The sequence below is a fragment of the Bubalus kerabau genome, chromosome 9 (genome assembly GCF_029407905.1).
Source record: "Bubalus kerabau isolate K-KA32 ecotype Philippines breed swamp buffalo chromosome 9, PCC_UOA_SB_1v2, whole genome shotgun sequence".
NCBI lineage: Eukaryota > Metazoa > Chordata > Mammalia > Artiodactyla > Bovidae > Bubalus > Bubalus kerabau.
Genome location: NC_073632.1, coordinates 84,034,176 through 84,295,257, shown reverse-complemented (window position 1 = coordinate 84,295,257; position 261,082 = coordinate 84,034,176). Strand labels below are relative to the sequence as shown.

Here is a 261,082-nt window from a genome sequence, read left to right as displayed (position 1 = left end):
CATGGACCTGATTTTTGAGGTCTGATTTCCTTTTATAAACTATTCAGTTACTGTAACATAGTTTTTTGTTTTTGTTTTTGTTTTTTGCAGTGAGCTGCCCTAAACTACCTTGCACAGAGGCCTTTATTCACAGAACCAAAACTAGTGACCTAGAGTCATTTGTTTAGCAATGAAAAAAAGAAACCCTGTATCAAATTCTTCATCGTATGCTAGGTAAAGATGAAAGAAAAATGTGGATTGGAGATAATTAAGGTACATCAAACTTGGTGAAAAAGACATACAATGAACTATCCTATAAAACATTAGTGTCAGAGTAGATAGAAAAGGAAGAACACTGGGAAAACCCTGCTGGGACCCCCTCCCCCACCACATGAGTTCTCCTTTACCAACAGAACACCTGAAATGGGTTCAGACCAACCAAAACACTTCCGCGCCTCTTCCCCAATTGTCAGAAAGGCCACGCACGTGGCACAGTTTTGGCCAATGAGACATAGGAAATAGTCTGTGAGTTTCCAGGAAAGCTGCTTTTCTTGTGTAGGTACCATCCCCTTCCTTCTTTTATCCCTCCAATGGATGGGAGGCTGGAGGAGAAACTACTATTGCAACATTTGAGGCAGCAACAAGGATGAAAGAAGCCACTTGGTGTGGAAAGCAGAGGGAAAAGGAGCCTGGACCATTGATTACATCCAGAGTCACCGTACCAGCCTTGGGCTGTCTACCTCCAAGACCCACTGGGTAAGTCATTTGTCACCTGCTTTGCAGTTGACTGATACAGTTCTCAGAGGAAGATAAGAGTGGTTGGCTATGGTGAACATGAGCTAAGACTCAGTGAATCAGTATGGGGTTATCTTGCCTGTCAAGTATGTCAATCTTAATTATATATTTGAGGGTTGAAGAAATAACCAGTGAGGGTTTGCAGACCCAGGGAACCCACTATAAGCCAAACTTTGACTAGAACTCCATTTATTTTCCAAAGTCCATATGCTCCCATTTTAAAATGGAAGGGGAACTATGATGATATTTGGAGTTTCTAGGTATCAAATGTCAATTTGAACCCTGACGTATCTGGGTATTTTTTTCTTTCTCCAGTGTACAAGTCATCTGAGTAAATGATCATAGGACCTATTGGAAAAACACTAGCAGAATCTTTAGTGTACACACTTGCTGAAGTATTGCAGTGATCTTTCCCCTAAGGATCCAGTTATTCAGCCAGTGAGTTTTGTGTCTGGAAACTGGGCAAGGGATTACAGTTTTGTGGGGTTTGGGAGGAGTTGAGGGGGAAGATGATCTCAGCCCCCTGCTGATACATCCTTGCTCTCTTTTGATTATATATAATTACTCTGATTGGTTATTCTATTTTGTCCTTTGTTGTTCAGTCGTTAAATTGTGTCTGACTCTGCAACCCCATGGACTGCAGCATGCCAGGCTTCCCTGTCCATCACCATTTCTCAGAGCTTGCTCAAACTCATGTCCATTGAGTCAGTGATGGCATCCAACCATCTTGTCCTCTGTCACCCCTTTCTCCTGCCTTCAATCTTTCCCAGCAGCAGGGTCTTTTCCAATGAGTCAGCTCTTCACATCAGGTGGCCAAAGTATTTTGTCCTTAAGGATGTTATGTTCCATTAACTATCTCCTAAGACTTAATAAGACAGGCCCCCTTGGCTGCCATTTTGACCCTGGTGTTTAATATAATTGATACATCCTGACTTTTGCGGTGAGCACTTCCACCTGGCCTCTGCAAGGTCACATCATCATCCACATTGCTCTCAGCAAGCAAAGCCCTATCCCAGCCTCTCCAGCCCAGACTGCAGAGAGAGCCTCCACAGAGTCCTTGGTGATGTGCATGCTCACTGGCCTTGGAAAATGGTGGCGCCTCCGAACCTTCCCATGGAACACAGTTTCTGTGGACCGAATTGTCTCCCCCTCAAATTCAGATGTTGAAGCCCTGGCCCCCAAGGTGACCACTGGCCTTAGTAAATGGTGGGCCTTCTGAACCCTCCCATGGAACACAGTTTCTGTGGACTGAATTGTCTTCCCCCCCAAATTCAGATGTTGAAGCCCTGGCCCCCAAAGTGATGGTATTAATATTTGGAGATGGGCCTTTGGGAGATGATTAGGTTTAGGTGAGGCCATGAGAGTGGAATCCCCAGGTAGGACTAGCATCCTTACAAGAAGAGAAAGGGACCAGGGAGCCCCCTTCCCTCTCCACTGTGTGAGAAGGTGGGAGGAAGATGGCTATTACAAGCCTGGAAGTGGGCCTCACCAGGCACTTATTCAGCCAGAACCTTGATCTTGGAATCCTCAGCCTTCAGAATCATGAGAAATACTTTTCTCTTTGTTTAAGCCACTGAGTCTATGATGATCTGTTAGAACAGCCCAAATAGACTAAGACAAAAATCTGACAGGCCTCCTTGCCACATGTGCTATACACATTCCAGCACGCCCCTTCCCTGAGACTTCCTTCCTCTGTTACCTCTCCCAGCAGTTCAGGCATTCCAACATTTCTATTACTTTTTTCTGGCTACTAGGCATGGCCCTAAAGCAGTGAGTTTGCTCTGTCCCCTGGAGTTTTATTCATGGCCTTCAATGCTGTATTCTGAGCAATATTCCCAAGTCAAACTTTCCCTTTTTCAGTCTTGTGTCCTGGCATCTTTGACCAAGACTAAAGCCTGGTCCCAAGGGTATTCTCCCGGGCCCTGACAGGACATGCTGGCTAGCCATGTGGCAACCTCGGCACATTGTCCATCTCTTCATCAGGCCCAGCTTGGCTTCTGCCAGGTTATTCCGTGACTTAACCTTGGGTAAATGCCTGGTAGCTGGGAGATGGGTAGGGACAGCTCCTAGGGCTGCCTGCTGCCTTATGGGGGGGAAGACCTGTATCTTGTCTTTCCTTGTGTTAGGGTGAGAGGAGCTGGAGAGACAGTAGTTCTAGCTCTTAATGGAGGGAGGGTGGGCCTCTTCTACAGGCTCAGAATGTTCAGATACTTCAGGGAGTCAAAGCTGTGGGCCGCACGCACCAGATGTCCCCATTTCACATTCCAGGTTTGATTCTGACCTTGACATAGCACATCCGGCTTGGTTGAACATCTGTTGGCAGTTATTACTTTTACCATCCAGTCCTGCACTTGCCTTCAGTATGAGATGAGGACTGTTTAACAAGCTACCAAAGAGGTTCTGGCCCTTACACATAGCTTTAAATGTTAATTAACCTTAACTTTCATGATCCACTTGGGGCATTGGATCATTGTGGGACAACAATCCAACTCAGTCATGACCATTCAAGTCCACTGCCCTTACACTCATTATCCACCCCAACCCCAGTTTTTAAAACACCTGAATCATTCACCAGTCACTGCATTCCTTCCCACCAGTATGCCATTGCATCTAAACTTAATAACTAGACAGCCTCGTGCCAGGAGCTGTGTATGTATGGCCTGTCCACAGGGATGGGACCAGACCGGCAGTTTGTGACCCAGTCCCCAAAGTGCTATCTTACTGACCATGATCTTGGGACCATTCTGATACCAGGTGTGCCAGTTCAATGCTGAGACAGGGTTGGGAATACAAAAGATGTATGGTGACGTCGTACCAATGAGAGGGAAAGGGAAGAAGAGATCTGGAGACTGCAACACAGATCTAACAGTCTCTGATCCCTGGGTCCAGATCCCCTTGAGAAGGGAACTGCCACCACTTCAGTATTCTTGCCTGGAGAACTCCATGGACAGATGAGCCTGGTGGGCTACAGTCCTTGGGGTCGCAAGGAGTTGGACACAACTGAGCAACTAACAGTTTCACTTCACTATTCACCAGCCCCCTAGGGAACTCCGGAGCAAAGACTTGATACAAAGGGTCCTGAGTCAGACAGAAATGCCTAGGTCCTTGTACCACAACTTGTTCAGTCATTGGCTGAAAGATGCCATAAAAAAGTGTGCTATCAGCTTTCACTGCCTGGCTCCTTTGTAGGGAAGATACCTCCCTGAGAGTAGTGTGTCTTTATTTTGGAGAGCAGTGTGTCTTTATCTGCAGTGGATCCTGAAGAAAGTAACAGCTGGCAACATCAGCTAATCACACCCATCACAGCTGGGCAACGGTCCTTCTGGGAAGGTAGATCCAAGTGGTCCACCTCCCTGTGCTTGCCTGCCAGGACTCCAAATCTCAGACAAGACAGGCCCGTGCTTTGGCCACAGTTGCAAATAAGTGCCAGAAGTGATGGATGACAACTTTGCATCAGTAATCTCGCCTCTGAACCGGGCTCCTAAAACATGCTCATCAGCAGTGGCCTCACTCTGGTAACCACACTTCGACAACTAAAGCTCAGTCAGTTCCTAAGTGATTCTGCAAGTCTGCTAATCCTAGAACTTTGCACTTATGGAAACCCTGTACAAATCAGCGGTTCCCTTTGTCTGGAGAGGCTGGGTCCTGCCAGCACAGTGCTCCCTGCTCAGCAAGCAGTATGTGCAGCTTTGTTCTGGATACCCAAGGTGGCCTCTTTGACGTGTTACCTCTGCTCAAAAGGCTGTCCCTGCCCCCAGGCTGTCATCTGAATGGCACCTTCTCACCATTCAGGTCTCATATGTCTCTTCCTTGGGGAGGCCTGATCTGACCTCCCATATGATGGCCACTGCACCCCGCCCAGCCACACTCTATCCCACGGCCCCACTGGTATCTGCACTCTCTCACTCTCTGGAACGTACATTCCACGAGGACAGGGCCCTGCCTGTCCTGCTCACTGCTGTATTCTCAACTGGAACCTGGACTGAGTAGAAGAGTGGAACACGTGGTTGAATTTGATGGGATCACCCCACTGATGGGGGGGGGGCATTTCTGCCTGCCACTATAGCCAAACCCCTGGACAGTGTGCAGAGCCTGCGACACAGGAGGGACTCTGTAATGACTTACTGAAAGATGAAAAGAAATGACATATCCGTGAAATATTTATAAGGAAAAGAAAGATTTCTAGAGGGAAGGAAATGGCAACCCACTCCAGTGTTCTTGCCTGGAGAATCCCAGGGACGGGGGATCCTGGTGGGCTGCCATCTATGGGGTCACACAGAGTCGGACATGACTATAGCAACTTAGCAGCAGCAGCAAGGGATGACTAGAAAAGAATGAATGAATGAACTCAGTTTAAATGAATTTGCAGACTTGAAAGTGTATCTTAGGAAAAATTGACATACAAATGTGAATGGGTCTGTGGGAAACACAGTGATGGGAGGTGTTGCCCATCTTAATTCCCTGTCGTGCTGCTGCTTGGTCACTAAGTCATTTCTGACTCTTTGTGACCCCAGGGACTGTAGCCCACCAGCCTCCTCTTTCCATGGGATTTTCCAGGCAAGAATACTCAAGTGGGTTGTCATTTCTCCAGGGGATCTTCCCAACCTAGGGATCGAACCTGCATCTCTTACTTCTCCTGCATTGGCAGGGGGGTTCTTTAACACTAGCACCCTAATTCCCTGTCACGGTTCCTGAAATATGTCCTCCCAACCTAGAGCTCCAAGGAAGCCTCTGGACAACTCTTGCCAGAGAAACTAGATAATCAAGGCAAGGGAGAGATGGAAATTATTGTCCCAAGTAAGGGTCTAGGGGAACTAGGATTTTATCTTTTTGGGGGGTGGGGAAGATCAGGCAGAATCAGAGCCTATTGGTGAGCAGAGTGTTTGGAGCATGAGGAAAGGGAGGGCCTGAAGATGGAGGAAGGTCTCATTGATGGAGCATGAATTAGACCAACAAGAAGAGTGGAAGGTTTAGCCTCAGAAAGGAATATAGACATGAATTTCCTATCCGTGAGAGAAGAGAAAGCTCAGCTCCTATCCATAAGAGAAGAGAAAGCTCAACTGAGACACTGAGGGATATTTTGTAGTCAGTGCCAGCCACATAATTAAAATAACTGATTCACTGCTATGAGAAATCCTGTCTGGTCTGGATTAATTTAGGGTTGAAAAATGTTTTCATTTATGATTTACGGAGAAGGAGGAGGGAAAAATGGCATACCTTGGACTTAGAATACAAAATTGCTTTTTTATGGAACATGTTTCAGATTACAACTACATCTTGGCAATCGGAAATATGCTTTTCTCATCTAAAATGGAATTTACTACGTAAGAGATGCCTATTTTTTATAGGGTTATAGAGCAAATATGTTGGAGAAGGCGATGGCACCCCACTCCAGTACTCTTGCCTGGCAAATCCCATAGACAGAGAAGCCTGGTAGGCTGCAGTCCATGGGGTCGAGAAGAGTCGGACACGACTGAGCGACTTCACTTGCACTTTTCACTTTCCTACACTGGAGAAGGAAATGGCAACCCACTCCAGTGTTCTTGCCTGGAGAATCCCAGGGATGGGGGAGCCTGGTGGGCTGCCGTCTATGGAGTCGCACAGAGTCGGACACAACTGAAGTGACTTAGCATAGCAAATATGTAAATATTTACCTCATACCAGTAGAGGTATGTGGACATTTCATCAGTAGGAAGGCTAGAAGGGTTAGACCCACAGTTAATTCTGGTAAATGAGCTAAGAAAGAAATATAACTTCTCAGCAAACACAAAAATGCAAAGAATCAAAACCAATTAAGCAACAAAATACCTTTGGAAAATAATTGCCTAAGATTAAAAAAAAAAGTATATCCATATAGTAATTTTGAAACTGGAAACCTAGCTTATTTTCTATCAAAAATTATAATCTAAAAGGCCTCTCTGAGGTCATGATCGTGTTGACTATACATGTCATCACATGCAGGAAGAACCCCTCCACACAGTCTGAGCTTGCTGATGGCCTGAGAAAACTGCACTCTTAAACATGGACTGCCAGTAGGCGCAGTGGTTAACAGCCTGGACCCAGGAGTCCCACTGCCTGGGCTGGAATCGGCCTCTGCCCTTATGACGCCGTCTGGGGCAAGTTACCTAACACCTCTGTGCCTTTATGTCCTCATCTGTGAAATGGAGATGACACAAGGTGACACACAGGGTTGTTCTGAGGGTTGACTGGGAATTCAAGTGAAATGCTTAGAAGACTGTACCTAGAAGGCGATCCGTAAATAGCTATGGAAACTATTCACTGTAGGTATGTTGGTCTAGTGTATCCAGGTTGCTGCTGCTGCTGCTAAGTCGCTCAGTCGTGTCCGAATCTTCTCGACCCCATGGACTGCAGCCTACCAGGCTCCTCCGTCCATAGCATTTTCCAGGCAAGAACACTGGAGTGGGTTAGGAAGGTTAATTCTAAGAGGTACTGTATAGTGTTGGGGCTGAAGGGACCTTGAGCATCATCTAGCCCCAGTCTTTCATCCACTGGATACCCAAATCTTTCATACAAGTGATCACATGATCCCTGCTTGAACACACACAAAGACGGGAACAGGAAGTAATGTCATTCAATGGATGTTCTCCAGTACTTTGGCCACCTCATGCGAAGAGTTAAAATGAGGGAAAGACTCTGATGCTGGGAGGGATTGGGGGCAGGAGGAGAAGGGGACGACAGAGGATGAGATGGCTGGATGGCATCACTGACTCGATGGACGTGAGTCTGAGTGAACTCTGGGAGTTGGTGATGGACAGGGAGGCCTGGCATGCTGCGATTCATGGGGTCGCAAAGAGTCGGACACGACTGAGCAACTGAACTGAACTGAGCTCCAACCTGCTTTTCTCCTTCACACAACCATCATCCCCTAGGAGCCCACAGTGAAGCTTCCCATGACAGGCTACCAGGTGTTTGAATGTGATGTCTTCTCCAGAACAAGCACATTCCAATACAATAGGTCCAATTTTCAAACTTCCTCATTTTGCAACAACCCACTCTTTGAATACTGAATCACTTTTATATGATCTCCAGAAATACCACATAAAATACTTTAAAACTCAAGTGAATTTTAAAATTCTATGTTTGTATATATTTGTTTGGATAAAGCATGTCTTTCTTGAGTATCAAAATTAAGTCAGAAGTCCCTAACTTCACAAATATATTTTTATCACAAAATATTAGCAAGACTTCTGAGTCCTGTGAGTTTTTCTTGTGTGGTGGGGGCAGTGGGCGGATAGAAGAGCAGGCTCGACAAAGAAAGGAACAGTGGCAGCTGCAGAAGATGATTTGATTTTTGTTTCCAACTGAACTTCACTTCTCCAGGCTTGACAGCCTTGTAGTTCCACACAGGATGAACGTTACCATTTTTATTGATAATATCTGGAGTGGGTAATGATGCAAATCCAAGTAGAAATAAGGCAACATGATTGTGATACAGCAATGAAGAGAGAACATTCATAGAAATAAAGCCAGATTTACATGTTTATATAATCCTGTCCCCTAATTATCTGTGCATCTAAGGCATCAAGCATTAAAAAGGCACAGTAGAAATAAGCTCAGTTCATAGTAGTACTCTCGGGTAGAGATACTAGATACATTTTGCTTATAGGTAATGATGAGGTCTATGTTAAACAAAAGTTTTGCCCCAGACAGTAGACCTTTCTCTCCTTTTCTCATTCCCTTTCTTTGGAGGGTTCATTTTTCTGGATCAACCATACTTCATTATTTCTATCAAGCAATTTGAAAGGGCTATTGTAGCCTGCGGTGTAGTAAACCTTTTCGTCGAAAACTTTTCCGTCTTCCCTCAAAATGCTTGCTAATGTCAAGAGTTGTTCTTGATTCTTTTGGGCACTAGAGAATCCATCGAAAGACCTACAAAGGAGAAAGTAAATGACCATAAATGATTTTAATACCGATGCGAGTGTTAGTTTAGGAAAAAAAGCAGAGGCTGATATAAGGAAATCTGGATGAAGTGCAGTTTCAGAGTTCCTCCCTCTAGGCACCTGAACTGACCTGTTCCTTTTCTCTGGTTCCCAGGCTCAGTGTGACCTCACACACGCTGAGGGGGACCCAGGAGGAGGCACAGGGTCTCATCTGTTGGGCAAATTTGGACTTTACACCATCTTGTGCTCTAATGCTGTGCTTCTGAAACTCTAATGTGCATGCAAGTCAGCTGGGAAAATGCTGGTTCAGGGTGTCTGGGGTGGGGCTTGAGTGCCTGCATTTCTCATAAACTCCTGATAATGCTGATGCTCCAGGTCAGACCACAGGGAAACCCCTTCAGTAGGCTCCCTTTCAGACTTGCTGCTGCTGCTAAGTCCCTTCAATCGTGTCCGACTCTGTGCGACCCCACAGACGGCAGCCCACCAGGCTCCCCCGTCCCTGGGATTCTCCAAGCAAGAACACTGGAGTGGGTTGCCATTTCCTTCTCCAATGTAGGAAAGTGAAAAGTGAAAGTGAAGTCGCTCAGTCGTGTCTGACTCTTAGCGACCCCATGGACTGCAGCCCACCAGGCTCCTCCATCCATGGGATTTTCCAGGCAAGAGTACTGGAGTGGCGTGCCACTGCCTTCTCTCTCTATTTTCTGTCAAACACTACCTCTTTTTCTCCTTGGAAAAGGGTAGGTGCTGTATGACAGATGAACATAATATAGTTTTGATCCTATGAACTTTCAGTCTAATGGAAGAGATGGACATTTTGGTGACTCTCTCCATACAGTCTGAGTAGAGTTTTATCAGAGACAGAATCAAAGTGCTTGGGAACACTGAGGATATGATCATATCAAGGGTAAAGGTGTATCTCTGAGTTGGGTCTAGAATGGAGGATGGCTTTCCTTGGCAGAGAAAGGGGAAGGATAAGAGAACAAAAGTCCAAAAAACACAAAGCATTTTCACAGGCATAAACTGAAGTCAGAAAGGTGAGTCAGACATGGAAGTAAGAACTTTGTGTATCATCCTAAAGCCTTTTTAGATTATTCCAAAGGATATTGAGCAGCAAAGTAACTTGATCAGATCTGGGTAAAAATATAGGCAGAGAGATGGAAACTAGATTGCAGAGAAGGGACCAGTGAGGAGGCTGCTAAGAGGATGGGGATGAAAAGACAGTCAAAAGATTCTAATAAAAAGTGGGAAAGTAAAAGTTTAAGTGTAGATTTTAAAGTATACAAATGAAAACAGCCTGAGATGAAATCATGGCGGCACTCTGACTTAGCTGAGTCACTGACATGTAAACACGATGAGTCTGAAGTTTGAGAATAGGAAAACAAACAAAAACATTTCTAATAGGATTTCTAATTCTTCTTTAGCACGAAGTTTATTATCAATACGCCAATGGAAAAGCATTCCTACCATTCATCAGATAAGATGGAAGTCTCAAGAGTACAAACCAGGCCTGTCTTATTCAACAATGTCTACCAGGCACCTAGTCATTCCTGGCATGCAATACCTTTTAAATCCTAATTGAATAAGTATAGGAATCTATGCACATGTATATAAAATAAAATGAAGACAATTAACAAAACTGTCCTTAATCTTCATCATGTTGACTGATAATAATTACTCTGAACCATGTGTTAGGAAACATTCTGACTGCCAAATTTATTATTTATTTCCTTAAGGAATAGTCAACTCTTAGTATAATATGTTCTGCCTAAAGGGAATTTGTTTCAGATCTCACTTCTTTCTTGAAATCAAATCTTGAACCTCCTACTTAGAGATCATCTTTTGTCCTCTGAATACATGTTGTTCTACAGTGATTTATCCATGGCTTTATTCAGGACACAGACAAATATTGAGCCTCCCCCAAACACCTGCCTCACCAGGAGCGGTCGGATTCGGGCAGAGAAACATGTTGCTGTATTCTTGATGATGTTACAATCTATAAATAGATCATTAGATTTTACAATCATAGGACAGAGTGGCTGGCTGGCTGCAGACACTGAGGAAGGCCTCATGGACAAGGTGCCCATTGATCTAGGTCCTAAAGGATGAAAGCAGGCTCTCCAAGCAGAGAAGAGGGAGGGAGCTAGAGTTGGTAGTAAGATCCTGCTCGTGTTCTGAGTATTTTATGTAAATTAACTCATCTGATCCTCTATGGCAACCCTGTGAGGTAGGTAGGTACTCTGACTATACACGTTTCATAGATGAGGAGGTTTTGGCAAGGAAAATCTCAGCAACTTGTCCAAAATCAAAGGTAAAGAGATGTGGAGGAACTTGGCCTGCTCAGTGAAGGGCAGGAGGAGAGGGGAGCACAGATGTCAGGGAGACAGGTTGGGCCACATTATGAAGGCGATGCGTACACTGTGAACTGTCTGAATGTCACGCTGAAGCAAGAGGAAACCAACAGATTTTTAAACGCTGTAACAGGTTAGGGTTTTGTTGCTGTTGTAAGATAGATTGGAGATCCAGAGTGGAGGGCAGGAGAGAGGAGGAGACTGGTGGGCAGAGAATAGTTGGGAGGCTCTTGAAGGGAAACCTGAGATTGAAAAACGTCAGAGTATCTGGTGAGCGTCAGGCACGCGCTGGGCACGGGGGTAGCACAGAGGTCTCAGCTGAGGTCCCTGTGAGGTGAGGCCCTGAGGAAGTGACTGAGGGGTGAAGGGAACGGAATCACGACCGTTTCTGAGGCAAATGGGCTGGATTTGGGGACTGATTATCAGGGTGGAGCATGCTGATGGCCACAATGGTCCTTGTTGGGGAGGCTGTCAGACCATCGAGACGCTTTACTGACACAGGCACTGTAAGGTCAGAGAAGGCTTGGGGGAAAGCTGGGTTTCAGAGCTGTTGAGCTTGATCTTCCACCCTCACACGGAGATGCCCAGCTAGTAGGAAAATCAGGGCTGGAGACACTGAATTTGAGTCACAGGCCACAGATAGTTGAAGCAGTGTGAACAGACCACCCAGAGCACATCTACTATAACATGAGGGTTAGTAAGGGCCATCAGCAGTGGCCCCTGGGTGGGGAGTGGATGAGGTGCTGCTGGAGGGAGAGAACCAGGAGGAGAGGAAAGACAAGAGGGTGAGTTACAGGATGGACAAGGATCATGGGGCCAGACAGGTCAGCACAAGGATGCTGCAGGAGGCACATGGGAAAGCACTGCCCTCGAGTGACAAGTTCAAGTGTGCTGCGGAGGGCGACGGGAGCCCAAGGAGCAGGTGAGGCTGTACCAGGCTATGCTGGGCTGACGGGTACATGGGACTTGAGGAAACAGAGACAGAGCGACAGAGTCTTTTAACAAGGGAGGGTAAAAGTAAAAGTGTTAGTCGCCCAGCCCTTTTCTACTTTTTGACCCCATGGACGGTAGCCCACAGGCTCCTCTGTCCATGGAATTCTCCAGGCAAGAATACTAGAGTGGGTAGCCATGCCCTCCTCCAGGAGATCTTCCCAACCCAGGGATGGAACCCGGGCAGATTCTTCACTGTCTAAGTCACCAGGGGATATAAGAGGGTGAGAAAGGGAATAACAAAGGGACTCTAATACAAGACTATTATGTACTTTGTGGGGCTCTTCAAAATACCAACAGAGAGAATTTAATACAAGGAATGAGTGGAAAGGTATTGAAGGTCTGAGAAATGCAGTAACTGTAGGAAGCAGCTACCATCCTTTAGGCTGGAGGAACAAGGAAGAGTTTGAGGTTATCAGAACCTAGATTTGGGAGGAGGGGTACCACGCACTGTTTTAAAGCGTTTTTCTCCAGATGTAACTCGATGGCAGGTAAAGGCAGTCTAATGCATTTGAGGGGTGGGGTGGGAGTGTAATTTGTGTTGCTTCTTATATGTGGGAGGGATGCATGAGACGTCTCTTCAAATGAATTCATTTTTTCATGTCACAGACCCTTAGTAACATATGAAACAAGTCACTAGAAAAACACCACAAAATGCATTAGGCCTGTTTTCATGGAGGGGTGAAAAGCACAGGAGCTAAACTACACAGGCGCTAAACTATGAGTGCCCACAAGTAAAACCAGCAGTCAGCAGTGCTATGAATGACATCTGCCACTTACCGTACAAACACCGTCATCTCGGCTCTGTCTTCAATGAAGACATCAGACTCTGCAGGCCTGGGCGGATCAGATTGCTGTTCAGAGGGGATATACAGGGAAATGGTAACGGTAGACTCGCTAAAAGGACCTGAGCCGGGCTCCACGTAGCTCGCCACTGGAGCTGTCATCTTTATTTTCATCTCTGTGCCACGAAAATATATATTTAGATGCAAAGGAAAAGCTCAAGATTTAGTGTATTTATAACTACATTTTCAAATGTAATTATTTTTTGACCTGAGTTTCTTGACATAAATATTTACCTTTAAGGTAATTTTCATCTTAATAAAAATAAGGGCAAAATTACAATTAGCGACTTAAACACTTTCTGCACTATTAACATTATAGTTATTTATGTACTATCAATATTTTTCATTAGTCCATAGTTTTAGAGATAGAAGGGAAAATTAGAAATCACATGGTCTAGGTCATTCTTTACTTATACAATTCAGACTGAGGTCTCATTGGCTAAGACCTGCTAAAATCTAAACAGCATCAGTGCCAAACCAGAAGACAGATCTTGAGACTCTGGACCTTGTGTTTGTTGACCCTTCCTGCCTCCTAATATCTCTTGTTTTACCAGTCACCAAATTATCTCAAAACATTAGCCTTAAAAAGGCCTTAAGGCTAGGTACACAGAGGCCCAGTTCATTCAAATGAGTCACAGAAAGGAGAACAGAGGAGGCCCAGGAGTACCCTCCTCAAGACAGGAAGGATCCCGAGCATAGGCCTCCCTCCTCTTCGGACACTGTCTTTGATCATCTGGTTATTTTGCTATTCTAAAAACATATTTCTTTAATAAGTGAAAACCCAATAAGCCAGGCCACAATACGGTCATTAAAGGTAAACCGCCTTCACCTTTCTCGTTTTTGCCTTGAAGGTAGCTCTTCAGCCTTGTAAAGCCAGTCTGCATGGCTGAATCCCAGTCCATAGACTCAACCGCAGTGCTGACCCATTTGGCAGGCCCGTAGTGTCGGATCTCATAACTTCCGGGCTAAGATGGAACAGGGAAAACTTGGAGGAGACAATTCTAAGGCAGAACGTGAGATGCAGCAGTACAGATACCTTGATCTCTGATCCTCTAGGACGGCCTGTCCTGGCGAGGGGCGCTGCCCTTGGGTCCAGCCCGAGGTTCTGACTTCTCAACGCCGACAGGGCCCCTCCCTCGCTGCTCCCATATTTAGATTAGAGACGCTGGCGGCCTCTCAGTTCAGGTTAAAAGCAAGCAACTGTTCCGCCCCTTTGCCCAGAGGGTCCCATCTAGAGTTTGGGGACATCAATATTTTTTTTTTTAGCCACAAAGAAACAAAATTGAGATGTGGCATCTAGAGTTACGACGGCTCTCGACCCCCTTTTCCTGTTTGTGCAGGAATGGGGTTAGGACTCAGACCAATTTTTTAAATGTATTTTTTAGTTAAACCTATGAGACCCTCCGGCCTCATTGCAGATCAGCTCGGGGACACCCCGCGCTCGCCACCCCCACGGCCCGCACCCTCCCAGCCTGCGGGCGGCGCCTACCTGGGGGCCAGCATCCTCTGGGACCTCCCAGCCCGGCGTCTCCACCACGGGGGCCTCCGAGCCCTCGGCTGCCCGGGGATCGGGCTCCAGTACCTCGGCCATGGGCGGCGCCGACGCTCCGGGGAAAGAGCCCGGCTAGCTGCGCCAAGAAGGGGGCCGCGCCGGGCCGCTCGGGACCGCCCCGCCTGCGTGTCCCCGAGTCCCCGCCCAGCAGACGTCTGGTCACCTCCGCGCAGTGCGGGAGCCCCGAGTCCGCGGAACACTGCGGGGCCCCGACCGGGAGGGGACGCAGCGACCTCGATCCCGACCCGGGGCAGCTCCGGCCGGCCGCTTCTCCTGCGGGTCCCGTGGGCTTGGCCGGGCTTTCCTTGGGAGTCTTCTCCGCCCTCGCCCTTGTATTTTAGTTAACAGGCACACAGAGGCGTCCACCATGGGAGCCGGGGGCGGAGAAGGGCAGAGTAGGTGGCCCGTGGGGTTTCTGGTGTAACCGGCCCGGGAACCTCTGCCGCGGCCGCACCCGCGCGGGGAGCCGGTTCTGCTGACGGGTCTACGCCTGCGGAGGGAGGTGAGCACGGCTCGCCCTCGTGAGTGCCTCAGTGGAAGGCGGGGGGCGGGGTGAGGCGATGCTTCTCCCGACTCTGACCTTGGCCGCCCCTGTCCGCACCCTCGTGGGCCTAATGCTCCGTGCCCGTGTTGGATCCCGGGACAGAGGCAAGCGGGCCGCCCCACTCACACCTAGACGGGAGCTTAGGGTCCAAATGGCAGTCAGGGGCCCAGGGGAAGGAAGTGGGTGAGGCCACAGTCACGCCCTGAGAAAATCTTGAACTGTCCTGGTTTCTTGTCCTCTCCCCACCAAATGGCCTCCAAACCCTTAAGTCACCCCATCAGACCTAACAGGCTGGGAAAGTGTGGTGGGAAAGAGAAAGAGGAGACAGTAGCCAGGCCTTAGTGATTTTAGAAGTTTTTGGTTAGATTTAGTCTTTTTTTTCCCTAAGAGAATTATTGAGAAAAAATTCCCTTACCATATAGTTCACCCACCTAAGACATACCAGTCAATGATATTTAGTGTGTATTCACAGCTGTGCAGTGGTCACCACAGTGAATTTTAGAACATTGTTTTCATCTTCCACCCCCAAAAGAAACCCCACTGAAACCTCATTAGTCATCATTCTTAAATCTCCACCACCCAGTCCTAGGCAACCACTCATCTGCTCTTTGTTTCTGTTCTGGACCTTTCCTATAAATGGGACCATGCAGCTGCTACTGCTGCTAAGTCGCTTCAGTCGTGTCCGACTCTGTGCGACCCCGTAGATGGCAGCCCACCAGGCTCCTCTGTCCCTGGGATTCTCCAGGCAAGAATACTGGAGTGGGTTGCCATTTCCTTCTCCAATGCATGAAAGTGAAAAGTGAAAGTGAAGTCGCTCAGTCGTGACCGACCCTCAGCGACCCCATGGACTGCAGCCTTCCAGGCTCCTCCATCCATGGGATTTTCCAGGCAAGAGTACTGGAGTGGGGTGCCATTGCCTTCTCCAAAATGGCAGTGTCTTAATACATCTGGCTGCTATAACAAAATATCACAGACTGGGTAACTTCTAAAGAGCAGAAATGTGTTTCTCACAGTTCTGGAGGCCAGAAGTCCAAGTTCAGCAAGGTCAGATGACAGTTCTCTTCCTCGTGGCAGACTGCTTATTGTACCCTCACATGGCAGAAGGACTTTTTTCTGGTCTCTTTTATAAGGGCACTAATCCCACTCATGTGGGGGTCTTTCTTCATGACCTCATTACTGTCCAAAGCCCCCACCTCTTAACCCATCATATTGGGCATCACGGTTTCAACATACAAATGTTTACTGCTACTGCTAAGTCACTTCAGTCGTGTCCGACTCTGTGCGACCCCATAGACAGCAGCCCACCAGGCTCCCCTGTCCCTGGGATTCTCCAGGCAAGAACACCGGAGTGGGTTGCCATTTCCTTCTCCATTGCATGAAAGTGAAAAGTGAAAGTGAAGTTGCTCAGTCGTGCCCGACTCTTAGCGACCCCCTGGACTGCAGCCTGCCAGGATCATCCGTCCATGGGATCTTCCAGGCAAGAGTACTGGAGTGGGGTGCCACTGCCTTCTCCATACAAATGTTTAGGAGGACACAAACATAGCATGTAGAATGTGGACCTTTCTGACTAGCTGCTTTCACTTGACAAAATATTTTCAAGGTTCATCCACATTGTAGCATGTATCAGTACTTCAGTCCTTTTAATGGCTGAAAAATATTCTGTTTGATAAGTGTTTTGTTTATTCTTTCATCAGTTGATGATCATTTGAATTGCTTCAAACTTTTGGCTTGAGTAGTAATACTGTTGTGCACATGTGTATACATGTTTCTGTTGGGCATGTTTTCATTTCTCTTGGGTAAAAGCTAGGAATGGAATTGCTGGGTCAAATGGTAACCCTATATTTACTTTTTTGAGGAACTGGCAGATGATGTTTTAAAGTGACTGTACCACAGAATTCCCTGGTGGTCCATTGGTTAGAACACACTTCCACACTGGTGTGGGGTGTGAGCTTTCTGTTTCTACATATCCTTACCCAACACTTGTTATTATCTGACTTTTTTATTATAGCCATTCTAGTGGGTCTGCCTTAAAAATTTTTTGTTTTGATATACAGTTCACATAACATAGAAGTCACCATTTTATTTATTTATCTTTTTAATTTATTTATTTTAATTGGAGGCTAATTACTTTACAATATTGTAGTGGTTTTTGCCGTACATTGACATGAATCAGCCATAGGTGTGAAAGTCACCATTTTAACAAATACAGTTCATTGTTTTTCAGTATATTCATTGTATTATACAAGCATCAGCACTAATTCTAGAGCATTCCATCACTCCAGAAAAAAGCCCTATAGAATTTAGCAGTTACTCCTAATCTCCCCTGGTGGCTCAGATCGTTAAAGAATCCACCTGTCAACACAGGAGACATAAGAGACTTGGGTTTGATTCCTGAATTGGGAAGATCCCCTAGAGGAGGGCATGATAACCTGCTCCAGTATTTTTGCCTGGAGATTCCCATGGACAGAGGAGCTTGGCGAGCTACAGTCCATGGGGTTGCTAAGAGTAGGACATGACTGAAGCAGCTGAGCACACAGCACACCCAGCCTCCTGGTCCCTGGCAATCAGTAATCTATCTTCTGTCTCAATAGTGTATAGAACACATTGTTAGTCGCTCAGTCATGTCTGACTCTTTACTTTCTGTCTGTATGGATTTGCCAATTCTGGACATTTCATATAAATGGAATTATATATAATATGTGATCTTTGGTGACTGGCTTCTTTCACTTAGTGTTATGCTTCCAAGAGTCATCTATGTTGTAGCATCCATCAGTGCTCCATTCCTTTCTGTTGCTGGATAATATCATGTTCTGTGGGCCTAGTGTTTTTAAAGCAATTGATGTCTTTTTGTTTCCTTCCCCTTTCCTGCTCAAACAGGTATGCAGTGGTCTGAGGATATATGACACTTTCTAGGGTTTATAGCAAATCTATTATTATTGCTGAGATATGTTTGAATTATTTAGTGAAGGCTAAATAATGAATTTTGACTTATTTTTATTATTTTTTATTTATTTATTTTATTTTCTTTACAATATTGTATTGGTTTTGCCATATATCAACATGAATTTTAACTCATGTAACAGATGTGATCCATTCCATAGGTAAATTTGCCAAGTTGAGAATACAATTTTACTTTACAGCAATATTTTTTTTAAGAGGAAAAGAAAGTAATTTATAGTGATGCTTAAGAAATCTGTTGTTCTTTTTCACCTGTAGCATACCTTACAGTTATCAATGCTTTTTGAGGGGAAGAGTATTTTATTTGTATAAAAACTGAGGCTACATTTGGAGACATTCATTTTATAGGGTGTGAAATATACAATTAATTAAGATAACAGGTGACTAAGTTGAATTATATATATTTACAAGTTGATAATTAGTCATGTAAAAGAACAGAAGGAAGGAAAGAAAGGGATTTATTTTAAACTAATTTCAGTTAGAATGAACAATGAAATTCAGAAGACTCAAGTTTTATACTAACATGTCAAATTATCTAGCTAGTTTTCTTGTTGATTAGTTAAAGTAAAATTTTTCTTTTTATTAGCTCATGTTTAACCGGTGTTTACATGACATTGTGAAGATGTTTTATTTAAGATTTATGGCATTTGTGATAGTACACTGTGGCACTTTTATATCACCAGGGTCTCCAAGTTCATCCCAGCCGGGGAGCAAGCACAGGAGAATCCTGCAGCAGGAATTTGAGCCATCTCTCATTATTCATGGCAGCTATGTATGTTCTATACAGTCACCATGGACTTTGAACTAGTGAATACTGAACTGTTGGTACTAGAGGAAATACAGACTTAGTTTCCTGTGAACCTCTGGTTATATTGTCATCAATATGTAGCCTTATTTTATGTGTGTAATTGCATAACGATAAGTCATTTAGTATATACTTTTAAAAATCCATTCTGACAAACTCTGCTTTTATTAATCTGTTTTGCCACACTGTGCAGCACGTGTGATCTTAGTTTCCCAACCAGGCATTGAGCCCGTGCCCCTGCATTGGGAGTATGGAGTCTTAACCACAGGACTGCCAGGGAAGTCCCTAATATGTGCTGTTAATTTATTAACACTGAACTCACAAAAAACAGCACTGTAACTTATGCATTCTTGAAGTTTATGTGTCTTCTCCAAAAGGCACATCCCGTCCTTCTTTTCTCTTAGGAGCACTTATAGCACTTCAGCACTACGCCTGAGAGGGCATTTAAAAGAGCACAATCACCAACAAAAGCACAAAAATGTGAAAAATGTGCCACTAAATAACCTGTGAGAAGGACCATGTATGAGACCTGTAAGTAGAAAACAGAGCTTAGCCTTGTTCGACTATCTGGGAATGTGTCTTTGGTGGCTTGGTTATTTTCACCACTCTACGCATATACACGTCCACCCATGAGCCAGAAAGTGATGTATTGATGTGAGGGTAACAAAGATATATCAGCAAGTAGGTGAATTTGCAAGTATGGAATCTAGGAATCATGAGGATTGACTGTAAATGCTTCCTGCACTTCCATCCATATTTCATGGACCAAAGCACGTCATCAGGCCTTAACTGACTTTGGGAGGGTGTGAAAGGGCAATCCCACCGTGTTGTCAAAGGAGAATTCAAATAACTGAGAGAAGTACTAATGCCAATTGCTGATGTTGTTTGGTCATGGATTATTCCATCCTTGAAGCAGATTTTATTTCCCAGAGACAGTTGCCACATTGTCTCTCATCCAACATGCTGTTCCTATAACGTGACTTTGTTGCACCTGCCATGAGAGAATGAGGCCTCTGGTCCTATTCCTTGAAACTGGGCAGACTGTGTGACTTCTGAGGCCTGGTTATTAAACACTTCCACCGAGTTCTAGGGCTACCCGCGCTTAGAAATCCAACAACCCTGCTGAAGGGGAGCCCAGGCAGTTCCATGGAAAGCAATGTGTAGGTTCCTAGCTGAGGTCCTGACTGACAGCTGGCGACAACCACCACACGTGAGTGACCAGGGGTTCCGACAGCGCCAGCTCCTTATCCTCCAGACAGCCTCCCTTCTTCCATGCTGAGGCCCCAGAGGTCACAGAGCAGACACAGGCAGTACCTACAGAATTTGTGAGCATTAAAAAAATGGCTACTTTTTAAAATGCCGTTCTGTTTGAGGTGGTTTATTTCAGGAATAATTGCTAAAAGAGTAATTTATATGTTGTCTACGAATGGTGCTGTAGTGGGTGTTGGTGGGGTTTAGAAATGTATAGAATTTTGCCCTTGGTTGCTGTTGTTGTTCAGTCATTAAGTCGAGTCCAGCTATTTGCGACCCCATGGACTGCAGCACTCCAGGCTTCCCTGTCCTTCACTATCTCCTGGAGTTTGCTCAGATTCATGTCCATTGAGTCAGTGATGCTGTCCAACCATATCATCTTCTGTTGCCCTCTTCTCCTGCCCTCGATCTTTCCCAGCATCAGGGTCTTTTTCAGTGAGTAGGTTCTTCACATCAGGTGGCCAAGGTATTGGAGCTTCAGCTTCAGCATCAGTCTTTCCAATGAATACTCAGGGTTGATTTCTTTTAGGATTGACTGGTTTGATCTCCTTGCTGTCCAAGTGACTCTTAATAGTCTCATCCAGCACCACAATTCGAAAACATCAATTCTTCAGTGCTCAGCCTTTTTTATTTTACATTCAAGTCATTGTTTACTCAGAGGCCATTCTTGTACTCACAATGTAATTAAATATTTGGTCTTTTTACTGTTACTACAATCTGAAATATAACTATAAAATGGATAGCAACTTGGTATTCTAATGGAAAATGTATTCTTTTCTTTTGCTTGGTTTCTCCTTTAGTTTGGGTAAGAATTTTAATAGTCATCCATTATTTAGACACAAAGCAACCCACGAAGCCCCATTTACACTTGGTGCCTGACACATAATTGCTTGATAAATGTTGAATGAATGCCAATCTGAATTTATCAGACACTGATCGTGATTGAGTGTCTTTAGAAGCACCTGTGAACCACCTTTCTCATGGACCACAGAAAATGAAGAGACATTTATTGAATGTGGGGTTAAGGATAAGAAAGCTAAGGTCTAAAGCTGGGAATGTCTTTAAAAGTAGAACATCAATTCTAATCAATATGAGGCTGATATAACTTCTGAGACTGCAGTGAGTGTTTTTAAAAACATAGAGGGATAGCCACACTGATGTTAACAGGTTCATGACGTGAAGTAAAAGTGGAAACCAAATATACCACAACTAGGTAACTCACCGGAGAAGGCAATGGCACCCCACTCCAGTACTCTTGCCTGGAAAATCCCATGGACGGAGGAGCCTGGAAGGCTGCAGTCCATGGGGTCACTACGAGTCAGGCATGACTGAGCGACTTCACTTTCACTTTTCACTTTCATGCACTGGAGAAGGAAATGGCAACCCATTCCAGTGTCCTTGCCTGGAGAATCCCAGGGATGGGGGAGCCTGGTGGGCTGCCATCTATGAGGTTGCACAGAGTTGGACACAACTGAAGCGATTTAGCAGCAGCAGCAGGTAGCTCACATCTCAAAAAACTCTGGGAAAAAATAGTATAAATTCATATTAAAACATATCATATACATTTTTGTTTTAGTTTGGTTTTTATTATTTATGTTCAGAAACATGGGGCTTTTTCCAGGTTCATATTTATTGTACAGATGGAATACATTTGGTGAGTTGACATTACCTTCTCTAGGCTTGGAGATGCAGATGAAACAGGACGTGTTTCCATGAAAATGGACATGGTAGAGACAGCTCGGATTCCCATTAATGTTGCTTTCACAGCTGGAATTCTTTTGGACCTGCACTTGAAGTACAGGATAATCAAAGCAAAGTCTCTGTATGTGGTCAGTACATGGTTCATTCTACTTGTGAGAATGTAAGAGTTGAAATATATTTTTAATACCAGTGAATTGGAGTTTGGCATCAGTTTCTGGGGCTACAGTGGTTTCAATCCTGCCATTATCACAAATTCTATACCTTGGTGGCTCAGATGGTAAAGAATGTGCCTGCAATGCAGGAGACCAAGGTTCGATCCCTGGGTTGGGAAGATCGTCTGGAAAAGGGAATGGCTACCCACTCCGGTATTCTTGCCTGGAGAATTCTATGGGCAGAGGAGCCTGATGGGCTATAGTCCATGGAATTGCAAAGTGTCAGACACGACTGAATGACTAACACTTTCACTTTCCACCAGGTCAGAAGATGCCTGCTGCAAGGTTTAAGAGACTGGCTTTCCATTGCAACTCTCCTACTTTCTGGCTGTGTGATGTTGGCCTTGAATCTGTTTCCTCATTTGTACAAATGGATGGGATTCACCTCGTATGCTATTGAGGATTCCAAGAAGTAATGCCTGGTCATCTCTTGGCCCAATGTTTTGCATGTCATATCCTGATAAATAGTAGTTATTAGTATAGTCTTTTGTGAATAAAAACTCTGGACCAGTTCATTAAGAACTGAAATTGGTTCTTTGAACTTACCTGATCCTCTGCTCATTCAGCAAGCATGTTCTTATACATTCTGCCTAAGGAGAAGACTTATTGAGATCACTTGATTGTTTACTGTTTTAATGACACTAACAGAACAAGAGGAGAGAGGGAGGGAAAATGTGGCTAGAACCACTGGGTGTGTGTAGGGAAGAGAGAGAGAACACAGGTATTTCCTCTGAAAAAATTTCAGATTTCTCTGGTTTCCTTGCCTAAAATTGGCTTCCTTTGATCTGGGACAGCCTTCCTCCCAGGGCTACATTATAACTGTGATGGGCCCAAAGCACTTTTGCTTTGGAGGGTCCCTTCCTCTGTAGAAAAATACAAACATTTGTATTTTATGTCTCTGTTGTTATAAAGATGAATATAATTTTTGATGCCCCCCCAAATTAACTTTTTAAATTTTGGTTTTAAAAGAAATTAAAATATTTTCATGGGCCCCTAAAAATGATGTGAGCTCTGGGCATTTAGCCTGGTAAGGCTGATGGCTGAGTAGGTTCTGACATTTTAGTTTCCCTACAAGAGAGTGAGAATGTCTGATGTCGTATATGGGAAGATAAATACAGAATATACTTACTCTGCCCTTATGGTGGATGTGTGTTTTAACATTGGATCTTTTTATTAACAACTCTCTGAGGCAGGGCTTATTAGTGTGATAAAGAAGTAAATAATGAATAATTTAGAACCAAGAAGATTCAATGCTTAAAGTGAGAATTTGTAACTTTTGCCTCGCCTTGCTCAGAATCCAGATAGAGAGGATGAATGCTAATGCTGGCCTTTCAAAACATCCAACTATGTGTATTGTCTGAATAAGGGGGAAGGAATTGGAGAAGGAGAAGCTTTATTTTAACTCTGTATGGCAAAGTCCTGCATTGCACTGAGAACATGGTGGGACTTAGGATGCCTTATTCTAATATCAGAGTACAGTGATCTCAGTTCCTTCACCAGGGACTGACTTGGTCTTTGGGACCACATGGTTTCTGAGATGAAGTTGTTGGTCTCATCTTTCTTCTTCTGTATGTAAAACTTTCCCTCTCACCTCATCTGACTTCTTTCAAGATTTTTCCTTTATTTTTGGTTTTCTGTGGTTTGAATTTGAAATGCCCAGCTGTAGGGGTATTTTTGTTTGTTTTCCTGTTTGATGCTCTCTGAGTTTCCTGAATCTGTGATTTGACATTAATTTAGGGAAACTTGTTGTCATTGTTGTTTCTAATATTTCTTTTCGCTTTCTGGTATTCCCATTATACCTATGTAACACCTTTTCAGTTCGGTTCAGTCAGTCATGTCCGACTCCTTGTGACCCCATGAACTGCAGCACACCAGGCTTCCCTGTCCATCACCCACTCCTGGAGTTTACTCAAACTCATGTCCATCGAGTTGGTGATGCCATCCAACCATCTCATCCTCTGTCGTCCCCTTTTCCTCCCGCCTCCAATCTTTCCCAGCATCAGGGTCTTTTATGGAGTAGGAAATGGCAACCCACTCCAGTATTCTTGCCTGGAAAACTCCATAAACAGAGGAGCCTGGCTGGCTACAGTCCATGGGGTCGCAAAGAGTTGGACATGACTGAGTGCACACGAACCAACACCTTCTACAGTTGTCTCACGACTCTTGTGTATTGTTTTGCCTTTTTTTTTTTCCAGTTTTTTGTTTCTCTTTGCTTTTCCCTTTTGAAATTTTCTATTAATAGCTCCTTAAACTTAGATTCCTTCCTCAACTGTGTCCAGTCTACTGATAAGCTCATCAAAAGCATTCTTCATTTCTGTGACAGTGTTTTTGGTTTCTAGCATTTCTTTTTGGTTCCTTCATGGAATTTCTGTCTCTCTGCAGACATTGCCCTTCTGTTCTTGTTGTCTATGTTTTCCATTAGAGCTCTTTGCACATTAATGATATTTATTTTACATTCCTGGTCTGATAATTCCAACAACATTCCTGCCATCTCTGGATCTGTTTCTGATGCTTGCTCTGTTAATTCAAATTGTGTTTTGTGCCTTTTAGTATACAATTCTTTCTTGAAGGGTAAACTCAATGTCCTAGGCAAAGAGAACTGCAGTAAATAGGCCTTTAATTACATGGTGGTCCGTGGTTAGATGTGGGGGAAGGGAAAATGTTTTATAGTTTTATGATTAGGTCCCAGTCTTTTAGTGAGCCTGTGCCACTGGGCTGTGAACTTCATAAGTGCTTCTCTGTTGCTTTTTCCTTTTCTCCCCTTTATTAGAACAAGCTAGTTGGGTGTTTGCCCACTCTGCAGTGTAAGACTAGAATCAGCTGGGCCTGCAGATTCCCTGCCCCCTCCCAGGTTAGTTAGGTTCTGATAAAACCCGAGCAGGTTAGGCCCTGGAGAAGTAGTTCTCTTGAGGGCAGACTTTGTTACAAAGAACAGAACGTGCTGGCGGATTTCGGGATGGTTCCTCTTCCTCTCCTTCTGCTGGAAGCACAATAAGGTTTTTTCCCTCAGAACTCCACCGTGAGGATCTGGTAGGGCTCCTAGAGGCAAAATTCACAGAGTGTGGGCCCCTCTGGAGTGTTCAGTTCTCAGCTTTTGCCTACTCTGAGCCTCTGGCAGTCCTTCAATTGCAGTTAGGTTTTCCCCAGCTCTGGCCCAGTTTCCTGAAGAGGTTTCTATGTGTGGGCTTCTGCTCAAGGTAAGTTGTGATTTTCTGTATCCATCTCGAGTCTGGGGCCAGTGGTTTGCCCTGTGACCACAGTTCACTGAATTTAAGAGGAGCTGTTGATTTTTCAGTTTCTTGGGCCTTTTGTTGTTGTTATGATGGAGAAATGACTTGCAAGCTCCTTTCATGCCAGACCAGAAACTGGACTCCTTTTCTTTTGTAGAAAATGATGCCTTAGTGATATTTTCTGAGCCAGTGTAGAATTTAGTGAAAATGTCTCCATTCTGGTCACTGCTACTATTATACTACCTCTTTGGAAAAAAAAAAAACAAACACCCGTGGCGGATTCATGTTGATATATGGCAAAACCAATACAATATTGTAAAGTTAAAAAATTTTAAAAAAAAGGAAGAAAAAAAACTTATTTGGCCATGCAGGGTCTTAGTGCGGCCTTGAGGGTTTTTAGCTGTGGTATGTGGGATCTAGTTCCCTGACCAGGGAGAGAACCCAGGCCTCCTGCATTGGAAGCGTGGAATCTTAACCACTGGGCTGCCAGGGAAGTCGCCTTCCTCCCTTTCTTAATCTTTTCTGGCTACAGTTATTGCTTCTCCAAATGCTTTTTAGCTGTTAAAATCTAGTTCTTTCATCCCTGGATTTGTATCAATTCCACGCTCTGGCTTGGAACTTGCTAACAGCTAGTACTACCCGTGTATGCCAGTTGTGTCAACATTTAAAAAAGGATGCACTATTTACATGATTGTGTCTAATAATCTGCTTGCAAATCGTGCTTTGTGAGTTGAATTGGTAGCAGATGCGCATTACGCTGATGGCTTCAGGGAAGTGTTTACAGAGAATGTTGGGTTATAAATGATGGCTCAAAGCTAGATTTACACACTTATTTTTGTCTAAACATGGTACCTTACACCTGGGTAGAAGCTCACCTGTATTTTGTATCCACTCACATTACCTAGAAAATGACTTGCCTTTGTATTAGAATCTCTGGCTCTATTTCTGTTTAATTGGTCTATATGGGTCCTGATACCAGTATTTCCAAAAGTTCCTCAAGTAATTCCACCATGCACTAGGGTTGAAGTCTGCTGGTGTGTAGCAGGTGTCAGCAAACCTTTACACAACTGGGCAGTAAGTATTTGGGGCTTTGAAGATCAAGCAGTCTCCGCTATAACTACTTGAAGAGTAGGAAGAGCCATAGACAAGTGGGAATGGCTGGGTTCCAATCATTTTATTTCTAGCCACTAAAATTCTAATTCATATAGCTTTCATGTGTCATGAAATGTCCTTTTTTTTTTTTTTGAACTATTGAAAAATGTAAAAATCAGTCTGTCTCACAGGATGTACCATAACAGGTTGCAAGTGAAATTTGGCCTGGGGGCTGTAGTTTATTTTCTTACAGCTTGATTTGGTTCCACAAAAGAAAATGTTTTCTTAACTACATCACTGATAAAGTATTTAATGAGTCCTAGCACTGACTACTTATTTTATGTAAGTCTACCAAAACACATTTATTGTTTGCTTATTTTGGGCTGTGCTGGGTCTTGGCTTTTCTCTACTTGCGGCGAGCGGGGGCTACTCTCCAGTCGTGAGGCGTGGGATTCTCGTTGTGGTGGCGTCTCTTGGGGTGGCTCCATTGCGGCGGAGCACTGCCTCTGAGTTACTCGGGCTTCAGTAGTTGCAGCACATGGGCTCAGAAGTTCTGGCACTCAGTCTCAGTTGTTCTGCAGCATGTGAGATCTTCCCAGACCAGGGATTGAATCTGTGTCTCCTGCATTGGCAGGCTGATTCTTTACCACTGAGCCACCAGGGAAACCCTATCAGAATATTTTAAAACATGACAATGCATTTCCATATTGGCCTTTGAAACTGTGGTATTTGGGATGCTTTTGTCTACAAATACCAAGTGTGGCTTAAATGGTTAGTGGTGGGAAAGGTATTCTCTGATGAAAATATAGACATTTGCAGGGTTATTAGGCAGCATGACAATCATCAACCCAGGTATTGTCCATCTTTCTACTCTACTATCCTCAATACTAGTCCTGGCCAATGTCTTGCTTCTGGTTGCAAAGAACAGCCCTGCTGCTACTGCTAAGTCACTTCAGTCGTGTCCGACTCTGTGTGACCCCATAGACGGCAGCCCACCAGGCTCCCCCGTCCCTGGGATTCTCCAGGCAAGAACTCTAGAGTGGGTTGCCATTTCCTTCTCCAATGCAGGAAAGTGAAAAGTGAAAGTGAAGTTGCTCAGTCGTATCTGACTCGTAGCCACCCCATGGACTACAGCCTACCAGGCTCCTCCGTCCATGGGATTTTCCAGGCAGGAGTACTGGAGTGGGGTGCCATTGCCTTCTCCAAGGAACAGCCCTAGGTACCGCATACAGACATGTAACATCCAGCAGAGAGGAAGAGTGTTTCCTTCCATGCATTTATTTTTAATGTGAGGCAGTCTTTTTTTAGAGCAAGCCTCTCCTCCTGTGTACATCTCCCCCATCAGCCCCAAAGACCAAGTCAGTCCCTGGCCAAGGAATTGAGATCACCATGATTAACTCTCATTGTGTATCCACTGGTGTGGGCAGGGGGAAGGGAAATCTGTCTGCCTCTCACAGGCGGTCCCAGGATTTCAGAACCAAATCAGGGTCTGTTAGCAAAGGAAGAGGAAGAAATGGCAGTTGGGATATCAACAGAGTCTCACAGAGAACTAGATTCTTAGGATTAAAAAAAGAAGGCTGTCTGCTGAGCTTCTCATTGCCATTTGTTTATTTACTTCCCTTAAAGACCATTAGAGAATTGTTCAGTACAATTTTCCTGAAATAAATTTTATTGATTTTTCACTCAGATTATATTTTGCTTAAATCTTGAAAGAAGTTGCTAGTATTTCTATCAGATCACATTTGAAAAGTAATGCAGTGTGCTTTATTTTTCTACAACTCTACCATGCTGTGTATCTAGTATAAAAATGTTCATGTCAAAAATTTTGAAGAGTCATCATTTTTTGTTCATTTTGAACCATCAGAAGGTTGTTTAGTTTATACTATGAAAACAAAAAAGTTTTACCCCTGAAATTACAGCACTGAATACAAATTTAAGGACCTTGTGTGCCACCTTGCCACCCCCATGGGTATCCGGATACAGCCCCCAAGTGTAAATGACTCACCTCTACCTCCCCATTTGAAAATCACAGAGCGAGATTTGTATCCATTCCAAACTCAGCTATGTCCATCTTATTTTGAGCCCTGACCCTCAGTCTGGAGTGGGCACTGAAATTCCACATTTGCAGTTTTCTTGGGAGACCAGCTGGCACTGTGAAAGGTGCTCTGACCCAGGGCAGAGAGGCTGGTCCCAGCTTAGCCTCTTAGGAGGTATTTAACCTCTCTGAGCTCTAGTTTTGACATCTGCAAAGCAAGAGCTTGAACAATGTGATTTATAAGACCCTGTTAGAGCTTATCTATGTTTCTCTTTAAGATTTTGACCTTTCCTTGTACACATTGCTACATTTAAAATGGATAACCAACAAAGACCTACTGTATAGCAAAAATAAAAAATAAAACAATCCTTCAATCCTATATAAGGGAATAAAAAAGATTTGACTTTTCCTTGCCAATGTTAAACTGATTTCTACTCTTAATACTGCTTGATGAACATATGTTGTTACCGGGTCCCCCCAAGATAATGTGTGGGAACAGCCATCTTTTGTCCTGCCACGGCACAGTTAGACAGCCCATGATGTTCTAGTGTGAGACATTCCCACAAAACCAAGCCAAATCTAGGAAGCAAGTCAAAAGTTAACAAGAGCGATGCTACTCACGAGAGAATTTTGTAGCACTTTATTTTTTTTTAGCTAAAACGCTTGCAAATGTCATTTCTTTCCTCATTAATATTGAAATATACTTCACCATTATTTACAACAGCCTTGAAAATACACTGGGTCCACTGACCCCTGCAGCTCTAGAGCTGTTTTTTTCTCTCCTTCTAGAACTCTCCAAGCCTCTTCACACAGAAGTGAAACAATGAGGCCCTGGACAACTTGTGTAGAAAGAAAAGTTTTATTTGGTGGTCGAAGTAGTTATGTTTGGCTTATCAACATTTTTCTGTTTTCTTTCTCTATAGAGTTCTTATGTTTCCTAGTAATTCTTTTTTCCCCTCAACTCATATTAGAACTTTTTGTTTTTCTCAGGGGTATATGTTATAGAAGAGCCCAGTCATCGTTACAACAACCTGGGGAAAGTTTCCCCTAAGGAACTTGAAAATAAGTTAACAAGATTGACATTTGTCGAGCTCCACCCCCACCCCACCCCCAACCCATTCATTCCGGTGTCCACCAGTGACTAACAGCTTCTTAGGTTCAGAGGCCCTTGTCCCCCTGCCCAAGTGGGCTATTTGAAGGGTGGAGGGCCATGTTCTGTATGGTTTTCAGGAGCAGTTTATATTTGCTTATCCAGTCCAGGTGAACCCACTCCACACTGAATGCCCGCATCCAGAGCCTGTTCCCCAGGAGCATCTTTGGTGGCCTCCTCATAGGAGGGCGGTGAACACGCCTTGGAGAGAAGGGCAGCCTCCGGGGGCAGTGGGGAGTAAGGGGAGATCTGCTCGCTGCTCCAGGGTAAGCCGGGCAGGAAGTCGGTCACCTCCCCTGTAGGCGGGTGCTCTGGGAGGTCCAGGACGGAAACCTGGCCCTGGGGCCGAGGGGTCTGACAGTGGCGATACAGGAAGAGCAGTAGAAAGGCCAGGAAGAGAAGGACGGTGGCTGGAAGAAGGATGAACAGGAAGGGCTCCACATCCTCCCGGGTGGAACTTCTCTTCTGAGTGCCCTGGCGTTGGGGAACGGAATAGAGTTAGAAGATGGGGAAAGAAGACCCCTGGAGTTCTAAGGCTGGCCTCTGTCTTCATTTGTATTCTACCATCATTTGGGCTTCCCTCATAGCTCAGCTGGTAAAGAATCTGCCTGCGGTGCAGGAGACCCCAGTTTGATTCCTGGGTCAGGAAGATCCCCTGGAGAAGGGAAAGGCTACCCACTCCAGTGTTCTGGCCTGGAGAATTCCATGGACTGTATGGTCCATGGGGTCAAAGTGTTGGACACAACTGAGCGACTTTCACTTTCACCATCATTTACTCACTCTAAAAATCACTCTAATCATTCATTTATGCCAATGAATTAAAGTGTACTTATAAAGTATGAATTCAGAATGTTAAAAGTACATGAGGATACCCTACAATATATCCACTGAAGTAAAAATATTAGAATAAGGTTTAGTTGGTAGGTCCATCACACATTCATTGAATGAGAACTCTTACTATTTATGTACTTTATTTAGAATTAGACCAATAATGTTTTATGCTGCACAAGGGTCATTTGGAACTTCTTTGATTCTGGAGTAAAATCTGACATTGTTACATGCTCCTATGACATATAAATAACATTTGAAATCTGATTGGATAGCCAATGCTTATGATGATTGAGATTGTGAAATTCCTTCAGTTTGTTTTTACAATATTTGTAGGATAAATATAGAAATTTGGAACTCAAGAAAAAGAATTGCAGGTAAATTTTTGAATAACCTGAAAGGTATTAATTTGATAGTATCAGCTTATAAGAATAATGATGATTCTTGATGGAGTAAATAATATAATAGGCACAGAATGATACTCCAACAGCAAGGTATGAAAAAAGAAGTGCTGTTCCAAATTGCATAGACATCTCTTTACATAAAGCTGCTAAGAAATAAGTATTAAAATGCTTCTGCATTCACAACGCATGTGATGTTAGTATCTACTACTACAGAGGGAAAGAAAACAGTGTAAAACCTTATAATTGTGTTTTAAAAAACAACATACTAAGATCTACTGATTTAAAATAAAGCTTACACTAGTAGAATTATGAGAGCTGGGTTTTTTGCCTTGATTTTGGTGAAAAGAACAAATGTTTTGCTGGTCTCGACGTTTTAAGAGACTGATTTATCTAGTGTTTGTTGTTGTTGTTATCTTTAATTCCTAAAGAATTTACAACTATGTATGCTATTTTGACTTGAAATTAGATGGTCTATTTAATATTTACCCTGTTAGATATTTTGTTTTGGTAAGATATGAGTTATGATGTTTTAGCTTAAAATCCTTACAATTTTTTAAGGTTTTCTTGAGCAGCAGAGCATCATCTTTGGGCTTTGACAGCTGTGGTCTTGAATTCCGATATGACCTTCTGATACCTGTGTGACCATGGACTATTCACTTACCCACTCTGATTCTAGTTTTTCTTCAGTATGAAATGAGAGTAAAATCATCTTTTTTGGAAGGTTGGCTTGAGAATATAATGAATCAACGAACTATGAATTTGCTCGGTTTTCTCACACATAATCTAGTTTATCAGACCTCTTAAAATCTGTTATGATAAACAAGGACTTTGATTATATAAGTTTAAGAAGAGATGAACTCAAAAATAGATTTACTACAATTATTAAAAAAATCAAGTTGGACTCAAAAAGCAGTTTAAGCTATGTTTATTTTCTCCCACTAGATAAATGATTTAAAATGTTAAAGCTATTATCTCTTAATACTTAATCACTCTTCAACCTTGATAACCATGGACCATTTTGTATAATTGATTTTTCTTCTTTCTCCTTCAATAAATGTGGGTAGTAAGTTTCTAAACCGTTGTGGGCATCAAATTTTAAATACTGTTATACCCTCTAAGTTCCATATGCATTGAATATGAAGATACTTAATATTCTATTTAAAAGTTTTTATGTAATCCTCTTACTTTATACCACTAATGGTATTAGTTGCAAAAAATTGAGAAAGATGCTACTGTCCCCTTCTGGAATCAGTACTTCCATTGGGTGAGTTATCTTGTCCAGATAGCGATACTTATACAGTAGATTAGGACAGTTTCTTGAGATAAAGAACTCCACCCCCCCTAATTAAGAGACCATGGAGCTATAGAACAAATTTATGATGGTAACTTTGTTTTTTAAATGATTCATAGTATATTGGTTCAAAAAAAATTTTTTTTAATGCAGAAAGAATGTCTTTAGTCAAATATTCTAAATGGTTCATTACTCTCAAAGTGGCTTTTTAATATTTCTCAAGGACTTTGCGGTACAGGGACTACTTCAAAGAAACAGGCAATAGAAAGTGTAACTGCTGAAGGATATATCATATATGTGTATAATTTATTTCTGTAAAAATTGGTTTTAGAGAACTTAAATACCAATCTCAACCCTCAACTTTCTAGAAAACAAGAAAATAGGTTTCTTTCCCTCTTTCTTGTGGGACAGTGGTATCACTCACTTTCCTGTTGACCATAAAATTAATTCTGAGTTTTTATGTTTCTATAAATATTTTTCCTTAATGAACCCTCAGATTGGGACTCCTTTGGGGATTTCTCAGATAAAGCAAAGCAGCTGCTGCATGTCTTGGAGGCAAAACCTCTTTAACTCTTTGCTGCCCCTCCTGAAGTAAGATCCCTGGCTTCTTAGAAACAGTTGGTGGGCCAATGGGAATCTCTTTCTTTTTTTGTTGTTTTTTAAAAATGTAGACATTGCTTACTGAGCAAAAATGCAACCTTGTCATACCCAGACAAGAATTTGCTGACTTCTGTCTTCAGGTGTTCTTTTATATATTTGTTATCTCAGGTGTTCTCAGAATATTCTGTGACAAGTTTTACTTGAATTTATCATTGTTAAAAGAATCCAGCTTTCAAGTTACCTCCTTACACCAGGTCAAGTCAGTGAATTCATATTTTTGTCACACCTGTAATGCAAAATGTTGCCACTAAGTTTTCTTAACGATATAGGTGATGTTGGTTTTAAAGCTAACAAGGATATTTTGGGGGAAGAAAAGGCATAAGTTGTAGGTACAGACCTGCAGGTGAGTTTCCAGAAGAGGGAGGCTGGGTTCGCTGGTTAACCACTCGTACGTTCCCCGGCCGGCGTGGCCAAACTTCCCCCAGCTGCTGCCCAGCAGTGCCCGCATGCTTTCACCCGACTGGTGCCCTGGTTCCCCTTCCACCTCGCTGCCCAGATCTCAACAGTGCTGCTGCTTCTTGGCCCACATCCAGCTTGGGTGTGTTTGGCTGATGGCTCTTGGTAAATTTGTTCTCTGATGAGGATCAACAAGGGAAAAGAAACCAACCAGAGAGACCTCTGAGGACTATATTTAAATTCCGTGCCTCTGGGTTCCTCCTGTGGCCTTCATCATATAAGCATGGCATCAGATATCAGACACGGAATAGATTTCAGACAGATGTTCTTTGCATTCGTGTTATTACAGTGCCGCAAATGGTCTCAGTGAGTAAAGAGCTTTTATATTTGATGTAAATAAGACCCTCTCCCTTCGCTTACCACACCCCTCTCCAGAGATATAGCTGAGCAAGAAAAACTACCCAACCTGAATTTCCTTTAATTATTTTTGGATTCTGTGGTACAGAGAGAAGCGGGTATTTGGTAGAGAAGCAAGACTCATTAATTACATTTTGGTGAATTATTTAGATGAAAGATGCTAAATGATAAAATTGTACAGAAGCCAGAGACAATAGCTCAGATTGTTTGGATGGAATGTTTGCTGTTTTCAGTTTTTTTAAAAAAGTCAAATTACCAGTACCTACATAGTCTTCCTTATGAATTACCTTATGAACTTTATAAAATTATATCAAGCAGTAAGAAACTTTCAATTTGCGTATTCACTGAGGTAACTTGGGGATGTTTAATTCTACATATGTATTGAGAACTTAACATTTAAGACATGGCTGTTGGATTCTTCCTTTTAGTAAACTTTAGCTTCAAATATTTACTCAGTATGTTGCAACTCAATATTGCAACTACCAATATTCCTATCCAGGCTTCATTCAAGTGATTGTTATGATGCTGAAGTCATATTTTTATTTTTATTTTTTTAAAAATTTTATTTTATTTTTAAACTTTACATAACTGTATTAGTTTTGCCAAATATCAAAATGAATCCACCACAGGTATACATGTGTTCCCCATCCTGAACCCTCCTCCCTCCTCCCTCCCCATTCCATCCCTCTGGGTCATCCCAGTGCACCAGCCCCAAGCATCCAGTATCGTGCATCGAACCTGGACTGGCGACTCGTTCCATATATGATATTATATGTATTTCAATGCCATTCTCCCAAATCATCCCACCCTCTCCCTCTCCCACAGAGTCCAAAAGACTGTTCTATACATCAGTGTCTCTTTTGCTGTCTCCTATACAGGGTTATTGTTACCATCTTTCTAAATTCCATATATATGTGTTAGTATACTGTATTGGTGTTTTTCTTTCTGACTTACTTCACTCTGTATAATAGGCTCCAGTTTCATCCACCTCATTAGAACTGATTCAAATGTATTCTTTTTAATGGCTGAATAATACTCCATTGTGTATATGTACCACAGCTTTCTTATCCATTCATCTGCTGATGGGCATCTAGGTTGCTTCCATGTCCTGGCTATTATAAACAGTGCTGCGATGAACATTGGGGTACTCGTGTCTCTTTCCCTTCTGGTTTCCTCAGTGTGTATGCCCAGCAGTGGGATTGCTGGATCATAAGGCAGGTCTATTTCCAGTAAAAATATGGAATGCTTCACAAATTTGCGTGTCATCCTTGCACAGGGGCCATGCTAATCTTCTCTGTATCGTTCCAATTTTAGTATATGTGCTGCTGAAGCAAGCTGCAGTCATATTTTTAAGTGGGATTTTTTTTTTTTTCTTAATTAAGATTCTTAACATTTGGCCCATGGTGGTCTATGGATAGGTTTGGGGGAGGGTGGTGAACTTTCTGAACTTTTAGATACATTCAATTTTTGTGGAAAGATTCATAGTTTTCATTACATTTTCAAAGACAGCTGTCCTCCCCAATGCACTTTGGCACTCTGTCAAACTTATTTGTGAGAAGGGTTTTCACTGAGATCCCAGTACGTCAGTCAGTATCCTACTGTGGAACACCTTTGTCATTTCATGCTTTCCTTTCTTACTGTGGAATTAGTTGATTTTGTGCTTTTGGTTGACACGTTACCTTGTTCCATGAACGTGTTCCTATTTTAAGTCAATCCTGTATCCCCACATTGAAACATGAGGAGCACCTAGGGACCACTGCACTATTTCACTTTTTTTGCATGTCAATGGCCTTGCCAAGACTATGCTCTTGACCTTTTCTCCACCTTATCTACTTATTTAAATACCTTCCTTTCTTGAGAAGCAGATTGGAAATCTGGACCAAATGCATTAAATGTAAATCTGTAATGCTGACCCTCCTCCAGCATTGAATGAACCAGACAAAACTTCCTGCTTTTATGGATACATTTTGGGGGGACCAAGAGGAACAAATATAATTACATAAATAACATGTACTACATCAAAAGGTGATAAATTCTATGGAGAAAAAGCAGAGGGAGCAGAGTAAATGCTGAAAGTGGGGAGGCATTTTAAAAGTAGGAGGTCAGTTAGAATCTCACAGCATAAGTGATGTTTGTATAAAAAGCTGAAGGGTTCAAGGGACTGAGTCATGAAGATTTCAGAAGGAAGAGCATTGCATACAAAGGGAATAGCCATGCAAAGGCCCTGAGACAGGCACATGCATGGTGAGTTCTCAGAATGGCTGGTAGGTCAGAGTGGCTGGAGCAGTGGGCGAGGAAGAAAGTAGAAGATAGAATACAAGGGTGGGGAGGATACGTGGAAGGTACAGCACGGAGTGCAGGATTTATAGATCATTTTAGGAATTTCAGGTTTTATTCTGAGTAAGATGGAGAAGCCGTGCAGTTTTGAGCAGAGGAGTGACAAGATCTGACTTCTATTTTAAAAGAATCACTCAGGCCTCTGTGTGGGAAATTGATACAACAATTAAGGGCAAAAGCAGGGACTCTTGAGAAATAGCAGACCAGATTAGTGTTGTAGAAGTGAAGGTGGTGAGATTCTAGATATATTTTAGAGTCAGCAAGATTTGTTTGTTCTACCACTAAAGGTGGTGGAAGATTGAAAAATGATCCAGAAGAATTCTGGTTTAGACTTGAGTGATAGGAAGGATGACCACTGGAGGGGAAAGACTGGATAGGGCAGGTTGTTTTGTCTTTTAAATAAGACGAGTAAAGATCAGGGGTTGAGTTTTGGACATGGTAAGTTTGCAATATATGTGAGTTTGAGTATTTGGAGTTTAGGAGTGAGAACTGGACCACAGATAATAGTTAGAACCCATTGTCAGGGTTGTTGTTACTCAGTTGCTAAGTCATGTCCAACTCTTTGCAATCCCATGGGTTGCATCCTTGTCCTCCACTATCTCCTGGAGTTTGCTCGAACTCATGTCCATTGAGTTGGTGAAGCTATCTAACCACCTCCTCTGCTGTGCCCCTTCTCCTTTTGCCTTCAATCTTTCCCAGCATCAGGGTCTAGCATAAAATTTTGTGAGATTTGAATAAAATCTGTACTTTAGTTAATAATAGTATATCACATGTAATTTCCTGTTTTTTTATACCATCATATTTCTTTATATTCTCAGAGTTGGATTAAAAGTTTAGTATTACTGCTAAAAGTCTAAAAAATTTATTATCTTAGTGATTGTAAAAAATTTGAATGAGGTTTGAAACGTCTAATGAAATAATGTTATCTCTGGTGTGACTTCCAATTTATTAATATATGCTTAGCCTACAGGGCCAATAGCCTGAATTTGCTGTAACTGCTTACAGAAATGCTGTAGTGTTTAACTCTAGAAAGTTATACCTGTGTGGATTTTAGCAATTAAAGTCTTTTTTATTTTTTAGGCCTCCAGAGTACATGATCTTTTTCATTTTCTCTACACTAAAAGACGGACACTTCCTATTTCAGTGGGCTTTTCACCAAGACTTTTCTGCTTAGGACTTGTATAGCGTGATGTGAATTATAAACACTGACTATAATAATTCTGAAAGTTTGATTAGCTACCTCTGAAACTTCTCTAAGTATTTTAGAACTGAGGAGAGAAGAGTTTTTCCATGTTGTACTTAATTCTTTTCCTTTTCTCCCTCTTTATTAACATTGGCTTGTTTTCACCCATTTCATTTGATCTGTTTTTTCTTAATTTCCTTAAACTCAACATTGTCAATTTCCTATTTTTATTTTCAATAACTACCTAGATTTTTTGGTTTCCTTCTGGTTTGTGGAACTTATGGGAGTTTGACTTAGTGTTACACATTTCATATTCTGGGCCAGTGATGGAGAAAAAGCCCTTGAAAACTCAAGGTGAGGGCAGATTGAAATAAATGAGATATGCCTGTGAAATGGTAGCTTTTTCTTTTTTTTTTACATTTAATTTCTAAGCTAGTAAATACATTTGAATTTTAGCAAACTTGTCAGTGCACTTTCTCAAGATACAATTATAGGAATTAAATAAACTTATATTTGATTAGGATGACTGAAAAACTAATCAGCAGATGGCAGGCAGCACTGTGATGAATCGCTGCCTGCATCAGAGTCCATGGAGGCCCAGGGGTTCAGCGAAGGGTCAGCAGATTTGGCCTTGGTTTCTGTTCAGCTTTGGCCCTGATAATCTGGAAAGAAAGACATAAACAGTTTGACTAAGTCCTTAGCAATATGGATTGAAAAAAAAAAAAACTACCTGAGAATGATGTTTTAAAACCAACCAGGTATGACAATAAAAAAGAAATTATTGATACAAATTTACTTTGGAAGAATATGAACACTTACGGAAAGGGAGGTTTGAGCCAAAGGTTTTTAAAAAACTTTATGGGGGAATAATATCAAACAGAACAAAGATCTTGTATGTTCAGTTTGAATTTTGACAGTTTTATTCACTCCTATAATCACCACGTGAAACAAGATAGAAAACATTTCCATCATCTTAGAAATTTCCCTCCTCCTGTCAATTAAAGTTTTCTATCTACAAAGTATTTTTTTTAACATTTCAATTCTCTGGAAAAATCAGGAAGCAGGATATATGAAATTTATAAGCTTACTGTGTTCTCTGGTTATGAATTTGAGTATTTTCAATCATTTGGCCTTTGGTTTTCTGAACCAGGAATCAAGGAAAACTTCGGCATATTTAAAATAGAATAATGATCACAAATGTGTAGAAATCAAATTGATGAATTTAAAACAGGAACTAGTGGGTGGATTTTAGATTAACATTTCTCATATAATTTGTCTATGCATGGTTTATTTTTTAAAAACTTTTTATTGGAATATAGCTGATGAACAATGTTATGATAGTTTCAGTTCAGTCGCTCAGTCATGTCTGACTCTTTGTGACCCCGCAGCACGCCAGGCCTCCCTGTCCATCACCAACTCCTGGAGCTTGCTCAAATTCATATCCATCAAGTCGGTGATGCAATCCAACCATCTTATCCTCTGTCGTCCCTTCTCCTCCTGCCTTCAATCTTTCCCAGCATCAGGGTCTTTTCCAATGAGTCAGTTCTTCACATCAGGTAGCCAAAGGATTGGAGCTTCAGCATCAGTCCTTTCAATGAACATTCAGGACTGATTTCCTTTAGGATGGACTGGTTGGGTCTCCTTGTAGTCCAAGGGACTCTCAAGAGTCCTCCAACACCACAGTTCAAAAGCATCAATTCTTAAGTGCTTGGCTTTCTTTATAGTCCAACTCTCACATCCATACATGACTATTGGAAAAGCTTTGACTTTTCTAGCTTTGACTAGATGGACTTTTGGTGGCAAAGTAATGTCTCTGCTTTTTAATATGCTGTCTAGGTTGGTCATAGCTTTTCTTCTAAGGAGCAAGTGTCTTTTAATTTCATGGCTGCAGTTACTGTCTGCAGTGATTTTGGAGCCCAAGAAAATAAAGGCTGTCATTGTTTCCACTGTTTCCCCATCAATTTGTCCTGAAATGATGGGACCAGATGCCATGATCTTAGTTTTCTGAATGTTCAGTTTTAAGCCAGCTTTTTCACTCTCCTCTTTCACTTTCATCAAGAGGCTCTTTAATTCTTCTTCACTTTCTGCCATAAGGGTGGTGTCATCTGCATATCTGAGGTGATTGGTATGTCTCCCAGCAGTCTTGATTCAAGCTTGTGCTTCATCCAGCCCAGCATTTCACATGCTGATAATAGTTTCAGGTGAATGGCGTGGGACTCAGCCACACAGGTACATGTATCCATTCTCCCCCAAACCCCCTCCCATCCAGGCTGCCACATAACGCTGAACAGAATTCCCTGTGCTATACAGGAGGTCCTTGTTGGTTATCCATTTTAATTACAGCAGTGTGTGCATGCTGATCCCAAACTCCCTATCCCTTCCCCCACCCTTCACCCTGGTATCTGTAAATTCATTCTCCAAGTCTGTGAGTCTGTTTCTGTTTTGTAAATAAGTTCATTTGTATTATTTCTTTTTCAATCCCGCACATAAAATATGTCATATTTCTTCTTCTCTGTCCAACTTACTTTACTTAGTGTGACAATCTCTGCTGCTGCTGCTGCTGAAGTCGCTTCAGTCGTGTCTGACTCTGTGCGACCCCACAGATGGCAGCCCACCAGGCTCCCCCGTCCCTGGGATTCTCCAGGCAAGAACACTGGAATGCGTTGCCATTTCCTTCTCCAATGCATGAAAATAAAAGGTGAAAGTGAAGCCGTTCAGTCGTGTCCGACTCTTTGCAACCCCATGGACTGCAGCCTACCAGGCTCCCCCCATGGGATTTTCCAGGCAAGAGTACTGGAGTGGGTTGCCATTGCCTTCTCCTGTGACAGTCTCTAGCTTCATCCATGTTGCTTATGCATAGCTCTTTATTCATATATACGACAGGGAGCGTGGGTTAGACGGGATGGAAGAACCTCATGACTTATTCGATACTTAAACTGTCATTATCATCATCTTTTTTTCTTATAGTAACTCTTATAAGAATTGTTACTAATTTTGTAGATTAGGAAGTTAAGGCTTGAATTAAACAATCTTGGAGAAAGGTTGTCCAAGGTTTTCCAAGAGGATACAGTTCCAGGAGCCAGGTCTGAATGTACCAAATGGCTCACTATTTGTGAAGCAAAGGAAGTTTAAATGACAGAAGACTGTCCCTCTTTTAACAGATGTAGCAGTCTTATATTTGGTGCACAGTCCTAGAGATGGCAGATGTGTTATGACCATAAATACAAAGCCTCATAGGAAAAATTAGAACTCGTATTATTTTTTTAGCATCACTTCTCTTTTGACACCTCCCTTGATTTGCCTCCTTTGCTGGACACAGTCAACCACCACCTCCTCTGAACTGCTTCTGTACCACGTGTTGGGTTGGCCACAACTTTTGTTTGGGTTTTACTGTAATATTTTGTGGAAAAATCCAAAAGAACATTTTGGCTAACCCAATATATAGTTTTGTTAGCTCACATGCTATATTTTGTGTTGAAACTGTGTGAAGGTCTTTCTTCACTAATAGAAGACAAAGAATTATCTTTTAAGTTACATTCTCCTAAAGCTCAGTCGAGTACTGACATCTTATAGGCACTTGAATGCTTTGGGTAAAATAAGGTGCTGTTTCTTCATCTTATGGGGCTTCCCAGGTGGCTCAATGATAAAGGATCTGCCTGCCAAGGAGGGAGACGTGGCTCCAGTCTCTGGGTCCGCAAGATCCCCTGGAGGAGGGCATGGCAACCCACTCCAATATTCTTGCCTGGAGAACCCCATGGACGGAGGAGCCTGGTGGGCTACAGTCCATAGGTCACAAAGAGGGTTAGGGTTAGGTGTGCATGCACGTGTACACGCCCACACCCACACCCCCACACCACCACCCACCCACCCACCCTCCCACCCACACACACACCCCCCCACACCCACACCCACACTGTCAGTCTTTTAATTCCACAGTGATAGAGGCAAGTCTACCTTGCTGTTCTTTTCTTTAGTTTTATTTTCACGTTACCCTGCCTGCCAGATTCTTGAGTATCCTGTTGCATAGTGCTACAGGATAGAGCATTTCTTTTTTTAAAATTCCTTTCTAAACTTTTAGATTGAAGCATAGTTGATTTACAATGTTGTATTAATTTCTGCTGTACAACAAAGTGACTCAGTTTACACATATATGCATTCTTACTAAAATATTTTTTCCAGTGTGGTTTGTCACAGGCTATTGAATGTAGTTCTGTGCTCTACAGTAGGACCTGTTGTTTATCCACTTTATATGTCATAGTTGGCATCTGCTAACCGCACACTCCCAGTTCATCCCTCTTCCACCCCTTGTCCCCTTGGCAACCACAAGTCTGTTCTCCATATCTAAGTCTGTTTTTGTTTCATACATAGGCTCATTTGTGCCATGTTTTAGATTCCATGTGTAAGTGATATGGTATTTCTGTTTATTTTTCTGGACTTACTTCACTTAGTATGGTAAGCTCCAGATCCATTCATGTTGCTACAAATGGCATTATTTTGATTTTTTATAGTTGAGTAGTAGTCCATTGTACATATGCACTGCATCTTCTTCATCCATTCATCTGTCGATGGACACTTAGCTTGTTTCCATGTCTTAGCTATTGTGAACAGTGCTGCTATGAACATAGGGGTGCATTTGTCTTTTTGAATTACAGTTTTTTTCTGGATATATGCACAGGAGTGGAATTGCTGGATCACACACTAGTAAAGTAATGCTCAAAATTCTCCAAGCCAGGCTTCAGCAATACGTGAACCGTGAACTTCCAGTTGTTCAAGCTGGTTTTAGAAAAGGCAGAGGAACCAGACATCAAATTGCCAACATCCACTGGATCATCGAAAAAACAAGAGAGTTCCAGAAAAACATGAATTTCTGCTTTATTGACTATGCCAAAGCCTTTGACCGTGTGGATCACAATAAACTGTGGGAAATTCTGAAAGAGATGGGAATACCAGACCACCTGACCTGCCTCTTGAGAAATTTGTATGCAGGTCAGAAAGCAACAGTTAGAACTGGACATGGAACAACAGACTGATTCCAAATAGGAAAAGAAGTACGTCAAGGCTGTATATTGTCACCCTGCTTATTTAACTTATATGCAGAGTACATCATGAGAAATGCTGGGCTGGAAGAAGCACAAGCTGGAATCAAGATTGCTGGGAGAAATATCAATAACCTCAGATATGCAGATGACACCACCCTTATGGCAGAAAGTGAAGAGGAACTAAAAAGCCTCTTGATAAAGGTGAAAGAGGAGAGTGAAAAAGTTGGCTTGAAACTCAACATTCAGAAAATGAAGATCATGGCATCTGGTCCCATCACTTCATGGGAGATAGATGGGAAAACAGTGGAAACAGTGTCAGACTTTATTTTTGGGGGCTCCAAAATCACTGCAGATGGTGATTGCAGCCATGAAATTAAAAGATGCTTACTCCTTGGAAGAAAAGTTATGACCAACCTAGATAGCATATTCAAAAGCAGAGACATTACTTTGCCAACAAAGGTCTGTCTAGTCAAGGCTATGGTTTTTCCAGTGGTCATGTATGGATGTGAGAATTGGACTGTGAAGAAGGCTGAGCACGGAAGAATTGATGCTTTTGAACTGTGGTGTTGGAGAAGACTCTTGAGAGTCCCTTGGACTGCAGGGAGATCCAACCAGTCCATTCTGAAGGAGATCAGCCCTGGGATTTCTTTGGAAAGAATGATGCTAAAGCTGAAACTCCAATACTTTGGCCACCTCATGCCAAGAGTTGACTCATTGGAAAAGACTCTGATGCTGGGAGGGATTGGGGGCAGGAGGAGAAGGGGACGCCAGAGGATGAGATGGCTGGATGGCATCACTGACTCGATGGACGTGAGTCTGAGTGAACTCCGGGAGTTGGTGATGGACAGGGACGCCTGGCGTGCTGCGATTCATGGGGTCGCAAAGAGTCAGACATGACTGAGCGACTGAACTGAACTGACTGAACTGATAGTAATTCTATTTTAGTTTTCTGAGGAACCTCCATTCTGTTTTTTATAGCAGCTGCACCAACTTATATTCTCACCAACAGTGTAAGAGGCTTCCCTTTTGTCCACATCCTCTCCAGCATTTGCTATTTGTAGACTTATTAAATGATGGCCATTCTAACTGGTGTGAGATGATACTTCACTGTAGTTTGAGTTTGCGCTTCTCTAATAATAGTGAGATGTATTTAAGCCTAAGAATACTGGAGTGGGTAGCCTATTGCTTTTCAAGTGGATCTTCCTGACCCAGGAATCGAAGCGGAGTTTCCTGCATTGCAGGTGGATTCTTTACCAACTGAGCTATCAGGGAAGCACATAATAATTAGTGATGCTCAGTCCATGGGGTTGCTAAGAGTCGGGCACGACTGAGCAACTTCACTTTCACTTTTCACTTTCATGCATTGGAGAAGGAAATGGCAACCCACTCTAGTGTTCTTGCCTGGAGAATCCCAGGGACGGGGGAGCTTGGTGGGCTGCCCTCTATGGGGTCGAACAGAGTTGGACAAGACTGAAGCGACTTAGCAGCAGCAGCATCTTTTCATGTGCTTATTGGCCATCTGTGTGTCTTCTTTGGAGAGACATCTCTTTAGGTCTTCACCCATTTTTCGATTGGGTTGTTTGTTTTTCTGTTGTTGAGGATAGAGCATTTCTTAATCTTATTTGATCATGGGGCTTTTATCAGGGGTAGAAGGGCTTATTCAGATCTAGTTTTCCAATGAACATTCCTTGAGAAATGCTATTCAGCAACTGCATTTTATAGGGGAGGAGACTGAAGCTATGTGACTTGTCCAGTATTTCACAAAGAATTAGCATTAGAACTAGGGAAAAATCCTTTACAGCATAAATCCAGTGTTAAAAATCCAGTGTTAAAAACCTTTCTAACCCTGGAAAGTTCCATAAGGAGAATGTATGTGACATGTTTCACCATTGGACATATTTCCAAAAATGACTTCGGGCAGATATTTATGAAAAATATTTAAGATTTTACTTATATATTTTTTGGAGAGATAATTTTTTTTGGAGGGGGTTGATGTCATAATAGGTATTGTGCTTGATTGGAGTATATGCTGTGTAGTTTCCCAATAATTAGGCTAGGTGATTTAGAAAGGTATTTGTATACTCTAGGGTATTGCTGTTGAAATACAGAGGGGCAAGGCATTAATAACTAAGTTCATGACCCATTTATCCAGATGAAAGCCTTTGAATTGAATTGTGCATTATTTAACAGTGCTATTTTTTGATATACAATTGGGATACTGGTAATTTAATTTGGGGACATCGGATTTGAAATGCCAACTTTAATCTGTATTCTCATTTTAAGCCTCATGCCTTAAAAATAGCAATTGTAACTAAAAAGTTTGCTGAATCTTCTATTTCTATTTCTTACTTTTATATATTTTGCTTATACTCTGCACATATATTTAGTACCCCGGCTAGTAGTACTTCCTGCATGTAGGTAATTTATTTTTTTTTTTACGATTTATAAAAAGCAGTTAGTATTGAATTGAAATTTGAAGCTCTTTCTCCCTCACTCACTGAATTATAGGATACTGGAGTTTTAAGGGTTCTTAGTTCACTGCCTCAGATTCTGAAGCAACCACCAAGCACATGGTATAGATCTTTTACTACTTGGCAATATTTTTGTCATTTATTGAGCAAGCAGTTCTATTGGGTATTTATCTGTTAAATTCTAGGCTTTATGATGTGTACATATAAAACAGTCTCTGTCCAAAGAAACTTGTGACTGTGTGTGAGACAAGAAAATGATGAGTTAGAGGTCATTGTGAAGCATTTGGGCATCTCTGTATCCAGAGATGCAACTGGAACCCGGGAAGAGGGCATCTAGACCTAATGGAAATGTGAGGAACAGCCGTCTGGATTATATATGCAATTAGCTCTTTTATTGTTCCTTCCAAACATTCACTACTCTCTTTAAACCCTATGCCAATTCCTCCCCTTTTCTCCTGGGCTCATTTTTTCTCTCTGAAATAACTGCTACGCAAGACTCTATCCATCTCACTTCTGTCAGTTTTCCTCCTCTTTTCTCATCCGTCGTGGTGGGGATTTGCTGTGGAAGAGCTGTTCTTTTTGTCCAAAGCAGGTTCTGTCTGCCCAGGTCCACCCCCAATCTCTCATCCAACTCAGCATCTTCCCTCCTGGGATCCTGTTCTCTTTCTCCATCTGTCTGTCTATCTTGTCCCCTTCTCTTATACCACAGGATACCACATCCACCCCACCCCTCATCCCTAGCACATAGTGACTAACCTCTCTTTCAAGTGGTTTCCTCTCAGTCCATGAGCATTAGATTATCTTCCATCTTGAAATAAACAAAACAAAAACTTTGTTTTCCTTGATCATTGTCCTTTCTTGATCTCATTATCACCACAATTTAAAATGGTCATTGTTCGGTCTTCCTTTCTCCAAATGCTCTTCTCTCTACAGTGTGGCTTCTGCCCTCACCTTTGCCCTGAGGTTGGTCTAATGAAAGTTATCACAACCTTCAAATCAACTATGGACTATTTCCAGCCTTCATCTCACTGGATGTTCTTGCTGAAAACTCTGTTCTTGAAGTGCTCACTTAGTCGACTTTGTAACATTCTATTCTCCACTAGTCGAGCTGGTAGGTCACAGTCTCCTCTGTGAGCCACTCTTCCACAGGCTTGTTTTTGCCCAATTGATTGACCCCAAGGGTAAGCCTTCTCCAAAAAATAAACTTTAAGTATAAAGGTCCAAGTAGACTGGGTGGAAAATAATAGAAAAGACTATATCATGTTATCATTAACTAAATGATTAATATCAATATATTGATCAGATAAATTGATATCAACACAAGGAATATTAACAGGAATCAATTTAAGATGATATAACAATCTGAAATGTATGTACCTAATAACAGAGGTTTGCTATATGAAGCAAAACAGAAGAAATGAAAAGAAATAGACAAATGGACAATTATAGTTGGAGATTTTGACATTCCTTTTCAGTACAATTGACTTAGTTAATATTTAGAGAACATTCCACCCAACAACAGTAGAATATGCATTCTTTAGGTATATATAGAACATATGACCATGTTATGATCAATAAGTCAAACCGTATTTTTGACCATAAAGGTCTCAATAAACTGAAAAGAGTTGAAATCATGTTCTATGGGATTTAAATTGGAAATCAATGGGAAAATAACCAAATATTTAGAAATTAAGCAGCTCACTTTTCAGTAAAACAAGACTAAATTAAAAAATCACAAGGCAAATTAAATATTTTGAACTGAATACCACCTTAAGAAACTTCAAAAGAAGTAGTAAATTAAACACAAAGTAAGCAATAGGGAGAAAAATAATAAATAGTAGAAATTTTTAAAATGGACAAAATTAGGGAAAATCAAATTAAAAAGTGATTATTTGAAAGTAATAAAACCAATTAACTTTGAACCAGACTGATCAAGAAACAAACAAAAGGCAAAAATTATTAATTTCAGGAGTGATTGGAGTGTTACAATAGGTATTAAGCAAATAAGGAAATATTGTGACCATTTTCAGGCCAGTAAATTTGACAACTTAAATGAAATTAATAAATTCCTACCAGAGCTCACTCAGGAAGAAATATATACTGTGTGATCTAGCCATTACATTCCTAGGTATCTATGCAAGAGAAAGAAGATTTATATACAAATGTTTATAGCAGCAACATTATTCATGATAATCAAGAGGTAGAAACAACCCAAATGTCCATCAAGGTCCATCAACTGATGAACAATAAACAAAATGTGATATAACCATACAATGTATTGTTATTCAGTTATAAAAAATAAAGTACTGATACATGCTGTAATATAGATGAATCTTGAAAACATAATGATACATGAAAGAAACCTGTTATAAAAGATCACATGTAGCATGCATTCCATTATTTGAAATGCTCAGAACAGGCAATTCTAGAGAGACAGAAAATAGACTGCTTAGGGCAAGTGGAGGGCAGTGACAGCTAAAGGTTATAGAGTGTCTTTTTGAAGTGATGTAATGCTTTGAAAGTTACCGTAGTGATAGTTATACTGCTCTCTGAATCTAAAAAGTCCATTGAATTGTGACTTTAGATGGGTGGATGTTAGGGTATGTGAAGGTCAATAAAGCTATTATATAAAAGAAGAAAAAGATAACCTGAATAACCAATATCTCTTAAACTAAATTCATAGTTTAAAACTTAACCCAAAAGAAATCCCCGGTTCCAGATATATTCATTAGTGAATTCTACTAAGCATCTAAGGAAACCAAAACACCAATGCCAAATCTAACAAAAACCCTTACAGAAAATAGAAGTGCAAGAAACACTTCATAATTCCTGATACCAAAATCAAAGGCATTAAAAAAACTGCATACTAATGTTGCTTATGAATATAGATGTAACAATCCTTTAAAAATTAGCAAATTATACAATAGTATATTACCGAGGATAAGATGGTTGGATGGCATCACCGATTCAATGGACATGAGTTTGGGTAAACTCTGGGAGTTGATGATGGACAGGAAGGCTTGGCGAGCTGCAGTCTGTGGGGTCACAGAGTTGGACACGATTGAGTGACTGAATTAAACTGAACTGATATGATAATAATACATTATGACTTACATGGACTGAATTTTCCCCCACCCCAAATTCACAGGTTGAAGCCATGACCCCCCAATGTAACTAAAGTTGGAGATAAGGCTTTTAAAGAGATAACTAAGGTTAAATGAGGTCATAAAGATGAGGCCCTTATCCTATAGGAATGATATCCTATTAGTAGACGGAGAGATTACCAGAGATCTCTCTCTCTGCATATGCACAGAGGAAAGACCATGTGAGGACTCAGCAAGAAGGGCCATCTGCAAACCAGGAAGAGACGTCTCACTAGAAACCAACCCCTCCACCACCTCGATCTTGAATTACAGATTCTAAAATATGAGAAAATGAAATTCTGTTGTTCAACCATCCAGTTTGCGGTGTTCTGTTATGGCAGTCCTAGAAGACTAATACAATAACCAAATAGTTTCTCCCAGGAATGTAAGATTGGATTAACATTAGAAAACTGACTAAAGAAAAATCATCTAACCTCAACAGATGCGGAAAAGCCATTTGACAATCTTCAAAAACAACTCATGAGAAAAAAAAAGTTTCAGCAAATTGGAAGTAGAAGAGAACTTTCTCAACCTGATAAAGAACAGTTAACATTATACTTAGAAGGAAAGCAGTCAGTCTTTGGGAGAAGGCAATGGCATCCCACTCCAGTACTCTTGCCTGGAAAATCCCGTGGGTGGAGGAGCCTGGTGGGCTGCAGTCCATGGGGTCGCGAAGAGTCGGACACGACTGAGCGACTTCACTTTCACTTTTCACTTTCCTGCATTGGAGAAGGCAATGGCAACCCACTCCAGTGTTCTTGCCTGGAGAATCCCAGGGACGGGGGAGCCTGGTGGGCTGCCGTCTATGGGGTCGCACAGAGTCGGACACGACTGAAGCAACGTAGCAGCAGCTGTCAGTCTTTTACCATTAAGGAAAGAAATGAGGCAAAGATGTTCACTCTCATCACTTCCATTTAATGTCTTACTGGAAGCTAAATCCAGTACAGTAAGGCCAGTAAAGGAATAAAAGTTGTATAGACTGGCAGAGAGGAATAAAATTATTTTAATTCTCAGATGACAAGATTGTCCACACAGAAGATAATACTATTCTTACGAGTAGAAAGAGTGACTTTAGCAAGGTCACAGTATATAAAGTCTATATAAAAAAATCAGTTGTATTACTAGCAAAAGCTGTTGAAGATTGGAAAAACAATACAGATGATAATATCATAAAAATAAAATACTTGTGGATACATTTACCAAAATATGTGCAAGAATTATACACAAACTGCAAAATGTTGTAGAAAATTAAAGATAAATTTGGAGTGATGCTATATTTGTGCAAAAGAACAGTAAGTATTCATAAGATGTCATTTATCCCCCAATTAATCTACAAATTCAATGTAATCTCAGTTCATATTCCAGATTTTTTGAGGAAATTGATAGGATTTTCTAAAATTTGTATGGAAATTGAAGTCTTCCAATAGTCAAAGCAATTTTAAGGGGAAAAATTTTGGATGATTTACTCACAGGTCTTGCTTACTCTATAGTCTCTTTAAGACTTACTCTAAACGTAGAGTAACCGTGTTGATGGGGTACAGTGTAAGTGTATAGATTATTTGAAAAAAACTTGAAACAAGCCCACAATATATGGTTTAGTGATTTTTTTTTAAATGGCACCAAGATGAATTCATAGAAAAATGATAATCTTTTCAACATATAGTGCTGGAATATTTTGATAGCCATATGCAATAAAAGTCAGTGCTTACTTTATACTATAAAGAAGAACTTGGTAACTGAAAATGGATCACTGACTTAAACTAAATAAGAGTGACAACAGAAAAACCTACTAGATGAAAACACAGGACAAATTTTTAAATTTCTTTTTAATTGGAGGATAATTGCTTTACAATGTTGTGTGGGTTTCTGCCATACAGCAACATGAAATCAATGATAAGTATACATATGGCCCCTCCCTCTTCAGCCTCTCTCCCACGTACCACCTCTTGGACAAATTGCTTTATAGACTTAAGTTAGGCAAAGATTTCTTTGAGATATAAAAATCATGACCTACCAAAAATTAAAATTAAAACTTTTATCAAAATTAAAACTTTTGCTTTTCAAAATTAACTGTTAAGAAAATGAAAAGACAAAACAGTGATTTACAAAACTTATGTCTGATAACGGACTGTATCCATAATACAAAGAACACTTACAATAAGATAAATAATTTTTAAGTGAGTAAAACAGATATGACTTCACCAAAATAGAGGTAAAAGTGGAAAATAGGCACATGAAAAGATCTTCCACATCATAGTCAATAGGGAAATGCAAATTAAAACTACAATAAGCTGTCACTACATATCTTCCTAGAATGGATAACATTAACAAGATTTTAATCTTCCTAACAATATAAATGTTGACACACACTCAGAGCAACTAGAGCTCTCATACTAGCTGCTAGGCATGCAGAATAGTATAACCACTTTGGGGGAAAAAAAGCGTCACAGGTTTTTAAAAAAGTAAAACCTACATATACCCTAAGAGCCAGCAAAACTAGGCACTAAAACTAGGCATTTGTCCAAGCAATATGAAAACATATGTTCACACAAAGACATTTATCTGAATGCTGCGATAGAAAATGGAACAAACACAGAAGAGAAAGATGACTACAATGTGTGAAACAAAGTGGATCAACAGTTTAAAAGGACAGGATTGATAAGAAGCAGAACAGTGGTGTGGAAGCAGGTGGTGGGGAGTCTAGAGTTGTCCTGAACTTCTTCCAGCCTGACTTTTAGAAACATGGCATTATCAAAGAAAAACTGTAAGGGAGTTTGTCTAGAAAAGAACTGGCATGGAAAGGGAGTTTACTGATAAGACAGCAATTATAGATCAGTACTATAACTGGATCAAAGCAATATAAGTACAACTCTAGAAGATAACTCAGAGAAGGCAATGGCACCCCACTCCAGTACTCTTGCCTGGAAAACCCCATGGACAGAAGAGCCTGGTAGGCTGCGGTCCATGGTATCGCTCAGAGTCGGATACAACTGAGCGACTTCATTTTCAGTTTTCACTTTCATGCATTGGAGAAGGAAATGGCAATCCACTCCAGTGTTCTTGCCTGGAGAATCCCAGGGACGGGGGAGCCTGGTGGGCTGCCGTCTATGGGGTCACACAGAGTCGGACACGACTGAAGCGATTTAGCAGCAGCAGCAGCAGAAGATAACTGGTTTAATTCATTCAAACAGCTATAACAAAATACCAGAGGCTGGATGGCCAACCCTAATTTTTTATGGCATGGAGGAAATGTCTAGTGAGGGCCATATCTTTGGGATAGAAATTAATTGGAAGAAAAATATTTTTCTCTGCAGTTGTAAGTACCAAACAATTAATTTCTCTAAATTATACCATATTCTTATTGCTCACAGCTCCAAATAACAGATTTGAAAGACAAGACCAGGATAACCTACACTGGAATTTGGGCCAGTACATGATGAGATCTGCCCATAGTAAATGACCCTTGTAGATCTCTGCTTGTGTATGTGTGCTATAAAAATTTATTTATTGACAATACAGTAGGTCCTTTTTAAAAATATTGTTAATTTTATATTGGGGTATGGTTGATTTACAATGTTGTGTTAGTTTCAGATGTATAGCAAAATGATTCACTTATACATAATACCTATTCTTTTTCATATTCTTCTCCCAAATAGGTTATTACAGAATATTGAGTAGATTTCCCTGTGCTCTACAATAGTTTGATGTTGATTTTCTATATATAGTAGTGTGTATATATTAATCCCAAACTCTTGATTTACCACCACCAACGTGCCCCCCCCCCCAACCCGTCCCCCACACACCACCTTTCCACTTTGGTAACCAGAAGTTGCTTTCAAAGTCTATGAGTCTGTTTGTATTTTGTAAATAAGTTCATGTTCATTTTCAACATTTTTTAAAGATTCTGAATATAAGCAATATCATTTGATATTTATCTTTGTCTGATTTATTTCACTTAGTGTGATAATCTCTAGGTCCATGCATGTTGCTGCAAACAGCATTATTTCTTTTTTATGCCTCAGTAATATTCCATTGTAGATTCCATTCCACATCTTCTTTATCCATTCATCTATGTCAGTAAACACTTAGGTTTTTTTCAAATATTGTTTATAGTACATAGTGTCACTGCAGACACTGGGGTGTATGTATCATTTCAAATTAGAGTTTTCTCTGGATATATGCCCATGAGTGGGACTGCAGGATCATATGGTAACTGTACTTTTAGTTTTTTAAGGAAACTCCATACTGTTCTCCATAGCAGCTGTACCAATTTACATTCCCACCAACAGTGTAGGAGGGTTCCCTTTTCTCCACACCCTCTCTAGCACTTATTATTTGTAGACTTCTTGATGTTAGTCATTCAGACCACTGTGAGGTGATACCTTGTAGTTTTGATTTGCATTTCTCAAATAATTAGCAATGTTGAACACCTTTGCATGGGCCTTTAGGCTATCTGTATATCTTTTTTGGAGAAATGTCTTTTTAGATCTTCCCATTTTTTTGATTTTTTTAAAAATTGAGCTGTATGTTGCTGATGCTGCTGCTAAGTCACTTCAGTCGTGTACAACTCTGTGCGACCCCACAGATGGCAGCCCACCAAGCTCCCCTGTCCTTAGGATTCTCCAGGCAAGAACACTGGAGTGGGTTGCCATTTCCTTCTCCAATGCATGAAAATGAAAAGTGAAAGTGAAGTCGCTCAGTCGTGTCCGACTCTTCACAACCCCATGGACTGCAGCCTACCAGGCTCCTCCGTCCATGGGATTTTCCCAGGCAAGAGTACTGGAAAAGGTTGCCATTGCCTTCTCCCGAGCTGTATGAGTTGCTTTTATATTTAGAAGATTAATTCCTTGTTAGTTGCATTGTTTGCGAACATTTTTCCCCATTCTGTGGGTTGTTTTTTCATTTTGTTTAAGGTTTTCTTTGCTGTGCAAAAGCTTTTAGGTGTAACTCAGCCCCATTTTTTAATTTATATTTTATTTTCATTACTCTAGGAGATGGATCCAAAAAGATATTTCTGCAGTTTGTGTCAGAGTGTTCTGCCTGTGTTTTCCTCTAGGAGTTTATGGGATCCAGTCTTACATTTTGGAGAAGGAAATGGCAACCCACTCCAGTATACTTGCCTGAAAAATCCCATGCTCAGAGCAGCCTGGCAGTTGTAGTCCATAGGATCACACAGAGTTGGACATGACTGAAGTGACTAAGCAGTCTTATATTTAGGTTTTTAATCCATTTTGAGTTTATTTTTGTGTATGGTGTTAGAAAATATTATAATTTTATTCTTTTATATGTAGTTTTCCAGTTTGCCCAGCACCACTTATTGAAGAGACTTTTTTCTTCTTACCATCTTTTTTGTGGACTAATTGACCACAGATGTATGGGTTTATTTCTGGGCTTTCTATCCTCTTCCACTGATCTGTTTTTGCACCAGTACCAAAATGTTTTGGTGACTGTAGCTTTGTAGTATAGTCTGAAGTCAGGGAGCCTGATTCCCCCAACTCCAGTTTTCTTTCTCAAGATTGCTTTGGCTATTCAGTATCTTTTGTGTTTCCATACAAATTTTAAATGTTTTTGTTCTAGTTCTGTGAAAAATGTCTTTGGTAATTTGATAGAAATTGTATTGGATCTGTAGATTGCCTTGAGTAGCATAGTCATTTTGACACTATTGATTCTTCCAATCCAAGAACACAATATATGTTTCCATTTGTTTGTGTCATCTTCAATTTGTTTCATCAGCATCTTATACTTTTAGGAGTACAGGCTTTTTGCCTCCTTAAGTAGGTTTATTCCTGGGTATTTTATTCTTTTCAATGCAATAATAAATGGAGTTGTTTCTTTAATTTTTCTTTCTGACCTTTTGTTAGTGTATAGAAATGCAACAATGCATTAATACATAAAATATAAATTTGTTCCTGCAACTTTATCTGCTTCATTTGATGAGTTAGTAGTGTCTTTAAAATTTTATATGTGTAGTATCATGTCATCTGAAAACAGTGATACTTCTATTCCAATTTGGATTCATTTTATTTCTTTTTCTTCTCTAATTGCTATGGCTAGGACTTCCAAAACTATGTTGAATAAAAATGATGAGAATAAACATCCTTGTCTAATTCCTGATCTTAGAGGTAATGCTTTTAGCTTTTCATTGCTGAGAATGTTAGCTATGGCCTTTATTATGTTGAGGTAGCTTCCCTCTATGCCCAGAATTCCCAACCTCCAGGCCACAGACCAGTACCTCCTGTCAGATCAGTGGCTGCATTAGATTAGAAATAAAGTCCACAGTAAATGTAATGCACTTAAATCATTCTGAAACCATCCTCCCTCCCTGGTCCATGGAAAACTTGTTTCCCACAAAACGAGTCCCTGGTGCTAAAAAGGTTGGGGACCACTGCTCTATACCCATTTTCTAGAGAGTTTTTTAAAATCATAAATAGATGTTGGATTTTATCAAAAGTTTTTCTGCATCTGTTGAGATGATCATATGGCTTTTCAATATGATCGAATTCAATTCAATTGCTTGATGTGATGTATCACATTGATTGATTTGTGGATACTGAAAAATCTTTGGATCCCTGGAATAAATTCCACTTGATCATGGTGTATGATCTTTTTAACATATTGTTGGATTTAGTTTGCTAATATTTTGTTGAGGATTTTTGTGTCTATATTCATCAGTGATAGTGGGCCATACTTTTCTTTTTTTTGTGGTCTTTTTGGTTATGGTATCTGGGTGATGGTGGCCTCATAGGATAAGTTTGAGAGTGTTCCACCCTCTGCATTTTTTGGAACAGTTTCAGAAGGATAGGTGTTAACTCTTCTCTAAATATTTGACAGAATTTGCTTCAGAAGGCATGGTTCTGGACTTTGATTGTTGGGAGTTTTTAAATCACATTTTCAACTTCAGTACTTGTGATTGGTCTATTCATATTTTCTGTTTCTTCCTGGTCCTGGTTCAGTTTTGGGAGATTGTATCTTTCTAAGTTTTGTTCATTTCTTCTAGGTTGTCTATTTCATTGGCATATAATTGCTCATAGTAATCTATAATAGTCCTTTGTATTTTTGTGGTGTTAGTTGTAACTTTTTTACTTCAAATTTTATTGATTTGGGCCCTCTCCCTTTTTTTTCTTGATGACTCTTTCTAAGGGTTTATCAATTTTGTTTATTTTTTTTCAAAGAACCAGCTTTTAGTGTTATTAATCTGTTCTATTGCTTTTTAAGTTTCTGTTTCACTTTTTTTTTTACTGATTTTTATTGTTTATTTCCTCCTACTAACTTAATGTTTTGTGTTTTCTTCTTTCTCTTGTTACTTTAGGTATAAGGTGAGGTTATTTGAGAGTTTTCTTTGCTGAGGTAAGGTTGTATTGCTATCAACTTCCCTTTTAGAACTGTTTTCTGTGTCCCATAGGCTTTGGATCACTGTGTTCTGGTTTTCATTTGTCTCTAGGAATATCTTGATTTCCTCTTTGATTTCTTCAGTGATCTATTGCTTGTTTAGTACTTTATTGTTTAGCCTCCATGTGTTTATGTTTTTTGCAGTTTTTCCCTTGTGGTTGATTTCTAATCTTATAGCATTGTGATTAGAAAAAATGCTTGATGCAATTTCAATTTTCTTAAATTTACTGAGGCTTGCTCCAGCATGTGATCTATCCTGGAGAATGTTCCATATTGAGAAGAATATGTATTCTGCTGTTTTTGGATGGAATGATCTAGTTTTTCTGGTCCAATATTTCATTTTAGGCCTGTGTTTCCTTACTGGTTTTCTGTCTGGATCATCTGTCCACTGATGTAAGTAGGGTGTTAAAAGTCTCCCACTATATTGCATTACTGTTGATTTCTTCTTTTATGGCTGTTAGTATTTACCCTATATATTGAGGTGCTCCTATGTTGGGTGTCTATACATTTACATTGTTATATCTTCTTATTGAATTGATCCTTTGATTATTATATAGTGTCCTTTGTCTCTTGTAACAGTCTTTATTTTAAAGTCTATTTTGTCTTATATGTCTTATTGCTGCTGCAGCTTTTGATTTTCATCTGCATGGAATACCTTTTTCTATTCCTTCACTTTCAGTCTGTATGTGTCTCTAGATTTGAAGTGGGTCTCTTGTAGACAGCATCTATATGGGTTTTGTTTTTGTATCCATTCAGCCAGTTTATCTTATAGTTGGAGCATTTGTTTACACTTAAGGTAATTATAACATGTATGTTCTTATTGTCATTTTTTAAATTGTTTTACATTTCTTTTTGTAGATCTTTTATCTTCCTTTCCTCTTTTGTTCTCTTGTCATTTGGTGACTTATTTTTAGTGTTGTGTCTGGATTCCTTTTTCTTTTTTTCTATTATAGATTTTTGGTTTGCAGTTACTATGTGGTTTTGATATAGTGGTCTCTATGTATACACAATTATTTTAAGTTGCTGGTCTCTCGTTTTTAAACGCATTTCAAATGTCCTTCATTTGTACTCTCCTCCTCTCATGATTACTCATTTATACATCAGATTCGTGTGTCGATGATTTCCAACCTTTCCTGTATGTCTACCTTTATTAGTGAGCTTTCCTGTTTTGTAATTTTCTTGTTTCTAGTTGTGGCCTTTTCTTTCCCACCTAGAGAAGTTCCTTTAGCGTTTGTTGTAAAGCTGGTTTGATGCTGCTGAATTTTCTTGGCTTTTGCTTGTCTGTAAAGCTGTTGATATCTCTGCTGAATCTGAATGAGAGCCTTGTTGGGTAGAGTAATTTTGGTTGTAAGTTCTTCCCTTTAATCACCTTAAATATATTATGCCACTCCCTTCTGACCCTGCAGTTGGAGGGGTTTTTAACAAACTGCTCCATTACTGACTGTTCCGTGAGACAAGCTCAAGTATTTCAGTTACTTACCAGTTTCTGTTAAGCCTATGGGACACACTTTCATGGTGGGCTTTTAGCTCTGTGGGGCATGGTTTCAGTTATTACAGAGTTAGCTAGATCACATATTTCTTGGGAAAATATTGGGTTGGCCAAAAAGTTCATTCGGGTTTTTCCATTACATCTTATGGAAAAACCCAAATAAACTTTTTGGCCAACCCAATATTTTATTTGCATGTGATTTATATATCACTTGCTCACAAGAAGGCTTTAAGGTTGCTCATAAATAAAAACAATACAAAACTAGAGGGCAGGGTGATGAGTGCTACCAGAGGATAAGAGTGAAACAATTCTTTCCACATGGCTGGAAGAGTTGAACTTTGAATCAGACCTGGGCTTCGATTACATTTTCTTAGCTTGGCAGCCTTAGGAAAGTTACCTCAGTACACTTTTCTTGCCATAGCATGACATGAATTGAAAGTACTTTGTTGAGTCATTGTAAAGAGTAAATAAATTGAGCTAAGATATTCAGTAAGTAACATGGGGCCAGTGGGTTGCTATTCCTTTGCTCCTCAACACCATTCTCCATATAAGCCTGAATTTAGCTCTGAGTTTCCTGAAAGTTAAAGTAAAAACTAGAGCAAGCAATTGCCTACTTTTTGAAAAGTCAATAGTTAGTATAAGATCAAATAATTATTATCAAAGATTCTGGTTTTCAATTCTGGAAAAACAGACCTCGTGGTTCCTTATATAAGAAAACAAATGAGTAATGGGCACCTGCTGTTAATATAGATTTATGAAAGACAAGCTTGGCGATTTCTCGTATCGACCCTCTTTAAAAGCTGTGGGTATAACATTAAATCTTAATTCAGTGAAGGCATTTCTAGAGGAAGCTGAGCTAATTTGGTCTAAATACATTGCTTCTCAGCAGCATAGCCTAATGCAGGAATAAAATTAGAAATTCTAAAAGTTGTGGATATTTAAAATGACCTTTATGTTTGTCTGGAATATTACCTCTCTCAAGTTATCCTTTTGCAAGTGCTACATTGTTGAGGTGAATACAACCATCAGTTGAATTTTGTGCTGCTTATTTTTATAGCAGATGGATTTATTTGGTATTTTTCATGGTCATAGGGGCTTCCTTGGTAGTTCAGATAGTAAAGAATCTGCCTGCAATGCAAGAGACCCAGGTTCAATCCCTGGGGGAAGAGCCCCTGGAGTAGGAAATGGCAACCCACTCCAGTATTCTTACCTAGAGAATTCCATGGACAGAGGAGCCTGGTGGGCTACAGTCTATGGGTCACAAAGGGTTAGACATGACGGAGCCACTAACGCTTTCACTTTTCATGATCATGACACCAGGCTGTCTCTCATCCTGAGGACTACTGTAACACAATTATTTTGAGATTACAGATTTTTTAAAAAGGTCTGAAATTTAAGTTTGTGGGTGATTTCAACTGATTGAGATTGGAGATGCTACACTGGACAGGGTTTTATCCAGGTTGTTAATTTCATTTTCACCCCAGGGCATCATGTTGTGATGGAGAGAGCATGGTTTTGTGATCAGACTGATTTGGGTTTGATTATGGCTCTGCCAATGCTAGTCATGTGACCTTCAGCAGCTATGCTCCCTTCCACTTTCTGGAGCCTTAACTTTCCACCTGTAAAATGTGATCTGAGACACTTACCTTGCAGTGTTTCGGTGAGAATAAGAGGAGATACTGTAAGCACATTGTCTAGTACAGTCTGAGTATTGAGATAGTGAGGATATGGTTTTGGGAGCTTGATTAGATTGGCTCAGACGATAAATGTCTGCCTGCAGTGCGGGAGACCCAGGTTTGATCCCTGGGTGGGAAAGATCCCCTGGAGAAGGAAATGGCAACCCACTCCAGTACTCTTGCCTGGAAAATTCCACGGACCAAGGAGCCTCGTAGGCTACAGTCCATGGGGTCGCAAAGAGTAGGACACGACTGAGCGACTTCACTTTCACTTTCACCATCTCATGCTCCATTCAAGCAGGAAATATTCTTTCTATCAGAAGTTTAAACATGGAATAGCTGGCTCCCATTCCTCTGGAAAGTTCTGTCCTCTTAGTCTCACCTTTCTTAAGCAGCTTACTTCAGTGGTGTATAAATTCATTTTTAAAATGAAAATAAGGAAAATATATAATGAAGAAATGATTAGTCAACACTGGTTGCTTCAGTATTGATGTCATAGGTAAAAGTTCTCCTAGATTTATTTCATAGTCTGTTGACTAATAGCATGAGATTATGATGATAAATGAGTTTGATCATTTATCTATCAGGTTTTCCTAGTAAAGTTATTGCCAGATAACTTTAGGTACTGAATATCTTACAATGACGATTAATCTAGTAATTAGTGGTCAAATTGTTTCCAAACCTGTAATGTTTGGTATATTCACTTATAGGGAGCTGAATCTGAATAAGAATTTAAAATTCAATCTTTTGATTAACACTTTACCCATGTCATCTTTACACATTGTTAGCTCTATTTTTCAGAGAAGGCAATGGCACCCCACTCCAGTACTCTTGCCTGGAAAATCCCATGGACGGAGGAGCCTGGTAGGCTGCAGTCCGTGGGGTCGCTAAGTCGGACAAGACTGAGCGACTTCACTTTCACTTTTCACTTTCATACATTAGAGAAGGAAATGGCAACCCACTCCAGTGTTCTTGCCTGGAGAATCCCAGGGACGGTGGAGCCTGATGGGCTGCCGTCTATGGGGTCACACAGAGTCGGACACGACTGAAGCGACTTAGCAGCAGCAGCAGCTCTATTTTTATTTTTGAAATATTCCTAATTCAAAGAAGTTTTTAAAATTTACATCGGACTAGTATTTTTTTAGTTTAAAGGGTCAATCCTGACATTAAAACATTGAATTTTTCTATTGTTAAATTCTTTTTTCTTAACAGTGCTTTAGAACCCAGACCAAGTGAAATTTTTAAGAAAATGTATGAAATTCATGGCTATGTACAGAATTACATTTTTAGTAAACTTTAGAGCAGGGAGCACCTTTGGAGTAGGAACAAAATCTGTGTACTGTTCCTCATTTGAATATCTCCAAAGCAAGAGCCCTGTGAGACTTTACAGGAGCTGCCTTGCCATCAGGATTTTGGTTAGGAAACTCAGTTGCTCATATTTTAATGGATGTTGGCCATCACTTCAGGAGCTGTGTCACATGGAGATGAGAGAGTGAAACTCCAAGGTAATTTGCTTACAAACACCCTGTGTTGGTCTGGCACTGGGAGTTAGGATTTCTGATTCCCTGGTGATCATAATAGAATATAAGGTGACCTGAGAGGAAATGCACATGTCCCGAACATAGCTTGATGAGTTTACCCTAGATTTATAGCCATCCTTCCTTATAATCGTCCTAGAACAGAATTTCTTTTACTGACTACTGTGCCACAGATTCCTTTGCAGTTTGAGAAGGTCTGTAAATCTCTTTGCAGGGTAATTTTTAATGTTTTAATCTTTAAATGCATAGTGTAGAATATATTTTATTACAAATGAAACCAATGTAGCTATCAAAATACTCAACTTTTGAAACGGTACTGTGTATGAATTCTTTCTCATTAACATGTTAAATGACAAGATTTAGCAGTGGTTCTGATAGTAACTGAAGTGCTTCCCAAATATGAAAATCTTGAGGGATCTGCAGTAGGAAAAGATCTGTGATTTTGTGGGTAACAAGTCGCTTGGCCTGCCATCATCACAGGTTTGCTGCCTACATTTCAAAATAATGACATGTTAAATTTCAGAAGTCAGTAAAAATAAGGCTATATTTTTCTCTTTCTTGCTTGTGAATCACTTAGTTATATGCATACCCAAGTTACAGATCTCTGCTCTAAAGTAGAGCTACCTGGGGGCCTAAATTCTTGAACAACTGCAACCCCTTTCTGGGCCTCTGTGTAGATAGCTACACAATTTATTTGAGGGACCAAGCTTACAGTCTTTTAATTTTGGACATATTATACATCAGATAAACAACTAGATTCTTAGAATCTAGATATACAACTAGATTCTTAGAATAAGACCAAACAGAATAATTTTTTAAGAGGATCCCATAGGCTATCAATCTTCTCGAAAGCTTGTCAAAATGCAGATCCCTGAGCCCTGTGCCCTTCTTACTCTGAGACTTTCTGAGGGAAACCTGGACACCTGCAAGTTCAACAGTCAATCAATGATTTTTATTTACACTACAATTGGAGACTGTCCATGGCAGCTGAGCTAGTTCAGGGTGTAAGTAGGAGGGGTTGTAGGTGAGGGAGGCATGCTTTTGATGGAGACTGAGCCACTCAGTAAGCTTTTGTCCAGTTATGTTATTTATGAAGATTAACATAGAGGAATAATTTACACTTCTAAAATTGAATTTGTCTGTAATCTACATGGTTTTGTTTGAGCCCTCCGAACATCTCTGGTGGGTATACGGTTTGATTCTAAATGTGATTTTGCCCCTCCTACCATCTTGATGGGGGTTTTCCTTTGCCTTTGGACATGGGGTATCTTTTTTTGGTTGGATCCAACATTCTCCTGTCGATGGTTGTTCAGCAGCGAGTTGTAATTTTGGAGTTCTCATAGGAGAAGATGAGTGTACGTCCTTCTACTCTGCCATCTTGAGGAAACACACACTAGCAAAGTAATGCTCAAAATTCTCCAAGCCAGAGTACACGTACCATGTACTTTCAGATGTTCAAGCTGGATTTAGAAGAGGCAGAGGAACCAGAGACCAAATTGCCAAGATCTGCTGGATCATCAAAAAGGCAAGAGAGTTCTAGAAAAACATCTATTTCTGCTTTATTGACTACGCCAAAGCCTTTGACTGTGTGGATCACAATAAACTGTGGAAAATTCTTAAAGAGATGGGAATACCAGACAACCTTACCTGCCTCCTGAGAAATCTGTATGCAGGTCAAGAAGCAACAGTTAGAACTGGACATGGAACAACAGACTGGTTCCAAATCCAGAAAGGAGTACATCAAGGCTATATTGTCACCCTGCTCATTTAACTTACGTGCAGAGTACCTCATGAGAAATGCCAGGCTGGATGAAGCACAAGCTGGAATCAAGATTGCTGGGAGAAATAGCAATAACCTCATGTATGCAGATGATACCACACTTATGGTAGAAAGCGAAGAACTAAAGAGCCTCTTGATGAAAGTGAAAAAGTTGGCTTAAAACTCAACATTCAGAAAGCTAAGATCATGGCATCCAGTCCCATCACTTCATGGCAAATAGATGGGGAAACAATGGAAACAGTGAGAGACTTTATTTTTGGGGGCTCCAAAATCACTGCAGATGGTGTCTGCAGCCATGAAATTAAAAGATACTTGGCTCCTTGGAAGAAAAGCTATGACCAACCTAGATAGCATATTAAAAAGCAGAGACATTACTTTGCCAGCAAAGGTCTGTCTAGTCAAAGCTATGATTTTTCCAATAGTCATGTATGGATGTGAGAGTTGGACTATAAAGAAAGCTGAGTGCTGAAGAATTGATGCTTTTGAACTGTGGTGTTAGAGAAGACTCTTGAGAGTCCCTTGGACTGCAGGGAGATCCAAGCAGTCCATCCTAAAGGAAGTCAATTCTGAACATTCATTGGAAGGACTAATGCTGAAGTTGAAGCTCCAATCCTTCGGCCGCCTGATGCGAAGAACTGACTCACTGGAAAAGACCCTGATGCTGGGAAAGATTGAAGGCAAGAGGAGAAGGGGACGACTCAGGATGAGATGGTTGGATAGTATCACTGACTCAATGGAGATGAATCTGAGCAAGCTCTGGGAGTTGGTGAAGGACAAGGAAGCCTGGCATGCTGCAGTCCATGGGGTCGCAAAGAGTCAGACACGACTGAGCAACTGAACTGAACTGAACTGATAGTCCTGGTGGGCTTCCCTGGCGGCTCAGTGATTAAGAATCTGCCTGCAATGCAGGAAAGCCAGGTTAGATCCCTGCATCAGGAAGATGCCCTGGAGAAGGGAATGGCCACTCACTCCAGTATTCTTGCTTCGAGAATTCCATGGACAGAGGAACCCAGTGGACTTTGTAGAGTTGGACATGACTGAGTAATTATGAGTTATAATTCATATGAAGTGGGGGATGTCTTCCTGGTTAGCTAAAATATAAAGTGGGACTAAAGCAGCCACTGGCAAAAGGGAGGTGAGATGCCCAAGTATACCCAGAAGCAACTAGAAGGGAGGCTATGGATTCTGGTGGAGGACACATTTGGTTTACATGCAGCATCTGAGGCCCCCAGATGGGAGGAACTGCTGGATTTGACAACCTTACCTGCCTCCTGAGAAATCTGTATGCAGGTCAAGAAGCAACAGTTAGAACTGGACATGGAACAGCAAATTGGGAAAGGAGTACATCAAGGCTATATTGTCACCCTGCTCATTTAACTTATGTGCAGAGTACCTCATGAGAAATGCCGGGCTGGATGAAGCACAAGCTGGAATCAAGATTGCTGGGAGAAATAGCAATAACCTCATGTACGCAGATACCACACTTATGGTAGAAAGTGAAGAACTAAAGAGCCTCTTGATGAAAGTGAAAGAAGAGAGTGAAAAAGTTTATGATCACTCTGCTCTGTCATAAACAGCTCGTACATCCCAGAGGAGAGAATTTGGGACCTTAGAGGAAGAGGACCCGATGAGACAGCCCTTGCTCCCCAAGTGGGCAGCAACCATTCTGATGCTGCCAAGGGCTAACGACATTGGACTTGGGAGAGCTTTTCAAGCACCAACTCTATGGGCATTTCCTTGGAAATAAATTTGCATTAGTAGGAGTGGCTGTCTCTGCCTACCCCCACCCACTGCTGATTCCAATTGCCTTGTAAACCCACCCAGATCATGATTTTAGGTAATTCACTACAGAAGCTGATGTAAATCTCAGCCCACAAGTTCATGTATCAAATTTCAATTTTATTTTCTTTTTATTTTTCTTCTAACTCAAAAAAGTGTACTGAGCCTCATTCTGCCAGGGTGGCTGATCAGTCTGCTACTTCTATGCCATCTTTCTGCTGCTCTGGGCCACACATGGGGTTTGGGACTTTTTCTCCATGCATCAGCCAAGGAACACCATGAAGGACTGCCTTTTCTTATAGCTTTGCCAATGCAGAGGTTCTCTCTGACCTGCAGCCTTTCTGCTATTAAACGCCTTTCTTCCTCTTTCTTCCAGACCAGGGAATTCAGCTCTAGTCAAAGAGGAGGGAATTCTTTTACCTCATGTTTTTCCCTTAGAGAATTGGTCTACCCTCTTCCTTTCCATGACACCCTTCCCTCACAACCCAAATGAAATATCCTCTCTCCCTCCCTCCCTCTCTATCTCGGGAATATAAGAGCCAGAGAATCTCACAGGCAGTTTGGTCATTCCGTCCCGTCATTTCCTAGCCCTCCCCTGAAACAGTGACCCCTGAACCAACTATCTACTTGAGTAGATACTGAACAGATACCAGCTATGCTCAGTTTTCCAAGAAATCTATTTCTAAATAATTTTGATGAGAGGTTTATAATGATATATTTCTTCTACTTCAAAAATAAACCTATGTAGGGTTTGAGAAGAATGCTATTTTTAGAATTCATTGTTATATTAGAAAATTCATTAGTATTTACTGATTTGATAGCCATCTCAGGAGCTGATTAAAACAAACCTTAGACTATTAAACTGTTAACTCTAATATATCCAATAGTATCTATTCCTTTATAATTGGTAAATTAACTTCAATACCTACTTTTTCAAGTTGAGTTATACTGGAGGCTTCTGTATTACAATATTTAACATCTAATTTATTTTCTTTAGGATTATTCTTGGCTGGAGAGAATGGGAAAAGGATGTTGCTTTCCTTCTTTATATCATTTGCACTAGTTACAAGAATAGCTCAATATAGCAAATAATATATTGATAAAACCATATTAAAATCAATTAAAGTTCAATATTTGAATTCTCTACTCTAAACTGTTATAAATCTGATCCCTTCATGTTGAAATAGTACTTTTTTTGTGATTTAGAAAATGCTATAAATTTCTCTGGAATTTAATTATGCCAGTACCATCTCTGAGTTTGGATGAGATCATTAAATTGGATAGTTTGTTTCTCTGACAACCAAACATTTTTGTGCAACCAGATTAAGTTAGCAGGGCAGACTCAGGGCACAAATGACTGGATGTTGTAACTAGGAATCTTGAAATATGGTAAAAACAAAGTAGAGATAAAAGGCATGCTTATAGCGCTCTTCCAAAGGCTTGAGATAATAGGAATGTTGGTCGGTGTTTAAAAGGCACAATATTGCATTATACTTCAATTTTATTTTCACTTCTGTACTGAATCTATCTTTAGGCTGGATGGAAAAGTGAATTTTCTAATGGGTGAAATGAAATATTTATCAAAGTTAAATCGTAACAAAAGTTTTGGTCATAAGCCACATAGTTGAAGCATATCCAGTCTTTAAAGAAATACGTATAGATTTATGTACATATTGTATTTATTGCTGGATATTAATAATGGAAAAATTGGTTTTGACCTAGAATTTATTTCTAAAATGTTCGGTTAAAGGGATCTGCATATGAGCTGCTGACCTCATATAAGACTGGCCCAAGACGTTAAGCTTTCTGTGTTGTAGTACACTGATGGATGTGAATGTCAAGAATATGTACACACTAGATCTTAAGTATAAAATCATCTTGCAAAATAGTAGGGCTAGTTATAAAATGGGTTATTCTCTAACACATAATAAAGTTAAAATGAAGTTGCTCGGTTATGTCTGACTCTTTGCGACCCCATGGACTGTAGCCTACCGGGCTCCTCTATCCATGGGATTTTCCAAGCAAGAATACTGGAGTGGGTTGCCATTCCCTTCTCCAGGAGATCTTCCTGACCCAGGGATTGAACCCGGGTCTCCCGCACTGTAGGCAGATGCTTTACCATCTGAACCACCAGGGAAGTCTCAAGTTAGCATTTATTAGGCATTAGCATTGGAGAAGGCAATGGCAGCCCACTCTAGTACTCTCGCCTGGAAAATCCCATGGACAGAGGAGCCTGGTAGGCTGCAGTCCGTGGGGTCGCTAAGAGTCAGACACGACTGGGTGACTTTACTTTCACTTTTCACTTCCATGCATTGGAGAAGGAAATGGCAACCCACGCCAGTGTTCTTGCCTGGAGAATCCCAGGGATGGGGGAGCCTGGTGGGCTGCTGTCTATGGGGTCACACAGAGTTGGACACGACTGAAGTGACTTAGCAGCAGCAGCATTTATAAGGCACTGCAACACTGGAGTTTTTGTGTTATCTTGAAACAGCCTATTGAGATTTATATTCCTTTTATGGAGTAGGAACCTTGAGCTCTGTACACAAGTGTTGTCTGGTCTTCCTACTCCCAGGAAGGGGCAATGCTTAGCATGTGACCTCAGCTTTTCTGGCTGAGTCCCAAGAGCTTCTCTACACGGCCGTAGCTCTCTATACATGGCTGGTCCCTTGGTGGTGGTGTCCTTCTGTAAAGTATGTTGCTGTCTATTTTAGTTTTATTTTGTTCATACAATGGAAGGGACTGAGTACAATTGTGAGTTTACCAGAGTGTGTGACAGAAGGATAGAATCATGATTTAAGGTTATACACCCAGATTCCATCTATTTTGTACGGCTTTGATCCCTCTAGTGGCCAAATTGCTGTTTTCCACAATTTGGGTATGATGATTCCTAGACTTATGCTCTCAATAGGCTTTTGAAAGAGTCATTTTAAAAACTGCAATCCAATAAGATAATGAAGTTAAAAGTGGCTATTAAAAGTTAAAAAGGCCTTTTTCTTTTTAATATTACATTTTAATAATGATATCCTATTAATTTAGGGATTTGGTTGTTTATGAACAAACAAGGTAACAGTCATTTAGTTTTTTTAAATAAACTACATCAACATCGACTCATATGAATTTGACATCCATTCTCAGGAAAATAAACATCAAAATAACATTGCAAAATAAGCCCTCATTGTTATAAAGGAACCAATGATGTATATGAAGTAAATATATACATTATTATATATAATATAGATATATTATAGACAGTATTATATAGAATATAGCTACATAGACAGTATTATATATTATATAGCTACATACTCTATTCTATATAATATAGTATTGTATATAATATATAATACTATGTTATATACATTTTTTTCTTCAGCTGTATTTTCTAGGTGTTCACCAAATTATCAACAGTGACCATCTCCAAATTATAGTTGGAGGGGAGAGTTTCTTCAGAGTAGTGAAACACCAAAGAAAGGAACCTAGTTCATTTAGCAGAATTCTGTAAACAGGATATTTACATAGATTATTTCGATATATTTATTCAGTGAAAAATATGGTTTCACATACCAGATTTTTTAATGCATCTGAATCTTTATTCTACAACACAAGCAACATAAATACAATATCTTAAAATATTTTCTCTTTAGAATTTTCATTTTCACCTCAGATAAAATGTACACAAAATACACTTGCAAGCTTGCTCACAGGAACCTGTTTAACAACAGACAGATTATATCAAATCAAATAGTTATATCAACATATAAAGGACAGTAGTTTTCATTTTTTAAAAAATAAATGTGACCCACCGACTGAATAAGAAGGCAAAACAAAAGCTGTACTTCCTTGACAAGTCCTTTGGGGTAAACAAAATGCTTCAAGACTCCTGGTGCAGGGGATTGCAAAGATGAGTTTTGCATTCTATGGATAAAATGGTATACTGACTCAAATCATTATGGCTATACCAAGCTTCAGTAATTTATAATTTTCAAAGAAAACAAGTCTAGTCTTTGGCATAATACAAGAAAGGATAAAAGGACCCTTACCACCCATTGGCTTTACACTTAAGAGTGGGACATGGTAGTAGGGGAACCGATTATAACATAATTTATCTAAGTCTATTCCTCTTAGAACAGCAGGAAAATCATCTCTCAGCACGATTAGGGCAAGAAACTTATTGTTGGCTCTCCCCTCCCACTAAAAACAAATCAAGAAACAAAACCAGACAAAGCCAGCCTTTCCCTCTGGGCACTTGCTCCTGCCCCGATCATGCTGTAATTTGGGATTCTACCACATGGTTTCAGTTGAAGTGAAACCCCAAATACCAAAAGCATTAGCCTTTGTCCAATTTTACCTATTTTGTGGGAAACCAATTTTTATTAGAGCAAACTACTTCCAACAAAAATCAGATGAAAGACGTCAGAGGGAGGGACAGAGTCACCTGCACTTAACCATGAGACAGCCACGGTGGCCACTGGCGGCTGGTGGAGGCGGGGCCATGCACTTCCGATGTGAAGAGACAATGTACTTCACATGTTAGTTCAAAAGACTGGCCTTTAGATTCCTCCCTCCCCTTTTTGGCACCAGTTGGTAAGACAAAAATTATTTCTAGAGATTAACTTTTAAAATTTAATTCAATATCAGTTATTATTAAAAGAACTAAATGCACACATAATTTCCAAAAATTATCATGGGAAATGCAACTGCAATAGGAAAACTTCAATTATTTCCATCTGCCGAGGCAAAAACTTCAATCCTCGACATCATTGACACTGATATGCTTTCTCATCTAATTCTAGTAAATATAGTCCTTATTTTCCACTTATATAACAGTTTACATAATGTCAGGATACTTAGAGAAGTCTTTAAAGAAACTTACTGAACCAATAAAAATTATGTGTAATTAATATGTTTATAAAAGGGAGATTATTTTAAGGTACTTAATTTTTTTCTCATATTTTCTTAATAGAAAAAGAATTTGCAAAGTGAATTAAGTGAATAAAGAGGAGATAAACTAAGGCCCCATTTATATGTAACATGATTAAGATTTCACTGTACTCCCAAAACATACTGATGCACTTTGATGTTTTTCTCATCATTTGGAAGATGAGATAATAGATATGGTCTCGATTGGGTAGATATGTGCACAAACATAACATATTTACCATAAAGTCCTTAAAACAGGCACATATGCTGCTCAGAAGGGAGTTGGTTCAGTATGCAAGTTCCCATGAAGCCATTTGGTAGACTCTTTACAGATACATTGGAAATTAAAATATTAATTTACACCAGACAGTTAAGTGAAAAATGAAGGCACATCAAGTAGTAGGATACCATCTTGATGTGCTGATATTCAGGTGACAGATGAGGGATATAAAACTACTGGCAAGGGAGCAACTACTCAAACATTTCTAGAGCCAGGAGCCAAGGTTATGATGGAATCAGCATGGAAACGTCTCATCAAAACTGTGTGGACAGAAGAAATTAAAACACTACATACTTTAAAATCACCTTCAGTACAAGTCAAAAAGTCAACATGATACAAAAGGTTGTCCATAGAGTTAATGTTTCTAAATACAAAGACGAGAAACTCACACTGATCTCACTGTTCCATAGAACGTATACATTCATTGTCTTCTAGCTTGTAAAAATCAATTGTTGGCATGATAAACCTGGAAACTGGGAAGATCGAACAGGAATGCTGTAGAGAATCCAAGTTGTCTGCCCAAGGGGAAGTTCAGTTTTTCTCTAGTGCTTGATAAGTTAGGCTGATCTTAAAGGGAGTAGCTAGAAACTTTGTCCAGGCATTGGTTCTGAAAGTGTGGTCCCCAGATCAGCAGCACTGGCTTCAACTGGAAACTGTTAGAAAATCAATGCAAAATGCAAATCCGTAGGCCTACTGAATTGGATACTCTGCGCATGGGCCCAGGAATGTGTGTCTTAACCCTCCAGGTGATTCTGACGTGTGCTGAAGTTTGACAACTACTGTTGTAAAGTCATAAGATACTAGACAACCACTGCTTGAACCTTTAGGATAGGAATTAACAGTACAAGTAACTCCTGGTGGTTGAAATGGCTGGAGCGACCAGAGGTGGATGGAATTCAGCAGAAGCTGACTGCAGTTTTATCAGTAAGATGGCCAGCTAGTCTCTCCTTTCTGGACCCCGGCCCCACCCAACCCCCACTTTGCATTATTATACAAAGATAGAGGGGAAAGATTTTGTATGGTGCGAGTGGTGTGTTCTTCTTCAGTTAATTAGTGCCCCTCTTTACAAGGAAATTAGGCATTGTTCTCAAGTAAGCTTTCTCTTACATTATCCCAGGGGATGATTTTTTTTTTTGGTCTATCTTCCCTGAAGTGATCATTGTATTTTGGAAATCTAAATGGTGTTTTAATCAAAAATCTTCATTAAGTTATTAGTTACTTCCACATCAAACACATATATTACAATATAGCCAAAGGAAAGGGATCTCACAGAAAGACAGAGACAAAGTTTTCTAGATTGCTCTACTCGTGAACAAGGAGAACACTTTTTTTTTGGATGAGGCATAATTATAAATGAGTTCTTTATCCAGTTTCATACATCTTACCATATAATAAGCTCATATATCCAATTAAAAAGTGCTTAAAAATAGTCGTTTGCTTTTTAAGGCCACACTAAATCTCCCTAAATGGTACCCAAGCAGATGTAAATTCTGTCATCCACTTAATGCAGTATGTTGGATTTTCCTTTTGCCTGTTTCCTTATCTACAGAGCAAGTAGACTATTTAGGTGTTACAGTATATGTTACTATGGATAGTGGCCTGATACCCACAGTACCAGAATCTTTAAGCTATCCTGTCTGACTAGTTCTTTCCTCTTCAGAGAATGCGCATTTTGAAAAATGGTCATTTTTTGTACATATTCCCAAAGTTTGATGATGACCTACCATTTAGTCCCACTTACTTCCTAGGGAAGTAGAGAGGCACTGTTGGCTACAGGGCACTTTATTCTGAGTGATTAAATGGTAATTGAAAAAGGTCAACAGATCCTTTCATTCCAGACACAGACTGTCATGTTTTTCTGTATAACATCTGGCCACGGACAATATTATTTTCCATCATTTCCACCTTATTTGGTGAGTTTTTAAAATTTCCACTGAGGATCTGCTTTGAATGTTTAGATTTGGTTTCCTTATATTATATATGACCTTATTATGCCTAAGCACTATCTTATTCTTTTTAAAATTCTATATGAAAAATCTCTATAACACTGTAGATAGGGACATCAATGAACTATCTTCAGCTTATTTTAACTGTTTAATTTCCTGAAACACTGAAGTGTTTGCACACTTAGACATGGTGTTGCAGAGAGGCCTTGGCCTTTGAATTCAGAAATGTCTCTTTAGCAACCAACTTTACCCTTTGAGTTATCTTGGACAAGTTTTCTGAACCTCTCTGGGTCTGCGTCCTCATCTGAAAAAAGGAGGACTACAATACTTGTTTCACAGTGTTCTTGTGGGAGTTAAATATGCTAATCTAGGTTAAGGCCCACAGTCTCAGAAGCACTCAGTGATATCTCCCCACCCCTGCTGTTTGTAACCTCTTGCTACTGTTATCAGCTCCAAACAAAGGTCTTCATTTGCTTAGTTTCATGGGACTGAAGACATGAACGCATTTTTCTTTCTGAGAAAACTTTCCTACATGAGCAATACTGTGATGTATTTGGAGAAGTCAAAAGTGTCTATTAACATAATTGCATTACCTTCTTATAGTTAGGGCTATGTGACTTTCTCAGCTGACTTTGTATAAGCCCTCTCCTTAGAACAATAAGAACAACAGCAAAGCCTAGTGATCATTGTATCAAGAAGTTTCAATTTAAAGGTACTATGGAATTATGTTAACATTTTGTCATGTTGGATTTAGTCTGAGCTGATGTATGTTAGTATCTGCGCTGGTCAGTCAAATAGCCTCAAAGTGGTAAACAGGTGTCCTAGTTTTGTATTGATGGAGAAGGCAGAAAAATAATCATAAGGGGAGAGATGACAAGAGGGTGTAAAGAGGCAGCCTAAGCATCTGTAAAAGCTGATCAGAAGATGCACGAGGTAGGAGAGATGCCGTGAGCAATTTACTGGCCCTCCCTCAAATCTCCCGTGGCAAGGAGTAATCTGTTGTAGACTGTGGTGTAACTGGCTGGGCTGTTCAGTCAGGAATTCTTCTGCACTTGAGTTTTACAGGTGCTTCTTCAAGTTGGAAAAGATGAACACTTTATGAAAATACTAGAAAAAGAATAAATCTCAACCATAGGGTAACACATTTTTGGCAGTAAATACAGGCAATTAAAAGCAAGGTGCAAAATCTTATTCTGCTTAGATCTGAAAATATATGGTACTAGCTGTTGAAACTACAAAGACTTGTCTTGACCTTGGTCTTTCAGAGATCATGGGAGGGGATGAAAGAGATGGGAAAAGGCAGAAACACCAGGAAGAGTGATGGACTGACGGGGCACTCTGGGAAGAGACCACTCAACTAAGGGGTTTTAATTATCTCTTTTTCCCTGTGAAGATTTGACTGACTTCACTGTGACCTGAAGTACTATTCTTTGGAGATTATTTGCATCAAGCAATGTCCTTTTTGAAAACTGCTGATAACTCTGAAAAGTATTACTGTGGCTTAGCTAACTTTCCAGCTGAAATCTGACATGGATGTGGTGCACAGTGCATGTGGGGAATGGAGATGGGCTGAAGACCACTGTAGGCCTAGGGGTGGTCTAGAGAAAAGATGATGCGAGGGGACTGAAACCCTCTGACAAAATTGTAGGTAGAGAACAGATGTACATTCTCTTATCTTTTATTCTTGGGACCTGTAATTAAGCTGGTACTAGAGCAGAGTTTGAATACAGTGTGGGGTAAACTTGTTTTCATAACTGCGCCATGGATCCCATCATAGAGAATAAATTCTGATTTCTAAGCAGTTAACAACTTCTAGAACATGACATTCATAAATGGAGACTGGCTTCCTTAGAACTTTTGTACTTTATAAAAAGTGCTAGGTATAAATGTTTTGTAATTAATTTGCTAATACTCTGCTTTGCTGTAGCTCCTCTCTCACTTCCGTAGCTTGTGGAATACTCACAGGTTCACGGGAAAATGAACCTTAGCTAAGCTACAAAAAGAAAGAAAACAACCATGTGTATGGCTTTCATTTAAAAAAAAAAAGTACCCAACTTTGAATTCCACTTAAAAAATATACAAAGTCAAAAGTACAGAACACAACTCACTGCTATCCCAACAACTCATTGCCTGTTAAGATCAATTGATCATCTGTCTCTAAACCTGCATTATAAAACTGAAGGCAAGGAGTGTTTTGTGGAACTGGAAACATGTCTTCTGAATTCTGTGGTGACCTCTAGATGGCATAGCGAATGATAAGGTTTTCTACGTTAGAATGCCTAAATAAATCAGGGAGCCCTGTCTTCCTCTTAACCTTGTATAGAGTTCTACATTCCCATGGAAGACAAAATTTAAAAATACTAACACTGAATAAAGCTGTCGGTTTTAAATCCTTACTTCCATACTGAAGAGTTGATGCTTTAGGGATAAGATGTTCAATTTTCAATAATTATTAGGAGCTGGGAAAATTATGACATATATCTTGGCAACTAACTCTTTAGAATGTGTATGAGTAGGCTTGATTGAGGAATTGCAATCACTTTTATAATTTAATATTAAATACACTGTAAATAATAAGACAAAGATTCCAAACTGTTTAGTGTTAATGAGGAAAAAAAAAATCTGCTTAAAACAATGGCCTGAATAAAAAGGCCTCAAACAGATGGCCAATCTATTTGCCAGAGAGGAGAAATATTTTAAATTGAAAAATGTTATTTCCTAAATTTCATTCTATGACCTTTTCTCCTATAGTTTTATGTTATTTTGAGACTACAGCATATATGAATGACACTAGTCATATGATTGTTGTCTAATATTTTCAGATTTTAAATGGTTTCATCATCTTTTTTCCCACCCCTTCCAACTGTCTCCCTACCCCTATACTTCCTGCCCCCTTCCCTGAGAAGTAAGCTCACTGGACGGCAAATTCTTGAGTTCCTTTTTTCCAAACATGTTGATATAAACTGAGTTGTTTTGTTTTCTTAAAAACCAAATGTTATACCTTATATTCGGATTATTGTGGAGCATAGAAATGTCTGTGCAACAAGGAGCTAAGGCACCATTTTTGCTTTCCCTTTTCATTTCTTGCCTTGGGAGCAAAAGCAAAGACTAATGGGACTGTCAGGGTGGCCAGTCAAGACATTTGGCACTGTATCAGCCAATACCACTGGGTACTGTGCATCAAAGGTTTCCACGCCACAGGCTTAAAACCCTGCCAGGAAAGAACTTTCCTCCTTTAGAAGCAGGGACATGAAGGCACAACAGTACCTTACATGAAGTTGGCAAATACCAACCAGAAAATCTTGACAACTTAGGAACAATTTTGAAATATTCTGGAATATTTTACAGAGGAAGTGGATCTTCCCTTTCTTGATTAGGACACCCAAGAATACATTTTTCTAACTGTTTCTTCCCTGCCGAACTCATAATCATAATATATATCTTTTTCCAATTAATCCTGTCTGATATGAGATGTCTGCGTGTACATCAGCTTGACTTACCACCAGATATTTCTTTAGCTATTGCATTTTTTAAAATAAGGAATCAGTGGATCAATGTAGTGTTTTCATAGGAGTGGTCCTTAAAAGTGACCCATTTGGGGATAACAGGACAGGCAAATGCATTGGGAAATAAGATTTAGAAATGAGTCAAGGCATGTAGACTCTTCAGAAATGCTCTGCAAAATTAGAATATCACTTGTGTCATCCACATATAACCATAATATCCAGAATAGCCCCAGTGCTGATTAGTTAGGGACGGACTGGGTGTTCTCTGAGACACTGGGGCTAGTGGTGAGGAAAATGCTATCAGTTGGATTGGCAGACATACTCTAAACCCTCCTAGCATTTTTCCTCGGGCCTGGAAGGTGGGTCTTCTACATAATGATGTCATAGACACGGCCCACTCTGCCGAGCCATTCTCTCACAGCCTGGCGAACTCTGATGTCAGTCACGTGACAGGTGAGCTGGCTGATACACGGGAACACTGCTGGCTGGAGGGCTGTGAAGGTCTGGTCTGGGAGGATCTGAATCTGATTGAGGACTGTTAGCACCATGTTGGTCCATGCCTAAGAGAAATGAATTAAGAGAATGAGCAGTTTTCTCCAGTGGTTTCATTTGTACACTTGAGTCTGGCTAATCTGCAAATGAGTTTTCTCAGGCTTCCGGCTTCAGTAAGTTAGTCTTTACTTTAATTTAATGTGCTTATAATTAAATGTCAGCTTAAGTTCATATACATAAAGGGTAGCAGAGACTCCTCTAACATTAGGAATATCTTATTTTCAATTTTTACAAAGTACAAAATTCTTATTCTTCAGATGTTTAAAAAATCTCTTGGCTTCTCGTAATTAGAGTTTAATAGGCCATAAAACACTTAATCAATAGCCTCTATAACACCTAGAAAACTTGGAAGAAGTCTTCCCTGGTAGCTCAGACGGTAAAGAGATGGCAATGCAGGAGACCCAGGTTTGACCCCTGCGTCAGGAAGATTCCCTGGAGAAGGGAATGGCAACCTACTCCAGTATTCTGGCCAGGAGAATTCCATGGACAGAGGAGACTGGTGGGCTACAGTCCATGGGGTCGCAAAGAGTCAGACATGACTAAGTGACTAACACTTTCACTTTTTGCCTTAATTTAGGATAACTTCTAAAATTATGGGGCTTCCCCAATGGTTCAGCAGATAAAGAATCCTCCTACAATGCAGGAGACACAGGAGATGCGGGTTCAATTCCTGGGTTGGGAAGGTCCCTTGGAAAAAGAAATGGCACCCCACTCTAGCATTCTTGCCTATGGACAGAGAAGCCTGGAGGACTACAGTCCAAAAGGTCACAGAGTCAAACATGACTAAGTGTGCAGGCATAGCATAGCAATTAAAGTTATAAGCAAATCTCCAACACGTGAAAAAGCAACTATCATTTATTTGTCAAAAAGGTCATCTGTTAAAGAATAACCTTACGTCTCAATCTGGATACTTTCTCAGATTTTGTCTAAGATAATTTTTGTGGATTCTGAATTAAGAAGTTTAAGTTCTATGTCCAAGATACATCAGTGAACAAAAAAGTAGCTTGCAAGATACATACTAATTTCAAATTTATGTTCATTATAAGAAAACACTCCTGTATAGGCTTACAGAGTCCTGCCCAATTGCTCCTAACTTACTGTGCCTGCAACAGAAATCTACAATTTAAGATAAACATCCAGATTATTTCTAAAGGGCCCTGGATGAATCTAGATTCCTCTATTTCTTTTCCCATCTCCTCTTTTCTTAAATTGAACAAAATGGTGCCATTATTCTTTACTTCTCAAGCTCATTTTTGGGATGTACCATAGAATTACAATTATTAAATATATAAAGGAATAGGAACACTCTGAAGAATGAGAATTTTGTGCTTAGAATGGGCTAGAACAACAATTCATTGGAATAACCACATAATGTGTACTTTGCCTTTTCCATTTACATAAGTTTTCCCAACTAGAGGATTGCTTCAGTGCTAACTTCAAAGGAGAAACTCAGGACTGGATACCAGTTAAAGTCCATTCATTTTCTAAGCTTTGGAGTCATCTTATATACACAGCGGGGGTAGGGGGTGGTGGGGGAGGAGGGGTCCTAATTCTGGATATTCTGGACAGTATCTGTTATAATCCATAAAAAGAATTTCTGAAATTATCTGAGAGTAAGATTTCAGTTTCGCAAGGATATACCGATGGATCCTATATCTTGGAGGCTCGGGACGTGTCTGAGTGCTCCCGGAGGGGGGACAGGTGGATCCCTTGTACCTAGCCACCCTCTGCATAGCCGGGCGCAGCCCTTTGCATCCTCCGGTGAGCAGGGACCCACCTGGATCTGGGCTTCTGCGTCCCTCGCGGAGACACTCCGGGAGCTGCCTGTGGAGCCGGAGCGGGGCCTCTTCTCCTGGCGCAGCAGCTCAGGGCCGGCGCTGAAAGAGTGCCGCATCTGCCCCTGGTCCATCAGGTGCTGGGGTCGCTGGAGCAGCGGGGAGCCTTGGCCCCTGGCGCCCAGCGCCTCTCCCTTCTTCTCCACCTTGATCTCTTTGGGGAAGACGGGCAGGTTGTGCTGCTGTTTCCTCTTCTTGTACTCGGTCATCAGCTTTGAGATGGTCTTGTCGGCTGCCATGGTATAGATTTTGTTGCCCGCGTTCTCCCACCACTCCTTCTTGCGGCTGGGATCCTTCTTCTCCACCTTGGGGCTCGGGGGCAGCAGCAGCAGCTCCCCGCTGGTCCCCCTCAGGCTCAGAGGCTCGCCAGCGTGATCCCGGGTCTGACTGCGGTCATCCTCGGAAGGCGTGTCTTTCCCTGAGAAGCCCCCGGTGGACGGGGTGGAGGACTCCGACTGGAAGGAGGGAAGGATGAAGAAAGGGTCGCTCTTGAAGATTGGGGCCTCCTCCATACTGTTTTCCAGGTCCAGGTGCATCTGGATGTAGTTGTTACACAGCTCCATGCACAGCTTGTGAAGCCTCTTGACCAGCCACACCCAATCTGCGTTGCTGATGGGCTGGACGCTGAGCGAGGGCATCCGAGCCCTCCACTGCCTCTTTTCTTTGCCTCTTGGAGGGCTCACCTGGGCGGTCTCCTCAAAAATGTCTTCATCTTCTGATGAACACTGCTGGGACGAATCTGTGCTCCTCTCGTCGTCCTCAAAAAGGACCTTTTTCACTTGCTCAGCAGTGATGGTTTCTTGGTTGCTAAGAACAGCACAGACCAGCGCGTGGAAATAAATGTTGAAACTCATGGCAGACTGGCGGTAGAGGTTGGCAGCGCCCCCTATGCCAGACACTTTCTTCAGCAGGCACTTCAGCCCTGGGCTGGTGTCAAACTCTCTGGCCGTCCTGTAGGAGTCCAGCAGGAGGTCAAAGATGACGGCCAGGTTCTGCATGGAGATGTATCTGAGGAAGCCAGCCAGCTTGGTTTCTGGCCCTTGGATCTTCTCCTCCCCAGGAGAGGGGCCTTTGACAAACTCTTCTAATAAGATATCATATAAGTTCTGGAGTAATACTTGATGGGATAGTAAACTCACCACAATTTCCCTGAAAGAAACACTTCAAATGAAAGAAAAAAAAAAAAAAAAAAAAGCACTGGTTAACAGCCTGCTGCCTTATATGAGTTACCTTAAAGCAAAACCAGAATGACTAGACAAAAGGACAAACTACTTGTATTTTAATGTCTTTCTTTAAAAAGGACAAATTTTTTGGATGACATTACAGGATGACAAATCATAAATAATGGAATTCCTAACCAAAAAAATTCTAGGAGCTACAGAATTAATGTTATGATACTGAGTTAACAGCTGTCAACAAGCCTTGGGAAATAGAGTGATTTTATAAAAACTTTTTAACATAGGCACAATTACAGTATATAACCTGTTTTCTTTTGTAGTTATGAGTAGTAAACAAATCAAGAAAACAACAGTTTCTGTTGACTTATATTAATTTTAGGCTTCCCAGGTGGCACCAGTGGTAAAGAATCTGCCTGCCAATTCAGGAGCTGCAAGAGACGTGGGTTTGATCCCTGAGTCCAGAAGAACCCCTGAAGGAGAAAATGGTAACCCACTCCAGTATTCTTGGCTGGAGAATTCCAGACAGGTGGGCTACAGTCCATGGGGTCGCAGAGTTGGACATGACTGAGCAACTAAGCACAACAAAATACTAATTTTAATTGGCCTTTAGCCTACCCTTTGGCATTTTTCCTTAAACCCAAGGCTTTTATTATTTTTAAAGTATTGGCTGAGGAATTTTTAATAGAAAAATTATAATTAACATTATGCTTGGACCTTTGAGTTCATTTCTTTTCCTCAGTTTCACTTTTCCTTGCCTATCTATGAATGAAGTCTTTATATCACTAAGATAGGCTTAAGAGCTTACAACCTCTATTATGCTACTTATCTAAGGAATTCCAAGACATAGCTAATTGCAAGATTCCACAGTATTCTTTTCTCCAAAAGCATAATTTTATTTTGTTCAGGGATAGCCTCTGAAAGTACAAAGTCAGGATGTGATAGTGTGTTGCACAGTTCCTGTGTTGGGTGAATATATATTTACAGTTTTTAGATCTTCATCCATCTGCTGATCATTGTGTAGTATCCTTATTTGTCTCTTGTAATGGTCCTTAAAGTATTTTGTTTGATATGAATATTGCTACTCCAGCTTTCTTTTGACTTCCATCTGTGTGGAATACCTTATTCTATTCCCTCACTTTCAGTCTGTATGTGTCCCTAGATCTGAAATGGGTCTCTTGTAGACAGCATGTGTACAAGCCTTGTTTTTGTATCCATTCAAACAGACTATGTCTTTTGGTTGGAACATTTAAGGTATACGTATGTTCTTCCCAGTGGCTGAACTGGGAAGAATATGAGGCTTCCCAGTGGCTCAGCGGTAAAGAATCCTCCTGTGATGCAGGAGACGCGAGTTTGATCCCTGGGTTGGAGAGATCCTCTGGAGGAGGGCATGGCGACCCACTCCAGTATTCTTGCCTGGAGAATCCTATGGACAGAGGAGCCTGGCAGGCTACAGTCCATCGGGTCACACAGAGTCGGACACGACTGAAGCGACTTAGCACTCACAATGTGTATGTTCTTAGTGCCATTTCATTAATTGTTTTGGATTTGTTTTTGTAGATCTTTTTTCTTCCTTTCCTCTTTTGTCCTCTAGTGATTTGATCATTCAATTTAGTATTGTGTTTGGATTCCTTTTACTTTTTTGTGTGTGTATCCACTGTAGATTTTTGGTTTGCAGTTATCATGAGGTTTTGATACTGTAACAGTCTATACATAAATAGGATTGTTTTAAATTCCTTTTTTTTAAATGTTAATTTATTTACTTCTATGCTGGGTCTTTCTTGCTTTGTGCAGGCTTTCTCTAGTTTCAGTGATCTACAGCTACTCTCGAGTCTCGGTGCGTGGGCTTCTCACTGAGGTGGCTTCTCTTGTTGCAGAGCACAGGATCTAGGTGGGCAGGCTTAGCTGTGGAACATGAGTCCAGTATCTCCATGGCATGTGGAATCTTCCCACACCAGGGATTGAACCTGTGTCCCCTGCACTGGCAGGTGGATTCATCAGGGAAGTCCCTGCTGGTGTTTTAATTCTGAATGCATTTCCAGTTATCTTGCATTTGTGCTCTCCTGTTCTCATGACTGCTAACTTCGATATCGTATTTGTGTGTGGATGACTTCCTACCTTTATTTGCATGTTTGCCTTTACCATTGAGCTTTTCCTTTCATAATTTTCTTATTTCTAGTTGTGGCCTTTTCTGCCTACAGAAGTTCCTTCAGCATTTGCTGCTAAGCTGGAGTCTTCCTCGAGGGCTCACACCAATAAGTACTCCCCCAGAATGACTGCCACAAGTGTTCACATCAAGCCACACCTGCCCCTCGACTGCCTTCACAGGAGATGTTCCAATACTTGCAGGTAAGTGTGGCCCTCTCTCTTATGAGGTCATTGCTTTTTTCCTCTGGTTGCTATCCACTTGAGGCCCTGTGTGCACCCTCTGAGAGTGGAGTTTCTATTTTCCTCAGTCTCGTGGAATTCCTGCAATCAAATCCCACCTGTTTTCAAGGCCACATTCTCTGGGGCCTCATTAGCTCATCTTCCTGTTGCCAGACCCCCAAGCTGGGGAGCCTGATGTGGGGCTCAGAATTTTACTCCTGTGGGAGAACTGTGGTATAACTGTTTTCCATTCCAGTTTGTGGGTCGCCCACCTGGTGTGTATGGGATTTGATTTTATCACGATTGTGCCCCTCCTCCTGTCTTCTTGTGGCTTATTTGTCTTTGGACACAGGGTATTTTCTTGGCAGGTTGTGGTTTTTTTGTCCAAGGTTATCCAGCAGTTAGTTGTGATTTGGGTTTCTGGAAGAAGAGGTGAGCTCACGTCCTTCTACTCTGCCATCTTAAAACCCAAAGTTTTAGAATCTTATTGAAGTTGGTTTGTAGGCACCAAACCAGTTTTCCAGGACCAGAAATGTTCATGCTTTAGATACATATGTATAAAAGCTTTATTTCTTCCAGTGTGTGATAGAAGAGATCCAAACATTGAAAAGGTTTAACTTTAGAAGTATTATAGGGCTAACATTTTCAAAGAAAGAAATTGATAATTTAATTTGCAGCAAACCTAGAAGAAGAGGAATGCTAGAAGAGAAAGCATTCACTCAGAACAGGCTAATTCCTTCCTTGCATCCTTTTCTGTCAGCAATGATGTGGGACTCGGTGGGCCTTGGATGTGCACTTGGGGGAAGTGGGAGAGAGTGAATACTCTCTAGACATCGGACCAGATCTCCTGGTTGAAAAGCAGACACCAGTCATGAAAATTTCCTAATCAGGACAAAGACCTGATAAAGCGACATTACAAGTGAATGCTCAAATACTTGGTGATTCAGCCTCTTTTTGTTTGGTTGGATTCCTGTACTAAGAAAATATTTTAATTCATCAGTGTGGCTCTGGGTTTATGGTTTCTCATTCTTTTAATTGCTCTTAGAATTTCATGAAAATAGCTTAGATCATGTTGCAAACTCATTCTCGTAACTGGATAAAGACAAAATTATAACTCATTAATACTATAAATCTGTTCATAATTTTGCTTTATTCTTTTTAAAGTTTTATTGGAGTACAATTGATTTACAATGTTGTGTTGGTTTCAGGTGTATAGCCAAGTGCATCAGTTATACATATCTAAAAAAGTGGATTTAAGTATTCTTTTTCCACATAGGTCATTAGAGTATTGAGTAGACTTGTGCTATACCGGAGTGCATATATGTTAATACCAATCTCCCCATTTATACCTACCCCCCCGTAACCATAAGTTTGTTTTCTACATCTGTGACTCTTCCTGTTTTGTAAATAAGTTCATTTGTGCCATTTTTTTAGACCATGAATTTAAAAATTACTTTTATAACTAGCAGGAAAAATATTTTAACTAGCAAAGAACAAAAAAAACCCCTCCCATACATTTTTGAAAGGCTGACTTTGCCCTTTGCATAGTGGTATCTCAGAGACAGCACTGTACTTTCAGCAAAAATGGAATAAGTAAGTTCAAAGAACTCACATAACCCCTTCTAACAAATCACTTAAGCAACTTTTTTTGTGGTAAAATGTATATCAGCAAAAATGGAATAAGTAAGTTCAAAGAACTCACATAACCCCTTCTAACAAATCACTTAAGCAACTTTTTTTGTGGTAAAATGTATATAACCTAAGGTTACTATTTTAACTATTTTTAAAAGTTCAATTCATGGGCATTAAGTACACACACAATGTTGTGTACTCATCACCACTATCTATTTCTACATCATTTTTCATCATCCCAAACTCTGAACCAATTAAAAAATAATTCCCCAATCCCTCTCAATGTCCCTGACACAGAAATAACTTTTGGGAAGTTATCAGGAGACCTGAATATGTACTCTTCTGAAGCAGCAGCTGTGAAAGCCACCAGTTTGGTCTAGTGCTTCAGGTCTGCAACTATAGGACCCTAAGAAGGGAAATCCTGTCACTTATCTGGCCTCCCCACTGCCCCATAAATCTTCAAGGGACAAGGCAGTGCCTTATTCATCTTCTTGTTCCAAGGCAAGTATATGGTGAGAGAGATGCTCAAACAAAACAGGAAAAACCAGGTTAGTGCTGAGTGTAGGCACCCAGAGGAAATAGTCTCCAGGAGCAATGGCTCTCACACCTCAGCCCCTTTCCACTGGCAGCCTGGACTCATGAAGTAAGACGCATACCCAGGGAGTGTGTGTGTGACTTCTGAAGGTATAAGCAGCCTAGCTCAGGAAATACTGCCTATTATCTGAGAAATGCAAAGCCCTTTACCAGCAAATACCTAAAGAGAGAGTTGATCAAAGCCCTGTCAAAGCATCCTGTCAACCAAGGTATTTCCTTTGATGCTTTGAGATATAAATTTCTAACTGAACATGTTAAAAAGGACAGAGAATCCCCCTTAGGTTTAAGCCACATAATGCAGCAATAAAAAAGCAATGGGGAAGAAGCAGTAATACTGAAGAGATCAAACTTTCAGAAAAGTATTGAAACAGTGAAATAACTCTTTATAGATCTGCAACTCTTCATCATCATCTATGCTGACAGGAGACAAGACAGATCTGGAGCAAAAAAAAATTAACAGGTAATTTTTATCCAGTACACCCTTTATGACGGGAACCTTGAAGTGGAGAAACTTACACGTTCCCTTCCTGCTTCTGATGCGAGGTGTACAGGCAAGCAAGCCTCCAGACAGGGTAATTCGGAGTGAACTGCTTAACAAGTGGCTGACTTAAAACATGCTAATATCAGTAGCAGAGATAAACAGATTCACAGTTAAAAGTACATCATAAAGCTCAAATTAAGATTATGGGGCTTATTTTAATGTCATGGGGTTGTCAATGTCAAAATGACTTAAAAATGAAACCCAAATTTCTCTTAAATGTTACAATCTGGTTTTAGTCATCTAATTTTTTCTCCTCCCATGGGTGATTTCGATGTGGACCTCTTAGGAGGCACCTAACCATCAGATACACAAAATTTTCTTACATCTAACTCATTGTTTACTACCTTCTATGCTAAGAATTGCCCCTGTGAGTGAGTTCAGTCCAACAATGCAAAATATTCAAAGGATTTTAGAGAATGTTTTTAGGCATAGTGGTCTCTACTAAAGAATTTAATACACTTTTCCTGTTTTGCTGAAACTTCATTGAGGGGGTAATTGTCTATTAAATCTTAACCTGTTAAAGCCTTTAAACCAGTAACACAGCAATATTAGGTGATCCTGTTTTCTTCCATGTTTTATTTATAATGTGAATTCAGCTTATTCCTTTCTCTTTTACTTCAAAAATTATTTCAGCAGGAATAATTGGCTGAAGGGACTAGAAATATAAATAAAGAACTAAAATTTAAAGTAGATCAAAGCCTAAAGATGTGGAAAGGAGTGTACAGCCATTGGTACGTAGAACAGTGACCGGCAGTGGAGGGAAGCAGGCATAGGATCGGGAGGAGCACATGGGATATTGGTAAAGTTCTATGTCTGAAGTTCAGAGGCAGGTTCATTAGTTATCTCATTTTTATTCATGGTCTATAACTTATGAACCTTCCACATAGTCTTTTGTATGTACCATACATGCTTGACTAAAAAATCATACCTAGAAATTTTACCCAAATTAGGTGTATTAATCAAACTGCTATATTAACTGCTGTAACATTTGAAAAAAAATCACACTCTTTCCCTTAAATGGGAAAGGACACAGGTACTGCACTTGGCCAGACCTGAATTTGATTTTGGGTCCCCTGCTCCGCAGTCTCCCTGAATGTTTCCTCATGCACAGGTGGATTAGTGTGTCAGAAGTTTAAGAATGGAAACTTTCAGTCCTTGGCTTCATTCTGAACTCTAGGAACAATCATTTTTAGGCAAGATGACGGTATTTAAAAAGCATTTTAAAGAAAATATTCAAAAGCAAGGTTGGAAAATGTCTGATCTTTCTATAGAAAGTTGGGTACAGTATGTAACTGCAGGAAACCCACTGCCGCTTTGTAAATCGTGGAGCCCAAAATGTATGGAAATATTTGATGTTTTCAGCTAAAGAAAGAAAAATATGGTCCAAATTAAATTTTCCAAAGATAAAAAAAAAAAAATAAAAATAAAAAGGCAAGTTTCTTGTGGCACACACAGATCTTTCTCTATCCTAACAACTGTACTGTTCATGAGAAATATCTCACTGAAATAGTATGGATCAGGCCTCAAATTAAAAAAGGATTATTAAAAAAGCCACAAAAAGCAGGAAAAGAAAGGATTATAATATGTACGATACTATAGATAAACTGAGTTGTATCCTCCCCAAATTCATAGAAGTCCTAACATCACAGAATATGTACTCGGAAAAAGGATCTTTAAAGAAGCAATTAGGTTAAACTGAGGGCATTAGTATGGACCCTAATCCAAATGACTGGTGTCCTTATAGGAAGAGGAAATCTAGACATAGACACAGAGGAGAGACCACGGGAAGGCATAGGGAGCAGGCATTCATCTAGAGGTCAAGAAGGGAGGCCTCCAAAGAGACCAGAACTGTGAGAAATTAAATTTCTATCGTTTAAGCCACCCGGTACTTTGTTATGGCAGTTCAAGACATGTGAAATGTGGGAAATTAACAGTTCTGTATGAAAACCTTTGCTAAGTGATTCCCCAGTTGTTTTCAGCATTCTCAGCTGAAGACTGAATTAAAATGAACAAGAGCTGGGAATAAATGAACTTTCCTGTTGGTATGTGCTCTCCCTGTTGAAGTTTAGCTGCTTACCTTTTCTTGGTGTGTCCATTTGGCTTCTCATCAGGAGGCAGTTCAATAATGAGCTGACAGGACTGAGCATGATCGAAGTTGTTTGGAGTCTTTGGTGAGCACTGGGTATCCAACATAAATACCTGCACAGGTAGAGAAAAGTACAGTTTACCAGGGATCAGCTGGATGGATGTTCCTCGGCCAGAGGTGTCCTCTTTCTCCTCATTTTCTCACCTCTAAAATGAGGTCAGTGATGGTTTCTTACTTGGTATGTTTGTTGAATTAAATGAATTAATAAGTGTACTAACACATGCAGAGCACTAGAAGAGTAAATATTCCATAAATGTTAGCTGCTGGCACTAACGGTAGTAACACTACTGCTTCTACCACATGACAAGTCATTACATTCCCAACAGCAAGGACTGACATTTAATATTAATTAAGAGTAAAAAGGGGCTATGTTTGCAAGAGATCTCTGGTTTAGAGGTCTGTTTGGTACATCTATCCTATGCAGGAATGGGAAATTAATTGGGACCTCTCCTTTCAGGACAGTGATGTGGCCATATTACTCTATTAGACACTGGGAGAAGTGACTTAGAAAATAATAACCACTGCTTGGATTCTGATCTAAATGATTTCATTTGATGTTATTTAATTCACTTTCATGACTTACCTTGGAAAATGAGTGTTTTTAAAGAACTTTCTCTTTTCAAATTTTGTTGGTGGTGGTTTAGTCACTAAGTTGTGTCTGACTCGTGCTACCCTATGGACTGTAGCCAGCCAGGCTCCTCTGTCCATGGGATTTCCCAGGCAAGAATACTAGAGTGGGTTGCCATTTCCTTCTCCAGGGGATTTTCTGGACCCAGGAATCGAACCCAGGTCTCCTGCATTGCAGGCAGATTCTTTACCAATTGAGCTATGAGGGAAGCCCCAAATTTCAGTACATTATCATAACTGAATATTGGGTACTCCTGCCTGGAAAATCCCATGGATGGAGGAGTCTGGAGGGCTGCAGTCCATGGGGTTGCTGAGGGTCGGACACGACTGAGCAACTTCACTTTCACGCATTGGAGAAGGAAGTGGCAACCCACTCCAGTGTTCTTGCCTGGAGAATCCCAGGGACGGGAGAGCCTGGTGGGCTGCCGTCTATGGGGTCACACAGAGTCGGACACGACTGAAATGACTTAGCAGCAGCAGCAGAAGAGTGAATATGGGAGGAAGGTTTATGACAGAAGAAGAAAGACATATTAGGAAATGAAAGATTCATTAGCTGTTCTTCTCCATTAATAATCTATTTCAGAACAGGATTCCATTTTCTCGCTATGTGGTAGGATGTGGTTGAAAAGACCATTGGAGGCACATGGAAAAATTCTGCATCTAGCCAGCCAGGATAGTTTCCTACTTGGAGAAACCACCCCTCTCGAGGCCCACACTCTTGCCTTCCCTTATGGTTCCTGGTCAGACTCACTGCTGAGGGGAGGGATGTGCTCAGCAGATGAAAGTGAAGCTGAAGGTGGGAGGTTCTTGTCCCACGTGCTGAGCTGAGCTGAGGAGAAGACAGACTTGACAAGAGACTTCTCCACTGACAATGTGAACGTGACTGAGTTCTTTACATTGATTGATAGTCAGGGGATCCTGGGTTATCAGTGTGCTGAGGGGAGATTCTCTTAAGAAGTTAAATAGATTTTGTAGAGAAAGGGAACTTTTGAAGATAAACCCCAACTCACTTCATTTTCCTAGTTCTTAATATTTTAAACACTTGTGTATGTAAAGTATCTTCTGCATAGGAAAACACAATTCAAATATGTCTGTTGCTAATTCATGATAGAATTTAGCCAATCAATAGTGGTTTTTTTGTTCTTCCTCTATTATGAATAGACCTGTTATGAATATACATGAATGAAGGTACACTATTGATGAAAGCCCCATGCAGGGTTTCTTAGAGGCAGATTGACAGGTCACTTAAGTTTCTGAGTGCGTATCTGTAGCCCATGATAAAGCTAAGGCCTTCTGTGATTCATTGACCCAACAAACATTTAATAAGTGCCTTCTATCTGCCCTGTCCCAGGACTGCCAAGAAAAATATACAGAATATGTTCTCTGCTCCTGGCTTGGCTTACAACCAATATTTATGAATTCTGCCATGTGTTAGGAAGAAAAAGTCACTGGTACATGGTGATTCCTGCATGGACAAATACATTTTAATTTTACTGAGTTGTTAACATTCAACTCAAATTTATTAAGCTCTATGCTCCTTATGGGAGATACAGGAAAAAACAAACAAGTTTGCTGTCCTAACTTAAGCACTCATAGTCGAGGATTAACAACAATATTGCAGTAAATATTTATAAGCAGGGCAAGCAAATTATATATGGAGTGCAGAGTCCAGGTGGAAAAGGACCCCATGTGATCAGGACGCTGGAGGATGTAACAAGCTAGAGATGGTGAGAGGACCTTAATGCTGGTGATTGGGTTCAAGTTGTTTCTAGTAAAGATCAGCACTGGTCAGAGCCGGGAGGTTTATGTCCCCAAGGGAAAGAAAGGCAGTTTGGTGATGCACAGCCTTTGAGAAGGACCTCCAACGGCATCTCAAGCTTCCTGAGCCCCTGAGATCAAAAGCCCCCGCCCTTACCTGCTGAGCCATGGCTCGGATGCGCCAGTACTCGGCCTCGGCACTTGGGGAGGAGGACGGGGCGGCCACCCTAACCTGGCAGCCTTCGCCGCTGAAGCTCTCAGTGCCACTGTGGAAGCAGCCCAGCAGGTCCTAGGGAGCAACACAGTGGTCGTTTGCTGGGTGCGCACAGCTCCAGGCCTGGTCATGGATCTGACACTGTCACAGAGTCTGGGACAAAATACTGACATGGCTACTTCATTCTCACCGAGTGAGACCGCCTCCTAGGAGGCAGGCGCCCTGCTCTCTCCTCTGAGTGGCTCACCTTCACCGGCTTGAGCGTGGCTGAGAAGGCATCCTGCAGAGCACAGCAGGCCAGCCTCCACATCTCCTCTGTGAACACTGGGCCCGCTGTCACGAGGACGTACCTGTCGGGAGGAACAAGTCTTGCATTCAGACGTTTTAATGTCACAAAAGGTAGGCCCTTCCCAGCGAGTGCCTAGATTTAGTCTGCAGTTTCCCCAAGACTTGCTATTTTTTATCTTTGTTTTGGGCTCTCTGCCCATCCGGTATGCCATTGTCCCACTATTTCCTAACCCACTGGATATAAAAATGGACCCCCACTACAAACAGGCCAATGTTTAGGTTCTTATGCAAGACTATATATATATATTCTATACAAATTTTCCCATTCTAGCCCCGTTTTCCACTGCTCCTCTACACATAGCGAAACAAAACCCCCTTGTCACTTGTAATTCTTATCTCTATGTAATTGTTCATGCTATTCCTCTGCTTACAAAGTCACCACCTATCAGAAGCTTGCCCACCTTGGGAGCGCTGACCAAGTATCATTACCAAAGCTCCTGCCAACCGCCCTGCTCCCCAGGCTTCTTGTCCTTCCGTTCCCTTTCTAGTTCCCCCTCACCATTATCACTCTCCCCATGATTCTGCCTGTTTTGTGCTTTAGAACACGTTATATGCTCCCGAAGGGTAGGTACCTTGGTCATGTCACTTTCTGGACAGTAGAGCACCCTGTTTAATGACTTCCACAATATATATTTGCCAATTGAATGAAATGAAGAATTAGTAGCAGAGTCATTTTTATTTATAAAAAGTAGATTGCTACCACAAAAGAATTTAATTTTCCCAGACTTCATAATAAAAACTGTAGAGAGTCAGGAAACCTTTTTCTCACCTAATACAGGAGCAGCCTACTCGGGAGATGGTTTCCGTGGGCTTGGCTACACATGCTACCAGTAGCTCAAAGAGGTCCTTCAGCATGGTGTTGATCATGCTCTCATACCTGATGTCTACAGGGAATCAAAGTGAGACTGCATTCAATGGTACTGCAAAGGAATGGGCTGAATGGCGAAAGAGGGAAGGCTGAGTGTGAAAACATACAGAAATATAAAGAAAATAGAACAATGAGAAAAATGGCCATTACCACACAAATTTTCTTGGATTTTTATCTCATCTTGGCTTGTTCCATCCATTTCTGGATATATCAAGATGAAATACATGAGGCTGACTTTTCAAAGTATATAATTCATCTACTTAAGCAGAATAGAACATATACTATTATACAGATTGAATACTAACTAGTAAAATATGTTAATTCTTAAAACAAATATTCCTTACTGCTGCTAGTTGAATTATTAATATATTTAATTAAATGCTCTTAGTAAACAAAACATCTTGTATTAACTACCACTTCTTGAACCTTTTCAGTTTGGCTTCAGTCTGCATACTGTCCCCAGACTAAAGAAGATAAGACCTTCCAAAATCACATTCTGTTTTCCACAAAGTCTTTGCGATGCAACACAACCAATTCTCGGTAGAATCTGCAAGGATCCTGAGCTGGGTAAAGCCCTGACCTGGACAGAAACACTACCCCTAGGGATGTGGTTAGTGGCTACATGTGTTTCTCTTCTTTTTCAGTCGGTGTGTTTTGTGCTTAGTAGAGACCCCTCCTTTGGGGTCAAGTCCTCATGAGTTTCTCTAATCTTACCTCTTCCTTTATACTTCTGTACAACACCTTTCCCCTATAACCTCTAGGGCGAGCAGCAAGATTTCTGTTTCCACGGCAAGAATCATGAACAAGAATCCATATTTCACAAATATTACTCCATTGGTACAACAGCTGACAGATTTCTCCTGCCTCTAGCTCCCTCTCCATCTGCTGACATCGACATATTATCCACCCCACACTTCCAAATCTTTTCCAAAGTGCCACACACATTAAGACCTCTCTCTTCACCCCTTACCTGTTAAGTAACTTCCTGACCATAATTTGAGCCTTTCCTAAAACCACTCCCCAGATGCAACAGGATAATGGGATATATCCTTCCCTTACCCCCAGGCTATACAGATATTTCAATTTCTTACATATCAATACTTGAACTTGCCTTCCCTCTCCTAATGCATAGATATCCTAGACCTTATTAGGTGTTTTATCTTTTGCGTGCGTGCTAGGTTGTATCCAACTCTTTGTGACCCCACGGACTATAAACTGCTCAGCTGCTCTGACTGAGGACGACAGGCAAGAATACTGGAGTGGATTGCCATGCCTTCCTCCAGGGGATCTTCCTGATCCAGGGTTTGAACCTGTGTTTCATGTTTCCTGCATAAGGCTGACAATGACCATGTAATTCTATCTTAATAATTTCCAGGACTAAAATCACACACTGGTCTTTACTAGGCACTTTTAGACAACGATGCTGTCTACTAAACGACAACTCAGAATGAGCTGCTCTGGTACCACAGATACCTGAGTGGATAAAGCTCTGAATGTGCTCCACCACCAGCTCACAGGACAGACCAATGGCATGCTTGAAGTTAGCCGAGGCAATGTCCCAGTAAGAATGGTCTTTATGGCTACGGCGAAGCCAAAGAGACATCACAGGAAGGAGAAGGTGAACAACTGCATAGATGCCAAACCCTGGTCCTGAAAAAGCAAAGCCAGTGTCAGAATTGTGACCTTAGCACCTCTCCTGCAAAAAAGGGAAGCTCTCTGCCATCTCATGGCCCTGCCTATCTCTTTTGAAGGAGCTCTCCATTGTCTGAGAAGGATCAGGGAATTTACCACTGACTGGGGAATATATGGTCTTTGGTGACATTTTTCTTGTTTCTGCATGATTTAATTACACAAGAAATACACAAATATACTCACTACGAATTCAAGTAATGCTGATGAAGCTAAAGCATCACTTGATCAATTCCTTAGTCCCCAGACATAAACACACAATACACACATGCATAGGGTTTGTACCCTTTAAACTGTAAGTACATACATTTATATGAACAGAGGAATATAGTTTTATTACTCTTTATAAATGGGATATTGTAAACCTTGGTCTGTATTATTATTTTGCCCTTAACAGTATGTGTTAGAGAGATCACTCTTTGTCAGCAAATTTAGATATTCCTCATTTTTATTACTACATTCTGTTCCAAATTACTCAAACTGTATATACATTAGTTTACTTATCCATTCCCTTACTAATGGACATTTAAGAGGTTTCTATATTTTGCTTTATGAACAATGCAGTAAGAATCTTTGTGGAAATGTTGATAGATTTTTAAAATTCTGATTACAAAAGCAAGGTATGCTTTTTATCATAAATACAGAAAACATGAGAATACACAGGAAGAAAATATTTTGATGTGTTTCCTTCTAGTACTTTTTGAATGTACATATGTTTGGGTATCTGTATTTATAAATGCTTCACATAAAGTCGAGATTGTGCTACACACTATATATATATTTTAATATAGTGCCTTATAAATATTCATGTCATTAAATACTATTCACAAATATTCATTTTAATGCTTATAGAATATTACATGCTTTTACCATAATTTACTTAACCCATTTATGTTGTTCATAATTATTTTGGTATTCAAGATGCTTGAGCAATTTTCATAATGTATAGATTTTTATCTTCATTACTATTAATTTCCTTTACTAGATTTCTAGAAGTAGAATTATTGGGCTACTTCACCCACACTTAGAAGAAAATGGCACTGACCAATAAAATAGATTTCAAATAATGGCATATAATTCATTCTATAAAATATCTGCTTATTCTTAGATAGGAAATCTTTAACTTTTTAATGCATAGGAGTAGTCATAATGGTTTTCCTAAAAATAATTCTGATATAAACTTTGTTATGGACCTTAAAATAGTATCAATTATCAAGTTATCATCAATTTATGTTGAATACAAGGCTCCTCTTATCACTATGGAATTAAACTGGTGGTTTCATTTGTGGTTCTATCAGTGAAAACTCAAATTTCTATAAAAGATTTCTTTGATCTTGGGAAAATTTGGCTGATTCAATGTGCATGCTAGCCCTAACTAACTCATTACAAGAAATAAATTCCCAAGGGCCACTTTCCCCCTGTATTATCAGGGTAATCACTAGATGTCTTTCCCTAAATCTAATCATCAATTCCCCTTAAACAATTAAGATATTGCTCTCTATATTATATATACATTTGAGTGGCTGGTTCACATCAGTGGTAGATCTGGTGAGCCTACTGATGCCCTGGGGCTAAGAGCATATGTGACCCAGCCAAAGAGGAAGGCTGGAACCATGGAACAGAGAAAGCCAGCTGGCTTAAAGGGACACTGATACCAGAGCTTTGGCCTGAATATTGTGGGGTTCAACACATTTAACTAACTTGCCACCACCCATTATTTAGAAATGACCTGGTGGGAAACCCATAAATAGTACAAGGACATGTCTTAAAAGTCACTGAGTCGCAGCCATTAAAAATATATGTATTGAGCATTTGTTATGCTGTCTAGCGTTACAGCAGTGAAACAGACACAGAAATACCTTGCTGGAAAGAGCTATATGTATAAAAATGCCCTGAAAAGACAGACATAAAAATACTTACCAGGTGTTTTGGTAACATCTCTCAACAGCTCAAAGAGCAAATCCAAAGTGGGGGGTTGGTGCTGACGTGGACAGTTGGACACAGCTGCTGTGAGCTGCTCCAAGAGGATGATCCAGACTTCGATCAGACCTGGAAGCCAAAAGCAGACCTCTGTTAAATTCAGTCGAGCAATACATAATCATCACAAGATGACAGTGAACACTATATGTAAAAGGCTTCTGTAAACTGCCTAGCTATACGGATGTAAGCCGTTACCTCGTAGGCAGCCTTCAGTGCCTATAAATATGGACAAATTGATTTCCTATTCTGACAAAGTCAAAGGAAAAGAAATACTGTTCACAGGAGCTGATGATACAAATGATGCATCCTTTTAGTTCCATCACCTTAATCCTTTAAAAATTTATTATAGATATATGTATAAACAAAAAGTTGCCATTTTAATATGTGCAATTCAGTGGTATTACTGCAACCATAATTACCATTAATTTTCAAAGCTTTTTCATTACTTCAGTAACTAGTAACAATAACTCTGCATTTTCCCCTTCACTCCAGCCCCTGGCAACGTGTGTCTGGCTTATTTTACTAAGGATAATGTATTCAAGGTACACCCATGTTGTAGCATGCATTATAATCTCATTACTTTTTAATGGATGAATTGTATCCCATTGTATGTACACATCACATTTTGTTTGTTGAGCTACAAAAGTATCTAGAGTAGAATATACAAAACAGCTCATTCTACATTTTGTTTTAATACTTCTAATTGTTCAGCAAAAGAAAACTATGAGAAGATGCAGTTTTTAAATATTCCCACTAAAAAAAATTACTTCCCTAATTTTAAATATCCCTGGTAATAGGAGGCAAAACCAAAGTCATGGACAATAAGTATAAAAAACTAGGTGATAAAAAATTCTCATGAACCTCAAAATGTAAGCGGGGTGGACAAACTAATTAATAGTTTATGCAGAGGACAGAAAAACATGTTAAACATCACTATGAGGGGTGCAACCAATAAAATCCAAGAGGAAAACTCTACAGGACAAAAACCTCACTCCTTCAACAAATAAACTTGAAGAGGAAGATCTATAGATTGACAAGGATTTAAGAGATGGAGCAGACAAGCATGTAATGTAGCGCTCACGTGAATTATGAAAATTAACTGATATTCTTAAGAAAACTGGCAAATTGGTTGGGTGATGGGTATATGAAGGTTCCTTATACCATCCTGTCTAGTTTTACAAGTGTTTGAAATTTCCATAGGAAAATGGAAAAGCAGTTATTTGCCTTCAGAAACAGGAATACTATCTAAACATATCAATGATAAGGAGTAATTTTTAACACCAACTTAAAGCTTTTATTCTTTTCTCTGATATTTTACATATATAACTTTAAAGCCCTTAATGAATTTATACTGTTGGAAACCTTAGATTGGTGCTTGGCTGAACTTGATCTGTTTTCTTGGGTGGGCAGCCTAGAATAAAAAAAAGATTAGCAATTTGCAAAAATGGGAAGGGAATGCTCACTGTTACTTGTACAAATGGTTTACAACTGTTTAAAAGACTGGATTATAGGCAAGCAACATAAGCTTTTAATTTTCTGGGTTGGAGTTTTAAGATGCTAAGTAAAAATTCTTACCTAATCATTTAAGTGAAACCTCTATCAGGCAGCACCTAGCCACTTTCCAACATCTACTTGTTTTCTATATTAGATATTTATTCGTTCCTATAATTTTCCTAACAACTAGTCTGAAATTGTAAGGTTTCACTGTTAATGATCCCTATGCAAAATTGGAAAATTTCTAGACATCCCCATAAATGAATTTGCATCTGAAAAATAAAACAGAAGAATTAAAAACAGAGAGTAAATTAAAAAAATCTTTTTTTCCCAAAAGTCCTTTTACAAGGGTTTGAAACACCTATGCCCAAATATTAGATCCCTAGAAGGATATCATTTCCATTTTTAGGTCTAGAAACAGGACAGAGTAATCTGGATTAGAAGACAGTAAAAGTGAATAAGAGTGAACCAATCTGAAAATTATCCAGTTACTAGTTTGAACTGGAATTCACAGGAAATTACACAGGAACTAATTTGAAACATTCTTTAAACTTATTCTTTTAATGAGTCTTCAGCTTTACCCAGTCACAAACTGATTCTTTCTTCTGTAATGACTTAAATTCCCCAGTCTCTAACCAAACAGTCCTATAGGAAGTAATTATATAATGACTGTGTTTCCTAGAAGGAATTAAAGACAATTATCAGTCATTTTAAGTACTAATGCACCAAATGCAACCACAACCCAATTTGCTAAATTCAAGAGAATTTGGAGTTAGAAACTTTATTTAGTGGAATCTGCAAATCTACACTGGTTTCAGATGGAGGTAGCCATCTAAAAGGGGGGCTTCCGTGATGGCTCAGACAGTAAAGAATCTGCCTGCAATGAAGGAGACCTGGGTTCGATCCCTGGCTCAGGAAGATCCCCTGGAGAAGGGAATGGCATCCCACTGCAGTATTCTTTCTTGGAGAATCCCATGGACAGAGGAGCCTGGTGGGCTACAGTCCATGGGATCACAAAGAGTCAGACATGACTGAGCAACTAACATACACACACACACACACCCATCTAAAAAGGATGGGTTTGCCGCTGCGTCACTTCAGTTGTGTCTGACTCTGTGCAACCCCATAGACGGCAGCCCACCAGGCTCCCCCGTCCCTGGGACTCTCCAGGCAAGAACACTGGAGTGGGTTGCCATTTCCTTCTCCAATGCATGAAAGTGAAAAGTGAAAGTGAAGTCGCTCAGTCGTGTCCGATCCTCGGCGACCCCATGGACTGCAGCCCACCCGGCTCCTCCGTCCATGGGATTCTCCAGGCAAGAGTGCTGGAGTGGGGTGCCTGGAGACCTCGATTGTAAAATGTTTTTGAAGAGTCCATGGAAACTTTAGGTAGGCTTGTTCTGTTAGAATTATAAATAATAACAATGTAAGTGGATGGTCATTTATGACCTATGAGCTACTGAATTCTTGACTTCAACTTTTGGGAATACAAACATAGCAAAGAACCCAGTTTAGCTCAATTAACTTACCAGTGTCATCATCAAAGTCAGACAAGACTGACTCAATTCCATCCTCACTGCTCGCTGACTGCTCCTGAAGTCTTCGGGGCAAGCTAGCAAGTCGCCCACTAAGGAATATTGGCTTCAAGGGCATTTTGTAGATTTTGGCCAACAACTAAATAAAAAAAACCACCAAACTGCAATTATATACTGGAAAAAGCTGCACTCTATTAAATCAAAAGAAAACTATACACAGGTAAGAAAAGGTGGAGAGAAAACCCGAAAAGTTCCCAGTCTAGGAAAGTTTTAAACTTGGCTGTGATTTGAAAGCATAAGGCAGCTCACAAGAGGCATTGATCCTGTGAAGCAGATAAAATAAGAGTCAATGGTAACACAAAGCTAGAAGAAGATTCTGTGGATACCTTTTCAGTATCTCAGTGGCATAGGAGTTTTATAGACTCCTATAAACCTGTGAAGGGAACCATGAAACATGTTAAAAATTTTTACCTGTGGGTGAGTTGTTCTATGGGGAGCACTGAGAAGAGAGTCTGTAGGCAAATAAGCTATCAGACTCTTATCTCCCTTTCCCCGACTCAACATCAAGGAAATATGGGGCATCCGAGGATGGAGGAATCTGAGGGGAGGGTGGGCAAGATGAAGGCATGAGAAGCAGAGCTCATGGCTGCCCTGGGCTCTTCATTCCTGTCACTGCTACCATCCTGACTCCCCGGCTGTCACTGGGACAAACTCACAAGAAACTCTGTACTTCACAAATTAGAATTGTGTCTGTACTATTTTAGAAATTAGGGAAACAGCTGTGAGCGAGACAGACAGAAATCTAGCCGTTTGTGTCTTACAGACATACTCCTTTCACAGAAAAATTAGACAGGGGGCTCCTAGAAAGGGTGACCAGACAGGTGGGGGATGTAGGCAGAACGTAGGTAGATACTTAAGCCCTGGTCTCTCTCAGGAGTGATGTCTCAGATCAGATTGGACGATTAGGAGCATCATCCATACAGAGATCCGAGGAGAGAAAATTCCAGGCAGAGGGAACAGCAATGGCCCCGAGCACTAACAAGTCAGGAATGTCTAAGGGCTAGAAAGGGAGCGTGGCTGAGCACAGTGAGAGAGAAGGAAGGAGCTGAATAGGAGAGAAGGAAGAAGGGGGACCAGGTCAGGTCACATGGGCCTCATGGAAGCACATGGAGGAGGAAGTCAGGGTGGCGCATCCTTTCTGAAGCACTGGGGCTTAATGCTGTCAACCCTATCACCAAGGGAGGCGTTACAGACAGACAAGAGGCGGCCAGGGGACACACCTGAGTAGACAGGAGAAGAGCTATGGCCAGAGGGTGTCACCGAAGCCTTGAGGAGGAAGGGCTTTGGGGGAGGAGCATCAGATTGTTCCACTGGCATGTGACACGGATAAGAACTGGACTCGGCACAAGGAAGGTCACTGTTCACACTGGCGAGTGATGTTTCACTGGGTTTCTTCACTAGATCCTGACTGCATACCCCTCTCTTACTTTCTTTATGTCTCTCTTCACTGTGTGCAGGCTACTGCCCAGGTTTTGGTCTCCTCAGGAAGATTTCCCATGGCCTCTTAGCCTGACAGAGAGAGATGATGGTAGTTCTTTCATGAGGTATAAATGAGAAGTTTCAGAGACCTCAAAACCCAGCTGTGTGTTCTAGTATATTCTCATGACTTTCTCTGCTTTGTAGAAGGGGTGGGGACCAAAATTTATACTCCAAATCTAAGCCCCACTCTCCTCAGAGACAGCAGAAAGTATTGTTCCTGGACTTCACAAAGATACCTGTGCATATTTCGTGAGCAACTTCAGAGGCAGGTTTGGGGGTCTGGGTACCTGAGAACAGCGCCGGAGGTAGTCCAGGGCGGGGAGGCACAGGTCTGGGGATGCAGCTCCGGGTCCTGGGACACAGTCTCCAATCTCCTTACAGTCTACCTCCCCTGGGGGCAGCAGGGCGAGACAGAAACAAATATTGTTCATCCCCTTCTAACAGAAGACCTACTTAGTCACACAGCATTCATTCACCAAATGCCTACTAAAACAGAAAACAAAAAGTACTCTACATTGTACAACCCCGAGAAAGCCCTTTCAGTCAAATTTCCCCCTACATGTGTACACGTTAAATACAGTTAGGGGTCATACAGTACACATCATACCTTGTTGAAATTATTCTCTTCTGTAATTCCTCTTTTCACTAGTCAGTTCAGTCCAGTCGCTCAGTCATGTCCGACTCTTTGAGACCCCATGGACTGCAGCACCCCAGGCCTCCCTGTCCATCACCAACTCCCAGAGTTTACTCAGACTCATCTCCATTGAGTCGGTGATGCCATCCAACCATCTCATCCTCTGTCACCCCTTCTCCTCCCACCTTCCATCTTTCCCAGCATCTGGGTCTTTTCAAATTCCATATCCTGCCACAGTACTTTCAGTGGCTGGAGGGTGTGTGTTTTGTACCTGGGCACACTGTAACTGTAATTCACTTTCCTGGGCTTGCTGCTGACGCTCTGACTTGTGAAGCTTTGATGATACAGGATGATCTTGGAGACCAGCCATGTGCTGGGCTGGGACGAAGCACTAGGCCCCTCTCCGTTTAGAGAAGGACCTTGTTTGTTGCCAGTGCTCAGCACTAAACAGTGATCATAAACGAAGATTCCGGGGGGATTCGAAACATCTGCAGTTTAGGGGTGGTGACTACACAATTGAACTGAAATGATCTATTTTTTGTGTATATATCTAGAAATGTGACAGATCCCTAGAGGGCATCTCGATAGTCTATAGGTAAATAAGTAATTCAGAATTACCATTTTTCTTCTTGCATGATGAATCTATTCCTATACTTTTTAATAAAATCACTCCACAGTACCATAACTATTTCTAATTGTCTACAGTGGTAGTAACTAGCAGCCTCCCTGCAGGTAAACAGACATAATTAGTAGGCATTAGCTGAAGTTTAAAAGATAAAGAGTCATGTTTCTCAAAAAAGAAGAGAAAACCACTTCTTATGTTTTAGATCAGTTCAGTTCAGTCGCTCAGTCGTGTCTGACTCTTTGCGACCCCATGGATCGCAGCACGCCAGGCCTCCCTGTCCATCACCAACTCCTGGAGTTCACTCAGACTCACGTCCATTGAGTTGGTGATGCCATCCAGCCATCTCATCCTCTGTCGTCCCCTTCTCCTCCTGCCCCCAATCCCTCCCAGAATCAGAGTCTTTTCCAGTGAGTCAACTCATCGCATGAGGTGGACAAAGTACTGGAGTTTCAGCTTTAGCATCATTCCTTCCAAAGAAATCCCAGGGCTGATCTCCTTCAGAATGGACTGGTTGGATCAGGGATTGGCAAACTTCTTTTCCATATAAATATTATAGGCTTTGCAGATCACACTGTCTTTGTTGCAACTTCTCAACTCTGTCAACGTAGCACAAAACAGCCATAGACAAATGACCATGGCTGTGTTTCAATAAAATTTTATTTATAAAAACTCTGAGTGGATGGGATTGGCCCGTGGGCCATAGTTTGCCAACTCCTAGTTAGATTAACATACCTTACAGTATAAAAACGCAGAGCAGTTCAAATTCATGTTGAAATAACCACGTGGGAATTAAAAATAAATTAATTTCTTGACATGTACACACTGATACCCTTTGAATGGATAACCAACAAGGACCTACTGTATAGCATATGGAACTCTGTTCAATGTTATGTGGCAGCCTGGATGGGAGGGGAGTGTGGGGGAGAATGGATACATGTATGTATATGGCTGAGTCCCTTTGCTGTTCACATGAAACTATCAGAACATTGTTTATTAATTGGCTAGGGTTCCCAAGTGGCTCAGTGGGTAAAGAATCTGCCTGCAGTGCAGGAGATGCGGGCTCGATCCCAGGGGCAGGAAGATCCCCTGGAAGAGGGCATGGCAACCTGCTCCAATATTCTTGCCTGGAGAATCCCACGGACAGAGTTGGACATGACTGAAGCGACTGAGCATGCATACCCCAATGTAAAATAAAAAGTAACCACCCCCCCAAAAAAAACCCCAAACAAATAAATCTATTTCCTATCTTGTTAACCACAAGGAATGTTCTAAAATTTTTTTAATCCAGGCTTCTGTGTTACATATCAAAGTCTGTGCCCCCTGGAGACGGGCAGGACACAGCCAGTGTGGCTATATTGGGGCCTCAGAAGGCTGAATGGCTTCATCAACTCAATGGATATGAATTTGAGGAGATGGTGACCGACAGGGAAGCCTGGAGTGCTGCATTCCATGGGGCCGCAAAGAGTCGGACACAACTGAGTGACTGAACAACAACAGATGTCACACTGACCCTAAGCCACACGCAAATAACTCTGCCTCATAATTCACAGAAAAATTAGAACCTTTTGGTTTTAAATATCCTCAGCTGCACACTGCCAATTCTTCAGCTGTATTTTCAGACCCCAACCCCCTCCTCAAGATAAGATCTCAAAATTCTGACATCTCCACTTGAATATTTCATAGAAACTTAACATGTACAAATGTCCAAAGACAGTATTCATGACTTTTCCCTCTCCTCCACTCCTTTTGGATATACTGATTCTGAATAACATCAGTTCTGACAGAGAATTTGAGGATGGGGGAGTCAGCCTCAGTTCCTCCTCTTTTCAGGCCCCACATCATAGCAGTACAAGCCCTATTGATCCCACCTCTACAATGTCCTGAATTCCATGTACTCTGCTCGCTCCCAAACTACTGCACACTGGTCTCTGCCTGCAGCCTCTTATCCTTGCCCACAGGAACACGTGCTGCCAGAGTTTCATTTCGAAACCTTCCCTGCGCATTCTCAGTCCCCTGATGTGGCATGCAGGGCCCATTCCAACTCATCGCCCAGGATCCCTCCTCTGTGTGTACCCAACTTTCAGAAAAGTAAACCTACAGCTCACTCCACCAAGTTCAAAGGTCACTTCTCCTGTGAAGCCTGCATGGGGTCTACTACCCAGCACCCTGTCTCAGCAGCTTGCTTATCTCAGCTTAAATGACTTTTTTTTTTTTAACTAGCATCTATGAAAGTATTCTTACAACTGAACTGTGATTACTGATTTATGTGTCTGTTTCCCAGAAGAGGCAGCAAACCTCTCATAGGCAGGAAGCATGTTTTATTCACTGTGCCAATGTACCAGGCACTTGATTGTTCACGGAACAACAGAATACCAATAATCTGTTTTGTAGTGTTGCACGCATGCGTGTGTTTGTGCATGTGTGTGCTCAGTTGTGTCTGACTCTTTGCAACCCCAAGGACTGCAGCCTGCCAGCCTACTCTGTTCATGGGATTTCCCAGGCAAGCATACTGAAGTGGGTTGCCATTTCCTCCTCCAGGGGATCTTTCTGACCCAGGGATGGAACCCATCTCCTGCATTACCATTGATAATGATTCTTAAATGAAATGTAAGACTGTGGAGCACTAGAAAATATTTTAGTCTGCCCCCAGTTCCTGGCACAGAGCTCCTAAAACCCTAATTTCCCAAATGATAAGGATACTAGGAACATCTTTTGTTCTGATACTTGATCTTTGACTCCAGCTCCTGAAGATGAACTCCCGAACCCCTTGGAATTTCCTGGGTGACAGGATTTTTGTTCTTGTGAGGCAAAGCTTGGTGAGCTCCCGGATGGTGGCTGGTTACCAGAAAGACCATGGGGCAAGAGAAGGGTTGGAAATTGAGCTAATGATTGATCATGCCCACATGATGATGCCTCCATAAAAAAATCCCCAAAGTATGGGGTTCAGAGAGCCTCTGCATTGGTCAACACATCGATATGCTGGGAGGAGGGTGTACCCCAACTCCATGGGGGAAGAAGCTCCTGAGCTTGGGACTCTTCTGGGCCTCACCTTGTATTATCTCTTCATCTGACTGTTCATCTGTATCATTTATCATATGCATTATTATATAATAAACTGGTGAGTGTATTTCCCTCTCTTCTGTGAGCTGCTCTAACAAATCCTCAAATCCAAGGGGTGGGGGAATCATAGGAACTACTGATTTGTAGCCAAGTTGGACAGAGTTGTGAGTAACTTGGGGATCCACTACTTGCAACTGTCATTTTAAATGGGGGGGGGCAGTTACATAGGACTGAGCCCTTAACCTGTGCTAACTCTAATAAGTATCAGAATTGAATTGACCAGTAGGGTACCTGGCTGGTGTCACAGAGAACTGCTTGGTGTGGGAACAAACCCCAGACACATCTGATATCAGGACTCTAGTGAGTGAGATAGTACTTGATAGAGTAAAGGAGAAGCATAGGAGGAAGTGTTTTTTTTCTAAATAAGCACTGGATTTTTTTTTTTTTTTACTATTTAATGCAGGGATTACCTCATGCTTTAAGGTATTCTTATGATTAAGATACTAAACTATTTGGTTTCTATTTAATGTAGGATAGAGCTTGAAAGGAGCATGTGATGGTTGGATGGCATTACCAATTCAATGGACATGAACTTGGGCAAACTCCGGGAGATGGTGAGGGACAGGGAGGGCTGGCGTGCTGCAGTCCATGGGGTTGCAAAGAGTCGGACACGACTGAGTGACTGAACAACAATGAAAGAGTTTAAAAAGAGTAAATCTTACTTTGTTCAAAGAAATCTTCCTCTGAAGCCCAGCATGTATAGTGGATAAGTGAGGGGCATTCATGTTCCCTCAGTTCAGCCGTCTACTTCCCAGAGTACAGAGAAAAACAGAATGTGTATATAAGAACATAATGTAACAAGGATGGTCTATGGATCAGACCTGTGGCCTCCAGCCTCTTTCTTGAAACTTGCATTTTATTCCTGCTCCAAAATAAGGGGAACATGGATGAAATCACCTAGCTTCTCCATGTCCTATTTTCTTTTGCAAAGAAATGGTCAGTGGTTTTGCATGAATACAAAATAATTTTTTTGGTGTTGTTCAGTCACTAAGTCATGTCCAACTCTTTGCAACCCCATGGACTGTAGCACACCAGGCTTCCCTGTCCTTCACTATCTTCTGAGCTTGCTCAAACTCATGTCCATTGAATTGGTGATACCACTCAATCATTCACAGTCAGTTCTTTGCATCAGGTGGCCAAAGTACTGGAGCTTCAGCTTCAGCATTAGTCCTTCCAATGGATATTCAGGGTTGATATCCTTTATATTTTTATAAGGATTGACCTTATATTTTCTTTATTTAAAAGGTTCTCAAGGCCCCATATCTAAGAGCTCTCCAGGGTGAAAGTCTCAAAACTTGAAGTTTTTTCTAAACTTTGCATTTAACTAACTGCCACTACCTTTCACTTTCACTGTGGATAAAACTGAGCCATACCAACAGTAGGTCATGCTATATCAGTTCAGTCGCTCAGTGGTATACGACTCTTTGCGACCCCATGGACTGCAGCATGCCAGGCTTCCCTGTCCATCACCAACTCCCAGAACTTGCTTGAACTCATGTCCATGGAGTCAGTGATGCCATCCAACCATCTCATCCTCTGTCGTCCCCTTCTCCTCCTGCCTTCAGTCTTTCCCAGCACTGGAGTTCTTTCCAATGAGCACTCTACTGTGTTAAAGTATTTCTAAATTAAGCCTAAAAATCAGGTAGGTATTTCCTGAAACACATGAAATCTCAAGGAAGGGTGACTCCTACACTTTTAAACTACATTTTGTAATCAGTAGAGTCTGGGGAAGGCATCTTAACTTATGCTTAAGAGCTGGGAACTCAAACTCTAATTAGGCTTATTAATTATGTGACACTGAGAAGAGCAGTTTTCTGCATAAAAGCAATTACTAAATATAATATTGAACGTTTTAAGATTCAAAAAGAAGTTGGAGTAAAATAATATATGAAGACACACTTCATTATAAAATTATTCCATGAACACCGTGAAAAATATCGACCCTGGACAGAATCCAAGCTGTGTTTACAGAAAGCTTTGTGCTCTATGCTCCTGAGCACACAGCATAGCACCGTCTGCTTCTCTCCCAGGACGCCTGCAGCCAACTCACACAGAGCCATACGGATAAGGGTCTCCAGCTGTCAGGAGGCAGGAAGGGGGGGCTCCACTTACCCAGTCCTTTGACAAACTTCATAAGGCACATGATGTAACTAGTGGCTGCGTTAGCAAAGACCTGGATGTTGTCGGTATTGAGAAAAGCTTCAAAGACATCAAACACTGGAGCCTGGCCTTTTCCTGAAGGAGGAAGGTCACAGAGTTTTAAGAAAGTTAGGTGTCTACCCTTCAGGTTGCCCATACTCCCAGCACCTTCCAAAGAGCATTAAAAATATATATATATATATATCTACTGGAGCAAAGCCCAGGTCTTTTGACTGGATAACCGGCTTGGCTCCCGTGTTGTCCTTCTCAGCTTTGCCTGCAGGGGGAGCTGTAGGACGGCTAAGAGGAGAGCTTAGCAGACAGATGAGGGCAAAGCTGGCTGAATGCAGGGCTGAGCAATGTGGAGGTCTACACAGGGCCATTAAACATGTGGTCCTTTGGAATTCTCCTGCACACAATCATTATAGATATGGGAAGGTTTCGATAACCCCCTGATGGCACATACTAACTTACTCATACCTGTGCTGAAAAGAGCTAACATAGAAGGCTCAGAGGCTGCTATCCTCAGAAAGGCCTGCCTCAAGGGTTGGCCCTTGGCTGGTCTGGGAACCTGGCTCACCGAATAGTCCTTTAATTGGATGGTTTACTCTGCGCCTGGATGGTTGGCGCAAAGAACACAGTTTGATCTGAACACCTCCCCCCAACCCCCCCGCAAGGAAGTATGGATTTTGGAATGTGTTGGGCAGAGGGTACCTAAGTGACCAGCCCTTAGCTGGGTCTCTAATGGGCTTCCCTGGGTAGAAAGGCTCACACACTGCCCCTGGTCATATGTACTGCTGCATTTTCCCACTGGAGGTGAAGTGCTCCGTGGGACCCTCAAGGGAGGGGGAGAGCTCAGGGAGGCCCGCATACGGATTCTGTGTTTTCCCTTAGCATCTGCCTTGTCCTTACCATATCACTGTAATAAACCTTGGCCATGAGCCATTAATAAGTCTGAGCTATGTAATAAATCTTGGCATAACTACATGCTGAGTCCCATGAGTCCTTCTGCTGGGTCTCTAAATGCAAGGTTAGTCTTGGAGGCCCCTGACCCAACATCCCTGGTCACTGGGCCTACCGTATGGCTGCCCATCTATTTCCAGCCACACCCCATCTCCCTAATTTGAATTCCTGTTATTTGGATATTTTCTGCTGCTTCCTAGATAGTGGATAACATTTTTCCCTTTTGGTTTTATGAATGAACTCAACACAGATATGTGTAAGTAAAATGACCTACGTCTCTCAGCCTTCTGTCTCCTCTGTCACTGAGAGCAGGGCCTGGTAACACTCAAGGTTCTCGACCTGCTGGCAGAACTCAGAGCTTGTGTTCCTGCTACACCATTTCCTGCTGATAAAACAGCAGAATGCCAGTCTTCCCTGTTCTCCAACTTCTTTCGATAGCATGAAGCTTGACATAAAGAGCTATTGCCCCATAGCCAAAATCAGCACTCCCATTCAACACAGAACTGGAAGCTACAGCCGGAGCCATCGGCCAAGTGTGGAAATAGAATGCATCCAAATCGGAAAGGAACATGGCCTCTTTTTGATGATGATATGATCTTATACAGACAAAGTCTTTAAGATTCCACCAAAAAACATAGAACTACAGCCATTAGAATGTAGAACTAATAAACAAGTTTCAGGATGCAAAATCAACACATGGCCTTACCCATGGAATAGTCGCCCACCAGGTACTCCTTCACCTCGGACTTGTTCCCACTGTGCACTGTTTCCAGGGCGCTGAACAGGGGCCTCCAGCCTGACTGGATCTGGGCGGAGCACACTTCAACCAGCTCCCCGATGGACGTGACAACCTGCAGAGGCAAAGGGGGTGGCAGTTGGCGCCTTTTCCTTCTAAGAAGCAGGCAAGTTTCTGGGAAGATAGATGTGCTTCCCGGTTCCCTATTTCTGGGTTAATTTTAGTGCAAGAGAAAAATCAAAACCTAGACAAACTCACTCAAAAGTCTTCTAAATAAGCAACCATACTGCATTAATTTGCATTTTACTAAGTGTCACTAAGCAACTTTTCACATGCTATTTGTAAATATTTTGCTGTTTTTGAAGTTAGGCTTTTGTCTTCTCATTACTGTCTTTTTATCATTGAGTTCTTCATGCATTCTAAATGTAAGCCCTTTCCAAGACACATGGTTTGCAAATTCTTTTTCACAGCTTTGGGCTTGTCTTTTTATTTTTAAATAGTCTCTTTAAACAAAAAATCATTTATTTTTTGGCTGTGCTGGTCTTTATTGTTGTGCATGGACTTTCTCTAGTTGTGGTGTGTGGGCTTCTCATTGCAGTGGCTTCCCTTTTTGCAGAACGTGGGCTTCAGTAGCGTGGCATGTGGGCTCAGCAGTCGTGGTTTTTGGGCTCTAGAGGACAGGCTCAATAGTTGCGGCATATGGGCCTAGCTGTTTCACGTAGCATGTGGGATCCTCCAGGGCCAGAGATCGAACCCATGTCCCCCAAATTGACAGACAGACTCCTCACCACTGAGCTACCAGGGAAGCCCCTAAATGGTGTCTTTTGAAGAACAAAAGTTTTACATTTTGATGAAGTCCAAATCATCAATTTTTCTTTTTACAGATCCTGTTGGTGTCATTTCTAAGGAATCTCTGCCTAACCCAAGGTGGTCTCCTGTGCTTTCTGTGGAAGCTTTTTATAGGCTTTGCACTTATTTAAGTCTATGACCCATTTTGAGTTATTTTTTCTGTATGGTAAATGAAAGGGTGTAAATTCATTTTTACTTCATATGTTCAAGCACCATTTGCTAAAGGAATATCCTGTCCCTCTATTGAACTGCAATGACATCTTTGTAAAAAATCTACCATAAATGTGAGTATTTATTTCTATACTTTCTATTCAGTTCCCCTGATCAATAAGTCTATCATGACACCAATATTCCATGGTGTAGATTCCTTAAGTTTTGAAACTGGGTAGTGTAAATTCCCCAGATTCACTGTTCTTTTTCAAATGTGTTTTCTGTATTCTAGATCCTTTGAACTTGCATATAAACTTCCCAATTTCTTCAAAAAAGTCTGCTGAGATTTTGATAGGAATTGTACTGAATCTATATATCAACTTGGGGAAATCTGCTATTTAAAAATACTGTCTTTCAAAAATAAATAAATAAATAAAAATACTGTCTTTCAATCCATGAATGTAGCATCTCTCATAATTTGTTTGAATATTCTTTTTTTTTCCTCAGCAATATTTTGTAGCTTTCAGCATACAGGTATTTAACATCTTTTGCTAAATTCCTAAATATTTTATTTGTGATGCTCTTGTAAAGGGAATTGTTCTCAATTTCAATTTTTGATAACTTACATCTTGGATATGGGAATGCAAGTGACTTTAATGTGTTGTTTTTATATCCAGTAACCTAAACTCACTATTAATTCTAGTAATTTAAAAAGTAAATTCCTTAGGATTTTCTATATATAAGACTATGTTGTCTATGAACTAAGACAATTTTGTTTTTCAAAAACTGGATGGCATTAATTTTTCAGTACAGTGAGTAAAATTTACAATGTTGAACAGAATTGGTAAAGGTGGAAATCTTTGCTTTGTTTCCAGTTATTGGGAAAAAGCATTCAGTCGACCATTGTGTGAAGTTTGATATTCGATTCTCAAATACTCCTTTCATCCAAGTAGTGAACTCCTTTCTATTCCTCATTTCTTGAAAGTTTTTCATGTAAAATGAGTGATGGATTTTGTAAAATGCTTTCTCTGTGTCTATTAAGATGACCATAGGGTTTTTAAATCTTTTATTCTACTAAAAAGATACTTGACTGATTTTTGAGCCGTTACACCAATCTTGCACTGATTCTTTCTTCTACCATCTCACATCTTGCTGGTAAGCCTATGTAGTGGATTTTTCATGTGCTGTCAACTCTAGAATTTGTATTCGCTTTGTTTCCATTTCTCTATGTAGATTCTCTATTTTTCAGACATTGTCATCTTTGAACATAATGCTTTGAACATACTTATAGTAGGTGCTCCAAAGTCTCTGCCCCCTAATTCAACATTCCAAGCCACAGCCAGGACACACTGAACAGAGCCCTCTTCCCATCACATGTGCTGAACTTCTTTGGCTAAATATTCTATAATTTCTACCATGAAGGCATCACTAGTAAGGGTCACCACCTCTTCTAGATCCTGTGTCTGTCTGTCTTCCCACCTCCAAATCAGAATTTTGGATCTATATAATCCTGGTTTTAGCTTAATACAACATCTGGTCTCACTCTAAGGCAGTTTCTATTGTCCGCCCTTCCCCCCTACCCCCGAGTATACATCATTGTTTCTTATTTCTTTGAATATCTCATACATTTTTGCTGAACACTGGACATTTTAGATATTATAGCAATGCTGGAGTCTGATTTATTCTTGAGGTGGTTTTTTTTTTATACTAAATTGCTCAGACTTATACTGTAGACCCTATCTCTGCTCTTCCTGTGGTGGGAGGCACCGGTATCTCTACTAAATTTCTTTATTTTTATTTTTCAGCCTGACTTCCTAGTGCTGTCTTCATGTCTGCATAGGTTAGTCATAAGCTGATGAAGTAGGCAGAGACTTCGCTCAAATATTTTGAGCCTTTAAGGAGACTGCCCTCTGCCAATCAGCTGGGGAGAATATTCAAAGTTCAGCCAGTTCATAACTCTCTCTGGTGTTTTGCTTTCTGACAGGATTTAGACAGTCTATCCTATATATGTCCATATTTCAGTCAGCTAGAGATGCATAAGGAATTTACCTTGTCCTTCTATGAAATCTCTGGTTTCCGGAATCTCGTGTTACGTTTGTTACTGGTTCACCATTGCAACCTTAGGCCAGCAACACTGTAGTATTCTATTGCTCATTTCCTACCAAATCTGTATTTTCTAGTGGACAAACCAGTAGTCTTCTTCAAACCAAGTCTGTCTCTTAAGCAGAAAGGCTGATTTTGCCAGTCAGCCTACATTGGTCAAATTCGTATTCTTATCAATAGCTTGTAAGTGATGACTTCCACCTTCACTAAGAAGGTCACAGGCTCCCACTGTCCTTAACCAAAGTTCTGGCAAGAACTATTTTTCAGCATAAACGCTACTCAATTTGTCATCTGCCTGTGGTCAATTTCAAGAGCCCTGCAATGGATGCCTTTGACAATTTTTTATTTTTGTAGACTAAATTTTTATGGAGAGGATTTGCTAACTTCTTTATGCCACCATAGCCAAAATCTCTCCTGTTCTAAATGATTGTTTAGAATTTTAATAAACACAGTTATTTTAAAGTCAGTCTCTGATAACAACAATATCTGGATCCCTGGTGGGGAGCTGGGGAGGGTGTATGTGTCTATTTTTATTGTTTGCTTTTCTTTCTGTATTCATGACATGTTATTTCCTAATGAGTCAATTATTTTTGACTGAAGGCAGACATTTAGCTTTACCTGATGGTCAGTTTGCTCATGGCCAATCCAGTCTCAGAGCTCCGCTTCTCTGGCTTCCCACTGTTACTTAGTTTTGGGCATCTTAATATTCCTTACTTTCTTGCCTGTGTGTCAGTATATTTAAAATAAAAAGCTTAGCCCTTATTTAACATTTTTAGTAGATTTCAGAGACAGAGGATCTGTATTCTTAGATCATCATCATAAGAAAGATACAAAGTCTCTAGTTTCTTCACCATTTGTCTTTCCGTAGAGGGCACGACAGTGGTTAAGAGTACAGTGTGGGTATGAGAGCACAGACTCGTATAGCCAGGGTGCCTCGTTCAAATCCAAGCTCCACCAATCACTAATCATATATCCTTAGCTAAACTGTTCAACCTCTTCTGGTCCCTGATTTCACACAGGCTTACAGTGCTTGAAAGATGAAATCTGCAGCGCTCACACAGCAGCCCTGCCGGTGTGCTCAGTGAGGGCTGGCAGGCTATGGCAAGGATGGCGGGGCCGCAACGGCGACCTGCTGACCTGGTCTTGGACGTCCTCGTCACACAACTCCAGCTGCATGATACGCTCGAACGGTCGGAAGAGAGCTTCGTTAAAGTGGAAATGAGGTGGCTCATTCCAGTCCGTGAGAACCTCCGTCAGTATGTCATGGATGAAGGAAACCGCCTTCTGAGACACGTGTCTTTCCTTATGGCAGGCAGCCTGCAAAATTCACAAGAGAGTCGAACACCCTCAGGACTTCGGGCAACTAAGAACCTGGTTCCTGAAGGTTTTCCTAACCCACCTTCCTGGAGGGAAGTGGAAGCAGCAACTCTGCTAAAGTAAAAGATTTCAAGGGTAAGTATCAGTGAACAGCACATTAAACTGCATTTTAAATAATTTAACCAACTGATCAGACACATCTTCAGTTTCACTTTGAAGTTTCTAGAAAATTAAGATTTTCTAATAACCAGGCTTCCCTGGTGGCTCAGACCATAAAGAGTCTGCCTGCAATGCAGGAGACTGGGGTTCAATCCCTGGGAAGATCCCCGGGAGGAGAACACAGCAACCCACTCCAGTATTCTTGCCTGGAGAATCCCATGGAGAGAGGAGTGTGGCAGGCTACAGTCCATAGGGTTGCAAAGAGGCACGACTGAGCGACTAACACACACGCAGTACAATAATTTCTTCTTCTTTTTCTTTTTCCCAGTAATGTGACATTTTTTGGGGGTAGTATAGAACACGCTGACTAAATACACTGGAACCTTGTCTGGAAACTGCCCATGGTATCCTTGCTAGCTGTGCTTCAAACATATGAAGATGAGATGAGACATTTTGTCCCTCGGGATGTGGGGTGACTGCGCCAATAATGAATTAATTGACTCACATCATTGTATCTGTGTCCTTTAGTAGTCCTCTCCCACACTGACCCTGGGCTTGGATGTGTGACTTGCTTTGTTTATACAATATTTGATATTATATAATAACAAGCATTATATAAGTAAAGGACTGAATAAATAATTCTGATTTGGAATTGCCCTCTTGCTTTCCTTTGGAATCCTAAGAATTCCACAAGAACAAGCCAGGGCTAGTTGGCTAGAGGAGAGACCAGATGAGCTACGGCATAGCTCTACCAGATTAAGTGCTAAAGGGCTATGCACTTTACCACTGTCAAACAGGGCAACAATTTCCCCATCAACTTAGAAGTAGCCAGTCATCATGTACTGAGATATTTAGATGGATATTTCAGTTCAGTTCAGTTGCTCAGTCGTGTCCGACTCTTTGCAACCCCATGAATCGCAGCACGCCAGGACTCCCTGTGCATCACCAACTCCCGGAGTTCACTCAAACCCACGCCTATCGAGTCGGTGATGCCATCCAGCCATCTCATCCTCTGTCGTCCCCTTTTCCTCCTGCCCCCAATCCCTCCCAGCATCAGAGTCTTTTCCAATGAGTCAACTGTTTGTATGAGGTGGCCAAAGTACTGGAGTTTTAGCTTTAGCATCTTAGATTACCATATAATTTATCATATAAACTGCTTTCCTTTGGAAAGTCAAAGAGGTCCTAGGAGTGTTAATTCAGTTGAGAAAACCAGGATGTATGGTTCCCCTATGTAGAGGGAATATATTTAGCTATTAGAAAAGGGAGCCCGGCAGGAACAAAAGACATTGTTATGTTCACGTACAAAAAAGAAGTGCCACTCAGGCTGGTAGCAAACCATGAAGAATAAGAAACTGGCTGTATGAGGTGCCCAGCTAAGTCACATAAGTATAAAGAAGGGTCAGAGTGAGACCAGGGCAGTGCCACCATTGGGTTGATAGGAGCCATAGGGTGTAATCAGAGAGCAATGATGCTTGTGACCAGGCAATGTGGCCACGGTGCCTTTGTCCCCACCCTGCCTGGAGTCCCTGGGCCTCCCACTTTCAGGGCGCTCACCTCCACCAGGTGTGGGGCCACGAGGCTCCAGCAGCGCATCACGTGGAGCAGGGGCCTCGATTTGCTCCGCACGATCCTTAGCATGGCGTCCCCGAGGCGGAACAGGTGGAGGGCACTTTTGCGGTCTTGGGTGGACTTCACTTCTCCTACAAGAAGGCAAGACCATAAAAGCCATCAATCCCAAACTCAGAAATGATTTGACCTGTCTAAGCATGGCTAGAGGATGAAAATCAAAGAGTCACACTTGATAAGTAGGATTATTTGGTACGAATTTGCCAAGATAGGAAAGGAGCCCGGATTCAAGAATGAATAGGAGTTCGGTCAACAAGGTCAGAGGCCACCCATCTGTTCACTACAGCGTCCCTAGTGCCTGTTGTGACAAGTGTGAACAATGCTTGTGATAAGGAAGAATGGTTAAGTATCAATAGTGGTTAAGTATCAATAGAAAGGTTAGGGCATTGGCTGCCCAGGCCCAAATCCTGGGTCCATCATTTAACAGTTGGGTTACCATAGACAGGAAGTTTACCTAATTCATGGTTTCTCATTGTAAAAGTGGGATAACGGTGCCTTCTCCTTAAAGTTACTTTAAGGATGAAATATGACCAATATTCAAAAGTACTCAGCACAGGCCTGGCACAGACTACCTGCCCTCCACTCTTAGCAACAGGGGCTGCAGTTATCGTCCCATCGTTCACAGCCACTGTCCACTTTGTCAGCCCTTAACAGCACCTCTGAAGCCCCTGCCAAGCAGGTCAGGCCCCTTTGCTATCCAGTAACACGTGATCTAACCTGCTTTGTCTTGCTTCCGTACAATCCTTGCTTGCTCTGATTTCTTGCTACTACTTTGCCACCTTAGTCTTCTTCACTCTTCTTGCTAATGTCCTCTTGCTCCTCCCACAATGCCCACAAAATGCTGATCACAATCAGCCTCTACCAACCAGAATGTGCCTTTCTAATTAGCCTGGCCATATCAAAGAAATTTCAAAATGACAGTAACAAAAATCACTGACATTTACTGAATGTTTACCCTGCATGAGACATTGTGTTGGTTCTTTGTGTCTTTAATCACTTTTATTGAAGTATAGTTAATTTATAATGCATTAATTTCTACTGTCAGTTCAGTTAAGTTCAGTTGCTCAGTCGTGTCCAACTCTTTGCGACCCCATGAATCGCAGCACACCAGGACTCCCTGTGCATCACCAACTCCCGGAGTTCACTCAAACCCAAGTCCATCGAGTCGGTGATGCCATCCAGCCATCTCATCCTCTGTCGTCCCCTTCTCCTCCTGCCCCCAATCCTCCCAGCATCAGAGTCTTTTCCAATGAGTCAACTCTTCACATGAGGTGGCCAAAGTACTGGAGTTTCAGCTTGGCATCATTCCTTCCAAAGAACACCCAAGACCTATCTCCTTCAGAATGGACTGGTTGGATCTCCTTGCAGTCCAAGGGACTCTCAAGAGTCTTCTCCAACACCTCAGTTCAAAAGCGTCAATTCTTCGGCGCTCAGCCTTCTTCACAGTCCAACTCTCACATCCATACATGACCACAGGAAAAACCATAGCCTTGACTAGACGGACCTTTGTTGGCAAAGTAATGTCTCTGCTTTTGAATATGCTATCTAGGTTGGTCATAACTTTCCTTCCAAGGAGTAAGCGTCTTTTAATTTCATGGCTGCAATCACCATCCATATACACCATAACCACCATATATATATATATATATATATACATATGTATACTTTTAAAATATTATTTTCCAATACAGTTTATCACAGGATATTGAATATAGTTCCCTATGCTATAGGACTTTGTTGCTTATATAATAGTTTGCATCTGCTAACCCCAAACTCCCCGTCCATCTCTCCTGCACCTCTCTTCCCCCTTGGCAACCACAAGTCTGTTCTCTGTCTGTGATCACTTTAATTTTAAAAGCAAACCTTAAGAAGTAAATGCAACTATTGCTACATACAGATTAGAAAACTGAGGATCAGAAAGGTGAACTGACTTGCCTAAATGGTGAAGGCAGCATTTTAACTTGGATCTGATTGATTTGAAAGTCAACGCTTCCTCCTCCCAGGTCTGCTGCTGCTTCTTGCCCCTCACAGCTCTCTTTTTTTTTGTAAGCTCAGAGTCTGCTGATTTCTCCATGCAAAATACTTTGAAGGTTGCCCCTGGGCTCAGAGATTCTCTGGCAGTTGGCTGGGTCTGGAAAGTTGGCTTTATATAGCTAAGGTTTTAAAGTCTATTAAAAACTCACAGGAAAGCACTGTGGTTCTCAAATTAGAATCTGCAGTAAGAGTCAAAATTCCTAATGGTGGAAAGGACCTCAGAGGCTGTGCCCTTCAACCTGCCACCACAGTGTGATCCTGGCACACGGCTCTGTGCCTCTGCCTGAATTTCTGGGAACAAGGTACTCAGTGTTAACAGCACAACAACCTGGCTGTCGATGGACAGTGCGTTTGTGAGCAAAACCCACCACTCACTTGGGACCTACTCATGGGCGATTCAATACAACTCTACCCACTCTCCCACATGTTGGCCTTCAAGAGGGTGTTCACCTGGTAACATCCATAAAGACTGTGATTCTGTTGTTATTTAGTCTCTAAGTCGTGTCCTGACTCTCTGCGACCCAATGGACTGTAGCCCGCCAGGTTCCTCTGTCATGGGATTTCCCAGGCAAGAATACTGGGGTGGTCGCCATTTCCTACTCCAAGGGATCTTCCCGACTCAGAGATCGAAACCGCATCTCCTGCTTGGCACGTGGAGTCTTTACCACTGAGCCACCTGGGAAGCCCAGTGATTCTGACCCACCATTAAAGCGACATGCCCCTGGGGCAGTTTTTCTAAGAGCGGCCTGAGGCTTTTGTTGAGTGTTCCATTTTTCTCTCCCAGGCCTTTCTGGAATTAGAAGCTGCTTCTGCAAGTTGGCTGGACTAAGGCAGGTGTGTGCTTTGTGATACGGAGAAAAGTTCCTACCTGCATGTGAAGCTATCTACACCGAGTTACCACACCATTTCTACATCACAAGCAAAACTTAGCAGAACAATAGTGACAATACCTGAAACTATGGTGGCAGCAACATTTCCATTCACAACGGATAATAACCAACCCCCTACCAGCACCACCCACGCAGATCATGTCTCAACTCTACATGACAACTCTGCTCTTGAACTTAGCCAGGGTGACCGTGTATGAAAGGAATGGGGGTTCAAGTCTTCAGGCAGGCTGTTGGCATCAGAGATCTGGGTTGTTTGCTGCTAGCTTCATGGCACAGTTTCCCCAGGGAAAGAATTACCTGGCATCGCCAGCGAGTAATCAACTGTTTCCGTAACAGAATGGAAAAGCTGGGACTGCGATGCTTTCTTCAGCTGGTAAAGAAAACCTCCCAGAGCCATGAGGTTCAGTTTATCTGTAGCATCTTCAAAGAGCCTGGATGAAAGAAAAAGACTTGTTACTTAGAAACAATTCAGCAAAGTCTTTATGCAGAATGATTATGGTAATTTTCTTAAATGTGATTAATGAAAATGTTGTGTAAACACTATAAAGAAATGTATGGTATTGTATCTATTATTACTGAGTACAAGTCTGCTCTAAGTACAAGATTTTAATCTGAGGGGCACAGACCATCCTAAAAAAAAAAAAATCTTTGTAGCCCCATGGCATAGCTGAGATGAGCACTCATTAAATGTTTGGCAAGAAGTTGAAAGATGGCAAAGCATCACTCACAGAGGCTGAGCAACTGGGAATGGAATCCTCACAATTAACTTCGATTTCATAAACTATAGTAAAGAAAATCCCAGTAAATTAATCAAGGCTTTTGTTGGGCTTCAACTGATGAGTATAATGTTGGACTTGGCCCAGAGGAGGATTCAGAAGCAGGGTCAAGTTGATCTGCACGCCCCCTGGGGCAGGAAATGACCTTCTTACTCCTCTGACTCATATACCCAGAGCCTTGGACATGGTAACGCTCAAGCATCTACTGCAATAATGAATATTCCCTAACATGATGGACCTTGCAGTTTCTTGTTTTCCTCTCTGTTGGGCACAGACGTTTCTAGAAGGAGTTAGGGAGAAGGAAGGGAATGCAGGCAGCAGGGCTCACAGGAGGATCCAGAGGCTCACTGGACCTCGGAATGATGGACCAAACACCAGTTTATGTGGCACTTGAGGAATGAAGTGAGTCAGCCTCCCTCTGCTCTGGGGTCAACCCGATGCCCGACCTCCAAATCCATGATGACACCAGACGGGCAAGCAGCCCTGTGGGGTGCCATGTGCTATGAAAGGGAGTGTCTCCAACAGAAGTTGAATAACAAGGCCCTGAAGAGGTGACATGAGGCATATGGTTTTAAGATGGGAATCGGTGGATTAATCATTTGTAAATTATTGAAACAAATACATCTTTCTTGTGGTTTGAAATTTCAATACCATTTGGTTTCTAGATCTCATTAGTCATTTCTTCTTCTTCTTTCCTAGTGGGAAGAATATTACATCCCACCTGACACCTGTATACCACTTTCCAGATTCCAAAACACTTTCAAAGCCACCTTAATGGTTCAACAGGAAAAAGGGATTATTGTCCTGAGTTAGTGGATGAAGAAACTGAGTCTCAGTGCAACTATTTACACAGACATGACTATCCAGTTGGATGATAATCAAAGCCAGGAACGAATTCGGGTTTCTGAGCCCAGCCAGCAACTCTCTTCCTACATCTCTCTGCACTCCCGTGTGAGCCTCACTGCACCTGTACTGGGTGGTCTGGGGCACAACTACCAAGCATGGGGAGTGGAGTGGGGTGGTCCCCAGGTGAAGGTGACCAAAGCACTCTCCACATCAAGAAGGGCCACTAAACAGCTGGAATGACTGCTGATTTCTCCCTCTTCACCTTAATGTGGTTGCTGGGCGTCAATTTAGAATAGATCATACTCTTGGGTGTAGGATTTTAAAATATTACCATCAAAAATAGTGAACATTTACTATTTGCCACGCTCTGTTCTAACTGCTTCAAACTTATTAATTGAACCTTATGGTTACCCTATGAGTTACTTTATGACTATATTTTGCTATGAGAAATCAGGGCCCAGGGAGAGGAAGCTGCCTGTGGACACAGAGTAAGTGCAGAACCTTTGCCCTGGGTAGCCTGCCCTCCGCTCAAAAGCCTCCAGCCATCATCACTAGACAAGAGTTCATACTGAATGTGTGGTACGGGAGACAGAGGTGGGCTTGAAAAAAATTACAAGAGGCTTCCATGACCAGCTAACAAAGCAAGTTGTCCTGGGAATGATTTTGTGAGCAGAAGAGGATGCAGTGTGGTCAGCAGGGGAAGGGTGCTCTGGGGGGCAGGGGGAGAGAAGGGGAAGGGGAGGAGGAGGGGCGCAGGGAAGGGGGAGCGGAGGGGCCTTCCATTCCTCGCACCGCCCCGGGTGTGCTGGGAGTGGCACGCACCTGTCAGCCTGCGTGGACAGCGTGAGCACCACCTTGGCGGCACTACTGCCCGTCACGAGGCTGCCCCCACGAAAGTCAGAGGCCCGGCCTCGGCTGCCTTCTCGGACGAGCTCCTGGATGGACAGTGGCTGGATGATGGGGGCCGCGCTCAGGGAGCTCTCCTGCTCCAGGCTCTGCTCCTGGGGCGAGCCCTCACTCGCCGGGTCCCCAAGGAGTCCGCCTTTGGGGGCCTTCTGGGGCTGGCTGATGGTCAGTGGGGGCTGAGAGGTGCCATCGCTGAAGTGGGTGTGTTCCAAGGTGCCCACATACTCGCACACCCTGCAGAGAGTCACACATAAGCAGCTGCTGAGTTGCAGCCAGCCATGCCAGCATGGTCAACCCCACAAGGAGATACGGAGGAGCTGGGCCAGCCTCACGGCCCTCCTGAATTGCTGCCCTCCTCCAGTGAGCGCTGCGTTCTTCCCCCCTCCCTGCTCCCTCTCTCCTCACAATATACATTTATTTTGAGTTGGACCACACAGACTGGAGGTGGAGGTGGGAGTTGGGGGGATTCCTCCAGGAAAGTATGGGAACAAAACTCTGTTCATCTCAGTCTGTTCTGTCCAGACACTGGCTTATCAGGACTTTGGCTATTTGAATGCATTTTCCCAAAGGGTCCTTGTCCCTCTCTGTCTTGTGCTCTAGTCAGGATTTGGGAAACATCTCCTTTCTCTGAGATCCCAGAATGAATATGCATATGGTGGACTGGCTCTCTGGCCACAGTGGGCCCTCATTTTAGGGATTCCGCCCAGCTTTGTCCCACTGGGTCTGGACAGCTCCACATAACCCCCAATGGAGCGGAGTAGTCACCTGATCACAGTCAACTCAGAGAAAAGACACAACGTAGTACAATCTTCAGCTTCCAAACGAACTGTTCCCCGACAGGACCTGGGACTGGAGACTCCTCATCCCAGGATAAGTCCAGCTACTAGAAAAAACTATGTTGGATAATCTACTCTGATATTCCATAAGCGGGCCAGTTTTTTGATCCAAATAAATCGCTTGGGTACAAGTTAAATCTTTTCTCTGTTTGCTTGTGAGAGCAATGGAGAATATGTGGTCACCAGCCCCCACGGTAGAACCCACTGTGCTCCACACCAATTCATCATGGCCCTTTCACACGCTCCTTTCCACAAAAGCCTCTTGTGGGCTTTTCAACCCTAGAAGGATCTTTGAAAGTTGACCAAACTCACTCAAGCCTGGATTTTCCTTGAGGACGATAAACAGAACCTAGGTTAGGCCACTGCCCAAGGCAAGATCAGGATACCTGAGCCTGGCTGTGGGGCTGTCATCCTGCTATTGAGCGCCCCTCTGCTGCTTGGCCAGAACTGAGCTTGGAGACGGCAGGTATATGCTGAGGAGAAGGGTAGGAAGGCGGGCAGCCGCCCTGTGCCTGCTGCTGGGGGACGGTGGTCCTTCCTTTGTCTCAGGTCTGGCTGATTGCCAGTGCTGGGGGAGGAAGGATTTTCTTCTTGGTCGTGGGAGGACTGTAGCGCTCTTCCTTTGCTTTTATTTTACAGGTGTTGTGGGAGGTTCTTTTATTTTGATACTACAAAGCTAAGAGCCAAATTTTTGGCCAATTTTAGCACAAAAGGCTACTCCATTTTTTTCTTTGTCTAGCTAAATTAAAAGTTGTATTTATTATGTATCCATGTAATTTATCAAGTCCTTTCAATAAAGATATTACTAAACATACAGGAATGTTATGTTACTGACACATGATCAGCTTTTAGATATGCCTTATTCACCTAACTTACGTGGTCTTTTACCAGACTCTGTTTAAGAATCAGTTTTTCTTCCCTGGGACAACATATCTGCCTCTCAGACAATGTCAAGTGATAATTCACTGTTTTCTAAATTCAGTTCTGTCACTGTGTTCTTCAACATATATATTCAGTTAGGCCCTTATTCCCTTTTCTCTTTTTAATCTCTCACTTAGCGTTTATCCAAACTCTGTGACTTACTGTAATCTACAGGGCATTCCCTGGTGGCTCAGTGGTAAAGAGTCTGCCTGCCAATGCGTGAGACATGGGTTTGATCCTTGGGTCAGGAAGATCCCCTGGAGGAAGGCATGGCAACCAATACTGTATTCTTGCCTGGGAAATCCCATGGACAGAGTAGCCTGCTGGGCTACAGTCCATGGGGTTGCAAAGAGTCGAACATGACTTAGTGACTGAGCACCACTGAAGTGCTGGCAGGCATGGAAGTCTACTTCTTCCGTACAGCACCTCCTCCCCACCTTCATGGCAAGCAGGGACCAGGCCTGCAGGGCGGGGATCCCATTGCGCACCTGAACACATGTGGCCAGCAGTCGGGGTTGTGGCTGCCCATCTCCAGGCCGACACTGAGGATGGCGTCCATGCACAGGACGTGGGCTGTGTGCAGCCACACCCCCTGCAGCTTCCCGATCTGCTCCAGCTTCTGCTCCACTTTTAGTTTCACTGCACCAGAAAGACATTCATTACAGTACCGTCCAAGTAAGGGAGACAGAAGGGGAGTGAGAATGGAGGGAAAGGAGAGAACGTGTGCTTGTGCAAGGGCAACAGGAAACTGGAGATGTCACTAGAGGTCACTGGCACTGAAATCTTCAGTGACACGTCCCCGAGGCTCATCATGCAAACTACCCAGCCCACAGGCCCACAGGCACTGGTGACACCAGCTCTGCGGTTTCAGAAGTGGATGGATTCAAGCTGGGACCTGGGTCAGTCACAGCAGCGAGGATGGGCTTTGAGTGCCAATCCCAGCTAAAGCCGTCTGTGCCCAGACCCATCCTCTGGCCCTGTGTACTCATACTGAAAATAAGAAAGAATTCCTGGCAGTCAGCAAGTCCTCTCTGAGGTTTATTTATTGTTAGGTGTTCACAATGATGATCATCTAAAACAACATGCTTGTACACTCTGAGTACCATGATGACTGCTTTATAACTGAAAATGCCCATATTTTACTCCCAGAGTTTACATTTATACTTGGGATCTTCAAATAATACTTTAAAAATTGTAGATAATGTGTGAGAAAGGATGTAGAAGGTGACCGAAAAAGTCAATTATGCAAAATGCAAAGGCAGGGACAAATGAGAGCATCCTCCATGAACCAAGCTGTCCAGTCATTGGAAGATGGGTCTGGTGGGATAATCGAGTCCAGAACCCAGAAACACAGCACGCTCACTTCATAGGAAGCCAAACCATGCTCCTACTGTAAGGGGCAAACTGATTTTTAATAAAGCATCATTTGTCTCCTGGATGTGATACTGATTTAATTTTTTTGTCTATAATTCAAGTATTAGCTCTGGTTTAATAGTTTTTGGAGATCTTTAAGTGCTTTTATGTAACTTATAGTTGTACATTTTTAGTGCAAGTGTGATACTCTTTTGCTGTTAACAGTGGGGATATGTGAGAGTTGGTCTGCTTTCACATGGGTCTCTATTACTCAAGTTCGAGGAACACCAACCTAACCTGTATTTTCTCAGCTAAAAAGATGCCAACTCTTTCTGTGACTACTTATTTTCTGTACCTGATACACTGTTAGCACAAGTCGGCCCAAGCTCCCAATTTTTCCTTGTTTGCTGCCTGCCATTCGTCTTCCATTGCTATGAGAAAGGCTATTCTCTTATCTAGATAACCATTTGCTTCATCGATGAACTGATTTTATCAAGTTAAAAATCAACTCTTTCCTGAGTTCACAAAGCTCGGGTTTTCTCCAACGAGAGCAAAGTCTTCCTGAGCCTCCTCTCGGGATTCCTCCATCAGTGTGATCCCCGCTTCAGAACACAGGCTCTTCTGCTCTCCCCCTGTAGCCTGAAGGGTCCTCAAACGTGCACCCCTAGGAAGTCCCAAAGCCAGTGGTCAGAGAACACCAGAGGTGTGAAGAGCTGAGTCAAGGAGCCTCTGGCTAGCAGCCACATGCACTTTCTGAGTCACCAGGGGCCAGTATATCTCTTATCTTCACAGGGATCTACTGAGCATCTGGAGGATCAGCCCATAAAACAGACTTAAGTCTGCGGTTGGGCAGGGTCTCATCATCAGTGTGTATACAATGTGCCGTGTATCACACATGCAACAGGGAGGAATGTGTCTGCTTGTGTGTGCAGACCTCACATGAGGTTCCAGGTGGATTCTGGCCTTTCTGTCGCTACCTTGTGCTATGGCATCACTGGGTTCCTGGGTTTCCTTTTCCTCTTTCTCCTCCTGGACACAGGAGGCCGCTGCCATCTGGGCGAGGGCTGAAGCACAGTTGGCTGCAACTCCTTTAGAGAAAACAAACAAATCACCCTTTAACTGAGTTTATTCTCTAGCCGTTCATCTGGCAAAACTACTTCTAAAAGACTTGTCCACCAGGGCCACTCATAACGCATTCCTCAGGGACACCCCTTGGGCCACAGGTCAGGAATACTCTACCTGCCTTACCTAGAGCGCAGCTCAGACGCGCAGCTTTCCGCAGCCCATCGAGGCTCATGCAGATAGCATCGCGTTCTTTTTGGTTCTGCTCTTTGATGCCTTCAGCTCCCAAGATGAAGGCCAGCCCTTTGGAGCTGCCGGCCATTCGGCCCGTCAGGGGGGTTGATAAAGTGTCGATCAAGTTCTTCCAGCAGCCAATCAGAATATAGCGAGCAAATGCCACACCTAGAATGTGAAGGGGCGTGGGTTACCTTCCAGAGGCAAAAATGACCTGGTGATGAATGGCATGGGATTCTCTGGCCATCCCATTAGCATTACTGAGGTGTATGCAATTTTACTACAGGAAGTACAATGGAATGGATATCAGACTGTGTTTCAGTTTATGCTTATACATAATGAATGTGGCATCAGCAGCTGGGGGATGCCAGTAACTTCTATCAAGTATTTTCCTGCCAAGACAAAAATCTTAATTCATTTATGTCAGCACAAAAAGCGGCTGCATAATAACTTAATAGACGATAACACACATGATGCATATTCATAAACCCATATTCACTACCTGCCACCGTGGAGTCATCAATTCTCCTGCCCTGGGTGAAAGGAGACTCCATTGAAGCTGAGGCCATCAGCTGCCCTCCAATCGCACTGCTCTCTAAGCCATCGATATCTGTCAAGGAAAAAGGGCAAGGTGTTTCCCCCACTTTTTAAAGAACACTGTAGTCAAAAACAGCTACCACAACATTCATTTTCCCCCCCAATGAATAGCCAAGGGATCCATTATGTACCAAGTGTATAACAACCTGTTATCAGAATGTTAAAAATTTTTGTTTTATCCATTCAGTACAGTTTTCTTTCATTGCTAGAGCTTTCTTCTGTTAGACTAATGCATATTTTTTCTTTGAAAAAATAAATTCTGCTATCTCTGTTATTAGAAAATCTATTGATTTAGAATATTTTGACCTTTGAATACTCCCTTTTATTCCAAACCAAGGCATTATTCCCACATTTTATATGTACCAGGTTACTCCAACATGGATCTTTCAGTACTTCCTCATAAGAATTAAGAGGAGGATAAGTCTCTTTGGTAAGATTATCATATAACCTGATTGGAAAGCACCCACCACAAGGGAAGCCCAAGAATACTGGAGGGGATAGCCTATCCCTTCTCCAGAGGATCTTCCCAACCCAGGAATCGAACCGGGGCCTCCTGCATTGCAGCTGGATTCTTTACCAACTGAGCTATTAGAGAAGCCCTTGGAAAGCACAGTACCTTACTAACAACACTGTACCATTTTCAAAGTATTTTCACTTAACATTTTTTTTATTAGACCTTCCCAACAACTCCAAGTAGGCAGGCAGGGTAGGTATTATTTTTCCTATTGATATTTCACAAAGGAGGAAATAAGTTTCCAAAATAAGAAAACTGCCCAAGGTCATGAACCTGGCAAAGGAAGAAATCGGACTTAGTATTCATATTCTTCATACAGTGTTATGCGTCAGTTATATCTCAGTAAAACTGGATGGGGGAAGGCAGTGAGAAATATCTGACCACTATAGAAAGAACAGACTAGTTTCACTGAATTAATTTGACTGATGGTCAAATGGTCTAATGACATCCCAGAAACTGCCATGTAACACAGTTTTGTTTCCTACGTGCTAGGTAATGAACTGATGAATTCAGGTAACACAAAGCTTATCCAAATGCTAAAATCCCCAGGTGTACAGAACACTCTAACACGACATGACATAAGGGATGGCCGCAGGTAGTACAGCGTTGATCACCAGATTGCTGCTATTGCTTTTCCTTGCACAAAACGAAAAGACCAGATGGACGTTTCTAAGCTCTAGGTTAACTGCTGCTAAATTCACTTGTCACTTCATACTTGAAATCTGTTCCAAAGAATCACAGAATCTAAATCTGTATAATTCTTATGAAAAGCTTCTGATTTTCTATCACTAATCTAAAGCTAGATAACTTTTCTATGGATGAAGCAATTGAACTTATTGTTCCACTATAAAAGACACAGCTGATTAACAGTGATGACCAATGAAAATGGCTCCTGTGAATAGCCTGGTATTTGATCATTTTTACATCTACTAAATGACTCCTTGTACTAAGGTTCAGGGAAGAAATTCAGAGATTAATTTTGGCAGAAAGGATGGTATTTGAAAATTAAGACTGGCAGGTTTAGGATCCTTATCTAAATTCCAAGGCACGTAGAAGCTCTGGGCAGGACTGTAATCTCAGTCTGAAGGTAGTTTGTGCAGTCTGATGGAAAACAAACATTCCTTACAGGCAGACTGACTAAATGTCTCATAAATGTCTTCATAAATATGAATTCCTATTTTTCAAATTGATGTAAATATTATAATTAATAAAATAAATGGTGTCTGTGTAGGGCCGTGCTCTACTTATACCATCAGGGGAAGCCATGAGACGGTCACTCAGATCAGGAATCAATCTAGGAACTCAGATCAAATATAGGACGAGCCTGGAGATCTAATTTATTAAGGTTCCTGATAACCAGTCCAAACTTTTGAGCAACCCCTGATCTTGATCTGACATTGTGGTTATACCATGTAAAGCCATGAATGGCTGCTTTTGCCAAAATGTTGCCTTATGACCACATCCCATACTGCTTCCAAAAATCTCTAATAGAAATGAAAACTCTGGATGCTAAAGACATAGATTCTGGGCAACTATCTTGCATTCTTTTTTTATATAATATTTTTGTAACTTTTAATTTCAAATTTCAGAAGTTACAAGAATAGTACAAGGAACTCTCCTTGAGTGTATGTATTAAGTATGAGACACATTATTGATATATGAATTATTGATGTGACATCACACACACATACATATCACAGATCCACCAGTTACATTCACCTTGCCCCATTTATTCCACAATTCTCTGTGTGTGTATCTGTATTGCTTCTTAACCAATTTAGAATAAGTGGAAACATCCAGTCCTTTTACCCATAAATACAGTATCATTTAAGAAACCTAACACTAATAAAATTTTATTATGTAGTTCAAATCCATATTCAACTTTAATCAACTGCCCCTTCATGGTTTTTAAGAAAAATTTATTGGAGTATAGTTGATTCATAATGCTGTGTTAGTTTCTGCTGTACAGCAAACTCTTATACATATAGCCACTCTTTTTTAGATTCATTTCCCATATATGCCATTACAGAGTATTGAGTAGAGTTCCCTGTGCTATACACAGGTCCTTATTAGTTACCTATTTTATATATAGTAGTGTGTACACATCAATCCAATCTTCCAGTTTATCTCTTCCTGCATTATTTTTAACTCTGGTACAGGTGGGAAGGTAAGGAAGGACCTCTGATATAGACAAGAAATGGGGATGGAGCCAAGTTTAAAATCAATCATTTACATTGCTGGCAAACTCCCAGGAGCACTGAATGATACAGGGTATCTATTGTGAGAGAGTCCAGGAATAACTCGGGGCTTTGCGCCCAGACAGTACTTCATATCCCCAGAAAAGGTCTATGGTTTTGTCCCAATGGACATGGATGCTAAGTAATTCATAATCTAGGCTTCCCTGGTGGTTCAGACGGTAAAGGATCTGCCTGCAATGCAGGAGACCTGGGTTAGATCCCTGGGTTGGGAAGATCCCCTAGAGAAGGGAATGGTGACCCACTCCAGTATTCTGGCCTGGAGAATTCCATGGACAAAGAAGTCCGGCGGGCTACAGACCATTGGGTCGCAAAGAGTTGGACACAACTGAAGGGACTTTCACTTTTAGTTGCTAATCTAATGGGGCACAGTGAGTCTGCAGAGTCCCACACGGAAGGACAGAAAGCTGTTGTGAGGTGAATTCATGACACTTCCTGGGAACTGTCACCAATGGCCAGGGAGGCTTTGTGGGTGCTGTTTCAAAGCCTGAGCCCTCCCACCCCTGAGTGCCATGGAGCCCTGCAAGGAGCCACTGACCCGTCAGCATGGTGATGAGGGGGAGGCTGTTGTCTTCAGGGCTGCCCCAGTAGCCGGCTTCTCCGAGCATGTTTCTGTCAAGAACCTGGTGGTAAAGTTCCTCAATCCAGGCCTGGGAGAAGACCATCAGCACCCCGCTGGTCTGGACCTGCTTCATGAACTCTTTCTGCAGAGAAGATCACAGGAGAAAATGACTAGATACCACCCCCTGCAAACAACAGGCTCCCACGTCCCTGGAGTCACTGAGTCACTGCTTACAGGAAAAACACGACTCTGCTGACTGGGCTCAGGAGGTCGGGAGGGAAGCGGAAACTGCGGTGGAAAGGTCACAGACTTCATGAAGGTCCTTTCACTTGCGTGATCCTTTAAAGAAACCTACAGAAGGAGTGGGCTTCCCTGGCGGCTCAGTGGTGAAGAATCCTCCTGCCAACGCAGGAGATGTGGGTTCGATCCCTGAATGGGGAAGATCCCCTGGAGAAGGAAATGGCAACCTGCTTCCCGTATTCTTGCCTGGGGAAATCCCATGGACAGAGGAGCCTGGTGGCTACAGCCCATAGGATTGCAAAGAGTAGGACATGACTGACCGACTAAACAACAATAGAAGCAGTAGAGATACCGCACTTGATATTTTTACTCTCTGACGTGTGGGAGGATTAGAAGCTGCACAGAGATGTTTCAAAGCACCTCCTTCTCACTGCCCGGTCAGCACCAGAGGTGGCCTGTGCCCCCTGAAGGACATACATGTCTCAAGAGATACCTGATTGACACTCATACAGCCACCACTCACCCTCCAAAGTATACAATCTGTTAATCGTTTATCAGACAAATGATCCCTTGAGGCAGCTTCAAGGCTGTACGCTCTTGAACTGGTGCTAGGGTCCACTATGGAGGGGCCTGCTCATGCCAGGGAGCCAACCTTGAAAGAGGCCCTCCCATTACTCTCATCGCCTTACAGAGGGGCTTTGTTATCAGTGTTAGCCAGTTTGGCTCTAGGTCTGAGTACGTCTTGGTACATTTCGGAGCCCAGTGAAGGGTTTTTGTAAACAGCACACCTTCATTTTCTGCAAAGGGGACCATTCTCTGCATATCGTCTGCACTTACTTAATAAGCCGATCACGTTTTTGAATGTGTCTTATACACGTGTGTTTAATGCCACCCAATGGAGTTACTGGGCCACTGGCAGGCAGCCAATGCGGGTACACTGGTGTTCTTTGCTCCTGGAACCAAGTGGGTAGCCCTGTGGTTCACTGCTCTGTGCAACCTGCACAAAGGTTCCTGTGGATGGTAAGTGCCCGCCCTCCACAGCCCTGTGGGCACAGCCAAGTCATCCCTCTCTGGCCAACGATGCTCGGGTGCCAGCCCAGAGGCCGCTGTTGGTCCTTGGCAGGACTGGTCGGGAAAGACGCACACTCACCATGGTGCTGGGTGCCAGGGTGGGCCGCTTGCGGTAGTAGTCACCGTGGGAGAGCTTCAGGTTGAGCAGCAGCGCGCAGTGTGCTGCCGAGTACAGGCTGTCCGCGTTCATCAGCATCTGCAGGCCCAGGCTGCTGTTCCCGTCAAACCCTGGTGAGTGCATCATACCTACAGGAGAAAACCCAGAGACCTCAAACAGCGCGCTGGGCAGACACTGCTGACTGCTTAGTGGAGCTGCCAACCAGTCCCAGGGACAGAGACATCTTGTAGAACAACAGCCAGCGAGGAACAGCGTCATGGCAGGTGTGCACCCTAGCCGGGTGGGAAAGAACAAGCACTCCAGAGCGAACCTACTTGGGAAAACCTTGTTGGTTACTCCCCAGGAGCTTTGGTAAAATCACTTAAACCCTTCTTTACCTAGAGATAGGCAAAACAACTGATTACCTCTATTTACTGCTCAAACTCTCCAAATCACAATATAAAAAAACCCCAACACTCCCTCCGCCTCCTCTTATTCCCCTCAGTCATCCCAAACTGTCTGCTGTTCCTTGACCTCACCAAGCCTGGACATGCCTCAGGGCATTCACATTTCTGTCCCCTCCACGCCTACCCCACAAAGGTCTCCCAAGATCTTTGGATGACTTGCTGCCTCCTTGATTCTTTCAGGGCTCTGCTCAAGTGCCAGCTTGTCACAGACATTCCCCTTTAATTCCACCTAAAATAGCATCTGGCCCACTACTCTCATCCTCTGCAATATTCCTCCTCACCAGGCATTTTTATTCATTGCCTTAATGGCATTTATTAATAGATTTTTGCTTACTGTCTGCCATTACTACTATTACATAAGACCTATGAGAGGGAGGGATTTTGTCAGCTCTTTTTACTAGATAACACCAGTGCCTAGAACAGAGTCTAATACATAGTAGATTCTTTAAAATTAGTTGCTGAATGAATGAAAATGAACAAACAAGTTCACTATGGCAACTAGATGCAAAACATTTAAGATGCTTAGTACAGTAACTCATAAGCACAAACTTTTCTAAAAGTGGGCTTCCCTGGTGGCTCAGATGGTACAGAATCCGCCTGCAATGTGGGAGACTTGGATTCAATCTCTGGATTGGAAAGATCCCCTGGAGAAGAGAATGGCTACCCACTCCAGTATTCTTGCCTGGAGAATTCCATGGACAGGAGAAGCTGGCAGGCTACAGTCTGTGTCCAAATAAAAGTCCATTGTTACTTTTATTACTTCTAAAAGTAATAATGTTCCTCAAAAGCTAAACACAGAATTACCGTATGACCCAGCAATTCAGCACTCTTAGGAGTTTACCAGGAGAACCGAAAACAGGAATTTGAACACATACCTATATGTCAATATTCACTGCAGCAACTAACACAAATAATAATGTAATATATTAGAAAAACCCCTTTGAATTAGGCACTTGAAAAGGGTGCATTGCATAGTATGTGAATTATATCTCAGTAAGAGCTGTTAACACAAGGGAGACATAGACGTAAAGAATAGGCTTCTGGACTCAGTGGGAGGAGAGAGTGGGACGATTTGAGAGTATAGCATTGAAACATACATCACCATATGTAAAATAGATAACCAGTGCAAGTTTGATGCATGAAGGAGGGCACCCAAGGCCGGTGCTCTGGGACAACCTAGAGGGATGGGGTCGGGAGGGGTGCAGAGGGGGGGTTTGAGATGGGAGGGCACGTGTGTGCCTGTGCCTGACTTGTTGATATATGGCAAAAACCATCACAATATTGTAAAGTAATTATCCTCCAATTAAAATAAATTAATTAAAATATAAAAGCTATTAACAAACAAGGAAAGTTTCAAATATATGTATAAATAAATAGTTATTGGTTTCCTCCAACTATTTTTTCAAAACATTCTTTTACATTTCATAGTATGCTTTTCATTTTGAAAGATGCCTATTTTTTTTTTTTTTTTTTTTTACAAATTAACTGGAGAAACAAAAACCAATGAAACCTCATGCTCTAAAGATGGTCTCATTCAGCCAGAGAAAGCTACTGTCACAGAGAGCCTGGGGTGACAAAACTTGCCCAAGTCCACTTCTCTTCATCTGATACTATGTTTGCCCCAATGCTACATTTGCTCCTGTAAACACCCTGAGGACGGATTTAGGGATGTAGGTGAAACAGCCCATCCTAAATATGTGCATGCAAATGACATACACCCAGAGGTGATGAAAAAAGAAAGCAGCAAGGAAGAGAAGGTTCACTCCCTAGCTGGGCAGGGGTTGGAGGTCTGGGGCTTCCTGCTGCCTGGCAGCATCTGGAGGTTGGCAGGACCCTGGAAGAGGACAAAGGATATGCACAGGGCCTCCCGGCCTTGCCTGAACATTCCAGGCCCCACACTGGCAGGGAGGTCGCAAAATCATAGAACCCCCAGAAAGCCTGTGAAGTGTACAATGAGGGTTCACTGGTGACACGAGAGGTGAGGGGCCTCCCTCTCCAGACGCCACACAAGCTCCTGCTTCTAGATTTACCCTGGCATGGGACCCTGAGGGCTAGCAGAGATCAAATGTCTAGCCAACAAGGCAGGTTGCAGGTCAAGAGTCAAATCTGTTTTAATTTAAAGACACATATTTCTTGTACAGTTGAAATTCATACTAGTTATATTGGGCTTCCCTGGAGGCTCAGACAGTAAAAAATCTGCCTGCAATGCGGGAGACTTGGGTTTGATCCCTGGGTTGGGAAGATCCTCTGGAGAAAGGGATGGCTACCAGGAATTCTTGCCTGGAGAATTCCATGGACAGAGGGGCCTGGTGGGCTGTATAGTCCATGGGGTCACAAAGAGCTGGACATGACTGAGTGACTAACACTTTTACTTTCATTATCTATATTACCTTTTCTGAAGTTTGGCACTTGATAAATATTAGGTTGCTTGCAATAAGCTCATACTTGGTCATAGTGAGCTTCCAGATTCCAACCAAACACTACTGATCAGAGGAACAGCAATCCCAAAGCCTGTGAGCACGCCCCTCTGTCGGTGGCTGTGGGAGGCCGGCTGTTGCTTTTTAACCCCGAGGGGGCTGTATACAGATGCCATTTTCTTCTATGGAGGATCAGAGGCATTTTGGCAGCTGTCACAGCTCACATTCAATACCGGCTTTCTATTAAAGATGGGCTTCCCTGGTAGCTCAGCTGGTAAAGAATCCCCTTGCGATGCAGGAGACCCCAGTTCGATTCCTGGGTTGGGAAGATCCAATGAAGAAGGGATAGGCTACCCACTCCAGTAGTCTATTAAAGATATTAATATCTCAGTGAAGCCCAGGTTTGTCTGGATGTTTGCAAACTACCCTCCACCCTACCTGAAAAAACTTGAATTTCTTTCAAAGAAAAAGCCCCTTGAATTATGTGGAATTAAGGAGACATCTCAACTGTATGTTTAAGTACTGGAGAACAGGGGGCCCTGAGAAATGCCAAGTGAGGCTGACCTCAGCCAGGAGGGTGGACCCTGATAACCAGTCAGAGACAAATGTTTGATGGGAGTTTTGGGGAAAATAAGGTTTGAAGCTTTTGTCACGGAAGGAAATAATGAGTAAAATATCTAGGTTATGACTCCAGGAGACTCTTTCTCCCCTTCTCCTGTTTTTGCTTTCCTAACTTTCTCTCGGGGAACAAAGGAAATCTGCCATCCCTCTGTCTCACAGGGACAGAGGTTTCTCTTTCAATCGTCTTTCATCTTGGAGGGAGAGCTCTGCCTCACGTGGACCCAGCCGCTACCCAGTAGCTTCAGCTGACCCACAGCAACAGTCAGTGCGATCCACTGAACCACTAAATGCAGTAACTGAAGAGAACCAGCTTACTGGCAGGACCACAGAGTGATGAGTCTGTAATTCAGATATAGAGACCACTTCCTAATTGGTAAAAGTGCTGCAGAGGTCATCAGAATAAAAAAAAAAACAAACCAACAACTTGGTTATAGACAATCACTACAAACTACATTTGCTTCATCATTACCATTTTTCTAGATTTCATATCTATGCCTTAATATACAATATTTGTTTTTCTCTTTCTGACTTACTTCACTCTGTATAACAGGTTCTAGGTTCATCCATCGGAAAAGAGTTTAGACGCAACAGGGAAAGAAGAAGATGGGACGAACTGAGAGAGTAGCACTGAAACATATATATTACCTTATGTAAAATAGATATCTAGTGGGAAGTTGCTGTATAACACAGGGAGCTCAACACAGTACCCTGTGACAACCCAGAGGGACAGGATGGGTGGCAGGGGGAGGTTCAAGAGGGAGGGGACATGTGTATACTTATGGCAGTTTCACGTTGTTTGTATGGCAGAAGCCAACATAAGATTATAAAGCAATCCAGTGGTCATGTATGGATGTGAGAGTTGGACTGTGAAGAAAGCTGAGCGCCGAAGAATTGATGCTTTTGAACTGTGGTGTTGGAGAAGACTCTTGAGAGTCCCTTGGCCTGCAAGGAGATCCAACCAGTCCATTCTAAAGGAGAGCAGTCCTGCGTGTTCTTTGGAAGGAATGATGCTAAAGCTGAAACTCCAGTACTTTGGCCACCTCATGCAAAGAGTTGACTCACTGGAAAAGACTCTGATGCTGGGAGTGATTGCGGGCAGGAGGAGAAGGGGACGACAGAGAATGAGATGGCTGGATGGCATCACCGACTCGATGGACGTGAGTCTGAGTGAACTCGGGGAGCTGGTGATGGACAGGGAGGCCTGGCATGCTGCAATCCACGGGGTCACAAAGAGTTGGACACGACTGAGCGACTGAACTAAACTGATCCTCCAATTAAATGTAAATTTTAAAAACCTGCGACATTTAGAAACAATCAAAAGATTTTGAAGTCTTCTTTCAAAGTACTCATTTCTACATGTAAAAGTTAATGTCACAACACATTGGATCTGATGGGACATTTTAGAGACCTAAAAGCTGAGCAGTTTGCAACGTTGATGGAGCTGCACTCTGGTCAAATAAAATTCACGCAAGTGCTGTTCTGCACATGCTACAAATAAGTACTGATTTGAAAAACACAAAAACACAAATGTGAAGGTTTACTTCAAATTTTGTAAAAGACTTTGCTAGGATTATATTTCCCAATTCTCCTAGGAAAGGAGGTAGGGCCTTTGGAAGTCATTCTTTACCACTGTGACAACTCATTTAATCTGGAATTACTTTGTTGTTTTTCAGTTGCTCAGTTGTGTCCAACTCTTTGTGACCCCATGGACTATAGCACACAAGGCTTCCCTGTCCTTCACCATCTCCCAGGTTTGCTCAAACTCATGTCCATGAATCGGTGGTGCCATCCAACTATCTTATCCTTTGTCATCTCCTTCTCTTCCTGACCTCAATCTTTCTCAGTATCAGGGTCTTTTTCAATGAGTCAGCTCTTTGCATCAGGTAGACAAAGTATTGGAGCTTCAGCATGAGTCCTTCCAATGAATATTCAGGATTGATTTCCTTTAGAATTGACTGGTTTGATCTCCCTGCTGTCCAAGGGGCTCTCAAGAGTCTTCTCCAGCACCACAGGTCGAAAGCATCAATTCTTCGGCGCTCAGCCTTCTTTATGGCCCAACTCTCGCGATGGTACATGACTACTGGAAAAACCGCAGCTTTGATTATATAGACCTTTGTTAGCAAAGTGAAGTCTCTGCTTTTTATTACGCTGTCTAGGTTTGTCATAGCTTTTCTTCTAAGGAGCAAGCCTCTTTTAATTACTAAGGGATGTTGTTTGTAAACATGAATTTATCTGAGAGCTAAATCGTACATTCTTAAATGCTGAAACTTCTGCAGCTGTTATTTTGTATGGATAATTTTAATTTTACATAGAAGGGCCTAAACGTAATTTGACCATTTCTTGATCACTCAAGGCCATCATCACTGCAACAAGGGGCAGTGCTGTGATCTGATACACAGCTGTTCTGGGGGATCACTGATGGGTGCCAGACTCTGCCTTGTCACCAGGGACACCAAGCTGGTTGGAGAAGTTGCCGAGCTCCTCTTCCCAAGAATGCTTCCAGATGGGAAGATGCACAGGTTCAGAGACCCTACCAAACCCCTTCCAACTCAGGCTGTACTCCTTCAGCACATAACTATTCACATCTTTAGGGATCAAAAAGCAAGTTCATCAATTTACAGTCAATAAATATTTATTGAGGATAAATCACACATATCTTGCACCCTTCAGACACAGCACAGTGAAGTTTCTCTATAAATGTTGACTGAAGCATTTGTGTGTGTGGGTGCACATGTGTGTGTATGAGAGAAACAGAGATAAAGAGACAGAAGAGAGAGAGACACACACAACACACATACACTAGGAATGTTCAATAAAAGAATGTAAAATTTAATAATGGTGCACATAAGGTACTAGGGAGAAATACAATTTTTAAGAACCATATTTATACATTTTTCTAGTATTTCAATGATTAGAAATGAAACATAATTTTTGAAATGAAAGATGATTTTGTGTGTGTATTCCTTCACACAAATTAAATATCCCAACTATTTTTATATCTAATTCTTAAAAGAAAAGTATTGAGAAAAATGTTGGGTAGTCTTAGAAATTGATATTTTACTGCCTTAACAAGAATGGCAATGCAGTTAGGAAAGTTGAGAAATTATATGCATCTCTTTCTAATCACTAGGTACATTAGAGAGTTACTGAGTAGTCCAGGATTAGAAGTGCTGTATCTCTGCTGGTGCTTTATGGTATAACTTTGGATCACTCTCATATTAAAAAATGTTCTTCCTTAAATATACCTGGATCAATTTGACAAAGGACAATCTGATCAGCTTCTTAAGATACTTAAGCTCCTTCTTAACAATACAGCAGTCACTTCTACCAAGTTCCAATAACTACACTATAATTTTTTTGTATTTGTGTGTGATGTGTTATTTGTTAGAAGATCAAGGATCGGGTAGATGGGGTTGTAGCTTCCAAGGAGCTGAAAGTCTAGAAAGGGAAAGGTGGATGCATGAACTCATATAACTATGACAAATATAGGAAGTGTCATGACAGACACATGTTCAAGGCTCAGTGGTGGAAGAACAAGCAATGGTCTTGGCTTTTGACAGTTCTATGTGGTCAAGAGACCGTTGGATTTCAGGGGAAGGCACAGTTGAGCACCCTGAGGTCAGGCAATCATTTATTCCTGCTATAAATTTTTTTGTATTCATTAACTGCTTTCTCTCTGTAACACTGTGAGAGAATAGAAAATACATATATTGGTCTCTGCTCCCAGTTCCTGGCACAGAGCTCCTAAAACCTAATGACTTCCTAAGTGATAAGAACACTAGGAGTACCTCTTATTCTAATATGTGTCTTTGATCTCATCCACAACCCAGGGCTCCTAAAACTCTCATAAATTCCCAAGTAATAAGAACACTAAGACGATCTCTTTTTCTAAAGAGGTGACTCTGGGTGGGCTCCCGGATAACTCCTCGATAGGAGCAAAGAATTTTTGGCTCCACCATGCCATCCTCAAGAGAGAGGAGAGGAGCTGGAAATGGAGTTAATAATTGGTCACACCTACATGAGGAAGCCTCCATAAATCCCAGCAGTAGGGGTCTGGGGAGATTCCAGGTTGGCGGAAACATCCACACCAGGAGGGTGACCCACTCAAACTCCATGGGGACAGAAGCTCCTGTACTTGGGACCTCCCAGACCTCACTCTGTGTATCTCTTCATCTGGCCATTCATCTATATCCTTTATCAGATCCTTTAGTAAATTGGTAAGCAAAAGTGAGTGTTTCCCTGAGTTCTGTAAGGTATTCTAACAAATTAAGTGAACCTAAGGAGGCGGTCATGAGAAGCTCTGATTTATAGCCAGTCGGTTAGAAACACAGGTGACAGCCAGGGCTTGTAGCTGGCATCTGTAGTGGGGGGTAGGTAGCATCAGAACTGAGTTATATTGTAAGACACTCAGCTGTCTGAGGTTTGTTTGTTGTTTGAGGGGAAAACTTTCACACATTTGGTGACCAAGTGTCAGAAGTACAGTGCTCTGTGTGACTCATAAAAGAGGGAAGAAGTACCGTAAGGAAGAACTGGGGTTTTCTCTACATATGAAGGAAAAAGCTGCATGCTCCCTCTACAAATACCTTATAAGTAAATTATCTAAATTTACTATTAATAAATTTATTATTCCCTGTGTTAAATGCTGCTTCCTTATATTCTTTACCTCTTTTCTTCACCAAAATCCTGGGTGATCATTTTCAGCCCTTCAGCAAAACTAGTATAATTCTCTGGTATACCCTGGCCAAGATAGCCCACGGCACACCTGTTTAAATGCTGTTTGGGTCACAGGGTTGACATTCGGCAGACAAAAGGGTCTGAGATTGGAGAATGCTATGCTGACATAGAACACTGGAGCATTGCACACTGTGGGAAGTTCAGGGGAATTCAGAATATAGTGGTAGGACCACCTGCATCTGCTCCAAGACCTCATCTGAAATAATTAACATGTCAACAAACCAGAAGTGCAACACACTATGATTTTAAGATATCAAAGTGTAGAAGCATAGGAAGAATTCAGTGTTCTAAGAATCCCAGACTGTCATTTTGTTTCAGTCAGCATCAGCTTTCTAGAAGGCACCTACCTCTTACCCTCTGCACATACACATTTATACACCTCTCGGTGTATTCCAGCCATCGACTGCTGCACAATTTGAACAAACCACCACCAGTCAGTTACAGTCCTTGGCTCTCTTTAAGAAACCCAAAGATTCATCAAGATGCTCTGAGCACTTCAAACTCCATGCATGCTGGTAACTGCCCGTTAAACAAAATGCTCTGAATATTCTAGTGGACTGGGTAGCAAAAAATGAATTACAAACCTGAGCAGAAGGTAGAGACAAAGTTCTGGAGGGCTGAGTCCACCTCTTCCACACTGGGCAGGGCCAGGAGGCGCGGCAGGAGACCCTCCAGCGACTGCACGAACAGCCGGGCGCTGTGCTGGTCAGCCTCCTGGTTCTTCAGCAGCTTGAGAGACAGAGCTGCGGTCCGCAGGGACCTGTGGCCAAGGCAGTCCCGGGGGGTCTGCTCTTCATCAGCTAGAGAACAGTTGTCGGACCCAATGTCCGACACGTCCGATCTCCCGGAGTCCTTTTCAGCTGCCATGGAGTACTGGTCACAGGAGTCGAATTCTGTCCGAGAGAGGTCTTGGTCGTCCACGCTGAAGTTGCTCTCACTGTATCTGGATCCGTAGGACCTCATCCTGCAGTCGACGGACAGGAAGTTGGTTATATCGGGGTAGGCAACCGTGTGGCTCCTTTGAACCACATCTGGCTGGTCCACGGTTTCCGGTTCTGACACTTTACTCAGAGTCTCCTTGCCCTCCTGGACGGCTGGTGACTTGAGGCCATTCTTGGGGTTTTCCGAGTGGTCCTCGGGTGTGGTCTGACCCAACTCTCCCTCCAAGGTGGTCTGGCCTGTGTCCGTGGTAACGCTGATGCTGATGTCAAGGCTCCGCTCATTCCCCAACTCCCAGGGTGTGTGTTCCGAGGACAGGACTCGCCGCTGCCAGCGGAAGTCGGCCTCATTGATCTCCATGGAGTCGCGGCTGGACTCGGCCCCGTCCTTCAGCTCTTCCAGGCGCAGCAGCAGCAGCTGGACCTGACTTTCGCTCAAGCCCCTGCCCTGGCTGAGCTCTTCCAAGGCCCCCAGCAAGGTGCACACGCAGGACACAGCGGCGTAGCAGGCCTCGATGCCGCCCTTGATGCACGCCTCTGTCATGCCGTCCATGATGCTGAAAGTGTTCAAAGGAGCAGACGGCATCAGTACAGGAAACATGGGAAAATGCTACCAAATGAACAAGAATTAGACTGGTGAACAGTTAGGTATTCAAAAGAGATACTCTTGATTCACATAAAATCAAATGATCTGGGCAAAAAGAATAAAATGAACAATAAAGGAAACAAATGTGCTCAGGCTGGAAAATGTCCCACTTTGAATCACAGTCTTTAGGTTGCCTGGTTTATGTAGGTACAAATAAAGATTTTGATGCAAATTTATGATCTTCACAAGGACAGGCATAGAATAATCTCACTTTTGTAACATATTCAGTTTTCCAAACAGAAAACATTTATAATGCCTCTAGGATAGTATGGACCTTCCTTTATTCAAGAAATGTATTTCTGAAGAGATCCATGTAACTACAACTATTACAAATCAGATAATATTCCATTTCCGAGAGGGACTCTATGGAAAGGAATCATATAGCTGTAACATATTAAGTCAAAAAGTTTTTCCCCAAAATAAGCCCAATGAAGAATTTCTGTACAATTTGTACACTGGCTTTTCTCTAAGTCAATATGAAAATATGGAAAGTTATATGATTACAATAAACTGAGATAAGACTTCTCCTCTGGCTTGCAGGTACATTACTACATAGTTATATCTCATATAACAGATTCATATAATTTCAGGAACTTAGAAAAAACGTTAAGAATATTCAGAGAAGCAGTCTTCACCAAGCAATAAAGATCCAAAAGGAGAACGTATCATACAGTTTGAGAAGATCCAGATGAGACTTTCTTTTTGAAATTGATCTTTTTCTCGGGTCAGGTTCAGTGGAGCTGGGTCCTGCCAAATCACAGAGACGCTTTGGGCTCCCGAGTAGCTTTAAGCATATGGGGAAAAAAATAACAGAAAAGTGAATATCATAAAAAAGCACAAGAACTGTGAGATCAAATAAACATATATATTCTCTCTTGAGTGATATGGTCTAAGTAAAAAACACAATTTTGAATTCAAATCTTAATAAATCTGACTTTAGTGTTCTCCTTGACTTGGAATACCCATTGGGTCCCCAGCTCCCCAGTTTAGGACCAGCTTAGACAAAGAATATCCCTTGAGGGAGTGCTTTAAAGTTTTTTATATCACAGAACTAGAAAGCACCTACGCCTATGTTCTTTGGTAAGACTGGCCTATAATTTAACTTTTCTATCCTCTCCCTGCCTTATTTTGCTATGAAACTGACTAGCTTCAAAAACTGAATTAAGAAATATACCTTTCTATTACCTGGGAAAGTTCATGTATTATTAGAACTACCTGTTCTTTGAATGTTGGTATAACTTGTTTCTCAAGCTGTATGGGGCCACTAATTTCTTCTGACTGGAAAGGTATTATCTACTGATTCAATTTTTTTAAAGATGATAATACTACTTAGGTCCTCAATTTCTCTTTGAATCAATTTTTTTTTTTAAGTTGCATTATTTCCTAGGGACTTATCTATTTTATCTAAGTTTTCAAATTTAATGGTCTAAAGTTGCCTTAATACCTTTGTTAATTTCTTTAACATTTGTAACATCTATGGTCATATGCCCTTTTTAAAAATTCTTATTTTTGTTTATTTTTACCTATTTTAGAATTTTGAATTCTTTTGTTAGTCTTTTCAGAGTCCTGGCATGTTTTACTTTATTGATTCACTATATTGTGTTTGCTTTTAATCACATTACTTAATGCAAAAGGGCAAAGTGGCTATCTGAGGAGGCCTTACAAATAGCTGAGAAAAGAAGAAAAGTGAAAAGTAAAGGAGAAAGGGAAAGATATACCCAACCAAATGCAGAATTCCAGAGAATGGCAAGGAGATATAAGAAAGGCTTCTTAAGTGAACAATGCAAAGAAACAGAGGAAAACAATAGAATGGGGAAGACTAGCGATCTCTTCAAGAAAACTGGAGATACAAAGGGAACATTTCATGCAAGATGGGCACAATAAAGGACAGAAATGGCAAAGACCTAAAAGAAGCAGAAACGATTAGGAAGAGGTGGCAAGAATACACAGAAGAACTATACAAAAATATCTTAATGACCTGAATAACCACAATGGTGTGGTCACTCACCTAGAGCCAGACATCCTGGAATGTGAAGTCAAGTGGGCCTTAGGAAGCATTACTATGAACAAAGCTAGGAGGTGATGGAATTCCAGCTGAGCTATTTTAAATCCTAAAAGATAACGCTATGAAAGTGCTGCACTCAATATGCCAAAATTTGGAAAACTCAGCAGTGGCCACAGGACTGGAAAAGGTCAGTTTTCATTACAATCCCAAAGAAAGACAATGCCAAAGAATGCTCAAACTACCACACAATTGCGCTCATTTCACATGCTAGCAATGTCATGCTCAAAATCCCTCAAGCTAGGCTTCAACAGTATGTGAACTGAGAAATTCCAGATGTACAAGCCGGATTTAGAAAAGGTAGAGGAACCAGAGGTCAAATAGCCAACGTCCCTTGGATCACAGAAAAAACAAGAGAATTCCAGAAAAACATCTACTTTTGTTTCATTGACCACGCTAAAGCCTTTGACTGTGTGGATCACAACAAACTGTTGAAAATTCTTAAAGAGATGGGAATAACAAACCAGCTTACCTGTCTCCTGAGAAACCTGTATGCAGGTCAAGAAGCAATAGTTAGAACCAGACATGGAACAACAGACTGGTTCAAAATTGGGAAAGGAGTATGTCAACACCGTATATTATCATCCTGCTTATTTAACTTATATGCAGAGTACATAATGCAAAATGCTGGGCTGGATGAATCACAAGCTAGAATCAAGACTGCCAGGAGAAATATCAACAACCTCAGATATGCAGATAAAACCACTCTAATGGCAGAAAGTGAAGAGGAATTAAAGAATCTCTTGATCAAGGTGAAAGAGGAGACTGAAAAAGCTGGCTTAAAACTCAACACTCAAAAAACTAAGATCATGGCATCTAGTCCCATCACTTCATGGCAAATAGGGAAAAAGTGGAAACAGTGACAGATTTTATTTTCTTGGGCTCCAAAATCACTGCGTAGAGTGACTGTAGCCATGAAATTAAAGGATGTTTGCTCCTTGGAAGAAAAGCCATGTCAAACTTAGCATATTAAAAAACAGAGACATCACTTTGCTGACAAAGGTCCATATAGTCAAAGCTATAGTTTTCCCAGTGGTCATATACGGATGTGAGAATTGGACCATAAAGAAGGCTGAGTGCTGAAGAATTGATGCTTTCAAACTGTGGTGCTGGAGAAGACTCTTGGGAGTCCCTCGGACAGCAAGGAGGTCAAATTAGTCAATCCTAAAGGAACTCAGTCCTGAATATTCATTGGAAGGACTGATGCTGATGCTCCAATACTTTGTCCACCTGATGCAAAGAGCCAACTCATTGGAAAAGACTCTGATGCTGGGAAAGATTTAGGGCAAGAGAAGGGGACAACAGAAAGGTGAGATGATTGGATGGGATCATCAATTCAATGGACATGCATATGAGCAAACTCTGTAAGATAGTGAAGAATGTATGTACTGCAGTTCTTGGGGTGGCAAAGAGTTGAAAAGGACTTAACAACAATCCTAGTCTTTCTTTTGAGTTTTTAAAAAATTTAAGCTCTTCCTTTCCAAACTACCTAAGTTGGAGAATTAGAACATTAATTTTAGACTTTCTATTTTTTGAGGTAAGTCATTGAAGCCATAAATATCCTTTTATGCACTGTTTTGGCTATATCTTACAAGTTCTCATACAGGATTTTCATAATTTTTTGGTTCAAACGTATTTTTGTTTCTATATGGTAGACATCTGTACAGAAAATTTCAATTGAGGCTAAGTTAAAGAAAGATTGATTAATCAAGTACATTGAAGCAGACATCCTATTATGTTCATTATTTTCAAAATGACTTATATTTGCAAGATAAAGTATATTAAGTAGAAAAAATTACATGTTTTGCTTCTTCAAAATTCCTTTCTTCTGCCAGAAATTGGGAACGTCTCTCTTGGAGGCACAAACATGAAGCTTCCACGTGTTTTTTTTTTTTTTTTGTCATCAAGAAAGGAGCAATATTACAGAGATCAAGGCAATTTCTCTTTCTCTCTCTCCATCTGTCTGCATGCCAGACCTGCAGCCAAGTGAAGTGGCTATGCCTCTGAGCCTCTAGCTGTCCCATCTCTTGTTAGAAGGATAAGTGCCTTTCAGGGGCACAAGAGTGGGAAATCTGACTCTCTCTTGGGATCCCATTACATTCCCTAATCCAACTTTACCAGGAATAAATCAGATGACATATTTGAATTCTCACATTAATCTTGTGTTTATTTCTGAGGTGCTTCAGAGTCTGGAGGGAAAGGAAATAGAGTTTTGGAGAACTCTCAACAAATACTTAAAGAAAAGCAAGACTTGTTTAATTTCAGCTTCTTCTGGTGGGAATGAGGAATTGGTGTCAGTGGCTAGGGTGTCACAGGTCTGATAAAGACTAGGGCTTCCTTCTAAAGCCGAAATGTGGGAGAGAGAAAAGGAAGCAAGGTGTTCTTTTTGGTTATGAAATGTTTTGGGTGGGGGGAGTAGAAGCAAAAAAAGAAAATGTATTTTGAAAAACAAAATGTCCTGTATGCCTTCGATTAATAAGCACACAGCCCACATGGCAGAGAGACGAATTAGAGAGAAAACAGCAAATAATGTACCAGGCATTCAAACTCCACAAGAGCGAGCAAACATCCTGGGTGCCCAGGGGTTTCCTTTGTATGCGTGAGCCCTGCACATTTTGGTATCTAGGTTACCAGCCTTCCCAAATTACTGGTGTTGCCACAGTAAGTGGAGGCGACGCTCGTGAGAACAACCTGGCCCACGTGAGTGTGTCGTGCTCCGCTGGGCAGCACGGCCTGGACACACTACCCTGGTGTCAATTACAGCCTCGCTTAGCAAATTGACTGTGGGGAGCTAGCAAATCCATGAAGACAGGAACACAGGACTAATTTCCTTTGCAGTACTAAGGAAGCTATTATAGAAAGTGCATTGAGAACTATACACCTCGTAGGCAAAGTATTTACTTAGAATTCAGCTGTCGAGTGGCTCTATCCTGGGCAACAATAACTCCAGTGCCTGTCATCTCTGTCTAGTTGCTTTTTGTATGCTCACTTAGTCATGTCTGACTCTTTGCCACCCCATGGACTGTAGCCCACCAGGCTCCTCTGTCCATGGGATTTTACAGGCGAGAATACTGATGTGGGTTGCCATTTTCTTCTCCAGGGGATCTTCCCGACCCAAGGGATCTAACCCTGGTCGCTTGCATCTCCTGCACTGGCAGGCAGATTGTTTACTGCTCGCATCACCTGGGAAGTTCTGAGGGGGGAAGAAAGGATGCTGTTGCTTCAAAACACCCTCTGCAGATATTCTGTCTTCAGGTCAGAATATTGAACACTTGAATACCAAAATGTATTGAACACTTATTCTTATTCAAGGACAGTAGTGTTAGATACCAAAGGAAACACAGAAAACAATGTATACAAAACCATGTTTAGGGAGACAAGAGGCTTTTTCCATATGGTATTGTGGAGCAGTCAGAGTGATGAGGCATTATAATCAATTGCTAAATGGTAGAACAAGATTTAGAGAAGAGTGAAATCACTGGTCTGAGGAAGCAGAGTCATAAAAGAGAAAGATTTTGACAGAAAGGCAGTTGTAATTAGAACATCTGGGTTTATATTTTAGTCGTATTGCTCACAAGGACTTTGGGTGAGTAAACCTCTCTTCACGAAGCCTCAGTATCCCAATCTGGAAAACAGGAGCAATATTATCTCCCTACAGAAGTCTGTAAACAAGTTAACGTGAAGTGCCAGCAGAGTCTGTCTAGCTTATTGTGATCCACCATTTCACTATGTTAAGTGGAAGTGGCCAGTGGGCACAGGGCAGGGGGAGCTGGAATAGAAGCAGGAAAGTAGAAACTGAACAAAGCAGGATGGAATGAGGGTGCATCCTGGGAAATGATGGGAAATGAGAATGAAGATACCCAGGGATCAAACCAGAGTCTCCTGCATTGCAGGTAGAGTCTTTACCATCTGAGCCACCTGGGAAGCCCATCCAGAAAAATAAAAGAGAGAAAAAACACAGGCAGGAAGCAAGGAGACCAACTTGAATGATTTGCTGCTTCAGGCAGGAGGTGATGAGGACCTGCTATCTTTAGCTCTCTGTACGTTTTTCTCTTCCTTTATGTTGTTGTTCAGTCACTAAGTTGTGTCTGATTCACTGCAACCCCCCAGACTGAAGCCCTCCCAGGCTCCCCTGTCCATGGAATTCTCCAAGCAAGAATACTAGAGTTGGCTGCCATGCGTTCTCCAAAGGATCTTCCTGACCTAGGGATTGAACTTGGGTCTCCTGCAGTGTAGGTAGGTTCTTTACCATCTGAGCCATGAGGGAAGCTCATAAGCGCACCACATATTTGTTTATCACTTTAAATACTCACAAAGTACTTATACAAACTTCATGGCATTTTGAATTGGCAACCTTTGGCATACTGTCACTATGCAGAGATAATAAACTGCTAAGTTCAGAGTTAAATGCTTTAGCTATGGTATATAGCTGATGAGTGGCAGAGAGGGGATTCAAACCTTGACTCAGACCCAACTTCATGGAAAGGGCAGCTGAACCAGTGCCAGGAAAAGAGCTGCTGGAATCATCCACATTGTAATATGAAAGTCCAGTCCAGTGATAAGTGTGTGTAGGGAAAGACCAGGGGCTTGGGTTCAGATGGAGATTTGTACCCTTTCTCTTTTTTAAGAAAGTTAATTTTATTTTTATTTATTTATTTGGTTGCATAGGGTCTTAGTTGCAGCATGTGGGCTCATCATTGCCCCTTGGGATGTGGGATCTTAGTTCCCCAACCAGGGATGGAACCCACATCCCCTTATTGGAAGGCAGAGTCTTAACCACTGGACCACCAGGGAAGTGCCCACCTCTTCTCTTTCTTTTGACCCTGGGCAAGTCATTTGACCCCTTAAAGTAGTTTTTTTGTAGGAGGGAAAATTCCTCTTTCCTGGCTTCATGTTTCTATGGGCAGGAACACCCAGTGGAATAACATTCTGGGTCCTTCTCCTTTTCTCACTTCTTCCCAGTGGAGGGGGAGTGGCTGGTCTGACTGGTTAATTCAGGAGAAAGAGATGAGCATGCATGGTGGCCCTTTCTACTGTCCTCTTCCTCCAGATTGGCTAATTCAAAGAAAGTCCACCCTGTTCCTCCAGACGACAAGCTTCACAGGGGCGGGGGCAGATTCCTAGGGGATGGTTGCTTGGGTGGTGGCCCCTGGTAGCTCAGTCCGTAAAGAATCCGCCTGTAATGCAGGAGACCTAGGTTCAATCCCTGGGTTGGGAAGATCCCTTGGAGAAGGAAATGGCTACCCACTCCAATATTCTTGCCTGGGAAATCCCATGGACAGCTACAGCGCAAGGGGTCACAAGAGTTGGACACAACTTAGTGACTAAACCACCAAATGCTTCTGGTCTCATTGGCCTCCAAAGCTGCATTGTGCTCATCAACTGAGTGGTGATCAGATATCAAAGCTGACCATTTGATCCCCCTTGCCTGAAGCTCTGTTAGGGAAAACATTCTTCACTGGTATATAACCTCACAAAGTTATTATGAATATTAAAGATAATATATGTTAAATATTGGCATAAAGAAAAAATGGTCATTACTACTGTGGGTCCATAAATTTTCTTCATCAGCAATTAAACTTGGATTGTTCCTTCATTTCTGGAAACACTGGGTGAGAATTTCCATTTTTGATTACAGTCAAATCTCATGAAAACAACATCAGCAAGCCGTTCAAATTAAGCTTTTTAAAAACTGGTGAGTAGCAAATACTGCTCAAGGTAATTTTGTTACACTGATTTTTTTTGGTGTCAGGTACCAAAACCCAGTGTGATTAAACCTTCATGGACAAGTTTACAGGTACAAAAAAGTTGGTCACTTTTCTTTTTGGTTGAGAAGCAGAGGAATTCTTAAAGTATCCTCAAAATAGCTCCAATTCCTCCTCAAAACCATGAAGTGGCTCACTGGGACATATATCCTAAGCTGGACATCCTTTGTCTCATGACATGTGGGAGAAATAGGGCGTAAGAAGGAGTGGAGAACAGGGTCCCTTTTAGAAATCAGAGATCAGTAAAGCTCATTTTTGGATAATGTACAATCTGAGTATAAAATCATTTTGAAATCCAATTTTGGCAAAAGTGAATAAACACACACATCTGCACAGACAGTACCTTAGGGAGCAAGCTGAAAGTTCAGCCTGGGTTCCAGTCAGATGCATGTGGCTCAAATTATCAAAGGGCTTTGCTGCAGTGGGCATTTATCAACACCCCCTTAGCCCAACTCCCAACACATGCCCACACAGCCCCCAGTGCTAAAGATACTATTATTGGATACTGCAGAGAAGCAATTAAGCTCCAGCAGATGATTGGCAAACGCTTTCTAAGTACTTCCTGTGCGCAAGACAAGGTGCTCAGCCCCCCCAACAAAGCTGGGGGCATCCTTCACGGCCTCCCTACCTCTTTCATGATCTTGATGGCTTCCACACGGTGCTGGGGTGGGGGGTAGAGCAGCACACGGTGGTAGAGGGACTGCAACACAGGCTTCATGGAGTCCACCGACCCCACCAGCCGCACCAGCTCAGCCGCGATGTAGTAGATGGTCCGGGCCACCGGCCCGCTCAGGGCTGGCGCCGTGGAGGAGCAGCCTGAACCTCGGCCGTGGTCGGAAATCCCAGGAGACGCAGAGTCTGACTCGATGCTGGTACTCGTGCTGCTGCTGTGTGCAGAGGTGATGGTTTTATCATGAATCGGATTCCCCAGGATCACGATGAGAGCGGGGCAAAGGTTCTTCCTGAGAGGGGAAGAGAGGAAAGATCAGTTTCCCTTCAAGCCAGATGATGAAACATGAATACTATCCTGAGGGTAAATACCAGGTGCCCCAAAAATGACACGTAAGAGCTGGGCTCTTTACTGCCCCTTTTTCTGGCTACCTCCTGCTCCAGCATGTCCTGTCTCTCCATCACTCCTGGGGATAGCAACAGAATACTCTTCTTCATAATTCAAGCTGGGGTTAACTATATAAACTATCAAGAGAAGTATCAGAAAGCATCTTCTATGAAGAAAATGGACTCAAAGTGCTAAATGGCTTAGTGATAAAGTTTCATTTTATTATAAATAATGAAATTACTTATATTTCTCATTTGAGAAGTTAATTTAAAATTCTGACACATATCACACTGATACACAGCACTCAACTTTCTCCCTGTCAGATTAGCCCAGGAACCCAGAGCAACTTGCTGGCTGCCCGAGGGCCCTGTCATTTGTGTGAATCTCTGACTGTGATTAAGAGACTAGTTTGAGATTGAGATGGAGCGAGTACCAGGGTGAGGTTGCGAAGAAGGTTCAGTTATGGTGAAGGGGAACTATTTTCCCTGTGCAATTCACTGGTGACTTTATATGATTTAGAACATAGGCTTTCATGATCTTATGATGTAAATAAAATGCAGGTGGGCCTTGGGAGGCATAGTTGGTTAAAATAATTATCCTTAACTCTCCGTAGCTTGGTCTGGTACATATAAGCAAAGCACTCTTTCCCTCTAATACATTTACACAGAGATGGAACAAGAGAGGCACAGATGCCATGGGAAGGGACCCACAGACCCAGCCGGATGGAGCGAGCCCCCAGGCCTAGCGCAGAGCCAGGGTGGGCATCAAGATGAGTACTCACCAGATGAGGTCTGTGAAGCCTCGGTGCAGCTGCATGGAGGAGGAGGAGCTGCTGAGCACGGACAGGATGCACTCCAGGTACAGGAGCTGCAGCTGCTGGCTGTCACTGCGGGGGAACAGAACCCACACACAAACACATCCAAAGTAAAGGGAAGATTAAAGAGGTGATGTGTGGGAAACACTTGAGAAAATGTTAGGCATCACAGAGTGTTAATTTGGGGGGAGGCTGGTAATGTCATGGGTTGCCTTCTGCTCCCCCCACCTCCATTTCACACTTTGAGGTCCTAATCCTGGTACCTCAAAGATGGTCTTATTTGGAGGTGGGGTCTTTACACTGGCAACCAAGTTAAAGCAAAGCCATTAGGGTAGATCCTCATTCAACAGGATTGGTATCCTATGGTTTTTCCAGTAGTCATGTATGGATGTGAGAGTTGGACTATAAAGAAGGCTGAAAGTGTTAAGTCACTCAGTCATGTTTGACTCTCTGTAACCCACCAGGTTCTTCTGTCCATGGAATTCTCCAAGCAGGAATACTGGAGTGGGTGGTCATTTCCTTCTCCAGGGGATCCTCCCCATCCAGGTACTGAACCTGGGTATCCTTCATTGCAGGCAGACTCTTTACCGACTGAGCCACCAGGGAAGTGCAAAGAAGGCTGAGTGCCAAAGAACTGATGCTTTCAAACTGTGGTGCTGGAGAAGACTCTTCAGAATCCCTTGGACAGCAAGATCAAACTGGTCAATCCTGAAGGAAATCAATCCTGAATATTCATTGGAAGAACTGATGCTGAAGCTCTAATTCTTTGGCCACCTGATGCAAAGAGCCAATTCACTGGGAAAGACCCTGATGCTGGGAAAGACTGAAGGCAGGACGAGAAGGGGATGACAGAGGATGAGATGGTTGGATGGCATCATTGACTCAATGGACACAAGTTTGAACAAACTGTGGGAGATGGTGAGGGACAGGGAAGCCTGGCATGCTGCATTCATGGGGTCTTGAAGAGTTGGACATGACTGAGGAACTAAACAATCATCTTCATAAAACAGGGAAATTTGGACACAGAAATACATATGGAGGGAAGACAATGTGAAGAGACAAGGGGAGTAGACGAGGAGTGAAGCCTCCCAGCTCTGAGAAGAAACCAACCCCTCTGACATTCTGATCTCCAGCCTCCAGAACCATGAGACAATGGATTTCTGTTATTAAAGCCACTTTTTTGTGATACACAGTTTGTGATACTTTGTTTTGGCAGCCCCAGCAAACCAATTAGGATGATTTTTCTGTAATAAACTTGATTTTTTAAAAGTTTTGATTTATAGAAAAATGTAGCATGGTACAGAATGTGGCCATATTTTACCCACCCCTGTACGTGGTTTATCCTATTAGTAACATCTTACCATTAAAGAACAAATTAACAGTTACCATTAAGGAACAAATATTGATATATTGACTTAAGTCTACAGTTTACTCCAGAAATACTAAATTTTAATATATTTAATTGTCTAAATTTTTCAAGACACTATGTACCATGATATCTTTTAGATGGTTAATACTTTACTAACTTGCATTTGGCTTTTCTTCTTTTTTTTTTTTTTAAAATCACCAGTGTTTTTCAATGGACAAATTATTTTTCTCATAGTTATTACTATACAGTTCTAGGGTTCAGGATGGGGAACACATGTATACCTGTGGCGGATTCATTTTGATATTTGGCAAAACTAATACAGTTATGTAAAGTTTAAAAATAAAATAAAATTTAAAAAATGTATTTATAAAAAAAAATAAAAAAATAAAAAACATATAACTTTATGAGATGCACACTTTTATAACTGGACTAAATTTTCTGCCTAATCCACCAGAAAGTACTAAAATCCAAGTGGGTTGTCTTTCTGACCAATCATTTGACTCATTATTAAGAAAAATAATTAAATGCCCTATTAAAAATGTCTTATCTTTCAAACCATCAGTTGATCATCACAAAACTAAAATAACCATAGACAATAAAAAGTCTCAGCTTCTGAAATCACTGGAAACAAACCCAGAGAAAAGTTACAAGCAGTCAAGTTTCCCACGAGTACCTATCAGCAAAGCGTGCTGCAGCAATACGGCAACCCCAAGGCATAGGACTCAATGACAGAGAGAGCTCATTGCCAAGGAAACTGGCCTGGAATCTCCTTGGAGACTGAATGCAGCTGCTTTTCTGTGGGCTGCTGCAGTCTGGCAAAATAAGTACTTGTGGCCTGGCACGAATCACGTCATTAGAGGCACACCTTCCACGCAGGCCCTTCACTAGATATACAGATGTGCGTGCACAGGGTGTACATTTCATATTTGCCTGACAACAGGTGAATCTGTGGAATGCACAGGGCAGAAAGGAGCCTAGAAACCAGCCAAGACTTTCAACACACAATAGGGAATATGTGCCCACTGAGGAGGTCTGTGAGTCACTCTGCCTGGTCTTTTGTTGGAGCAGGTTGAGTGTCTGCTGGTCTCACTCTTTGCTCGTCTCTGGATTTCCTCCAGGCTCAAGATACACAGAGAACAGCTCCTGTAGGTGACAGGGGTCCATGAAGAAGAAGCAGGGCAAACCTGGCACCACACCCTCAGTCTCTGGAGTTCTTAAAATTGGTTTTGTTTTGAGCTGTTTTGACTTTACCTCCCTTAGAAACAGATTCAAATTTAGTTAGAAAAAGGAGAGAGAGTTAATTGCATAGGAGTGGAATGGAATTAGAATGTGCAATATGAAGGTCACCCTTGCCTCATTGATTCCTCTCTGACATTCTGTTCTGGGAAGAGAGGGAAGTGGGAGAGGGTGTGGGAGACCAACAAGCAGAGAATGAAGAAATATATTCCTAAGCCCAGTGATTCTCCCCCAAATTCTTAGATTTAAACAGCACTGTCTAACTCAATCTGCCTAATAGAGTGCTCTATTAATACCACATCTCCAAGGCATGTGAGTTAACCTGTGTGCCTGAAAGCATTTTCTGACTACTCCTAGGAGACCGAACATATCATGAGTATATACCCCTATAAAGCTAAAGCCCCAGGAGGTATACAAGCACTGATTTTGGAAATGGATATTGAGAGAGGAAGTAATGACCTGCCTCTTGAGAAACCTGTATGCAGGTCAGGAAGCAACAGTTAGAACTGGACATGGAACAACAGACTGGTTCCAAATAGGAAAAGGAGTACGTCAAGGCTGTATATTGTCACCCTGCTTATTTAACTTATATGCAGAGTACATCATGAGAAATGCTGGGCTGGAGGAAGCACAAGCTGGAATCAAGATTGCTGGGAGAAATATCAATAACCTCAGATATGCAGATGACACCACCCTTATGGCAGAAAGTGATGAAGAACTAAGGAACCTCTTGATGAAAGTGAAAGAGGAGAGTGAAAAAGTTGGCTTAAAGCTCGACATTCAGAAAACTAAGATCATGGCATCTGGTCCCATCACTTCATGGCAAATAGATGGGAAAACAGTGAAACAGTGGCTGACTGTTTTTCTGGGCTCCAAAATCACTGAAGATGGTGACTGCAGCCATGAAATTAAAAGATTCTTACTCCTTGGAAGGAAAGTTATGACCATCCTACACAGCATATTCAAAAGCAGAGACATTACTTTGTCAACAAAGGTCCATCTAGTCAAGGCTATGGTTTTTCCAGTAGTCATGTATGGATGTGAGAGTTGGACTATAAAGAAGGCTGAGCACTGAAGAACTGATGCTTCTGAACTGTGGTGTTGGAGAAGACTCTTGAGAGTCCCTTGGACTGCAAGGAGATCCAACTAGTCTATCCTAAAGAAGATCAGTCCTGGGTGTTCATTGGAAGGACTGATGTTGAAGCTGAAACTCCAATACTTTGGCCACCTGATGTGAAGAGCTGACTCATTTGAAAAGACCCTGATGCTGAAAGATTGAGGGCAGGAGGAGAAGGGGACGACAGAGGATGAGATGGTTGGATGGCATCACCGACTCAATGGACATGGGTTTGGGTAGACTCTGGCAGTTGGTGATGGACAGGGAGGCCTGGTGTGCTGTGGTTCCTGGGGTCATAAAGAGTCAGACACGACTGAGTGACTGAACTGAATGAACTGAATGACCGTAGAAGCTGAAGCTGAAACTCCAATACTTTGGCCACCTGATGCGAAGAACTGACTCATTGGAAAAGACCCTGATGCTGGGAAGGATTGAAGGCAGGAGGAGAAGGGAACGACAGAAGATGAGATGGTTGGATGGCATCACTGACTTGATGGACATGAGTTTGAGTAAGCTCCAGGAGTTGGTGATGGATGGAAGCCTGGTGTGCTGCAATCCATGGGGTCGCAAAGAGTTGGACACGACTGAGTGAATGAACTGAACTGAATGACCATAGCATGATTTCAGACAAAGAACCTATTTAGAAGTTAGAAGAGGTGTCAAGATTAGCCAACAGAAAATAAAAGGACTTAAAGCAATAAAATCAGAAGAAACTATACAGATATGAAAACCTAACAAAGAAAACTAATAGAACCACCAGAGTGAGGGCAGCCAAGGGCATGGTATCATCTGATCAGGTGGTCTAAAGGTCTCCCAGTGAAGCTGCACCAAACCTGCTATAGCTCAGCTTCTACAGCAACAGAACCCCTGTTGTAGGGCAATGCCATCATGATGGCAAAGACCGCAACCAAACAAGTCTCTAGAGGCAGAATTATGGTAAGGAAATTGCTTTGAAAAACCAAGCAAGACTATGAGAATCCTATAAAAAAAATCATTAAGCTCTATAACAATATGCCTAAAGCCACCTTTGATCCAATATTCAATGAGAAATCCTAGAAAACCACATGTGTGTCACATGAGTTATTTTTTTCCATTTAAAGCCTATCATTTAGTTACATGATTGAGACATGTTTCCATTTTTCAGTGACTGATAGAAATGTATGACCTTCAGTTTCTAATACACGTATGTGAACATTTGTGATGTTTATGCAATGTATTTTTCTAACAATCTACAGTCCAAATTTCTAATGTAAGAAACTCCTAAATCCACTGTAAACTAGCATTAGCACTGATAATTCTGAAAGCAAACAAGCTTTTTAGAGCTTTTATCAAATATTTGTTATGTGCTGTGCAGCAAAAAAGATTCCACTTATACAAGTAGTTCCTAGAAGATATTGATCTGAATGTCTTTAATACTAATTACACAATAAGCATTACTTAGGACTGTTTAAGGTAAACTAGGTCATATGGTTGCCGTACAGGTAGAGGTCCCTGTAGGGGACATTAGAGGCATTCAGGTTTTAAAGATCATGAACCGAACCCCAGATGCCAGGCAGGGCCTTACTGGACTTTGCTAAAAGCTCATTCTGGACCAACAAACAATGGTATCATTTATAGACCCATAGATTCATTCTCACTTCTCTTGATGACTATTTTTAAATTTATTAATGGCATAATTACCTTGAGCTATTATTAGCACTTTTGTAGCACTTAAAATTCTTACATTTTTCCCTTAACAAACTACTCAGGAAAAAAAAGGTTAACTTCTTTGTTTTCCCTTGGCAGCTCAGTAATGAACATAGCTTTTATATTTTCAAAGTTTTGGTGGTCTTTGGTTTATTTTCTGACAACGCTAAAACCTGAGATGGGAGGGTGGGCTGAGAAGAAGAATTCTTGACAGCTGGCAATAGCCAGCTGTGTGTTCCCCTGGGAAACATCAACAATTGCACAGAATGTTAATATCAGATGAGGACTCTAAGACAATGATGGAACAAGATGAAAGCAATCTATAATCACATCTGAACAGAAATTTTGAAAAAATCTGTACAATTACAAAAATGACCAAATATCACCCTCCCCTGTAAGCGACCCTTGCCGATTCTCCAGTGACAACTCTGGCCCCCATCTAGCCCTCTTGTCTAGGTGACGACAGCTGGGCTGGCCAAAAAGTTCATATGGGTTTTCCTGTAAGACTTTATGGAAAAACCCAAGGGAGCTTTTTGGCCAACTCAATAGGATGTTCAATGCTAGAATTGCCCCTCACTTTCTGACAGTGCCCAGTTCTTGAACAGAACATCCAAGTCCTTTAATCCACCTGATATTACCCAACTCAGGTACAAATCCTGTAACAATTCCTAACACCCACCCTTTTACTGGATGCCTCATCATTCCTCATAGTGTACAGGCTCCCTTGCTATAGCAAGTTAATAAACCTAATTCTGTTTATTCTGATCTTGGTGGGCACTGACAATCTTTTAGGTTAATTTTCTAGCTTAATCCATACAAAAGCCCTAGAATATTTTATATTACGAATATTACATATTACTATTATGATTATAATGCAAATTAATATATTGAACCATGTTATAATCAAGTATATTAATATTAAAATATTACTAATATACTATTACAATATTATGGTATACTTCAATATTATTATTCACTTCAGTTCAGTCACTCAGTCATGTCTGACTCCTTGCGACCCCATGAATCGCAGCACACCAGGCCTCCCTGTCCATCACCATCTCCCGGAGTTCACTCAACTCACGTCCATCGAGTCGGTGATGCCATCCAGCCATCTCATCCTCTGTCGTCCCCTTCTCCTCCTGCCCCCAATCCCTCCCAGCATCAGAGTCTTTTCCAATGAGTCAACTCTTTGCATGAGGTGGCCAAAGTACTGGAGTTTCAGCTTTAGCATCATTCCTTCCAAGTAACACCCAGGGCTGATCTCCTTTAGAATGGATTGGTTGGATCTCCTTGCAGTCCAAGGGACTCTCAAGAGTCTTCTCCAACATATTATTAATATAAAATAACATGATAATAACAACTAATTATAGGATATATAAACTTAGGGTGGTTGAGATCTTTGATCAAAGTCAAGAGCTAGTGAGGAGCAAAACACGGGTTTTTTTTAACTCCGGTAATCCAACAAAACTGGAGAAGGAAATGGCAATCCACTCCAGTATGCTTGCCTGGAAAATTCCATGGACTGGACACAGAGAGTCGGACACAACTGAGTGACTAACACACAATCCAACAAAAATAATGCAGTTGAACCAATAGTAAATAAACTGTGATTTATCATAGCATTAGTCACTCAGTTGTGTCAGACTCTTTGCAACCCCATGGACTGCAGCACGCCTGATTTCCCTGTCCTTCACTATCTCCTGGAGTTTGCTCAAACTTCTGTTCATTGAGTAGGTGATGCTATCCAACCATCTCATCCTCTGTTACCCCTTTCTCCTGCCTTCAATCTTTTCCAGCATTAGGGTCTTTTCCAATGAGTCAGTTCCTCGCATCAGGTGGCTAAAGTGTTGGAGCTTCAGCTTCAGTCCTTCCAATGAATATTCGGGTTGATTTCCTTTAGAACTGACTGGTTGGATCTCCTTGTAGTCCAGGGGACTCTCAAGAGTCTCTATAATGGGATTGTTTCTCCCAGCTCATGACAATACATAAAATTCTACAGCAAAACCTTCTGAATCATCCAATGTCTAGTTTTCATTAAACAGTAATATGTCTTTTCCATTTCAAAGGGCACTTCAGAATCCTACTGTGTTGCAGTTAATTATGTGTGTATCTAGTAGAGGTTTTCATCTCAACTTGGCAAATCTGGCCTTTTTATGATTTGGCTTTACTACAAATGCATAAGGTATCAACTTACTGCCTGGAGAGCTGGGGCAATGAACATCACAGATAACCTAATATCACTGATTAAACTGGCATGCAAATAAATGACAAGTATATAAAAGTCAGAATAACACAGTCTTTTAAAAGATAAGTGAGTGAGCTCACAGGCTCAGGAGATGTCAGAAAAAAATAAAAAATGACCACCCAGGCCAATCCTGCCATTTAGCAAAGGAGAAAGGTCCAATAATTTGATAAGAAGGCTCATTTAGAGTCATACACCTGGGATGAGCCAGGTTAGGACTAGCCCTCACATCAACTAGCTCTTAGCCAACATTCTTTCCACTAACCTCCATTAGAAATTTGCATCCTTCAGTAATCATGTTTGACCAGGTGGGCTTGCCCAAGATCACTGAATACACTTCTCAGGAATGACGGTGAATTTACAAATGGCAGGAGGTGGGGAAACCACTGTCCCTATACTCTGCAACTCCAAGTGATGCTATGGGCAAAAGTTCATTCAGAAATAGGCCCTGAGCAGACCAGAGCACCAGCGCTGAAGGCACTTACTTGATGGCGGCTTGGAGCTTCTCACACAGAACAGTGAGCACGGAGACAAGGTCATCACAGAGGGACTCTACTGTTGACCCTTCAAAGAGAGGAGGCGACAGGCATTAGACATGGGCAGCAGAGCACTACAGGCCTACTCAACACTCCTTCCCATCCTCTGCTTTAGATACTTTCAAGACTGAAAAGATGATTTTCACATGCTGAGCCTTCCTCAGGCCACCGAAAGCATCAGAGAGAATTAAATATCATCATTCCTTTCCAAGGTAAGACACTCAAAAGATAATCCAGGAAGAAAATATGAAACTATTAACTATAAGTAAAGTTCATTCACACTGAATGAAAAAAGATTTGGTTAATTTAAGAAACAACACAGTTGATAACAATTTTCTCAATATTTAGGCCAGCAGACTATACATGTATCCCTTATTCTGATATCTTGAATTTCTGGGTCTTCTGAGCAGACTTGAGTTGTATCCTAGAGAGATAATCTACAGTGGCATGAAAGAAAGATGGACTTTTCAAACTAGGAAACTAGGGAAAGGGGCAAAATAAGTTAGTCACCGTCTCCACCTATTTCAGCTATTTGTCCCGGCGTCCTCAGGGTACACGGCCTTTGTTGTTAAAGGAGCAACAGTCAGTGTCAGAAAAAATAATTTTCCCTCCAAACACGTTCATGTCCAGAATCTAGCAACAAAACTCCCACAGAATTGTACTGGAAAAAGACTGAACTTCAGAATCTGTTCAAGTACTGGTCTACAGTTTGTTGACTGCATGAGCTTGGGTAAGCTTCAGTTTTGCTTCAATTAAGCTTAAGTTTTGCCTTTGGCAAGTGGGGTTAAATAATAAGTCTCAGCACTGCTAGGCCAAGGAAAGTAACAAGTGGAAGCATCTGCTTTTTTAAAATAAAAACCTGTGGAGATCTGTACACATGTGGCCAAGTATTTGAGGAACGTATAAATGCATGAATGAATGACCATGAGGTCAAAGAAGAGGGAGAAAAAAAATGCCAGGAGTGTAAGAAGAAAAATAAAATTCAAAGATGGCAGGGAAATGAGAAACAGCTGATCCTCAGAATTTAAGATCTTAAATGCAAAAAAAAAAAATTGAGAAATGATAAAGTGCAATGATAAAAGACAGTTTAAAATAAATGAAACCCATAAGGAATCCTGAAATTTAATTTTAGGTAAATTTCAAATTGAGTCCATCAATTTTTTACTGATACAATATTTAAATATGCATGCTTAACCAAGAGAACTTTGATCTCTTTTTTAGTTTATAAAATCATCCTATATTAAAGTGAAAACATTGTGGGAACTGAAATAATCAAAAGAGATGAAAAATCTTGGCTCATACCACTAAGAGCTTCAAAAGGTGAAAAGACGCTGCAATACTTGTAGCCCAAGAATACAGGGAAGTGTGACAAAAACACACTCAAGCAATGCTTTAAAAGAAAATGATCGAAAGCAGTAATTTTCTTTCATTTATTCTTTTTCTCCTAATTGTGGCTGTTTAGCTACTTCTTTCTCTTCCTTACATTCCCTTTTTCCTTTTCTCTCTACCCTACCCCTTTCTTCCATTAACTGGCAAAAATATCAAAGTAAAAAAAATTTTTTTAACACTTAAAAAAAATATTTATTTGACTGCACCAGGTCTTAGATGTGGCGCTTGGGATCTTCAGTCAGGGATTGAACCCGGGCCCCCTGTATTGGGAGTGTAGGGTCTTAGCCACTGGACCACTATGGAAGTACCCTCAACATTTTAAAAATTACTGAATAAAATCCTAGATAAAACTGATATTTTAGTTTTTCAATCAGATGATTTGAATTTTTCATCTCTTTTACAGAAAACAATACCATCAAACATTTTTAAGAAAGCAAAGTGCTTGTCTATTATAGTGGATATTTTTTCCTTTCCTATGAATCAGAATGAAAGTTCCTTACCTTGATTTCATTTGCTACTTAAACCTGGCTGTCTGTCCTTCCCTGTGAGATGACTTATTTTTCATAACAAAACTTCATAAACATCCAGGTGTAATAGCATTTGGTGCCAGTCAGGTTTCTACCATTTTGTATTCCAGTTCTCATTTTAACAGTTAATGAACCTGACTTCATGAAGAGTAAAGTAACTACAAAACCAGCCTCCAACAGGAAGGTGTGTGAAGTTAATTTCCCTGGCACAGTCGGAGCAGGAACAGGTATGGCTGGCACAGGATGTAGGAACAGAAGGAAACAATGGCTGATTAAAGCTAAGCAGAGCCGAGAAGAATGGGAAGCTAACCCAAGAGCTTTTACTCAGCATTATATCTGCATACTGAGCACACAGTTGGTGTTCTTATACCCACTTTTTCAACTGAATGTGCAAAAATCAAATCCAATACCTTGACTCCTGAATTCCTGGGGGACATCCGGGTTTTCAATTATCTAGTAAGGGAGACACACACAGGACAGTTAGGAGATTCAGGCAAGAAAAATCCTGACTGTTCAACAATGGAAAGGTCTAGGAAACAAAATGTCATCTGAATGTTCTGGGCTCTGCTACCTTACCTAGGTGCACCTTCCAGCTCTTGATAGCATTTCAGTATTCATGGCACTTATGAAAAGGCTATTATGTCTGGAACTAAGTTATTATCAGTTTCAAAAATAACTCAGCCAAGAGTCCACAACTCCCTGGAAGTTTAAGCCCTATGGTGCAGTAGATCATTCTAGGGTGTTGCAGAGCCATGACTTGGGGCAGTACCTGCCTAAACATGTGAGTTCTCTTTGCACAAAGAACAATTTGCCCCAAAGTCACAAATAGCACTCTGAGTGGCACCTAGTGAATACAGATTCTTAGTCATAAGAAGGATCAGTTTCCTGGACTTTGACATACAGGTCCACAATAGCTGCTGGTCAGAAGCACCAGCTTCCTATTTGAGGCGGGAGGGTATTAACTTTCAATTGTCTGACCAGACAGACCACTCCAGGTCACCACTAGGTAGATCTGGGACTATTAGGGTAGAGGCAGAACCTTGAGGGAAGGGAGAAGAGAAAGGAAGAGATATTTACTAGTAGTAAGACTTACTTCCCATTGTAGGGATAATTCAGGGACTACTGAGTTGAGAGCAGGAAGGCAGCCTTACCTCTTAGCACTGGGAGATAATAAGAAGGCATTTTCATGCCAATTAACTACCAGATATAAATTATTGCCACAGTGCTGATCTTTTTAAAGCTTGTTACAGGCAGATATTTCTACTATTCTCTGTTCATAAATTTGTAAGCTCAGCAGCTTCCACAGAATTTTGGGGAAGTGTGATGTTAATGCCAACAGCTCAGCACATGGCTAAACATTAAGGTCAGAACAACGTTTTTTGGAAGAAATCAATCTGAATCATTTTTATGGAGAGGAGAACTACTATCTCCTACCCCCCAGATATTTACATATGGCATTTTTTCTTTTTAAAATGCTTAACAATAATTTAACAATGGCTTTTGTCAATGAAATAATTCAATAATAACGCTTGATAGTAAATTCAGGGTTTCTGAGGATACAAAACAAAATCAAACTGAGTAATCTGCCCTGGGCATAGGGATGGGGAGGGGCTAGACATTAAGTTGATGATACATTTCATGCTAAGCTTTTGGCATTCTAAATTTATTTTCTTTCCACTGTCTTTAAGTCTTTCTAATTCTGAGATGGCCTGTGATGTGTTTCCAGTGACGGGTCATGCTAAGCACTATACACATCTCCTCCAAGTAATGCTAGTGTCCCGTGGGAGGACGTGCAGCCTCACCATTCCTGGGGACCACTCCCCTGTAATAGCTTTTTAAAATTAACCATTCTTAGGTAGTAAAACTTATGTCTCCCTCTACTAGACTTCAAATGTACTTCAAATATTAGCATCCTGAGAATCATGTTTTTCTGGGACACAAAAACATCTCCAGAGACCTACTGAGTAATAGAAAGGAAATTAACAGGAAACACTAATTTTCTATCTAATTTGGGATCTTGCCCCCGGATGGGGTGAGTCCAGATGGTCAGTGACAAGCAGGACCAGAAGGCTGATTAGCCACATCATACACAGGATACAGGCACACAACCTTCCAGTTTTATCCAGACCTCTGCAACTATACCTGTCACTTTACCTGTCACTCTAACAGAAGAGCAAGATGAGCTACAAATCAGTCTTTTTACTTAAAACCTAAAATTCTCCTACTTAAAAATTTCAAAGTATAATTAAACTAATATAAATGAATTCACTTTGAGAATACAAAGTTTCATTTTAATGCTTCATCTTAAAACATTACTGTTATAGTATTTCCCATCACATTGCCACCTAGCAAGGATGGAATGTGACTGTATACTAATATAAGGTCTCTCAACATTTTAGGTTTATTTCCATTAAAAATACTTTTTTCTCTTAATGCTTTCTACTTACAGACTTGAATTTCTTTTAAACTAATATTTCTACAGCATCCTATTCAAAACCCTAGTATAAACAAAATAGTTTTTAACAAAGAGAAAGCTATTGTAATAAAAATATCTCAAGTTTAAACAATTCTTTAATAGAAATTTAGGCTTTAGATATAGCAAACAAAAAATCAGTTTCCGCTCCCCACCTCCAGATTAGTGTTTTATTTTTTTAAACACTGGCTGCCAGATCACATGTTAATAACTTGGACTGGACTCAGTAAGGAGACCAGGGCATTTGTTCTGGCTCTTTCATTGATAAGCTCATTAACTTTAGATTTCAATTTCACCTCTCTGGGCTTCATCTTCCCCACTTGTTTTTCTAAGGAATAAAAGAATTTGACCAGATAATCTCTAATGTTTCACTCAACTCCATAATTTTCTAAAAATTAGAAAATAATTGAAGTTAAAAATCAGAAATAGTTGATGTTAAATATGAACTCTTCATTTCTATAAAGTTAATTTCTGAGATATTCTGAATTGCTGCTGGAGATATTCTATTCTAAAATAACAACAAGTGTTCATTCAGAATACTTTTTGCAGATTTAAAAAAATTTTAATTATTTAAAATATTTAAATATTTAATATTTATTTAAAAATTTGCAGATTTAAAATGTTTAATTATTTAAAATATTTAAATATTTAATATTTATTTATTTAAAAATTTGCAGATTTAAAATTTTTTAATTATTTAAAATATTTAAATTTTAATATTTAAATATTAAAATATTTTTAAAATTTAATTATATCAATTATTAGAGACAGACTTTAAAAAAACAAAACAAAACACCAGTTTTGAAGAGGAATCATCTCATTAACATTCCCAGAAGATAATATATACAAGAAGCTGATTACATTTACATTTTTTCCCAGGAATGCTCATTTTAAACAATCTGCTCAAGTTAAGAGCAAAAAGCTCAAGTGGGCTCTGACGACAGAGAGAAGATAAATTCAGATTCTTCACTGCCACACTCTTTTATTTCACAAAGAGAAACATATACCCCAAGTCTCAAGTTGCATAATTAACTGCCAGTAATTTTTCTTAATTTTGAATTTACTTCAGTGTCTGTTAATACATCACAATATTTTTATATAAAATTGTTCAATCTGTGATGTTTAGAACACGATTTTAAAAGAAAAGTGAGTTTTAAAATAATGACTAAAACAATAACCGAAACCACAAGGAAAAATCTCTCTTTAAACTTTGGAGGGAAACAGGTAAAAACATATTTGAAGAGTTTAATTTATATAAATAAAAGTTCAAGTGAACCAAGCCAGCCCTTCCTAATGTTTCAGTAGGAAGCAGCCCTGGCGGGGGAGGGGAGAGCACAGAAGATGTGGGACACTCATCATGCGATTACACAGAGTCACTGGCAAGACCGGGATGAACGTGTGGGTACCGAGAGGCTCACCGTGTTCTCCTGCCTTTGTCGTAACTGTAAAGTCAAGTCACTCAGCATTTGACTGAGAGTTGCCCGCACAGCAGTGTTTATACTACGCTGGTGACAGCTACATATGTATGTTTCAATGCACACCTGGTAAAGAAATAAGATAGCAACATACACACTCTGTAGATATCAGTTCATTACCAACATGCTTTGGAAGTAATTGGAGGGGATGTTAAATCCCTCTTAAATAGAAAGTCAGCCTGATTTAGGACTAGTTATCAATGAGTGCTATTAAATATTTTAAGTCCCTGGAAATTTGTTTTTAATCATAGAGGAAAAGTAATCTTTCTCTAAAGATAATCACTCTTCAAAGCTTACTATTCTGAGCATCACAGAAGAATGCAAATGAGTGATTTTTAGATAAAAAAACAAACTCAGGTGGCTGGAAATTAATCAGGAAAAGTTCTCTCCATGGCAAAATAGGAACAGAATTTATTAACTCCTGAGTTGGGGAAAAGGGTTAATGAATCCCTTTCTCCTCTATAAACAAGTTTGACCTTGGATTAACTCTCTGTGTTCTTTTGGAAACCTGATAAAGGTGGGACACATGAGCTGTGTTACTAGGCAGTATGACTTAGGGTAAAAATGTCCCCCCGATTACTAAGCTGCATCTGAATTTAGAAAACTATGAACAAATTATAAAAACCTGGTGAGAAGTTTCCTTGGGTAGCTCTTGTCCCTGAGGGAACTCTGCCAGTTCAACTCATGGAGTTGTTACAGAATATTGGTTCCTACACAGCTGAAACCTGGGGCTCCAAATCCAAGGTGACTCTGCACCCACAGAGATGGCTCTTATCTTTTTGCTCCTAAGCTGGCATTTGAGAGCAAGAGACTGGCCTCTGGACTGCAACAAGGACTCCTGTGAAAGATAAATGCCTGCTGGTGCCCTGTTTCTATTCCCTGCCCTAGATTCTGCTAAGCAAACATAAAGCCAGTTGTGATCTACTGCTGCTGCTAAGTCGCTTCAGTCATGTCCGACTCTGTGCGACCCCATAGACGGAAGCCCACCAGGCTCCCCCATCCCTGGGATTCTCCAGGCAAGAACACTGGAGTGGGGTGCCATTTCCTTCTCCAATGCATGAAAGTGAAACGTGAAAGTGAACTCGCTCAGTCGTGTCAGACTCCTAGCGACCCCATGGACTGCAGCCCACCAGGCCCCTCCATCCATGGGATTTTCCAGGCAAGAGTACTGGAGTGGATTGGGTCTTGCAAATCTGAATGTCTAGTTGAACATTAGACAACTCCCTGAGGCTGCAGCATGGAGAAGTCCCAATTTGAGGGGGGAAAATCCCTCATTTAATGGTAATGATGTTAAATGGCATGGCTTTTCAGATTTTATTGCCTCTAAATCTTTTAGAAGCTATAGGAATGGACAATAAATGCACACTTTAAAATTTTTCCCACTTTTTCCTCTCCATAACGTATGTCATCCTTTTCATTTCCCAAGCATATTTAGTCCCACAAAAAGGAATAAAGGGGGGCTTCCCTGGTGGCTCAGTGGTAAAGAATCCGCCTGCCAATGCAGGAGACACAGGTTCAATACCTGATCTGGGAAGACCCCACATGCTGCGGAGCAGCTAAGCCTGTGTACCCAAACTATTAAGCCTGTGCTCTAGAGCCTGGGAACTGCAGCTAGTGAAGCCAGAGCACCCGAGAGCCCAGGCTCCACAAGAGAAACCACTGCAATGAGAAGCCTGTGCACCACAACTAGAGAAAAGCCTGAGCAGCAACAAAGACCCAGCACAGCCAAAAATAAAGCTGAAAAAAAGGGGGGGGGGATTTAATATACCTTGATTACTTTTCTAGGAGTAACTTCAAGACTACAATGACAATAATAGGGTTCTCACCCAAAGTGAAAGTGAAGTTGCTCAGTTGTGTCTGACTCTTGGCAACCCCATGGACTATAGCCTACCAGGTTCCTCTGTCCATGGGATTCTCCAGGCAAGAGTACTGGAGTGGGTTGCCATTTCCTTCTCCAGGGAAGGCAAGTTTAATTTGATAATTGATAACTGAGATGGGAGAGAAACTCAATGTGAACCTTTGCTGCTGCTACTGCTTAAGCTAGACCTTTCTGTTAGGCCTCATTATTAAAAATCTTTTTGTAAAATTAACTAGGTAAAAACAAATATTTTCTAGCAGTTTAATTTACCTCCTATTGAATGCCTGATATTCCAAATGAGCTGTGAAAACTCAAAAATGTATTTGGAAGTTGGCTTAGATTAATTTAAGTTAAAAAATAAGGGCACATTCCAAAATACATTTGTCAAATTACCATTTTAGGGTATATCAGTTTTAAACTCATTTTTTCAAACAATAATGGATTATAATGTACCTGAAAGTAGAATTTATATGTACTTAGAAAAAAAGTGTTTTAATCTTGAAAGACTTTTACTTTTCCATGTGATGAAACAGTTTAAAAATTGTGAAAATACATCTGAGTGTGATATTTCACTATGATGAAACCAAATTCTCCACAGTGTAATTAGGCACACTCATATTATTTATACCTTAAGATCTAACAGTTTTATTTAAATCTTATACTGTCCCAAGAAATCTTTATAACTGTTGATCTTTAAGCTCTCTAAGCTCTGACATTATAAATTTAAGGGGGAATTTTAAGCTTAGAAGCATTAAAGATGAGATTAACTATCTGGAGAGCTGAACTACACACTTAATATAAGCATGATTTTCCTGAATATGGAGAGCCATTTATAGCCTTCTTTAAAAAACTCTATCAGCACCTTTAGACCCAAGAAAGAATGCAAGCATGAAGAACGGGATTTGAAGAAACACAAACATTGCTGTCAAGAGATGAACTTCATAAATAATCAATATATTTCTATGAGTTTTTAGTGTTACCATCATTTTTAATGTTTAGCTGTTATTATTACACATACAAAATGGGACATGACTTATTGCAAGAGGCATTTTATAAAGGGAAAGGTAGACATGTTTAGTTTGCTTTGAAAAAAGATTAAGGAGCTCATTCTACTAAAGCTGTGAATATAAATACTGTCTATGACAAAGGGTATCCTTTTAAACATAAAAATGATCATGTAACTGATAATATCACTTTCTTCAGGTACTCAGAAAGAGATGCTTTAACGGCTATCCTGACATCCTCTAAAGTTTCTTAAACTTGTTGTATTAATAATAAATTGGTAAATCAGTAAGGTCTGCAGAACTAGGGTTTCCATAATAAACCTGACCACTGTAATTCAAGGCCAGTGATTTTTCACTTTGTGAATGTCTTTCTTCCTCTCCCTCAGGACAGTGCTAAGATGAGCACACTGAATCAGAGAAGCTCAGAGAATACTATGTCCAAAATCAGGCCGAGTTTCTGGGACGGGACTCATCAATTTCTTTTCATATCTCCATTATCAGTTCTATCTCCCCACGCCCTTTGCTTTTGAGGTGCAGAACTGACACTTCCGAAGCTTCAGTTCTGCACCTTGACCAGAGGCTTAAAGGGCAAGTCAAATACCTCGTGAAAAGCCACAGGCCGTGGATCGCCAGGGGAGGCACAAAGACACAGGGCAGTGAGGAGTGTCGTAAGGGACATTTTGATCATTTCATGCATTTGTGGACATCCAGCTTTATGGCATGCGAAACACAACTGAGGGCAAAAACATACGTCATTAATGATGCAAAACAGACCCCAAAGCAGAAGGAAAAAGAACAAGAAAACACAAGTCTGCAAGCCATACATAAGCAATGCAAATTTTAGATTATCAAGTCAGTAGACTGATAAATAACAGTACTAGGTTACAACCATGGTGGAATCACTATTAAATATGAAGCAGCATAGTGGAATGTAGCAGATAGTCAATACACATTAACCAAAGGGATAATACATTTTTAAGAAGCTGCCACAGTAGAAGTTTGCTTAGCTTTACAAAGTGCATATGCCCTTCACGTTATTGAACTGTGCTTTTACCTTCTCTTTCCTATCTGAATGGGGTTAGCAGCATAGCTTTGTTAAAACAGTGCATGGTACTGACTGTTAGTCAAGAGCAGAGCTAGTATGTTTCTGATTGGAAAAATTTTATGGAGATGACAATTTATGGTAATTAAGAAATAGAAAGGATCAGAGATTAAGTGAGCTACAAAAAAGCACAAATGTCTCTTATGTGAATGTTTGTTGATCACAGTAGGATCAATAGAAATTTTGATTATTACTATAAGTCTAAACTCTACATTGCATCGTGGTAACAGCTCAGTAGCTCTGCCGTTTCCAGGTAAACAGCAGCAACGGGTGGATATGTGACAGGAGGCACCTCATCAAATGCAAGCACACAGGCATACACACATAAAAACACACAGACAGGGCAAACTGAAGTTGCTTTATTATTATAAAGAAATAGTTATGTAAGGAAATCTAGTCTCATGCTTGGGTAGGGAAATTTGCTGGTCTTCCTTTTGGATCTCAACGTACAAGGAAATTCTTAAAGTGCCCAGGGATATACAAAAAACTGACTGTGACTTTGTTCTTCCTCCTTCATGTTCTTCTTGGCTTCAGCTGGCATATTAACATAGCTTAGGACACCTAAACCCATCAATTCCTGTACCTTTTCGGGCAGAGCCTTCTGCTTCGTCTATAGAAGGTCTACTAAACTCTAGCCTCTGTCCAATGAACCAACCCAAAAGGAAGCAGAGGGGACCTCTGCATCGCTCCATGCGTCTTCTAACTCCAGATAGGTTGTTCAAAAGCCACGCAAGTCAGAGGTTAAAGGAAAGTGCTGAATTTCTTGCAAAGGACTAGTTTGCGCAAAGCCCATCTCTGGCAGGAAGTAACCAAAGAACAGACACCCCACAGGAGTCAAACCAGAGTCAGCAAAGAGACTGGCCCATGAGGAAGGAAGGAGTTTCTGGAAGGAAAAGTGGAGAAGCTCCTTAGAATGGGGTTTCCTCACTCCAGTAGCCTCAGCTGGTTTAAAGCAATGGGCCAGCTCCCTTGGCTGAATTTTGCCAGGAGGTGGGGTTACCCCTCCCAGTCCTAAAGGGAATATGACAAATAAGATGCTTCCAAGATAAAAAGTACACAGGTGACCTGGTCCATTTTCCTGGATTGTATCTGGAGACCTTCAGCTCCTTAATTGTAAAATATCTTATTCAAGGTATGGCTCAGAAATAATGCTATCACTGTGTAGAGTTTAAAAAAAAAAAAAGAATCACTAGAATCATTGAAAATTTATGAGAAGTCAGCCCAATTAAAAAAATTCTTTAGTGATACCTAGAACCATTACATCAGAACCTTTGGCAGCAGGTCTTGATTTTCAGTGTTTTTTAAGTTCCCTGGGGGTAACAAGTGAACTGTGTTAAACGTCTATCCTCTGATGGTAATCAAATGCTCAGAAAAGATAAATTGAGTATGAGTGTGTAAAGATACCCAAACAAGTGGCATATGCCTAATGATCACTTTAACCTACAGTCACAAAAATAGTAAAATGTATCAGTACTTCTGCTTCACATGTAAAACCACCATACAGCCATTCTCTAAATGCCTTGGTAAAGTGGATAAGAATCCCAAGAATTTCAGTTGGTTGCTACATTAATATAGCAAGATTTCACTAACATTTTCTAAGACTGAGGGTATCTAGGAGGCAATATAGCCTAGTGATTAATGGCACATATTCAAAGCCTGGATTTGAATATCTAAAATTTCTTCAACATTGGTTTTTATTTATGAACAAATCAACGTAAAATAAGTCCAGATGGCAGTGGGAGGAGCTGTGCTGCTGACCTGCTTACAAAGGAAGCATGTGGACAGTGGAGTGGGTGCAATCAGACTTCAGCCTGGAGACCCCTTCCTCCCATCCACCTTAGGGTCTTCCTGACCTAAAGTCACTGGGCAAGCAAATTAACCTCCCTTTCTTTGGGATTCTTTATATAGTTGGGTTATGGTAAAGATCAAAGGAGGATGTGTGGGAAATACTACTTATTGGCATGCCCTAGGAACGCAACCATCAGTAGTTACCATTATTAACCACTGTTTTGGAATTAAGGGATGGAGGCTGGATGGAATGAAAACACGGGAGATTCCTGAAAGTAAAATCTTCAAGAGGAAAAAAAAAGTCTTTGAGAGAGACTCTGCTTGAGCTTGATGACATGCTATAGGATCAAAGACTAGAAGTTTTCCATGACTAAGATCAAACCAGGAAATAAATATTTACAAATGAGGCTTTCTCGTGTAGAAAAATCCCACAGAGCTGCCTTTACCAGGCATGAAAATATGCTCCAAATCCTACCAATGAAACAATAATATCATTAATCATCTTCAATTCAGCTTCACAGAGCTTCAGGCTATAGCACCACCTCTTCCTTTAACCCTAAGGCCTTGGCGATTTTTACTCTGATAGTTTTTCCTATATTAAGGTAACTACCCTCAGAACACTCAACACGTCTGCTAACTTGAACATAACAGTAAGAGAAATACTAAGGGTCTCGCTTTCAACCAATAAAAGAATTTTGTATCCATATGGAGTTTCAGTAATGATCATTCATGAAATTAAACAGAAAACATGTTGGCTGTTTCATAGCTGTCCAATTCTAAATTCATTTCATATTTCTTATTCCTCCTGCATCAGAGAAGACCCTATTCTGAAAAACTGTCATCACTGCCATTTAATTAAGCAAGTTAAAGTTAGACACACAAATGAAGGCTGCCTTCTTATTTACATTTTCAGCGCTTAATGATCCTTTTATAGTTTCAGCAGTACCTTAGGAAAACAACACCATTTTTCATACTTAAGTACACATTTCATTTCCTGATCAACAGGTTCCAGGGTAAGCACTGTTCTCAGTAAATAGTCAATGCAGACCAGAGTAAGAAAGAAGAATGTGTGAATTCTTCCCCCCGACATTTCCACAGGTGATTTAAATGATTTATTTTAAGGTGTTTTTATAACTTGTTTCCCTAGCTATATCTAAAGTGACAATAGGAGAAAAGATTTTTTAAGTGAAAGACTTTTTTTTTATGAGAAATTAAACTACAATCAAGAAAGCTTCCAAGAACTAAGTGGTAGTTTTAGGCTGAAATGTCCTGCTTTAAAAATAGAGTTGCAGATTTTTCAAGGGCTAAATTAGCAGGTGGAAAGCATGTGAGAATCTGCAAAATCACTGGGTCTCACTATGTCTACAGAATACCATTATTTTTGTGGCAGTCTCCTTTGTAGTTCATTCTTCTTGTTGATGAAAAATTATTTCTTAAGCAATTTCCATGGTGAAAAACCAAAGGGCTGTAAGCTATTTTGCCCATTTCAGGAAATATACAATGAAGGCAAATTAAGAAAAATGCTTATTCCTATCACGCGTATCTGAAGTAAACAATGATTTCAAATAATTCTACTACTATCCTTTCTTAAATTACACAAGCATCATTCATTTAATAATCTACTATCTATAATGACTGATCCATAAACTTGAGAAATGGAATACTTCCTGCCATATCAGTAAACAAGGATGTCTCAGTGACTGGCAACTGCAGCCACCATGGATGATGACCTGGTGAACCCCGGGGTATTCTCTTGACTACCTGCCATTTAGCAGCCATCAAACTGCAGTCACTCCTAACAGTGAGCCCTAAGGAAACTTAGGATGTGGAAACACAGGATACTGGCCCCAGATAGGTAAGGCACTTATCACACAAATGAATTCAGTGAGCCCAGACTCTAGCACCTTCCCATACCTAGAAAAGCACTAAATTCCTTAACTTGACATATCTGGTTTCTTTAAATTAACAGTAATCTTTTGATGTTCCCAACTACCTGCCCTTTGTTGCAAAACTCCTATATATCTTAGCCTCTCCCCTCACCTCCTCAGAGCAATTTCCCAGAGATATCTAAGACTTTGTGTCCCAGGCTACAGTCCTCATTTTGCCCCAAATAATACTTAACTCCCAACTCTCACATTGTGCAATTTTTTTTTCAACAAGCTTATATTTATAAGTTGTTCTTAGGCTTTTCATATAAATAGATCTACTCCATACTTGTCTTATGCCAGATTATATAAATATGGATTGGGGTAGGAGGCATATTTTTACAAGTTAACAGTGGGCCTTACTGGCGAAAACATACCCTCAGAAGGAACAGTGGCAGATTAAATCATTAAAAGTATTTAAAAAATATGCTTGATATATATCAAGCAATGACAAATGGGAAGGAGAAAATGTGGACAGGGTTTAGCAGAACATGAAGAAAGACAAGGGAAATTAGAAGAATCAAAATCCTGCACTTACAAGGTGGCCACCATTAAGAGGATGTTATTGCTGGTGGGAGTTCCTACTTCATGGGGGTGGCTCGATTCACCATGGCAGAAAGGCATGACAGCTCTCACCTAGGTCTTAGCAGAATGCTATCTTTAGATCTCATTTTAATGAGATGATACCATTATTCACTTATGGCAGTGCTTCTCAAAGTTTAATACCCTTATGAATCACATGGGATATCTTATTACAAGGCAGATTCTTATTCAGAGGTCTGGGTTGAGGTTCAAAGATCTGCATTTCTAATAAGCTCCCAGGCATCTGCCAAGTGGATCACACTTGAGGTTGTAGAGCCTCACAACTCCTTTCAATATGGTTTTACACCACAGCTTGTTGGAGAGAACAGTAACTATCAGGGCAATGATTCTCAGCTTGACTTCTACAGTAGAATCAGCCAGTAAAAGTGAAAAAAGTGCAAGTGTTAGTCACTCAGTCGTTTCCGACTCTTTGCAACCCCATGGACTGCAGCCTGCCAGGCTCCTCTGTCCATGGGATTCTCCATGCAAGAACAGTGGAGTGGGTTGCCATTCCCTTCCCAGGGATCAACCAGGGGCTTCACAAAATTTGTACACCCAGGTCCCTTCAAGATCAAAACACTCAGAATTCCTAAGGTGACCCTAGGCGCCTTATTTTCACTAATACTTCCCAGGTGATTCAAATATGTAGGCTTTGAGGAAAACCACTAACATAAAAGTAGGGCCTCCAATGTTATGTAACTGTAAGTAGCCCATACATAAGAGAATTCATTTTGGGAGGGTAGAGAAGTCAAAATTTAATCAAGTAACTACTGAAAATAGCCAGCCTTGTTTAGGAACCTATGCAACCTTGTAGAAGCCTGTCTTTTGTTCTGATCTTCAGTTTTCGTTTGTAGTAAACTGAGGCACAGTATTCCCTTCATAAAAAGATCTATTTTAAAGATAAAAGGCAAGATCAATGCTGTGTCTGCAGAGTGCTCACCCCGGGAGTGGTCTGGATGAAGGGAGGGGCAGCCCCTTGGAGGATTACCACCAACTTCCATGAGGCAAACGTTAAGGGTCCCTGTAAGTAGCTCTTCCACGACCAGACTATGAAACACGTTCTATAGGATGTAGAGACTGAAAGCTCAGTCACGCCAACCAGTCTTGCTTCCTGGTTCTATCACTTCCTAGGTGTGTAGCTTGGAAAGTTAGTGGATCTCTCTCTGTGCCAGCTGCTTTATCTGTAAAACACGGATAATCAATAGCTCCTGCTTCACAGTACTGTTGTGCAGTTTATATGATTTAATACAGGGAAAATTCTTAGAATGGTGCCTTGCAGAGAGTAAGCACTGCTGCTGCTAAGTCACTTCAGTCGTGTCTGACTCTGTGTGACCCCATAGACGGCAGCCCACCAGGCTCCCCCGTTCCTGGGATTCTCCAGGCAAGAACACTGGAGTGGGTTGCCATTTCCTTCTCCAATGCATGAAAATGAAAAGTGAAAGGGAAGTCGCTCAGTCGTGTCTGACTCTTTGCGACCCCATGGACTGCAGCCTACCAGGCTCCTCCGCCCATGGGATTTTCCAGGCAGGAGTACTGGAGTTGGGTGCCATCGCCTTCTCTGAGAGTAAGCACTAAATATGTATTAAAAGCAGCCATGTAACACTTTGAGTATAAGCACTTGTCTCTTTTTTATATTATTTATTTATTTTTAGCTGTGCTGGGTCTTCACTGCTGTGTGGGCTTTCTCTAGTTATGACAAGTGGGGGTTACTCCATAGTTGCAGTGCACGGGGTTTCCCATTGCAGTGGCTTCTTCTCTTGTTGCAGAGCATGGGCTCTAGGGCTCAGGTTCAGTGGTTGTGGCATGTGGGCTCAGCAGTTGCAGCTCTCAGGCTCTAGAGCAGAGGCTCAACAGTTGTGGGCTTAACTGCTCTGTAGCACATGAGATCTTCCTAGACCTGGCATCAAACCCATGTCTCCTGCATTAGCAGGCGGATTCTTTACCACTGAGCCACCAGGGAAGCCCCCTGTAGTTATCTCTTGTCACTACAAGCGATGTTATGCTTTCAAGCCTCCTCAGAATGATCAGTTCTGAGAGGGAATGGCCACAGCAAGCAGTGAACCCAGAACTCTTAGCTAATACCTGATGGAAGTACACTGAGTTGCAGCCAAGCCTGGTAGATAAAAGATCCACTGTTCTCAGCAGGAGAATAGTTTCCAGGGGGTTTCCATTACTGGCTTTTGATCAGGGCTGCTGGATTAAGTGAGGCCCAGGCACTGGCACCTGCCTGCTCGTGGTGCTCCTGGATGACTGCCTCTCTTGACAGACTGGCATGTAGACGTCCTCCCCCAGGGACTGGCCAGCTGCAAGAGCTGGATTCTTACTCCCCTGAGCTTGGTGTCCATGCCAGGTCCAGGCTAGCAAGGAGGAGCTATTCTGCACACTGCCATTTATCAAAAGCACTTTGAAGTGGTGATGATTATGGTCCTTACAAAGCAGTCTCCATCCCCCTGCTGATGCTGGACAATCTGCCCCTCTGTCCAGTCACCAGAGAGGAGTTGGGCATCGAAGCTAGGCCTGGGGGAACCTGCAGTCTCAGCTGTTAAGGTCTACCATGGGCAGGGAGGTGGTAGGATCTTCTGGTGGGTCTGTACGAGAGGCACGGCCTAAAAACATCCTCTGGAACCCTAGTACTTAGTGAAGTTGCTCAGTTGTGTCCGACTCTTTGCAATCCCATGGACTGTAGTCTACCAGTCTTCTCTGTCCATGGGATTTTCCAGGCAAGAGTACTGGAGTGGGTTGCCATTTCCTTCTCCAGGGGATCTTCCTGACCCAGGGATCAAACCCAGGTCTCCTGCATTGCAGGCAGACGCTTTACCCTCTGAGCCACCTATCAAATATCAGATAAAAAGTTTCCTTTTACGATCCTTACCAAGTCCTGCCTTCAGAGGAATACAGTCCCAAGCCCCCATCCTGAACTAGAAGTCAGAGCTAGCACTGGAAGTAAGGCATTTTTCTGTGAAGGTCTGACCCCTGCTTTGGGACCTTCAAGCTGATGTTCCGCTGGAAACTCTTCCAACTGGGGGATCTCAGGGGGCTGCAGGTAGGACAAGAAGGTGGGGGGAGTCAGCTTGCTACTGTGGTCTCAGGAAGCTAGTCCCATCGAAGACCCATCCCTTTAGGTTCCTGGCCGGGTCACCATTACTTCGCGGAAGCCTGGATGTCATCAATCTGCTGTTCCAGAAAAGCAGGAGCTAACCTTGACCTGGCGTTTACTACATGGCCGCCTGCACTGAAAGCTTTATACATGGGTTCTATTTTTCTTGTCTAACTGGCACAACCACACAATGCGAGATAGAGAGACAGGTGCTGTTAGCATTGCTTTTAAACACAGAACAAACACAAACCCAGGGAGGTATCCAAGGCAACCCTGCTGGGAGGCAGGAAAGCCAGGATTTATATCCAAACACAGTGAGTCTCCGGAGCCCACGCTCTCACCACCACGCTCAATGCCTTTATCTGTATATTGCTCTTGGGTTGAGATTTTTTTTTTTTAATTGTTTTTTCTTTACAGGTTCTTATAGAGACCACCGTGTGTGTGTGTGTGTGTGTGTGTGTGTGTGTGTGTGTGTGTTTGAGACCACTGTGTTTTGATGTTTCATTCTATCTCGAAAGGCCTGCTGAGTCTCTACTCTGGCTTCCAGATCCCCACTGAGAACACCCTTGACTTGGGTGGCCCATAGCAGTGTGAGTCTGCTGCTCAGGAATTGTTGGGCTGGCCAAAACATTAATTTGGTCAGTGAATCTGTTGTTCAATAAAGTTCTTGCTGAAAATGAAAACCGTGTCCTTTATTTTTATATAAACCCCAATGAACTTTTTGGCCACAATGAGATACATAACAAATCTTTTCAGATTCTCATTCAAAAACCCTGTGAGGATGATAAAGGCACCCGCGTTCTCAAAGGGAGCTTGGGAACCCCTGGTGGCCTGCCCAGTCCTGAGGGTCCTACAACAGCCTGTCTTCCTTCCCTACCTCCCTCCTCGGCAGGGGCTGGGCTGGGCAGTGAGTGACACACTGCATCTCCTGTCTTGTCCTTCATACAGCAAAGAACCAACAAGCATCCTACATGCCAATCCTGTTCCCTGCTCTGATCAAACACTACATTTGTCATTTTAAAAGCAAACCAGTGTGGTATATCTAAAATAGGTACACCCCTAGGAACAGAGAATAGAATGGTGATTGCTGGGGGGCCAGGGGGAAGGGGAGATGGAGAGTTACTGTTCAATGTGTATAAAGTTTCAGTTATGCAAGATGAGCAAGTTCTAGAGTTCTGCTGTACAACATTGCACTATGGTTAATGTTACTGAGTTGTACACTTCAAAGTGTGTTGAGATCTCATGTTAAAGGTTCTTACCACAGCTATTTTTTAAAAAACCCAAACCTACAAATGATAAGACCACTCACTGGTATCTCTTAAAATTCAACTAAAAATACTGACAGCTATTCTGTTTATTTAGTTATATAGAGTGAAACATACAAATATGGTAATGAAAAATATTCTTTCTACCTACCTAAATACACATTTGAGAACTGATTGATATTGTAGTGAGGGGTCAGCTGTCTATTTTTCTTTTGACTGACATATAAAATGATCTACCTGCTCAAAAATAATTTTCTCAATTTTCAGTCAATGCCACACAATACCACAAAAGATCAGGTATCAGTCATAAATCCTACTCATGATAATGTTCATTATATATGATGAGGGATATATTAATTAGCTTGACTGTGGCAATTATTTCACAATGTATATATATATCGAAACATTGAACGTTTTGCAGATTATACCTCAATGATGAGAAAAAGAGGAAAAAAAGAAAACATGTCCAATTTGCTAAGCGTCTACCTGGTATAATCAGTAAATGGTAATCATTACAGTTTAAAAAAATACCCATGACTGCTGAGAGCTAGGTTTTCTTTTTCTGCATAATTTCAGAGTTCAGAATATCATTGGCTCATTGAGGTCTGCATGTGTACTCTTGTCAAAACACACAAATCCTGAAGATATCCTTCTCAAGAGGTGGAAGGAAATTTATTTTAAGCATATTAAAGTATGGCTTTGGAATGATGCCGTGTCCAAAAGCCAAAGTCATATGCCAGACATTCAGGAAGCCAAGCTTTCTGTTGGACATACTCTCGGGAGTGCTGAAGGTACACGTTACTCTAGGCTGCAATACAGATGGAAAAGAGAAGGTTTTCCAACGATTGTTATAAAATGTGTTCATCAGCATTTAGGAGACAAGGATGCAACTGAATCAATAAGCATCGTCCCTAAATCTCATGCTTGGTTTTTTAAAACCTATTTTTTAAAAACATCAAATCCGCTTCAATTAATCTTAGGAAAAATAGTGAGTGTAATACCTAGGTATAGCAGTGTCAGGAGAACCAGTACTGTTATTTCCATGGTTAAAGCCTCAAGTCAAGCAAACCAGAGCATGCAGAGCACTGACAGAGTGGCCCACAGAGCCTGCTTCCCACAGAGCAACTCCTTAGTGAAAATTCCCCACAGTAATGATCAGCGAGGGGCTCACCCCTCTGCTGCAGCTCAGCTCCACCCCGGCATTTCTCCCAGGTTGGGGTAAAGCAGCTGTGAGCAGACAGCACAAACAAGCAACGCTTGAGGGTCGAGGGGAGCAAGTACTTACCTCCGCGATCTTCAGCACTGCACTCCCATTCAGGTCAAAGGTTGGAGTGTAGGTTATGCAGAGTAAAACCTTTTAACAGCCACGAAGTAGGGGAGGAAGAAAAAGATAAGGGATTATAGAATTCTAGAAATAAATTTCCATTTCGCATGCCACTTATGCTGTCTTGTTTTATGACTTTTTTTGCTCTTTGCTTTATTTCCTATGTTTGTTTCTATTCCACTCACTGCTCTCTAATTAGTGGTCACACATTGCCCAATAAAATAGAGACTAATAAAGTAAAGGCTGAAAACTTCTCCCCAAGGAAAGAACCATTCTAAGACTGGCCAGAGATGGCTTTCCTCAACAACTCCAGGAGGTCTGTCTAGTAATAAAGAAAATCAGGCTCAGTGCTAGGTCCTGAACATGAATTACCTAAATTGATTTTTTACTGTCATTACTATTGTTCTCATTTTACTGGTAAGGAAAGTGAAGCTCAGAACCATTAAATAAGCTGCCCAAAGTCACACAGGTACCAGCTGCAGAGCTGAATCTGAACCCAAGTAATCTGACTCCATGCTCTGCCCGACCATGTAATACTGTCTCTGTATCTTTCTAGACTCAAGTATCACTATATTTTTCTGTTCCTGTCACTTCTCAGATCCACATGGGATTAGACAGTCTTTTATGGGCACTTTCTTCTTTCTTGCTTTACCTCCCTCAGAACACTGCCCGGGGCTTATTTATTAGTCCCAAGTTCCCCTTATTCTCCAAGTTATATAGACAATGAGTTGATGACATTTACAAGATCTTTAAGGACCATTAAAAATTCCACTTTCTACTTGTAGAGCTATTAGGGAATAGATCAATAGAAGCTCAGGGCATTTTAAGAATTGCTGCTAATTTTGTAGATAAGAGGCTAGCCTTTCCCCTGTCCATTTGGCTTCCGATGATGCACATTATCTCGCTGGTGATCCCAGACAAGAAATTGCTTGTGTTTGCTCCTCTATCCCCAAACCCTACAGCCATGTCTGGTCTGCAGCTCGGCTCATCAGTGGCAGCCTCAGAGGATGTTTCTCATCTGCTTCTCCCTAACTCATGAAAGAGCAACAAAGCCTGGCATATTTGCCTAAATCAGGACATACTACTCATCAGCACATCAAAAAGCATGACTGTCCCATGGAACAAAGAACCTCTCCTAATCTCTCAGTCTTAGTTACTAGCCAGGCCGGCCCTAGGAACAGTCACACCTTCAGAGAAAGCAAATAGGTATATAATTAAAGAAGGAAAAAGGGAATTCTTGCCAATTTTAGTCACAAGGTTAGATAACTTCACTGTGGGTCTGCTCCTCCATCTTTTGCTCCTTAAGGCACCTGACAGCCAAGAGTCAACTCCAGATAAAAAGCATCTGAAAGCCACGCTGGCTGAGAAAGAGGCATTGTGGGAAATACTACCCCATGGCCTCATGGGAAAAGGCTTTCTTTTGTGGGGTGATGGGGTTGGGGTCTGGTATGCAAGAAGGGATGAAAGCTGAGGACAGCAATGCCACCAGGTCCTAATTTGGCCTGGGGAGAGGCCATCTCTTCTAGTGTCTCTGTACTTGATGGTGCCTCTGCCTGACACCCTCCTGTCCTCCACTCTTCCCATGCTTGTTCCTCACGTGGGTCATATGTTGGCTTCTTTGCAGTCTCAGCTCAAATGTCACCCCCTCAGGCATGTGGCCCTCCCTGAACACACTCTCTGAAATGGCCTCTTGCACAGCTTCTTGTTTCACTTGCTTCAGAGCAAGCACCAGTTTCATAAATTACTGGTTATAATCTTTCCATCAGACTATAACATCCACTGGGCATCCTCAAGGCTTTCTCATATGATGATTTCTTACTATGATTTCTTATTGCTTCGAATGGCTTCTCTTTCTTGAGATATTTCTTTTTTTTATGCCATGTTTCATGGCGGGTAAGTAGGGGGTATGAGAGAGTGCCTGGTGGAAGTGGTGGTCTGGGGAGGTAAACTGGCCCATCTGGGCTCTTGGCTTTTTAACTATTTACAATGGAATATTACTTAGACATAAAAATAATGAAATAATGACATTTGCAATATGGAAGGACCTACAGCCTGTCATACTGAGTGAAGTGAGTCAGAGAAAGATAAATATTATATGATATCACTTATATGTAGAATCTAAAGAAATGGTACAAATGAATCTATCTACAAAACAGAAGCTGAGTCACAGATGTTGAAAATAAACTTGTGGTTACTGAGGGGAGAAAGGGGGAAGGGATATATTGGGAGACTGGGACTGACATATACACACTACTATATATAGAATAGATAATTAATAAGGACCAACCGAATAGCACAGGGAACTCTATTCAATATTCTGTAATGACTTATATGGGAACAGAATCTAAAAAATAGTGGATGTGGATGTATAACTGACTCACTGAGCTGTAAAACAGACACTAATAACACTGTAAATCACTATACGCCAATAAAAAATTAATTAAGAAACTAAAAATAATGCTATTTATAGGACCAACAATCAGCTTCCTGCCTTCCATTGTTCTGTGCATTCAGACAAGGTGCACAAGGGTAGATCTGGAAAGAAGTTTTCAAAAATCAACCCAGTTTTCTGTGAGCAGAAGCTGCTTTTTACAACAGTGGCTGGAGGAAGTGGGAGCAGAGTCTATGGTAAGGTCTTCAGGAAGTTCACTGAGTTGGCATATTTGCTAATCAAGCTTATCAGGTGAACAAGGAGACTGGACTCTCTCTGCCACAGGGAAGCCAGCAAGTGTAGAGGGAGGCCCTTTCCAACAGTCTGAAGGAAGCTGAGGACTCCTGCACCCAACCAAGGCTGATCCTGTTCAAAAGATCTTTGAAAAAAGGCTTTTCACACCTAATGTCCGGCCACTAAAAACCAAAGACTCACTGAATTCTATGCAAAAACTAAAAACAAGAAAAATAATGAAAGTGAAGCACATTAATGAAGCTGGCTCCTTAAGCTCATGCAGCCTGCTTTGCTGGAAGCAGAGGAGGTTTTAACTCCAGGGCTGATGGTGCCCCTGGCCCCCCATGACATATAAAGACAAGACATGTAAAGAGCTCCAGTGTCTAGCAAGGATGATGCAGCAGACAGAAGTGATTTGTTGAAAATGATACGTGGAGAAACCCAATGCCTGCAAGCACTAATTCACTGGATTCAAACACAGACCGGGTGTAGGAAATTTAGGTCAACAGCAAATTAATTTAAACTGTCTGCCTTCCATTGCATAATGAAAGGGTAAGTAGTTTAGATTCATATTCTGAGCACGTTGGCCTCAAGGCAAACAGGAGCACCTAAATATTGAGGGCAATTCTGTTAAAAATACATCCCTCACAGGGTCATTAAAGCATATTGACTACATTATCACGAACAGCAGGAACTTGAGTGATAGGAGGTGTCTTGCAATCTAGCTTGCTAGTACTGCCTCCATAAAGAAGCCAAGGGGATGCAGAAAGCAGGCGGGGGAAAACCTTCCACAAAAAGGGAAAGATCCTTACAAAGGCTAATAAAAATCCCAATAATTAAAAAACAATAATTGAATGGCTACTATGTACAAGAAACAATTCTTCAAATAAAAACGTGCATAGAAACCCTGGAGAAAAAAGACGAGACTGGAAAGGAGAATGAGAAGCTGATTTATTGCAAGCCCTGGGGCCCAATGATAAGAATCTGGAAATGTAGCCATATGAGGAACAGAGAGAGAAGTGGATTGATAATGATGACAAGTACAAGATCACAAGTATGAACCTCTGATCAGGAAAACCCTGGATTAATTCTCTCCCAAGGGCACCTAATCAGCAAGATTAAAATTTTTCCATCAGGCTCATACTGCCTTGTGATTGTAATCATGACAGAGCAGGGGCTGTGATGTCAGGGTTAAAACATAACTGTTTTAGTAACATGATTGTGGCATGTAATTTAATATTTAATTGCTGTGACTTTGCCTACATCCTCGACCTCTTTATCTTTAAAATTCCCATCCTACCTCATAACAATATGTAGAGGAAAAATTAAATAACTTTTTTTTTTTAAAGAGTACATTCAATATATGTATCTCCAGGATGTTTTCTCATAGAGATTAATAAACAAGTCTCCATTTGATGGGACTCATGGCAGCTATTTCAATGTAAATTACATACATTTTAAGTAACAACAAAAAATCAGATCATCCACATTCAAAATCATAAATCTTTCCTACTGTATATCACTGCCCCCATTCCTATGGTCCAAAGCCCTCATCATCTGATCCAGCTCCACTTCCTCTCTCCTCAATGTTTTCTCTTTCAGGTCCCAAATCAGTTCAAGGAATATTAGCCAAGGTTCTAATTGCTGTGGGGTCACAAATACAAAGCAAGCACCATTTTTACCATAAAAAAACCAACAACAACAACAAAAAAAACTTCGCAACCTATTGGGCAAATGAATGCTTGTACAACTATGCTTCATGGCTGACTTAGTAAGTGGTACTGTAACCATGAGGTATGTAATAGTTTTGAAGGTTAGAAGACATCTCAGCTTTGGAGAACAGAATCACAGATGAGATAATGTGAGCTAATCACTGATGTAGGAGAGAAAAGGGAGGGACAGATGTACCAAACAAAGGAAACAGTAGAATAAAGGAATGAGGTGTGAAGACAGAGGCTGGAGATGATGCTAAAAAGGTTAGCAGGAACCTTATTACACATCAACTTAAATGCCCCTTTTAAGTGTTTTGCACATATTATTTTAGGGCTGGTCAGGGCAACAAATCACAACTAAAACTAGATGTACTGAGGGAAACTGGAAATCAGGTGATAAAGCAGATAATATGACCTAGATGAATTAAAGACAGATCCTAGTCATTCCAATGGCAATGAATTAACCAGAGTGCATTTGATGAAGGAATGCAAGGAATTCACAAAAAGAAAGCAATGGTCACTCATACATGAAATCTGGGTGCCATCCAACCACGGTTCTGCCCACTGACTCTCTTCTAATTCTAGTCAATCTGGTTGAAATCTCTCATATTCCCCTATATTTCATAAAGCTTTATATTATATACTAATAAAGTAACATGCTTTAGAGAAGATAAACCTTGTTCAAAAATCCATCACATAAAACATTACAGATGTGGTCATCCCAGAATGGGTAGATCTGGAGAAGTTTAGATACACCACTTAAAATCTGCATGCCCTCTGCATCTCCCACTAATACAAGCTCCTTAGCAGTGAGCTCTAACTTTCTGATGCCCACCATGTTTACAGCGCCATGTAGGGCTCTGGGAGGTGTGGTGAGTTCCAGTCTAAGCTCAATCCCTCCTGTGCATTGTCCACAGGAGTAATCAACCTCACAGGGTTTCAGCGGGACTTGTGTGCACATTACTGTAAAATGTGTCGAGAGTGTGATAAGACAGCTTGGCAGCACAGAAGGAAACTGTTCTGAGAATCCAAACATCAGATCCAGGTGGTGTGACTGGCAAAATCCAGATGGTGTGCCTGTGACAGCTTGTGCAACCTCATAGGTAATAATACTAGAGCTTCAGATGACCTGGTTAGGGCAATGAGAATTTAGGGAGCCCCCATTCAGGATGTCCAGCTATTTGGCAGGACCTCCAGGCAGGATAGGGAGAAAATCGCCTCTACAAACTAGAGGGCATCTCTGATGAGACTTACAGAACATCTGTCACTCTCTGCTCTGAGAAATGATTTTTTTTTTTGGCATTCAACATAGTAACTGGTAACATGTACCATTACTGGGTCCAAGAGCTCATTTCTGTTAAAGTTGTATATAAGTCCTCTACAGGACCATTCCCAGGGGATGCAGGAGTAAAGAAATGATTCTTAAAGTTACTGGATAGCAACTGCATGCCACTTCACCTCTACCTTGGGCTGCATTACTTGGGCTGCCATTCTTTTATTGCATAAATACTCACTGAGGTGTGATGCATTAATGGTCAGATACAGTATTAGGTGTTGAGTGCACATGAGTAAATTTAAAAAAGATATCTTGATGATCCCTGAGCTCCATAACGCTAACATCTGGTTTTGAAGACAGTAACAAAATAAGGGATTACAATAAATTGTGAGGAGTTGTTATGACTGGGAAAATACACTGTATTGTGAAGTGTTATCAGGGTCTAACAATATAGTACACTTGTAATGCTATACTCATCTTTAATGGAACTCTAAATTTAATATGCTGTAATCAACAACCTCAGATATGCAGAAGATACCACCCTGATGGCAGAAAGAGAAGAGAAACTAAAGAGCCTCTTGATGAAGAAGAAAGAGGATAGTGAAAAAGCTGGCTTAAAACTCAACACTCAAAAACTAAGATCATGGCCCCCAGTACCATTACTTCATGGCAAACAGATGGGAAGCAAATGGAAATAGTGGCAGATTTTATTTTCTTGGGCTCCAAAATCACTGCTGACAGTGACTGCAGCCATGAAATTAAAAGACACTTGCTCCTTGGAAGAAAAGCTATGACAAATCTAGACAATGTATTAAAAAGCAGAGACATCACTTTGCTGACAAAGGTCAGAATAGTCAAAACTATAGTTTTTCCAGTAGTCATGTATGATTGTGAGAGCTGGACCATAAAGAAGGCTGAGCACTGAAAAACTGATGCTTTTGAACTATGGTGCTGGAGAAGACTCTTGAGAGTCCCTTGGACAGCAAGGAGATCCAACCAATCAATCCTAAAGGAAATCAGTCCTGAATATTCATTGGAAGGACTGATGCTGAAGCTCCAGTACTTTGGCCACCTGATGTGAAGAGCTGACTCATTGGAAAGGACTCTGATGCTGGGAAAGATTGAGGGCAAGAGGAGAAGAAAGCAACAGAGGATGAGATGGTTGGTTGGATAGCATCATCAGTTCAATGGACATGAGCTTGAGCAAACTCCAGGAGATAGTAAAGGACAGGGAAGCCTGGCTATCCTGCAGTCCATGAGGTTGCAAAGAATCGGACGTGACTTAGCAACTGAACAACAACAACGCATATAATTAAGGAATGAAAAGCACAGGGAGGAAGACAAGGAGACCATTAAGAAGTGAGTTTATTTGGGAGAGTCAACCTACTAAGGCATACCAGGAACAGGGAGGCATGCTGAATGAACAAGGACTCTTCTTTCCCTCTTTCTCAAGCCATTAAAATATACATAAGTGCTTAATTTATACATATATACTTTGAGGTGATGATAGTTTCACTTTTCCAAATATCAGATGTTATTTATAAGTCAAACCAAGTAACCTACTGTAGCTCAAAAAAGTAACTCAGAATTTGAGTGCAGCCCACAGAGGCCTTATCCTTCCCTTGCTTGGAGAGAACTCTGGAAATCCCTGATGCCAGGCACATTTCAAACCCCAGCTCTAGTTCTGGCTGAAAATTTAGTTGTTATTTAATGTACATTGCCTTCTGGACTCTCATGTATATTGGCTTGAAAATTCATACACTTAAACATATTTGCATAATTCCTTTTCTTGAGAAACAGCCCAGTTCTTTTCTTTTCCTCTGTCAAATTCAGCAAAAACAAAGGTGGAAAATTTAGTGACAAGGACAGAACACTGACATCAAATGTCTTTCTCTTGGGTGTAGGGCTTGTCCACCTCCTAGGAATGTAGCCTGATGAGTATGAACTGCTGGAAGTGTACCCCAGCCATGAATAGAAACAGATTTTTTTCCCTCATGGTCCACCTATAAAAAACAAAGCAGGCTCAGTCTTCTGCAGACAGAAGAACGTAGAATACACATCTTTAGAGTGAGCGGGGTCAGGTACCACAAAAGTCAACAGAGAATTTTAGAGGACATCTTCTTATCATCTAAATTTAAAATGTGGATGTCCAAGATATGCATTTTTTTTTCTTATCTTGATCAAATCTGCTCAACCTCAGCACTATTGACATTTGGGGACTGTCCTGTGTATTGGTGGCTGTTTAGCAGCATCACTGGCCCTCACTCTCTAGATGGCAGTGACTCTCTCTTCCCTAATTGTGACAACCAAAAATGTCTCCAGACATGGTCAAATATTCCCTAGGAGACAAAATGCTCCCCTGTTGGGAACCACTCTTAGGTCACCGATACCCATGCCTTGTGGATACAACTGAGAATTCCTACATCACTCTGCTCCGAAAGCCTCAGATCTAGAATGCAGAACTTGCAGAGAGGACCTAGGGTGAGCCACTAAGCCTTCAGTGGGCTTCAGAGATCCTGGATTGAAAGGAACAATGGAGGAGTTGAGCCACAACCCCAATCTTTTTTTTTTTTTTTTCACTTTTCTAAGGGTTTTATCTATATCTATACTTTTTTAAAAATTTAAGTGTAGTTGACTTACAATGTTTCAGGCGCACAGCAACCCCAATCTTTATTTTGATCCAAAGACAATGAATCAAATTATTTTAGTGTGTGGAAATTCTACCACTTACAACTTAAATTGATTTTTTGGGTTGGCCAAAAAGTTCATTTGGGTTTTTCTGCACCATCTTATGGAAAATCCTGAATGAACATTTTAGCCAATCACTTTCTGGCTCAATTTACCCCAATTCTGGCAAGCAGCTATTCTGAGAGTTTTCGTCTTTTTTTAGTCAACGGATTTTTCTAGAGCTCATGACTTCCCAGTTTGGAAAACACTGCAAATTACTAATTGGTTTATGATCAGTCTTGGGTTCTTTTCGGCCTTTATTTGTTGCCACAAGTTTAATATTCATTATATACATCAGATGGGCCCTTTGCACCTAATTCTAGGACATACTATACCAGTGACATCCACATGTAAATATTAAATTATGATGAACTTAGCTAATTTGGTTGAATAAATAATCAAACCGTTCTTATTCTTATCTTCCCTTCTAAACTCTCTTCCTTGGCAAACACATAACTCTTAGCTTGCTCCTTGGAAGGAAAGCTATGACAAACCTAGAGAGTGTATTAAAAAGCAGAGACATCACTTTGATGTCAAAGATCCATATAGTCAAAGTTATGGTTTTTCCAGTAGTCATGTATGGATGTGAGAGTTGGACCATAAAGAAAGCTGAGCACGAAAGAATTGATGCTTTCAAACTGTGTTGCTGGAGAAGACTCTTGAGAGTCCCTTGGTCAGCAAGGAAAGATCAAAGCAGTCAATCCTAAAGGAAATCAACCCTGAATATTCACTGAAAGGACTGCTGCTGAATCTTCAATACTTTGGCCATCTGATGCAAAGAGCTGACTCATTTATTGGAAAAGACCCTGAGGCTGGGAAAGATTGAAGACTAAAGAAATAGAGGGCAGCAGAGGATGAGATAGGTAGACAGTATCACTGACTCAAAGGACATGAATTTGAGCAAACTCCGGGAGATAGTTAAGGACAGGGAAGCCTGAAGGGCCCTGGGTTGCAGAGTCAGACATGACTTAGCAACTGAACAACAACAGAAGTCTCACAAATGTATTTTTAGAGCCAAGATTTCTCCCAAGTTTCAAACCTTAACTTCAGCTTGTAAACATCAGCAATGAATATATGCAATTTCATGAAAATCCCATCAAGCACACTAAGCTTCTAATATGGTAAACAGCTAACACTTCTTCCTGCTCTGAAATTCTTAATTATGTAACCATTAAAATTATCTGTGAGGGGATAAATATAGCCATGTGGGAAATGCTTATAATCTAAAGTGAAAAGCAAGAAATAAAATCCTACATACACAATGAATATAACTGTAAACACATAAATAGATATGATTAAAAGTGAATATACAAAAGTCAGTCACAGTGATGAGCTCTACATTGAATGTTTTCTATTTGGGAACGCCTGTAAGGTGAAACTCCTTGTATTTATTCTTTTAAAATATTACAATTCTTTGATATCTGACAATATGAACTCACCATCTCCTTCCTAAGTTAGCTCCTTAAAACCTACCGTTCGGCCAGAAACTCAGGCTCCCAATCTTGTAATCATCTTGGATTCTCCCCTTTTCACCAACTCACCAGCTCCACCACTGAGAGTCACTAGGTACTGCACCACCTCACTAGCGCCTCTGACTTGGCTCTGCCTATTCTCCGAGCATCCTGCAAAGCCCCTTCCCCTTGCCCCCACCTTCAATATCTAACACCTCTGAACATGTCAATCTCCTGCTTACTCTGAATACTCTCCAATCTCTATGGACTACCAGCTGCTTACTCTAACCAGGCCTTCTTGAATCTGCTTCAACCTCCTTTTCAAACTCATCCACCACTCATTCCTCACTAATCCCAGTTTCCACCCTGTGTTTTTCCATCTCCAAGACTTTTCTTTTCAAAAATGCCTACTCTCCCAGTATAACTGATAGGAACTCCAAGCACCTTTCAAAGTCCAAATCAAATAGTATCCCTTCCTTGAAATGCTGATCTGTTCAGCTGAATATGGGTTCTCATTCTGAATTTTCCCATTGAACTTTTCTTCTGCTATAACACACACATGGAATTCTCCAGGCAAGAATACTGGAGTGGGTTGCCATTTCCTACTCCAGGGGCTCTTCGTGACCCAGGGATCAAACCTGGGTCTCCCACACTGCAGGCAGATTCTTTACTGTCTGAGCCAAAAGGGAAGCCCACGTAACACACACAACTATCTTGAATTATGGCAACTGTGTACATCTTTATCTTTTTTCTATTAGATTTATAAATCCTTGTCTTGGTTTTGCTTTTAATTCTATAAGGTTTTATAATGAAAATATATTCACAGTGAAATAAATTAAAAAATCCAATGAACTATTTTTTATAGTTTAACTGTAACAAATTTATTTTGGCCTAATTCCAAAGCTAGACTTTTAAGAAGTGAATTTCATGAGTGTGTTTCAGATAACACATTTACACCTCCTTTTCTCTTTTCCTCTAAGAGTCTCCACAGAAAGGGCGCCTCATCTCAGATCGTCTGCTCATATACATATGAGGCTTTTGGTAATTTTATACTCAAGGCTTACAGACAAAACCAATCAAGCCCTGAGACAGAGTTTATAAAGGGCTAAAGACAACTTGATTCTCTATATGTTAAAGGTTTAATAATTTATAAAATTCTTCTAGAATATCCAAATCACATGAACTCTGCCTACTAAGATGAAACAAGCATATGAACTCTGCTTGGTAGCACAAAGCAAAAACTCATTGGCACAGATAAATGGTGGGGTGTTTTCTGTAGACTGTGGGGTCAGGGTTACTGGTTAGGACCCTAAATATATCTAGGTAGATAACTGATGTATAGTAATTTACAAAATTATTTTAAGCAAGAAGTTCCAGTTCAACAGTAGTAAATATAATGAAGTCTTCTTTTAGGAATCAAAAATATATATGGTTTCTTTCCTTTATTCTCTTCTTTTCCTTTACTATAGAAGAAAATTACTCTATTGCACGCTATATAGGAGGGGGCTAAGAGGAAGAAAACAGATAAGAATAACTGTATAAAGCAATGATATTTCTAAAGTTCTGGTTCAGAATTTGAGTGAGTTCAGAGGTGTTCATCTTATCATGCTACACATATTCTTTTCTAGTAACTGTAACAACAATGAAAGCTAATACTGACCCTATGCCATACACTGGGTGTTCCAGGAACTTCTTTTATAATAACTCATTTCAGACTCACTATAACTTCATCATCATCATATTCAATACATTGCTTTATGTGCATTTTGTAGATAAGAAAATACAGGCGCAGATAAATTACTTGCCCAAGGTCACCGGGCATTCAAGCTCAAGAAGATATGCTCTTACCACTCTGTGAAAAAGGGTAACAGGAAGTTTAAAAAAATAGCTTCCAGTGATTGTGTCATAGGACAGTTACACCAAGCCATTCTGCCCCTCTCTCAGACACACTTGGCCACTTACAGATTCCTCAATGAATTCCTATCTACTCTAATAAGAGATTTCTAATCTCATTATATTTCACTCTTTTTCAGAAGTCATATTACTCACATGGGCCTTGCAGTTAAACACAAGGTTGCAAGGTTTTCTTCTCCACCTATTCAAAACTAAACATCCAAAAGCTAGATCAACTCCCAACCTTGTTACAAAGCCTTTCCAGAAAAACACAAATGGTTGAAAAAACAATCCTGCTACCAACAACTGCTTAAGCCCAGACAAGTAAATGAACACTACAGCTTCAATTTACCTATAAGAAGAAGGATCTGATGATGTATGAGGTTGAAAGTGAAAGTCGCTCAGTCATGTCTGACTCTTTGCGACCCCATGGACTATACAGTCCATGGAATTCTCCAGGCCAGAATACTGGAGTGGGTAGCCTTTCCCTTCTCCAGGGGATCTTCCCAACCCAGGGATTGAACCCAGGTCTCCCACACTGCAGGTGCCATCTTTACCAGCGGAGCCACAAGAGAAGCTTTGATTCTAAAGTGTCAATCCATGTTGATCTTTCTCATCTTTGAACTCAGGTTATTATTTATAATCACAGCTTTAGCTTCTTTTGTTTGTCATTTATCCCGGTGGGCCACTGAAACTACCACATGTGTTTCCCTCCCTCCATTAGTCAATAACTAAATTAGCAAGCAATTAGTAAGCTGTATGCCAGATGCTCTGTTAGGCACCAAAGTGATAAAAACAATACTAACAGTATGTAATTAGTTTTTACTTACTAACTAGTGAAAGTTTCCACTATGCCTGAGTCAAGAGTTTAGGACTAACTAGTTGGAGAAATTACAACACAGTTTCCCTGAATACGCCATGACAGGTAGTCCTCAGCCTTAGCTAACCTCACACCTCTCTGAATGCACCATCGCCCCCTCCCTCTGAGGAAAGTGTGATGAAGAAAGCAGGATGTGGTGGACGGGAGGATGCACCAGCTGCTTCTAACTGGGGGAGAGAAGCCAGACTATGAGTCTCATGTGATAAGTGATGGTGGCCGACTGCCAGTTCTCTCTCAACACTATCCCCATGTTTTTCAAGAATAGCATTCTGGGCACATGGCTGCCCAAAATAAAGACTACACTTTCCAGGCTTCTTACAACTGCTGCCATGTGACCAAGTCCTGGCCAATGGGACAGAAGCAGAAGTGACCTGCATCACCTTCCTCCTGCCAGTTGTCTGGAGTGTGGCCATTCTGGCTGGAAACGGGGAGCCCTTGTGGACCACAGGCTGGAGAAACATAATCCAAGATACAGGAATCTCTGATAATGGGGTTCAGCCAATACTGACCTAAGCTAAAGCAAAAGAAAAATAAATCCCTGCCTTGTTTCAGCTGAAATGAATCCTAGCAAATACAGTGTTCCTTTCTTCCTTCCCTTTTTCCAACCCTATCTTTCTCACCTACCTAATCTTATGCTTTAGATCTTACTTGTTTTAAATGTCATTAAAAAAAAAAGTATTTACTTATTTGGTTGCGTCAGGTCTTAGCTGTGGCATTTGGGATCTTCACTGTGTCATCTTTTGCTTCCAGAGCTTAGATGCTCCAAGGCATGTAGAATCTTAAGTTCTCTGACAAGGGATCGAATCTGCATCCCCTGAATTGCGAGGCATATTCTTAACCAGTGGACTGCCAGGGACGTCCCTTAAATGTCATTTCTTAATGATCACCTTCTCTGTCCTCTTCACTTGCATTCCAGCATGCCTTAAGATAAATACACTTTTCTAAATTGTCTTTCCTTATATTTATCACAATTATGTGTATTTATCTATTTCTTTGGTTTCTGTCTCCATCACTAGCATTCACACAAAGATTCTTTTTTTGTTTCTTTACCATGGGATCTTCCATGCCTGGCAAGCGCCTGACAGTGAAGTGAAAGTCACTCAGTCGTGTCCGACTTTTTGTGACCCCATGGACTCTACAGTCCAAGGAATTCTCTAGGCCAGAATACTGGAGTGGGTAGCTGTTTCCTTCTCCAAGTGATCTTCTCAATCCAGGGATCGAACTGAGGTCTCCCACATTGCAGGCAGATTCTTTACCAGCTGAGCCACAAGGGAAGCCCAAAAATACTGGTGTGGGTAGCCTATCCCTTCTCCAGGGTATCTTCCTGAACCAGGAACCAACCGGGGTCTCCTGCATAGCAGGCAGATTCTTTACCAACTGAGCTATCAGGGAAGCCAAGTGCCTGACAGGAGGCAATCAAATATCTGCGGAAAAAATGCTGAAAATAGTGGCGGAGGTCCCCACTGCCTATTTTTGAATATCCACAGTAAATACTGCAAGTCTCTGCATTTATACCTGCTTTAATCAAAAATCACAGGGAAAACTTTAAAAATACTTAGCAGAACTGCTCTCAAATTGAAAGGGCATGGTACTTGAAAACAGTGGTGCCTGCTTTAAAAAAAAGAGAAATTCATAAAGTGAAAATATCTTCATCTAAACAATGCATAAAGTATTTAATGGAAAATCACACATTGTCAACATTTGCTTCTGACTTTTTCACGTATTTTTATTGCCTGTTTAATGCAGTCATGCCAAAGGGTAAAGAAGCATGGGAGGAAAACAAGAGTTTTCTCTATATATGTACAAAGGCAAAAGAGTATCAACATTTGATTTTAGCAGCAGGAAGACAGAAGGCTACTTGAGAACATTTAGTTCACATAATCACATGTTTTAAACACTTTCTTGCATTAAGTGCAGAAATACTATGTAAGTCTATAGCTAACCTCCAATAATGGTACATTCTAAACGTACCAAACACCGGATTTTTTTACTCATCCTAGAGACTGATGCAGATCTTCTAAAGTGTCTTGGTAATTTTAGATTAAGAAGGAATTTCTCCTTGCTTATGAGAAGTCAGGACAATTCACCCATTTCACACTCAAACTTTACTAATGATCACTCCTTCCATAAAGCACTCTAGAAGACCAAATGCCCAGAATCAGGACTATCAAAACTAACCATTTGGGTAAACAGCCCAAATATAAGACTCTGCTATTAAAATACTACTCAGCCATTAAAAAGAACACATTTGAATCAGTTCTCATGAGGTGGATGAAACTGGAGCCTATTATACAGAGTGAAGTAAGCCAGAAAGAAAAACACCAATACAGTATACTAACGCATATATATGGAATTTAGAAAGATGGTAACAATAACCCTGTGTACGAGACAGCAAAAGAGACACTGATGTATAGAACAGTCTTATGGACTCTGGGAGAGGGAGAGGGTGGGAAGATTTGGGAGAATGGGATTGAAACATGTGTAATATCATGTATGAAACAAGTTGACAGTCCAGGTTCAATGCACGATACTGGATGCTTGGGGCTGGTGCACTGGGTCGACCCAGAGGGATGGTGTGGGGAGGGAGGAGGGAGGAGGGTTCAGGATGGGGAGCACATGTACACCTGTGGCGGATTCGTTTTGATGTTTGGCAAAACTAATACAGTGTTTCAGGTTTAAAAATAAAATAAAATATTATTGAGAGGAGATTTAGAAATGGTCCTTCCATTTGGCCACTTTCTTACTCTCAAACCAAGGTGCTGACTGCCATGGTGGTACCCAGTAAGACCAGAGTTCTAAATGGAAATCCTGAAGCATGTCCACCAGCCCTACAGAAAGTGAGGGCCTCCTCCACAAGTCTCTCACCTTTACATTTTCTGTAGAGGTCTGGTTGGATTTTGCTGTAAAATATAACACCTCAATGATAAATGATACTCTCTCTCCATTCCCCTAACTCTATGACCACACATACTGAGTCATAAGCTAATTTGATGGGAAAGAGACTTTGATTCTTCCTTTGTATTTGAATCTAACTCACAGAACTAGTGAGGGAATACATGGTCATGGAAGGAGACAGAAAACACAGGACTTTGAGCCACTCTGAGCTTTGCCCCTTATTAGCCTGTAATTTACCTTTTCTGTTCAATCATCTATAAAATGGGAACAGTACGGGAACCACCTGTCTTTCAGGATAAACTCAGAAGACAAGGTAACCCACTGTTCAAGAGCTCACGTTTGGCCCCAGGCTGAATTACAATTTGAATATCGGTCCTGCCATTTCACTAGCTGTGTGATCCTAGTGTGAATGTATTCATCAGAGTGTCTAATGCATAATAAATGTTAAGAAATTGGCCCCTGTCATTTCTCCTTTGAAAACGTAAAGCATTTCAGCAACATTCAATTATATTATCTAAAGACGCACATAAGACATCTAAAGACAGAACGTTCATCCAATGCTTGCTCAGTATCCAGCATCACATCCTTTCTTACTGACAAAGCTGGCCTGCCCTCCCCAGATAGGCAGCTCGCATCTCTAACACGCTGAGAGACACAGAAGGCCGGCCACAGTTCCTCCAGTCACTGAAGACTCAGCCAGCTGTGCAGTTAATAACCTCACTAAAGATTATCCATCAGAAAGTAGGGGGGAAAGTCCTAATTGCTCTAGTCAGAGAAGTCATTAGTTATGTACTTGGCTCCTATGAAGTCTTCACGGCATTTATGGAAATGCCACACACCACAGGAAAAATGTTACCAAAGCAAACAAGTATTAAACCTAAATGTTAACTGGCTCCCTGCCATCTACTAATCCATTTCAAAGGTAATGTATCTTCAGAGAAACCCTCTTCCTGATTATCTGCAGGTCTGACACTCTATGTGCTCAGTGATAAAATTTTTATTTGGATTCCACGGCCATTTCAATAAATAAAGGTTGTCTTTTCTCCCCCTCCTATAGTATAACCATGTATTCAATAGAACAGTTCCTAGACTAAGTGATCTAACGTCATCCCTATTAAATTTGTCGGAAGCAAGCATCATTGACATTTCTGAACCCTCCAACTGAAAGTCTAGAGCCTTCTTTCTTAATGAGAACATTACCATCATAATCCTGAGTGATTTATTAGCTGCTTCCTGTTTTATCTCAGGGAAGTTTCTAAAAGAGGGAACCATATTATTTTCTCCCCAGGAATTTAATACAATTGCTGCACACTTCTAAGAATGTGACATGATTCAATTTCTTATGTTTATAAACACTAGCAGATAGCAATATGTGAGTAAAATGTACAATATAGTTTCCTGAAAAACAGGACTTATGATTTGTCATAAAAATGTACTGTGCCATGTTTGGAAAGAAATGAAAACTGCATGGTGTGGCTTTACCTGTCCTGAATAGTATACTCAGACCATTATTTGAAAAGGTCTACCATATCACATTTTCAAAGATTTTCCTAAAATATATTTCTATAATATGACTAGACAATTTTTATAAGAAATATCCAGTTTAGATCATTGACTGTCAGAATGAGTTATGCAGAAACACCAAGAATAAGTTAATATATCCTCCATATGTAATGGAATTCAGTTATTCCCTCTGAGGACTCATCCAATTCATATTTCTCTCTGTCTCTACTTTGGGGAGAAAAGGTGGTAAAAGCATTTTCATGTGGTAATGATATTAGCAAAACAAGTCCTTGTGTTAAAGTTTTTACTTTGGTCATGACAAGCATGACAGAATTACAAGATAGAAGGGTGCTCACATCTAAGGATGACTGAAGTTGGTATAGAAATTCCTTATGCATGGAGAAAGGGTATAAAACTTATTTCTAAGCCCCAAATGCTATCATTTGTATATGTCTTTATACCCAAATAAGTAATTTAAATCTCAGAAATCAGAAATGATCACGGAACTTTCACCTGTGGGCTCTCACAGTCAGACCAACTTCCCCAAAGTTTCATTTGATGCTAAAAAACTAGCTTGATATATTTTCCCCAATTCTAATGTTTAAGTTTTTAAAACATTAGGTCAGCTGGTAAAGAATCCAACTGCAATGTAGGAGACCCCAGTTCGATCCCTAGGTCAGGAAGATCCCCTGGAGAAGGGATAGGCTACCCACTTCAGTATTTTTGGGCTTCTCTGGTGGGTCATTACCAGAGAAGGCGATGGCACCCCACTCCAGTACTCTTGCCTGGAAAATCCCATGGATGGAGGAGCCTGGTGGGCTGCAGTCCATGGGGTGGCTAAGAGTTGGACACGACTGAGCAACTTCACTTTTACTTTTCACTTTCATGCATTGGAGAAGGAAATGGCAACCCACGCCAGAGTTCTTGCCCGGAGAATCCCAGGGACCGGGGAGCCTGGTGGGCTGCCGTCTATGGGGTCGCACAGAGTTAGCCACGACTGAAGCCAACTTAGCAGCTGGTGGCTCAGCTGGTAAAGAATCCACCTGCAATGTGGGAGACCGGAGTTCAATTCCTGGGTTGGGAAGATCCCCTGAAGAAAGGAACGGCTACCCACTCCAGTATTCTGGCCTGGAGAATTCCATGGACAGAGGAGCCTGGCAGGCTGCAGTCCAGGGGATTGCAAAGAGTTGAACACAACTGAGCGACTTTCACTTTCACAAAGTTTCTAAAAACAAAAGCATGTACCAAAGGCGCTCTTCTTTTTAAAAGTTTCGGAAACTTAATTGTGAAGAACTGCAACCCAGATGATTGTTTTCCTCTTTCCTGACAATGTCTGATCTATTTCCAGACATTAACTATAAGTACCACTGTCTAGTATGGTGTCATTAGAAAGTCCATAAAGACTGGCTTTCCAGGGTTTCCAGCAGAGCTAACATGTGTCAACTCCTGTCTTCAACAAGGCTGGCAGAAGGTACCACTGGGCTGGAATTAGAAAGCAAGTATGTTTTCAAAACAGGTGTTTCTGTTGACATAACCATTAAACATCCTGCTCCTCCATAGTTCCTAGAAGAATAGGTACTTTTGCATTTTAATTTTTAATGCAAATTCCTATATTCCATGAAAAGCTATACTCCTGGGAGAATTTTCAGAATAATACGAAATCTGTGAGGTGTGTCTCTTAGTGTGACATCAACGCTCAACCTTCAGTATTTGGAGATCTTTTAGTGGAAGAAGGATAAACAGACTTAACCTGAAAGTCGTAAAAGTGATAGACATGGCTGCTGACTTTGCCTCTCTCAATGGTTGCACAGAGGTAGAGATGCACAAATCTAGAGATGGTTACTCTTGGGTTCCTAGGAAGGCACAGCAGTCCAACATATGTTAAAGGATAAGGCAAAACCACACGTTCCAGAATTAAAGAGCGTTAAAGACAATGAGATCTTAAAGGTTAGGTAGCTCAAACATTCTCAGTGTTCACTGAGTATAAGAATACTCCTAGACCCACCCACTGAGATGATGACTCAGCAGCACTAGTTAGTTGTGGCAGAAGTAATAGGAATAGAAGAAGTAACAAACAGCACTTCTAAAGAACTTGCTTTGGGCCAGATACTGTGCCAAATTCCTTACAACTATCACTTACTGAATCCTCACAATGCTCCTATTAGGTAGGGACTACTATTTCCCCCCGCCGATGAAGGTGATGTGGAGGTGGAGGTGACGGAATTCCAACTGAGCTATTTCAAATCCTAAAAGATGATGCTGTGAAAGTGTTGCACTCAATATGCCAGCAAATTTGGAAAACTCAGCAGTGACCACAGGACTGGAAAAGGTCAATTTTCATTCCAATCCCAAAGAAGGGCAACGCTAAAGAATGTTCCAAGTACTACACAATTACACTCATCTCACGTGCTAGCAAAGTAATGCTCAAAATTCTCCAGGCCATGTTTGAACAGTATGTGAACCATGAACTTCCAGATGTTCAAGCTGGATTTAGAAAAGGCAGAGGAACCAGAGATCAAATTGCCAACATCCACTGGATCATCGAAAAAGCAAGAGGGTTCCATAAAAACATCTACTTCTGCTTTATTGATTACACCAAGGCCTTTGACTGTGTGGATCACAACAAACTGTGGAAAATTCTTAAACAGATGGGAATACCTGACCACCTAACCTGCCTCCTGAGAAATCTGTACGCAGGTCAAGAAGCAATGGTTAGAACCGGACATGGAAAAACAGACTGGTTCCAAATTGGGAAAGGAGTATATCAAGGCTGTATATTGTCACCCTGCTTATTTTGGGTTGGATGAAACACAAGCTGGAATCAAGACTGCTGGGTGAAATATCAATAACCTCAGATACAGAGATGACACCACCCTTATGGAAGAAAGTGAAGAGGAACTAAAGAGCCTCTTGATGAAAGTGAAAGAAGAAACTGAAAAAGATGGCTTAAAACTCAACATTCAAAAAATGAAGATAATGGCATCCAGTTCCAATCACTTCATGGCAAATAGATGGGGAAACAATGGACAGAGAGATACTTTATTTTCTTGGGCTCCAAAATCACTGCAGATGGTGACTGCAGCCATGAAATTAAAAGAAGAAAGCTTTTTCTAAGCTTTTCCTTTGAAGAAAAGCTATGACCAATGACAGCATGTTAAAAAGCAGAGACATTACTTTGCCGACAAAGGTCCGTCTAGTCAAAGCTATGTTTTTTCCAGTAGCCAGGTATGGATGTGAGAGTTGGACTATAAAGAAAGCTCAGTGCCAAAGAACTGATGCTTTTGAACTGTGGTGTTGGGGAAGACTCTTGATAGTCCCTTGGACTGCAAGGCGATCCAACCAGTCAATCCTCAAGGAAATCATTCCTGAACATTCATTGGAAGGACTGATGCTGAAGCTTAAACTCCAATACTTTGGCCACATGATGTGAAGAACTGACTCATTGGAAAAAGACCCTGATGCTGGGAAAAATTGAAGGCAGGAGGAGAAAGGGATGACAGAGGACGAGATGGATAGATGGCATCACCAACTCGATGGACATGAGTTTGAGCAAGCTCCAGGAGTTGGTGATGGACAGGGAAGCCTGGTGTGCTGCAGTCCTTGGGGTCACAGAATCAGACACGACTGAACGATTGAATTCAACTATTTCCCCCATTCTCCAGATGAGGAGACCAAAGCACAGAGTGGTTCAGGAATCTGTTCAAGGAAGTCCAACTAGAAATTAAGTATTCAAACCCAGACAGGCTGGCTTCAAAGTCTGAATCACTATACTAAATTACCCACCAATAGGGCTAAGATGAGACCCAGGACATTAAGACAATGCCATGATTGAAGTTGATCTTTTCTCAATAGAGAAACTGAGAGGTAAAAGACTGATATCTCTTATCAAAGACAAAAATCTACCAGTGCATTTCTAGGAAGAAATCAACCATTATATGACACCAACTACGCTTACACACTTCTCTGTACATACTCCTCTAGAGAGGAAATGGACAGATGTTGTGTCCAGCTCATGGGCTCCAGCTGTGCTACTCTGACCAAGGTGTTATTCTAGGCTAGAGATTCCCATCCTTTTCTGCCCAACTCACTGTTCACTTACAGGATACAACACACCCCTGAGTCTGTATAAGAGGCTCCCAATGGAAGGGAAAAAGGGAAAAGGGGAGAGAGAGATGCCACCCCACAAAGGGAGATGGTAATTAGAATGAGGGAGATAAGGTTCACAGAATGTGAGGATGGAAATAAAGATGAGATTCTGATATGGCTTCAAAGGATGATCTTCCTTTCCTTAAATTGACTATTCTACATAGCAGTAATATATATCATTAGGTCTTTGCTTTGTTTTAACATATACAGGCAGGCAGAATGCACAGAATGATCAGGTCTACCCCAAGCTGGAACTACTCCTGTACATTTTCTCAAAAGGTCATAAATCTATTTCCTATACCTTCTCTCAAAGGGCATAAATATATTTAACAACATTTGATACGCAGGATCAGGCCAAAAATCTTACAGATTTGTTGAAATCTGTAAACCAAGTAAACCTTTTTACTTGGTTATCATTTCTGTTCAACAATCAAGGTTATTCTGGGGGACCACAAGCAAGGATAATAATCATATAGTCCAAATGACCACCACATAGAGTCATCTTTAAGATAACAATGAGGGTCAGCAATTTGTCTCCATCACAGTGACGCAAACTGGGAGTGCGTCAAACCCACCTTCATCACTTCCACCTGCAGGTCTTCGTGGAGGGAAGGCGTCACTTTCACAGCGTTCAGGATCTGATTGAGCAGCTGCTTCTCATCAGAGTCCGTTTCCATGGATACAAACCTCTCTTCCGCCAGGAGCTTCTGCAAAGAGGCACAAGACAGTGATCACAGACAGGCTTTCCCCTGCTGCCTCATTCTGCTGTAGCCCAGTATGTACGACGGATAACGTTTCTTACTCGGGAGGCACGTAGCTGGAGGCCATTAGGAAGGAGTTTCCACTCTGTGCCATTAAAATGAAAAATGCATCATGCCTTTGGTAAATGGTTTTTGGCAAAGGGTTTTTCCTGCTATTAGATAATTTACTGTAAATTTTATGAAGTGAAATTCTAATGTGGTAGCCAAATAAGTCGTTTGGTGGGTAGGGATGGAGGATGAATGTGCCAAGGGGAATCCAGCTTCTCACAACAGGCATGTTTGCACACACCCTTTCTGAATGAAGCTTTGTCACAGGAAAGGAGGTTTTATACACAGGTTGATTGTTCATATTTGTACTTTCTAATGTGAGCTATCATTTACCCAGGAATTATTCACGAATGTACAAATCTTAATATATTTTCATCAGAAAATCAATCCCACAAAAACCTAAACAAGAAGATGGTCATTTTCATGAGGTTTCCCAGAAGGCATTACATCTCACAGGACAGCTCTCCTCTACTTGAAAACAACTCATTTTTCATAAAATTCTTTATGAATTGAACCAAACCTTCCTTGCCTAAAACTTGTATGCCCTAGTTGTACCTGGTGCCACACAGATTAAGTTTCTAACATACCTGATCAGCGATGAACTCCACCTAAATCTCTTCTTCACACTAAACCTCCATGGGTGTCATCAAACGTTCTCCACATAACATGGTTTCACAGACACTTTCCTCCTCAACTGGCCTCCGGTGAATTTAACACTTTAAGGGTGGTCTGACAGCAGTGAGCAGGAGCACCCAAAGGTGCATGCTAAGGTGAACATATGGACTCTGGGTGATTAGGCCGTGTCAATGTAGCCTCATCGTTGGTTTTATTTTTTTAAAAAGTATCGTTCCAGGAGTGATGATGGGTGAGGCTATGCATGTGTAGGGGGAAGGAGTATGTGGCAAATCTCTGCACCCTCCTTTCAATTTTACTGTCAAGCTAACACTGCTCTAAAATAGTCTTTTAAAAATAATAACAATAAAAAGATGGCAAGAGTGAAAGAAATGCAGTCTTTGGTGGCCATTGCCCTCCTATTTCAAACCTGGAATTGTTTACCTCTAGAATTCTAGTTGTGTGAGACAATTAAGTGTGTTTACTGCTTAAAATCAAACCAAAAAAACAAATAAAAAACAGTAATACGGAAGTTTAATCACACTCTCAGATCAAATTAGCTTAGTTGTAAATCACAGCACATTTTACGCTGATTCACGCAGAAACCTCATTCTCAAGGGCTGCAATTAAGCTGTTCTTCCCCAATCTGTCCTGAGGCAATTGATTTTTGAGACCCCAGAGTAGGATGGATTTTATATTTATCCCTATTAAATCTGTCCTTGTCCAATGCAGCATGGGGTTGCAACCATGAAGAATTTTTGGAATTCTGATTCATCCAGGGTAATGACTCCCTCTTTTAGCTGAATGTCACTGCAGATCCAGAAAACACATATTTCAAACCTTCTTCTTAGGACTCCCTGAATTCATCTATACAGCTATACCTCATTTTACTGCACTTAGCTTTATTGCCCTTCACAAGTATCATGTTTCTTTATAAACTGCAGGGTTGTGGCAACCGTGTGTCAGTTAAGTCTACTGGCACCATTTTTCCAATAGTTTTTACTCACATAGTGTATCTGTGTCACATTTTGGTAATTCTTGCAATATTTCAAACTTTTTTATTTTTACTCTATTTGTTATAATGATCTGCAATCAGTGCTCTTTGATGTTACTACTATAGCTGGCTGAAGGCTCAGATGATGTTAGCATTTTCTTTTATCAAGAAAGTATTTTTTAGTTAAGGTATGTACATTTTTTTAGACATAATGCTACTGCACACTTAAGAGACTACAGTATGGTATAAACATAACTTTTATATGCACTGGGAAAATGTAAAATCTATGTGGCTCACTCTACTGTAATATCTGCGTTATTACAGTGATTGGGGACTGAACCCACAATATCTCAGAAGTGTCCACTCAAAAGAAATTTTTGACTATGCAGGGCAGCCCAGAGTTAGTTCATATACAAAACCCTGTTGTTTTTTTTTTTTTTAAGTAATAAAGACTAGAAAACTCTAAAAAAAAAAATGCCTTAAAAGTTAATGGTGGGGGGGCTTCCCTGTTAGCTCAGTTGGTAAAAAATCTGCCTGCAATGGAGGAGACCCCAGGTCGATCCCTGGGTCAGAAAGATCCGCTGGAGAAGTGATAGGGTACCCACTCCCGTATTCTTGGGCTTCCCTTGTAGCTCAGCTGGTAAAAAAATCTGTCTGCAATGCGGGAGACCTGGGTTCAATCCCTGGGTTGGGAAGATCCCCTGGAGAAGGGAAAGGCTATCCACTCCAGTATTCTGGCCTGGAGAATTCAGTGGACTGTATAGTCCATGGGGTGGCAAAGAGTCGGACACGACTGAGCGACCTTCACTTATTAATGAGAGGTCACAAGGGATGCTGAGAGGAAGATGCCCGGCCCCCCATGTCAGTGAAGTTCGCATGAAAACATGAGGTTGTAACTTACAGAGTTTGAGGGTTAAAAAAAAAACACAAACACTAAATGGAAAATCTCTGTGATGCTAGAGAAAAGAGAATATAAGTGGCAGGTTGAAACAAACTTCTATTCATTTTCACAGTTACTTTGGAGAAAAGCAAAGAGTTTTTAATAACTGTTTAACTTTTTTAATGTTTAAAAATTTCTAATGTTACTGCATATTGAAATATACATTCTCTAATTCTCTAATGCTAAGGGAAAAACAGTCATAATTTTCTTACTCTTTCATACTTATTGACACTGAAAACGTATTAGAGACCTCTCTAAACTTAAAGAGCAAACTATGAAACAGTAATGTGAAAAGATATCCACCAATGCTACCAATCCATGGCCATGCTGGAAGAATCCCCTGCAGGGCTGAACTCCACAGCACTTGTCACTCAGCCACCAAACCACTTAAGAAGTCAGTGTTTATCTGTACCATTTTTCTAGATTCTACATATATGCATTGATATATGCTGTTTGCTTTTCTCTTTCTGACTGACTTCACTCTGTATAACAGACTCTAGGTTCATCCACATCTCTATGAATGACCTCATTTTGTTCCTTTTAGTAGCTGAATAATATTCTGTTGTGTGTGCACCACACCTTTATCCATGTGTAAAATAGCTAGTGGGAAGCTGCTATGAAGCACAGGAAGCTCAGCTCAGTGCTCTGCGATGACCCAGAGGGGTGGAATGAGGGGTTGGGGTGGAGGCTGGTCCAAGAGGGAGGGGATATATGTATACATATGACTGATTTACTTCACTGTATGCAGAAATTAACACAACATATAAAGCAATTTATTCCAATTTTAAAAATCCTTTTTAAAAAGTCAATGTATTTATACAGCCAACAACTCTGCACCTTTGGAATTAGACTTACTACATATGGTGCAAAACAGAATGAACAAATGCTCAGAGAAGGAAGTGTATTTGTGCAATTTGACCTTTCTGATTAGACAAAATTTCTTTTTTCTTCCCAATCTCGTTCTGGAAACAAAACATTCACCAACTTAACTGTAGACTAGAAGACAAACCAAAATCATTCCAGCTTACCACCATTGCTCATGACACAGAACCACAGATGCTGGATGCATTTAAGATCTGAGCTGGTACAGAACTTGAGGTGTCTTTCTTGGAGTCCCTTCCTCTCCTAAAAGTTAGGTGTCATAAAAAATATTTCATTGCTATGTGGGCTTAGCAGAGTCTCCAAGAGTCAATGTCTGACCATGTATGCTCAGCAAGATAACGCTGTGCACAGAGAAATGCTGGTCAAGAAAAGAAAATCGTTATCCTCTCTGGTTATTACACAGTTCAATCAATTTCTGTTGGGGTGTTTAAACAGCTACAATTTAGAATGGTAACTATTTGCTCTTTCAATGCCAAGGTGGTCTGTCAATTTCTCTCATCCTGTTGCGGTAAGCACAGGATGTATTGTATACTGTACCTGTATCCCTGCCAAGGCATGTTGAGCCAGCTTCACATTCTTGGATTCCAAAGCCAACTGGAGGGGCAGCAGGCATTTCTCCCTGGCAACACATAAATAAGGACCATATGTGAGCTCAGCAAGGCTGGCAGCCAAAGGATGCAAGCCTACACACCCACCCTCAAATGCCACCACACACGTACACTGAACTATGACCAGTAATGAAACTGTACCTGGAGTGAAAAAAAAAAAAAAAAAAGAAAAAAACAGCAAAAATGCTGTGCAGAAATCATAGCGTACCAGCAGCTCGTCTTCTTGAGATAGCTATAGAGAACACACACACAAGGACTCAAACAATTGTTTTGGTGAACTAGTCATCACATGGTAAGTCCCTTACCAGTCCATGAACATGCCTTGCTCTTTCCCAAAGTAACATAATTAACTGTATTCAGTACACCTGGGGTGTAACCCTAGAAAGCACTGTTTATATAGATTTCTATGCCTTTGCTCAGGCCTCTCCCCAACCTAGCGAGTGAGGACATCATCACCTGGACTACTCTGCCTCATCAATATAAATTGAAATTTGATACACTTGTCAATTTCTCCCCAATTCAAAGTGTTTCTTAATCAGCTGTAACTTTTAAAAAATTTTACGTATTGATTTTTGTCTGTGCTGGGTCTTCATTGCTGCACGGGCTTTTCTCTTGTTGAAGCAAGTGGAGGCTACTCTCTAGTTGTGGTGCGCAGGCTTCGCATTGCTGTGGCTTCTCTTGTTGCAACGATTGGCGCTAGGTGAGTGGGCTTCAGTAGTTGTGGCGCGTGGGCTCTGTAGTTGCAGCTCCCAGGCTCTAGAGCATGGCTCAACAGCTGTGGAGCACAGGCTTTGTTGCCCCATGGCATGTGGGATCCTCCTGGACCGAGGATCAAACCCACATCTACATTGGCAGGCGGATTCTTTACCACTGAGCCATTAGGGAAGCTCCACCTATAATTTTTGAATTAGCTCTTTGTCACCATGAGGGTGACCTAAATTTTGTGATGGGGCTTAATAAATGTGTTTTCAAAGCAGAAATACAATCAAACCACCAACAGCTTGGACCCATGAGAAGTACCTGACATCAAGTGAAAGACAAAAACAAAAAAAGCTTGAAAGCTACTTGCATATTTTGAAGCTTAAGAAAAAAATAACTGGGCACTAAAATATATCAGGAATAAACCAAGAGGACTACAAAGAGAAACCTATTTTTCTGTAAGAAGCATTCACTCTAAATAATTAAACAACAGACCAAGAATTTTAATCAACCCATTATTTCCCCACAGACTTACACTGGCACAACAAATGAAATGTTACTTAATTTTACCAGGCTCCTCCACCCTCACTTAAATCAGAGCAGCCTCATTTTATCTCTTTTATATTTTCAGCATAAACTGAAAGATTCATTGACTTTAGAGACTGTGAAAGCCACAGGGTAAGATTACACGATTTCGTCTTTAGGGGGAAAAGCGTCACTGATGTAGAACACAATGAAACAGAAAGTTAATTATAGCTCTGATTCCTTCCTGTCCACCCTGCCGTTTTTTTCGTGGAATCCTCCATCAGCAGCTCCATGACAGATGGAGACAGACCCAGGCACTCCCCCTAATGCCAGCCACAAAGAAAAAACCAGACTATCAGAATGAACATTTTGCCTTCCTGATCTTTCTCAGTGTCCCCTTACTAAGCCAAAGTTACAGTACTCCATTTTATATGACAATTGTTTCACAGTATAACCATTTTTCATTAATACAACCTTTGACAGGTGGATAAATTACCCAATGGTGTCACTTCCTGTTGGGTGGCTATAATTTTCTCGCTATTATCATGATCTTCAGCTTGTCTCGGTTATAAGGCAAGCATTGCTATGCAGTCAAGTGAAAGCAGGAATAGCTAATTTCCCCAATTTTATTTCTGTTGCTTAATCATAACCAGTTTATAAGCTTGGAAAAATTAATTGGAAGTGTGAAAGTCAAGTGAGAATCACTAATAATGGGCTTGTTGTGTTCGTGCTCAATCATGTCCGACTCTTTGCAACCCCATGGATTGTAGCATTCCAGGCTTCTCTGTCCGTGGAATTTTCCAGGCAAGAATATTGGAGTGGGTTGCCATTTCCTACTGGAGGAGATCTTCATGCTGCAGGGATCGAACCCATGTCTCTTGTGTTTCCTGCATTGGCAGGCAAATTCTTCACCACTGTGCTACCTGGGAAGCCCCTAATAATGGGCTGATTGAGTACTAACAGAAGAACTATAGAGGTTCTAATGAGGTGGATGAAACTGGAGCCTATTATACAGAGTGAAGTAAGCCAGAAAGAAAAACACCAATACAGTATACTAACGCATATATATGGAATTTAGACAGATGGTAACAATAACCCTGTATACGAGACAGCAAAAGAGACACTGATGTATAGAACAGTCTTTTGGACTCTGTGGGAGAGGGAGAGGGTGGGATGATTTGGGAGAATGGCATTGAAACATGTATAATATCATTTATATGAAACGAGTCGCCAGTCCAGGTTTGATGCACGATACTGGATGCCTGGGGCTGGTGCACTGGGACGACCCAGAGGGATGGTATGGGGAGGGACGTGGGAGGAGGGTTCAGGATGGGGAAGACATGTATACCTGTGGTGGATTCACTTTGATATATGGCAAAACCAATACAATATTGTAAAGTTAAAAAATAAAATTAAAAAAAAAAAGAAACAATCAAATTTCCACCAGGATTAATTGACTGTGAAAGAACTTTATCTCAAATTTTTGCAGTCAGATCTGCCAATGAGGGCATGGTAGCTGTGGGCAGACAAGGAGGTCCAAAACTCCTATAGTCTCATAGCCTGGAGCAGGGACAGTCTCTGTTGAGTGGCTGCGTGCTGAAAATGCACAAATATTACATATTTCTCACCAAGGCATCAAACAAGAGTGGATGCCACATTCAGCAGTACAAGGATCTTCCTAGAATGCTGAAACCCCTGAGCTCTGGGGAGTAGTAGTATGTTTGCAGATAAACTGCAGCATGCCCATACTGCTCTGCCACTGACTGTATGAGTCCTTGAAATCCTCATCACCTTCCCTTACCTACTTCTAAACTCACACCATTTGTACTGCAGATTGGAACTAGACTACTGATAAATGCCAGCACTACCAGGTCCCACCACGATTCCAGGGAACACCTCTGAACTGCTCCCCAAGCCAGTCATGGTCATCAGGAAGAACCGGAAGATGTAATTGGCTCGGCTAGGATTTGGTCTTACCGCAAGGTATCATCATTTAGTGGAAAAACTATGCGCTGTGGAATCACACAGATCTGGATTGAAACCTTAACAATTCTAAAGTTGTGCAATCTTAGTCAAGACACTTAACTATTAAATTTTAGCTTCACAATCCATAGAAGAAGCATCTTAAGACCAATCCTGCAGTACACAAAATGTGTATCAAGGATTGGAGAACTTTTTATGGAAAAAGAAGCTGATAAAGATTACATCAAGCATTGAAGACCATATGATCTCTGTGCTCAGTACTCAACTCTGCCATAGCCCAAATCTGTCATAGACAACATGCTGATAAATGAGCATGGCTATGTTCCAAAAACAGGCAACAGGCCAGATATGGTCTGCCGGCTAGTTTGCCCAGCCCTGATATACACAAAGGCCCAGCAGAGACCATGATTTAAAGCACAGGATAACAAGATCCAATCTTGTAGTATCCAGAAAGATTTTTGCATAGGACATGGAGCATGGGTCTTGGAGGGGTCTAAGCAAGGCCAATTGTAGCACCAAGTTTTCTCTTAGAAAATCAGTGCTTTAAGGAAGCAGACAGAGGGAGTTCATCCAGGTACCAAACCAAGGCACTCCATCCATCCAGTTATCCATCCAACTAACACTTGAGAGTCTGCTATGTGCAAAGCACTGTCATGAAAAGACCCAACAAGGAACAAGATAGAACAGATACTTTCTTTCATTTTATGCATAGAAGGAAAAGGAATAAAAATTACTTATTGTTTTGTGATTAAATCTACCAGTCACTTCAACCTTAAAATGGGCATTCTTACCCTTGTTTCATATTTGAGAAAATAGAGTTTCAGAGAGATTTGATAGCCTGCCCAAGGTTACACAGCTAAAATCTACTGGAAACAATCCGAACAGAAATCCATCTCACTCCCAAGACCAAGTTTCTTCCAACACCCTTTGGTGTCAAAAGATGAGAGCAAAGCTAGAATAGTTCTGTTTCTTAATCTTTTCTCAATCATGAACACAAAAAGATCCTCTTCCTAGATAAGTATATGAATCATTTCAGGGGATTCATAGTTCTCCCCCTTCCCCTGGGCTTTCCTGGTGGCTCAGTGGTAAAGAATCCACCTGCAATGCAGGAGATAAGAGTTAGATCCCTGGTTGGGAAGATCCCCTGGAAAAGGACATGGCAACCCACTCTAGTATTCTTGCCCGGGGAATACCACAGACAGAGGATCCTGGTGGGCTACAGTCCATACATAGGGTCACAAAGAGTCGGACATGACTGAAGTGACTGAGCACATACATAGGTCCCCCCAAACTCTAACTCCACATCGATCCCAAGTTAAGAGCTCCTGCTTTCAGGAGAAAGGACCTGCCCAACAAGACAGAAACTTCCGTGTGTCAGAGGAGAGGCTGGGTTCCCTGGGCTCAGTCCCAGTAGGATAAAAAGCTTTGAAGTACTGTTACACTGAGCCCTGAAGCAAGGGAGAGAGAGAGGGGGGTGTATATGGGGGGCAGGGGGGGGTGTGGTGGTATGTGTGGGGGTGGGTGGGTGTGTTGGTGTGGGTGGGTGGATGGGTGTGTGCTGAGGGGGTTGACAAATCTCAGGATTCATGACCTCTCAGCCCCAGAAACCCCCTAAATTAGTATCATGAGCCTCAAATCAGGACTGTAACAGGAAACGAACACATGTGGGGCCCAGCTGATTACACGGCTTGCTCTCTGATATTATAAAAATCCTTCTGCCTTAATTTTTTAAGCGATTTTAATAAAAGAATAACAGGCTTGTTAATTGAGTCTCAGGATGAAATGTATAATGAAGATGCAACGTGGCACACACTCGGGCCCCTTTGCAGACTGTTTTGGAATAAATCGCCTTTTGATCCTTCTAGATGCTGCCTCATTGGGGAACAGGCACACCAAAACCAACATTCAGTTACATGAAGGGATTATTCTTTATGCATGGGCATGTATAAGTTCATGCTGGCCTAACTGAATAAAGATGGTGGCCCCAGGTTTCATGCCCTGGCATGTCATTATTTCTTAAAGAAGAATGATTAGCAGCTCTGCACACGCACAAGGAAGACATCATCCTGTGACAGTGTCTGGTCATGGCGAGGAAACTAAGCCTATCTCTTTAACTGTGTTGTCACAGTTCACAGACCAGCTTTATTGGGCCAAGATAACAATGGACAGAGGGAAATTCAAATAGGTGAATGGGGGAAAGTTAGATTTATCAAATATTACCTTTTAATATGAGCACAAAAATGAGCTTCATGTAACACCAAATACATTTGCAAGTTTTAGGTTGACTCTTTTTTGATGCACTGCCTGGGATGGAGCAAAAAGATACCTTAGATTTCTGAGGTCTGCTGAGGCTCTATAACTCTAGGATTCTATGATCAAAGCCATTTGATCACTGAATAACTGTCTGGATTCCTTCACATATAACCACAGCTCTGATGGAACACCAGTGACCTGTAAATCCCAAGTACCTGTTCATATTACCATACTGACAATCTTATTATGAAGAGATTTAATTGTCAACAAAACTAAGGGAGGTTAGATTTCCTGTCCAAGGTCACATGTTTGTAAATGACAGGGCTGTAATTTACATATTTTTAAACAGGTTTTTTCTTCAACTTTTTATTTTGTTTCGGGGTATAACTAATTAAGAGTGTTGTGGTAGTTTCAGGTGAACAGCAAAAGGACTCAGCTGCACATACACATGCATCCATTCTCCCCCAAACTCCCCTCCCATCCAGGCTGCCACATAACATTGAACAGAATTTCCTGTGTTACACAGTAGGTTCTTTTTGGTTATCCATTTTAAGTCCATCCAACTCCCCAACTCCTCATCCCTTCCTCTCGTCCCTTCTCACCAGCAACCATAAGTTTGTTCTCTAAGTCTGTGAGTCTCTTTCTGTTTTATAAGTTCATTTGAATCCTTCCGTATTAGATTCCACATATAAGGGATGTCTTCTTCTCTGTCTGACTTATTAGAGCTGTGATTTAAATTTAGACCATCTGTCTTCAAAACCCCTGTTCTCTGGCCTCTGCCAGCAGACAACTCCCCATTGCCTGTGGTATATGCCACACTACTCTACAAAGAACAATCCCGGTGCCCACCAGAATGGGATGGGTATTGAATAAATAAATAACCTTACTGTGCAGGTCGTTCATGGAACAATGCGTCACATTTGATGGTTGGAATGCAGTTATGAAAAGGTACACACAGTTTGGATGAATGGGATACATCCGGTTTGGGATCTAGCTGCTGGGTTCCATGACAGCCATCACTTTTCCTAGTTTGAGTACAGAAGGTTTTCAGCCCTCTGTTGTAACATTCGAGATGTTATTATTTGTGTTTATGAATATTGATGCTTTCAACAGTTTGCATCAACACTGATGAATTTTCATTGACTAAGCTTTTGCCAGAGCCAATTCATGGAGCCAGTTGGAACTGAACTGGTTCTTTGATTGATTTTTTTTCTGCAATGCAGTTAAATTGTTTCTCTTTTATTTCTATTTTCACTCCTAGGTTAATGCAATCATCTTCATCAGTAACCTCTATATTGAACAACAAAGATTGGATTCCTCCTTCAGGAACTGTTCTAGGTCTGAGGGATACAACTGTGAACAACATAAAATCCCACTTCTGCAAGATTTTGAGATGCCTTGGCAAGCCTATTGCGATTATTAAGTAGAACACGCTGCTGCTACTGCTAAGTCACTTCAGTCATGTCCGACTCTGTGCGACCCCATAGATGGCAGCCCACCAGGCTATCCCGTCCCTGGGATTCTCCAGGCAAGAACACTGAAACTCTTATTTTCTGTATATTGGGAAGGGTTGAATGTGCATAATTTTACATGATACACTGTTAAAAAGAATCTTAAATAGATAATCAGCAAGGTTCTGTTGTATAGCACAGGGAACTACACTATCTTGTAATAACCTATCAGGGAAAAGCATCTGAAAAAGAATATACAGATGTATACCTGAATCATTTTGCTGTTCACCTGAAACTAACACAACATTGTAAATCAACTATATTTCAATATAACTTTTAAGAAAATCCTAAATCATACAGTTATGTTCATGTCTGCGTGCTCAGTAGTCTCTGACTCTTCGTGACCCTGTGGACTGTAGCCCGCCAGGCTCCTCCGTCCACAGAGTTTTCCAGGCATGAATGCTGGAGTGGGTTGCCATTCCCTACTCCAGGGGATCTTCCCCATCCAGGTATTAAATCCGTCTCGTGTGTCTCCTGCACTGGCAGGCAGATTCTTTATCACTGTGCCACCTGGGAAGCCCACGGTTGTCCTCCTATTTTCTCCCAAAATATACCTTTTTTATATTTCATTATAAATGGCCTACATGTACATTAAAAAATCCAAACAATCCAGAGAGACGCAGCTATGAAAATCAATCAGGGCGCTACCTAAGAAAGAGCTGGGCTGAATGCTGATGATGGGTATGTCCACACAGTGGCATAGAGGAGCTTTCATTTTCTTTGTATTAATATTTTATATTTGTATTAATTTTAATAACTCTAGAGTAGATGGATATAATCTGAAGAAAATATTTTTAAAAATTTTATTGAAGTATAGTTGCTTTACAATGTTATTTCTGCCATACCGCAAAGTGAATCAGATACATGCATACACATATCCCCCTTTTCTTGGATTTCCTTCCCATTTAGGTCACTTCAGAGCATAGCGTTGCCTGTGCTATACAGTAGGTTCTCCTTATTTATCTGTTTTATACACAGTAGTGTGTATATGTCAGTCCCAATCTCCCAATTCACCCTGCTGCTTCTTAGTAGTGTCAGTCGTGTCTGACTCTGTGTGACCCCACGGACTGTAGCCCACCAGGCTCCTCTGTCCATAAAATTCTCCAGACATGAATACTGGAGTGGGTTGCCATGCCCTCCTCCAGAGGATCCTCCCAACCCTGGGGTCAAACCCGGGCCTATGGCATTGCAGGCAGATTCTTTATCATCAGAGCCTCCAGGGAAGCCCCCAATTCACTCTACCCTTACTTAAAAGCTTTCGCACAGCAAAGGAAATCATAAATGAAACGAAAAGACAACCCTCAGAACTGGAGAAAATATTTGCAAAAGCAGCAGCTGACAGGGGCTTAATCTCCAAAATATACAAATAGTCTCATGCAGCTCAACACCAAAAAAAGAATCCAATCAAAAATTGGATGGAAGACCTAAATAGAAGATGGAAGACCTAAATAGGAAGACCTAAATTTCTCTAAAGAAGACACACAGATGGCTAAGAGGCACATGAAAAGATACTCAACATCACTAACTATTGGAGAAATTAAAAACTACAATGAGATGTTACCTCACACTAGTCAGAACAGTCATCAATAAATCTGAAGAAAATATTTACAAAGCCACAAAGTCACTAAGCTCCTCACACAAATGGACATCACAGTATTTCCTTCTCTAGTTCATCTCAAAACAGTGAGTGAATTTGTACATACACAGAGAAAATATTAAATACGGAACTCGTTTCCTTCCTGGCACTTATATCTACAGTCCAAAATGTTCTTTTAGGCAGTTACACCTACTGCTCTTGTTCATGAACCCCCATTTACCTGATGGGCATCACTATGCTAATAGGTTTGCTTTTGTAATGAGAGGACAACTGCAGGTGGTAAAGTAGGTTATCAATCACCTGAACATTTAAAAATACCATCTAGATTTTTATCCTTGCTATTTAATATGTCTAATTTAAAAAATAAGCTGTAAAGGACTAGAAAGCAACATAAAGACAAAAACATTTTGTAATACTATTATGATAGGGAAATGGGTTTACCTTTTTCATTTTAAAGTTTTCATCTAATATTCTTGCAATATTTTAAAAATATAAAACACAATAGGTCAAGAAGATGTAAATTTTTCATTTCGAAAAAAATTTCCATATGACTTAAAGACATGTGTTATATATAACACTGTGTCAGTTTAATGCCTACAACAAAATGATTTGCTACATGTATATGTTATAAAATAGCTACCACAATAAGTTTAGTTAATAAGAATCACCTCACATAGCTAAAATTCTTCCTTCCTTGAAGATCTATTCTCATAGTAACCTTCAAATACATTATACATATTGTTACAGTCAGCATGCTGTACATTATATCCCCACAGCTTATTTATTTTTGAAAAAAATTAAATGTGGCTAGGTATTTTCACCTGCAATCTAGGATTATCAATACTACTTCTACCAAAAGATACAAGTTCTGTGTAATCAAGAGGAGAAACACTAAAGCATATGCTATGTCCAGCACAAAGTCTTATATCCAATGGAATGGGAATACCACTTGATTTGGTCTTTTTTTTTTTAACTGGACTTGTTTATCTTTATAAACTCAACCAATCTTTAAATGGACTTATTGTTAACACTTCTTAGGCATTTCCCATTTATTTGTTTATTCATCCAGTAAAAATAAATAAGTAAATAAATAAATCAAGTGGTATTCCCATTCTTTTGGATATAAGATTTTGTGCTGGACATAGCATACTGGATTTTTTTTTACTTTGAATTGCATGTTCTATGACTTTCAACTATAGGATTCCTAACTAATATAAGGGAGGGTGGCAGTGGATGTCAGATTATGCCACACACCAGGCTAAGGGCTTAGGCACACAATCTCTTTTAAGCCACTCACCAACCCAAGGAGGAGAAATGAACATTATCAACATTTACTGATGAGGGAGGTGGAGGGGAGAGAGGAACTCTCACTCTTGAACAAGGACCACAGCAGCAATGGACCCCTGAACTCAAACTCTTTGGCAGCATGTGAGGTGAATGGTTACCACTTAATTCTCAAACCTTGTGCATTTCACACAGGGCAAGACTGTGAAGCACCCTTCATAAGGAAACGCCCTTCCTTCTGTCCATGGTCAATCCATCCTTATACTTCCTCACATTCTCTCCCACAGCGATCATTCACACGTGAAATTTTAGATCTTTCCACTTATAAATCCTTCCTCACCTCCATCAATACACTTCTCAGTTCCTCATATAATCACTGTGGCACCATGGAAAGATTTTACTCTTTAATTCTGACATCTAAAACAATCTGTAAAAGTATCTCAAGAACTTAAAAATACTAGTATGCTTTAGGGGAATGAGAAGGTGGGACAAATTGAGACAGGAGCATGACATATATACACTACCATGGGTAAGTGAAGTGAGTGAAAATCGCTCAGTTGTGTCCGACTCTTTGTGATCCCATAGACTGCAGCCCGCCAGGCTCCTCTGTCCATGGAATTCTCCAGGCAAGAATACTGGAGTGGGTTGCCCTTTCCTTCTCCAACCATGTGTAAAGTAGATAGCTAATGGGAAGCTGCTGAATGGCACAGGGAGCTCAGCTCAGAGCTCTGTGATGACCTCTAGAGCTAGGATAAGGGGGTGGTGGGAGGGAAGCTCAAGAGGGAAGAGATACGTATACATATGGCTGACTTACGATGTTGTTCAGCAGAAACTAACATTATGTTGTAAAGCAATTAAACTCCAATTAAAAAAAAAACACATTAAGAAAAATATTAGCATGCTTTGACCTAGGATTTTCTTTTTCTATTAACTTTTTGTAAAGAAATCAGAGATCTAGCAAAATCTCAAGTGCAAAGATTTATCTGTAGTTTTATTAATAAAGTAAATAAGCCTAAATAAATTCTAGCATATCTCTGAAATGGAATAACTTAAAATATCTTGAAAAGTTTTTATTAACACAGGAAAATGCTTTGAAATGTCAAAGAAATTAAAAATGAGAATACAATGGAGAAAATATATCATACCATGGTCCTACACTTGAATTAAAGCATATACACATACAAGTGAGTGGAGGAGAGAGACTGGAAAGAAATTGCTCAAAAACTCCTCTAGAATTTGTCTCTGTCTTTGGGGAACATGGATAGTTTTGGCTTTATTATTTATATGTTTCAACATTTAAAATCTTTTAATAGTAAAATAGACTACCTTTAGAAATAGAGAGGAAGTGAAGCTAGCCCTCTCCTACCTGTGCATAAATGCCCACTCCCTTCTCTTCAAAGCTTTGACCTAGAATCCTGGAAGGCCATGTTTCCAGAAACAGCTTCAATCTAATCTTTCCTGACCTTCCTCTGGGCTATCTTCATCTCTTCTATTAAGTCACCACTCTTCCCACTTTATCAAAAGCAGACAATATTCCTAGAATAGTTTCCCTTTCCCCAAAGACATTTCCTTAGCATCTTTCAAACACTTACTGAGTTCCTTCTTTTCCCCAAAATCTTTTGGACTGAAAATAGGCTTGCTTATGACCCTAAAGTATAGTTACTGAAGTCACATGTATCTAAACTCAGTCTGCCTAAATTAATCTTGCTTCTTTCTATGGCATGTTTTCTTATAATCAAGCTTACAGTGTAAATATGCTAACAGAACGAAACATACCCTAGGGGAATTGCTCTGCACTGCCTTGTTACATGCAACCACATATATTTTGTTAAATACCACATTTTTTTCATGATGAAAATGCTCTGACAAGCAATCCAGAGGCAAGACTCTGCCCAGAATCTCCGTCATTGAGGGGCAAGTAGGGAAAAACCACCGTAACAAGCAAGATTTCTAACCTGAATACTCAAATCTTAGGGAAGAAGAGAAAATGAGCTAGACAACATATACCATATCATCACTATGAGCTGATAATTTATGCAAATATGTAATTACCTCTTGAAAAACAGTAAGTTTGTGGTATAAACATCATTCAGAAACATATATATATTTTTAAAAAGGTAACTTAAAAAAGAAATCACTTTGAGACAGAACTGTGATCTCCCTAGATTCTATTCAGAACTTACTAGTCTATTAAAGCTCACAAATAATACATGTATACATTTATTATAATAACTTCTCAACATGTAAACGTTGTGATAGCAAAATGGTGGGATTAAATGTAAAGTTACATTTTTCTGTGAGATAGAAATTTCCAGTTTTGACATCAAAATGCCTGTAAAACCAGTCTATCAGCAAATCAACACAACTGTCAGAACTAAAATTGGTATTCCTCACTGGCTAATAATTTTTGAGAAGATTTTTAGTAACAAAAAGATTTTAATATTTATGTAGCCTATAGGCGTCCAGGTTCTGTAGGAAGTGTTAGGTGTGTAATGATGAATGCGAGTTCCTGCCAAGGAACTCTTGGAACTCTCACTGAACCAAGAACTCTCACTGAGAGCTAACACAGGTACAGGCAACATGCACTTTATTAAAGTATACACAATTATAGAAGTACCATAGGGCGGGAGAGATCCTACCTAGAAAAATTCAAGTGTCTTCATGGACAAGGTGATACTCATCTGGTCCTGAAATGGAGGGGACAGTATGAGACTTGGTCAGTCAAGTGAGGAAAAGGACTATCCAGCTGAGATTGTGAGTACAAAGGCAGTGTGGATTTATGGAACAGCCCAAGTACAATTATGACCCAAGGAGTCATGGCGGGAAGACTGGTGAGAAATGAGTTTGACAAAGTAGATTTGAGCCAGGTTTTAAAGGATCTTGCATGCAACACCAGAGAGACTGGTCTTGGCCAACTGAAAATGAGAGCTGATAAAAGATTTTTAATCAAGGGAATAATGTGATATTAGACATTTTCCATAGAAATGGAACTGGCTACAATGTAGAAAAGGGGTAAAAAGTACAAATATCATAGAATAAAAATTTTGGAGGCAAACTAATCTGGGTCAGATAAGGCTCTGTCAACCTCAACCTGTGCACTAAGTATTTAACCTCTTCAATTTTCATTTTTTTCGTCTAGAAATACAGAAGTAATATAACGTACATTGAGAATTATGATGATTAGAGAAGACACTATTAATACATTAGAAACATTCCTGATTGCCCAGGGCCAGCCTAACCTTCTCAGCACTTCTCAAGGCCCCTGGCCCAAGCCCCTTCTCTTCTACCCCTGGCTCTGTCCTGCCCCAGGAGAGGTCTCATGGGCACAGGTTTGGACATCCCAGGCTGCAGGCAAATCTCAGACCACAAACCACACAAACAGCTGCCCTGTGGCCAGGCCTCAAGCCCAGAGATGCACATTCTTGTGGGTGCCTTGCCAATGACAGAGCTGGCGAAAGGGCCCACGTGCCGTTTTTGGAAGGAAGCTCAGCATAATCTAAGTAGGGGACTCTGAAGTCTGAAGTACCCAGAGCATGAGCTGAGGTTGCAGGGTGGGCTCTGGGTGGGAATGCTCCCTTAGCCCTGAGGAGGAGGAGAACAGGGCCTCTAAAACATGAGCTCAGAGCAGGGTCCCACCTCACCCAGGGCTTAGGGTGGTGTGATACTGCCTAGCCTGTTGTACACTCAACAAATAGTTGTTGTCATGATACTTTTATTACTGTCATCATAGTTTTGTTGTCATTATTTACTGGCAGCAGGAAGGCCTGGGAGAAGGAACTATACTCTACTGTGGCCCTAGAGCTGAAAACACAATGCAGTTCGGCCTGTGTTCAAAAATGGACAGAAGGAAACAGAACCTAGAGGTGGCACAGGAGTAGAGCAGAGAGAACCTACTAGAAGAATGGCTTTGAGGAAGGAAGTGGGAAGGATAATAAATACAGTTTTGTATATACGTTCTGAGGTCAAGATTCCTTTGGGCATCCAGGTACTAACACATAGAAAACTGGATGTACTCGTCTGGAGCTCAGGAAAAATTTAGACATTAACCATCTAAAAGTGGTTGAAACCTTGGAAATGGGTGAAACGTCCAAGGAAAAGTTAAAGATGTAAAACAGAAGGACAGAGCTTAGAAAAATCCTTCCAGTCAGTTTGTGGAGAGAAAAAAATGATGCTAGCAAAGGAAAAGTCAAAGGAAGCTGTCAAAGTCAAGATGATGACAGGAAGAAGACTGTCCTTCAAGAAATGTCCATCCTATACTGATATCTACCAGTCACTGAGTGTCCACTCTGTGCCAGGTATAATGACTTGGCATATATGCATGATCTCATTTAATTCAGTACTTACAACTGAATGTGTAAGTACGGTGATAGATAATTATTTCCATATCATCAATGAGCTAACAGTCTCAGAGATAGTAAGTAAACTGTCCCATGTCACATAACTATTATAAAGTATTAGGTGCTGTTAGAAGCTTAACTCTACTGTTAAAACTTAGGAAAAAACTAGAACACTTTGTTCACTGCTGTAGAGAAGGTATGGAAAAGAAGTGATGACCCCAGAGATGCTCTTCCACTGGAAGAGGCTATGAACTAGAACTTTCTCATTATGTTACCTTGTTTAACCCTCATGAGAAATAGGGCAGGGGACATTATCAAGTCCATTTTATAGTTCAAGACTTAGAGGCGCCCAGAGTCAAAGTGTCCATGAACAGAGCTGGTAAATGAATGAGTCCAGACTCAAATGTAAGGATTACATGACACAAAAACCTACACTCCTTCCATAGCAACATGTTGCTTCTCCATCATTAGGGAACAGGAACTAAATAGGCAATGGCATCTACAACATGGAAACAAACACAGACATTCCTGGAAATTAACCAAAGTAGTAAAAAATATTAATCACCTAGCTTTCTTGTAGTCTCCCCTAAAACAACCTGGCACATGAAAGCCAGGGCAATAAAAACCACTTCTCTCAGGACAAGCACAATTAAGAATGGTTTGTCTGAACTGAGATGAGTTTTGGCAAGGATGTGGAGAAAAGGGAACCCTCTGCACTGTTGGTGGTAATAAATAATTGGTGTGTCCATGATGGAAAACAGTAGGGAGTTTCCTCAAAAAACTAAATATAGAATTACCATATGGCCCAGAAATTCTATGTCTGGGTACATATTCAAATGAAATCAGTATCTAAATGAAATCAGTATCTAAAAGCAATATCCACATTCCCATGTGCACTGCTGCATTACTCACAATAGCAAAGTTATGGAAACAACCTAAGTATTCATCAACAAATGAACAGATAAAAAAAAAGGTGATAATTACCTACCTACAGATAGAACCTCACATGATGAATTATTATTCAGCCATAAAAAAGAAGAAATCCTGCCATTTGCTACAACATGGACAAACCTACAGAACATTGTGCTAAATGAAATAAGCCAAAGGTGAAAGGATAAATACTGCGTTACATCACTTATATGTGTAATTTAAAAAAGTCAAACTTAAAGAGAGAGTTAAAAAGGTAGTTGCCAGAGGCTGGAGAGTAGGGAAATAAGGAAATGTTGGTTAAAGAGTACAAACTTTCAATTATGAGATGGATTAGTGCTGGGGAGCCAATGAACAGCTTCGTGACTACAGTCAGTAATACTGTACTGTGTACCTGAAATCTGTATACATGAATTTTGCTTAGAAAGAAGATCTTAAGAGTAATTCTCACCACACACACACACACACACACACACAGACTATGTGAGGTGTTAGATGTATTAATTAACTTGATTATGGTAATCATTTCACAATGTATACATGTATCAAATCAATACAGCTTAAATATATACAATCTTACTTGTCAAGTACACCACAACAAAGCTGAGAGGAAAGTGACATCTTTTTATAGTTTGATGTTATAGTCTCTGTGCCCTGTTAAAAACTCTGCAGTTTTCTCCACAGGCATTGAAAGTCACTTTCAGCCATCCACGTACAGAGATAACTCCTTTTAAACAATTCAGTCAGACAGAGAACAGTGATGTTAAATTTTATTTTCCCATAAACAGCAACTTCTTCCAGCAGTAATATATTTGTGGTATTTTGAAGACTGAATATCCCAATAGACTCTGTACTGCAAGCACTTTCTAAAAATAGCTCTTGGGTGAAAGCCAAAAAGGTTAGTTTGGTTCCTTACTAGCTGCCTGCTTTAAACACATTATGCACTCTATCCTTCCCCTTTCCGAGCCTGTACAGTTGGCTGAATAAGACCTACATTAATCTGCCCCACCTGATGCGAAGACCAGATTGTGCCTCGCGATTAAATTTATTTTTAAAGGCTGGGCTTGTGATGGGCATTACAATGCCAATTTGAAAGTTTCAGTTTTCAAACTTTAGGAAGTTACCTTTCAGCCTGTTTCACACTACCTTAATCACGATTACCCTGTAGGCAGCTGTATTTACATCAGCCATGGGCTGCTTTATTCTACTTAAAGTAATATCAAATCTTTTCTGTAACTGCATGACCTTCCTAAATGCAACATGCACTGGAAGAAAAAGAAATGCCCAGTATTTGTTTACACACAGAAGGGAAGAAACAGTAGCAGCCTGTCTTCATAGTGTTTTAAAAACCAAAAGACAGTAAACCAAGTCAGTAAGGGCTGCCTGACAACAATCCCAGTCCTGGGCCTAGAGATGGGACTGCAGAGAACTGAGCCATGACCAAACCAAGAGCGCCGTCCAGATCCTGCTCGTGGGCGTTAACACAAGTCTTCCGGGTGCTGTTATTCTTGGCAGGCATATCCAACAGAGGTCACAAAGAACAAACGCAACACAGCCATTCCCAACAGGCTTGGCTGTAAATGCCCTAAATTCAACTACAGACTTAGTGAGTTTGCAAAAATACGCATGCCACAAAACCAGCTTGAAGACAAGCTGAGGTCCTCAAGGCTGATAAAGATGTTCGTACGGTAGAAAACGAAATTTGTCAATGAATTTATCAAGTATTCACATATTTTAAACACTGTAAATACGATTCTGCTATAATTACTATTTTTACCCGTAAAATCACACTCTATAGACTCTTCTAGCCAAAGAAAAGAATCTTTCTTTTTCCAACGTAACAAAAGGAACCCCACTCAGAAAACTGAGAGTAACTGACTTGACCATGTAAACACTCTTCCGGCTGTACAAGATGCCCTGTTACTAAAGGGTGACTTTGGCCCACTGTCCACATCATGGTGTTTTCCCCAGCGTATTAGAAGACATCATGGCACTCTCAGTCCCTGCCTGAGGAGGCAGGAACATGCTGAACAGAATCAAAATGACCAGCGACCCTGATGCTGAAAGACAGGGTCAAGTCAACTCAGGAAATAAATTTTCAGGCTCAAGTTTATGGGCCCTTACTCACTGCCACACTCACAGTGGGTAGCTGTCCTCTCTCCCCGGAGACAAAGAAGAACCGAATGCCCCTATGTAGGCTGAGCTCCACTCAGTCATCCCCAGAACCATCTCTTGTTAGAGTGTCCAGGCAGCCAGATCTGCCCAACTGAAAGTTCAAGATTCTGGGCAGAGAGCCCCTTTGCTCTGGTGGAAGCGGGAAGGCCATAGGGAAGATCACAGAACTGTGGGAGACAATGGAGTCTGGTAAAAACTCTGGCGCAACCTGGAGGTTTAGGATTTCATTTTGGCCAACAAACATAGGGTATAATCCTGACCATGTTGCTGAGCTCTCTGGGGAATGTCGCTTCTACTCCCAAGACACCAGGGGAGTTCTGCCCTTCCCAGCCTTCTTGATGAGACAGATAAACTGAGGAGGAGATATGAAAAGGCTTTTCTTTGCCCCTGCCTCCCTGCACCATGAGGGATCTTAATTCCCCGACCAGGGATTAAACCTGTGTCCCCTGTAGTGGAAGCAAAGCACAGAGTCCTAACCACTGGACCACCAGGGAAGTCCCTGAAAGGGTTTTAAATCAAACACTTTATAGAAGTATCAGGGAGGCGTAGTGTTAAGAGCAGTACACTTGAAGAAAACTTCTTTAGTCCTGACTCAGGCACCTGTGTTCTTTTTAAGTCTCAACTGTTTTATCCACACGATAGGGATATATCTCTATCACCTCTTCAAATTCTAACAGCGTCTGCCTTGAAATGTGTGGTTAGCAGTGTTAGCAGCCTTTTCCTTAGCAACTAGATTCCAACTTTGTTTTGGCTGATAGTGTCAGTCAGTTAAATCACTAAGTCGTGTCCGACTGTGCAACCCCATGGACTGCAGTATGCCAGGCTTCCCTGTCCATCATCAACTCCTAGAGCTTGCTCAAACTCATGGCCATCGAGTTGGTGATGTGATCCAACCATCTCATCCTCTGTCATCCCCTTCTCCTCTGGCCTTCAATCTTTCCCAGCATCAGGGTCTTTTCCAATCAGTCAGTTCTTCGCATCAGGTGACCAAAGTATTGGAGCTTCAGCATCAGTCCTTCCAATGAATATTCAGGATTGATTTTCTTTAGGATTGACTGGTTTGATCTCCATGCAGTCCACAGGACTCGCCAGATTCTTCTCCAACACAGTTCAAAAGCATCGATTCTACCCCTGATAGTGGCTGACAGTGTGATCAGCCCCAAATGGTAGATTAAGATTAGTCTAAGCCTTTCCCAAGAATCCTGTTTCCTACTTTTTCAGCTTCTCCTGTGGCTCTGAAAAACCTTTTGCTTTCCTGATATAAAGGACTAGACCTGTTTAGCTGGCATTGCCCTTCTGCTTTCAGTCTTTTTGCCTTCTATTTTGGATGAACATGTGATGACTGGAACTGCAACAGCTTTTTTGTGGTGTGAAGAGCCAACTATAATGAAAGGCCAACAGAATCCTGGATATACCAGTGTGAAAGGCCTACCTCCAGACTGGGTATTATAAGAGGAAAATAAGCCCCATCTCATTTAAATCACTGTTAGGCTTTCTATTATTTACCACTGAATGCATTTATAACCCATACACCACTCTGACAAAACTTATCCCTAGAGAAGAGCCAATATTTAAGTAACCTCATATGTGCCTCTGCTTCGACACGTTGACCAAAGGTGAAAGGGGAAATGAAGGAATAGATAGGGGCATTCATTCCTATCCTAACACATGTAAATGACAGGTATTCAGCAAATATGCAAAGACATAGAATATACTAGTTAGAAGAACAATTTTCAAGTCAGATCTGTATTTGACCCACTATTGTATATTAGCTACGTGTGTGTGTAAGTTGCACAGTTGTATCCAACTCTTTGTGACCCCATGAACTGTAGCCCACCAGGCTCCTCTGTCCATGGGATTCTCCAGGGAAGAATACTGAAGCGGATTGCCATTCCCTTCCCCCAGGGGATCTTCCCAACCCAGGGATCAAACCCAGGTCTCCTGCATTGCAGGTGTGTTCTCTACCAACTGAGTCACTGGGGAAGCCCATATTAGCTATATAACTTCAAGCAAATGGTTTTTATCACTCCAATCTGTTTTATCATTAAAATATAGGTTATATTAGAACCTATTATATTTATTATAAAATTTAATAAAAACAATGCATAAAGCCACTAGTACAATTCTCAGCATAGATTAAGGCTCCAAAATTGGTAGCCTTCAGTATTGTGGGGGCAGGCACATTATATATATACAGGGCCCCTGAGTATAAAAACAATGGCATTTAGGGTCTAGCTTGTGGAACACACAAGTAAATCAGTTATTTCTGCTGGTGGGACAAGGCTATGGTATCTACCTGTGTACCCACGCTGTAGGAGAGAAGCTTGGCCCCATCTCCCAGCTCCCACATCTTTAAATGCCACAGTTGTTTCAGCTCTCCTATTCCACCAGTTACCAAACACTCAATTTAGATTTCAACTTGACCTGCAGAAGAAATAAAAAGGACAACAAAATGGCCAAATGACAGCCAGAAAAGAGGGAAAAGATCCCACTAATAGATCTTCAGGTTTGTTCACAACTGCCGTGTTCACTGGGCAATCCTCCTACCCTCGGGTCCCTAAGGGTCAGGGGGATTCCTTTAGGAGAGTGTTCTGGGGAGGGTGCTTTCAGGTGGAAGTGACAGGAGATCCAACTTCCCTGAGAGGCTTAAACAAGGAGGCAGGCTGGCTCCAGGATGGGATAAGTCCACGCCACGGCACAACCAAGAACCCAGGTTCTTCCCATCTTCCTGCTAATCCACCCTCGATGTGTCAGCCTTATCCCCTGGCTGGCTCCCCTCATAGAGGCAAAGCAGCTGTAGTTGCTACAAGCAACACACAAAGGTGACAAGTTTCAGAGGAAGACAACTTCAACCTTCATAGGACTGAGAGCATCTCTCATACTCCATTTTGATACATGGGGTACAGGGCAAGCCCATAGCCAGACAAGCTGGTCCAGGCTGCAAGGGGGCAGCCTCCTCTGAAGCACAGGGCTTGGGGCTACTTATTATCAACCTGCTCTTGATGATAAGGGCAAGTTCCCGGGATTTCTCTGGTGGTATAGTGGATCAGGGGACTTCCCCAGTGTTTCAGTGGTAAAGAATTTGCCTACAATGCAGGAGATGGAGGAGACATGGGTTCCTTCCTTGAGTTGGGAAGATTCCTTGGAGGAGGGCATGGCAACCCACTCCTGTATTCTTGCCTGGACAATTCCATGGACAGAGGGACCTGGCGGGCTACAGCCCATGGGTCGCAAACAGTTGGACACAACTGAAGTGACTGAGCACAGTACAACACAACATAGTTGATGAGAGTCCACCTCCCGATGCAGGGGACACAGGTTCAATCCCTGGTCCGGGAAGATCCCACAAGCAGTGAGGTGGCTGACCCTGTGCACCAAAACTACTGAGTCCGCATGCATAGAGAAGCCAAGGCAATGAGAAGCCTGAGCACCATAAGGAAAGAGTAGCCCTGGCTCCCTGCAACTAGAGAAAGCCCACACACAAAAATGAAGATCCAGCACAGCCAAAAAGAAATCTTTTTTTAAAAAGTTAAAAAAGGCAGTTCCTGATACCCAATCAGACCTGTTGGGGGTAGGGGATGGTTAGGCAAACAAAGGTTTCCGTTCCACAGAAAAATAATGGTTCTGGTTCCCTATTCCAAATGCCAGAATTTCTTTTAAAGACTATTTGTAAGGGCCACAGTGAAATTTTCCAGATCTTGCCCACTCAGGCTTTGTTTATAATTCCCAAAGATCAATTAGGCCTCTTCGTATTCTTGGAAATTGGAAATAACACTTACTTAAATCCAGATTCTTATCTGCTTCTTTGTTCCCAGAGCTTTGTTCTCCAATCTAACAATCACACTTTGAAACTCAGCACCGGAAATAAAACAACCCTCAATTATGCTACCAAAACACCGTCAGCCTATTTTATCAAAGGGAAGTTTCACTTATGATTTGTTGTCCAGTCTGCAAAATACTGTCTCATTTGATATCTTATGGAAACTTTAGAAGACACCAGAAAGGAGGATATTGTTCACAGAATTATAATGGGGCAATTTCCATGGCTAGTGGTTCTAAAAATTCCCAGTCACAATTTCACAGGCCTGTGTGGCAGGAGAACAAACAGCCACCTCCTGCCAAAGCTTAGCCACATGTTGCTGCGTAGGCCTAAAGCTTTGCAGGCCAAGACAAGGCCCTGAGAAGGCAGGGTTGAGGGCAACTCCTGTTCTCAGAAAAGAGGAAGAATTGGTTGATTCCAGAGAATCAATGATTTAAGATTCTGGCTTCTGACATGTGGAGAAATGGTTCTCAAAATACAGCCTAGACTCTGAGACCTTGTCAAAGGTCCATAAAGTCAAAACTTCCACTCTCAATCTCTTAGGAGTATAGAGTAGAGTTTATCAAAAAAGAATAATGCACAATTATTCAAAAAAGTGATTAAAATTCCCCTCCTGTTTTAAACCACTTATCTGTATAGGCTGGATTTGCTTTATCTACTTCAACCAAAGCAACAGACTGTAACAGATTGAATGGAGAAGCAGAGCTGAGAATCCAGCTGTTTTTTATTAAACCAGACAGTAAAGAGATGGGCAAAATGCAAAGCTCTCCTACATTTTTTTGAAAGCAGTTATTTTTCATGAAGGCTTTCCCTGGTGGCTCAGGGTAAATGCAGGAAACACAGGACTCGGGTTTGATCCCTGGGTTGGGAAGATCCTCTGGAGGAGGAAACGGCAACCCACTCCAGTATTCTTGCCTGGGAAATCCCGTGAACAGAGGAGCCTGGTGGGCTACAGTCCATGGGGTCACAAAAGAGTCGGACATGACTTAGCGACTAAACAACAACTACTTTTCATTAAGGGAAAAAAAGTCTTTACAGGGGCATGCGATGGGCTTATTTTTAATGAATTAAATATTTTTAAATTTCTATTTTAATGCCTAATATGGTAAATACATGACTGAGTAACTAACACTTCACATTTAATGTGGTAAATACAATCCAAAAGATCCTAAGTTCTCTGGGAGCCTCAGTTTTTAAAAGTGTCAAAGGTCTTGAGACCAAATGTATAAGAACTGCTGCACTGAAGTAACAAGCCAACTGAAACCAAGTAGGACCCTGTGGGGCTCCTAAGCACGGAAGCCTTCCTGTCCCTCATTTCTTGTTTGTAGGGAACAGACTCCAGCCTCCGCAACCTTCCAGGAGTTCCAAAGGGCAGACTCAAACAGTTGCTGATCTGGGAAGGGAAGGGAGGCAGAGACAGGGGAGCTATAGCCAAGATACAATAATGCAGCCTTGGGGCAGGGTCCTGGTTCCCCTCAAGGGATACCCCTAACACTATGTCTGCTCTGTCCACAGAACTAAAGGAGTCAATAAATGAAAGGGGTTAGCGTTCTTGCCAGAGAAGACCACCTGAAGCCAGAGTAAAGGAACCAGAGAAGCTTACTGAGAGACCACCAAAGGCCAGATCAGAGGAACCAGAGAAGCTGATTAGGAGACCATTTGAGACCTGATTAAAGGAGTGCAGACCCTGCAGATACACTGATATTATCAGAAACCCCACCCTCAAAACATTGCTATAAACCTCACCAAATCCTCCCAGGTTGGGATGTACAGTTTTTGAGGGGCACGTGCCCATTGTCTCTCCCTTTGCCTGGCAAAGCCATAAAACTATTCTTTTCTATCAACACTTCACCCAAAACTCTGTCTCCCAGATTTGACTCAGCACTGGTGCACAGAGGCAGAGTTTTCAGCAGAATAAAGAAAATGTGATTAGCGGGGCTCTGCACCCAATTCCTATGGGAGAGTCCCCACCACCACCGAGCAACTCTCTGACATCAGCGAGGTGTCCTACAATTCAACTCCAAACACTGTCTACCCAGAGACAGCATCAAATTTCACAGCCAAGTCCCACAAGACTCACTCCTCTACACCAGCTTCAGGTGCCAATCACCAGTCTAGGTTGTCACTTGTGCTTCTATCGGACCTGGCACAAATTGGACATTCTAAGCACACCCTCTTTAGGTTGGATTAATTTGCTAGGGCAACTCTGAGAACTCAGAGAAACATCTTACTCACTAGATTACCGGTTTATTATATAAGGAGATAACTCAGGAACAGCCAGATGGAAGAGACACGAGGACAAGGTGTGTGGGAAGGAGCTTCCCTGCTCTCTCCAACGTGCTCCGCTCTCTGCAAGACCTCCATGAGGAGGCTCTCTGCATTCTGGAAGCTTCCTGACGCAGGCATGAGTGATTAAATCACTGGCTCTAGGCTACTGAATGACCACTGACCCTAGGCTACTGAACGGAATCTCCAACCTCTCTCCCCTTCGCAGAGGTTGGAAGTGGGGGCTCCAACACTCGCTTCACAGGCACCCAGCCCTCCCTGGAGTGCTTTCCAAAAGGCACTCATTAACCTCATTAACAGAACAAAATCACCTGTATGGCTTTTGTCAGGAAATTTCAAGAGTTTTAGGCATTCTGGTGCCAGAATGGGATGAAGACCAAATACCGTTGACCCTTGAACACTTTAGGGGTTAGGGATGGCAACCACCCGTACAGCAGAAAATCCGAGTATAACTTTACAGGCGGTTTCCGCAGTCTTGGTTCTGTATCCGTGGATTCAATGAACCTCATGTGCCACTGTAGTGTGCAAGAAGTGAAAAAAGTCTGTGTATAAGAGGAGCCTCAGAGCCTCCGTGTTGGTCTAGTGGTTGAGAGTCCGCCTGCCAACGCAGGAACAAGGATCCTATCCCTGGTCCGGGAAGATCCCACACGCTGAGAAGCAACCAAGTCCGTGCCCAACTACTGAGCCAGCACACCTTGGGCCTGTGCTCCGCTAGAGAGGCCACCGCAATGAGAAGTCTGCGAACAGAACGAAGAGGAGCCCGACTGCTGCAACTAGAGAAAGCCCACGCGCAGCTACGCAGACCCAGCGCATCCAAAAATAAATAAATCTTTAAAAAATAGAGGAGCCTCACAGTTCAAACTCGTGTTGTTCAAGGGCCAGCTATGTGTGTATATATTCTATAAATCACAGTATCACAGTGATTTACATATACAAACACAATGAAAAATTAGTCAGCTACCAAAAAAAAAAAGGAAATCCTGCCATTTACTACAGTATGAATGAGCCTTGAGGACAGTATGCTAAGTGAAAGAAGTCAAGAAAAGATGCATGATCTTATTTACACATGGAATGTGAAACAATTGAACACAAAAAAACAAAGTGGTGGGTGGTGGTTACCACAGCCATGGGGTGTGGGGATGGGTGAAAGAGGTCAAAGGGAACAAAATTCCAGTTAGAAGATGAATACGTTCTGGTCATCTAATGTACAAAATGGTGACTCTGTTTAATAATAATGTATTATATATCTGAAAATTGCTAGGAGAGTTCTCACCATGCACACACAAACGATGTGAGCTGATGAATATGTTAACTAACCTTATTGTGGTAATCATTTCACAATATGTGCTTAAATCATCACATTGCAGACCTTAAATTCACACATTTTATCTCAATAAAGTTGATATATATATATATATATATATATATAATGTGTGTGTGTGTGTGTGTGTGTGTGTGTGAGTGACACAGAGGGTCCTGAGACAAGCCCCATGGGCGCAGCTGCTCTCCTGCTAGGATGCTGAGGAGATAGGAAAGATGGAGGAGGTAAAACAGAGGCTTTTCCTTACAAGGAGGTGGGAGGCAGGCATGCTGAGCCCTTGCTGGGGAAACCCAGTCCGCACCTGTGGCCTGCGATGGGGTCTCTCCAGATCTCTCTCCTCCACATCTACAGCTCAGTCCACCATCACAGGGGGGAAACAGAGACACCTACTTTCCCTAGTGTCCATCCTTCTATGTCCTCCTCCATTCACACAAGCTGACAGGCACAATGACTGGCTGAGGGGCCCAGTGGTCCTACATGAGAGAACCAGGACCTAAGGTATCTTGATGCTTCCTTCCCCTTCAGCAAGTGGTGGGCTCTAACAGGAGAGTTTCTGCTTTGTTTCCCACTGTGTTCCCAGCACATAGAATGTTGCTTGCTTGGCCCTGGCTCCAAACCCAGGGTATCCGTCCCCCCCTAACCCACAGCTTCTTCCCCAGAGCCGAGATGTCCCTTGAACTCTCTTCCTACTACCAATCAGGGTTCCTGGTGCCGCCAATAGAGATGTGGACATTCAAGACCCGGAGATGCAAGGCAATCAGCAGGAACAAATATTTATAAATGTGTCCATTGTACTGACCGCTCCAGCAGACACACCTTAAACTAACAATTGCTTTCTTTCTTAATCAAATATCCTATTGACTTTAATTACAGCTGTATTTTTACTACCTCTGAAACACATGAATGCTCTCCTCCTCCTTTTAAGCAAATGTCATGTTACTGGCCTTATCGTCCACATCCAGCTTTATTTCAGAGACTAGATGGAGTGAAAGTCCTGTAGGGTCAGCCGCCCTCCACAGTGCAACTTGGGCGGCCTCTGTGCTCAGGCCCCTCCCTCTGCCTGCTCCCCCATGACCCTTAGGCCCAGTTTCTCGGCTTCTCTATCAACCTTTCTGAAATGAGCACACAAAACCCCTTTTGTTTTCAAAGGACTTTCCTCCCAGCTGGTAAATATAGAAAAAGAAAATGGGGCTTACAAAGCAAAGGAAGCAATGGGCAGAATTTTAAAAATCTTTGAAATGCAACAGTTCTCTGGATATCATTAACTTAAAAATGAGCCTGTATTTAGAGCCACTTTAAATACAACCTGTTCTAGAAATATTCCTTTAGTTTAGGCCATACAATGAACCCTACCATAAGTCTTCCCTTGGTAATTCTGCAGGCTTGCTCATCTTGTGTGCACGTGCTAAGTCGCTTCAGTCATGTCTGACTCTTTGCGACCCTATGAACTGTAGCCCACCAGTCTCCTCTGTCTCCAGGCAAGAATACTGGAGTGGGATGCTATGCCCTCCTTCAGGGGATCTTCTCAACCCAGGGATTGAACCCTCATCTCCTGCATCGGCAGGCGGATTCTTAACTGCTGAGCCACCAGAGAAGCACTTGCTCATCTTAACCATCCCTAAAGCAAGCATTTGAGTTGCTAGACTCTTCCCTTTGTCACGGGAGCCAAAACTTGGAGACATGAGGGTTCATTTTTTAATCACATAATTACCCAGGCTTCCCAGTGGGTATTCACATCAATCCCAGACTAGTGTCTCTTTTATCTTAACTCTCTTTTTGCCTTACAGAGAGGAAAAGTCAATTTTGGTCATTTCCTGGCAAAGTCACATCTACACATTTATCTCAAAAGCTTTAATAAGTTATGGCTCGCCCCTCAGTCTCCATACAAGATACTCCCTCTTTAAAAGCTCCAGCTCCTTGGAAATTGCACTTAAAATTGTTTTCAATACAAAGTGACCTCACTGATATTCCTACATTAGTAAGTTGTATTCATGGATGTGTGTGCATGCTTCAGTTGTGTCCTACTCTTTATGACCCCATGGACTGTAGCCCACCAGGCTCCTCTCTCCATGGGATTCTCCAGGCGGGAATACTGGAGTGGATTGCCATGCCTGCCTCCAGGGGACTGTCCCAACCCAGGGATCGAACCCACTTCTCTCCTGTCTCCTGCATTGGTAGGCAGGTTCTTTACCACTAGCGCCACCTGGGAAGTCCTATTCATGGGATGAGCAGTAGCTAAATATAGCCCATTTTCCAAGAGTACTTTTCAATCATGGTGCTTCATCAAATAACTTATTGCATGAAATTTAGTTTTATATATCTCAGCATTTCACATAAATTGCAAAGCAGAAAACATGAACTTCTGTGTTGTCCATAATGGGAGAGGTAATACTCTGTAATGTGTTAAGAATGGCCACTTTGACTCTAACAACTCTGACTCTGTCCCAGCCTGGTTCAAGGAGTCTTTTCAAGTTTCAGGACTTCCCCTGTCTCACAAGAGAAAAGGCAGGATGGAGACCAGCATGCTTAATACCTAAGAGTCCTTGGCACAAAATAAAGGTTGAAAATTGTCAACGTAGGTTCTAGCATCCCAAATTTAGTTGAGAACATGTGAATCACAAGCAATTAAGCATGCCAAGAGGCATCATATTAACAGAGTACTGAGTTATAAAATCAGTAATAAGAGATCTCCTGTGTGAAATTTATTAGACTGGAAAAACATACATCAGAGCACTGTGTAATTACATAACCCTACTGAGTTAAGTCCAAGTACACATAAATAGGCGCTACAATACAAATAGTAAATATTTAATAAAGATATCCAAAGAAACTAAACAGGATTCTAGTCTTTGCACCATTCCCAGTAGGAAGGTTTTGGAGAATGAGAGATACAAACACCTCACCGAGTCATTTACGTCACTGAATCAACAAGCTCCAGTCCCTACCAATCTCTCGGAATCCGTTTTTTTAAACTCAATACAAACAATTTCTCAAAGGCATACTCTGAAGTTAAAGCAGGAAATTTGGACCTAAATTGCCTGTAAGACACAATTATAAAAAGTAAGCACAGAACCATCCATACAGCAAAAATCCTACCTTCATTCCACTCAAAAGGAATGAAAACTGAAGAAAGAAAATTTACAGTTGGACTGTTACACGTTTTCTGTTTCCTTCTAACACTTCCCTTTAGAGCCAAGTGCCATAAAATAAAGGCATCAACCACCTGTTATAATGGAAGGATGAGTGGCCATGGCTGGTTTTGCTCACATCCCAAAATATCACTCAAGCCCAACAACCCCTACCATCCCAGCTTGGGTAGGTTATGCACTTCTCTAACTGACCACATCATTTAAAGTGCTTTGAGGTTTAGGGCTATTAACAAGAGGAAGCTTTGTAATTGAAAGTTAATTGTAGGTCTTCCTTATCAAAGAGGTTAGAAAATGAAAATCATTAGAATTGGCTTTATAAGCTGGCATATATACAGAAGGAGGTGCTTGTAAGTTAGGAATAGTATTGTCATTTATATGATGCTAAAAAGTGATGGGAATACTCTTTGTTTCCATAGCAGTAGGGAAAGGAATAAAAGGAGAAAAAAAAGACTAGATCTTTGGGGCACCTTGATTTCTAATATGGATTTCAGCATCCCCACCACTCTCAAGCACTGACTTACAGGCTACTTATTGGCTATTACACATGCCACTTTCTCCCTGCCAACTGGTTTTTGTGGCCAGAAATGTCATTCTGCTCACCTGTTTAAGGAAGCTGGATCCCAGGGAGCTGGCACAGTTCAGGTTGACTCTGTGGCAAGTTCTTTTTCACTTAAATGATTCCCACTGACCCAAGGCAAGATTGATGGCTCCCTCCATATTTCCTTTCATGACTGGGAACGATAAAGACTTTGCTAAGACTGAAAATGAGCCAGACTTAGACTAACTAAAGTATCTTAAGCATCCTATTCCTTTTTTTTCTGGTGCCGAACCAGCAAAAGATCAGGAGTCAAAACTTACATGTGTGTGCCTCTGCAAAGAGAAGTCAGCCATAGAGTGGAGGAAAACCAGAAATCACCAAGAGAAGACCTCAAGATGAGTTCAAATCCGGAAGAAGCACAGGTACTTGCAATTTACCTGGACTAACATAGAGGCCTCATCAGAAGCACCCGTCCTGCATTTATGCTAACATCCTCCGTTCCGTTAGCACGAGCTGAAGACAGGACCTGGAAATCCTACACTGGCAGCCTCTGATTCCGCCTCTTGACAGTAGAGGTAGGAAGGGGAGCCCAACATATCTCCATGTCCTCAGAAAGGCAGAAACAACAATGATGAGATTGAAACTGCCTGCAAAAACCCACTGATCCATTTGAAATCACACACAGTCCTTCCCAGTTGATATGGAGACAATTATTTCTTCAATTAAAATACAAACAAAAAACTTGCAAAACCTGTAGAAGTTGCTGCAGGGTTCAAAGCACAGAACAAAAGCCCTAAAATAGATAAAAGCAAGAGAAAAACAATTAAAGCCTTACAAAGAATAGGAAGCTATTACAGATGGTTCTTTCCAAACATGAATGCTAATGAGCATGTTCCCACCCTCCATGAAAAATCAGTTGGTCCCTAAATCAAAACAAGGAGGAACCTGTCAGCATCTGGGCTGAAAGAAGTGTCTGGACTAGGCAGGCAAAATGAAGCCTCTAGAGCAGGGGTCCACAACCTCTGGGATCTAATGCCTGATGATTTGAGGTGCAGCTGATGCAATAATAATAGAATAAAGTGCACAATAAATGTAATGCACTTGAATCATCCTGAAACCATCCCCCCTCCCCCATCCATGGAAAAAATGTCTTTCATGAAACTGGTCCCTGGTGCCAAAAAGGCTGGGGGCCACTGCTCTACAGGGCTGGGCAGAGGCTTAGCCAGCGTGGGGATGGGAGGGAGTGGGGCACACATATAAGGACAAATGGGAAGTAGGACTGTTAAATATTCTTCCTGGGAATTGCAACTGGCAGGAAAAAAGCAATTAGGCTGAGGTTGGCTCTGAAGAATCATGGAGAAGGTAAGCAAAATGGCAACCGGGTCATGGCTGCAGTGATGTCTGGGATTGTCCCCAAAGGCACTGAGAAATGCCAATAGGCGGTTTGCTGCCAATGGCTGCCTTTGAACGAGATTGAGCGAGGATTCCCTTGATGGTTTTATCTCATCTGGACCAGTCCTGTCGTAAGTGACTTGGGCTCAGAGAAAGGGAAAATCCTGGACTGGAGAGGGATGGAGGTGGAGACTCTTTATTTCTTTAGAACAGAAATTTGACTCCAAGTCAAATTCACACTGGGGGCGGTTGTAGGGCAGGCAGAGTGCCTCATCCAGGTGGGTCAAGGACTCTTCATGGGAACCTACTGAGAGCTGAGCCCCTTGTATATTCAGTGTCCTTTGACACAGACCATTAATCAGGTCATGATATTAATAACTACTACAAACCCTCAACCTCAATCAAATGAGACATTAGACTAGCCAGGGCTTTGATTGAGAAGAGAGTAAGGGGTTTAAGACTATACTAGCTGAGGTCAATGGACAGGGTGTTGGATTTCTGGTCTACTCTTTGGGACCCATCCTTTCAGCCAATGAGATATTTGAGATTCTACTGCTAAAGTACAGATTCTTCCAAATGCTATGACACAGATTCTTCCAAATGCTATGTTTTCCAAGAACCTCGGAGATGAGGACACAGGTTCACTGAGATGCACAATGCAGGGTCTGGAGAGGCATTTTCATCCTCTGAACATTTAGAGGGCACTGAACTAGGAGGTTAAAAAGATGAAAAATTTATGTATATGAACTCCTTGAAAAAAGGGTCTCAAACAGATCCCCTAAACAATTCCCAGCCTGACTGGTAAATGCCATGACAAATTCATGACAGAAAACAGTGAAGGCGCAAAGGAAAGAAGGATCCCTTCCACTAACCACAGGTCAGTCTTCAAGGATAAGTAGTAACAGGAAGTAAGGAATATCGCATAAGACACACAGCGAACAATTGTGATGAAAAAAGCAGCTCAGAAAACACGTCCCTAGTGTTTCAGTGTCCCATGTAAAGGGGAGCATTGGATTGCTAACCACAGACCTCGAGACCTGCTGTCTTGGTCCTGGCAGGCAAAAGGAAGAGGACTCTAACAAGTATGCTCTATTTCAGTGTACGAGATAACTCCCACAGGAGGAGGGCAGAGACGGAAATGCCCTCAGTAAAACTCTAGTTTTATACCCTCTTGCATGTGTACATGACTAAGACCATGGTCTTGGTCATGGGAAGAGCTTTTTTCTCTGATGGTCAGATGCCAGCAGAGGTACTGAGCATTTCCAGCCAAGACTGAGAAGCAGAAGGACACTATACGAGTCCATTGGAAAGGGAGGGACGTTCCTCAGGAACTTGCCAGCAGGTCAAGAAGGATCTAGAAGAGCCAGTGACTGCAAATAACAATGATACCGAATGGTCCACAGAAATGACATAAGCCCTTTTCCTTTTAACACATAGGGTTAGAAAAAATATAAGTTCTTCAATATTTCAGAGAGAAAAACATCAGACAGATCTAGGTATCATCATAACCAAGCCATCACAAAGACAGTGGGCACGAAAGCGAAAGACCAATGTATCAACTTGCAACAAGTTAAACATTACAGAAGTTGTGGCCCCTCCAGGTGGCTGGTGATAGCCTCACGAAACACAGACACCAGCCCTGAATATTCATAACAAAACCCAGAGCAGCCCCGAAAATTCCATAACTGATCAGGTTACTTTGGTTACATTACTTGATTCCCAAACCACGGCGGGAAAGGCAAGAGGTGTAGGGTGAGAGCAAGTAGAAAAAAGGAAAGAGAAAACATTTAATATTGTTAACTATTAATAGTTCTTGATCAATAGCTTCCAAGTCTCATTTCTTACTTGGCTGAAAAACCAGCAACTAACAATGATGGAGTCAGTAACTGTTGGACATAACTTGACTTGGGCAGAGATATTTTATCAAGTCTGTCAACTTGGAGGGAACATCCTAAGCTGCCTTTTGCCAGTCAAACAAGAAGGCTGAGAAAAAGATAGCCGCAGCCTGAGGAAGGCCTCTTCCTTGAGCTTGGGCACACCACCACTGCCCACTGATTCACAGGTTTTATTCAACCCTGCAAAGACATGTAAGACCTGAGTTTAAGCAGAGAGAAAAGAGGACTTCATGGTGATTAAGAATCCAATTTCCAATGCAGGGGATGTAGGTTGAATCCCTGGTCGGGCAACTAAGCTCACACATGACTACTGAGCCCACTTTCTCTACAGCCCACTCACCACAACTATTCAACCTCAAGCCACAGCAAAAAGCATGGGCAGCCAAAAAAAAAAAAAAATCTTTAAAAAGGAGTGAGGGTTCAGGCTCCTCCAGGAGGAAGATAAGGATGCTTAAATCTCACCCCCAAGATCAAAAAGCAAGACTATGGGCAGGAAGGCGGAAGGATGTTCAAGTGACTGTCTACTGACAAATTCAGGAAATACTCTACAGGGTGAATTCCCTGGCCCTTCCCCCATCCCTGATACTGAACCTCACTGCGTACTTGATGTGAATCCCCATCATGGTTGCTAAGGCTGCTCACTGTATCAACAATAAGACTGGGCATTTGTTCAGTGAACGAGCTTAGGGCAGAAATAAACAATGCCTCTGACCACTCCATTCCATCTAAAACCTTTTTTCATAGGTTTCTCATAGTGCCCTAGGCATGACCAAATCCAGTCACCAGAGTCACTAAAATCATTCATGTGACTTGTGGACTTCCATTTGCACAAGAAGTCCTCCGAGCAATCAATGGTCAAAGAAAAAAAAATTAAGAAAAAAAAGAAGATATTACAACCTTAGTTCTTTCAACGATTCAATTTTCTTCTGGTTTGAACTACCATTACTAATGTATACAATCGATCAGTATTAGTAATTATCTATCAGAATGCTAACATATTTAACTTGAAAGACAATCAATGGCAAAAGAAAAAATAAGAAAAAAGGCACAGCAAAAGTATTTGATATTTAATCTAGTCCTGATAGCTCGTTTCAAAACCTGAAACAACAAAACATTTTTGCAAATAATCATTTCTAGATGATTACATAACAGAAATGGAAACTGAATCTGAATACAAAATCAGAAGAATGCCAAGAAATAGTTTATGAGTCTGGTTTCTTTCTCATATACTAAATATAACTGAAGGAAAAAAAAGTCATTAAAATAGAAGTATAACTGAAGAAAAATAAGAAATCCAAATTCTTATAAGCAGACAATTACAGCACCTAAATTAAAAAGATTTTTTTAGTTTATTGTGCTCAAACAAGTTAAACACAGTACTGGACAGAGTAAGTGCACTGTGGGTTTAAAAATGCCTGGAAGAAGAATCAAAGGATTAAAGGAAAACTGATTTACCATAGAGGGGGAAAGTCCATTATGGTGTTTGTTTCCCTGATATCAAATAGTCAAGCAGATTCATTAATTCAATAGCTCATTTTTGTTTGATTATGGCTTATTCACATAGGCTAAAACAGGCTTTGAAAGGCTCCCAACTATTACAAGTCATAGTCAAACTGAAACCTTCTGATAGGCATAAAATTCCATAATCAATTTATACTTGCTGCTTCATAAGTGTTTTTTTCCCAGCTACATTTGTTTTCAGTCTCCTCTTGGAGAATATAAAACCTCTGAGAGCAATGCTTACATCTGCTGTGTCTCATTCATACAGCTCAGTTCTCTGTACAAGGATGCTTGATAGACTTTGCTGCACATCTGGAATGCAAAAACACACATTCCTCTGTATACAGGATGATATCAACAGCTTCTATCATTCAGACAAACACTCTGAGTTATATTCTAATATTGGTAAAGACAGGTAAACACACACACACATATATATGTATTCATCTATGGTTCCTCATCTGGCATCCTTCCCATCAATTTTGTGACTACCTCTTACAGTCGTATCCTCATTCATCAGAGGGCAGACAGAAGAAGCATGAACTACAATCCCACAGACTCCAGAAAGAAAACAAGAATCACAGAAAGCTAACCAAAATGATCATATGGATCACAGCCTTGTGAAGCTATAAGTCATGCTGTGCAGGGCCACACAAGGCAGACAGGTCACAGTGGAGGGTTCTGACAAAACATGGTCCACTGGAGAAGTGAATGGCTAACCACTCCAGTGGTTATTCTTGCTTCGAGAACCCCATGAACAGTATGAAAAGGCAAAAAAATATGACACGGAAGATGAGTCCCCCAGGTCAGTAAGTGTTCAATATGCTACTTGGGAGAAACAGTTCCAGAAAGAATAAAGAAGCTGGGCCAAAGCTGGAAACACTCAGTTGTGGAGGTGCCTGTTGATGGGTTTTTTTTCTTTCTTTTTGGAAGTCAACCCTGAATATTCATTGGAAGGACTGATGCTGAAACTGAAGCTCCAATACTTTGGCCACTTGATGTGAAGAAGCACCTCACTGGAAAAGACCCTGATGCTGGGAAAGATTGAGGGCAGGAGGAGAAGGGGATGGCAGAGGATGAGATGGTTGGATGGCATCACCGAATCAATGGACATGAATGTGAGCAAATCCTAGGGGATAGTGAAGGACAGGGAAGCCTGGTGTGCTGCCGTCCATGGGGTTGCAAAGTCAGAAATGACGTAGTGACTGAGCAACAACCTGTGGTCATACAAGATGGCCAGCTGGCCCTGGGCTCAATATCACGGACAAGTGTAATATTCAGTGGCTAAGCAGGGGACCAAACACAGCCCATTAATAATGTATTTTCTGCAGCTCTTTTGGTTCCACACCCACCAAGAGGTAGAAAATGCCAGTTGTCTTTTGATGCCCACTGTACCAGGAGCCTCTTTGGTATCATTGTCCCTTTCTTTCTTCTAACACCGAAGGCAAACCTTTTATCACAGATCCACAACCATAGAAAGTTGCACCGTAGCTTCAACAACCCCTTGCATAGAGAAACAACCTTTACAGCAGTGTCATCAGACATGTTTGCAACTGTTAAATACTATTTTTCACACATTTTAAGTTGACATTTAAATTTCTCAACCATAATTTTAATTCATTGCAAAGGCTGTAATTCTGGCATATTGGAATTAGTACAATTTTAATTAAAACATATCAGTCACTTAAAGGTATCCAATAAAATCCAAATACCACACCAATTTGCAAATCAACTTGCAAACCCATCAAAAAATACATGAACAAACTCCTCTTTGCAAAAAGGCTGCACTGTTATCTCCTTGAACTTGTATTTCCATTTTACTCCCCACACAAAATTATCTCTCAATCTAATACGTTTAACACTTGATTTTATGAATTTTCCCATTATATTTTCCTGCAACAAAAATGTATATAAAGTGATTCTTAAAAATTTCCTCTGGCTGTAAGGCTTAAAAGTGTTCCATTTTCTTCTTTGAGCTAGCATTACTAACGCACACAACTGATCCAAACAACATTAATAATTACTTATAAGAATGTTAATATAGTTAACATGGAAATTAAAAATTTACTGGAAATGTATCTCTAAAGAAATGTACAGGATTTGTCTCTTTCTTCTCAACTAGTTCATATACTGATGAGTGAACACTCTCTACTGTTATAATATGATGAAACTGAATTATTATATTATAATAATAATATAATATAAATTCCATATCTTTTTTTCCCACTTTTAAAGGTGCAAGCACTAAGAAACCTTGTTTATATAAGTAAGAAAGGAATGAAGGAGATTCACCATCAACAAAATCTTTTTTCTTTGTTATAACCAGATTAGGTCCTCTTCCAATCTCACTGAAAGCCAAGAAATGAAAACTAACCTGCAAAAAGATGTGTGCCTTGGTCATTATATTCATCCCCTTTACCAACACAGACATTAATATTTTCATAGTTCTCTGTGGGTGGGAAGAGGGTTTTGCATCCCAGGACAACACACAAAGGTGAGTCGGGATGGGGTGGGAGACAGCTCTGCTGTCCTTTGTCAAGAGGGAGAAGGGTGACCGTAAGAGGTGAGATGGAAAAAGAGACACAGCAAAATCAATTCTGAAGCAAATAATTGTAAGACAGGTTAACTATAGAAACTGGGAACCAGGAAATCATCTCCCTTCAACCATCTATGCCTTTGTATCTCCTGGAGATTTTTTAACATTCCTTTGTGTGCTGGAATAACCCTCCTCTGGGTAAGAATGTTGCTGCCAGACATTTTATCTGTTTAGGAGAAAAGTACACTTCGTTTGATTAACGCATGGATTCCTTTACACACAAACTGACTAACACACGAATGTATCAGCCTGTAGCAGGCACTACAGTAGAAGTAATACATTTTCTAAATAGACAGAAGCATAATTCTTTTTTCAATCTACTTGAAAAGAGAGAAAATAAGTAATAAATCATAAGTGTTCTGACAATATAGAAACTATACTCAAAAAACTTAGTTTTTAATAATTGCAAAGAAAAATCTAAAAACAATCCAAATGTTTAATAAGAAAATTACCAAATAATTTATGTTGCAACAGCCATATAGTAAAAGAATATGCAATATTTCAAGAACATATATTGACATTAGAAAATGTTCTTCTATAGTGCTGACCAAAAAAACCAAGCATGAAACAAACCTGTAAATAAAGCCTCATATTAATTTGTAAAAATATGTATGTGTGTTGGGGGGAAGTCTGTTAAGAGAATCTGTTAAATTGTTTTCAGTGGTTATTCTAGGTTGGTGTAATTATGGGCAACTTTCGTATGCTCTTTCCAAATTTCCACAAAAGGCATGTATTTCTCTCACAATGATGGAGGTACGGGGAGTGGGGAGAGTTGAGGAACTGGGGAAATAGATTCGCTGTCTCAGGACTACTGCAGGTGGCCACAGAGTTTGTGAGATGGTATCCACCCAAGGGGCCAATGAGAGCTTAAATCCATGCCACGCGGGGCAGGACTGCTTCCCCCCAAAGTGAAAGTCGCTCCATCATGTCTGATTCTTTGTGACCCCATGGACTATACAGTCCACAAAATTCTCCAGGCCAGAATACTGGAGTTAGTAGCCATTCCCTTCTCCAGTGGATCTTCCGAACCCAGGGATCAAACCCAGGCCTCCCGTAAGGCAGGCGGATTCTTTACCAGTTGAGCCACTAGAGAAACCCAAAGTGGGCGCCGTTTCCTAACTCATGGTGGGAGACTAATCCACAGTCTCCACAGCCACAGTCCACGTCCTCACTTAGGTTTTGGTCATTTCTCTCCTTGACCAATTTTATCCTTTCATCCAAGACTTCCACAGCTGGTTCCTCTGGAATACAGATCTCACTGACACTAAGACACTCGTGAAATACCCCAGCTCACAGACGCAGAAAGGTCAACAGTCAGCAACTAAAGTGCTATAAGCCTAAGAGGTTATTCGGGCCGTTCAAGAAAACATGGCAGGCCATTTTTACTTCTACTATATTCTACAACTCCAGTCTCCTTACCTCAGCAAGTGTGGGGGGATCTTGACAATGGTATCCACACCATCGAGGGTTTCTGCAAAAGGAAAATTACAAAGTTAAAAATAAATATGTGAGGACTAGGAATCTAAACTATACATAAATCTCACTATTAGTTTCTCCATCCACCACCCCCCAACAAAATTCCTATAATTATAGTCAATTCTCAACTATCTGCATGCAAATCATCCACACTTAAAAATTCTCTGCCTTTTCTAGCTCACAAGACTTCCTCTCAGAGGTTAAATATTAGGACGCATTTCTCTTAGAGACAGAGTCAATTCCTAACCTGAAACACAATGCCAATGTAATCTATTTACAACTGACTAAAAATGCTATATTCTTGCAATAACAATAGAGAAAGGAGAGCTATTTCCTAGAAAATACTGTTTTAATACCTTTAATAATAACTTATACTTGAGAGACTTTCATGTTCACAAAGCACTTTATGTAACAGCTCATCTCACATTTATGACACAGCAGGTGAAACTTTTCAAAAATCACACAGTATTGAATAAATCTGATTGGAAGGCTGACACCCAAATCTCATTAACCTCACCTGGATGCTCAACACTTTACCATTGCTATGGATATTCACACTCTTGCAGCCTCCAATTATAGTGATAATGAAACATTCACTATTCTCTTTCAAAATAAAAGCTTTTCTATTTCAATAGATTTAACAATCCTGCACCCAAGTCCAATGTGTGTTTGTGGGACTGGGAGGTGGTAGGGGAGATGGTTCCCTCAACAAGCAATTCTCTGACACCAGCTGAGTGTCATACAATTTAACTTAACTCTGACACTATCTACCTGGAAAGAATATAAGACCCCACAGGCTGGGCTCAGTCCTACAAGACTGTAACACCCACTCCCCCTGCAACCTTCCCACCCTGCCACCTCCACACTTTCAGATGCCAATCTCAAGTCCTGGTTGTCACCTGTGCTACTGACTGGCTATAAATTAAAATTTCCAAAAACCCCCTCCTTGGGTTTAATTAACTTGCTAGAATGACAGAACTCACAGGAACTTTTACTTACTAGATTACTGGTATGTTACAGAAGGACATAATTCAGGAATAGCCCAGTGGAAGAGATACACATGGCAAGGTATGGGGAAAGGGCAGAGAGATTTCATGCTTTCTGGGTGTCAACCAGGAAGCTCTCCAAACTCCATCCCTTTAGGTGTTATGGAGGCTTCATTACACAGGTACAACTGATCAGCCACTGATGTTTGATCTTCAGCTCCTTTCCCCTCCGTGGAGGTCAGGGGGAGTGTGACTGCAGAGGATGGTTTTGGCAACCAGCCCCCATCCTTAGATGTGGTCCAAAATTACTTCATTAACATAAAGAATGACATTTTTAGCTCTCTTCCTTTTGGGAAATTCCAAGGATTTTAGAAGCTCTGAGCCAGAAACAGGGACCAAGACCAAATATATATTTCTTATCATAAATCACAATATCACACACTCCAACTTGTCTCCACTTTTTTTGTTCAAACTCTTGCCTTCTCTCTTCACTGTTTTAGAGTCAACAAGCCCTGTCAGTCTAAGTTACCTTTACTGGGGAAGGAGAAACATCTCTTCCCACACGGCTAAGAGATCAGAGGGAACAGTGGGCACCAAATGTATCTCTGAGACTCCGGAGTAAGAACAGAAACCATGATGATAGGATCTGGGACTGCTGTGGTCCATGGGGCATAGCAGCAGGTTTGAGGAAGAGAGCAAAATGGAATGATGGTCGGATGAGTCAGTGGTGCAGGGGCCACAGAAAAGGGAGGAAGTAGAAGGACTGAGGTCAGTTCTTGAGATGAGACAGGATCGTAAAACAAAACCCTGAGATGCAGGTACAGGGAGCAACTCAAAGGCCAGGCAGGTGAGTCTGGCCCAGCAGTCAGCAGGGCACAGCCAATATCCAGGATAACTTGATGCTGCTTCCCAAGAAGAGGGTCTGACAGCGAACAACCAAAAAGCTGCAGTTTTCCTCATCAGAAAGGGAAGTTTATATTTAACTCAAGCTGTGCAACAGTGCCCAACCCTGCAAGTGCTAACCAAGAGTGAGAGGAAAGGGCAAAGAGAAAGTCACAGAGCAGCCATAATGAGCCCTCCCCGTTCCAGAAGAGAAGCGGGTAGGAAGTTGCACTGGAGGAAGAAGTGGGCTGGTGTCAGAGGAAGGGGAAGCCCAGGAATCTAAACATGGGTATCGCATTCTCAGAAACTGAACTGAAGTTGCGGCTCTGAAACTGTTCAACTCCAGGTGGCCTGGGAGTCAGAGAAGAGGGTTCATGGCTAATTCTTGTGAAACACAAACTTTTAGGCTGGGGAGGAGCTGAAGCTTCCCAGGTGGCTCAGTGATAAAGAATCTGCCTGCCAATGCAGAAGCCACAGGATACGTGGATTCAATCCCTGGGTTGGGAAGATCCTCTGAAGAAGGAAATGGCAACCCACTCCAGTATTCTTGCCTGGGAAGTTCCATGGATGGAGGAGCCTGGCAGGCTACAGTCCATGGGGTCACAAAGAGTTGGACGTGACTAAGCACACACCCAGTATGGGAGCTGAAACTGCAAAGGAGACAGAAAAACTCAAAAGAGGCAGGCTCAAAACCGGCAGGGTGAGGGCACAAGGCCAAGGTCAAGTAGATGCCCCGAGTGGCCAAGAGAACCTATAAGAGGGATGTGAGAGTGGTCTGCTACACTGAGGTCTGAGTACCTTATTCTTCAATAGGTGGAAGGACAGAGGAGAAAGACTGGAGTGAGCTGAAGAGTGAGCAGGAAGGGAGGATGTGGACGCAAGCACTACATCCACTTTTTAAGCAGTTTGGCTGTGAAGGTAGCAGACACTGAGGCTGGAAGGAAGAGCGGGTGGAAAGATGAGAGGATGAGGTTACATAGACCAGCCTTCTTCCTTAACTTGGTGTTCCAACTTCTAATTTTCTTTCTCTTCTCCATCTTCTAAATCAATTCAACAGGAGCCCCTGGTGTATGCAAAACACTCAATGTTTCTAAAAGATGCGTAATTCAGTTCTAATGATCTGCCCTTCTATTCCATCCTGCCATTTCCAGCTCCCACACCTTCAGGACTGCCAGTTCTTGAAGAAGAATCTTCTCTCAGGCCCTCCACACAGTGGCTCAGTCCCTTTTTCTTTTCCTTAGTCAGACCATTTCCTCACTGACAAGAAAAGTATATAACCTAGATAGCTCAAAATAGAGAAAAAAATACATACATACTCCTTGCCAGTTAGTATGCAGCCATTAAGAAAACCGATTTTCAGAAACCAATTTTCAGAAAATGCTGAAGTTAAAATAAAAAATAACTAACAATCCACTATATGTGGTAAAAAACCTTTTGCAGAAGGGAAATACTCCAAAATATGATTAGTGTTTTCTATGGGTGATGAGATTATTTTCTTTATAGTGTTTGACTATTTTTCAACATTCTAAAATGAGCATATATAACTTTTGTAAATAGAAAAAAAAGATTAATATCACTTAAAACCCAAATGAGTCATTAACATGTTGATTTATTTATGTATTGAACATGTGTCTCTCATATTCTAGGTGCAGAAGCCACAAACAAGCCTAAGTGACGGTCCCTATGCTAGGGAAGCTCATGTCTACGCTGTGAACGTGTGTTGCTTTGGCTGACCACCATCCACTCACCTGCCTCTCAAGTTGCAAACCCTAATTTTGTTCTGAGGAAGCCATCTTTGGCTGACTCTGGGATTTCAGTGGGCCTTGTAGGCAGCTAGCCTGTTTCACTCCTTAGCTAGAGGACTGGTTCAGGGATACACACTCAACCCATCAACACCAAGGACTGGGCAGGAGTGACTGCAAGAGCTCCACTCCCTTCGGATGATCCCATGATTGGCCAAGTGGGAAGTGACCCCCTTCTCCTGTAATGGCCTAAATGTGGAGATGCGCGCTCTCTCTCCTATGAGAGTTTTAGTGGTAGATGACTCCTCTCCCTTGTTATGATCTAAATGTCTTTCTCCTATAACAGTCCAAGTGGGAGATGACCTCTTTCTTCTGATATGGACTAAGCGTGAAGATGACCCCTCTCTCCCATGGTAGCTTTCATAAGAATGACTCTCTCCTGGGGTGGTCTAAATGTCATGGTGATCCCTCTCGCTTATAATGGCCCAAGTGTAAGATGACTACTTTCTCTTGAGATGCTCTAAGTATGGAAACAACCCCTTTTTCCCATGATGGTCTAAGTGGGGGACGAGCCCTCTTTCCTGAGATGGTCTAAGTGTGCTGATTGATGAACTCAAAGCTTTGGAGACTCATGTTGAGTGTGTTTGTCATCCCAAAAGAACAGAGTAAGATCCTTGTAACAGTATCTAATCCCTGAACCAAACTTAACCCACAGCTAGCCTTCCAAGGGCTGTTTAGTTCACAGACTGAAAACATTCTACTTTGCTTTAAGTCTGCTTGAATTGTTTCTTTTTGTCTCCTGAATCCAATATAATTCTCAATCATCCTGCCCCTAAAAGAGTAGCTGTGGGCATAACCAACTATAATCCCCAAAAGCAGGTGCTCTAGAGGATCCCAAGGGCAGAGCTAAGAGCCCAGAGGAGCACCGATTCACTTGCAGAGCTCAGGGGGGCCTTCGTATGTGAGCTGAGCCTTGGGAGTCTGGATGGAAAGGTAAGCCGTGGCAGAAGGACTAGCATGAGCCCAGGCAGAGGAAAATGCAGCACACAGCATGTACAAGAAAGTACACGGCTTACTGGGGACCGATGAACCCCTGCTGTGAGGGCGCCAGGAAAGAAGGCTGGGGCTAGATTCCAAAGAGCATTCTAAGGAATTCACACTTTACTGTAAAAAGCAGTATGGGGATTGAGAAGTGAAAAGTATTTTATAGTTAAAAAAAAAAAAAGATGGAACAGTGGAAAACGGACTGGAGTGGGAAAGAGAACAGGAAGCCATACCTTGACGTCTTTGTTTCTGCAGCATTCTCCCTCCAACATACCCTCCTAACAAGCTAATTACAGGGAGGAAGCATTTTATTCATTTTTCTCTCCCCACTGCTCAGTACAGAGGAGGTCTTAATAAATCTTTGCTACACAAGCAAAGAAAAGCAGAAACCTACAGCTTACCCATTCTTCAAGTCCAATTGACTTCAAAAGCCCACCAACTCATACCAGTCCCCTCACCCCCATCCCTGACCTCACATTCACTCTCTCTTCTTTGATCTGTTTTCCTGGTTTACTCCTTCCAACCTGCACAATGAATGCTCCGCAGCACTGTTATTTAACTGTTTCATGCACTCCCATCTCTTGCTGAGAATGGCCCCTGGGAAAAGAATCCCATTTACTCTTTCCATCAGGCTGAACTCCAGGCTCTGCTCACATTATCTAGCTGCCTCAGCTCTGGGCTTTTTCAAGGACCTAAACTAGGTAACATTGCACTTTAACTTAACAAGATGTAGAGTATCAAAATCCAAACATTAAAAATGCTAGATTCCTCTCCTCCCCCATGCTATCTAAATCTGCTTAACTTACAGCAAAATAATAACAAGTACACGTAAGAGCCTGTCTAGAGTGCAGTCAGGACCTGCTAGATTATGTTACCCGGACATCTGTGACCTTTCATTTGAAGCCTTTGAGAATCTACCCCATCACTCGACTGATGACAATGGCAATGCAAAAACAGTACTGTGGCTTTAAGAGCCTTGCTGCTCACTTGTGTAATCTGGTCCATTTTTTTTCCCCCTCTAACAGTAAACAAATGGTCAAGTTCTGATTCTGCCTACAAGATAAACTTCCTAGACAACATTCTAGAAAATTTTGTGATGACAGACAGAGGTTAAAAAAAAAAAAAAAGTGATGGTCTGTGCACACACACTCAAACATATGTGAATTTAGATCTTCTAAATACTAACCGAGATGCGTAGAGCACCAACAGAATTCTCCATTTAGTAGAAAACCTACTAACGGCCCTTCCCAGGCTGTACCACAGCAGAGTGTCATGACAAACACTGATGGCTTTTTGGTTGCGAGAGAAAGGGATTCAATTTTCTGTTTTGACTGGGTGGCAACTAAGGAATCACTTGCAGGCTTGGGGAAGGCTAGGGGCCCAGAGGGCTGCCCTGGTTTCTTCTTGGCCCTTCCTTTTCTCCCTCCTCAAGCATCACTATTACCCCCAAGTACACTCCTGACCCCCCTGAATTCCCATCCAGACAATTTTGATTGCCCACATTCTTGCCTAATTGAATGTTTTGCCGTTTTCTCCGAGGTTGAGTTCTACAATCCAAATTGTGGACAACAAACACAAATTTGCTACCTGGAACTTATTTCAGTGCTTGCAGAGTTCACAAATCTTAAAATCAAATCTGTCTGAAGGGCGGACAACAATGGAACTGCAGAGGTAACGCCATCCCACCTGTATGTTATTTTTCGTTTACAATAACCACGAAAGCTAATACTTAACAAGCTGGCCTCTATCAGGAAAAAGCAAATAAGCTGTTCTTCCTGGTTACACGCCAAGGTACTTGAGACCGCGGCTGACGGTTCAACTTCCCTCTAGCCCACAGGCGCTTTGGAATCAGGCCGGTGTTTTCCCACCGGCCTGTGATCCGAACTCGGAGATGGGTGACCGTCGTCCGCCGTGCAGGGGACGTGAAGAAAGGGGCCGCCGGGAGGGGAGCACGGCGGTTCCCCATTAAGATTTGGGAGAAGATCAAGAGACCAGAAGGTAGGCGGATGGATGTACACGCCCGAATCCAAATTCGCACATCACCCATCAATTCTCCGAGGCAACTCTCGCAATTGCGCGAAAAAGCATCGGTCACAGCTACTCAGCGAAAGCCCCCCACCAGCACCCCACAGAGGGGCCATCACAGCCCTCCCCGGCGCGGCCCTCCGGGACCGCCGGCAGGTGCCCGGCGCCCCGCTCGGCGCGCTTACCCAGGGCCCAGGTACAGCTCTCTTTGATGGCTTTGTACTTGCTCCCGGACGCCTCCTTCTGCAGCTTCCTTAGGATCTCTTCCATCTTGACCTCTGCCGCGGGCCAGCCGCCGACAGCTAGGGAAGCGCGCGCGAGGCCCGGCGGGGACGCCGCCGCCACCGCAGCCCGGCCCTGGGCGCCTGGGCGGCCGCTGCGCTCGCCCCGCTCCGGCCCGGCGCAGCGGCTGATGAATCACGCTCGCTCCATGCCGCCGCCGCGTCAGGCCCGGAGCCCCGCCCGCCGCTCCGCCCGCAGGGTCAGGTGCGCCCCGCGCGCCGCGATGGAGACGGCGGGCTGGGGAGCGGAGGCCGAGACCCGGGGCGGCCCCGGGGGCACAGAGGCTCACGGAAAGCTGGGGGCGGATGTCCTGGGCTGTCTCGCCGGCCGGGCGTTGGCCGGGCTCGGCCCGAGGGAGCGTCTGGTGGCGGCGGGCAGCGGGCGGGGAGGAGCCTCGTCTTTGCCCCCGCCTCCCCGCCCCATCCCGGGCGGGCGGAGTTGGGGCTGTTCGGCTTCGACTAGAGGAGCCCCCCCACCTCCGGCGCCTGGTGTTGTCGCGCCGCCCGCGGCATCCCGCGGTCCAGGCTCATTAGTTCTGGGCCGCCCACGGTGCCAGGCTCGGGCGCTACCTGTGAACAGACTGATTCTGCCCAACCATGTACTCCACACCATCTCACGTGTGCGTGTGTGTGTGTCATGGTAGGATTAACATTCCCATTATACACAGGAGGAAACCAGGTGTGAACCAGGGCTGTGCGTGTGTGTGTGTGTGTGTGTGTGTGTGTGTGTGTGTGTGTGTGATGGTAGGATTAACATCCCCGTTATACACCCGTTATACAAGAGGAAATCAGGCCCAGAGAGGTTAAGGTACTTCCCCAAACCAACAAAATTTGGACTCTTGAATCCAAAACCCTTTAAAAAATTTCTCCTCCTTCCCTTTCCAATCCTCTGTTGACCTGAGTTGTTATCCTCTGAAGGAAAAAAAAAAAAAAAAAGGTGGAGTGGCGGTGGACAGAGGACCACGCAGCAGAGAGCTATCCAACTTAGGTGTGTGGTTGGGAGAGGGTGGACAGAGAAAGCTTTGGCAATGAAGAACCTTCAGGCAGAACTTGGGAGCGGACAAGAGTGGCCGGATAGGGGAAGGAAGCCTGAGGCAGGGTCTCAGATCTTAGGAGAGTGCTTCAGTCACTTCACTGATGGAGGCCTTAGGATGGATGTTGGAGGAAAAAGGGAGCGGAAAGCAGGAGTCTTATTTGGAGTCTCTCCTCCCCAGGCCCTTGTGAAAGCTGTGATTGGGAACTCAGAAAGGATACTGGGCGTTTTTGTTTTTCTTTAGAAACGTAGCTGTAGCGGTACTGAGGAAGTAAAACTGCAGAAGAGTAGACTGGCAGCTGGAAAAGAGTCAGAAGATTCTTCAGTGATCTAGAAATAAATTAAGCCAAGGGTAGATGGAAAGGAATCGAGGAAAATACGGCAAGAGATCTTTGAATTGAAGCAGTAAGATTTACTGACTGATTGGGATGGTAATATATGGGATGATTTCCAGGTTTTATTATTTGGGGAAATGGGAGGGTAATGGTCCGGTCCTGTAAGTTAAAGAAGACAGGAAGAGAAGAGTTTGGAATCCAGGGAGTATATGAGTTCAATTATGAACAAGTTCAGTTTGAAATGGCAATTAGGATATCCATAGGGCGTTGGGGCCTCCCTTGTGTCTCAGCTGATAAAAGAATCCACCTGCAGTGCGGGAGCCTGGGTTCCATCCCTGGGTTGGGAAATTCCCCTGGAGAAGGGAAAGGCTACCCACTCCAGTATTCTGGCCTGGAGAACTCCATGGACTGTATAGTCCATGGAATCACAATGAGTCAGACATGACTGAGTGACTTTCATTCACTCATCAGTCAGTTCAGTTCAGTTCAGTCGCTCAGTCGTGTCTTTGCAACCCCATGAATCGCAGCACGCCAGGCCTCCCTGTCCATCACCAACTCCTGGAGTTCACCCAGATTCACATCCATCGAGTCAGTGATGCCATCCAGCCATCTCATCCTCTGCTGTCCCCTTCTCCTCCTGCCCCCAATCCCTCCCAGCATCAGAGTCTTTTCCAATGAGTCAACTCTTCGCGTGAGGTGGCCAAAGTACTGGAGTTTCAGCTTTAGCATCAGTTCTTCCAAAGAAATTCCAGGGCTGATCTCCTTCAGAATGGACTGGTTGGATCTCCTTGCAGTCCAAGGGACTCAAGAGTCTTCTCCAACACCACAGTTCAAAAGCATCAATTCTTCGGCACTCAGCCTTCTTCACAGTCCAACTCTCACATCCATACATGACCACTGGAAAAACCATAGCCTTGACTAGACAAACCTTTTTTGGCAAAGTAATGTCTCTGATTTTGAATATGCTATCTAGGTTGGTCATAACTTTCCTTCCAAGGAGTAAGCGTCTTTTAATTTCATGGCTGCAGTCACCATCTGCAGTGATTTTGGAGCCCCAAAAAATAAAGTCTGACACTGTTTCCACTGTTTCCCCATCTATTTCCCATGAAGTGATGGGACCAGAAGCCATGATCTTTGTTTTATGAATGATGAGCTTTAAACCAACTTTTTCACTCTCCACTTTCACTTTCATCAAGAGGCTTTTTAGTTCCTCTTCGCTTTCTGCCATAAGGGTGGTGTCATTCACTCATAGGGTGTTTTATTTATGGGTAGGAACTAAGGGTAGGACTCTGTGATAGAAAAGAGGATTTGAAGCCACTAAATAGGGAGAATTGCTGATGTCTAGAGTCGGACACGACTGAGCGACTTCACTTTCACTTTTCACTTTCATGCATTGGAGAAGGAAATGGCCACCCACTCCTGTTCTTGCCTGGAGAATCCCACGGACGGCGGAGCCTGGTGGGCTGCCCTCTATGGGGTCACACAGAGTCGGACACGACTGATGCGACTTAGCAGCAGCAGCAGGATTTGACAAAGGTTACTGGGAGGGAGTAGATAAAATGGAAATAGCACAGTGCCAGAAGGACGCTGGGGACCTCCTACCCTCAGATGATGGACAGAAGAGCATGTGCCCACAGAGGAGACTAAAAAGGAGTAGTTAGAAACCTGTGGTTCGGGAGGGCAGTGAGGAAAGGGAGTGTCATGGGAGGGTGTCCAACAGATGGGATGGAGGTGTTCAGACTGCTCCTTAAGTCCACTTGGTAGTGAGGAGGCAAAACTTGTAAAGTCCTAGACCCCTAAGGACCCTCCACTCATCCACACACCTCATAATGCCATCATTTGAAGAAAGGTTTCCAGTGCTAAGAAAAAATTTAAAAACATTGTAGTCAATATAATTATGTAAGAGTACATTTTTAACTATTTGGAAATAGTATATATATACTATACACACACATATGTGCATACATCACAGCTTTATACCATATAGAAAAGTAGATTACAAATGTGTTAAGGAGTTAAATTTAAGAACGGATCCATAAAAGGTTTAGAAGAAATTGTACGTTAATATTTAATGCATTCAAATTATTTTCAATAGAGCAGCTAAGGAAGAAACTGGCAAAAGGGAAAGATAAACAGATTTGACTATTTCAATATGTAGAAGCTTTATATTAAAAGTTCCACACAAAGAATAAAAAGCAAATGACACTCTGAGGAGCAGACTGAAGAGAAAAGAGAGTAACATCTTTTAATTTTATGTGGTTAAGTTTTTTACTTTTGTAAAGATTATTCATTATTTTTATAATTAAAAACAAACTCAATTATACACTAGGAAAATAATATTTTAGAGAGAAAATGATTTAAAATGCCTTTGTATAAAAGCTTTTGGGGCTTCCCAGGTGACCTCAATGGTAAAGAATCTGCCCACCAATGCAGGAGACACATGAGATGCGGGTTCAATGCCTGGGTGGGGAAAATCCTCTGCAAAAGGAAATGGCAACCCATTCTAGTATTCTTGCCTGGGAAAATCCCATGGACAGAGGAACCTGGCAGGCTATAATCCATGGAGTTGCAAAAGAGTCAGACACAATGCAACAATAATAAAAGCTTTTACAAAGTATTAAAAAAAAAAAGATGCACACTTTAAAACAATAGGTGATAATATGAAGTCAGTTCACAGAGGAATAAATACAAATGACTTACAATTCAAGCAAGCACCGACTTTTAAATAAAAGGTAATATTTGTTTTAATAAAATTTTAGCTGAGAGATTTTACATACAATTGCCTACTGTTAGTAAGAAGCTGGCCAATTAGGTCCTCTCATGTTATGGGTGCTGGTGGAGGGGACCTTGGTACCCAGTCCTGGAGGGGTTCTGGTCCTTTGCATCCACCCAGTATACATACAGGTATGTGAATAGCTAGATTAAAAAACTGAAATGAAAGTGTTACTTCTAAAACAATAGCTATTGTTAAATAAAATAGAAATATTAGTGCTCTCATTAAGTAGAATCACATAACCTGTGTCTGCTCACATCTGCCTAATAAGTATTCTGTGCGTTCTATATCCAGCATTCTTGCCTGGAGAACCCCACTGGCAGAGGAGCCTGGTGGGCTGCTGTCCTTGGGGTCACAAAGAGTTGGACATGACTGAGTGACTCCTAGAACCACAAGTGTGTTTAAGAGAATGTGTTATCACAGCGAAGTATATTTTTAATTTCTTAGCTGATTTATCAAGAATCTATTCTTTTATTTCATTTTCTCACAACTTAAAAAATAATTTGTAATCATAAAAATAAAAGTGTTCAAGGAAAAAAAACTCACCTATAACCCCATCAGAGAAAAAGACTGTTAATAATTTATTTTCCATTTATATGTGTATGTATTTTAAAACTTATTTTTTAAATACTTATACATGCATCTATATCAAATATTTAAGTAATACAACTGGGCTCATTTATTGCAAACAAGTACACAGCATTTTACAACCTTCTACTTCTATACAGTAGAAACTGCTTTTCATGTCATTCAATATTCCTCTCCTGAATTATTCTTTTTTTTCTTCCACATTATTCTTAAAGACTATATACTTTGCTACTTTATGAATACATGCATAATAAATTATTTATCCATTTCTCTAAAGAGTCATAACCTATTTATGCCAGGAATAGATTTTTCCATAACTTTGTGAGTAATTTTCTCTCTTGCCATGTATATGTAACTAAATATGATACTAACACTTTTTCATTAACTGACCTGAACTAGAGCTGGTGAATTTATGTCTTTTATTCTTTCTTTGAAAATATTTGAGGATCTTACAAATAAGTTTATATTTATAAGTTTGTGTGTGTGTATAATTTTTAGCTTTCATTTGCAAAAATATTGCAAATAATAAATTTTCAATGGTTTTGAGTATTTGACAAACTATACTTAATCTTTATTAAAAAGGCTTGCGTTTTTTTAGACTAGCTTAAATTTTAAAATTTATTGATTAAAAGAAATATTTTTCCCAATGTTGTCACTATTTATAGGGCTAGATCTGGCAGTTCAATCAGAACATGCTTCTGTGCTTTTTACATTATTGTTCTCATTTCTTCTAATAAAAAACTATTTGAAGATAACGTATACAGATTTGTGGAGAAGGAAATGGCAACCCACTCCAGTATTCTTGCCTAGAAAATTCCATGGACCGAGGTGCCTGATGGGCTACAGTCCATGGGGTTGCAAAGAGTCAGACATAACTAAACACACACATACATATACAAGTTTGATTAAAATGTACAGTTATTGCAAAGCCAAAAAATGCCTAACAATTACACCTAATTCAAAAAACACATAACCTGAACTTATGCTGCTGCTGCTGTCGCTTCAGTCATATCCGACTCTGTGCGACCTTATAGACGGCAGCCCACCAGGCTCCCCCGTCCCTGGGATTCTCCAGGCAAGAACACTGGAGTGGGTTGCCATTTCCTTCTCCAATGCGTGAAAGTGAAAAGTGAGAGTGAAGTCACTCAGTCGTGTCCGACCCTCAGCGACCCCATGGACTGCAGCCTACCAGGCTCCTCCGTCCATGGGATTTTCCAGGCAAGAGTACTGGAGTGGGGTGCCATTGCCTTCTCCAACCTGAACTTAATGGAGTCTTATTGTCCTGACCAATAGCGGATAAATTCTTCTAAACTTCACTTCATGATTAACTGTAAGTTCCACTGACACACATTAAACTAAAAAACATTGACTTCCAGATACAATTATGGTCAAATCCAGAAAATCAAACCAGATACCAATGAACAGAAGCGTGAATGGCCAGTTGGCTCCCAGCCAGCGCATATAGTCATTACATCTCCTCTACCAGCTCTCACTCAGCTCAGTATTTGCTGCAATGTGGACAGCAACACTTAAAATATATATACACATGGCATTCTGATATTGAAGTTTACACATTACTTCATTTCTGAAAAGAATATAATCTGATGAAACGGTAATTGATTTCACAATCCACTAATAAGTAGAGGGCTTCCCAGGTGGCACCGCGGTAAGGAATCTGCCTGCTAATGCAGGATATTCAGGTTCAATTCCTGGGTTAGGAAGATCCTTTGGAGGAGGAAATGGCAACTGTTCTAATACTCCTGCCTGAAAAATTCCACGGAGAGGGGACCCTGGCAGTCTACAGCCCATGGGTTCGAAAAGAGATGGACACAACTGAGTGACTGAGCATGCAAAATTACACGTAACATTATAAACAATAAAGTAAATAAACCCCAAAAGCTTGACACCAGCTCATTAATAAAATTTTAATGAACATTCTTTTCATAGTTGTGATAAATCTGTGTGTTTAGATGTGTATGCTGCTGCTGCTGCTGCTAAGTCACTTCAGTCATGTCCGACTCTGTGTGACCCCATAGACGGCAGCCCACCAGGCTCCCCCATCCCTGGGATTCTCCAGGCAAGAACACTGGAGTGGGTTGCCATTTCCTTCTCCAATGCATGAAAGTGAAAAGTGAAAGTGAAGTCGCTCAGTCGTGTCCGACTCTTAGCGACCCCATGGACTGCAGCCTACCAGACTCCTCCATCCATGGGATTTTTCAGGCAAGAGTACTGGAGTGGGGTGCCATTGCCTTCTCCTTAGATGTGTATATGTAGGTGCAAACATTGATGTGCGTGCATGTGTTATAAGTCACTTCAGTTGTGTCTGACTCTTTGGGACCTTATGACTGTAGCCTGCCAGGTTCCTCTGTCCATGGGATTCTCCAGGCAAGAATACTGGAGTGGGTTGCCATGCCCTCCTCCAGGGGATCTTCCCAACTCAGGTATTGAACCTGCGTCTTCTGCATTGGCAGGCGGATTCTTTACCATTGAGCCACCTGGGAATTCCAAATATTGATGTAGTTTTATGCAAATGAGGTAACATTATACATGTTCTTAAACATTCTGTTTCTTTTTACTCAATGTTTTGTCACAGACACGTCTTCCTTTTTAATGGCTTCCTATCATTTGGTGGCTCAGATGGTTAAGTGTCTGCCAGCAATGCTGGAGACCCGGGTTCGATCCCTGGGTTGGGAAGATCCTAGAGAAGGAAATGGCAACCCACTCCAGTATTCTTGCCTGGAAAATTCCATGGACAGAGGACCCTGGTAGGCTACAGTCCATGGGGTTGGAAAGGGTGGGACACGACTGAGCGACTTCACTTTCACTTTTATTATTTCTGTTATATGACCCATCTATATTGTTGGTTCCAGTTTTTACTATTATAAAGAAGACTTCAATGAACACTTAGTCATTACATTACCTCCCTACTTCTGCACATACTTTCCTAAAGTAAAATCCGAAATGTGGAAGTGCTGAGTCAAAAAGCATACACAGTTAAAGGGCCTGCCAACTTATTGCCAGAATATGTTCAAGGAATATGGATGTTTGCTTCCACCAACAGTGCAGGAGAGAATCTATATTGTTATTCTTCAGCATCACGGTGTATTGAAAATTACTCAGAAGGTTAGAGAAAGAGACCTACCTCATATTATGGAAGCATTTATTATTCCTCATCAATGTGTCCATTTGAGATTCTGATTCTGAAGCAAGCACCAAGAAGAAGGAAGGGACATAGTCTGGAGACAAGAATGCTCCATTTACAACTTCTATTCAACTGTACACTGACTAAAGATCTCAGGCAGCACAATGAAAAATGTGCAAGAATTAGAAAAGGAATAAATGAAATAATCATTATATATAGCTGATACAATTACATACAAGGAAACTTTAAAAGATCCTGCAGATAAATGTTCAGAATTAATAAGGGTTTAGCAAGGTTTCTAGATGTAGTATTAATATAACAAGACAATTTGGATTTCTATTTTCCAGCCAAAAAAACCCCAAAATTAGTAGCATAAATTAATATAAAGCAGCTAGGAATAAATATCAGAGAATGCAATGGCACCCCACTCCAGTACTCTTGCCTGGAAAACCCCATGGATGGAGGAGCCTGGTAGGCTGCAGTCCATGGGGTCGAGAAGAGTCGAACACGACTGAGTGACTTCACTTTCACTTTTCGCTTACATGCATTGGAGAAGGAAATGGCAACCCACTCCAGTGCTCTTGCCTGGAGAATCCCAGGGACGGGGGAGCCTGGTGGGCTGCCGTCTATGGGGTCGCACAGAGTCAGACACGACTGAAGCAACTTAGCAGCAGCAGCAGCAGCAGGAATAAATATAAGGAAATGTGTGCAAGCCCTTTGTTCGGAATACTCAAAGTCTTTATTAAAGAATTTTAAGGGGATCCAAGAAAATGAAGAGACATACCTCATTTCCTGTAAAGAAGATAAAATGTTGAATAATAAGCAATTCTAGTGAAATTTCCAACAGGTGTTTTCTTGGAGCAGAAATGGATGAATTTAAAATTCATTTGGCCCTTTTGTCATAAGTTAATTGACACGTATGGGTGGGCTTATTTCTGGGCTCTTTCCTGTATTCCACTGATCTATGTGTCTATTTTTATGCCAATACCATACTGTTTTAATTGCTATAACTTTGAATATAGTTAATGTAATATGGTGAAGAATATACAATGGGGAAAGAATTGTCTCTTCAGTATATGGTTTTGAAAAAACTGAACAGTGACATACAGAAAAATGAAACTTGACCATTATCTTATGTCATACACAAAAATTAACTGGAAATGAATGAAAGATCTGAACATGAGACCTGAAGCCATAAAACCCCTAGAAGAAAATATAGGCCATACACTCCTTAATGTAGATCTTGACAATGATTTTTTGAATCTGACACCAAAAGCAAAAGCATTTTCAAAAGCAAAGATAAGCAACTAGGACTATACCAAATTAAAAGGCTTCTACCCAGCAAAGGAAACTATCAACAAAATGAAAGGGCAGCCTACTGAATGGAAGAAAATATTTGCAAATTATGTATCTGTTAAGGGGTTTATATTGAAAATGTATAAAAGCTCATACTACTCAACTGCAAAAAAAAAAAAATTCATTTAGAAAATTGGCAGAGGACCTGAATAAACATTTTTCCAAAGAAGACATACAGATGGCTAATACATACATGAAAAGATGCTCAACATCACTGATCATCAGGAAAATGCAAATCAAAACCACAAAGAGATATAACCTTACACCTGTAGGAATGACTATTATTAAAAAGATAAGAACTAACAAGTACTGATGAGGATGTGGAACAAAGGGTACACTTGTGCATTGTTGGTGGAATGTAAATTGGTGCAGCCACTGTGGAGAACAGTACAGAAGTTCCACAAAAATTTTAAAATAGAACTACCTTACAATCTAGCAATTCCACTTCTTGGTAGTTATCTGAAGAAAACGAAAACACTAACTCAAAAAGATATATGAACCCCCATGTTCATTGCAGCATTATTTAAAATAGGCAAGATATGGAACAACCTGAGTATCCACCAATGGGTGAATGGATAAAGAAGATGTGGTGTATATACATAATAGAATTTTATTCAGTCCTAAAAAAGAATGAGACTTTCCATCTGTGACATTATGGATGGACCTCAAGGGCATTACACTAAGTAAAATAAGTCATACAGAAAAAGACAAATGCAATATGATCTCACTCACTTGTATGTGCAATCTAAAAAATCCCCCAAAACAAAAGCCACCAAGCTCATGGATACAGAGAACAGATGGTGGTGGCCAGGGGCAGAGGATGGGGGCGGGGTGGGAGAAACGGGTGAAAATTAAAAAAAGAAAAAGTTTAAAAAAGAAAGTAAAGGGAATTTGTGAGGGTTGCAAAGAGTTGGACACGACTGGGTGACTATAAAAAACTAGTTATAGATAAAAAATGATAAAGTAAAATAAAATTCATTTGACAAAGCGAAGGTCGAAAAGAGCTAAACCACTGTTGAGGAAGAAGAAATAAGCAGGTGACATGCCTTCCCAGAAATCAAGACTTCTCCAACTCTAGGAAGTGATGGTTAAATTATCAGAAGAGTACTCAAGAGGCTTCAAAATCATGACTCAGCAATAGCTACGCAAGTAGTTCACTCTATTATTCTTTGAACCATACATGCTATATTTCTTCTTTTATATATAAGTTCCCCTCCCCCACAACTTAATAAAGTGAAGTGACAGGGGATAGTTTGCAATTCATTCCTGCAGGGATAAGATGGCAGTGGCACCCAGCATCTGGTGGCAATAGCGGTGATGGAACCCGGTAGGGGGTGACTGGCTAACCTACCCCATACCTGTAGACTTGACCTTGACACTATCCCACATTGCTGGGTGTCCTTTGGATTTTTTCCTGTTTTCCTAAGCTTCGTTCTGTGCCTTTCCATGAAAATTCTGTGAACTACTAAATATCCTTTCAAAAAACTGTCTTTCTGCTCAAGTTTATCAGAGTTGTTTCTGTTAACAGTTGAAGAAATGTGGTCATTGCCATGAGAGAAAGTAAAGAGTGTGTATAGAAGCGTATAGACGGGGGACTTCCCTGCTGGTCCAGTGGCTAAGACTCCATGGACCCAGTGAGCGGGGGCCGGGTTTGATTCCTGGTCAGGGAACTAGATCCTGCATGCCACAGTGAAGACCCAAGATCCTGTTGTACCACAACTGAGACTTGGCACAGCCAAATGAATAAATAATAAATTTTTAAAAATGAATTAAAAAAAAGGATAGGAGGGACACCTAACCAAGGCTGGGGGTTGGGATCCTTTCTGCAAGCAGCACCAACTAAGCTTTGACCTGAATGTGAGTAGAAGAGAACCAGGTAACCATAGAGAAGAGTGAGGATTCCGGTTCCTCGTGTTCTGCTTCTTCCAAGGACTCCTTTGCTAAGTGGTTGGTTTCAGGGCTGGTTTCTACCCCGCCCTTCCTGCTAAGTCTCTTCTTTAAATTCTTTAGGCAAGCCCTCCATTTTATTTCATCTCTTTATTTGATATCATTTGATATGATTGACTACTTTTTCCTTCAAACACACTGTTTTGTTGGATTCTGTGAAACCCCCTTTCCCTTGTCTTTCTATTATTCTAATTGTACTTTCTCACTGTACTTCCATTTTGCTTACTGGTCCTCATTAGAGGAACTTTGCACCTCAATCCTAGCTTTCTCTCTCTCACGGTTATCTCTTTCTCTCTGTATGTCCCTCCCTCCCTCCCTCTCCTATTTCTCCTCACCTTTCACAGGCTCTCACACCCACTCTGAGCTTTTGACACTATTGCCGTGCTTATCATGCTCCTGCTCAGCCATCTCTTCCAAGTGCAAGTAGTTTAAGAGCCAAGAAGGAATTAACCATGCCTGTTTTGCTCACTGCTGAATGCCACTGCCTAACTTGATGCCTGGCACATAGTTATTATTCAATAAAAATACATGAATGTTTGAGTGAAAGATTATACTCACATTATTCCCGGTGTCTGGAAACATCTAACTTTATGTTTCTATTCAGTGCTCTGGCTTATATTTAAACTTTGTCCATTTACTAGGGGAAAGAATGAACTATTTCAAATCTTTTTTGGAAGTAGGTATACTTTTAGATAAAAGATTGCATGTTGTTACAAGCTCTGAGAGACTTGCCAAGTCAATAATTTAGTGGTTGGAAGAGAAATAGTTTTCTTCTGGGATTTAGGAGTGGATTTAAGAACCAAGGTGTCCCTGGTGGCTCAGATGTTAAAGAATCTGCCTGCAATGCAGGAGACCTGAGTTCGATCCCTGGGTTGGGAAGAACCCCTGGAAAAGTGAATGCTACACACTCTAGCATTCTGGCCAGGAGAATTCCATGGACTGTATAGTCCATGGGGTCTCAAAGAGTCGGACATGACTGAGCGACTTTAACTGAAACTTAAGAACCAAAGAAAAAGGACTTCACCTCTTTAATTTCCAATGGTCTCATCTATGGCTGGGTATAGAAGTCAGGGGAACTGGGAAAGAGAATTAGAATTAACCAGACACACCTGACCTGCGGGACCTTGGGGAGAAATGTGCTATTCCTTGACTACAACTCTTCAGGGTATGGCTCAGAGTCTAGGAGTCCAGGACACACGGAGATGGTAACTGGTGGAGCTGTCTGGCTGGAAGGGTATGATAGATACTGAAAGTAAAGAACCCTTATCCTGGGCCTGCTGTTTAAGAGAAGAAACTTTTGGTCCTATAAGTAGAAAGACATGAAATTGCCTTTTGGGTTGTAAAACTCTGCAGAGATCTTCTCTAGAGCTCTACTATGATCTCCTTGTCACATTTGGATATTTATACTGCAGAAATGCTTGTTTGTTTTTCTCTTTCTTTTTTTGTGGCCATGGCTCAAGGCTTGTGGGATCTTAGTTCCCCTACCACATATTGAACCCAGGCCATGGCAGTGACAGTGCCGAGTTCTAACATTGTGTGCCCAGGGTATTCCCTAAATTGTTCTGAATGTTTTAGCAAATTCTGAAGATATTTTTGAAGAAATTCAAAAGTGGAGAAGGCTGAATGTTTCTTCTCTGAAATTCAGTTATTTTTTTGACTTGGGGAACAATATGTATATTGTTTCACAAGCACAGATCATGCCCCCTAAGAAATTTAGGGTTTTGACAAACAAGCAAATGTAGAAGGGAATTGACAAGCCATGTGCTTGAGGGGAAAGAAATTCTGCTTGCCTTTATGGCTGGCAGATTCCTTGAGTTAGCTGCAGGCATGCCCAGAAAGGAACACTTCACTTTTTATCTTTACAGTTGGACTGGGCTTTAATAGTAAAGATAAAATGTGCATTTGATTTAATATTTTATCAAGTTACAAGAGAAAATCAAATTACTATAACTTTTAATGTTCATCCTACAGGTAACCCCAACTTATGAGAGGTATATAACCCAAAAAGTATTTGTTAAGCCTAAGATTATAAATGGTGGCTACATTCTTAGCCAAACTCACCAAATTTTATTTAATCCATCACAGGGATAAAATATTCCTGGGTGCAGTTCTTAGTATTCCCAGAAAGAGAGATCTGACCACCACCTCACACTCTCAGTTCTAAGCTCTGAGAGTCTTGAGACACTGTATCCCTGGTGATTTGTTTATGGGAAGAATGGATGGAGGTGCCACTGGATGGAGAGGTCCCAAACAGGGGCTCCTAACTGGTCTCCACAACAGCAGATAGAAAGGGCTTCATGAATTAGGTACCAGCAGCAAGGGAAGGTTCTTGGAGAAGAGGATATCGGTGATCGCAGAGGACTTCTGGGGGTGGTCATTCACTGTACTACTGAGTCAAGTGTTTATAAGTCAGGGGATGTTTGTACCTATAATAGTTTCTAGACATTTCATTCCAGTTATTCTAATTGAAATGTTAATTCATTCAACAAGAACAATATTAAGTCTACAGATGCAAAGATAAAAAGGTGTGGGTGATCTTCAGAACCACCTGAAGTGGATATATACCACTTCTCTCAAACAGCACATTTTGGCAGGTGTTTTAGAGCAGCTAATTTGACTCTAATGACTTTGGAAATACTTGATCTGGAAAAATGGGTTAAATTTGTTATTGGAAAGTGATTCATGCGTATTAAGTGTTCATGAAAAAAAAATGACAAAATTGACATTTGTCATGAAAATTCAATATCTTGACCTTCTTATACAAGGTTATCTATATCTTCACTGGAGCAAACTCTTTTTTCCCCCATCTTTACAGAGACTATTTAAAAAATAAAGATTCCTGGAATGAAGATCTGATTGACTGGTGTGAATATGTGCATGCACTCAGTCAGTCAGTCATGTCCAACTTTTTGAGATCCCATGGACTGTAGGTTACCAGGCTCCTCTGTCTGTGGACTGATAACTACAATGAAATCTTCAGTGGTGTCCACAGCTTAATTTCAAAAATTAAAAGGCAACAAACAGACTGATAATATTTAGACTTCAGAAAAATGTTAATTTCTATAGAAAATAAAAAAACAAAATTAAAATGCAAATGACTAAAAATAGTATGATGAATTATGAAAAATATTTGCAATATACATGAGAATGGTTTAATATACCTAATAAGGAGGTGTTATTTAGTAAGAGTAACATCCGAGAAAATTGGGCAATAAGAAGAAATACAAATGACCAATACACCTGTGAAGAGATATTCAAGCTACATCAGTTCAGTTCACTCAGCCATATCCAACTCTTTGCTATCCCATGGACTGCAGCACACCAAGCCTCCCTGTCCATCACCAACTCCCAGAGTTTACTTAAACTCACGTCCATTGAGTTGGTGATGCCATCCAACCATCTCATCCTCTGTCATCCCCTTCTCCCTCCTGCCTTCAACCTTTCCCAGCATCAGGGTCTTTTCAAATGAGTCAGCTCTTCACATCAGGTAGCCAAAGTATTGGAGTTTCAGCTTCATCATCAGTCCTTCCAATGAACATTCAGGACTGATTTTCTTTAGGATTGACTGGTTGGATCTCCCAACTGTCCAAGGGACTCTCAAAAGTCTTCTCCAACATCAGTTCAAAAGCATCAATTCTTCAGCACTCAGCTTTCTTTATGGTCCAACTCTCACATCCATACATGACTACTGGAAAAACTATAGCTTTGACTAGACAGACCTTTGTTGGCAAAGTAATGTCTCTGCTTTTAAATATGCTGTCTAGGTTGGTCATAATTTTTCGTCCAAGGAGCAAGCATATTTTAATTTCATGGCTGCAGTCACCATCTGCAGTGATTTTGGAGCCCCCCAAAATAAAGTTTGTCACTGTTTCCCCATCTATATGCCATAAAGTGATAGGACCAGATGCCATATCTTAGTTTTCTGAATGTTGAGTTTTAAGCCAACTTTTCACTCTCCTCTTTCACTTTCATCAAGAGCCTCATCAAAAGGCTCTTCTTCACTTTCTGTCATAAGTATGGTGTCATCTGCATATCTGAGGTTACTGATATTTCTCCTGGCAATCTTGATTCCACCTTGTACTTCATCTAGTCCAGCATTTCTCATGATGTCCTCTGCATATAAGTTAAATAAGTAGGGTGACAATATACAGCCTTGATGTAGTCCTTTCCCGATTTGGAACCTGTCTGTTGTTCCATGTCCAGTTCTAACTGTTGCTTCCTGATCTGCATACAGATTTCTCAAGAGGCAGGTCAGGTGGTCTGGTATCCCTATCTCTTTAAGAACGTTCCACAGTTTGTTGTGATCCACACAGTCAAAGGCTTTGGCAATAGTCAATAAAGCAGAAGTAGACGTTTTTCTGGAACTCTCTTGCTTTTTCGATGATCCAGAGGATGTTGGCAATTTGATCTCTCGTTCCTCTGCCTTTTCTAAATCCAGCTTGAACATCTGGAAGTTCACAGTTCATGTACTGTTGAAGTCTCACTTGGAGAATTTTGAGCATTACTTTGCTAGCGTGTAAGATGAGTGCAATTGTGCAGTAGTTTGAGCATTCTTTGGCATTGTCTTTCTTTGGAACTAGAATGAAAACTGACCTTTTCCAGTCCTGTGGCCACTGCTGAGTTTTCCAAATTTGCTGGCATACTGAGTACAGCACTTTCACAGCATCATTTTTTAGGATTTGAAATAGCTGAACTGAATTTCCATCACCTCCACTAGCTTTGTTTGTAGTGATGCTTTCTAAGGCCCACTTGACTTCACATTCCAGGATGTCTGGCTCTAGGTGAGTGATCACACCATCGTGATTATCTGGGTCATGAAGATCTTTTTTGTACAGTTCTTCGGTGTATCCTTGCCACCTCTTCTTAATATCTTCTGCTTCTGTTAGGTCCATACAATTTCTGCCCTTTATTGTGCCCATCTTTGCATGAAATGTTCCCTTGGTATCTCTAATTTTCTTGAAGAGATCTCTAGTCTTTCTCATTCTATTGATTTCCTCTATTTCTTTGCGTTGATCACTGAGGAAGGCTTTCTTATATTTCCTTGCTATTCTTTGGAACTCTGCATTCAAATGGGTATATCTTTCCTTTTCTCCTTTGCCTTTTGCTTCTCTTCTTCTCACAGCTATTTTTAAGGACTCCTCAGACAACTATTTTGCCTTTTTGCATTTCTATTTCTTGGGGATGGTCTTGATCACTGCCTTCTGTACAATGTCACGAACCTCCGTCCATAGTTGTTCAGGCACTCTGTCTATCAGATGTAATCCCTTGAATCTATTTGTCACTTCCACTGTGTAATTGTAAGGGATTTGATTTAGGTCATACCCAAATGTGGTTTTCCCTACTTTCTTCAATTTAAGTCTGAATTTGGCAATAAGGAGTTCATGATTTGAGCCATAGTCAGCTCCCCGTCTTGTTTTTGCTGACTGTGTAGAGCTTCTCCATCTTTGGTTGCAAAGAATCAAGCTACATACATATTCATAAATGAATGTATAAAATGGTAAGACCTGACATCCTTGCCTTTTTCTTCATCTTAGGAGTAATACATTCAGTCTTTCACCATTGTTTATGATGTTAGGTGAAGGGTTTTTGCAGATGTCCTTTGTTGGGTTGAGGAAGTTCTGTTCCCAATATTCTTAAAATTTTTTATCGTAAATGAAAATTCCATTTTTTCCTATTCTTTTTTTCATTTAATGAAATAATCATGTTTGTGTGTATATGTATATAGCTTTTAATATGGGAAATTACACTGATTGATCATCAGTGTTAATCCAAGCTTGCATTCTTGGCATAAACCTGATGTGATCATGAT

The 261,082-nt window shown here is 41.5% G+C and overlaps 3 protein-coding genes and 1 non-coding gene across 10 annotated transcripts; all 4 read right to left on the bottom strand.

Moving 5' to 3' along the window:
* Positions 1-7,639: 7,639 nt before the first annotated feature.
* Positions 7,640-14,590, bottom strand: HEBP2 (heme binding protein 2). 2 transcript variants are annotated; one of them, XM_055534691.1, is made up of 4 exons: positions 14,441-14,590; positions 13,688-13,823; positions 12,794-12,974; positions 7,640-8,664 (listed from the first exon to the last, which is right to left on the bottom strand). In XM_055534691.1, exons 1-4 carry the CDS (start codon positions 14,447-14,449, stop codon positions 8,466-8,468), a joined length of 525 nt encoding a protein of 174 aa, XP_055390666.1. In that variant the 5' UTR covers positions 14,450-14,590; the 3' UTR covers positions 7,640-8,465. The 2 variants fall into 2 exon arrangements, with proteins under 2 accessions (XP_055390666.1, XP_055390665.1); XM_055534690.1 differs by having other exon boundaries at positions 7,643-8,664; positions 14,348-14,582.
* A 14,437-nt stretch (positions 14,591-29,027) lies between these two features.
* Positions 29,028-33,019, bottom strand: SMIM28 (small integral membrane protein 28). Its single transcript, XM_055591439.1, has 2 exons — positions 32,909-33,019; positions 29,028-29,862 (listed from the first exon to the last, which is right to left on the bottom strand). Exons 1-2 carry the CDS (start codon positions 33,017-33,019, stop codon positions 29,476-29,478), a joined length of 498 nt encoding a protein of 165 aa, XP_055447414.1. The 3' UTR covers positions 29,028-29,475.
* A 1,596-nt stretch (positions 33,020-34,615) lies between these two features.
* Positions 34,616-34,718, bottom strand: LOC129620291 (U6 spliceosomal RNA). Its single transcript, XR_008698479.1, has one exon. It is a non-coding gene; the product is annotated as a U6 spliceosomal RNA (small nuclear RNA).
* A 38,161-nt stretch (positions 34,719-72,879) lies between these two features.
* On the bottom strand, positions 72,880-244,227 carry ARFGEF3 (ARFGEF family member 3). Of its 6 annotated transcripts, XM_055535739.1 has the most exons (35): positions 244,004-244,227; positions 237,083-237,134; positions 199,805-199,886; positions 195,606-195,737; positions 173,844-173,912; positions 163,401-163,532; positions 159,881-160,003; positions 156,400-156,442; positions 154,023-154,101; positions 145,855-145,959; positions 144,645-144,978; positions 136,861-136,973; positions 135,190-136,100; positions 126,349-126,515; positions 124,935-125,100; positions 121,533-121,640; positions 120,983-121,198; positions 120,712-120,822; positions 118,870-119,020; positions 116,541-116,858; positions 114,394-114,527; positions 111,101-111,246; positions 109,208-109,387; positions 104,939-105,083; positions 103,243-103,365; positions 97,039-97,142; positions 95,207-95,351; positions 92,127-92,255; positions 89,991-90,167; positions 88,419-88,533; positions 87,549-87,651; positions 87,245-87,376; positions 84,634-84,755; positions 76,190-77,408; positions 72,880-74,420 (listed from the first exon to the last, which is right to left on the bottom strand). In XM_055535739.1, exons 1-35 carry the CDS (start codon positions 244,086-244,088, stop codon positions 74,229-74,231), a joined length of 6,663 nt encoding a protein of 2,220 aa, XP_055391714.1. In that variant the 5' UTR covers positions 244,089-244,227; the 3' UTR covers positions 72,880-74,228. The 6 variants fall into 6 exon arrangements, with proteins under 6 accessions (XP_055391714.1, XP_055391717.1, XP_055391715.1 ...); XM_055535742.1 differs by lacking the exon at positions 89,991-90,167; XM_055535740.1 differs by lacking the exon at positions 163,401-163,532.
* Between the last annotated feature and the right edge of the window lie 16,855 nt (positions 244,228-261,082).

Excerpts from the sequence above, each read along its gene's own strand:
- SMIM28 (XM_055591439.1), bottom strand. The coding sequence starts at position 33,019 with ATGCGGGCACTGCTGGGCAGCAGCTGGGGGAAGTTTGGCCACGCCGGC. Across the intron at positions 29,863-32,908 it reads TTCTGGAAACTCACCTGCAG|GGCACTCAGAAGAGAAGTTC; the intron begins GTCTGTACCTAC and ends CCCCAACGCCAG.
- HEBP2 (XM_055534690.1), bottom strand. The coding sequence starts at position 14,449 with ATGGCCGAGGTACTGGAGCCCGATCCCCGGGCAGCCGAGGGCTCGGAG. Across the intron at positions 13,824-14,347 it reads CAGAGGATGCTGGCCCCCAG|CCCGGAAGTTATGAGATCCG; the intron begins GTAGGCGCCGCC and ends GTTCCATCTTAG. Across the intron at positions 8,665-12,793 it reads GAGATGACGGTGTTTGTACG|GTCTTTCGATGGATTCTCTA; the intron begins GTAAGTGGCAGA and ends TCTCCTTTGTAG.
- ARFGEF3 (XM_055535739.1), bottom strand. The coding sequence starts at position 244,088 with ATGGAAGAGATCCTAAGGAAGCTGCAGAAGGAGGCGTCCGGGAGCAAG. Across the intron at positions 109,388-111,100 it reads TGGCCCCACACCTGGTGGAG|GCTGCCTGCCATAAGGAAAG; the intron begins GTGAGCGCCCTG and ends TGAATTTTGCAG. Across the intron at positions 95,352-97,038 it reads ACCTCCGGCGCTGTTCTCAG|TTGTTGGCCAAAATCTACAA; the intron begins GTACCCAGACCC and ends TTTTTTATTTAG.